This window comes from Microcebus murinus, chromosome 3 (genome assembly GCF_040939455.1).
Source record: "Microcebus murinus isolate Inina chromosome 3, M.murinus_Inina_mat1.0, whole genome shotgun sequence".
Taxonomy (NCBI): Eukaryota; Metazoa; Chordata; class Mammalia; order Primates; family Cheirogaleidae; genus Microcebus; species Microcebus murinus.
The window spans coordinates 38,392,765-38,679,059 of NC_134106.1; the positions used below are offsets into that span (position 1 = coordinate 38,392,765).

General features: G+C 47.7%; 4 protein-coding genes and 1 long non-coding RNA gene across 10 annotated transcripts; 1 reads left to right on the forward strand and 4 right to left on the reverse strand.

The window, feature by feature from the left end:
* Positions 1–17,279: 17,279 nt before the first annotated feature.
* Positions 17,280–28,261, reverse strand: MCFD2 (multiple coagulation factor deficiency 2, ER cargo receptor complex subunit). The gene is made up of 4 exons (XM_012755732.2): positions 28,136–28,261; positions 21,771–21,931; positions 20,516–20,675; positions 17,280–18,784 (listed from the first exon to the last, which is right to left on the reverse strand). The coding sequence occupies exons 2-4, from the start codon at positions 21,917–21,919 to the stop codon at positions 18,653–18,655; spliced, it is 441 nt and encodes a 146-aa protein (XP_012611186.1). The 5' UTR covers positions 21,920–21,931; positions 28,136–28,261; the 3' UTR covers positions 17,280–18,652.
* Positions 28,262–54,849: 26,588 nt separating this feature from the next.
* TTC7A (tetratricopeptide repeat domain 7A) lies at positions 54,850–182,539 on the forward strand. Of its 4 annotated transcripts, none has more exons than XM_076000720.1 (20): positions 54,850–55,033; positions 63,031–63,194; positions 68,879–69,047; positions 83,145–83,275; positions 86,366–86,481; positions 100,141–100,219; positions 101,122–101,279; positions 101,875–101,938; positions 110,358–110,495; positions 111,103–111,186; positions 115,255–115,359; positions 124,477–124,594; positions 126,017–126,074; positions 127,149–127,221; positions 131,283–131,443; positions 146,682–146,798; positions 149,412–149,509; positions 151,181–151,315; positions 158,538–158,740; positions 182,143–182,539. In XM_076000720.1, exons 1-20 carry the CDS (start codon positions 54,850–54,852, stop codon positions 182,179–182,181), a joined length of 2,394 nt encoding a protein of 797 aa, XP_075856835.1. In that variant the 3' UTR covers positions 182,182–182,539. The 4 variants fall into 4 exon arrangements, with proteins under 4 accessions (XP_075856835.1, XP_012611210.1, XP_075856836.1 ...); XM_012755756.2 differs by lacking the exon at positions 182,143–182,539 and adding an exon at positions 170,451–172,342; XM_076000721.1 differs by lacking the exons at positions 158,538–158,740; positions 182,143–182,539 and adding an exon at positions 152,770–153,699.
* Positions 143,295–146,006, reverse strand: LOC142870034 (uncharacterized). The gene is made up of 2 exons (XR_012918552.1): positions 145,915–146,006; positions 143,295–143,669 (listed from the first exon to the last, which is right to left on the reverse strand). It is a non-coding gene; the product is annotated as an uncharacterized LOC142870034 (long non-coding RNA).
* Positions 182,540–183,812: 1,273 nt separating the features above from the next.
* On the reverse strand, positions 183,813–235,891 carry STPG4 (sperm-tail PG-rich repeat containing 4). Of its 2 annotated transcripts, none has more exons than XM_076000722.1 (7): positions 233,490–235,891; positions 231,468–231,527; positions 230,106–230,363; positions 209,090–209,154; positions 208,807–208,861; positions 186,739–186,843; positions 183,813–183,949 (listed from the first exon to the last, which is right to left on the reverse strand). In XM_076000722.1, exons 1-7 carry the CDS (start codon positions 233,568–233,570, stop codon positions 183,833–183,835), a joined length of 741 nt encoding a protein of 246 aa, XP_075856837.1. In that variant the 5' UTR covers positions 233,571–235,891; the 3' UTR covers positions 183,813–183,832. The 2 variants fall into 2 exon arrangements, 1 of the variants encoding a protein (XP_075856837.1); XR_012918553.1 differs by lacking the exon at positions 183,813–183,949 and adding an exon at positions 198,256–198,364 and having other exon boundaries at positions 186,756–186,843.
* A 2,521-nt stretch (positions 235,892–238,412) lies between these two features.
* Positions 238,413–253,969, reverse strand: CALM2 (calmodulin 2). 2 transcript variants are annotated; one of them, XM_076000723.1, is made up of 6 exons: positions 253,866–253,969; positions 248,139–248,169; positions 240,266–240,409; positions 240,086–240,192; positions 239,535–239,670; positions 238,413–238,646 (listed from the first exon to the last, which is right to left on the reverse strand). In XM_076000723.1, the coding sequence occupies exons 3-6, from the start codon at positions 240,333–240,335 to the stop codon at positions 238,618–238,620; spliced, it is 342 nt and encodes a 113-aa protein (XP_075856838.1). In that variant the 5' UTR covers positions 240,336–240,409; positions 248,139–248,169; positions 253,866–253,969; the 3' UTR covers positions 238,413–238,617. The 2 variants fall into 2 exon arrangements, with proteins under 2 accessions (XP_075856838.1, XP_020143606.2); XM_020288017.2 differs by lacking the exon at positions 253,866–253,969 and adding an exon at positions 253,457–253,580.
* Between the last annotated feature and the right edge of the window lie 32,326 nt (positions 253,970–286,295).

The window sequence follows — 286,295 nt, forward strand, 5'->3', positions numbered from 1 at the left end:
TGGACCAGACAGCTGGCGGGGGTCACCCAGCTCTCACCAGGAAGCCCCAGGAGGGTGTGGGGAGGGAGTCTTCAGGAGCCAGTGGAGGGGGATTAGGCCAGGGCAGGTGGTATGGGTGCAGAGTTCAGGTAGGTCCCTGTTTCTCCTCTGGGCTGCTCACTGGTAGCAGCTCTGGGGTGGAAGGGTGGCAGAGGGGCTTTAAAGAATCTTGTTGCCCGGGTCCCACCCCCAGAGATTCTGATATAGTTGGTCTGGGATAGAGCCTGAGCCCTGGAGCTTTAAAAGCTGCCCTGGTGATTCTAATGTACAGCCAAGGTTGACCGCTACATAGATCTTACCCTGCCTGGCCAATCAAACAGCAGGCTCTTAGCAAGTGCGAGCTGGTGAGGGGACCAGAAATAGTGCCAGCTTCTGCCCAGGAGAAGCTGACCCCCAGTCCCCATGGGCAGCAGAGGCCCTGGGAGGAGGCCAGGTGCAGGCTGTGGCACCTCAGGGAGCAGCAGCTGACCTGATCCAAGCCCAGAGACCTGGGGGACACTCAGAAGCCACCGTGGGATCTCACTTGTTTTCGGCTCCCAGCCTTCAGCTTTGGAAGTTGAGGCAAACCTGCAGGCCCAGCAAGCCAGCCTCTGATCTTGCCCCTTTCACGTGTGTCCGTTCCTCATTCACTTGTTCCCTTGCCCTGCCCCGTTTGCTAGTTCTATTTTTCTTTATGGAAGCTGGGTCTGCCTGGGCGCTCCCACCATTGCCTACAGCCATTGTCCCACACTGGTGTCTTCACGGGGCACACAGCTACTTGGTCCTGCTGTCTTGCTCCTCTGCTGTCCACCAAACATCCCGAGTGTCCCCATTCATTCCATTTACAAACATGTGCAGACCACCCCGGGCATGTGACGAGCGCCAGGACAGTGCTGGGCACACAGGTGCTGGTCAGCTGCTGCACGTGTGAACTAGTGACACGGGAGTAAAGGCTCATCTTGAGGCTCATCCCGTGTCCTCAAGAACACAGCTCTGATCACGTAACAAGGCACACCCGTTCACGGGGTGCGCTCACCCAGGAGGGTGCAGGCAGAGGCTTGCAAGAGGCTCCCGCAACTCGTACTGCCCAGGGAGTCCCAGGTAGGCCCCACAGCTTTCCAGTTGCTCTTGGGTATTAACAAATAATCCTGTTTTCTATAATAAAAAGTCTAGTTCAGTTGCGAATCAAAGCCCCAAACTCTCGCCCAACTTAAATGTCTCCCCTGCCCCTTTCAGCCATATCAGGACTGAGTTGACTCACAGACTTGTGTCCTCTGGTCCTCAGGTGGGCCTGGTGTCCGGCACTGACTCTCTGGGAAGGTTCTGCTTGTTCTTTAGAGAACGCCCCCAGCTGGAGATGCTGGCCCACAGCTCCTGGACTTGACGGCTCCTCCCGGAAACTGACACAACAGGGTAAGCCCTGGTCAACATTTGGTTACTTACACAATATTCAAACTTCTGTGGGTTTCTATTTCTGATGTTGTTTGTTTTTTAATAAAAGCATTTAAGGATATAAATTTTCATCGGAGTACATCTTATTTTTTTGATTAGCATTTACATTCATTACTCTCTTCACCCTTCAACAGAAATGTATGCTAGTTGTGCGGTGATTTATAAAACCCAGGACAGCTTTCATTCAGTTGTTCCACAAATATTTATGGGGTGCCTTCTGTGTACCTAAATGGTTCTTGGCAGTATGGATGCAACAAGAAATGCATTAGACAGAGAGTCCCCCTGAGTGTCCAAGAGAAACTAATAATCATGAGGATTAGGTAACACAGAAAAATAAAAACACAAGTCACCACTAATCTCTAAGCCCAGATGACCATGGTTCACATTTGAGTACATGACTTCCCAGTAGCAGCACTATATGTAGCATTAGATTGTGAACATTTTCCCACATCGACAAATATTTTTGAACAAAATGATTTTAGCATTTCAAAGTGTAGATGAATCATAAATCTCTTAATCACGGACTCTGTAAGGCTGAAAGCATCCTTACCAGGCTCCTATTCTACGAATGGCTATAAAAATTGGGAAATGGTGGGAGTGAAAAACTATAGCAGCATATCCCTTTTGGGGAAGGAGACAGAATAGCTGCTTCTGCATTTCAGCAAAGACCCAGGTTGAAAGAATCAACTTTGGAAGCTAACTTTTGCTCTTCTTAAGGGAAGACATTGTATTCCTTGGAGCTGCAGGGCTGGGCCCTTTAACACCTTCTTAATGTGAAGACTGGATTGGCTCAAATCCCCTTATCTCAGCTGCAGCCAAACTGCTGCTGAATTTCAACTTTCTTTAAACTTTGGAAAAGTCTGGTGTGTGTTTTTAGTTGGGAAAGGTTTTTTTTTTCCATCCTTTTAATCAGCTCATAAGTCAATAAGCAGCTTGGGCAATGAAGTTCAGACTTTGAAAAGCCAAAGACTAAATCACCATCTGCATTCACACCCAGGGTGGACAGACTCAGCTCTTAAGAATTTAGTGTTTGTCTTGGAGAAAACTGAGACCCCAAGTGCAGCCCAAGGAATGAGAAAGAAATGCTGCTTCAGCCTGGTGCTGCATCTCCCTGCAAACAAGGGAGGATGATAGCACGGCCACACGGCAGGCAGGGAGTACAGTCAGGGAAACCGTGCAGTTTGGTCAGTGTGGAGGATTTCAGACCCTTGCCGTGCCCTCAGTGGATTTGTATAAGTGGATTCACTAACCCGCCTGCTGATGGCAACCTCCGAGACTGCCTGAGTGATTCCCTTGTGGGCATTTAAGTTTTCCAACTAAACTTGAAGCTTTGGTTAGGAACTTTATCAGATTTGGGGATTTGGTTTTAACACCACCCCTGGCCCTCAGTATCTGTGGGTTCCACATCCATGGATTCTACCAACTGCTATCAAAAATATATTCAGGGGAAAAAATGGATCATGTGTCTGTACGAAACATGTATAGACTTTTTTCTTGTCATTATTCTCTAAACAATACAGTATCGTAACTATTTACATAGGGTTTACATCGTGTTAGGTATTATAAGTAATCCAGAGATGATTTAAGCTGTATAGGAGGATACATGTAGGCTACGCCGTGTTATATAAGGGACTTGAACATCTATGGACTTTGGTATCCTGATATCCTCAGGGCGCCCTGGGACAAATCCCCCGTGGACACCAAGGGAGGACAGTGCATCAAAAGCTTTTGATCCTGCCTCACTTAAAGCCACATGACTCTGAGCAAGTCTCTTCTGTGAGTCTTGGTTTTGTGCTCTGAAAAATAGGGATGGCAGTGTCTGCAACGGAAGGTTATGCAACATGGAACACAGCTCGTTACACTGTAAAGTTTACAGTAAACTGTAACTTGTAAACTCTTTACAAGTTAACAGTTGGGAAGGGTTTTTTTCCCTTAAACTGTATCTGTTTACAAGTCACTACTGTCTTTGCTGGTAAATGCTAATCATCCATGTTGAGATTTGAATTGCATCATGAAGCATGTTCGTTTCATTTCATTCTCTCCCTGGAGAGTTCCCAAGGAGACAACATTATAGGAAACTTCTGGAGCAAAAGAATAAACTGCAAGCTGATAGAGCCTAGCACCAGGCTAGAGCTTTCTCATACTCGAAGACTCATTTATTCCCCAACCCTATGAGGTGAAAAACATAATTATCCCCTTTCAGATGGAAAGACAGAGGCTCAGAGTGAGTTGCAGTGCTATCCTCAAGGTCACCCAACTAAGGAGAAGTCACAGGTCTGTGCTGGTAAACTGACTCTGAAGAAAGAAAGACTAGTGGGGGGAAGGCCTTGACTTGTAGGGTCTGCCAGTTGCTGTGGTGTAAGTTCTCCCCTCCCCACTCCCCCATCTTGGCTGATTTCATGCTAGCCAGTATAAGCCCACATCAGCACACTACAGGAGCGGGAACATCTGGATACAAATTCCGGTTTCCTGATTTCAGGTAAAGATCATTTCCTGAGCCCAAGACTGTGGCTCCTCCCCAACCCAAGAATCCCCCCAGGCCAGGAAGGAACCAAAGCTGGTTGGGCCACCCAGGGCTCCACCCTCAGACCTGCCTAACCAGATTCTCTGGGGCAGGGGCTGGGGAGCTGCAGCCCAGACAAGGACCTGTACGTGCCCTGGAATTTGGGCACCACCCAGCCCTCAGCCACCAAGAAGAGGATCAGTACAATCAAAGTCCTTTCCCACACCCGTCTCCCAAACGCACTGGAGGGGCAGACACATCCCAGGAGAGAGAAGACAGTCCTGTGCTGGTCGCCTGCATTGGAATTCCAGTTCTGGGTATCTACGCGTGGGGTAGGTCACGGTGGTAAGGTGATGACACTGTCTTTGTGCTTGTAGTCCTTCTGCTTACTCTGTTTTTCACCAAATCCAAGATTCTACTGATTGTAAGCCATAACATTATTTTATTTACCACTGAGAAATAAAAAGTGTTGTCAAATTCAAAGATGTTAAATATGAAAAAGTGCATTTCAGAATTAATGAAATATGGTATGGACAGGTGTGTATATTATACATTTGTATATTTCCCAGTTTCACAATAACACAATAAAGATTCTATTCTTTGAGGCCTGAGGTTGGGTCTCACTCAGAGATTCAGCAGATGTGGTTGAATGAACACATGCCTAGAAGCATATCGAGATATACAATTTATTATTTAGTCATCCATAAATACCTCAGGCTCTGCACCAAGCACTTTACATTTAATCTCCACAACAATCCTTGAAGTAGGTGCCAGATTCCCCCCTCTTTACTGAGGAGGTGACTGACACTCCCAAGTCCAAGGCTCCTGACTCTTTCTTGTCTCCTCAGAGATGTTAAAAAACGTTCACCAGATAGAATTGTACAGTGTCACCACCTCAGCTGTTCCTCAGGGCTTGGCAATAAATAAACCTGTTTGATTTCTCTTTGGTGTTTGTGTTGCAAAAAGATGGGTAACATTTTAAAAAGCAAAGTTACCTTATTTTCTCATCTCTGTTGGGGATTCAGCTTTCTCAGACTTCTTGAAGAGGAATGGGAGCAGAAGGGTTTTCTGGGCTTTGGTAACTTTGGGAGGGCTTGCTGAAACTCAGCCTTTGGAACGAATGTTCCCGTGGAAGCCCCACGTTGAAAAGCAGTCAGCGCCCTCCCCATTTCTCCCTCTGGGTTTGGCTCTACTGGCTGTCCCATTCCAGGGTGTGTCCCACTAAGTCCTGTGCCTCTCCTCTGCCCATCCCACGCTCACTGCCACCCCTGGGTGGCCTTACTCCCCTGGGAAGCCCTCCTAACACAAGTGTGGCGAGACTCCCCTTCCCCTCTGCTCAGCAACAACCAGGGAGGAATTTTGCAGGAGGCATTTGCATTGGTGAAAGCAAGTCCAGCTGCACAGAAGTTGACAAAGCACAGATTCCTCCTCCACGTGGCCAACCACAGACTGCTTTGGGCAGCTCAGAGTTTGCTGGCTCCATGGAACCCCTGTCACCTCTGTCACCTCTCCCCTTTCTGGCCATCACTTCCATTGTGTGGGGAAAGGTTAATCATTTCTGTCCCCAGAGCAGTTTAGTTTGAGCATTTTTATTCAAGTTTTCACTCCTATTTGTGTTTTGTCATTGTTTTTAGTGTGTGTATGCGTGTTCGTGTGGGTTTTCTTCTGGTGGTTATTTCATACAGGGAGACGTGAAGAGGAGTCACTCCTGGATTTTCCAGGAGTGAAACAGAAGTGACACTTTTTAAAAATAACCCCTGGATGGGATGCTAAGGAGCTGGAAAAGGCCATTCTGTGGGACACTGCTGCCATCTAGTGGTTATTATGCAAATGAAAAATATTGTATTGACAGATCTAAGGTGTTCGGTAGTCATCAGGATCTATAATAAAAATCTCAGAATCTTATTTAATAAAATACTGGCATTCAAAGAGTCATCACAGGCAGATTGTCAACAAATTCCAAATGAGTACTCCGCCTGGGGACAGCCCCTGCCAGGCACCGGAATTGGGGGGGGGGGGTCAGGAAACAAGAGAAAGCAGATTGTTTGTTCCACAGGGCACAAAAACTGACCAACTGGTAGGAGAGGCGAGTGGATGGAAGAAGCGATGGAGACTGGAATCTGAATTTAGTGCACTAGAATCTGACTTTAGTCACACCTGCTTGGCCTGCATTTTTATAAACACTTATTCTTTCGGTAGTTATGATGAATGTATTGTGTTATGACTATGTGTCTTGCTAGGGCTGAAGTTCTTAACCCTGGGTCCACTAACCCTTTCAAGATACTGTTCAGCAACCCATAAATTTGAGTGGGGAAAAAAATTACATCTTTATTTTCATGAACTTCAAACTGAAAGTTAGCATTTTCTTCAGTTTTGAATTAGGCAAAAGGCTTCTATAAAACCTGCAACTTCATCACTGGCAGAAATTATAAATATTTTCATATCACATTACAGTTGTTACAGATATCTTAAATCATTTAGTCATTGCTACTTTGAAATTACAGTTATTGCTAAACCTACTGGTAGATCTCACCGTGCTAATTAAGAAGCACATATACTACTAAATCACTCACTTTTTAAAATATGCCTGTATTTTAATACAATTGATTTCTTTGAAATTCTTTTTTTATTTTATGCATGTCAAACATTATTCTGTAGAGGGGTTCATGGCTCACAGAAGTTCAAGGACCACTGCTCTGGAGCCTCAGAGAAGGGATGAGTGACCGTGGACTAGGCTCCTCAGAGAGGGCCTCCCCAGGAGAAGGGACAGAGGTCTTCTTCACGCTTCATTAAAGGGACCCCTGACAGAAATCTCAGGACAGGCCTTGTCTAGGAAAGTAGGGCCAGGTCTTTACCTCAGTGTAAAAATGGAAAGGTTTTTATGATTTCTCCTATGTCCAACCCAGCAAGTAGTCCATTTGGAAAGAATCTGAGAAGATATTTCACATTAAAAGATAAATGACTGGAAACATGTCATTCCAGGAGGATTTTCATTCAACAAGACTCCATGCCCACATGCATTGGTAAGGTTCCCGTGGTTAAACAATATGGAAATCAAGTCTGCCAGAGTTAGATAAAGGTGAGCTGTGTCGCGCCCGCCTCGCAAGGAAAACGCGGCAACCGGAGTTCTTCTGACAGCGCTTTAATGGGGATTGCTTAACTGGTTACATGCGGAAGACGCCGAGGCCTTCTCGGCGGCTGCTTATAAAGGCACTAAGTTCATTAGGCAGAATCTGATTGGCTCACGCAAGAGCCCTCATTAGCATACTTGATGAGAGACAGGAAAAGCCCCTACACCTGCGTGGTTCACCCTGTTTATCAGTCTTGTAGTATGGGTGTGACCAGGAAGCCGGCGCCATCTTGCAATGGCGTTAACACTGCGCCCCACAGAGCTGGGTGGGCCTGATGCTCGGTTCATACCTGCCCCACCCTGCTGCTGCTGGTCTGAGGCCCCCACATTGAGTAGCAAGGGCACAGAGCTCTGCCACCCTCCTGCCTCCCCCAGGGCCTCTTCTCCCACTGCCTGCTGCTCTGTCCTCAGTCCCAAATACCAAATCCTTGGGAAGAGCACGTGCTGGCCTTGCTCCCAGGCTGTGGGCAGTAAGGCGGGTCTTCTAGCATGGGCACGTCCAGTTTCTTGGAGGGGACAAACCATGAGAAGAGCCGAGAGAGGCACACATGTGCCCAAGCTATAGCCCAGAGGCCCCCCTGAGGCGGGGGGGGGGGTGGGGTGGTCGTTGACAGTGGCCCTAGACTCCCCCTCTAGCTTCCGTGTGGTCACATGCGGTCAGCCTTGCTCCCTGCTCTGCTCCATCTGCACCGTCTTCCTCCCACCCAGTCACCTGCCCCAGCAAGCCAAGGCCTATCATTCATGAGGCCGTTATTGATGGGTTCCTGGGCTCCTATTGACCCACAGGCTATAAGAATGGGCACTTTTAAAATCCTTCAAGAAAAGCCCAGGGACACCTGGCTTAGCACCCACCACACCCTAGTCCCTTCAGATATGGTCACCCTGTTCCCATCTCACACCCACGGAGCCCATAGAATTTAGCTGTGGACACCAGAGACTGCGTCACGGATAAACCTTCACTATTTCCTGCATGCTGGCTCCCTGGCGTCCAGGAAGCTCGGGATCTCTCCTGAAGATCTCCTTGATTTGAATGCATGCTGTTGGATCTCTGCTTTCAAGTTCACCAACTATGGCCACACCACCCTCCTCCTCTTGGGCTGTACCCACAGCTGGGGTGAGGGCCACTCCGCCTGCTTCAGCCCTGAAGCACTCCAGCCACTTGGGACGGCCCCACACCACCCTCCACCAGGGTGCAAGGACCTCCTCAAACTCCCCCCGTCTTCCTGGGCAGCAGGGCTCTTCACTCTTTGGGGGGTGTGACTTGCATGTCCTTCCCCAGCTACCCAGTGGGAATTTGGAAATTCACGGGCAGAAAATGTCCAGTGACAATGTTTCCTTTCATTTCCGGCAGAGCAAGACACATTCTCTGGAAGCTTCTGAAACAGGCTGTAACTGTGAACGCTACCAGGACAGTCCCCAGGGCTCTGACACCAGCAATAGGCCTCGTCTCACACTGTCCCAGAGATCCTAAATTTCAAATTGCCATTGTGGTGTTGAAAAGACTATGTTACTTTCAACACTTCTTAAAAATTTAAACTTCTTATTTTACGATAATCGTAGATTGACAAGCAGTTGTAAAAAGTAACAAAGATCTGTGCACCTTCGCCCCAGCTTCCTCCAAGGGTGACATCTTCCAGAGCTGTAATACAATATCCCAACCAGGATATTGACACGGACACAGCGAAGATACGGAACATTCCCAGCGGCACAAGCGTCCCTCGTGTTGCCCTTTTAAAGCCACACTCACCTCTCTCCCGTTCCCGCCCTCCCTAATTCTCGGCAACCACAGTCTGTTCTCCATTTCTATAATTTTGTCATTTGGGGAACGCTATGTAAATGGCACCATACGGTATATAACCTTTGGGACTGGCTTTTTTCACACAGCATAATACTCTGAAGATTCATCGAGGCTGTTGCCTGTATCACTAGTTTGTTCCATGTCATTGCTGAGCAGTGTTCCATGGTATAGACTACCACAGTTCGTTTAAACATTCACCTATCAAAGGATATATGGGTTGTTTTCAGTTTTGGGGTATTACAAATAAAACTGCTATGAACATTCATGTGCAGGTTTTTGTGTGAACATAAATGCCCCCAAAATGCAATTGTTGAGTCATATGGTAGTTACATGTTTAGTTTTTTTAAAAAAAACTGCCAATTTTTTTCCAAGGTAGAGCAACCATTTTACATTCATCATTTTACCACTTCACATGAAAGTATAGAAAACTTACTTTTCTTTATGTTCTTTATACCCGCTTCTGTTTACAATATAATTGTCTTAAATATCCTCTACCTACATTTCGAAGGAACTACAGCAGACCATGTTACAATTTTTGCTTCAATCGTTAGAAGCATATTCAAACATAATTTAGAAAATTCAAGAGAAGGAAAGTCTATTGTTTTCATCTATATTTTTGCTTACCATGTTCTTTCTTCCTTTTATTTCCTTTCTGTTTAAAGGGCTTCCTCCAGCCATTCTTTTAGTGTGGGTCTGCTGGGAACAAATTCTCTTGGTTTTCCTTTGGTTGAGAATATCATGATTTCCCCTTCCTTCCTGGAGAATATTGTCACTGGACATAGGATTCTGGATGGACAGTTCTTTACTTTCAGTACTTGAAAAATGTTGTGCCACTTCCTACTGGCCTCTGTAGATTCTGATGAGAAATATGCTGTCATTCAAATTGTTTTTCCCTTATAGGTAAAGTGTTGTTTCTCTCTTATTGCTTTTCATATTTTTTCCTTTGTCTTGGTTCTCAGAAGTTTGACTATGATGTGTCTCAGAGTAGATTACTCTCTTTGAGGTTTTCTCCCTTTTTTTTTTTCGAGACAGGGTCTCACTCTGTTGTCCAGGACACAGTACAGTGGTGTGATCATAGCTCACTGCAACCTCAACCTCCTGGGCTCATACGATTATCCTGCCTCAGCCTTCCAAGTAACTGGGACTACGTGTACATACCACCATGTTCAGCTAGTTTTCCTATTTTTTGTAGAGATGGGGTCTCACTCTTGCTCAGGCTGGTCTTGAACAACTGACCTCAAGCGATCCTCCTACCTCGGCCTCCCAGAGTGCTAGGATTATAGGCGTGAGCCACCATGTCCAGCTTCTCCACTTCTTTTTTTTTTTTTTTTTTTTTTTTTTGAGACAGAGTCTTGCTTTGTTGCACAGGCTAGAGTGAGTGCCCTAGCATCAGCCTAGCTCACAGCAACCTCAATCTCCTGGGCTCAAGCAATCCTCCTGCCTCAGCCTCCCGAGTAGCTGGGACTACAGGCATGCGCCACCATGCCCAGCTAATTTTTTTCTATATATATTAGTTGGCCAATTAATTTCTTTCTATTTATAGTAGAGACGGGGGTCTCACTCTTGCTCAGGCTGGTTTCGAACTCCTGACCTCGAGCAATCCGCCCGCCTCGGCCTCCCAGAGTGCTAGGATTACAGGCGTGAGCCACCGCGCCCGGCCTCCACTTCTTAAATGTATAGCTTCATGTCTTTTGCCAAATCTATATTTTCAGCCTTTCTTTCTTCAGGTACTTTTCCAGTCCCATCCTCTTTTTCCTCTTCTGGAATTCTGATGACAGGCATGTTAGATCTTTTGCTATGGGCCCACAGGTCCCTGAGGCTCTGTGCATGTTTCTTTCAGTTTATTTCCTTTCTGTTGGTCAGACTGGGAAGCAACTATTGTTCTACCATCCAGTTCACTGATTCCTTCCTCTGTCCCTTTCATTCTGCCATGGAGCTTATCCACTGAGTTTTTCCTTTTAGTTATTATAGTTTTCATTTCTAAAATTTTCATTTGGTTTTTCTTTATATCTTCTTTATATTTTATATTGCTTTGCTGGGACTTAGTTTTTTCATTTATTGTATGTATGTTTGTAATTGTTCATTAGAGTACTTTTTAATCACAGCTGAGCTGCTTTAAAATCGTCTTCATATCATTCTGACATCTGTTGTCTCAATGTCTACATCTTTTTTCCTTCCTTCAGTTTGTGATCTTCCTGCCTCTTGGTATGATGAGTGATTTTTGACTGAAACGCGGACGTTTTTGTATTGTAAGACTGGATCCTATTTAAACCTCCTGCTTTAACTGGCATTCTAGCACACCCCTCTGGCAGGGGCAGGCGGTGCACTCCCCCACTGCTCACAGGTGGAGGGAGAAGTCCAGGCTCCCCACCTGGCCTCCAGTGATAGTCAAGGTGGGGACTCCTCAATACTGCTGAACAGGAATGAGAGTTGTGGTTCCCCATGTGGTCTCTGCCAACACTGGGTGGGGGGTTGTTGTCACTGGGCAGTGGTAGGAGTCTTGACTCTCCACTAAGTCTCCTCTGATACCATCCAGCAAGAAGCAGAGGGGAGCCTGGTTACTGCCAGTTAGGGGGACAAGTCCAGGTCCAGGCTTGCTGTGTGCTCTCTGCTGACCCTGTGGGCAGGAGGGGAGCTTGTTACCACCAGAGGGTAACCCAGCTCCCTACCTGGCCTCCTCTGCCACTACCCCAGCAGGAAGGAGGAGGGGAGCCTCACTGCAGCCTGGCAGGTGTGGAACTCTAGGCTCCCCACCAGGCTGGCATGGGTGCAGGTGGGGCTTTTGTAGCTCCATGGCTAGATACATGAGGAAAAAGAAAACCCAGACAACTCACCACCATGTCATTGCTTAGGCCTCAAGGTCCTTAGCCAGTCTGACTTCTTTTCTCTACTTTTCAGAATCTTTTTACATTTGTTTTATGTATAATGCCCAGGGGTTTTGCTGCACTTGTTGAGAGAAATAGGGAGACATGCATCTACTTCATCTTCCCAGAAGCAGAAGCCCTGTTTGTTTTGAACATCAAAAAAGTTTAAATGTAATGTTCACAGTTTCTACTATTAATTCCCTGGTTGAAATGTTAGCTATTTGGTTGAGTTATTAACATAATGCTTTCCCTCTTGAGGTATAAATGTGACTTAGCTCTTGTTTTTATTGAAGATGCTGTGCAAAAACATGTCTGTGTCCTCTGATGATTGTATTCTTAGGGGAACCCTGGCATAATCATAAAAGCCTTCTTTTTCTCTTCTTCAGAAGGTATTTAAATTCAGAAGCTAGACCAAAGAAGTTACATGATACACAATAAATATCCAATTAATGAATCAGCAAATGGACAAACACACAACTGAATAAAATGGTAGATATGTATAGTGCTAGTGTATACAGTAGTATTTTGACCAAACATTTATGAGTACTAATGTCTGGGTGCTCTATGTTTAGGGAAATCTGTTAGGATATGCTATAGGTGTAGCTAAAGGAAATATGTTCTTTATATACACTGTGAATGAAGTATTAATTAGCATAACTCTTTAGGACAGCAATTTAACAATATTTACCAAGGCTTAAAGTTGCTCAAACCTCAGTAATTAAATTTGCTCAAAAATAATAGTAAAAATAGAAAAGGCTGAATGCATGAGCATGTCTTTGATTTAAAAAAAACCATAGGGCCAGGCATGGTGGCTCACGCCTGTAATCCTAGTACTCTGGAAGGCCGAGGCTGGCGGATCGCTCAAGGTCAGGAGTTTGAAACCAGCCTGAGCAAGAGTGAGACCCCGTCTCTACTATAAATAGAAATAAATTAATTGGCCAACTAATATATATAGAAAAAATTAGCCGGGCATGGTGCCGCATGCTTGTAGTCCCAGCTACTTGGGAGGCTGAGGCAAGAGGATCGCTTGAGCCCAGGAGATTGAGGTTGCTGTGAGCTAGGCTGATGCCATGGCACTCACTCTAGCCTGGGCAACAAAGCAAGACTCTGTCTCAAAAAAAAAAAAAAACCATAAAATTGGCCGGGCGCGGTGGCTCATGCCTGTAATCCTAGCACTCTGGGAGGCTGAGGTGGGCGGATTGCTCAAGGTCGGGAGTTCGAAACCAGCCTGAGCAAGAGCGAGACCCCATCTCTACTATAAATAGAAAGAAATTAATTGGCCAACTAATATATGTAGAAAAAATTAGCCAGGCATGCCTGTAGTCCCAACTATTTGGGAGACTGAGGCAGGAGGACTGCTTGAGCCCAGGAGTTTGAGGTTGCTGTGAGCTAGGCTGATGCCACGGCACTCACTCTAGCCTGTGCAACAAAGCGAGACTCTGTCTCAAAAAAAAAAAAAGAAAAAAACCCCATAAAATTGTATAAATATCATGATTACAGCTATGTAAAAAGCAAAAAAGAAAAAAAAAAGATCAAAAGGAGGTGCAACACAATTGAGGGGCTACATTGAACAATGAGACCATTATCTATTCTGTATTTTCAAATTACCTTTAATGAAAATGTATTATTTTCATAATAAAATACCAGCATTTTATTCCTATAGCACCAGAAGCGAGAGAGTGAATTACAGTTGTATAGTCGAGCACAGAGTGGGAAAGTGAAGATGTCACAGTTATATGATATCAAGAGCATTATTGTAAAACTCAGTTACATTTGACATCCAGACTCTCCTCCTTTGACTTCTGCCTGCTAAAGGTTTATCCTCACACAACACCCTGTGGACCTTCCCTGGCCGCAATTCAGTGCCCTGGTGACCCTCTGGGTCCCGGCCACAGACCAAGGCATGGCCGACCTTCCCGTTTGCCCGCCCTCTCGATTCTCCAGTCTCTCTTGTGTGTCCTTGGCATAGCTCCATTCTCTCCTCCTGGCTGTGGGACTTGGGTGGGTGACAGCTTTTGTAGGCAGATCTTCCCTATTGCTAGGAAGCAGCCCCATAAGGAGCTCTGTCAGTATCTGGGGCAATTCAGAGTTCCTAGGGAATGCCTGGACTGGGCAGAAGCAACCCCAGTGTAGACGCTTTGAGTTGAGATGTTGAGAGGTATAGGTTGGTTCAAATGGCCCTGGCATAGCCTTGCATAGCTGAACAATTTTTTTTCCTAAAATGGTGTTAGTTTGGACTGTGTCTGAAAAGGATTGTTTGGTCTTGGGAGGTAAGTGAGTGATTCCAGGCAGTCAGGGGCCAAAATGAGATGATGACATGCTGACAGAGTAAAGAACACAGCTCCGTCTCGTGCTGGCAGTGGGGGCACAGGCGGGAACAGGCGGGGCGCCCACAGCCCCCCGGACTGCTCTGCTGGAGGCCTGTGCCTTCAAATACACTGCAGTAATGGTCTCAGCAGAGCCACGGGGCCGGACCACTGCACAGCAAGGAGACTTCTCTGGAGGAAGTGACTAGTCCGTTGCCGATCACCCTGTGACAGGCTACACAGCAGCTCCCACGCTCCCCTTCTGGAAATGGTACTGATGTCCCTCCCTGATATGCTTCCTCCCACTGTCAGTCAGTTCATTACTGGTGGGGCTCCGGCCGCTCACTGGGGATGCAGCATTGAACCAAGGCCCGAGCCAGCGGGCCCATGTGGCATGGTTCTGGTCTTGGTAATCGGTTCAGGATGGACTCCGAATAGTAATTCTGAATGCGTCTGATAAAGTGCTCCTCTGTCCAGGCTCTGTTGTGAGGGTTTCATATATGTTAATTCAATTAATACAGCGGCCAGATAAGGTGATTCCATCATAATTATCCCTATTGTCAGAGGAGGAAACTGAGGCACGGCGGCATCAAGTAACATAACATGCCAAAATGACACAGCTACTAAGTGGCAAAACCAGGATTCACTTTAAGCAGTCTGACGCCAGAGTTCACTCTCTTAGCACTAGGCCATACAGCCACCTAGGACAGAGGGCCCAGAGGCGGGCTTTCTTCTCTGATGGACTAGAAGCTGAGACCCATGCTCTGAGCTGCTGCCGCCCTGCCCCTGTGTGGAACCCGAGAACAGAGCTAAGGCAGCAGCCGCAGACCTGGAGGTAGAGGACAGATGAGGAGGGCAGATCCTGGCGGCAGGTCAGCTCCAGAATTGGGTCAGGTCTGAAGCAAGCTCAGTAGCGTGGCCAACAAATTCTCACCTTCCCTCACCACAATCAAGGCAATAGGAAAAAAAAAAATTCTTACCTTCCCATCTCCCCTACCCATTCACTTGTTTCTAACTCTAGTTTGAGTTGGTTTGGGTTACTTCCCCCAGTCACATTTTCTGTTTTTGCGTCCTAATAACTTCTTATTCATTGGATATTGAATATCCTTAATAGAGCCTCTTTTCTTATCCTTTCTCTGCTATTGCTCAGCTAGTTGTCTTTTTGTTCTATTTCCTAGGAGATTTCTCTGACCTGTTGTTAACCCTTTTAATAAAAAACATGGGAGGGATGAGTATGACATTTTTTATTTCTAGATTCTCTTTTCCAATTGTTCCTTTTTTTATTGGCATCTTAATTTTGTTTCATGGATGTCATCCATTCTCACTTCTCTGAGAGCACTGATGATAATTTTTTAAAGGTATCTGCTATTCCCTGCATTATCTCAGTTTCTTCAATGCTCCTTTTCTCAGTTTGTTTTGGTTTCTGTCTCTTTCACCTTAAAAGGTTCCTCCAACTGTCTTATGATCCTAAGGAATCCATTCATATTTAAGTGTAGACATGAACATGCTGATTAGACACTATCAGGGTGTGGATGGGCTCAGTTTGGTGGCTTCTCTACTGGGGGAGCAGGTGGTCAGCCAGATTTTTCATAGGAATCCCTAAATATCAGGGCTTGGAAGTCCTCTCCTTGGGGCCAGTTCAGTTTCTCCAGAAAAATAACTTTTTAACCTCATTCCCAGGGCACACGAGCCTGTCTGCTGGCCGTCTGCTGCTCGTGATCACATATGGGTCACGACAGGTCTGTTTTCAGCACAGCCCCTCATCCCTACTCTTCCTGCTTGGCATTCCCAAGCTGAGAGCTCCTCCGCCTTGATATCTTCAGGCAACGTCTGGATTCCGTCAAGGTGGAGGAGGGCCCACCGAAGTCACCTGTCAGGAGACCAGGAGCCCACCGAAGTCGCCTGTCAGGAGACGCAAGCTCCTTTGGTCTGGCTCCTACTTCATTGCTTTTGTTGTTTTCACTATGGCACTTCTTCACGAGACCCTTAGTTTCTCCCTTGAGAGAGAATTCATTCATTCATCCATGCATTCACTCAGCATTCATATGGAGGAATATAAGCAGCAGAGAAGACCTTTGTCCCCTGCCCCTGATGAGTCATGGGTTCCATTACAGACCCCCAGTCCCCACTCTTCACTGAGGAGAAGGCCTGGGCTCTTCAGGCAGGCTGGGGAACAGAAGGCTGTTCATCTGGCACCTGCCAGGCACTATATCAAGTGCTTTATCTACTTTCTCTCATTTTGTTAATCTCTTAATCACTCTGTAGGTAACTTTTATTATAGTTAGTTTTTAGACAAGAACCTAAAGTCTAAAAGCTTCATAGCTAAGGAGTAGCAGGCCTAGGATTTCAACTCAGGTCTGCCTGAGCTCAAAGCTTGTGCTCTTTCTTCATGTAAGGCCGCCTTTCCTGAAGGAATTTATCCCTATTTTAGAGATAAAGAAACTGAAGTGCAGGGATGTTCCTTAGCCATTCTGGAAAATTCTTGAGGCAGGCTATGAGAGAAGGCCAAGGCCTCACATAGGGGAGACAAAGGGTGTGTGCAGGGAACTGCAAACCATGCTGTCTTCCTAATGTCCCAGGCCACTCTACAGGGAGATTTTCTAGAAGGAAAGGCAGATAAGCAGGACCACAAAGGCCAGCATGGGATAATTACAAAGAGCAGCCAGCCATAGAGGAGGAGGTGTTCCAGGCTTATTTAAAGGGTTGGTTCTATCTTCTCAACATCTACTTCTCTTCCTCCCTGTTCACTAGACCCATCCAGAGGGGAAGCTCTGGAAGAAGAGCCAGAGTACGGTCCAAGGGTCTTGGGGTGAAAGAAAAGGCAATGGTAACTTCCTTATCAACTAAGTGTGTCATTCCCAAATGTCAGGCAAGACTGTGTATTTTGCTTGGGCCTAGGATGTTTTCAATAATGCTATCAATTAAATGTTCTGGGGAAGAACAAATAGTCACTAGACTCAAGAAGAAAACACTATGTATTCTCCTAAACTAGAGAATGTTGTCATAATCAGAATTTGGCTGGAGAATAAAGATCCAAAAGTGATTTCATTCAGAAGAAAAATGTCTAATTTACCTCTGCAAAAGGAGCAGGGTACAGCTGAGCACAGTCACAGGACCTGAACAGTAGACACATACAAACACATGTGTTAAACAATCAAATCCTTTATGTAGCAGAAGCAGCCTATGTGGACAGAACCAACTACTCTAGTTTGTTTCAGCAGTTTTATTGGTCACATATCCAGAATTCATCATATAAATCTTTCAAAATAATGAAATATTACAAGAATAGTTTACAAGTCAGCTCTGATTGCACAAATACTTGACACAGGAAACCATTTTTACAAATACATATGTTTTCTTATAAGAATACTTTTAATAAAGAAAATAAGTCTCTATACATCTTACAGCAAATTTTATGAAGTTTCTTTTTCCCATTCAACCACCATTTTGGGTTTTCTGTTACAGCACATCCATCAGAGCCAATAAACCAAATTACACTCTGCACTGCTTCTCACGTTCAAATCTTATTGAGATTCATACTGTTAAAGAGTTTTGAGGCTTCCTTTTCTAAAAATCTTTCCTGATTTGAAAAGAATCCATGTATTCAAGCAAGAAGTGATAATTTAAACAACATTCCTTCTAAATAGAACTTGTATCAGGTTAATCACTGTATTCAGTGAATGATCTTGTCACTTCCCACTTAGGCTAGAGCAGCTAGTAGCTTTGTCCCTGCTGTTTCAAGTCCTCACATTCCTAACACTTCCTGAACTGCAAAACAAAACCCTGCAAACAACAGTGAAATACAAATATTAAGAAAGCTAAAACATTACTACTGATTAGAGAACATGATTAAATTCAAGGTCTCTCCCAGATAGAAGACAAAAAAGAAAGTAGAAGGATGTGGCAGTAGTTGTATAAAACACTGAAAAGTCTGAAAAAAAGTTAATCACTTCGGCCAGTGGTATATCATTTCCAAAATGCCAGAGGACACAGAATCTTAGACTCTGTGGCCAACTGAACTGAACATTTGACATTCTTCTTATACTGTGGCTTTGAAATAGCCTAATAAATATCCACTTACCCAGAGCAAGTAATCATTTAGACCAGGGGAAATTTACAGAATACTGACCATCTTCACCTGAAGAGACAGGACCTGGCCAAGGGAAACATTTGGCATTTACTCCATTCCTTCACTGTTACTGAAAAGTGCTGAAAAGTGTGTCAACTTGGCAAAGCTTGTTTTCTTACTTCTCAGGTAGCATGATTTAAAATTAAGAAACTAGCAGTATTTTACTACAATCAAGTTCCTGAGTACTCAGCTCCAATTATCCAATATTCTTAAAAAGATGCTTTAAGCAAGCCCTGTCCAATAAGAGATTTAACAGTACTTGGGAGTACAAGATGTCCCATTTCTCTTCTATTTCTTTTGACTTCTTTCTCACCCCACTGTAACAAATTGCTACAGGTTTTTACCAAATGCTGCAGCAGTAGTTGAAAATGAGTTATTTTGCATTACCAAAGTGTTCAATCACATTGTCACAGGTCACATTTGCATATAACTAGGAGATGGCCAAATAATGTTTACAGCAATGATTTTGCAAATTCAGCATAGTCAATGTATCCATCATTGTTCTTGTCATCATCTCTCAAAACACCATCTATTATGTTAATCAGTTCATCTTCACTCATTAGTGGTGCCTGTTCACTCCCCTCCTACAAAATATAAAGTAGATAATGATGAGTTGCACATTTTACTGGAAGAAGTGCTTAGCTAATGTCCAAAATGTCCATGCTTATGCATGTCCAAAAACTCTTTCAATGTAGTACATGGCTAGAAATAGGCATTCATAAATCTATGTATCAGATATAGAGTAAATTTATAATAATCCAATTTAGAAATTACATTTGCCAGTTAAAAGAAGGCCCTTCAAATTAGGCTCTTGCTTATTTGTTTTAAAAATTCCTCTTCATCCTTTTCTAATTACAGAAGCAACACATGTTCATTGTACAAAGCTGGGTCTGGCATACAGATAATTATGAGTTTCACAGATTCCATGACACACAAACCCATCCTAGAGAAAAGTCCAAGCCCTCCCAAGGGTCAGCTCTGTGCACAATTTGCTTGATAAAGTGAAAACAATGACAATTGGACATCTTGGCATCAAAACAAGAGCAAGAAGGCACTGCCAACCAGTAGAACCTGCTGTATGATCTTTGAGGAGAAAGTATTTCCCTTGCTCCAGAAGCAGGTGCAGCAGGGCTCACCATGCCAGAGGCTAAGCTAAGGCCATTCACATCTGTGGCTGGCTCTTACTCTGCCATATTTCCCATATCCACCAGCCTCGTCTGCCAGGACCGTTGAATCTTAATTCCTCTCCTTAATGCTATTCCCATCCATCCTCACATCCATCAGTTTGCCTCCCACAGCAAAGAATCTTCCCAAAACAATGCCATTTGCCTGTGCAAAACAGCACTCCCTGCTGCCTTCAAGCCAACCCCAACCTACACTTCTGGCGGCCAGTGTGATCACACCCACCTCACCAACTTTGCCTCCCCTCCTCTTAACAAAGGGCAGTATGGCAGAGAGGGGTCACATGAAATCTGGAGGCAAATGATTTTTTTTCTTTTTAGACAGAATCTCACTCTGTTGAGTGCCGTGGCATCAGCCTAGCTCACAGCAACCTCAAACTCCTGGGCTCAAGCAATCCTTCTGCCTCAGCCTCCCGAGTAGCTGGGACTACAGGTACGTGCCACCATGCCTGGCTAATTTTTTCTATTTTTATTGTTTGGCTAATTTCTTTCTATTTTTAGTAGAGACGAGGTCTCATTCTTGCTCAGGCTGGTCTCAAACTCCTGAGCTCAAGCAATTCTCCCACCTCAACTCCTGGAATGCTAGGATTACAGGTGTGAGCTACCTCGCCCCGCCTCAAGGAACAAGATCTTGATTTCATTCTATTCCCTAGAAAATGGGAGTAATAACAATGCCTATCCCTGCCTACTTGGGCTGTTGCAAAGATCAAACGAGATCTCTAACCTACCTGAAAGTGCTGTGGAAACTATGGAGCACTGTACAGTATCACACAAACCCTCAACAACTGCCACGTCCCTCGGTCCTAGATTCACCATTCTCCGTAAATGAAGTAACCCCTCCCCTGCTCTGCAGTTTGACTGTGGTCTGTCTTTTTAGGCCCTGATTCTCAAACCCTGGTGTGTAGCAGAAATACCTGCAGCATTTGTAAAGATACGAATGCCCAGCCCTGAGGCTTCTGCCTCAACAGGTCACCCACCCTTTGCGGGAAGGACCGTTGATTAGGAAGATGCATAACAGGGCAGAGAAAGGAGAAGCAGCACTCTTGATGCCCAAGGACAGCACAGGTCATCAAGATCAAGAACCAAAGGGAGCCATTCCAAGATACGGCCCCCCCAAGCCACTGCCGCACCTACCTCCTTATGGACATGAGTTATGGCTGTGGAGAGTTCTAAGCCGTCAAGCAAATTGTTGCCATCATAATCATGCATTTTGAAATAGTGGAGCTGCAGTTCTTGTGGGGACATCTCTGCTTCTGGTTTGTTGATGACACCTTCTAGATGCTCCATGATATGCCTAAAAATGAATAGTCAGACTCAGACCACTTGGCAGAGATCATGCTGAAACCTTAAGGACTCTGAGAAGTTCAAGATCTTAAACTTCACCCAGCTTAGCAAAACAAACAGCAACAGTAGCAGACCACACTCAAGGATGACATATATAGACAGGGCCATGAAAGGAATAGGGAAAAAGTCAACCAGTTCATCTGTTATGCTGGCAAGGTTAGGGTGTTTTTTCCTCTTTATTATTTGGGGCCATCAATTAAAAAAATATATTTTTAAAAACAATTCAAGAGGCCGGGCGCTGTGGCTCACGCCTGTAATCCTAGCTCTTGGGAGGCCGAGGCGGGCGGATTGCTCAAGGTCAGGAGTTCAAAACCAGCCTGAGCAAGAGCGAGACCCCGTCTCTACTATAAATAGAAAGAAATTAATTGGCCAACTGATATATATATAAAAAATTAGCTGGGCATGGTGGCGCATGCCTGTAGTCCCAGCTACTCGGGAGGCTGAGGCAGAAGGATCACTCAAGCCCAGGAGTTTGAGGTTGCTGTGAGCTAGGCTGATGCCACGGCACTCACTCTAGCCTGGACAACAAAGTGAGACTCTGTCTCAAAAAAAAAAAAAAAAAAAAAAAAAAAAAACAATTCAAGGATAACAAAGTAAAACAATATGAGGCTAACTGGCCCAGGACAAAAGCTGCAACAAATAATTCAATCTTTGAATGTGTCAATTTAAAGAAAGGTCTTGTTAGAATCAAGAAACCTTAGTAATTTTCTGGATTCTGCCATTACTATTAAGACTGTGTGTCTGTGCATCTATCTGTGTGTGTGTGTGTGTGTGTGTGTGTGTGTGTGTGTCCGTCTGTGCTGAAAAAGAGAAAGACTAGATTCTGACAAGTAATTTGTCCCATTTGGGCTTCAAGATCCTCCATCTGTGACAGGTTGATGAAAAAAGAACACCTGGCTTATAGGTGGCTATAAGGAATAAATATCACCCTTGAACAATGTCTAGGAGCCATATAAATAGGGGGAAGGAAAGGAGGAGTGAGTGTGCCCTCGCAGCTGCAGGTGGTGGAGAGGCCCCGAGACCACAGCCCCAGCTGAATACGTACTCTTGGTCGTGTACCGCATTCTTATCCAGGCCCACATTGCTGGGGTGGGAGGAGCCGGCCCCAGGCCCCTCAGCCCTGGCACCTGGGGTGCAGAAGGCCCAGAGCAGGCTGCACAGGAAGGGGGTTCTCAGCAGCCACAGGGATCTCATGGTCACCGATATCTGTAAGATAGGAATCACAGAAGATGAACACAGAGCAACAGAGTGAAAGTTTCTTTCAAGATTTGTCACAGGCTGGGCGCAGTGGCTCACGCCTGTAATCCTAGCACTCTGGGAGGCTGAGGAGGGCAGATTACTCAAGGTCAGGAGTTTGAAATCAGCCTGAGCAAGAGTGAGACCTGTCTCTACTATAAATAGAAAGAAATTAATTTGCCAACTAAAAACATATAGAAAAAAATTAGCTGGGCATGGTGGTGCATGCCTGTAGTCCCAGCTACTCGGGAGGCTGAGGCAGAAGGATCACTTGATCTCAGGACTTTGAGGTTGCTGTGAGCTAAGCCGATGCCATGGCACTCTAGCCAGGGCAACAGAGCCAGACTCTGTCTCAAAAAAAAGAAAAAGACTTGTCACAGTATGCTCCTGGGAAACCTGAGGGAGCAGCGAGGTTAGGGAAGAGAACGCGCTGAACTAGCCCACGGCCAGCTCTGCTACTAGACTGTGGGATGACCCTGGGCACTCCAGGTCCCCATCACCAAATGACATTCCCTGAAGCACCTTCAGAGTGCCAAGCAACTCTGTGAGAGCTTAAAGGGATTCAAAGATTATTCTTGCCTAACAGAAACTTACAGTCCACTGAGAGCAATGCTTTCTGCCAAGAGCTCAAAGAAAGGCAGAAAGTGAGGTGTACTAGAGAAAGAAAAAACCCTCTGGGAATTGGAGGGAAGAAGTTTCCTCTGGGTGAAGGAAAATCAGAGAAGGCAACAGACCTGGTGGGACACTTCAGCTGGCCTGGACACATGTGCAGGGACATCGGGAATGTGGGAATAGAGTGGCAGGTGCCCTCAAGTGGGAAAGGATCTACCCATAGTTTAGTAGGGCTGGAGCCTAGAGGATATGAAGTAGACAGAAGGGGAGTGGGCTGCAAAGGTTGAACAGGCCGCAGTGGACATGGCTTTGCACACTAGGCCCGGGGTTTGACATTCCTGAGGATAAATGGGGAGTCACTAACAAGTTGTGAACGAGAGATGGGATCAGAGCTTGGCTTCAGAATGACTCATCTGGCCACACAGTGGGGAAGGTATGAAGTGGTGAAGACAGGACCAGAGGCAGGAACATGGTAGCAGTAAGAGAGTCAGATCAAGGCCTGCAGCAGTGGACACATTAACTCCTCCTCTTCCACCTCCCAGGGCTGTGATAGTGCAAGTAACCACGTGAGAAAGCACTAGAAAGTTACAGAGAAATTAGAAGTCCAGCAAGTACTCCCAGGATTTGGCTACCCTTGGAATTGTGGTCAGCAAGGCAATATAGTCAGCTACAGAGCAAGCTCCCTGAGGGCAGGGAGTACTTTGTCTCCATCAGTATTCCCCACCCAGGGTCAGGCAGGCCTTCAGTAACTGTTGGTTCAACTGAAAGTTCTGGTCCTCCCTAGGGCTTATAGACTGACCTCAAAAAAGATAGTGAAAGATAGCCAGGAGACCTACATATTAATACTCTGACATTTACTTCCCCAAAATAAGAACAGATTCTGCCTGATAACAAGGGTCATTGTTAGCGGTGATTTCTAATGGGCCAATTGTAGCGCACAGCCCCAAACTTATAGCAGTAAAGATATAGCACAAGGTACCAGTCATAGCTCACACACAGCACACAGAGCTCAGCTCAGAAACTGCTGCTATCTCTACTCTCTGTGCCTGGGGCCAGGGGCTGGGGCTAGGCTGGGGCTGGGAAGGAGAGGTGTTAGAGCCCTCCTCACCCATCCTAAAAGGCTCTCAGGTAGGTAGGACCTTGAGAGTACACCACACTACAATGTTTAGAAAAATTTCCCAAACCCATTTTGCCCATCAGTAGTGTTACCTCCTATGGCCCCTCCTTAAAGGGGACACTAGTCCCTCAGAGTGTAATGTAACTTTCAGGTTGCTAAACAGCAGCATCTAGTCTTACCACTGAACAATAACATCAAAATGAAATCAGTCATACTTAACGATAGGAAAAGATGTTCAATATGAACAGGCTGCAAAAGTCTATAAAGAATAATTTGCAGGCCAGGCGCGGTGGCTCACGCCTGTAATCCTAGCACTCTGGGAGGCCAAGGTGGGCAGATTGCTCGAGGTCAGGAGTTCGAAACCAGCCTGAGCAAGAGCGAGACCCCGTCTCTACTATAAATAGAAAGAAATTAATTGGCCAACTAATATATATAGAAAAAATTAGCCGGGCATGGTGGCACATGCCTGTAGTCCCAGCTACTCGGGAGGCTGAGGCAGTCGGATTGCTTGAGCCCAGGAGTTTGAGGTTGCTGTGAGCTAGGCTGACGCCACAGCACGCACTCTAGCCTGGGCAACAAAGTGAGACTCTGTCTCAAAAATAAATAAATAAATAGATTTTTAAAAAGAATAATTTGCTTTTGTAAAAAAAAAAAAGTATGCATATTTCACATACAAAACAATGACTAAAAACTGTTAACAAAGATTATCTTCAGTCATGAGATTAGGATTGTGACTTTCTTTCTTTTCAATTGCTTTTAAAATTTCTACAATAAACATATTTTTCTTCACAAATATGTACTTAATGTAATCTATCCTATAATTCTGTTCCAATACTATATAGATGGGATTTTTAAAAAGGTATTTCTAATTAGTTCTTATCTCCAGAAAATAATTCAGGAACAGCTAGAAACTACACTTCCAATTTTACTAAATGAAAGCGTTAGACCCTGACAAGGCCACTGCCCCTGTACCTTGTACTAGCAAACAAGGTCTCAAGTTACTCCTAGCGGTGACTGCCTAGGCCAGAAGAGAACTTGTTCTGACCACATATCTTAGAGTTCTGGGACAGAAGAGACCAGAGAAGGGAATCCAGTTCCTCCCAAGCTTTTCAGACTCATTCACATGAAATGTCTCTTTCTCTAGCAAGACTCCTTCAATTCCAAGTCTGGCTTAGGTATTCTTCCCATAAGCTACCATTGCTGCCCTTCAGAAGGCTCCTGTGCATCACTGATGACAGCTGTGAACGAATTCTTGAAAACTGCCTGATTATTTGTTACTGCTCCTTGCTGGACTAGGGCATGAGAGGGCAGGGACTGAATCCACATTCCCAGCATTGGGCACAATGCCTGGCACAGAGGTTGCCATGGTCCTTGGAGAGCTGGGGGGATTAGGACCTTTTCAGATAGGCTGCCAAGTTTTAATGTTGACATAACTGAGAATAAAACTTTTCTTTTGGAGATGTCTATTAGAGAGACAGATAGTTGAACTGAGTGATCACTGAACTCATGGCAGCATTTCCTCTAACTATGTGGTCAGATACTTAGTACACCAATTTGGTGTGTGTGTGTGTGTGTGTGTGTGTGTGTGTGTGTGTGTGTGTGTGTGTGTGTGAAGGTGGGGATGGTAGGTTCTATTCGGATAACACCAAAAAGCAACCAAGTCACTAATCATATAGTAACTCTGGGTCCCAATTATCCCTTCTTCAAAGGAGGCAGGATAAAGGAACCATTCATTTTGAACTTGTTCCACTTTGGTTTGCTGTTAACAGGTTTCTAGCCATTGGAACACAACAAAATGAAACCTATAACACGAAGAAAAAAGTCCCTTCAAGCCGCTGCATTGAAAACAGGGAATCTGACTGCCACCTAACAAACTAAACTGCTCACAGTCAAAAGGAAACATAAGCAACTCCCTCCTGCCCAAAGAACAAGTTGCATCATCCACACTCCAACTACTTAGCTCAAGGCCATGGGCAAAGAGCCTGAAGATAAAATCCTGGGAGTTCCAGAGCTCAATGGCCTTGTTCAGGAAATTATAAAGGCCAGGCTGGAGAAAAATCCAAGGGAGGAGAGATTTCTGCAAAGGGATTTCAGAACACCACCCATGCCTAGAGACACCCCTCACAAGAAACAGCGACAGTCCTGGGAGGGAAGTATCGGACCTCCAATAGTGCCCTGGCTCCAAAAGGGTTCCTCTCCTGCTCGGCAGCCTTTTCCTGTCCCACAGGCTTTGCTCCATTTGTCTGTCCTCTCCCTTCCTTCCAGATCAGATTCAAATGTCACCTGAGGATTCTTCCAGCCAACACCAATTGCTCCCTTCTCTGACCTCAGTCTGTAACCTCTCATACTTATTTGACCTCGATATACAGTCACATATTGTTCTTCTCTTCCATTTTCCTCTTTTCTTCCCTGGCAGGGCCAGGGCCCTGCCTTCTCTCTCAAGTACCCTACTGAGCCCTGGCTCATGTCTGAATCAGTGCAGTGGGTCCTGGCACCTAGGAGTATTATTCTCTATCACAATGGAGGTAGCCTAAACTGGAACTTCCCTCCCTCCAGTGGTTTGGCCCACCCTTTCCTCTCAGTGTGTAATTAGCCCTATCAGCACATAAGAGTTTAGAGCCAGGCTTCCTGCCAGCAGCTGGTAGCAGCTTTTCTCCCAGGCCCGGGATCCTTGGCTAAGAATTCAAATTCAGCCAGGTGTGGTCCTATAATTCTAGCACTTTGGGAGGCTGAGGCAGAAGGACTGCTTGAAGCCTGGAGTTTGAAACCAGCCCGAGCAACATAGTGAGATTCCGTCTCTACCAAAAGTAAGAAAATTACCCGGGCATGGTGGCATGCAGCTGTAGTCCCAGCTACTCAGGAGGCTGAGGCAGGAGGATTGCTTGAGCCCAGGAGTTTGAGGTTGCAGTGGGCTATGATGACACCACTGTACTCTAGCCTAGGCAACAGAGCAAAACCCTGTCTCTAAATAAATAAATAAATAAATAAATAAATAAATAAAAGAATTCAAATTCCAAACAGCCAAACTCACCAGCATCCAGACTTCCTGTACCCAGAGTCAATGCCAGAGAAAAACTCTGGTACTTTCCCATTTAACCCTGCCATGGTCCTGGACTGAAGGCAAGAAAATAAGCAAGTTTCTAGGCTAAAGAAACCTCTTCATGGGCTAAGAGTTGAGAATTGTTCTGAATAAGCAGGAATTTAATAACTTGATCTATTTGTTTATAGGAGCAGCTATGATTCATTTATACATTTAACTGACATACTAAGATCCAGGTAACATGCTAACAGCTCAACGTACTGAGGTTAGTACTGTGATCCAGGCAGATTTCTCTCATACAGAATACAGCCTGGTGGAAAAGAGAGACCAGTAAATAGATACCCATAATATACTGCAGAAGCCCCAACTCATACCTGAAGTGATATTTGAAGGATAAGGATTATTTCAACCAAAGGATAGTGCCTCAAGCTGAAGGAACATATTGTAAAGAACAGGTAAGCCCAGAGGGAACTTGTTCCAATCTAGGAACTAAAAAAGATTCCATATGGTTCAAGACACTGTCCATTGCAGTCACATGAGTCTATAAATTAAAGGAGGTCAGGTCATGAAGGGATTTAACAGCCCTGTTCAAGAATTAGGAAAAGCAATGGGAATCCACTGAAGGCCAGAAAGGGGATGAGGAGAGGGTTCTGATCGGACTTCTGTTTTAAGACCATGGGTCTAGCTTCCCTGTACAAAACAGACTACAGAGGATCAAGAAGGGATGCAAGAGATCAGTAAGGAAGCAAGTGGGGTAGCCCAGAAGAGAGAGAAATAGTGGCCTGAAGTAGGCAAGGCAGAGGGATGGGAGTGGGGAAGTGAACATATCCAAGACAGCTTTGCGATGGATTCAATATGAGAGGGAGAAGGTGAGAATGATGCCCAGGTTTCTGGCTTGGGCACCTGGGTGGATGGCGGTGTCAATGCCCGGTGAGGGAATACAAGAGGAAATCAGCTTCCCCCCCGCCTTCCCACTCCTCTGCCCCATCACAGCCCAGCCAACTTCTCCCGGGACGGACAGGACCCGTGGTCTACCCCCCAGGAAGATGGGGCAACCAGCGGCAGAGGGAGAGTAATGCCGACTCTAGCCCAAGGCTTTTGGACCCGCCCAGAGGCAGTATCCGCCCGGCTCAGCTGGTCCCACAGGCAGGTCCTGGGAGCCCCAGGGGCCAGCGAAGAGGGAGAAGATGGGCCGGCCGGACCTGTCTGGCTCCAAAGCGCGCGGCGGGGACACGGGATTCCGCCCCAGAAGACAGGCCGTGCTCCTAGCCGGCTAAGCGTCCTGAGCCGGCCGGGGGGCCGATCCCCCCACCCAGACCACTCCTGCCTCCCATCCTGAGCCCGAGTATCCAAAAGGGACACCGAGATTCCTTCCCGCTGCGACAACTCAGTGCCACTCACGGACCTCCACAGCCAGGGTCGGGCTCCGCGGCTAGCCGGTCCACTCTCTCTCACGGTCCCCGCAGCAGATGCGAAGCCCTCCGGCATGAGCCTCGTCAGCCCCCGTCCCCAGAACGCTCTTCCTCGGCCCCGCCCACCCCTTCAGCCAGCCCTGCGCACGCGCACTCCCTGCAGCCCGCCCATTGGCGCCGAGGGGCTCCGCCCCTGTCCCGCGGCGAGAGGAGGGAACGGCTCTCGAGAGTCCACGTGTAGCGGGCAGGCGCCCAGCACCGCTCGGGCAGACTCAGTTCTCTACCTGCCTTCCCGAGGGCGACACTTGGCTCCAGCCCCGGCTGGTGGGCCCCTGGAACCCTTAGGGGCCCGGCGCGTTGCCAGGCAACTCCGGAAGCCTTCTGGAACCTAGTTCGACATAGGATGGCGGATCCGGATGGGGCGGACTCCAGAACTGGCTTCCAGCTCCGCCTGCCGCTCACCTACACCGGGTCTTTCGTTCAGGTCCTGCGGTTCTTCCAACTGCGGGTTGGGAAGAAAGATAACAGGAATCCTAATTTCTCTCTAATGAAAGCCTAGAAGATGCTGGAGCCGGCCGTGGATCCTGCGTTTTTAAGATTGTCTACTTCCAGTTTCTTGCTCCGTTCCACAAGCTGTGTCAGCTCAATCCCATTCACTTCCACGTACGAGTGCCACCAAGACTTTAAGGGCGACCCACTTCAAATACTACCTTACCTGTACAGTTCGTGAAATCAGCTGCTTTTATCATTCAAGAGAAGATAAAGCACTTAAAAGCAGGCCCATGAACAAATAAAGGAAACGAATAGATAATCCCTATATAATCCCGCCCTTACACCTTTGCTGCTATACAAGATTGTCATTCAGTAAGTATCTATTGACTAGATGGATAAATGCATGTAGGACTGTCATTTTTCAAATCCCTTTTCCCATTTGTGTCAATAAAATACATAATCGTTTTTCATGAGTCTGGATCCAGAAAAGAAGAGACAGAAAGAAAATGATTAAGTAGGTAGATGATCAGAGAACCCTTCTTGCAGTTTGTTGTAATAGACCAGTGCCTTGGTCTGTTGGCCAACACCACTACCATTAACTGCCTCATCTATTCTCCCACCTTCATCTGAGATTAAAATCTGTCAACTCTATCCCAGAGAAAAGTCTCAGAATCCGTAAATTCTTCTGGGAGGCCGAGGTGGGTGGATCACTCAAGGTCAGGAGTTCGAAACCAGCCTGAGCAAGTGCAAGACCCTATCGCTAGTAAACAATAGAAAGAAATCAATTGGCCAACTAAAAATATATAGAAAAAATTAGCCAGGCATGGTGGCACATGCCTGTAGTACCAGCTACTCAGGAGGCTGAGGCAGAAGGATTGCGTGAGCCCAGGAGTTTGAGGTTGCTGTGAGCTAGGCTGACGCTAAGGCACTCAATCTAGCCTGGGCAACAAAGTGAGACTCTGTCTCAAAAAAAATAAAATAAATAAAAAATAAAAAAAAAAAAAGAATCCGAGCCGGGCGCGGTGGCTCACGCCTGTAATCCTAGCTCTTGGGAGGCTGAGGCGGGCGGATTGCTCAAGGTCAGGAGTTCAAAACCAGCCTGAGCAAGAGCGAGACCCCGTCTCTACTATAAATACAAAGAAATTAATTGGCCAACTGATATATATATATATAAATTAGCCGGGCATGGTGGCACATGCCTGTAGTCCCAGCTACCCGGGAGGCTGAGGCAGAAGGATCACTCGAGCCCAGGAGTTTGAGGTTGCTGTGAGCTAGGCTGACGCCACGGCACTCACTCTAGCCTGGGCGACAAAGCGAGACTCTGTCTCAAAAAAAAAAAAAAAAAAAAAAAAAAAAGAATCCGTAAATTCTGAGGAGACCCTATGAATTCAAGACCCCTTCTTTCCTTACTGCGAAGTTTGGGTTAGTTTGATTAGTTCGTTCACCCGCTCTGCACCTGCCATTCATCCATCTGTCCATCCATTTATCCATCCCTTCCTGTGTTCATTTATTCATTAATTCAGTGATATTTCTTGAGTAACTTCTATGTACTAGCAACTATTTTAGGAGCTACTAGAGATACAGGGAACATATGATTGCTTCAAGAAGCTCAGTGCCTGGTAGATGGATAAAGTGTCCTCATTCTATTTAATCAATGCATATACTTTTTATATGGATATTATCCTCCGTCATCTCTGTCTTGAGTAACCAACTGCTTCCTCTCTACCAGGTCATACAAGATTGCTTTCTGGTTTCTTCCCCTCTATGCTACTGAAACTGCAATCTCCATGCAAATCCAGTGGTCTCTTGGTTCAGTGTTTTAATTTTACCTGCCCTCTCAACACTGTTTTGTCACAGTCAACCACTTTCACTTGGAAACATTCTCTTCCCTTGTTTTCTGACAGCACACACTCTTGGTCCTCCTACTTCACTGATTATTCTTTCTTGGCCTGTTTAACTGGCTTCTCATCCTCTGCTCAACATATAACTATCAAGGTGCCCAGGGATCTGTCCTGAGTCACCTTCTCTGCCCACTCTCCCTATGTGACTTCATCTAGTCCTGTGCTTTAGATATCATTTAGACGCAATTTAAATTGGCCAAGAGTCCCATAACTTGGAGCCTCGCTGGGTTGAAATACCCCATTTATTTTTTGTATCTAAGCTGAAACAGCATGAGTGGAGACAGAGAAGAGGCAGTTTTATTAGGAGGTAAGATGGAAGCCTCAGGTAGCCAGATGGCTTTTAGGTGGCATCTCTTTTTTCAGCTGTTGTTTTGAATTGTCTCAAAACAATGTTTTGCCTGTGCATTGGATTCCAGGGTGGATGAGAACAGGAGTGAGAATTGGACTTCAATTTACACCTTTTAGTATTACTTTGATTTTGTAAATTGTGTGTTACTTATTTGGAAAACATAAATTGAAAAAATATTTAATAAAAACAATTTGACGACCGTTTAGATAAGTTATTTGATTGTGATTACTATACATGGAATTTACCAGAAGTCTAACAAATGATTGAGGGAAGCCTCTGTCCCTAAAATCTCAAGCCTGGTCAACAACAGTCTGTTGCTGTTCAACTTTATCGTAATCCCTGAACCCCAGAGTTCCCTCCAACAGGGAGTGGGATGCAAAAGGTATGGATTCTGTACAACCAAAGGAAAGAACAAGAGCAGGGCTTCCAGATTCTCCAACCCAGAACTTAATACACTGCCATGGAAGAAACTGCTATTTCTGTCCAGCAGGGTTGGATGTGGTTTTTTGGCCAGGATATACTATGTTTTCCATTCTCTTTTTCTCTGAATGGAAGCTTCTGTTGTTTCTTCACGCACATTAAATATGCTTTTTTATTTTACATTTTATTGTGATATAGTATACGCAGAAAAGTGCACGTATAGAAAAGTGTACAGCTCAGTAAATTTTCAGAAATTGAATACTTCCATATGACTAGCACCCAGATCAAGAAACAGAACAACACCCACACCCTAGGAGTCTCTGTTGTGCTGTCTTACAAAGAACCACCCTCTCCCCTAAAGGGACCTGCTATCCTGACTTTTAACACCACAGGGCAATTTTAACTGTTTTTGTATTTTATATAAATAGAATCACGGTATACATACTCTTGTCTATGGCTTCTTTTGCTCAACATTATTTTGAGATTCATCCATGTTGGGCATAATTTTAGATGATTTATTTTCATTTTGGTGGGCTATTCCATTGTTTTGATATATAATATATTCATATTATTCATTCTACCATTAATGGACACCTAAGTGATTTCCAGTTTTAGGCTATGCTATGATTTGAATATTTGTCCCCTCCAAAACTCATGTTGAAATTTAATTTCCAATGTATCAGTATTGAGAGGTGTGGCCTTTGAGAGGTAATTGGATCATGAAGGCTCTGCCCTCATGAGTGGACTCATCCATTCATGGATTAACAGGTTAATGGATTAATGGGTTATCACAGGAATGGGACTAGTGGCTTTATAAGAAGAGGAAGAGAGACCCGAACTAATGTTCTCAGCCCCCTCAACATGTGATGCCCTGCACTGCCTCAGGACTCTGCGGAGAGTTCCCATCAGCAATAAGGCCTCACCAGATGTGGCCCCTCAACCTTGGACTTGTCAGCCTCCATAACTGTAAGAAATAAACTCCTTTTCTTTATAAATTATCCAGTTTCATGTATTCTGTTGTAAACCACAGAAAATGGACTATTACAGGCTATTACAAATAATGCTACTTTGAACATTGTAGAACGTGTCTTCTGTTGACAGCTGTTGACACTGCTGTTAGGTGCAACAGAAGACATGTTCTACAATGCAGATGTTCAGCTTTATCAGATGCTGTCAAAAGTTTTCCCAAGTGATTGTGTCAATATAAACTCCAGCAGGAGCATAGGATAGTTCTATTGTTTCACACCCTCCCCACTACTTGGTACTTTTCATCTTTTACATTTTAGAAAAAAACTTGTTTTTTAGCTTAAATTACCAGACCATGAGAAGCCACGTCTGGACCTGAAAGAGGGGCCTGCACACTACACAGAGTACCTGGACTCTAAGCTATGTGTAGGAGCTGGTGAGAATTCAGTGTTATCTCCTCTGTGGAAGAGTGAGTGCATTCCATGTAAAATGTGTGTATGTGAAAGAGAGGTGTACATAAATTTCATGTAACTAGAGGACTGCACCCCGTGATTACACTGGGTAACAACCCAGTTTACAATTTTCGACCCCTTCACTCCACAGTAGAGGCTAAAAAACATTAAGCACCAACTTTTCCATCTTTTTTTGGAGCTACATGACCATGTGACAGAGTTCTAGGTGTAACACATACAGGGAACTTGGGGAATCTTTTGCTTTTCTGATAAAAGCAGACCTTTTTTTTTCTGAATGGGGATGCAATGCCTCAACAGGCATCCTCCAACCATGAAGGGAAGTTGTGGAGAACTTCAGAAAGACTGCCCCAATGCCATGGAGTGGCCAAACCAGCACCAGCAGCTGCCTGCCTCCAGGTAGCTTGTTATGTGGGGAGAGCTCCTGTTTGTTTAAGCCACACTAAGACAGTTACTTGCAGTCCAAAGCATTCCTAAGTGATATAGAGATCAAGCAAGATGTGGACTCAAATGTGAACTGAGTTTATCAATCTGAGGTCACTGAGGGCTTGAGATGGTTTCTACAGAGTGCTGGGCAGCCGCCAGATGGACAATAGCTAGAGGGGACACAGGATCCAAGAAGGGTTGACTTCAACCTGGAAGGCTTCATGTATGTTTCAGTTCTTTTGGGAAGAAGCTAGTAAAGAAGGTGAGATTGAAAAGACAGCAGAATGGACAAAATTGAAAGAACAAGGTTACCGAGGAGGCAGGAGAGAATGGATCCAAAGCCCAGATGGGGGTTAGCCTGAAAAAAACCAAGTTCCTCTTTCTGGATCACCAACTCTCCCCCTTCTTGCTAGCTTCTGTGTATGACCACACCAGGGTTGAGTGGGAAGATGGATTGGGGAGTGGTGAGGGGAAGAAGGAAGTTCTTTGATACAACCGGAAGTTGGCTCCCTGCTCCCATTTGCCTCATGTTTAATGCTGACTCACCCGTGGGTGCTGTTGTGGTGTTCCCCTGTTTGGGCCTCACTGCAGTACCTTGACATATAGGCAGCTCCTCTCTTGCAGTGAGTTCCTGGTCCCCTCTCAGTATCTATTTTCCCCTGGGCCTCCAGCAGACACCCTTTGAGGCAGGATCCCTTTAAAGTGTTCCCAAGCTGCTGGCTCAAGGGCTTGTGACTCGGGCTGGGTTTGAAAGGAGTCCAGGACAAGACTCAGGCAAGGCCTGTGGGTCCCAACGTGAGACCCAAGCAAGGGAGAAGCAGTTCTGAGGGAGATGTCTGGGAAGGTGGCCCTAAGAAAGCATCCTCAAGGAGTGTCTTGGTCCTAGAGTGGGTCAGGGAAAGGAGGTAAGAATTCCCAAGGCCTCTGAGAGGGTGAGGTGTGAGAATGAAGCAAACACATGAGACCTGGTGATTGGGATGAGGAGAAGACAAAGTACATCAACCTGACAATGAGAGGGCACAGCAGGATTTCTGACAACAGTAGCACATGCAGAAGGCACAGGGGCTGTGTTGTCCTGGGCTTTTTGCCTTCAGGCTTTTTGCCCATGTCACTTTTCCCCTGTTGTGTTTTGCATCATAAGGGGATGATCCTAGTGGGCTGCATTTCCTAGCCTGCCCCAGCTGGAGCAGGGCTTCGTTGTTTTTTTTTTTTTGTTTGTTTGTTTGTTTGTTTTTCTCCCTCTCTTATTCACATTTCTGTTAAGGGTGAACCCTGATGCTGAAAGCTTGGAATTTGGGCTTGTGTTGGGATATTCTGAATTCAGATGTATTGTAAACTGGAGTGGTAGAAATGATGGCCACCTGCAGTTACTGACCTTGCTTCTTCCATCCCTGACTTTTTCAAAGAACACATCACTCCTGATGAAAAGTCCAGCTGGTGATTGTGTAAGTGTATATACTTTCACCTAACAAGTCACATATATCAGCATTCCTTAATATCCCTTTTGTCTCCCTGTCTTCTCCCATCACCTTTTTTTTTTCGAGACAGAGTCTCGCTTTGTTACCCAGGCTAGAGTGAGTGCCATGGCATCAGCCTAGCTTACAGCAACCTCAAACTCCTGGGCTCAAGGGATCCTCCTGCCTCAGCCCCCCGAGTAGCTGGGACTACAGGCATGCGCCACCATGCCCGGCTAATTTTTTCTATATGTATTAGTTGACCAATTAATTTCTTTCTATTTATAGTAGAGACAGGGTCTCGCTCTTGCTCAGGTTGGTTTCGAACTCCTGAGCTCAAACTATGCTCCCACCTCGGCCTCCGAGAGAGCTAGGATTACAGGCGTGAGCCACCGTGCCCGGCCCCCATCACCTTTTTTTGTTCTGTTTTTGTTTTGAGACTGGTTCTCACTCTGTCACCCAGGCTAGAGTGCAGTGGTGTCATCATCGCTCATTGTAACCTCAAACTCCTGGGCTGAAGCAATTTTTGTACCTCAGCCTCCCAAGTAGCTGGGACTATAGGCACATGCCACCACACCTGGCTATTTTTTCTATTTTTGCTAGAGATGGGGTCTCACTCTTGCTCAGGCTGGTCTCAAACTCCTGGCCTCAAGTGATCCTCCCACCTAGGCCTCTCAAAGTGCTACAATTACAGGCAAGAGCTACTATGCTCAGCCATAATGTTGTTCTTGTTTAGAATTTTTGACATTACTTATTCTGGATAAACATTCTTTTTTTTCTTTTCTTCAGCCTTAGCCTTTTTTTTTTTAACAGTGATAAATTTATAAAAATGTTTGAACACCTGACTTCCCATATCTCTTGAAGGTACTCCAATTTGCTTATCTTACTTAAACACTTCCTTCAAAGGAATTTTCATTGTGGATTTTGTGTGGCAAATTTCTGAGGCTTCAGATACCTAAGAATATTTTTATTACTCACTCACACTGAAATGAAAATGTGGGTGTATATATGGGTGTATAGCAAAATTCAGGTTCAGAGTTCTTTTCCTTCAGTACTTAAAGAAATAAATATATGATCATAAGAAAAACTGTGTGATAATCTAAGAAGATGGGGAAAGGCAACAAAATTCAATGCCTATTCCTGATTTAAAAAAAAACTTTCAGCAAACTAGGAATAGAAGCATATTCTGTCGACCTGATAAAAGGATTTATTAAAAACCCACAGGTAATATTCCTTTTTTTTTTGAGACAGAAGAGTCTCTTCTCTTGCCTGGACTAGAGTGCTATTGTGTCAGCCTAGCTCACACGAACCTCAAACTCCTGGGCTCAAGTGATCCTCCTGCCTCAGCCTTCCAAGATAGCTGGGACTACAGGCATGTGCCACCATGCCTGGCTAATTTTTTCTATTTTTAGTTGTTTGGGTAATTTCTTTCTATTTTTAGTAGAGATGGGGTCTCGCTCTTGCTCAAGCTGGTTTTGAACTCCTGACCTTGAGCGATCCACCTGCCTTGGCCTCCCAGAATGCTAGAATTACAGGCGTGAGCCACCACGCCCGGCCAGGTAATATTTTTATAGTGAAAGACTGAATACTTTTCCCCTAACATCAGGAACAAAGCAAGAACATCCACCTTCTTACCTCTATTGAAAGTGTTGTACTATATTAATTATACTAGAGCTTCAAGCCATTGCAGAAAATGGATATAAGAGGCATACAGATTAGGAAGAAAAAGTAAAACTGTCTTTATTTACCAATAATATGATCATGTATATAGAAAATCCTATGGAATCAGCAAAAAGTTACCAGAAATATTCATTTAGCAAGGTTGCAGGATATAATATGTGATAATTAATGGTGTTTATATAGATGAACAATGAGCAAGTAGAAAATGAAAATTTTAAAATACCATTTTAATAGCATCTCCAAACAGGAAGTACTTAGGGGCAAATCTTTTTTGTAAGTAAACCTTTTTTATAGTCTGGTAACTCTGTGAACTGAAGTTCTTGTAATCTAGTCCTGTTCTTATGTCTAACTCTTGACTCTGTCAAAGCATAATTCAGAGATGTTATTTGCATTAGTAATTCAAATGATATACTCACTTATTTTAAAGTCATTAGACCGTTGTCAACAAAAAGGATTTATAAGAGAAAAGAGAGAGGGAAGACATTCTGGAAACAGTTTTTAGATTATTTGGTTTTATATTGGGTCAGGGGAAGGCTAACTTATTAGCGAGCATCTAGCAAAGGGTCTAGTCTGTGAAGTGTGCCTTTGAACAGGCTGGCTAGGGTAATAAGAAAAGAGTTTAGTTACAGATTTTTCTGATGACTTAGAGCAGCGGTCTCCAGCATTTTTGACAGCCGGGACTGGTTTTGTGGAAGACAGTTTTTCCACAGAGCGCGTGGGGCATCAGCACCTTGGCTCCGCCTTAGATGGTCAGGCGTTGGGTTCTCATGGGGAGCGCGCAGCCTGGATCCCTCGCAGGTGCAGTTTGCAGAGGGTTCACGCTCCTATGAGTGACTGACGCCACCACTGATCTGACAGGGGCGGGGCTCGGCAGTGCTGCGAATGCTGGGGGGTGGCTGTGGGTGCAGGTGGGGCTTTGCTGGCTCACCTGCTCTCGCCTCCTGCTGTGCGGCCCAGTTCCTGGCTGGCTGCAGACTGCAGACTTAGAGATTTTAACCATGGAATATTTGTGCCAGATTGATACTATAACATTGGATCAGGTCTGTACCACCTCCCTCCTCAGGATTTCTCAGCTGTCACTCCTGGTGGACTATTTCCTAATGCATTTTTATAATTTTAGATGATGCATCCATCTTTAGTGGGGATTTGTCTATGGGAGTCATTTGTGGCCTGGGTTGAGGGTATGTTCCTTCAGAGAGATTTTATGTTTGCCTCTATTTGATTGGTAACACATTTATAAGTTGTTTTTTCAAATTATGGGTCCCTGGTTTCTATAGGTAATGTAAAGCTAAACTTCACACATGAATGAGGGCAGACTGTACTTATAAATTCTCAGTCAAGAGGCTAGGCCAAGAAATACACAGCTTCACTGTGTTTCCCAGTGCCTCTCTGCTAATTTTATATCTGGTTCTTATGTACACCAGTCACTGAAGATGTAGCCCTGCGAGGGTCCTAGCTTTATGTGAAAGTATCAGAACTATCTCTTCACTCTTCTTAACCCAAGATCTCTTCTCCTGTTGCTGTGTCCATTAAAACTCAAAGTCCTTGTAAAGCAGTAAACCCTGTAAACACCCCCAGGGAAGCCTTGCTCATCCAACACTCCCTTTTCCCTTCCCTCCACTAAATTTAGAGCTCCCTCTAGTGTTTGGTAAATCATACATTTGGCAAAGTGGTAGCTGGAATATTGACAAACTAATTCTTCAGTGAATTGGCCTTTGGGGATATGGGCTGCTTCCATTCAGCCTTCAGTAGCTTTTTAAAGTATGGATCTGTTCATTGCATTGCACTTGTTTTTTTTAATAAAATTTTGATACAGGCCTGCTAAGAATAAATTAACCTGACTATATCAACTGACTCATTTGGTGCTAAAAGGCAATTCACAAACCAGTGTCTAAGTTAACTACTCCCTTTACCTCCCCCCCCCAAAAAACCCTATTTTTCTGTTGTTCTCTAAGCAACAATAAAATTGTTTTTCTTTACATATCGAACATCTAACATAGTTTTAATAACAATAAATGAAGCGATAAATGGGTGAATGATTGAATTGATTTTAAAAGAATAGTAAGCTTTTTAAGTTTTATTTTTCACAGTGAATCTGTTGAGATATACCTGGAATTCTGATTACTATAAATATACTCAAGATGGCAATGATATAAATATAGAAAAGAAGGGAGGAGGCAAGAGAAGCACTTAAAAATGTATTAAATTGAATGTTGCCCCTCATTAAAAAAAAGAAGAAGAAGAAGAAGAAGAAGAAGAAGCATTGAAGGAACAGAATATGGAAAGTGAAAAGAGCTAGCCTGTAGGACATAGACAGGGTTAAAATGGGAGTTCAGAGAGGAACGAAAGTGAGCTCATGCCTGGGTGCTGGAGGGTGGCTTCACCAAGAAGCAAGGAGGGGAGCTGGGGCATCTGACTGTTGGGTCACACAAGTGGGATCCATCCAGGCCATTAGCTAAACAAACACGACAAACTAGAGCTTACAGTCTGACTGGTCACATTGTAAAAGTCTCTTCATATAAAGGACACTTTCTGTGGGGATCATTTCTGCCTTTCTAAAAAGATTTAATTTGCAAAACCAGTTGACATGTGACTTTTCAATGTCACAGCCACTGCATACACAGAAGTAGTCTCCCTGTCTGGAGTTCTTAGAGCCAATGCTGTATACTCCAAAAATTAGTTCAGATTCTGCTTAGTCATTAATTGTTGAAAGGATTTTGTGGAGAGAATTTCTTTGGAAAAATCTGAGAGATCATCTCTACCTCTCCTCATGCCCAGTGAGAAAGGCTTCAAGGGTTTGACACATGGCCCCTGCCACTGGGTGTACATGTACTGGCCTGGTGCTGGCTAGCTCTGAGAAAGCTGAGTAGCCTTGGCAAAGAGAAGACAGCCTGGGCAAGAACTGCTGTACACTCTGAGTACAGGTCAAATGGGACAGGTATCCTGGGGACCAGATGAGGAGGTGGCAGAGAGGCACCATGTAGATTCAATTCAATAATTAAAAGAGTCCACCTGGGGTGAAGCCTGGCCAAGAGGGTGGCCTGTGAAGACAAGAGGATCCCAGAGGTTGGAGGCTGGGAGGTGAGCATCATGAGAGGGTGGGGGGAGCAGGAGCCCCTGGAGGAGAGGGAGTTGAGCCAGAAGAGTCCAACAGAGTCTCCCAGGACTCCACAAATGCCCTATAAGTCAGCTTTAAACAGCTGCCAGGGGACCTGTGGGTCCCCAGGTGTAGGACTCAGAAAGCCATTGTACCAGGAACTTTTCTGTCCCCCTTCCCTGTCCTCCTTGCCCCATTTTAACACTGCAGGTCAGAAACAGCAGTAAAATGAGAAAGTGAATAGGAAAGAGAAGAAGGTGAACACAGCCCCCTCCCAGGCTGCAGACAGCTCCTCTGTCATGGGTCCTAGCTTTGGGAAACTGGGAGAGAAACCCTATCTTTGAATGAAGATTTAAATATTAATCAATATATTGGACTGGACCTTTTAATTATTGAAGTGAATCTGCATTTGTAACTTAAAGGGACTCCTACACTTTTACCTATGGGTGCCCAGGAAAGTGTATATACTTGAAAGAATTTTTACCCGTGGCCAGGGAAAGGACCATTCTAACCCCCATTGGAAGAGGTTAAATGTCAATGGAAGACAAAAATAAAGTGGCTTTTGTGAATACAACCCACAAGTCCTGTGTGTTCAGCATACCAGTTATGCAAGATTCCTTTCTTAAAAACTGTTCTGCCTTGGCTTCCTAGATACACTACAACAGCACCAGCCCTATCTATGTCAGCTAGGATCTCCTCTTTCCTTGGAGGTCTGGGTGTAATGGGTTCAGACCTAGTCAATTCCACAGCCTGGAAAAGTCTGGGCTTGCCCTGTCATATCTGCTCATTCCCAGAGACTTACTCACTTGAAATGCCCTTAGCCTCTTATTTCTGTGTCTGTTTTGCTTTGCATTCTTTTCCCCCATCAGCGTAGATGCAGAAATAAGCATCTCTCAGCATTCCTATGACAGGAGACTCATCACACACGGGACAGTTGTGAGTAGTGGACGCTTTACTGAAAACTTATTGTCTTCTCAGAGTGGGGCAGTGCTAGATGGTCAAGGAGATTTCTTTAGTTAAAATTTGGTTTACTTCGACAACACATACTGAGTACATGCTATTGCCCAGGTACTGTGCAAAATGCTGAACATACAGAGTAAATGATAGCCATTATCCTCAAGTTACTTATAGTCTAGCTGGGGAGAGATTGTGAGATACTGTAAATGCTTGTTAGAGCCCAGGTTGCCATGGAGCACACAGGTGGGGCACGTAAGCCTGTGGCAGGATTGGGGGAAGTCAAGGAAGACATCCCTCTGTAACATAGTAGAAGAGTGAAGCCTTCTTATAGACTACAGCACAATTTCAATTTGTCTGAGTTGGACAGAAAATCTCAAGCCCTGATTTTTATAATAAGGTGATTTCAGATTGGTAGAGTCCCCAAACACCTGGAAAAAGCAACTGAAATTCCTTTCAGAAGAAGATAAAATCATCCTAAACCTCAAAGGATCTCTACAGTAATTTTTCAAATGCAATGTCCTACACAATCAAAGACAACTAGACACGAGGAAACAAGAGCATTATGAACAAGAGATAGAAGGAAGAACAATCAACAGACCTACACAGCTCAAGAAATTGGAATTATCAGACAGAGATTATTAAACAAACAAACAAACAAACTCTGTTTACTATCCTGACAGAAATAAAAGCCAAGTTTGAATATTCTGGCAGGGAGCTAAAAACTATAAAAAGTAACATAGCAGATTAGAAAAAAGAATCGAGTACAAATTTGTGAACATAAAAATTTAATAAGAGATGTTTAAAACTCAAGGGATGGGTTTAACTACAGTTTAGACATGTAAGAAGAGAGAACCAGTGAATTAGAAAATATGGCAGAGGAAACTGGAATGAAGTAAAGAGAGACAGACAAAAAGGTGGAAAATACAAAAGCAAGGGTATGAGTAACAGAGAATAGAGTCAGAAGGTCTTATTTATATCTAGTTGGAGTCCCAAGAGGAGAGGAGAGAATGTGCACAGACAGTATTCGAAGCTAAGATTTAGCTAAGAATTTTCCAGAACTGCTGAAAGATTTCAAGCTTCAAGAATCAAGAAGAGGCTGGGCGCGGTGGCTCACACCTGTAGTGCTAGCACTCTGGGAGCCTGAGGCGGGTGGATCGCTCAAGGTCAGGAGTTCAAAACCAGCCTGAGCAAGAGTGAGACCCTATCTCTACTAAAAATAGAAAGAAATTAATTTGCCAACTAAAAATACATAGAAAAAATTAGCCAGGCATGGTGACACATGCCTGTAGTCCCAGCTACTTCAGAGGCTGAGGCAGAATTGCTTGAGCCCAGGAGTTTGAGGTTGCTGTGAGCTAGGCTGATGCCATGGCACTCACTCTAGCCTGGGCAACAGAGTGAGACTCTGTCTCAAAAAAAAAAAAAAAAAGGCAGAGGGGAAGAAAAGACTATTTTCAAAGGAACAACTGTTAGACAGATAGCTGACTTCTCAACAGCAACAGTGGAAGCCCAAAAGCAGTGTAATATCTTCAGTGTAAAAGAAAACTGTTTGCCTACAATACTATGTTCGGCTAAAATATCCTTCAAGAGTAAACATGAAAATACATTTTTAGATAAACAAAAACTGAGTGCTTTACTCACTAGTGGAAACCCTGTATTAATTTTCTATTTCTGCATAACAAATTACTGCCATCTTAGTGGCTTAAAACAACATACATTTATTATCTCCCAGTTCTATCAATCAGAAGTCCAGACAGGGATCAACTAGGTTCTCTGCTCAGAGTACCACAAGGCTGAAATCAAGGTGTTAACTGGGGCGAGGGTCTCATCTTATGCTCAAGGTCCACTATCAAGATTGGGTAGTGAAAAATGGGGTCTCAAAAAAGTCTAAGGTTTGCAATCATATAAAGTATATTCTCTGGTACAATGCAATTACACTAGAAAAGAAACTTTTAAAACTCCACATTTATTTTGAAAGTAAGAAACACTTCTAAATAACATATAGGTCAGATAAGATATCACAAAGGGGCCGGGCGTGGTGGCTCACGCCTGTAATCCTAACACTCTGGGAGGCCGAGGCGGGCGGATTGCTCGAGGTCAGGAGTTCAAAACCAGCCTGAGCAAGACCCTGTCTCTACTAAAAATAGAAAGAAATTAATTGACCAACTAAAAATATATATACAAAAAATTAGCCTGGCATGGTGGCGCATGCCTGTAGTCCCAGCTACTTGGGAGGCTGAGGCAGGAGGATCGCTTGAGCCCAGGAGTTTGAGGTTGCTGTGAGCTAGGTTGACACCATGGCACTCACTCTAGCCTGGGCAACAAAGTGAGACTCTGTCTAAAAAAAAAAAAAAAAAAAGATAAAAAGATATCACAAAGGAAATTAAAAAAATTTTTGAACTAAATGTTAACAAAGTCAATATTTGATACAGCTAACATACAGAAATTTATAGCTTTGAATATGTATATTAAAAAATCTTTAAGGTTAAAAGTTAACGAGCTAAAATTTTATCACAGAAAGTTAGAAAAGTAAGATATAAGATACTATATTATTATTAACACAGATTCACTGCCCATCTCTGGGCATTGGCATTAGGCAATTCTTGCTTTGGTCGAAGAATGTATACAGAAGTGTTATATGTCACATCTTGGCAAAAGTTTCAAGTCCACATCTGGTTTATCATAATGTCTCCTTTCCCTCTGCCATAATGATTGTCAGTGTTTTCAACAGTGGCTGCTTTATTAGCCTGAGCTTCAGAGTGAAGACAATATTGAGAAGAACCCAGCCAACCTGGATGAAACAAGTAGCAGGAGTGAGAAATAACCTATGTTGTTGAAAGCCCTAAGTTTTTTAGGGATTTTGTTATTACAGTATAACCTAGCCTTTCCTGACTGTTATAGAAGTACAAAAGAAATAGGAAGGAAGGAAGGAAGGAAGGAAGGAAGGAAGGAAGGAAGGAAGGAAGGAAGGAAGGAAGGAAGGAAGGAAGGAAGGAAGGAGAGAAAGATTAATGAAATGGAAAATAACATGTAATAGAATCAACAAAAACAAAAGTTGGTTCTTTGGAAAAAACAAATAAAATTAATAAGTCCATGGCAAAATCAAGAAAAATTTAAGAGGAGATAGATGTACAGATCACTAATACCAGTAACAAATTTCAGATATCACTATGCATTCTACAAACATTAGAAAGATGAGATTTTATGATTAACTTCATGCCTAAAATTTGTAAAGCTAGAAATGGATATATTTCTAGAAAAATGCAATTTACCAAAAATTGACCAAAGAAAAAATAGATATTTGAAGTCCTATAATTTTTAAAGAAATTGAATTAGTATTTTTAAACCTTCCCATAAATAGATAAAAGAAAAATAATGCTTATCTTATACAAACTCTTTGGAGGATAAAAAAAAGATATATATACCCTATAATTCATTTATAAAGCTAACATAACTTTGATACCAAAAGTCAATGAAGACAGGTTTAGATGAGAAGATTGAGCCATATCTCACTCATGGATATAGATACAAAAATTATAAACAAAACATTGTATTGCCAGATCAGATTGTTGACTGAAAATAAGGCTGTTGAGGCAGAAATAATTTGATAAATGTTTCCTAGAAATCAAATATGAGGATCAACCCAGGAAGACACACCAACAAAATTGGGTGTGTTCCAAGTCTGTTACAAGTTGGAACATTTTTATAAGAAAGTTTAGGAGAAGGGAAAATTTATATAAAATATAAATTTTTATTTTAACCTCGTATTAAAAATGTATCTCTAAATCTATAACTTTTTATATATCTCTTTTATTTACTATTTTAATCTTTTTTGTAAATAACTTCTGAATCAGACAAATTTTTTTAATAAAGAACATATTTTTATGTCTTTTTATACTTTTTTATGAAAAATACATCTTATTTTTTGGCACATTTTATACATAGAATTATATATACTAATTATAATTTTTTTTTTTTGAGACACAGTCTCACTTTGTTGCCCAGGCTAGAGTGAGTGCCATGGAGTCAGTCTAGCTCACAGCAACCTCAAACTCCTGGGTTCCAGCAATTCTTCTGCCTCAGCCTCCCAAGTAGCTGAGACTACAGGCATGTGCCACTATGCCCGGGTAATTTTTTCTATATATTTTTTTAGTTGGCCAATTATTTTCTTTCAATTTTTAATAGAGACGGAGTCCCATTCTTGCTCAGGCTGGTTTTGAACTCCTGACCTTGAGCGATCCACCTGCCTCAGCCTCCCACAGTGCTAGGATTACAGGTGTGAGCCACCGCGCCCAGCTCTAATTGTAATTTTTAACTTTAAGTAAACTTAAATTTCACTGAAAACCTAGGAAATAAGAAATCTTGGGCCGGGCGCTGTGGCTCACGCCTGTAATCCTAGCTCTTGGGAGGCTGAGGCGGGCGGATTGCTCAAGGTCAGGAGTTCAAAACCAGCCTGAGCAAGAGCGAGACCCCGTCTCTACTATAAACAGAAAGAAATTAATTGGCCAACTGATATATATATATATAAAAAATTAGCCGGGCATAGTGGCACATGCCTGTAGTCCCAGCTACTCGGGAGGCTGAGGCAGAAGGATCACTCGAGCCCAGGAGTTTGAGGTTGCTGTGAGCTAGGCTGACGCCACGGCACTCACTCTAGCCTGGACAACAAAGTGAGACTCTGTCTCAAAAAAAAAAAAAAAAAAAAAAGAAATCTTGAATCATTTGTCACATATCAGTATTTTCTAAAATTGAGAATCATTTTATTATTTTTAGAAATATTTTTGTAGCATAATTTTTAAATTAGAAATGACCCAATCATTTAATGAATATCCATTAATTAATTTAACATAACTTTAAGATTTAAAATTATATGAAAAGTTTATTTATAAACATTTATCTGGGCCAGGTGAGGTGGCTCATGCTTGTAATCTCAGCACTTTGTGAAGCCAAGTTGGGAAGATCACTTGAGGCCAGGAGTTCAAGACCAGCCTGGGCAACATAGTGAGAATCTGTCTCTACAAAGACATAAAACAAATTATCCAAGTATGGAGGCACATGCCTATAGTCACAATTACTCAGGAGGCTGAGATAGGAGGATCACTTGAGCCCAGGAGCTGAGGTTGCAATGAACTATGGTGATGCCACTGTACTCTAGCCTGGGCAACAGAGTGAAACCCAGTCTCAAAAAAGAATCTCATTTATATTTACCTATTTTATTTATTTATTTATTTATTTATTTAGACAGAGTCTCCCTGTGTTGCCCAGGCTAGAGTGCCGTGGTGTCAGCCTAGCTCACAGCAACCTCAAACTCCTGGGCTCAAGAGATCCTTCTGCCTCAGTGTTCCAAGTAGCTGGGACTACAGGCATGTGCCACCATACCTGGCTAATTTTTTCTATATACTTTTAGTTGGCCAAGTAATTTCTCTCTATTTTTAGTAGAGACAGGGTCTTGCTCTTGCTCATGCTGGTCTCGAACTCTTGACCTCGAGCGATCCGCCCGCCTCAGCCTCCCAGAGTGCTAGGATTACAGGCGTGAGCCACCGTGCCCAGCCTACCTAGTTTATATTTTAATAGTTTGCTCACATTATTTATGAGAACTGAAGTATTAGACAAAACTAATCATCATTTTAAGTGTTTCTGTTAAATATTTTCATATTTAACTCAGAAGATATAGCTGCTTTTATTAAACCAGCAATATTAAATTAGTTGTATTTATCAAAAATTATATAAACAAAGATCATTTTGGTTTTGGCTGGGTTTCTAGTTTTATAACCTGTATGTCAAGCCCTGACACCTTAAAATACGTAGCAGGGATAAATACAAAACTGTCTGACCAGCAAACCCAGACAAAAATGTATGTTGACAGTTTTTCTTAATTTTTTAAAAATTATTGTCCAATAATTTTAAAATCACTTTAGTAAAGATTTATTTAAATCATGTGAATTTGGAAAACATATGGGCTTACTAATTTATGAGTGTATATTTGTTTATGCCATTTTGGTACCATGTAGACATAATATATATGTATATATACATAAATACATCTACACAAATATATACACACATAGATTTTATAGTTTTCATTTTAGAATTTCTAGTCAAGGAATAGTAATATAAACTATTGGTTTATAAAAGATGATTGGATTTAACTTATTTATGACAAAATTGCGACCTGTTCAAATGGCTAAACTTTACTGGACCTGATAGGTAATATAATGACAGCTATGAAACAAAATTTTGGGTAAAGTAGTTCCCATAGCAGTTTGATTTTAAAAACATTTTTATCCCTTTTTTTTAAGTTTTAAATGAATTTAGGGTTAAATTTTTAATGTTTATATTTTAGCTAGAGTTGGCTGAATTGTATAAAGAAAACAAAAATCTCTAAGTAGTTTTGAATTAGTGATACCATAAACAGTGAGTTTTATCTCAATACCAGCAGAAAAGCTAACAGATTTAAAGTAGGCAAAAAGAGAGAGAACTTAGAAGCCTCTACATTTTAACTCTATAGTTGTAGGTTGACCATTTGAGTTTTGAAAATTTTTAATATAATTTGTCTATCAGTTTAAATTGTGTACAAGAAGGGGCTATAATATGTAGCCAGCTGGAGTCTTAGAAAACATAGTATGCTTTAATGTTTAAGAATCACATTTTGTTTTTTATTAATCTCTTAGTTTAGAAAAAAATTGCTGGATCTGTAGTTTTATAATTTCGGTAGTTTTGTTTTCATTCCGTATGTTTTAAATTTAAATATATTTCCCTCTTTTGAGAGAAGAAAATTTGTGCCCCAAATCTCTGCCTAAGAGCTGTGTGAGAGCAGAAGATGAATTCAGATCGTAATGGGAGAAGGAGGGGAGCAGTTGGATGTTTAGAAGCTTTTAGGTGTTATTGGAAGTAAGTTTCTCATTTAATTTGTCTGGTTTTAAGACCAGCTTTTTGAAATTGTGTGCACAAGGAAATTATTTTAGGCATTTTTAAAAGATATCTGGTTTTGGCCGTTGTTTATGACAATTCTGGGTTAGGTGGATCTACTTATCTAAATACTTGTAAGTAGATGGACCACAGATATTATATATAAAACCCAGCTGGTGTATCCTCAGTCTTAAGGACACATTTTGTGTCTGGGTTGTTTTGCGTGAGACAAGTTACATCGTGGAGCAAAAGTGCCCTCTGTCTTAAAAAAACAAAAGAATTATAAGGTAATAAGTGTGTGTTGTTTTAAACCAAGTGTGTGCTAATTTGTTGTGGTAGCAATAGGAAATTAATACAAGTAAATTTGTCTTATTCCAGAAATGTGAACATGGTTGGAATTTAAAAATTAAATGATTCCATTGTATTAATAGGTTTAAAGGAGAAAAAGTATATGACCATCTCAATAAATGCGAAAAAGTATTTGTAAAGTTCAACTTCAATCGTAATTTTAACAAAAAACTTCAATAAACTAAGAATAGAAAGAACTTTCTAAATCTGATAAGGGACATCAGAAAGCAATGTATTAATGACTATACAAGCCTGCAGTTACCTTTAAGAGGGACAGGGTTTGTTTGGGAAGCAGTGTACTGGGGTTGTCTAGGATGTTTGTGCAAAACCTTATTTCTTTTTTTTTTTTTTTTTTTTTTTTTTTTTTTTTTTTTTTTTTTTTTAAGACTAGTCAAGTGCAGTAGTGAGGAGGGGGGAAAGTAGTAGAACAAGGAGTTCAATCAAAACCTTATTTCTTGACCCTAGTTGGTAGTTAACAAGAGTTTGCTGTATAATAACTATGTTTTATGCACTTTCCTTTGTGTTATTTTTCACAACAAAAATATTTTTTAAAAGACAAGAAAGAAAGAAAAGAAGAATTGAAAAGCAAATAGAGCAAACCTATGCTTTAAGGCCTAAAACTGCTATAATCTCTGAGAGGCCAGACACTCGAGGCTGGCCATAGGAATGGTGGGGCTTAAAATCAGACGAACTAAGGTGAGCTGAAAAGGCTCTGATCACTTGTGGGGTGTGGGGACTTCTCTCCCTCAGGATGGCAGTAGCTGAGCAAAGAACAAGCCCTGGCCAAGACGGGGGGAAATCATGGGCTCCAGCTCTGGGGAGGGCAGCATTGCAGCAGTCTTGCAAGAGGACACAGAAGCCACCAAGGAAAATCAGGAGTCACCTGGGACCCCAAGGAGCAGAAGGGACTGGGATGGTGGAAGGGAGGGTGGTACACAATCATGAAGTGGGTGGGTAGGGATCAAAGACACCCCAGAGCTCTCATCTCCCAGGCCTGGGAAAACTGAGACATTCTGAGATTTTAAAATTAATGTAACAAATCATTACTGAGTGCTTACTGTGCACAAGCACAAGAATTCGTGATTTTGAGGCTTACCTTCCCAGGGTTTTCTCCCTTACCCTAATGATTACATGCAGTTTTTCTTGCAACTGTCAATGGGGAAAAGTGTACAGCCAGCTCCTGGCAGAGTTTTAATATCAACATTCTAGGAGGGCTTATTTGATGCTAATAATTTAGTAAGACGTGAGATACCATAGGCAAGAAATGCTATGAGCCAATCATCCTGGTAATAAGTACAAGTTTATTTCCCAGTGTAAGAATCATGGGCCATACACATGACTACTTAAGATTGGGAAGGCAGTTTGTCATTGCTCTACGTCACATGGACAGATGATCTGAGTGGATGAAATGACTGTTAGCCTTGAAGCAAAGTTTTAATTCATATTCAAATTTAAGATTTTCAGGGTGACAGCAAGGTAAGGCATCATAAAAGCAGAGCACTGGTTAGAAATCAAGGATGTGCTGGAACACAGGGTTTAGCAGACCCCACGGGGCAAGTATGAGAGAAGAGGCCAGAGCAAAAGGTGGGGAAAACATCTCATGAGGCTTGGTGCCCCACTTCTGGATGGCTGGGAGCACTTGGCAACCTCCAGCCTAACCACTCACAGCCACTGTGGCAACTGGTATAAGAATGTTGATAGCACAGCAAAGTGACTATAGTCAAAAATAAGGTATGGTATACTTTAAAATCACTAAAAGAATGGAATTGGACTGTTCCTAATACAAAGAAATGATAAATGCTTGAGATGACAATATCCCAATTACCCTGATTTGATTATTACACATTGTATCCTGTATCAAAACATCACATGTACCTCATAAATATATATAACTATTATGTGCCCATAATAATTTAAATTTAAAAAATTTTAAAAAAGAATGATTTGATGGAGACGAAGGGGATGTCATAATACTCACACATAATGAATTTTGAGTGAGTACACAGGAAGAGCAGAAACCATCTACACCCAACCAGCTCACTGCTGACATCGACATGGCTTCACTATTGCAGGAAACTCTTGCCCAGGGTGATAAAAATTGTAAGTAACTTTACTGTTTTTTGCAGAAGTTTTAAAAAGAAGCCATTTCAATGAACTCTGCAACTTTTCAATAGATAGCTTCAAACCACTGTTTACTCTCTGAGACACTTTGAAACTCTCGCCTCAAAAGCCTCACCTTACCCTGTCCAACAATCCCAAGCTATTGTATCATGATTCTTGCCCAGGCCTCAGCAAGCCCCCTCACTGGAAGAGCTGCCTTAAAATAGACCCCAACACTTCATAAATATTCCAACTTTGCCCTCCCCATTCTAGATGCTATGACTCTCTCTCTCCCTGCAATGAGAACAAACTCAGCTTTGCCGTAGCACAGAGTTGTCTTGGTGGGATTTTCAGGGAGCCAGCATTCAATTATTGAGGCCCACCAAGATCCAGCTGAGATCTTGCCACTGCAGTCCAAGACCCCTGACTCAGGAGTGGTGTGATCCTCAGAGCCCTCCCTGCTTGGGGGTATTTCAGACTGAAAACATAGATATGTAAGTCTTGTATTGGGCCCAAACTCCAATTTCTTTTTTTAATTCTTCTTTTTATTTAGCTCCCCAAATACTGAGTCTATTTTGTCTCCTAACAATAAGGTAATCCCTTTTAGGAATCCTTGACCATATTTAAAAACTTTTCTCCTTAGCATCTATCTATCTTATTATTAATGACACTACTGCTACATCCATCTTTGTCATTTTTTGTTGTGCATCTGGTGAAGAGGACAGGTGTGGGTCTCAGTAAGTCTGTCCATAAACCGGCCCAGGGACAGAGTTTTGTCTCTGGTCAAAATTTTATGAGAATTTTTCTCAGACCTGTCTTATTTTAGCTGGAGAGATCTCTCCAAACCCTCCGTGTGCTGGGAACTATAAATTCACTGGGCTCTAGTTGGAGAAGGTCTAGCGTGAGGTTGGGGGGCCTGAGCCACAAGATGCACAGGCAACTCCTGAAGCACAATTTGCAGACTCTGATGTGCTTATCTTAGTGTGAACCTCGGTTATGGCCTCCTTGCACTAGACTTCTGCTTCCTACATGTATTTAGGCTATAACCCAAATGTATGTGCTTATCTTTCTTAAGAGCATCATTTCGCCAAGGGTAGTTTAGAATTACAGTGGCCACTATGAGGAACTTCTGATAGGAACAAAATTATTCACTTGAGAAGTGCTTTAGAATGAAAAGGGAACACAATTCCAAACATCTAATGGCCTTCATTTTCTTATTAGCATGAGAAAGTATCTAAAAGAAAGCAGATTCCAAAATTAATTGTCTAGCAGATTCCTTGGCCAAAACGAAATAAAAAGGTGAACAACTTAAAGCTACCTTTTAGCTAACCCTCTACAGCCCCCAACATCGCAGCTCAAACCTACTATTCTTCTTCCCCCATCCTATGCTCCTCCATCTCCCTCTGCCTTTCTCTCTCCTTCTGGCCCACTCCCCTTTCTTCCTGGCTGGCCAGGTGCCCCAGAGCTCACCTAACTCTAAGGTAAACCTCTTTCCGAATAAAAAAATCTCTGGTGGATTTTAAGCCCTGGTTTCATTTACAGCTAAAAGCCATTGTCAAAGACTCTTCAAAGCCTAGACAAGATAGAATATTGCAGAGGAGTTTAGAATTGTTTTAGAGACATATAATCTGGAGTAATGAGATATATAATGATTAGTTTATGTGCTAGTTGGAACTTCAGATATAAAACATTCAGTGAAAAAGATGGAATGGTAAGATCCCCCAAACGGTGACTTAAAAGACCATGGATTGCATAGGAAACCGAAGGGGTTCCAGAAAGCTGTTGATGTAGGTCAGGGTCTTTTGGAGACAATCCTAGTCTTCCCTGTGAAAGCAAAATGTTCTCTGATTTAGTTCTTCATCAAGAGAGAAGCAGTCTGATGGAGACTTCAGGGTTAGGCCCGTTAGTACCTAGCGAAGGCATTCAGAAGTAGATCCTGAAGCACATGTGACCTGGCTCTTTTCTATTCTTTCAAATTGCCTTAAACCAGAAATAGGGAATTTAATATGCAAGCAAAACTAGAATGGGAAATAGCTCCACGGCCAGATCTCCTAAACCTCGATGAACATTTTAAAAGAGCCCTAGAACTAAGAAACTTTGGATATTGATTTGTCAGTAGTTTTGTGTATAAGGCAAGCATTAGGTTGAAGCCCTCATGTGGTCAAAAAATTATACCAACACTCTACTGGAGCTAAAACCTATTAAGGTTCACCCACCTAAACCTCTACCCAAACTTGCACAATAGCCTCTAAAACAAGGTGCTAACCAAGGAGTAAAACTAATAATCAAATGCCTTAAAGAGAAGTAGTCTTCATATCCTATCTCAGTCCTTGTAACGCTCTTATCCTCCCAGTCACAAATTCCAGTGGGCAGGTGTATGGATTTGTTTTGGACCCCAGGGCCATAAATAAGTCCGACTTCTGATTGCTCTGGGTCCAATAATATCATCATCATCAACAACAACAATAATGTCAGTAAAATAATCATTCTCAGCCTCTCGAGGGTACAAAATGGAAATACTATCTTTGAGAGCCCAGGAGATTATGTGTTTTACAATTATAGATCTGTGCTGTGCTTTCTTCGGTGCCGCTTTAGATAAAAAAAAATAGCCAGTACTCTATTGTGCAGCACCTGGACTGCTGTGCCACAGAGTTTGCTGAGTCCCTTCTACTTTTCACAGGTGCACAACCAGGACCCCACAGGCCTTAAATTGTCCTATGAGTCTATTCCTATCCAATATGTGGACAATCTTTTCTGCATTCTACAGATGAGGTGAGCTCTAAGACTGATTCCTCTGCTTCCTCTTTTAGCACATGAGTTCCATGGAGAACTTAATTTGTCAAAGGAAAGTGCATTACCTAAGACAAGATGTATCCCGTGGAGGTAAATCCCTCACTCCAGACAACGCTCTGCAAAATGTTCCTGCTCAATAATTAAGAGATAATTATGAGCATTCCTAGATCTTTCTGGACACTGCAGGCAGGCATATTTCGCAGTGTTAAGGAACAGCTTGTTATAAATGTGACCCAAGAAGACCATGTTCCTCCCTACACCCCCTCATGCCCACACATATATTGGTGACCCTGTCAAAGCAGCAAGCAGTGATTCCCTCTTTATATAGTTCCCCAGTGTTCTGCATCCTGGGGGTGGAGTTGGCAAAGGACTGGGGAGAAAAGAGGGAGGAGGGAAGGTCTCCCTATTTTTCTCAAGGTTGCCTCCCTCATCAACCCGGCCTTTCACTTCTTGGCCCAGGGCTGGCTCCCAGGAATGCCAGGCCTGGGGCAAATCACAGTGTGTTCTCTGGCTACCCTAATCCAACCTCTGTTTCCAAGTGAAATCCGGTTCTGATGACCACCAAGGGCAGCCAAAGATTAACACAAAGCCAGTTTGAGGAGCTGACAGGAGTAGGCCAGGAGTTTATAGGCTGCTTGGGTAAGTTGTCTGTAAATTCCAATATCCAGAGCTGTTCTGATTTTCCTTCATCTACCTCCCGGCCTCTGGGGGTTTAGAACAGCCCCCAGGTGCCCAGAGCAGCACCCATGGTCAGGAAATCCTGCCCCCCAAGCAAGTAATGGAGCTGCATTTGGAACCTGGAAAGGAGGGTGTCTGGGGGGAGCTGGGGGTGTGACAACCAACCTGTGGCTCCAGAAGTAAAGGGCCCCCGGTGGGACTAACAGAAGCCTGGGCTCTGCTTGACACAGAAACCTTCCCACAGTTACAGTAGTCCAGAACGGCGGAGCAAAGTCTCCTGATGCTGCAAATGTCCAGACTCATTCCCAAGGCCTCGGGTCAGGCAGTGGTGAAGACCTCCGCGTTGGGGAAGAAGCGGACACCTTCTAACACTTAGGAGTTTGTGCTTAAAAGCTTCCCCTGACCCCACTGTCTTTTGGAGCTTTCAGGCCATACTACATGCCATTTAAATACAGGTGCTTTTCTGTTTTTGGTCTTGCTGTCGTTTCTTGAGTGATGTCCTCAATCTCTCATACTGGACTGTAAACCTTGGTGGCAGTGGAGGCAGGGCCTCTGGAATGGGCCTCCCTCTGGGCCCAACATCCCCCCCTAATCCTTTGAACTTCCCGGCACCTCACAGCGCTGGGCTAAGCCCTGCTGGGCACTACATAACAGCTCTCATCAGTCTTTGGGCATCAGACTGAAGAAATAAATAAATATCAAGTTGGAGAAACAGCTTAAAGCCTTTAAGAAATCTAGGGCAACAGAGATTCCGCAGAGGACGGGCCAGCCGGTTAGTGTAGGTAGTCAGGTTGGAAAGAGGAACTCCGCTGTTAAAAAAGAAAATCGGAACACTATCAAAGTTGGGGCATCCAGAGGCTCAAGGGGCTCCGAACAGGCCTGTTTCCACCCAAGCACCCGGGGGGTGGCACGCCAGGGTCGCGGGTCCCAGCAGGGCCTGGCAGGCGCCCCGGCAGGCAGGCCAGCTCCGGGAGAGGCTCGCTCCGGGAGTTGGGGTCAGACTGGCCGGCCTCTCCCCGGATTTGTGACGTGCGGGGGACAGCAGCGGTGACGGGGCCACCACACAAAGCCGGGTCGTCGGGCGGGGATGCCCCAGGTCAACAGCCCCGATGGGATGGGGAGGGGGCGGGGAGCGAGGCGCCCCCGGGCGCTGGGGCTCCGCGCAGCATTAAGGTGAGCTCGGATTCGGTGTCGGCGGCGGGGAGCGGGCGCCGGGCAGGCCGCGAGCGCCCGTCGCGCGCCTGGCTGCTGTGGCCGCGCTGGCCGTCCGCGCGCCCGGCTCGCCGGGGCCGCGCCACGCCCCCGCGGAGGTGGAGCAGCGGCCAGGGGCGGGTCCGCAGCTGGCGGCGCCTGGGCCCGGGGCGGGGGCTGTGGCAGCAGCTGCAGCAGCGGCGGCGGCAGCAGCGCCAGGAGCTGCTGCAGCAAAGGCGGAGGCTGCTCCTGGAGGCGTCCCGGCCGCGCAGCCGGAGCCGCAGCCCGGAGGCCCCGGGCGGTGTGCTGGGTGCTGCTTCTGCCCGCCCGCCGCCGCCCGGGCCGCCGCTGCCACCCGGGCCCCAGCTGCCATCCGCGCCCCCGTCGACCCCGCCCGCGTGTGCGCCCCAGCCGGGACGCCGTCCCCGGCCGGGTCTCCACTTCTCGGCCGCACCTTCCATGACGGCGCCCGCGCGAAGATGGCTGCGAAGGGCGCGCACGGCTCCCACCTGAAGGTGGAGAGCGAGCTGGAGCGCTGCCGCGCCGAGGGCCACTGGGACCGCATGCCAGAGCTGGTCCGGCAGCTGCAGACGCTGAGCATGCCCGGCGGCGGGAGCGGCCGGCGATCCAGCCCGAACCCCGCGTTCACCTCTCTGGACACCGGTGAGTGAGGGAAGGGGTTGGATCACCCGCGGCGAGCGCGCGAAACGCACCGCCTCCTCCAGGAAGCGCGCCCCGACAGTCCTCCGCCGGCGACTGCCGCCTACGCTCTCGCTGTGCTGATCGCAGGAGCAGCCAGGGTACTTAGGAAGGTCCTTCTGCGCTTAGAGAAAAATCACATGCAGGTTGGGTGCTTGGGGGAAAGAGAGATAAACGACTTTTGCCCTATGCCCTTTAGGATCTTGTGGGTAACTCTGTCTACTGTGAAATGGTGGTATCTGCACAGATCAGATCAGAGCGTGGGCAGGATCTTGCCCCCCACCCCAACCCTACCCTGGTCGGGGGTAGGTCCCTAAACTCCTTCAGGTGAAGGCCGTGTCTGTCTCTCCCCCAACCCTTTTCTCCCAAGTAAAGTTGAAAATGGAGCTCCGTCCGCAGCAGGCAGGGGTGGGGGTTTGCCGTGTGCCAGGGTGGAGTGGTGGAGAAATGGGGAAGAGGCCGGGCAAGCCTCAGTTTCCTCATCTGTGGCGGACTCGGGACCCATCCAACCCTGGCACTCGGTGGCGTTAGCAGCAGGGCTGGTTTGGCTGGGCTGGGCGCTTGTGCTGGGGCGGGAAAGCACCCTGATTTGGCAGCAGGAACACCCCGCCCCCGTCGCTAACCTCAGATCCTGTTCCTAGAGCCTTGAGCTCAGCCTGGAGAGCCCTCTCTGACCCCCTCTGTGTGCACCGCCACATGGGAGCTTTGGTGGAAGGAGGCAAGGAGTGAATAAACACAGATATAAAGAGTTTTTAAAGACTGCCCAGCCTGTGGAAGGCTCTGTAGGGGACACGGAATGATGATAATAATAGTAATCAACCCCATGAATCAGGGACTTTTGTTTACCCCACTTCATAGATAGGGAAACTGAGGCACAGAGACGTGAAGTAACTTGGTCATCTAGCCAGTTAGTTGTGGAATGGGGATTTGAATCCAGGTTTCTAAGTACATCCTTGTAATCATTTGCACTATTACCTCTCAAAGATGTATATCAGAAAATCCCAGCCCTTGAAGAGCTACCAAAATGAATGGGAGGCGGAGAAGTGATCAGAGGGCAATTGTGTGTTGGATTGGTGTTCAGAGGAAGGGGGGAAGGCTTCCGGGAAGCAGCAGAACTTGTCCTAGCCCCTGGCTGGTGTGTTTGCCCAAGGAGAAGGAAGGACAAGACACTAAGGGGGTACTGGTTCGAGGCCTTGAGGTAGGTCTGAGCATGGCAGTGAGGGCAGTGGGCAGGGCATGTTCCAGAGAGGCTGGTGAGCCGCCTGTTCCAGGGCAGAGTAGATAAGTTGCAGGTTCCCGACATTGCTGTGTGGTGGGGATGGGAATGAGAACTGACCTAGGCAGGAGGCATCGGTTCCAGGGTGAGGTGTGGGACTCCCAACGAGTGGCACCACAGAGAACCATGCCAGCACCAGGGCAGGAACTGGGTCTCCTTGTATCCTGACAGGGCTGTATTTCCTAAGCTGTTCTGTAGAGGTCTCAGGGAGCGTGAGCAGTTAGTGAATTGGTATCCCAGGAACAAAGGGTTTAGGGCAGGGGTCCTCAAACTTTTTAAACAGGGGGCCAGTTCACTGTCACTCAGACCGCTGGAGGGCTGGACTATAGTTTAAAAAAAACTATGAACAAATTCCTATGCACACTGCACATATCTTATTTTGAAGTAAAAACACAAATGGACAAAAACACCCACATGTGGCCCGAGGGCCATAGTTTGAGGACACCTGGTTTAGGGAGTTAAGAAATTGGTAATAATGGAGTCAATGATGTTAAACAGACTCTTTTTTTTTTCTTTTTTTATAAAAAAGCAGAACATCCTAGAACCTTTATGTGCTTACCTGTGTGCGATGTACAAGGGAAGATTAGAGTATAAATGCCGTGTTTTTCAACCTTCCCGGACCATATTCTATGGAACATCAGTGAGAAACACTGGTACGGCATAGGTGATAAATGGCATTGTATAGCTATAAAGTGCTCTCTCTATTTTTTAAATTTTTATAAACTCCATGAAAAGGGCAAGAGTTATTGTCCTCATTTAGACATAGGGACACCAAAGAGAGGTCACATAATATGTGTGTGGTAAAGCCTGTACTCAAGCCTGAGTCCCTGCTACCAAGTCTCCTAGTGTCAGAGTTGGGGTCTGGAGCCTGAGCTGGCATCACTGTGGGATCTGACCAGTATAAGGAAGGAGACTGAGAGGCAGTGGAGTCTCTCTTGCCAGTTTTGGGGTTTGGTTGTTTGAATGGTTTTTTTCCCATTGTTAAATCTTGAGGCACTACCCCAGAGCACAGGCTCACACATGGACACATGCACACACAGAAACATGAAGAAGGGAAACAATTGACTCCCGAAGCCTATACATGGAACATTACTTGGATTGGCTGCTATTTTGATCCTCTCTCTGCAGGGTTCCTTAATCACTCAAGGGATGGAGAGCTTGTTCTTTTTGGGGATGTTGGCCCTGACCCCCCTACGGCCCAGAAGGGAGATTCTTAAAGTCCCACCTGGCCTGTTAGACTCTAACGAGTATAATTTGGGTGAGGAGAGGAAGTGACTTAGGGAGTTGAACCCCACTCTACTGAGCCCTTGAGGCCCAGCTGTGTCTCAGATTTTCTGGGGAAACTAAAAGTAGCTCCCAGAAGGTAGATTCCACTCCAGGGGGTGCTGGGGGATGAGCTGTGGGGGCCACTTTCTGGTCTGGTAGGAGGAAGGATCAGGAGATGCCTCAGCAGAAGGGCCCCTGTACCCTCTTCCTGTCTGGGGAGGTTGCTCACCACCCCACCAGGGGCAAGGCAGCTGCTACTGTTTGTACATTTTCTTCAGACTCACATCCGGTTTAGATCTAGTCAGGATGAAGCAGGGGAACCCCAGAGTATTGCTGGCTGTGCTGGGATTTGTTCATGTAAAAACAAAGAGCCCATCCAAGTGGTTAAAAAACAAGAAAAGAAAACTTTATTCAGAGAAATTTCCAAACCATAAAAAAACAATAGAGGAATGAGTCCCACGTACCCCATCAACCAGCTTCAGTGATCATGAACTCAGGAAGTCTCATTTGAGCTCTACCCAACTTTTCTCCTTCATTCTTCAATTTTTCAGTACTTATTGATAAAATAAGAACTCAAAAAATTTAGCCACCAAACCATTATACCTTGAAAATCTAACAATTACATTTTGTGTTTAGATTATTAAAATCTGGATCCAGATAAGGCCACACATTGCATTTGGTTGTTACCTGAGGTCTCCCCTGCTCTTCACACCCAACATTTTATTATGAAAATTTCAAACATACACCAAAGATAAAAAAGAATTTGCAGTGAACCTCTGTATACCCACCACCTGGATTCTACCATTAACCATTTTTTTTTTTTTTGAGACAGAGTCTCGCTTTGTTGCCCAGGCTAGAGTGAGTGCCGTGGCGTCAGCCTAGCTCACAGCAACCTCAAACTCCTGGGCTCAAGCAATCCTCCTGCCTCAGGCTCCCGAGTAGCTGGGACTACAGGCATGCGCCACCATGTCTGGCTAATTTTTTCTATATATATTAGTTGGCCAATTGATTTCTTTCTATTTATATAGTAGAGACGGGGTCTCGCTCTTGCTCAGGCTGGTTTCGAACTCCTGACCTCGAGCAATCTGCCCGCCTCGGCCTCCCAGAGAGCTAGGATTACAGGCGTGAGCCACCGCGCCTGGCCTACCATTAATTAACCTTTTACTATACTTGCTTTATCACATCTGTCCCTCCATCTTGTGTCCTTAATTTGTCACCCCCATTTGTTTTTTAACTAAATGATTTTTTTTTTTTAACTGGAGATTGTTTTGGATGTTTCATCAGTTTAAGTTAGAAGGGGTGTATTTCAGGCAGATGGCCTCTTGCTAGTTTCAGCTTTTTCCTCCTCTCCTGTGGTTGGCAGGCCGCAGTCCTCTGCACATCTGGGCGATGAGCAGCTGCAGGAACCACTGGGCCCCTGTTTGTCCCAGTGGAGAAGGGCCTGGTCTGAGTCCCACTCGGCTGGCTCGGCCCACATTTCCTGATTGCAAATGGGCAAGTTATAGAGAGAGGAGCACTGTCCTTAAATGTGGGGTCTGGGCAAGAGGCAGGTGTCCTGAAGTAGGTCTTATGACCTGGCACTATGGCCTACAGGGGGCAGGAGCTGAGAGGGCTGTAAGGACAGTCATTGCCGAGGCCTTCCAAACACGGTGGAGGGGGAGACTGGGTGGCCACCAAGTGGAGGCTTCCTTTCGGGATCTGCTGAGGGCAGGGGGCTGGGCTGGGCTGGGTTGCAGAATCAGCACCTAGGCTCCCAGAGTCAGGAAGGTCTTCCTGATGCCTCAGGGAAAGGAAATCTGTAGCATTTTACTCTAACTGGGATAGGGAGTAGGTTTCCAACAATAGGATGATAAAAAGCAACTTGTTTTGCTTTGGGAAGGACAGGGTAGCTTTTATCCACCTGAATTCTCAACTGAAAAATTGAGAGCTTTTAATTCCAAAATATCCTTCAGTTCCATAGACTGATGGTTAGTTGAGAAATAGTGGAATGGAAAGAAGAGGGGAAAATAGGGAGAGGTGGGGCAGGGAGAAGGGGAGTTGAGCAAAAGAGGAAAAGAAAGTGATACTGAGTGTCTGCTAAACAAACAGCAAGTAGACTGAGTGGGGAGTGAACCCATAGTGCAAAAAGCCTCCTGAGAAGGACCCGAATTGTTAATAAATGAAACAGTCTGAAACTCACAGGTATGTGAAAGTTGGGACAGTTCTTATTCCTGCCCTTGCATTTACTGTTAGCTTTTAACCTACTCTTCACAGCTCTTAGACTGATATTTATTTTTAAATTATCAGCTCTGCATGGGATGCAGGAGAGACAGATTCGTTTTGGGCTGTGCCTGTACGTACCAATATTGCACATCTTTATTATCATCTATAATTGGGGGTAATATATACCTTTTAGGGCTGTGCAGATTAAATGATACTATATATTAAAGTGCCTGGCACTTAGTAAGCCCTCAACAAATATTAATGCCCCTTTTGCAGTCAAAGTCACTCATATTGGTTTAGAGATATGTGAAGGATCGGTTTTGTTTTGTTTTGTTTAAATTCCCAATCTATTGTGCTCTGATACTTTCATAAAATACAGTAAAAATGAATTACTAAAAACATGAAAGAAAAATATACAGAATACTACCACCCAATTTTTTTACTCTTAGAGTCAACAGATTCAAAATTACTCTGTCAAGTTTCCAAATGTGTACTCTAAGTTTTCTGCAGTCATCTCCTCGAGCTTGGATCGCAGCATTCAGAGACCCCCGGGGGGGGGGGCACACTTTGGGCGGCACGGGTTCAGAGCACACCCCCACTGATTAGAGGAAAGGAGCGCGCTCTAGGGAAGAAGCTGGTTTCTCTTGGCGTGAAAAGCACTGAGCCAAGGCGCTGCGGGGAGCCCTGGGCGGGGCAGGTGCTTGGCGGGGACGGGCAGGATGGCCCGATGGCGCGGTGGCCCAATGGCGCGCTGCGGCTCCGCTGCGGACCCACCCCGCGCGGTGCAGAGGCTCCGGGGCAAAGGGGCGGGGACCAGCCCGGGGGGCGGAGGCTGGGGAGGGACTGATTCCCTGGAGGGGCTCGTTTCCCTCCCACGGAGCAGGCTTGAGAGCCTACCCCTGGCAGGTTGGGGGAAGGGGCACCCAGACTGCTAGGGAGTCCACTCCGTCTCCTAGCTGAGATTTGGAAATGAAGAAGATTGCATTTCATCCCTGGGTTGACTTAAATTTTATTTTTTGACTAGGTAATCTATTGATATGTTTCAACCTTCCAAAGGTACCAAAAAAGTAGAGAGTGAAAAGCCTTGCTCCAGTTCCACCCTGCTCCCCATCAGCCAGTGAGTTTATCAGCCATGTGCCTATCCTGTCACATATTCGTGTGCCTAAATAAATACACAGCCACATATTACATGCACTGCTGTGCACTCCTGCGCTATTATCAAATTATCTTGGAGTTCATTCCATAAAAGCACGTACAGGGTGCCCTCATTCCCTTTTATAGCTGCATGGTGTCCCTTTTTATGGCTGTACCATGCTTTATTTAATCAGCCTCCTGCTGACAGACATGAAGGCTGTCTCCACTTTTTTGCTGGTGTAAATAATGCTGCAGGAATTATCTTGTACGTAGGTCATTTTACACATGTGCAAGGACATCTGTAGGAGTGGAATTGCTGGGTTAATGGGGAGGTACAAAAATAATTTTGCTATCTATTGCCAAATTGCCCTAGAGATTTTACCAAGTTATATTCTGCCAGCAATGGATGATAGTTCAAACCAGGTACTTTTTGGCTATTTCCTCAAAATGTTCCTTTTAAAAATCATGAGGTAGGTAGCAAAGGATCCGGGAATGCATGTCCTCAGAGTGCAAACTCCTGCAGCTATGTTCCCAGGATTCTCGGCTGTAGGGCTGCTTTCTGTAGGGAATCTTCTTTACGGAGAGAGGTTCTTCTTCAGAGGCATGCAATTTTGGACCAATGGCTTTGAGATGTGAGCAAATCGCTGTGATCCTGAGAGGGAGGAGGAGTGGCAACCCTGGGTGGGTCTGAGAACGCTGTCCTGGCAGCAGAAAGAGCACTGAAAAGATGGCTTCTAGGCCGGGCGCTGTGGCTCACGCCTGTAATCCTAGCTCTTGGGAGGCCGAGGCGGGCGGATTGCTCAAGGTCAGGAGTTCAAAACCAGCCTGAGCAAGAGCGAGACCCCGTCTCTACTATAAATAGAAAGAAATTAATTGGCCAACTGATATATATATATATAAATTAGCCGGGCATGGTGGCGCATGCCTGTAGTCCCAGCTACTCGGGAGGCTGAGGCAGAAGGATTGCTTGAGCCCAGGAGTTTGAGGTTGCTGTGAGCTAGGCTGACGCCACGGCACTCACTCTAGCCTGGACAACAAAGTGAGACTCTGTCTCAAAAAAAAAAAAAAAAAAAAAAAAAAAGATGGCTTCTAGTAGATATTCCTAGAGACATTTTCGGATTGGTACTTAACTCCCTGAGTCTCATGGCTTCTTCATAGGATAGTTGAGAGGATCTGATTCACTTAACAGGTATTTATTGGGCGCCTGCAGTACATGGTGGGCCTGCTCCTCAGTGTGGTTGCTGGCAGGGTCAATGAGCACAGCCACTGGAGGCCCATGGCGAAACCACACTTGCTTGACCTCAAACCCTGCACATCCAACACCTGGTTCCCATGTTCAAGTCGTCTTTGCTATAGGTAGCAGGAATATGATGGTCACAAGTCACACAAGACTGGAGTTTCCATGTGGTCGGAGGAGGCAGAAAATTCAACCAAGCAGTATAAATCACCTGCCAGGTGGCAAGGTATGCAAATGAGCTACCATATCTAAGAGAACTCCAGAAACTACAAGTACTAAACATGTTCAAGGGCATGTCTTGGTATACAAGTAGATCTGCTTCCCACTTTAACTCTTTACCCTGGCTGCTAGGTTATCCTTGGGTCATGTTAAAATACCTTAAAAATGGAGAAAACAAATTATGGTTACACAGAAATTAGGAGCATGTGAAAATGCATTATTAAACCACCTCACTGTTTTTTTTTTTTTTTCCTCTTCAGTTGTTTGGGAAGAATTACTTCTTGGTTTTAGAACTTATTACCCACAGCAGGGCATACGTATAACTTTGCCCCTCATTTGAAATTCTGAAATTCTGGGAATTTGTCCCCATGTCTTGGGAACTCTGCCTTCCCAACCATTAAACTACAGCAGAAAGTGAACCCAAAGGGACAGTTGATACCGTGACCATGGTAGAATGCCTCTGTGTTTTTCTCCTTGAAGGCTGTTTAAATTTATGGAAACTGTGCCATTCCTGTGCTGAGTAGGGGTGGTTGGGTGGGTCCAGGGCTGTGTCCCACTTTCCATATCCACCTTGTTGAGGGCATCACTGCCCCTCCTGCCCACTCTGATCTCTGCCTTGTCTTTCAGATGACTTTGGGAAATTGCTGCTGGCTGAGGCGCTCCTGGAGCAGTGTTTGAAGGAGAACCATGCCAAAATAAAAGACTCCATCCCTTTACTGGAGAAGAATGAGCCCAAGATGAATGAAGCCAAAAATTATCTCAGCAGTGTCCTTAACCATGGAAAACTGTTGGTAAGTTGTCAGCCCCTGAACCTGGGACCTCCTCTTGACTCTTCTCTCTTGCCTCCCTTCTGAGCAACAAGTCTCTCTTACACGTTGCCCTTGCACATATAGTAGCCACTAGCTACATGTGGCAGTTGAAATGTGGCTAGTCTAAATTGAAATGTGCTGTAAGAATAAAGCATATCTGGACTTTTGAAGACTTAGTACAAACAAAAAGTGTAAAAGAGCATTCACTTTTTATATTGATTACATGTTCAAATGATAATATTTGGGATATGTTGGGTTAAAGAAAACATGTTATTAAAACTAATTTCACCTGTTTTTACCTTTTTTAATGTGACTAACAAATCTTACTAGCTATTTAGTTACACATGTGGCTCACATTTGTGGCTTAAGTTACATTTCTATTGGATAGCACTTGGTTGACCTACTATATGCATGACCCTTTGGGCTCCTTGGGAGAGGGAGTCAGTGAGCCTGTGACCTAGTTAGAAGCAGACAAACATGCAAGGTTGGCAAGGGACAGAAGAGCTCCGTAATAGGGCAAGCCAGTTGAAGTCCCGGTGCATCCATTGAGCACCTACTATGTGGAAGGCACAGAGGGGAGGTAGAGACGGGAGTATAGTCACAACTTTCTCTAGGCCTTTGCTGCTCAAAGTGTGGTCCACTCTCCAGCAGTATGGGCATCGCTGGGGAGCTGGTTAGAAATGTGAAATAAGAATTAGAATCTGATTTTATCAAGATCTCCCAGTGATTCATATGTATGCTAACGTCTGAGGCTGTTCTAGATTACAGTGAAGCCTGAGCTATAATAGGGACATGGGTATGTCACTAGAGAGTCAAAGAGGAAGTGACTTTTCATGAGATATTCCAAAGTAATATATTCACTTCCTTAAATGTTTTATTTTGGTGTCCTGTGTGCAAGGCGTTGTGTTATGCACCCTGAGGGCAGTCGAGGTGAATCTGGCATGGACCTTGCCCTCCAGGAGGCTGCAGGTCTCCTGGGAAAAGTCCTGTCATCAAGAAAATAGCCTTGGCCGGGCGCGGTGGCTCACGCCTGTAATCCTGGCACTTTGGGAGGCCGAGGTGGGCAGATCGCTCAAGGTCAGGAGTTCGAAACCAGCCTGAGCAAGGGTGAGACCCCTGTCTCTACTATAAATAGAAAGAAATTAATTGGCCAACTAATATATATAGAAAAAATTAGCCGGACATGGTGACACATGCCTGTAGTCCCAGCTACTTGGGAGGCTGAGGCAGGAGGATTGCTTGAGCTCAGGAGTTTGAGGTTGCTGTGAGCTAGGCTGATGCCACAGCACTCTAGCCTGGGTAACAAAGTGAGACTCTGTCTCAGAAAAAAAAAAAAAAAAGAAAATAGCCTTTGTCTAGGAGTGGTGTACAGGAGGAGGCAAGTCCGGATCACTCCTTGGCATGAAGTAGGAAGCAGACTCTGGCTGATGGCAGTACTAGAATCGGACCCTGCTAGGGACTGAATCTGAAAGGGGAGGACAGAGATAGGGATGGGTGTTTCAAGCTGGGGAAGCAGCATGTAATCTAAGGGTTCCTCTTATAAAGAATGTCATTAAAGTCAGTCAGTTTAGCAGGAGCAAAAGGGAATGGCGGGCAGTTAGGCTGTGAAGGTGCTTTGGGGCCAGGAAGTGGGGCCTGGAACACCTGGCCAGGAGGTGTAAGGCTTATTCTGCAAGCCGTCGGAGACAGGGGAGCGTGTACTAGAAGTCTAAGGTTACTGCTTTGAGGCTCTGTGACAGGCATGTCTGTAGTACTAAGAGGTTTGTGTCGAGTTAAAAAATAGCTGCTTGACCCTGAGCGTGTCCCTTGACCTCATGGGCCCTCTGTTCCCCATCTACTGGTGGAAGGAGTTGGATCCGATTGGTGGGCTCCAAGCTTTTCCCACCAAGACCTCTTTTCATTTTTAAATTAATAATTTAAATATTAAATATTTAAAAGTGTATTTGAAATAAATGTGATTCTGGCTTGTTGCAAAAAATTCAATCAAACCAGGAATTTGAATGATAAATTCATTTGTCACCCTCAGCTCCACGCCTACTTCCATCCTCAGATTTGAGCACTGGTCACAATATGATGTGCGTCCCATACACCTTTCTTTGTACATTACAAACATACATCCACAGGTACAGTGCCCTGTTCACGTAGTCATAGTGTATAAGTTTGGCAAGTTGCTCTTTTTCACTGAGCACATGGAGCTTTCTCCATGCCAGTATTTCATTCTTTATATGGACCGTATTGATTTGTTATGACCACCACATCACATTGATGAAATACAAAATTTACAATGCTTTATTTTTTATTTTTTTATTTTTTTTGAGATAGAGTCTCACTTTGTTGCCCAGGCTAGAGTGAGTGAGTGCCATGGCATCAGCCTAGCTCACAGCAACCTCAAACTCCTGGGCTTAAGCAATCCTGCTGCCTCAGCCTCCCGAGTAACTGGGACTACAGGCATGCGCCACCATGCCCGGCTAATTTTTGTATATATATATTTTTTTTTAGTTGGTCAATTAATTTTTTTCTATTTTTAGTAGAGACAAGGTCTTGCTCAAGCTGGTTTTGAACTCCTGACCTCGAACAATCTGCCCGCCTCGGCCTCCCAGAGTGCTAGGATTATAGGCGTGAGCCACCACGCCCGGCCTACAATGCTGTATTAAACAAAGGCACACATTGGTGCCAATAACATGGAGAAAATCAGTGTTAGCCAGGCCAAAGCCAAAACCTTGATGTTAATCAGACAAAATAAAATATTAAAAGTCATTTTTGGGATTCTCTGTCTTATCCCCAAAGGTTGGGGAGTAGCCGGGGTGATCTCCCTTGGCAGCAGGTGCACCCACAGGTGGCTCCCGCACGTCCTGTGCAGCTCTGGTGGATGAAGAGAGCTGGGGGGGGGCGTCCTGAGGCCCCTTCAGTGGCAACTTGAAACCCTGTACTCTCTGGGATCTCTAAGATCCTGTCCAGCTCGGTTCCGTGGAAGGTGGTGAAAACAAGCCACTTGTCGTGACCTCTCTTATCCACTGAGCTCCAGGCATTGCACCATCCCACGGAGGCCTCACAGTAACCTTCTGCAAGGGTATTCCAGAGACCTGGGAGAGGTGATCACTTAGCCAAGGACCACGCTAGCAGGTGCAGGACTTGAACCCAGGCCTTTTGTTTCCATATCCCAAGCTCTAATGCTCTCTGTCACTTGTTGGTGCTGCTTCCCAAAGTACTGGAGTGGAAATAAAATAATAACCAAGAAACTTGGATTAATGTCAAGGAAGATGACGGCACTCCTGCCTTTATAGTTCCCCTTTTACACCTGTGAAGTGTTTCCTCATCTCTTCTTTCCTCATACCTGGGTATCTCCACGAAGTCATTCTTCCCTTTGTACTGACAGGGACAGTGAGGGAGAAAGAATAGGTGACACCTGATCCACACAGCAGAGGGCCTGTCCCCCTGACTGAGCCACTTTCTGCACAGTATCCTCTCTCTGGGTCAGGGGTTCGATTCCCTGACCCTTGGATTGACAAGACCATTTCAAATTCAAATGCACGGGTCCCACAGAGGGTAACCGACTTTTAATGCTGCCAAATAAGGACATTAAAAAAGCAAAAAACAACACGGAAACTGTACCATCTTCTACTGTCATTGCTCCATAAAAGAAAAAACATCTCAACACCAAAAGATAAGATGGATGTGCTTTCAGGACGGAGAGCAGCTTTTGAAATAGTATAAATTCAGCTGTGTGCAACATTCACTGCACTGTCTTTAATTTTCCCCCCCGGCCTGGTGGAAGCTCTGTTGCAAACTGTCATTGGTCTGCCAGGAACCGCCGCTGGCCACACCCATCAGCTTGCTGGAAACGTGTCCCGAGCCCCGCTGCCCTCCTCCCCGTGTACAGTAGGCGAGGATAATAATAATAATTACTCATACCCCGTGTTTATCTGGCTCCTTTCTCAAGAAAAGTTCAAAGCTCTCTTCTGAACTTTGCCCTATTAATGCTGTCAGCTTCGCTGTGACAGGAGGCGAGGACCAGGCTTTATTATCTGTCCCTCGCCCATGAGGAAATCGCGCCCAGAGCAGGGAGGAAGTGAGCCCGTGGCTTGAGACCAGGGCAGGGAATGGCAGAGTCATTCGCTGCCCCGCTTGGAGGGATTGTGGGTTGCATACTCTGGGGATGTGTAATCTGTGGCCCTGGTCCAGGGAGTGGGTGGCCTATCGGGGGAGACTAGCAAGTGCCCTTAAAAAATCCAGCTTTTCAGAGCTTATCAGTCACCAGAGAGAGCAGGTCAGGTATGCAGGGGCTGAACGGGCCCACTTGGTAGAGGCGGTGTAGGAGTTCAGCAGGAGGGAGCTCCCTGGTAGTCAGGGAGGCTTCCTGTAGGAAGTGGGCCTGAGCAAGGACCCAAAGCATGGACAAGATCTGGATAGGACAAAGGGAAGGGGACCTGAGTATGCAAAGGAGGAATGTGTATTTACAAAAACCAAAAAAGACCAGTGGGAAAGGGAAATTTGGCTTCCCTGGAGCCTGGCTTTACCCTATTCCATTTCTCTTAGTTGGGGTCACAGGTACCCCAGACTCTGGCTGCCCTGCAGGGAGACAGGGGCAGCACCTTCCTGCCAGAGACAGAGGCCAGGGGTGGGGGCCAGGGCTACGTCTCCAGGGCGCTTTGTGGACAGACGGGTGCCTGTGTGGCAAGGGCAGTGCCCAGGGCCTGGCCCAAAGGGGCTGTGGGCCAGCCGAGCACAGGAACACAGGCAGGGGGCTAGAGCAAATGGCCTCAGGAGGTGGGAGATCTCAAATGGGACTGGGCCTATGTCCAAGGCTGGTGTGGCCCAGCCCAGGGCCGGCTCAGCCTCGCTCAGGCAGCAGCACCGGGCGCCCAGGCTGGGAACAGAGCCCAAGCTAGGGCGGGGTGGCCAGGGCAGCCCGGACCTCCTCAGGCCCTGACGGAGGCCCCGAGAGTCTCTCTCTGGGTAGAGGTTGGGCTGTAAGCAGCACTTGAGAAAGGAGAAGAAAGAAAACAGGTTTGAATTCAGGCACTTTTGGCCTCCTTGATTCTGCACTTTGACCTGCTTCTGGTAGGCAGAGGAGGGTGACCCCGCAGGCCTTTCTGCCCCTCTTCCGTCCCGCGCAGCCAGTGTGGCTGTTACTCCCCACACAGGTCCTGCTGTGGGGGGTGGAGGCGTAAGCTTCAGGGCCCTCACAGGCTCTCCTACGGCCTCTACTTAATTATGTATTTGCATAAATATGCATAGAAGAGGCCCTCCAAAATTATAAGTTTCAGGCTCTACAAAACTTGGCTCAGTCCCTGACTCCCCACTTGTGTCAGAACGAGTGCCCAGCCTGGGCCACAGCCTTTGGGGCTTCAGGAGAGAGAGGACAGGTTGCCCAGTCTGCAAGCTCTCTAGGATCTAGGTGAGGGCACAAAACACTCACCCATGAAACAATAAGGGGCTCATTTAAGAATTTCACTGAGAGCCACGAGGTAGCCTACAGACTGTGGGCGTGGGGAGATGGGAGCCGTCAGCATGTGCTTGAGCAACAAGGAAGCCTTCCTGGAGGAGGAGGGGAGTTCTGAGCAGGGTTTAGGCAACTCGTGGCTCACGGTTCAGCAGGTACCTGGTAGGGGACAGGCCAGAAGCTTTGGGGCAGGAGCCTGCTAATGTGGTCCTTGTGCTTTCAGCCGCAGTACATGTGCGAGGCCATGCTGATCCTGGGCAAGCTGCATTACGTGGAGGGCTCGTACCGAGACGCCATCAGCATGTACGCGAGGGCCAGGATTGATGACATATCCTTGGAGAACAAGCCCCTGTATCAGATGCGGCTGCTTTCGGAGGCTCTTGTCATCAAAGGTAGCTGTGGGCGCCAGCCTGGGCTCCCACCACCACACACAGCTCGTTACCTTCGGGCCCCCAGGTGCCTGGAATAGGCAGTGGCTATTGGCCAGTGGAGGCTGTGCTGGGGGTGGGCCAGTGTCCAGATACTTCACCCCTGCTAGCGCCCAGGCACTGGTGTCCAGGGTGGGTGCTGGTGGCAACCAGCCAGGCTGACAGCAGCCTGGTGCCCAGGCAGGGATGTCAGAAGACTCAGGTTCTTGCCCTGGCTCTGTCAACAACTGGCTACCCAACATGTGCCCTTAAGCAAGTCACCTCTTCACCTCTCTTGGCCTCAGTTTTCTTGTCTGTAAGACAGGGTTGTCATACCTGCCCTTGTCACGACCAAGAGGAATCAGCCGAGTTGTGTGACCAGGTTGAGAAAGGCTGAAAAAAGTGTGCTGTTCCACTATCAGGCTGGCTCTGGTGACAGTGGCCACAGACCGGGTGCTTGATGCTGTAGAGGGTCTGTCACTTCTCAGGTCTTTGTTGGGCACCTGCTGTGAGCAGCTCAGGGAGCGGGTGCCGAGATCCAGGATGGATGGTTCAGAGCCAGTTCCCGCCCTGGTGGAGCTCCCAGCCTTCCCAGGCAAGGGGCACTCTGGGGCAACTCGGGCGTGGGGCCAGTGACACAGGAATTTCCTCACGGGGACTGTGGACAGCCCAGCTGGAGAAATCATGCTGTTTAAGTGACCCAGAATGTGTTAGATATGAGTAAAAGTCCTACCCCAAACTTTGTGCTTCAGGCTCCTCCTTCCCTGGATCCATAAGCTCTGGGATCACAGAGCGTGAGGGGTGGCTCTTGGTGGCACTGAGGTCTTGGGAGCCCCTCTGCCCAGCCTATTCCAACACAAACCGACCCCCAGAGAAAAGTCTAGAAAAGCCGCATGTGGCCCTGTGCGGATTTCGTGCCTGGCATTAGTACAGTATGTGTCACCCTCTTTTCTATTATAGATAGACACAGTCTCTCCATGTTATATATGAGGAAACTGAGGCTCAGAGGGGATACATCCTTTGCCCAAAGTTACCCAGATTCATGATAGAGCCAGGACTAGAACCTCCATTCTCTGACACTGGCCCCAAATAAGACCCCCCTGCCCACACTCACACATACATTCCTCTGTCTCCTCTGGGTCCCCGTAGGAGTGACTGTGACATCTGTGGAGGGCATGCCCTCCTTGCTCTGGCTGGTGGGGCTTCCTGAGGGTGTGTGTCCACCCCTGAATCCTTGGGGCCCTTTCCCCTTGAGTGCACGCCATCCCAGGAAACCTGGCAAGATTGTCACTCTGGGCAGCCCCAGCGCCAGCCTGCGGGAGGGTAGGTGCCCATCTGGGATGGCCCGGTCTGTGGGGGTCTTCTCCCTTTGCTCTCTCATCCCCCTCTCTGCACCTCTGGCACAGGCCAGTCATGGGGGCGACCTTCATGTGGCGTTTGGGTCTTTGGGGTCTCTTGGAAGCCACTTCTGCCACGGACGCCCTGAACCGAACACCCTTCCTTGGGTTTCCTTTTCAGTACTTTCTCCTGTAAACCTGGCTCAGTGTATATTGCTCCCTGTCTCCTGCTCTCTACTCTTTCCAGCATGCCTCCAGCTTTGGGGGAACACAGTCCTGGTGGTCAGAGGTCCTGCAGGGGAGGTAAGGAGCCCGGCGCCACTGGCATGGGCTGCTCGGTCGCGGGCTGTGCTAGCTGCCTGTCCCCCAGTGACCGCACATGGCCTCCCCTTGCCTGCCTCCTCTCTGCTGTCCTCCCTGTTCTGTTGCCGTGACTACACCTGCTGCTTAGCATGCTGAGGTTCGCCTGACCCTGCGCGTGCTTGAGACTATGCACGAGGCCGTCAGTGTGTGCATGATGTTGATTTTCCTGGGTTTGGCGGGATCTGGTGGGTCTTTCCATGCAGAGTCGAGGCCACACTCAAAAGGGGATGAGGACACTGGCCATTGGTCCTGACTCCATCTGCAAGCATGAGTGTGGTGGCCGCAGGGCCTGCAGAGTTCACTGGATGTTGATGTTTATGGAGCCCTCTTTGCTGAGCGTGCCCTCACTGAATCCCCACAGTTAGCTCCGTGGCAGTGTTCTCTCCCCTCCATCCCACAGGTCAGGAATGAAGGCTGGAAGAGGTGAGGTGACTCGTGCCAGTCTCACAGGAAGTGGCAGAGCAGGCTTTGAACCCAGGCAGCCAGAGTGTGTACATGCCCTGTGATGCTGCTCAGAGTCTTAGGCTGAAAGGAGTCAGAAGCGATCTAGGCCAAACCCTCATGTTACAGATCAGGAAACGGACAAAAGGGAAGCAACTTATCCAGGACACCAGTCAGCTTGTGTGTGAACGCGGGCCCTCTGCCCGCAGGCAGCCTCTGGCCTTGGGCTGTATTCCACCTGCAGGGGCCTGACTGACCCACTCCCAGCGCTCCTGGCCGGGCTGTTGTGCCATGGCTTCATTTACCATGTTGCATTGGATTCTGCTCTGTGGCTCCATTCGGTACCATCTGGTGGGGCAGGGAGTGTGTCAGGCGCACTGGCTGGAGGGAGGAGGACAGGGCCCGTGTGTTGCAGGGGAGCCTGAGCTCGCCAGGCCGGGGGTCTCAGTGGGGCCCGAGTGTGGGCATCCCACATGGAGGGAGGTCAGGGCCGGGCTCTGCGTCCTGCACCCCCACCCTCCCAAGACATGAAACACACTCCGCTCACCCTCCTTCCCCTTCAGAGCAGAAGGGCTTGGCAGTGGTCCCTCTGAGACTTCGCTCACAAGGACTTGGCCTTCCGCTCAAGTGGAAAGTGACGTGCATCTGTGTGTTAGACCCAAAGGTGCTGTGTGACTCTCAAGGAGGCTTTGGACACCAACCGGGAGCTTGAGGGAAAGGGGCAGGCACGGCTTGCCCAGAGAGCAGAGACGTTATGGGTATGTGTATGTAGGGTAGGGGTACGTGACCCTCCACCTATTCCAAGGCGAAGAGTTATTGTCCATGTCCAGTTTGTTCAGAACTAATAGAAAACCACATTTTCTCATCTAAGTTAGAAAAATAAATCACCTTTTTGAGATGACTGTCATTTCCACATCTGGGTGGTCTGTGTGCAGCCACCAGCATTCTTTGTCCCCCAGCATTTTAGTCACGCCTGTGCTCAGATGGACCAGGTCCTGCCGGGAGTAGAAGACTGGGTTTTAGAGCCTCTCAGTGGCACCTGGGAGGTGGGCTGGGCCCTGCCGGAGGCTCTGGCTTTGGGGGAAGAACATCTTCCTGCGTCCTGCCTCTAGCTCCTCGTGGCTGCAGAGAAGCAGTCATGTTGACTTGTCTGTCAGTAACGCCTTGTCCTATGGCCATCTGCTCCCAGGTCACCTGTGGGCCCTGAGCAGAGCTGAGAGCTCCTTCCCTGCCTATCAGAATCCCCCATTCAGTCCTTCATTTCCCAAGTACCAATTCCTCGAGGCTCTCTGGTGCACCTGACGTTTGGTGGCATTCCCAGAAACGTGAGGTGCAGACCCTTTTCTCTGGAAGCTGAGCATCCGATGTGTGTGCAGGTGAGGGTGAGGGTGAGGGGGCAGGGTTATCGCGTGTGCACTGCCCAGGAGCTTCTTAGGAATGCAGATCTCAGGCCCTTCCCCAAACCTACTAAATCAGAATCTGTACCTTAGCAGCGTTCCCGGCATGCACACTGCAACGGGAGAAACTCTGCCCTGGAACACCTGTTTAATAAATGTGTGTTGACTGATGGGCTAACCTTCATCTCTACTCTGATAAGTGGTTGTTATGCCCATTTTATGGTTGAGAAACTAAAGCTTGCCCAAGGTCATATAGCGTGTAAGTAGTGGCCCTGAAGCTTGCATCAGACATATGGATGTCTCTGAAGCTTGCATCCTGCCCACCACAGAGGAGCCCACCAAAGGGTGATGGGAAACAGATTATAGTTACCTCCGAGACAGGTTCACATAGATAAGGACTTTCTCCTCTCCGAGCCTTCTTAGCCCTGCATTGAGTAGCCCCAGTGAAGTTCTGCACCACTTTACCCGGGCGTCTGCTTTCCTAGGGCTGTGGTTTGTGGGTGAGCAGAAAATTTGCTTTTGTAGTTCAACCTAGCATCAGTCATCTTGGTCCAGAGTAGAAGCCTGCTCCTCTCCTACCCCATTCCCCAGGCCCTGCCATGGCCCCTTTGTGACTCTCCTCTGACCAAGCTTGTCAGACCAGGGGAAGGCCCTGGGAAAGGAAATGTTCCTGGCCTATTCCAGGCACAGGTGACAGATATATATTTTGGATGGGGAAGTCCCACTGCCATCTAGTTTGTTTGAGGGAGGAACATCTTCCATTTACTCTGTATTAAAAGCACTCTAGAATCCTCTGGTTTTGAGGCCCTCCTGGGAAGGCCCGTCTGCAGGGCTGCTCACTCTCGTGAAGCCCTTGGCACTTGGGTCTGTGCTGGTGGCTGTGAGCCCTGTCTTCCACCAAACTCCAGGTCCCTGGACGGTGGTCATTTCTTTTGCGCCCTGAACCAATCTTCTCTTCCTCTTCTCTCTTCGCAGAACACCACGTATCAGCCACATGAGTTCTGCTCCTGGTCCCTGGCATAATCCATGAAGTTCTTCCCTTTTTCTTGGGCCATCGTCCTTGCCTGTCACACCATTTTTCTTGACTCTGCCATGTAGATGAGTTCTCACATTCCCTTGGGACACAGTTCAGGTGCCAGGAGCTCCCTTGGCTGTTCAGCCTGCAGCATTCTCCCTCCCCCCAATGCACTCGGACCTCGGCCTCACTCGCGCACACCACCCTCCCCAGTTGGGGGTCAGTATGTCCCTCCCGCCAGCAGTCTGGCCCCTGTGGTGTATCTCCCATGGTTCCTGGCCCACCTGCTACAGGGGAAAGTAAAATTTGCCAGCAATTGACTCAGCTGAGGGTGCCAAGATGAACAGTTAGGGTCCCTTGAGGGATGGCAGGCAGGTGAGCAAAGCCGGCCCCTAGTGTGCTGTGGCTCTGGGAGAAGCAGCTGTTCGGGAGGAAGACCCCAGAGGGCGCGGGTCTGCAGCTTATTACCCCGGCCTGCTGGGGCAAGCTAGCGGGCTTCCTCCTGGCCATGGTGTCTTGGCCGTGTGGTTGCCCCTAGTTCTGTCCCATGGGAAGTTCTGCTTTGACTCAGCCTTTTGGCCACCTGAGAGGGGCATTTGTAAAGAGTCCCCTCTGGACTGCTGCCCCTGGGCAACCCAGCCTGGATGGGAGTACAGCACTCGATTACCTTATGGGTGCAGTAGTCCCAGGCCTTGTCTGCCAGGTTCGGGGTCTGTCTGGCTCTACAGCTCCCTGAAACTCCACAGTAATAAGCCTGTGGGCAGTTGGCATTGGATCATCTTCATGGATGAGAACCCAGAGCCAGAGATTATGTTGACTCAGAGTCCTTGGATCTGGATCCAGGCCTCGAGTGTTTTCTGTCGCTAGGCAGCCGGCCTCAGGGCTCCTCTCAGCCCGGCCCTCAGTGAACTGGGCTAGGGGGGCATGTCCTTGAGCCCTAGTGGCACGGTGGGAGCGCAGCACAGGGCCCTGTGAGTCTTGGCGGGGGCAGGCCTTTCCCAGGCTCCAGCCTTATCTGCTAATCGAGTCCTGTCTCCCTGCCTCCTCTGGCACTGCCTTCAGCTGGGGCAGAGAATTTCCAACTCCAGTTATCTGACTTGACTCGTGGCTGTCTTGGATTGTTGTACACAGGCCAAAAGGGTCCCTTAGCAAAGCTTTGTCATTCGTAGAGGCTGCCAGGAGTGAAACTTGTAAGGTTTACTTTTTGTGGGTCTTACCCTGGGCCCCAAGAAGTATCCAGTGTAGGCTAATATCCTGAAATGTCCTGTCTACGTGCCCTAAAGCTCCAGCCTCCATGGCCCGGGGTCTCACTTCAGGACAGAACAGGCTGTGCTGCTGCTGTGTATCTGGAATTATAATTCCTTAGCTGGGAGGTGGCAAAATCCTTACTGCCCCTCCCTGACCACAGCCCAGCCAATCCTGTATTTCAAGAATTGTCCCTCTGATACCTGCTTCTGGGATCAGTTTTTATATAATCAAGAGTTATAGTCGCAATGAGAAAATGCAACTCCAACTAACTGGAAAAGTAACAAAAAAGGAGAGGGAGGGACTCAATATTTAGGGGCCCATGGAACTAGAAAGTTGTTTGGGTAGACTGCATCAGGCATAGCTGGATCCAGGGGCTCAAAGAGTGTATTGGGGTCTTTCTCAGCAGCCCCACGGGTTACGTGTTCCTTGCAGCACAGCACTCACAGCCTCAGAAGGAGAGGCTGGGGGAAGGTCCTCGTGGACCTGGCTTGTTCTCATGCCAGTGTGGTGACCAGTATGTAGGGTACTGGGTTGGTTCCAGGAGTGGGATATCCTCCACCTGAATCTTGTGAACTGAGTTAGAGAACTGGTTTCTCAAAGGAAAATCAGGGTGCTCTTACCCAAGGGGGCGAAAGGGATGGAGGCAGAGCCTCAGAGCACAGGCAGAAATAAGTGATTCACCTCGGGTTACGCCCATGGTGGCAGGGTTGGGATTTGGACTCGCCTCTGACTCCAGCTTTCGGGCTTCCCCGATGCCCAAGGTGTACTTGTTTGGTTGAGCCATTCTGTTCCAGAGGGGGAGGTGAGTGACATCCAGCTAGCTGTGGAGGCTTCCTGGGTGAGCTGGGCGGCGATCCTGGCCCTGAGGATTGAATGATCCCCAGCGGAGTGGACGAGGTGCCTTCCGGGTGAGGGAGGCCGCAGGGCAGTGGAGGTGGCTTGTTTGCAGATGGGGTGAAATCGCACCCCCGTGGAGCTGGGGGGGGCGAGCGTGGGAGGGATTGGGGAATGAGCACAAGGGCCAGGTGGACCCCATGAGAGGGCACTGAGAGTAGAGAGCCTGGCAGGAAGGTTCAGCATGTCCCTTTTGGCTGGTGTTCTAGAACTTTAGCCACTGGTTGCCACACCATGAGGTGCGGCACAGCCCCTTCCTGCTCAAATCGGGCTCACCTATTGGTCAGCGCAGCGCCTGGGTCAATCTATTTATTGTAGAGTCCAGAGCTGAGCAGTCTGGGCTCTAGCCCTAGAATGAAGGTTGTGTGGATTCAGGGTAACACGTTATCCTCTTGTTGCTTTAAGCCCTGGCTTTGGTCGGCATCCAGGGTGCTCCAGGACCTGCTCTTTCAACATCTCAAGCCTTAGCTGGTTCAGCCCCAGCGAGCCCTGGTGCCACTGCCCACGGCGGAGGGCCGTCCACGGCAAGTGGTGTCCTCCTGCTGTCCTCAGGCCTGTGTTCTTCCGTCTCTCCGGCACTAGCTCGGTGTGCTAATGACGTGGAGCGTGATCCCACTTCTCCAGCCTGAAGCCCTGCAGACCTGAGTCACTGGCACCTAATTTGGGGCTCGTTGTGGCTCCACAGATGGGCTCTGGCCCCTGGAGAACCAGCTCTGCCCCGTGTTTCAGCCTACCTGGCCACTTTCTCGTCCTACTTGCGCCCAGCACCAAGGAGGGCCTGGTGCGCTGCCCCAGTCCACGTACAGTCCTGCAGGGAGACGCTAGGCTGTGATGCTGCTCTGCAAGGTCAGGAAAATACAGAAGCAGCTGTGAGGACGATCCGCAGATTCTCATCTCAACCCTCGAGGTTGTTTTTTGTTTGCTTTTTTCTGTTCTCTTTTGGTCAGTGCAACCCCAAGCTACTCTGCTGTCACCAGGCTGCTCCCAGGACACGATGTGGTGGCATAGTCGGCTTTTGTGTTTCGTTCCTGGTATGGCAGGAATTTGCTGTGGATTTTGGCCTCCTCTACAGAGGGGCATAGGCTGTGTGCCTTGTGGGGAAAGGGGCCTTGCTCTTGTGGAACTCTGCCCTGGTACCCAGGTGAGAGCCCAGGTGAGAGCCTGGCTTCCAGGTGGAGAGGGAGGAGCAAGCTGCTGCAGGGGCTGGGGCTGGGGCTGGGAAAGAGGCCAGCTGTGCTGGTGTGATCGCCTGGCCTTCCTTGAGTGCCCTCCTGGGCTGAGAGATACGAAGCAGGACAGGATGCATCTTCTATGGGCTGGGGTGGTGGGGACGAGATGGTGAAGAGAATCACAGGAGGGGGTGTGGCGTGGCACAGGCAGAAGCCAGGGTTTCCCTGTAGCTCCTCCCGGCAGCCCTTGCCTCTGGTGGGGCTGGGGAGTGTGGACAGGCTGTGGGGGTGCGATTGAGGAGCCTGTCCCCTGCCAGGGTGGATGGCTATAGCTCAGTCATCAGGTACACATGTGAAAGGTGAGTGAAGAGCCACCAGGGGCTGCCAGAGCCTGAGGTTTGGGTCACCAAGGGGAAGAGAAGGCACTGGGAGTCTGGGCCAAGAGAACAGAGGGTGTCAAAGCCAGAGACCTGGGACTGATCTGTTTTCCCTGAATTAGATTTCTCATTTGTAACCCTGGAGAAGGGTTAAACCCCTGCCTAGGAGGTCACTGTGAACATCACTTGGAAATGATTTCTAAGAGCATATATTCTACTCTCTCTAATATTTCATCTAATTTAATGTCATGACCACATTACGATCTAGGCATTGTTAGTAATTCCATTTTTTGTTTGGGGAAACTGAAACCTAGAACTCCGTAAACATTTTGAGCTATATCCTTTAAGTCTTTTTTTCTATAGGTTTTACGTGCTTTTTAAAATAAAAATAAATTCATATAGTCATGCTTTATAATCTGCTTTTTTAAAAAAGTTAATATTTAAGAGTCATTTTCCAATGCATGTCTATAACACTGTAAGTAGCTTCGTAGCATTTCACTATAAGGATCTATCATATCATAATTTTGTGAACTTGTCTCCTGTCATTGTTCCTGTATGCTAAATCCCTCTTTTTTTTTTTTTTTTTTTTGCCATTATGAATAATGCTGCAGTGGATAGTGGATATCCTTGAAGCTAAATTTTTAAAAAATCAATTTTTTTTAAAGATAAATTCTTAGAAAGTAGAATTGCTGGATCAAATATGCATTTTTTTGGACACTTGATCTAAGGAGCCAAATTGTCTGCCTTTTTTTTTATTAAAAAAATTGTGTTAAAATATACATACAAACCATAAAATTTACCATCTTAACAATTTTGAAGTGTACATTTTAGTACTCTTAGAACATTATTGTGCAACCAATTCCAGAACTCTTTAACATTCACATAATTGTGCAACCAATTTCCAGAACTGTCCTTATCTTGCAAAACTGAAACTCTATACCCATTAAACAGCAACACCTCTTTCTATATTCTGTTTCTGTAAATTTGACTACTTAAGTACTTCTTATAAGTAGAATCATACAGTATTTGCTTATTTGTGTCTGGCTTATTTCACTTAGTGTAATGTCCATAAGGTTTATCCATGCTGTAATATGTTTCAGAATTCCCTTCCTTTTTAATGCTGAATAATATTGTATTATACATATGTATATATATGTATACACACGCACCACATTTTGTTTATCTGTTCATCTGTGGATGGACAATTGGGTTGTTTCCACCTTTTGGCTATCGTGAATAACGCTGCTATGAACAGGGTTATACCGGTATCTCTCTGAGACCCTGCTTTCATTTCTTTTGGATATATACCCAGCAGCGGAGTTGCTGGGTCATATGGTAATTCTATTTTTCAAGTTTTTGAGGAGATGCCGTATTGCTTCCCACCGAGGCTGCACCATTATACACTCATGCAGTCGCCTACTCCAAGTGATCTGTGAGGGTACTCCCTTCCTGGCCTTGAAGCTCGCTCCCTGAGATACAAGTGAATTGCATTTTTCCCTTCTTCCCCCCCCCCCCAGAGTACCCAGCTCTGGGCTTAGCCCTCCCTGAGCACTGCGGGTGCCCTGTGCCCTTTGCTGGTTGGGCAGGCGGCAGCAGGGGGTCCACCCATCTGGAAAGAGCCATTCTGTTGCAGAGGAAGCTTTCTGCTCTCCACCTCTGCATCCAGTCTGCAAGGCTCCAGGCTCCTAGGGTGGGGCTTCTTGGAAGGGCGGCTACCTGGGATGTGATGAGTCATCTCAGACTGAAGGCACTGGGACCAGCCTGGTGTCAGGATCAGTTTGGCTTCAAACCCAAAGTTCAGAGTTTATGAAAAAACAAGCCCTCTTCTTGAAAAGGGCCTTTCCTAGAGCAGGGTGTTGGCACAGAAGGGTCCCTCTGCGGGTGGGAACCGTGAGGCAGTGCCCCGCACTTCCTGGCAGGCCTGGCTTCCTGCCCACCCCACAGGGCTGCATTACAGTCCCTGGAGCCCTTGAGGCTGGACTTGGGAGCAGCCTATCTCCACCCTGGATCTGGTGTTGTGGTTTGGCTACTGGTGCAGAAAAGCGCTCACAGGGCACAGGGTGAAGAACCCAAGGGTTGGAGTCCCTGGGTAGGTTTCCAATCAGATGTTTATAGACAGGAAAATGGACCTTCATATTATGCAGAGAACAAATGTAAGGTAAATATGCCCCTGTAATGGGCAGAACTGGGTGACTGGACTGTGATTTTGCTTAGGAAAAGCCATTGCTAGCTCCAGGAACCTTTTTGGTTTTATGTAGATTAGAAATGATTTTATAGAGGACCACCTCTACTCTGACCTTTCATTTCTCTGAATCATAACCGCTTCCTTCAAAAAGGAATTATCTCCATCATTTTTAGATAAACCTTTAAACAGTGAGATGCACAAATCTTAACTGTATAACATGATGAGTTGGATTAGGGTAAACACCCATGTAACCAGCACCCTGATAAAGGTGTGGAAGATGTCTGTCACACAGAGTTCCCGTGGGTCCTTTTCCAACCGATCACCAAGTCAGCCCAGGCAACCACTAGTTGTTTCCTGTTAATATAGATGCATTTGCTTTTTTTTTTTTTGAATGTCATATAAATGAAACCATACAGCATGTACTTTTTGATGTCTGGCTGCTTTTACACAATATAATTTCTGAGAAATTCATCCATGTTATTGTATATTTAAGAGTTCTCTTTTTAAAAAAATTTTCTGAGTAGTATTCCATCGCATAAAAATACTACAATTTGTTTATGAATTCTCCACAAACTATTCTTTAAATGGAGAAGGAGAAACCCCTCCGGCTCTACACCTAGCTTGTGTGCATATGCTGTTCACCTGTGAGTGCTCCGCTCACGGCCTACACACTAGGCCCGGGCTCCCCCTGGGGTGCAGAGATCAACCCAAAAGGGGCAGGGAGGATGTTGACAGTGCAGGAAAAGGCACACACGTGGGAGAGACAGCCAAAATGTTCTGATGGTTCAGAGGTAAGCAGGCTTAGCTGCCCCTGGGAGGGCTGCAGAGGGAGGTGGCTTTGCTTTGGGCTTTCAGGGAGGAAGAGATTTGGAGTTCTCAGGGAAGCATGGTAGGGAGGCCCCTGCTGCAAGAACAAACAACTGAAGCGCAGGGAAGGCGGAGGCCCCACAGACCCTCGTTCCTGGATTCACTACTTTGCAGTGGCCAGCCCAGCAGAGGCTTGGGGTTGCCAGCTTGAACCTCCCAGCAGCTGGCATCGCCCCTCCTGGTGCTGGACCCAGAGGTGGGGCAGGAGGGAACCAGCCACAGCGCATGTCTCTGGGGACCACAGGGCAGCCGTGTTAAAACAGACCCGCTCTGTGCTTTCCGGAGTTGGTGGTATTCTGCCATCTGCAGCTGGTCTCCTGGGCCAGCCCCCGAGCAGTTGTATGTTTGTCCACCTTCCTGCACGTCTAGGGAGGCGGGGTGGCCCAGCTCAGCGTGAGCGCTGCGGCCTGCCTCCTGATCCTTGCTCTGCTCCTCCTCCCCTGCAGTCCTCCACAGTGAGGGCTTTCCTCCTGGTCGTCAGGCATTTGGCACGGTGACGCCAGGTGACCCGGGTAACGTGAATCTTTGTGTTGAGCAAAGGCCTTCACGTTCTGTGCCTGCCTGTCCCCAGGCTGAGACACCTGACCTTTAGTCACTCCCCAGGACTTAGTCACACTCCAGCCTGGCAGAGGGCAAGGTCACTGAATCTGTTTGCGTTGGACTCTAGCTAAGAAAAACAATCATAATTCCTTACTTTGTATTTGCAGAGCACTTTGTACTTTGTCAGGCATGATCAGGCTTGTGGTTCCTGCCAGCCAGTGCTTGTGCGGTACCTACTGTGTGCCAGGTGTGAAAGGTGAACACGGTCAGGTTGATGCCTGGAAGGAGACTGCAGTCTGTGGGGGAAATGTGTGAAGAAATGAGGACACAGGACTGTGTGTAGACTGGAGCTCAAAGGAGCGAGTGGTTGGTCATACCAGGAATATCAGGAAGGGTGTCCCAGAGGAGTGGGTCAGAGGGTGAGTGGTGATTTTGGGGAGGACTTGGTGGGGAGGGTACACTCCAGGGGGGAGGAGCAACTTGAGCAAGTCAGGAAGGCAGCCCCCAACCCAGCAGAGGGGAGCTGGAGGTTGGGGTGGATGTGGTGGGTGGGGTGGGAGTTGAGGCTGGGGGTGACAGGGTGGGCCTAGAGACCCTGGTACGGACCCCCTGGGGACTGGAGTGGAGTGAGATTGGAGGCAGGGAGGCCAGCTGGGAGGCTGCCGTGATCATCCACTCAAGAGGTGAGCGGTAAGGCAGTAGGAGGAGGAGGAGGGGAGGTGGTGAATGTCAAGGACTTGGGTGTCAGGTGGGTGTCGGGGCACGTAGAGTAGGACATAATGAGGGTTATACCATTATACATTGCCTCAGTCAGCCCGTCTTGAGCGCTTACTGCATGTAAAGTGCCACACGGGCACAAAGACAAGATGGACACGGTTTCTGCCCATTGGGACCGACAGTCCAGAAGGACAGCACACTCTAGTCAGGTCCGTGTTAGCTGCAAGTGACAGAAACACAAATCAAACTCACTTTGACCAAAAAGGAAGGAAGGGAGGAAGGAAGGAAAAGAAAAGAGAAAAGAAAGAAGGTGTGCCTGGGGGTGTTTATTGGCTCATACACTGGGAAGTTTCAGGGGGTAGGGCTTCAGGCAAGGCTGAATCTAGGTGCTCAGACAATGTCTTTAGGAATCTTTTCCGTCATGTCTCATCTTTAGTCTGTGTGTGCACTTCATTTTTTTCCATGAGTAAGGGTTATTCAGTGTTTTTTCTGTCCTTAAAAAAAAAAAAAACCTGCCACAAATATAGTTATTCTTGACAGCATTCATTTCTAGTGAGTCTAACAATGCTTTCCCTTGTTTCTTACAGAATTTTTTTTTTTTTGGTCTTGGAACTATGCTCTTATTTTATTAATATTTTAGAAATTTTTGACTGTTTTAAAAAACCACATAACAAAATTTTTACCATCTTAACCATTTTTAAGTGTGCAGTTCCGCAGTGTTATCTGCAGTCACACTGTGTAGACGTCATGTGAAGGCAGGCTTTCCCTAACACTCCCAGGCAGACCTGGGGGCCAGCTCGCCAACCCGGCGGAAAGAGTAGCAGTTCCGAGACTGGTCTTGTTGCCGAGATGGGGCTGTGTGCTCACTCTTGGCCAGTCAGTGTGGCCTTTGTGATCGGCTGTGATGCAGGAGGGTTGGTCAGAGGGAAAGTGAGGTGCCAATGCTGAAAGATGGCGAGTGGGTGTCCGGGAGGCGAAACCTGCAGGTGTCTGCTGCAGGCAGGTGAGACCCGACCGCAGGTGACTCAGGCGAGGTAGAAACGGTTTGGCTCCACGGGAAGGGCTCCTATAAAATGCTGTGTGACTCGAGCACCTGCTGTGTGGGGTGCTGTGCTGGGGACTGTGGCCACCCAAAAAGGCTCACCTTTGCCCGCCTAGAGCTTTCACTAGTGGGGGAGAGAAGGGCTGCCAGACCGCAGTGCAGCATGGAAAGTGGTCAGCACCTGGAGCGTGGATGTTTCTTCTCTAACACCTGGAAGGAGGTTCAGGAATGGCTTTCCCAGGGAGTTGGACTGGGGGTGGCGTGGTGTGGTTCCCCGCGTGGGGCCGGGGTGCCTTCCGTTGGCCACTGCTTGCTCTCAGCCACCGCTAATACCACCGTTGCTTCAGCTTCCTCCCTCCCCTCCGCAGACCTCACCTCCCACTGGCTGCTCCGGAGCGTGTGTCCCCTCAGAGGAGCCCACCCGGCCCGTGGGAAGGGCCTGGCGCTGGGGCCTGAGCAGGGCAGGTGTGAGCCGCTCTTCCTCCCGCAGGCCTCTCCCTGGAGCGCCTGCCCAGCTCCATCGCCTCGCGCTGCCGCCTGACCGAGAGGGAGGAGGAAGTGATCGCCTGTTTCGAGAGGGCCTCCTGGATCGCTCAGGTGTTCCTGCAGGAGTTGGAGAAGGTGAGCTGGGAGTCACAAGGCCATGGCAGCTGCTGCCGTCTGTCCAGCACCTGCTGCCGTCTGTCCAGCACCTGCATCTACAGGCCCCCACCGAGCCCTGGGTCACCCTTGTGCAAACTAGGAAAAGGCGTCCCCCGCCTCCCGCCCCCTGAAAACCCTCTACTTCATCGGTTGGAAAACCCATTATGGTATACTGATTCTGTTGGAATAAGACTGTTTAGTGCCAGAAAGTAGTTGTGTTTTTTTTTTAATTTTATTTTCTTATTTCTTTTTCTAAATTTTATTTATAAAAAATATATTTCTTTTTCTTTCTTTTTTTTTTTTTACCTACCAACAGCAAGTTCATTACACAGAAAATAGTTTTGATAAACAAATGATTCCGTGCCATCTGTGGGGCATGAGGAAGTCCTTGGTGAACTCACCTTATACAACCAAACCCTGTTTGTATTTGTTAACGTGCTTGCTCCTCTCAACAGCCCTCTGAAGTGGGCATGTGTCTCTCCCTGTTTGAGAGACGAGGTTTAGGGAGAGTAAATCATTTGCTCCCCACTCTACCCTTGGAAGACGCAGAGTCGGGCTGGTTCCTGCAGTTAGACGTCCTTCCCTGCTCTTGATGTTCCAGAAGCTCCTTGCTGGGTCCCCTAGGGAGGTCTCGGGGCCCATTCCCCAAGCCTTTGGGAGGCCAGCAACAAGCTGGCCAGCAGGGCTGTGGCAGGTCTCAGTCCCTCGTCTCTGCGCTCCCCATGGTGGCCTGCGTGTTAGTAGTGTTCCGGGTGAGCCTCCCAGTCCTCTCCCTTCCAAGGGGCTGTTTGTTGGTTTACTGCGAGGGGGACAGGCACCTACATTCGGTGGAGATGCTGCTAGCATTTGCTGACTGCCTGTTTGGGTGTCGGGCACTACTCTGAGTGCTTTACACTCGTTCTGTAATTTACAGACACGGACAGGGTGAAATAGGTACTGTCGTTATTCCCATTTACAAATAAGAAGACTCAGGTTTGGAGAGGAGTTAAGTAGCTTACTGGAGTTCATACAGGTAATGAGTGACATTGGCAGGACTGAACCCAGGGAGTGCGGCTCTGAGTACTCGTGGGGGACACCCCGGGGGTGGTGCTGAGGCATTCTGTTTAGTAGATGTTTCAGGGTGTTAGACTCGGTCCCATAGCAGAGCAGACGGGCTTGGTACCCTGAAGGCGGAAGTGATCATGAGCTGGGAGAATTAGAGCCCAGGAGACACTTGCTCCTCACCTACTTTGGCACATGACAGAGTGTCAGCCCAGCACCCGTGGTTGTGACGGGCCCTTGTTGGAGGCGTCCACCTCAGGCCAGGCCACGTCCCCAGAGCAGGGATCCTCAACCGCAGCACCGCTGACGTTTGGGGCAGAGGATTCTTTATTGTGGCTGCTGCCTTGTGTGGTGTGGGCTGTTTAGCATCCCTGGCCTCCAACTGCTAGCTGCCACCAGCGCCCCCGCACCCAATTTGTGACAACGATAAATATCTCCAGATACTGCCAAATGTCCCCTGAGGGCAAAATCACCCCCCAGTAGGAGCCACTGCCCCAGGGTCCCTCTGCTTGATTGGACTCCGCGAGGAAAGGTGAAGGGGTTGAGGGGCTCGAGTGCCCGTTCCCTGGCCGAGGCCACTGGGAGACATGGCATGCTTGAGTTGACCTCCACCAAGGTCAGCTGGTCATTGCCAGACAGCAGCGTTTTAGGAGCTCCTCTCCTCTGCGTTGCGTGTGCTTCGGGGGAAACTTTCATGAAGAAGATAAAGTCTGCTTCTCAGCTGGAAGCTGAGGCTTTGGTCTTTTCAGAGGAGATGAAGGTGTTGAGCTATAAGAGTGTCCAGGCCGGAATCAGTGCCTGGTGGCCATGGGCAGACACGTGGGCCCAATGCCCGGCTATCCCTAGTGGAGGGAGGGCAGGCCATTGAACCCTGTGCATTCTCTGAAATGCTGTGCATCCCTCCTGAGACCCAGCCCCGGCCTCTGAGATTCTAAGAACCTCTCTTAAATCTACTTCGATTTCTGAAAGATAAGGTGGATGGATGGCTCACTGATTTTTTTTTTCTCTCAATCAGACAAGGGAGGTAGCATACCGAAGGCAGGCCTGTCTGAATGGGGCTGGGCGACCCTGTTAGCACTGAGGCTTAAGAGACAGCTCAGTGCAAAATGTAATTGTTCCTCAGCTTTTCCTGGAACCAAGAGTCTCAGCCCTTGGGGAGTTCTGACATTCCATGCTTGCATGACAGGGATAGTGCAGTGCCTGGCATATAGTAGGCACTCAAATGTTTGTGGAATGAATGGACCAGTAAGTAAGTAGTAGCAATAGCCTGGAATCTGTAGCTGTCTAGACTTTGTGACCTTAGGCACTTTCTGAGCCTCGGTTTTTTTCTTCTATAAAATGCAGACAAAACCAGCCTTCTAGGGCCGTTGTGAGGTTTAAAGATGTTGGCTTTCTGTGGCTATTTCATAAGCTTTCTCGTCCCTCTCTTTCCTTACCTGGGGTGGAAATGGGGGTGTGGACAGCAGTGGGATCAGGAGACAGAGCCCCTGCCCTGTGGGAGTAAAGTCTGGGGGGAGATGAGGTTTGCACGCATGCAGGAGAGCAGGAAAGTGGTGCTATGGGAGGTGGTTTCCTACCGCATGCTCAGGCAGCCAGCACTGTCCGGTTGAAGAACGAGTGCTCGGCACGGAGGGTAAGAGTATAGATTCGAGCCTGACCACCTGGCTCCACCACCCACAACCTGAGTGACCTCAGGGCAGGAAGAGAGCCTCTCTGCACCTCAGTGTTCTCATCTGTGAAATGGGCATGATGACCGTTCCTACCTGATATAGTTGCTATAAGGACTAAATGAGTTAATGAATATAAAGCTCTGGGATTATTGAATAAATAATTTTAGACATGGGGCTTGTAGGCATCCAGCGTTTGAATGGGGAGTGCCTCAGACATATTATAAAGAATTGCACCACGTACCCCAGGCTGGGACTGGGATGGTGACAGGCCACGTCCTCCAGCTGGAGTGATCCTTGCTCCCGGCCCCTCTGCCTCAGACCTTTGAGACAGTGGCTCTCTCTCTGTTCCCCTTCCCAGACCACAAATAGCATCACATCGAGGCATCTGAAAGGCTCTCCCCCGGTTGACTACGAGCTCACCTACTTCCTGGAAGCCGCCCTGCAGAGCGCCTACGTGAAAAACCTGAAGAAGGGGTAGGTTGCTGGCAGTCGAGCGGGACCTGGACGTTTCTCTCTGGTCCACGGCTTCTGACATGGCCTTAAGGATGGTGTTCGGCTCCTCTGGCGTGTGTGCCTGCACGCGTGCTCTCGGGCGGGAGAGGATCGAGTGGGGCTGGCTCATGTCACGTCTTGCCAGACGGAGGTGTGCGGAGGCGCGCTGGCTTGGAAGCGCCAAGCTTCAGGAAGCTGCTGAAGCCATAAAGCCTGCGCCTGCTTGGGGAAAGTGCTGAGAAGAGAAACGGGCGCGGTTTCTTGAGAGAGGGGGGAGTGCCGGGAGCCTGGGTGCTTGGGAGGTGATGTCGGAAGAGCAGAGGACAGTGAGCAGGCAGTGGGGTGCTAGTCTGGCTGTGTTCGCTGTCATCTGCAGTGTGGGTAAAGTCATTTCGTTTCTCTGAGCTTCAGGTTCCCCAGAAATCAAATGCAAAGGCTGATTCCCGCTCATTCCAGCTTTCAAGGGATGGTGGCGTGAAGGGAAGTGTAGTGAAAATAAAGGCCTGGCACCATTGGGGGCTGCGACTGTCCATGCTGATGAGGTGGCGTAAAAGCTTGTCTTCCTGTTCGTTGTCTCAAGGGCCCCTGGGAAAACTCACCTGCCTGTGGTGCCTGGAATGCCTCCGTTAGGCGTTTGCTCCTGGGGGAAGCAGGGCCCCTCTCTGAGAATAGCGCAGGGGCGGCCGGCGGTGGCTGCCAGGCCAGGAGTGGTTGCTTCACGGTGTGTTGGGTGGCGGTGGTGAGGGAGAGAGAAGCTGCGAGATCAGGAATGCGCGCTGCAGGTGAGAGTGGCTCCAAGGCGGCTCTGTGGGTGCTCAGCCCTGTCTGCGGGAGATGCCTCTGCCAGTCCGGAGACCCCCGGCAGGGGCTGGGGTTCCCTGCCTGTCTCTGCAGCAGAGACTTTGGGCCCCTCAGCTCCCTCCTCTGCATCAGCACAGTCCTGTGCAGACACCACGGGCCGGGCTGCAGGATGTCACTGGCGAGAGGGGGGCTCGAGTGCCACGTGTAGCCAGTGCCCGAGGGTGGCTGTCACACCTCACCTCGGCCACGCGGCTGCTACCTCCTCCTCCCTGGCAAGGAGACCCGGGGCCGGGAGCACATGGCTTTCCTTTCACTGACTGCCTGGAATCCTCTGGAGCCCGTGTGTCGTTTTTGGTATGATTTATTTTGTTAAATTTCACTTTATTCATTCCTTTCCTTTAACCTGTTTTTGGGTAGATGATTCTTGCACATGGTACCTGTTTAGTAGGAAAAACAAACTTACTGTTTTTGCCTCCTCTATACTTTCAACACAACACGGGCCACTTCTGTGACCAAATGTGTGGGTTTCCCCCACTCACAACCAATTCTCCAACACAGCTGGGTGTCCTACAGTTCAGCTCACTTCCGACGCTGGGGGAGTTAGCACAGACCCCACAGGCTCAGTCCCACTAGACTCCCTCCCCCACCTCAGACACTCATCGCAAGCAGTAGGTCCTCAGGTCATCACAGCTTCCGTCCAGCTTGGGCACAAATCAGAGGTTCCCATGACCCCTTCTCAGGTTCAGTAGTTTGCCAGAGCAGCTCATGGAACCCAGGAAAGCAGTTTGATTACAGTTTAATAGATCACTAGTGCATTATAAAAGGGTACAACGCAGGAACAGCCAGGTGGAAGAGATGCGTGGAACAAGGTGTGTGGGGGAGTGCAGAGGGGTCCTGCCCCCTCCGGGTGTGCACCTTCCGTGTGTTCAGCAGCCCAGAAGCTCTTCAAACGCTGTGGTTTTCTGGATACTTCGTTATGTAGGCATGATTAAGTCATTGGCCATTGGTGAGTGATGCAACCTTCAGCCACTCTCTGGCCCTTTGCAGAAAACATTTGCTGACTACCTGCTTCAGATAATCACTACTAACATTTTGAGGTATGTCTTTCATGTTTTTCTATGTGTAGATTTGCAGATATATTGTTTTCTTTTTTAAAACAACATGTTACCCCATAGTAGATGCTGCTTGTATCTTGCTTGCTTTTTCCGAAAGGACTGGGCTGTGAGGCTCTTTCATCTTCCTGCTCGGTCTCTCCTCCTCACCAAGTTGCTAGCCATGGGGGTTGAGGGCAAGGTGGCTGCGCTCACGCCTACAGGTGGGCTCAGGGTGTGGTGGACACGGGCACGCTTTGACTGTGGCAGGTCAGGCTGGAGCTGGGCCCCAAGGCGGCAGGGGAGAAGCACAGAGAGGGAGGAGTCAGGATGGGCTGCAGAGGTGCGTGAGGCCGAATCTGGGATGTGGGGATCTGTAGAGGAGGAGCCGTGGCCAAATAAATTTGTGAAACAGTGGGTTAAAGACTCCTCAGTCCCTTTAGAACAGGAAGCTGAGTGAGCATGAAGGAAGGTAGTGAGTCTCCGGGGCACATGAAGTTTTACAGAGTCGGCTTGACATGGGGTGATGTGGGCTCCGGGTGCTCTGGGCCCGAGAGGGAGCAGTGTGACTGCAGCACAGGGTGTCTGGCCTAGGCAGCTTTTCCATCCAGTGGGCATCCCTGTCCAACCCAGCAGCACTGAGCTTAAGTCCTTAACTGCCTAGAAGAGAAGGAAGTGCAGTCGCTTGCCCAGAATACGGAGTATGCAAAGGTGAGGCCACTCCTGGGCACAGAGGTGGCTGTGATGACGTAGCAGGCAGGTGGGCTTGGGCCTAGGGAAGGCCTGTGCCCTCTTCTGACTCCCTCCACTCTGCCCTTCCTGTTGGCTGGGGCGAGGGGTGGGGGCCACTGCACGAATCCGTGTCTTCAAATGGCAGGAATAGGGTGGAAGGGTCTCAACCAGGAGACAGGCTGCCTCCCTGCTCTCTCGTGCCTGACAGCGCAGGAGAGTGGAGCCAGGTCACCTCGGAGTGACCCCGGCCCTGCTGCGGGAAGCCTGTGTGTCCGTGGGCAAGTCCCTTGAGCACTCTGAAGCCCTGCTTCCCTTCCCTGTACAGTGCAGGTGAGGACCATGCCCCCTCACGGCATCACTGTGGGCATCAGATCATACGTGGACACCTACCAGGACACTTGACTCATCACAGCTGCTTAGAAAATCAAAGCCAGCATTATCATTTATTTTTATTATTTTTTGTGCAGGCCACAGCTGGGCAGGCTCTGGTCCAAACGTGAACTTTACACCTTTTGGGTTTTTAAAAAATTTCTTGAGTGCTAGGCCAGGGAGGCGGCAGTGTCCTTGCTTGGGACATGTGGATGTGGAGGCTGGGAGAGCCGAGGCAGCTGACCCCCAAAGGCCAAGGGTGGGGCTGGCTCTGGAGCCCGGCTCCTCAGAGCACCTGTGGCCGTGGAGGTGGGGCCTAGCGGTTGGCCACTGTGCTGAGGAGCATGGCCACCTTGCTCCACCTCTGCCACCTGCGTTTTGGTCGTTTTTCAGTTGCTGAACTCTGGTTTCAGAGAGATAGTGGCCCAGAGGGCTGGTTCCTGTTTTTATTGCCCAGGCAGCTGTAGCTGGAGACCACTGTCACCCTTGTGCCCAGAGTGCAAACTGTGTCCAGGGCTGCTGGCGGGAGCCCCCTCCCCTGGGAAAACCCCTCCTTCTGCCAGTCGTGAGCTCCCGGGGGCAGATCTGGGCTACGGGAAAAATGCTGCCCTCAGCTACCTGCCTGCAAAGATCTGGAAGGAGGGCAGGGGTCATTAGTCTAAGGCTGATCATACCTTATGAAGCTCAGTGTGAACCTGAGGAAGCTGACCCTGTGTATCTAGGTGGGCTGCAGCCTGATTTTGCAAATAAACTTTTATTAGAACATGGCCACACCCATTCATTGTCCCAGCACAGAGCTGAGTGGTTGTGCTTGAGACCTTCTAGCAAACTATGATATTTGCTGTTTTTATTTGCCCTTTACAAAAAACAGCTTGCTGACTCCTGCCCTACAGAGTTTAGAGAGTCTCTCCCAAGGACCCTCGTAGGTACAAAGGGCAGAGGTGCAGCTTTTTATATTGGAGCCCCATGGGGTAGATTTTGTGGGGAAGGGAGAGTTCTAATTTCATTATTCTGTCTTGTTCATTCATTCATTTAACAATATTCATTCTAATAATGCATGTACTTATGAAGTGCTAGGTTCGCACCAGGCACTTGTTGAGTGCTCTGCTTGCCTGTGTGTGCTAGTCCTCACAACAGCCCTCTGAGGTGGGGACCACAGTCAGCATCCCTGCTTCACAGATAGGAAATGAAGGCACAGAGGACAAAGGTGACCTGTCCTGGGCGGAGCCAGGATCATGTGTGGAGGGCCCGGCTGACTTTTGGAGCTGGTGCTCATAACTACTAGGCTACACTGCCCACGGCGGAAATCCTGTTGCTGAGACCCTGCTGCCACCCTCGAGGTGTTCCCTGCCTAGTGTCAGTTCCCCTGAGGATGGTTGCGCTCAGCTGGCGCCGTGTCTCAACTTCCGGTGTGCACATTGGTGGGTGCCCTTGCCATGTGGAGTAAGTCAGGGTGGGGCCTGGGGCTTAGAGGCCACTCTGCGGCCCTGAGCAAGGCCCTCCTCCACCCCGATAGCTGGGCTTCCTCCCCTCTAAGATGGGGCTTCTGTTGGCCCTGCGTCCTGGGGTGTGAGGGTTGGGTGCGAGAGGAGGGGTGCAAAACACCTGGAGGAAGGACAGACCTCCGCTGTTAGCTCCCTCCTCTCCGCAGAGGGCCCCCCACCGCCTCTTCTGGGGGCGCCTGCTCCCTCTCCCACAGCTGCATTTTCTGCAGGTGTAATGAGGTCAAGGTGGACATCAGGGACAGCCAGGAGGGAGGGAGAGCAGTGTGGTCACACGCTGGTGGCCTGCCGGGCCAGGCCGTGTGCCACCATACAGTGCTCTGGCAAGAAGGCCAGTGAGCCACTTCCCTAGTGAGGAGATGGAGGCTTGAGGAGACTGAGTCGCTTGGCCAGGCTTACCCACTGGGTTCTGGCTCCAGGTCAGAGTGGCCTAGATACCCGTGGCATTTCCAACGTTTTGGGTGTGGAAGGGCAAGTGGGGGGGGAAAGGCAGGGCCCCGAGATGGCTGGGAGCACTGACTCAGGGCTCGTTTTGCCCTTCCAGGACCCTGAATCACTGTTCTCAAAGGTTGGCTCCTCTTCCTGCAGGTGGTCCCCCCTCAGGGCCTGGTTCCTCCCATCTGCATTCTGCACACCTGGCTGTGCGTGTACCTGTGGGGCTGTGTGTGTGGGGGGCTGTGTGTGTGTGTGTAGGTCTGTGTGTGTATATGTGTAGATCTGTGTGTGTGTGTGTAGGTCTGTGTGTGTGTGTTGGGGGTGTGTGTGTGCACGTCTGTGTGTGTGTTGGGTGTGTGTGTAGGTCTGTGTGTGTGTGCGTAGGTCTGTGTGTGTGTGTAGGTCTGTGTGCGTGTGTTGGGTGTGTCTGTGTGTGTAGGTCTGTGTGTGTAGGTCCTTGTGTGTGTGTAGGTCTGTGTGTGAGTGTTGGGTGTGTATGTGTAGGTCTGTGTGTGTTGGGGGTGTGTGTGTAGGTCTATGTGTGTTGGTGTGTGTGTGTGTAGGCCTGTGTGTGTTGGGTGTGTGTGTAGGTCTGTGTGTCTTTGTGTGTGTGTGTGTGTGTGTGTGTGTGTGTGTGTGTGTGTGTGTGTGGCTGTCCCAGCAGCGGCAGAGGCGTTCACCAGCCCTCTAGGGAAGCCCAAGCTGTTCCGTCACCTTTCTGTCCCTGCCTCTCTGGCCCCTCCCTCCGCCCCTGACGCACACGTTGCAGTCCCCACAGCCAGGGTGCGGCCCCGCCCTGGCCCGGCCTCACCAGGCGAAGAGGAATGGAAATTGAATCATCATGTCTTTCCAAGTAAACAGCCCAAGCAGTCTAAAGTCTGCGTGTGAGTAGCAGTCCCCAGGACACGTGGCAGTTACTCAGTTCCTCTGTCTGTTTGCTGGGGCCACGTCCAGCCCAGAGGTGGCCCTGGGGTGTGACAGAGGTACTTCAAGCAGGGCTGCAGGGCTGCGTGCCTGGCTGGACTGTAAATCGTTTCTGTGCCCCTTCCTCATGGTAGCAGCTCATGTTTGTTGAGTGCTTTCTGAACACCAGGCAGAATGCTAATGCCTCTGTGTGTCCCGTGAGACAGAAACCAGTGCCATCCCCATGCCACCCCCATTTTACTGAGAAAGGCAGAGGTTATAACTGCCCAAAGTCTCAGGGCTAAGAGGTGGTAGAGCGCGTGCGTCTGGGCTGAGCCCGGGTCTGCGTGATGGCCCACGGCCTTGCTCAGCGCGTGGCCCCAGCCCCAGCAGGCCGCCTGCCGCCACAGCGCCATACCAGTGAGCGTTTGTAGTTGTATTATTGTCCTTTGGTCAAAGTTTTATCCTCTTAGACGAATCACCAGTTCCAATATTTTTCTTATACATTTGTTGTTATTGTTAGGAAGTTAAATATAGTATAAAGTCAACTTAGCCCAGGGTTTCTCAGCCTCAGCGCTGTTGATATTTTGAGCCCGACAGCTCTTCATTTTGGGGGGCTGTCCTATACATTGTGGGTTTTAGCAACATCTCAGGCTTCTACCCACTGGATGCCAGTAGCATCCCTCCCCCCAGGTGTGACAACCAAAAACGGCTCCAGATGTTGACAAACGTCCTTGGTGGCAGGAGGTTTGAGGGTGAAATAGTCCCCCGTTGAGAACCACTGTCTCAGCTCAAGGTGCTAGGAGCAGAAGTTCAGGGGTGGATTGAGACCCAGATACCTGATTGGGTCGTCTTCTCCAGGGCAGCTGGGAAAACTCTTAGAAAGGGCTGCAGAGCTGCTTCCTCCCTGTAAAGTTCAACTCCTGCCCTACTGGGCTCTTGGGGTGTTTAGGAAGGAGGGAGAAACCTGTCCCAGTGCTCTGTGAGCTCTTCGTGCATCAGGGGACCAGGGCTGAGGTGAGAAAGCCAGAGAAGAGCCGCCCACAGTTCGTTTCCCATTGGCCTCTGGGTGCCCAGTGGGTGCCAGGCACACCACTCCCCCCCACCCCCGCACTCTGGGGTTAGAGCTCAGAACAGGGTGGGGTCCCCCTCTTGCATCCCACGTGGGGCCAGCAGTGAAGTTCAGGCTCTGTGCCAGGGAGGGAAAGAGGGCAGGGAGGTGGGGTGCTGCCTGGGAGGGGTGGCCCCCAGGCACCTGAGCAGCAGTGCACCATGGGGCCAGGTGAGTGGGGCCAGTGCAGAGTGCCGCTCAGGGGAGGCCAGTGCGGCGCCTGCTTCCGGGCAGAACTTGAGAGCCTGAGCTCATTTGCAGCCCCGAGAGTGCTGGAATGGGGGGGCCTAAGGGCCATAGCAGTGCCTGCTCCCCGGGGTCCCACCTTGTCCCTCTGATCCAGCACTGACATAACTCACAGTGGGGTGGGTCACTCTGCTAAGTGGGTGGCGCTTGCGAGAGCCCAGAGGCTTCCCTCTTACTCTGAACCTCAGGAAGCCTGGGTCTGAGGCTGCTGCCCACTCACTCAAGCAGTGTGTGAGGGACATTAATTTTTTCCAGGGGCCTTGCCCTATTGATCCGGCAGTTAATCCCCCCCCATGACTCCTGCCCCTTGCTCTGTGGCTGATGCCAGCGTTCCTAATTAAGCTAGAACAGAAAGCACTGGCCTGGAAGGACCGGCAGGAATTGGGAGGCCCCATGCACAGGGCGGGGAGGGGAAGGGGGGCTCCACTTTCCTATGCGGCCACCAGAGGGCAGCCGTGGACTCTGGTTGGAGCCTCGGCCCAGGCAGCTCTGCAGCCCCGGCTGCCAGGAGGGGGCACCTTTCCGGCATATTCTGGGGAGGAGCAGTGGCAGCTGGGCCTGGGGTCCTGGCTGTAGGGGAGGCTCAAAAAAGGAGCTTCGTTCTCCTTTGCATGAGGCAGCAACTGGGGTGAGGCAGAGACGGGCCTGGGGAGGGGAGAAGGTGATACAATGCCAGGGAAGCTGCTTGTCCCTGTCACTGGCTCTGACCTCACGAGGACGAGTACCTGGGCATCTCCCAAGAATAAGAACGTGAGCTGACTCTGCCCTTCACCAGAGTGGGCAAGGAGCCATTTCTCTTTGGGTTGATTTTTTTTCCCTCCTTCCTTCTGCCTAGACCCGGGAGAACCCATTCTCTGCCCGGGGCTGGGAGTGAGCCTGGGCCACGTGTGTTGAGCCAGGTGGACTATGTTTTGTGTTTGTCCTTTAAAAAAAAAAAATTTTTTTTTTTAATTACTAGAGCAACATGTGCTCACCGTACCAAAACTAAACAATAGAGAAGGGAGCGTGTGTGTTTTCTAAGGGAGTTCCCCGGGGCTTGGCAGGATGTCCAAGCCTGTGAAAACACTGTCCCTTTCTGTGATATGTGTACTATGGTGTGTGTGTGTACGTGCACGCGCGCGTGTGGGGTGTGTGTGTGTGTGTGTGTGGTGGTGGTGCACATGCTCCGCCTTGCTAGCTAGGTGCTGAGTCAGAGAGGGAGTGGAGGCACCTTAGAAAGCCCAGCCTGCTGGGTATGACCCGTGAGTGGCGTGTTCGGCCACAGTAATTCTGTCTTCTCGCAGGGCTGGGGGAGGGCAGCAGTTCTCGGGGGTTCAGGGGCCAGAGTCACCCAGCAGTGAAGCCCGTCCTGACAGCCTTGTGGTAGTCCATGTCATGCTTTGGGGTACAGGGTGACCTGTGAGGCCCATCCCAGCCTTTCTTAATGCCCAGTCTTTATATATTTTTAGCACGCACCTCCTGATTTTCCCAGTCCCAGCTCCCACCTCACTAAAGAGGAAAGAGCCCTGGACGTGCTCAGTGCTGTGCGAGGGGAGTGTCACAGGGGCTTATTCTGGGGCTGGGGTGAACAGGAGCGTTTTAGCTTTTGAAACAGGATGCGGGTCTGGCCGGAGTGAACAGCTTGGTAACCATGTGAACTTCACCTAACCTTGTCCTCTGCTCCAACCCTCCAGCTGTTGGGATCTGCCAACTGTCTGTGTTCTTCTGGATCTCTGACCGGAAACCTCTCGTGCACAATTAGCGGTGCCAGCCCTGAAATGGGGACTTCTAGTCAGGGTCATATGTGTCTGTGTCTGTTCAGCAGTCAAGTCCACGCACTCTGATTCAGACATCAACTCCATGCAGTTTCTCATTCTCCATTTCAAATCAAACCAATTCCCCCTCCTTAATATTTGTTGAGCACCTACTATGTGCAAAACCCTTTGCTAAGCTCTGAGTAAGTGAGGAGCGTAGCTCATGGGCCAGCCTGTGAACGAGATATCCACTCACTCGTTCAGGCTCTTGATTCATTTCCCCCGATATTTGTGGAGTGCCTGTTATGAACGGGGCTGAAGACCAGTACTTGGTACGCAGTAGGCACTTTGTGAAGACTAAGTCAGTTGGGTCCTAGGAGCTCTGGAGTCCAGATGTCCAGGAGAGGGAAGCGTAACTGTGCTAGGTCTTCTCAGGGTTAAAAGGGAACGAAGTCTGAGCCCGTTCGTGCCTGACATAAGCCCATTCTGCCGTTAGGTAGGTGGTGGCCTGGAAGGACAGGCTTCTCCCAGGCTTTAGTTTTCCCATTGGCACTTGGGGATTGATTTATTCAGCAATGATTTTTCTAGTGCCTTCTACCTGCCACACCCATTGCTGGTGCGGGGTGACAGAGCCTGCCTGCCTCACTGACCTCATCAAAAGCTGCGAGGACTGAACGGGGTGAAGGGCTTTGCAAAGCGTGCACCGCTGCCTGCTGCTGCCAAGGGGCCTGGAGGAGCTCGCCAGCCCCTAGCACGTCCCACCTGGGCCGCCCCAAGACAAGCTGTGTCCTTGATCCATCCCCACACCCACACCTCTTTCTGTTCCTGCCCAGTCAGGCCTTACTTGAGTTGGAATAAACGACTTCCTGGCGTCTCCCCACGCAGCCTATTTCTGGGCCAGAGTTTGTTTGAGGCCCTGTTTGGATATTGTTAAAAGTGAGCAGCTTTGCTCAGAAAGGTCAGCGTGAGAGACGAGAACAAAGAGATCTTTCAAGCTGGCCTCTCCCGGGGCAGTCCCAAACAGCTCGGAAAAGCCCCGGCTCCACCTGGCACCAGCAGCCTCAGGCCTGGGATGGGGTTGCTCAGGCTTGGGGCCATCTGGGGAGCCTTCGAGAAGCCCTGTCTGGTCTCTCATTGCTCAGAGGGGCAATTCCCAACATGACAGAACAGGCCAGCGTTGCTGGGACCCAGATCTCTCCTTGTGCAGCCCTGGCCCAGGAACCTCTGTGTTGATTTTTCTCTTTAAGGACATTCAATAAATACTGGGATTTACCCCAAACATGCCTGAGGGTGATTATTTGCTTTGCTAAAGAATTCCAGGGAGCTTCTTTATATGCCACAATCCCTTATAGAATTGAAATAGTGAAAGGACACAACTTTTGGACCCGGGATCTGGTTAAAATGCAGTGCTGATCCCTCTGTTGTGTGTGTGCTGGGGGTGGCGAGGTCCCTGAGAGCCTCCACTTTGCCCAGCCCCCAGGCGCTGCCCGTCTGCCGGCCCAGGAGTGCCGATGTGAAGTCTAAAGGCTGAGTTCGCCTGTCAGTGGCAGAGAGCCCAGTCCTTGCAGTAGACTGGGAAGAAGGGGCCACAGTCACTCTTGGCTTTGGCCTCCTGGTAGCAGCCAGGCCCAGGCTGCCAGGAAGGAGGCTGGCAGGTAGCCTGCAGAGTGGAAAATCACCCACAGGTCCCGAGAGCTGCCAGCCTCCTCTGGGCCGTGGGGCCTTGGGGCAGCTCCAGGGTCCAGCCTGCCTCAGTCTGTGGCTGTGTGGCCCGACTGCCAGGGCAGGTCCCTTGTGCAGAATGAGGTCCTAGAGTCAGCCATTTTCTCTCTCTGCTGGGAGCTCGTGAAGTCTGTGTCTTCCTTCTCTCTGCTGGTGGTGGCTGGTGCAGGGCTGTCCCCGCAGCTGGCCTGGCCTCACCTGTGGCCTCTGTCTAGCCAGTGTTGGGTTCTTTTCTGAAGTAGAGGCTTCAGTGGGACTGAAGATGCTTCTCATGGGGGGTCCCAATTCTGTCCCTGGGCTTGGTTTATCTACCAGGGACTCCTGTTCTTATGTCCCCTGTGGGTTGGGGCTGGTAGAAGAACGGTGGACACAAACCTGGAGGGTCCCCCAGGCACATCTGTGCCCTCCCCCTACTCATTAGCTCCTGGATTTCCATGCAAAATCATGTCAGTTAAAACATGAGTAATAAGATCTTTAAGACTCAAATTAGTTCTGATGCAATTGTAGGGCCAAAAAAAATTTTTTTTTAAAAAAGACTCAAATTAGAAGGAGAAAGGAAAATAGTATTTAGTGAGCCTCTGCCACAGGCCTGGGTGTGCTTGGGGCTTCATGTATGTTGTTTGCCTGATGGCACTATGAGGAAATGAGGAGAGACTGGGACTTAGAGAGGCTGCCTCACTGTCCCAAGATTGCAGACTTAGGATCTGGCTGTATGGCTGGGGTCTTCGTGTGAGAACGTCCCTTCTGAACCCTGGTGTCTTAGACTAGGAGAACGAGAAGGCACTGGGGCATCATCCAAACCAGTGGTTCTCAACCTTGAGTGTCCATCAGAGCTCCGCAGAGATTTGATCAAACCCAGATTGCCCCCCCCCCCGCCCCCGGTTTCCAATTCCGCAGGTCTGGGGCGGGGTCTTGAGAATATGCATTTCTAGCAAGTTCCTGGGCTGCCGATGCTGCTAGTCCAGGGACCACACTTTGAGACCCTCTGGTCTAAACCATCATTTCTCAGAGTGTGGGACAAGAAACTCTAGTAATATACAGGTGGTTTTAAGTGACACACACTAACTTTTAAAAAATACTCCTATATGTAATATTTATTGGCAAAAAAAGAAATCAGCACACCGAACCCATGATGTCAGGCATTTTTTTATTAAGGTGAGCTATCTACTGAAGTAAAAAGAAGATGTAAATAAAAGTATTACATAAGTAACAGCACTGGTGATGTGCAGCTAGAATTAACAAGGTAAATGTTGTAAGCAGGCAACAGAAGCCTGGGGACACTGAGCTATAGCCAGAAGTCTTCATTTCACAGACAAGTAGACTGCGGCCCACAGAGGGGAGCCGCTTCCCTGGGCCACATGGATTTGAAACGTCTCTGGGGGGGGGTGAGGTTTCCATCCTTCTCACCAGTCCCAGTTCTTCAGAGCACTGGGCCAGCCAGGGTAGGTCACTGTGACTCCAGTTCTAGCCCAGAGTAGAATTTGTCTCCATCCTCAGCCGTAAAATCAGGGATCCATGTTCATAGTGTCAGTAGTTTGCACCTTTTGGGCTAGCTTTTCTGCAGCTGAGCTTCCCAGAAGGCAAGAGGGCTTGATCTGCAAACTTGTTCTTTCAGGACTCCCAGGCCCCAAAGCCCCCAGGAGACCGTCCTGTGCATGAAAGTTGAAGGAGGGGCTCGTGTGACTTCCCTGGCTGCCAGCTTTGGCTCTTCACCTTCTGTGATCGATCTTTCCTTTGCTAAATTTGCTGGCCGGCAGCCTCTACTGTCCCTTGTGTGGTGTGACCCCGGGAATCCTAAGCAAATGAGCAGGGCCCTCCTTGGGCATTGCCAGAGCGCACGCCGCGTAGCAGGGGCTGCTGGGGCTGAGCCTCGGAACAGGTGACATGAGCCCTGCCCTCAGGAGGCCACAGTGTGCGGGGCCAGCAGGTGGCAACTGATCTCGAGGGACCACACTTGCCTCAGAAGAGGAATTAATGGGGTGTAAGACACAGGCAGGCAGGGCAGTATGGGGAGGGACCTGGGAAGACTTCCTGGAGGAAGTGACATTGGCACTGGTTTCTGAAGGATGAACGGGGATGACTGCTTAGGGCAGTGGGGGACGCCCATGCAAGACGTGACACAGGGAGCTGCGGCCAGCCAGAAAGGACTTGCTTGAGTGCTGGGGCTGAGCTGAGAGGGGTGAGGGGCAGGCCACGCAGCACCAGGAAGCTGCTCTGGGGGCCTGGCCTGGATTCTATAAGCCCTGGGGACCACCACGGGGGCTCACGTCGGGGGCATCCAGCTGACTTTCGCCTGTCAGCTGGACCCCTCGGGGTGGTGGCAGAAGTTCTTCACAGCCTGTTAGCGGGTTGCAATATCTATTCAGTGGGCTGCAGCCATCATGTCACAACAGGTGGGTCGGGGAAATAGAAAATAGCAATAGTAAAATAGAAAATAGCAGTGTTGATTGTGCGTAGTAGAGACAGGTAGCATGTCGAGAAAATTCAGTTCTACGTGAGGCAAGTGTGTGCATGTACTGGGTTGCGGTGTGAGATGTGTTTCTCACTGTGGGTCACACTTTGACAAGCTTGGAAATTATTTCCAGACACAGAGTGCTGACCAGAGGGGGCGAAACTGGCTAGTCCGGGCTGGGGTAGCTGGGACTGCGGGGTGAGGACGGACTCCAGTGTTGACCAGATGTAGCAGGTGAAGGTGGAGAAGTTGAGGCTGACTCAGGTCAGAAAGTCTGATGCCAGCCCAGGGCTCTTGGGCCAAGATGACACCTTGTTTGAAACACTCGAATACCAGCCCACATTGCTGAGGGCTGTGCCCTCCTCGTTAGGGGTGTTCTGAGCCTCGAGGGTCCTGGTGTTACATCTGCGACTTTTCACTCCACTTTTTGGATGTGTTCAGATAAAACGCCAGCAGGCAGCTCCTCCTGGGCGTGCAGGTGGCTGAGGATGTCTCTGTGGGAGCTTGGCTGGTGACGACTCTACTTCTGCTGTCCTCCCTCCAGGAATGTCGTGAAGGGCATGAGAGAGCTCCGGGAGATTCTGCGGACTGTGGAGACCAAAGCAACTCAGAACTTCAAAGTGGTAACCTGGGGTGCTGGCTGTGGCTGGCTTATTTGGGGGACAGGTTCCATGGGAAGCAGCAGAAATCTTTGCAGGTGGCCCCTGACCAGGGACGGCAGCAGGTCACATGCCTGCTCCCACTCTCCCCTGCTCGTGGCAGATGTCAGTGTCCAGCCTCAGCGTTCCTTCCACTAAGCCCGAAGGCACCTCAGCATCCTCATCACAGCCCTGCACGTAGGCCCTGGCCTGGCCCTCTGCATCCTTCTCATCACAGCCCTGCACGTAGGCCCTGGCCTGGCCCTCAGCATCCTTCTCATCACAGTCCTGCAGTAGGCCCTGGCCTGGCTCAGAGTTCAGATCTGCTGCCGGCCCTTCCCTAGCAAGCCGGTATGGTGATTCTTAGGGATTTGTTTATGATCCTAATAAATGACAATGACCCTGCTTGCCTGCCCCTTCACAGGCCTGCTCTCCTAGGCCTTTGTTCATCCAAAGTCAGAGCCACAGCTGCTTCTCACACTAGAATTCTCAGCCAAGTATCCGAAAGGCATCAGTAGAGAGAGCTGCCTGTGCCCAGGCTTTATGCTCTTTTCCAACGCTGCAAGGGCCTGTGAACACTCCGAGCTGGGCTGGGCTGCAAGGGGTCAGGAGAGGGAGGAAAAACACCTCTTGTGTAGGAGAGAAGAGAAGAAAAAAAATAAAGTAGGAGCCAGCCACTGCCAATGAGAGGGGCAGGAGCCTCAGTGCTGGGAGGACGGAGAGAAGTGAGAGAGGACTCCTTGGGAGTCGGGGAGACGGGGGCTCCAGAGGGGCAGCACATTGCAAGGCGGCCAGATTTGGCTGGGTAGCGCATGGAGGGCTTTCTAGACCATTCCAGGGGAGAGCCAAACACAGTGCCTGGGTCTGAGTGCCTCTCTCTCTACCAGATAGCAGCCAAGCACCTGGCGGGGGTCCTGCTGCACTCCCTGAGTGAGGAGTGCTACTGGAGTCCCCTGTCCCACCCTCTGCCCGAGTTCATGGGCAAGGAGGAGAGTTCCTTCGTCATGCAGGCCCTGCGGAAACCTCACCTCTACGAAGGAGACAAGTAAGTTCTAGCTGCCCACTGGGCCATGCCAGTTCTTGCACCTTGCGCAGGGTTTAGTCCCTGCCGGTGGCTCCCTCTGCCCTGAGTTCTCCTCTGGTCTCCACCCACTGACCACCAGGCAAGCTCTTTGGTCTCAGCTGGAGCCACATAGATTGGATAAGGCAGGTCTTGGGGTATAAGTTAGGGGGAGAATCCTAGAAGGCACCCAGAAGTCAAATTGTTTGGAGGTTACCTATCTTCCTAATAGTCTTGTCTGACACACCTCCCTCTCATTTGTGCCAGCAATCGAAGGCAGGGTCTGTGACCACTGGTGGCACTTCATTCCTGCTCTTCCGCGCTCCTCGCCCCAGCCGCCTCCTGCGGTACTGGTGCTGGAAGGGGCGTATCTTCCCCAGCAGCACCTGCAGGACTCCGGCCCAGCAGATTCCTAACTCTGGGGCCTGTTAGCTGCAGGTGGTATCTGGTGCCCATGCATTATGCAGAGAGGGTCACCTTACAGGGCAGAGCTGACTCCGGGACAGAAGGGCTGGCTTGGTGGACCGGAGGTGGTGCCTGGGGAGGGGTGTGCTCGAGCTGGGCCGTTTGTGTCTTTCAGCCTCTACTGCCCCAAAGACAACATCGAGGAAGCCCTCCTGCTCCTCCTCATCAGCGAGTCCATGGTAAGCTCTAGGGCATTTCTCGGGTTCCTCTGGCCCTCTGCCCCTGTGGGTAGGGATGTGGAGCTCAGGGACAGCCACCCATGGCCTGGCCAAGCTCCGTCTCCCAGAGATGTCCCCTAAAGCAGGTGCTTCTTGGGCCTGTTCCCCCATAGTGGGGGTGAGTATAGCTCGTTAGGTTTGGGTTTTGCTGCACAAGGCTGTCTTTGGAGGCCCAAACACAATGTTTATTCTACCCCAAATGAGTAGTAGGGACTGAATGCACGAGTTCCCACCTGTGTCTTTGGAGATTAAAAAGATGATTATCAACAAGTCAGCAGTGTGTGTTGAGCAGCTCTGTGCTGGGTTCTGTGACAGACACGAGAGTAGGGGTAGGGAGTGGAAGGAGGGTGTACTTTGGAGGCAGAAGGCCTGGATTCAGGTCCCAGCTCTGCTGCTCGTTAGCAGAGGGCCAGGGCCCAATCCCTGCAGATGGCAGTAACTCACAGAGGTAGGTGTGCCTGTAGAAGAAATGCATTCGGTCATGCAACAACTATTTCTTGAGCATCTAGTTTGTGCCAGACCCTGTTCAGGACACCAGAGATACTGCAACAAACAAAACAGAGGAAAGTCCCTGTCCTCATGGAACTTACATTTTAGGGAGGGAAGTGGGCAATAAATGAATTAACAAGTACAGTATCCATGGCATCCGTGTGTGAAGGGGAAGAGAGCAGAGAAGGGGACAAGGTGCACTGGACACAGCACATGTGAAGGACCATTTAGACAAGGCAAACACACACATGCGCGCATATACACACACGCACATGCACGTGCATGGTGGCCACGCTGCCAGGCAATGTTTTCCCAGTGCCAAGGTACTTTGGAGGCTCAGCACAGGACTGGTGAGCTGGGAACCACAGATCGATAAATAGGTTTTTTTTAAGGCAATGCCTCTGAGAGCAGCGTGTGGATGTAGAGGTTAAGAAAACAAGACCCAGACTAGGTATGGTGGCTAACACCTGTGATCCCAGCAATTTGGAAGGCCAAGGTGGGAGGATCACTTAAGGCCAGGAGTTGGGGAAGAATAGCCTGGGCAACAGAGCGAGACCCCAGTTCTACAAAAGAAAAAAGAAAAATTATCCAGACATGGTAAGATGGACCTGTAATCCCAGCTACTTGGGAGGCTGAGGCAGAAGGGTCACTTGAGCCCAGGAGCTTGAGGTTGCAGTGAGCTATGATGATGCCACTGCACTCTAGCCTGGGTGATGGAGCAAGACTCTGTCTCTAAAACAAAAAACAAAAAAAGAAAAAAAACAAACAAAAAACAAGAGCTCATGAGCTGGATCCCTGAGCACTCAGAAACGAATGTTCCTTTGGACGTGTGGGACCATGTGATGCCAAGGCTTGTTCAGAGAGCTTTGGTTGTTGGGTCACCTCTGGCTCCACAGGGCTCTGGGCAGGGAGACAGGAGCAGGCAGCCGGACCGTCGGGCGGCCACCCTGCCTGGGAGACCAGGGTCCAGGTCAGCTGGCGGTGTCCTGGGAAATTCCCTGTGGCATATAAAGCACAGGAAGGGGCAGAGGAACTGCTCAGACACAGTTTGCCCTGAGGCCAGGAGGAGGCACCACTTACGGGGTTGGCTGGTTTGTCCCCCCTTGGCTCACACACAGCCCATCAGACATTTAGAAACTTGAGGAATTTGGGGGAGAGTGTCAGTGATGGACTTAGCTTTAGTGTCTCATCTGCAGAGGCCTTTCTACCCGCATTCTAGATCTGGACTCTGGCTTGGAACAGTTTCTCAGAGTGACCAGACCTGCCTTTGTGTTGCATCCTCCATCCCACCAGTCACATTCTTGGTCAGCAAGAGAACTGGGGGGTGGGCTCCACTATGCCAGCCTCCCATGTACCCTCTGCCTGGCCTCCATGTACCTGCAGGGCTTTTCTCATCTCCCTTGGATGGTGGCTGGGTTTGGCTGCAGATCATGGGTTTGGGGAGAAGCCTCTAGCACAGTAGGTGGTGGTCTTGGCTGCTACCTGGGTTCTTCTAATACTTGCAGAACTCGTTATGCTGCAGAGCCAAGCCAGGATGCATAATCTCCATTGCTTCCCACCTCCAGGATGTCCAAGGCAGGTGCTCCAGGAAGCGGTGTTTGTAGGCTTCCTGAGCATGGCAGCCCCTGTATTCTGGGTTGGAACTCAGAGGAGTAGCTTCATGGTGTGGGGGTGGTGCCTTGGATATGGTTTGTGTTATAGCTGACTGTGTGATCAGAATGGATGAAGGAGCCCTTGTCTTTCAAGAGGTAGCTAGAAAACTTACTAATGCTTTCACAGGAATGCAAGGGATATGAAATATAACTAGTTGAAGAATTTTTGTGTTTTGGACCCAGTTTTGAGTCTTTGGAGCCAAAAGGACATTTGAAAATCTAATCCACCATCCATTCATCCACCAATCTAACTACCCATTCATCCATCCACCCTCCCATTCATCCATCCATCCATTCACCCACCACCTATCCATCTACATCTACTCACTCATTTATCCATCTATCCGTCCATCTACCCATTCAACTACCCGTGATCCACTCACGTTCATTCATTCATCCATCCGTCCACCCATTCATCCATCCATCAGTGCATTCATTCATCCACCCACCAACCATCCATTCATGTCATCGTGTTTGAGCAGCTGGACCATGATCAGCACTGTAGACACAATGATGAACAGTTTAATCTCTGTCCCTGACCCAAATGTACTCCCACCTAGTATACTGTGTGTCCAGGGATGTGGAGGGAATCCTGGTCCCCAAACCAGAACAAATTATCCCAATCCGCTAAACCCCTAAGGTAAATTCTTATTTTTGAAGGGAACCATATATCAAACCAGCTTGTTTTCTCAAATAGTTGGGGATCTAGAAGGTACAGGAATCTTTGTCATTTCGAAAATACTGGTCCAGGGCCAAAAATATGTGCTAAAGCAAACTGAACCTTTGGATCCCTGTTTCGTTTAGAGGAGGAAGAAGTTGCTGCCTATGTAGCCTCTTGGAAATGGAAAGGAAACAGAGACCTGGTGTTGAGTGAGGGTGGGCAGATGGGGGTCTCTGGGGACTGGGACCCCGCAGGTTATCAAACTAACTTTGTGCTATGCCCAGTGCTGGGCATCTGGTAATTTTAATCTTGAATTTGCCATTTACAACCTGTGTGACCTGGGCAAATTTCTTACCCACCAAGCCTCAGTTTTCTTATCTGTAAAATGGAGTTAATAAGACCTCTTTTGCAGGAGTTTGTATTAAGTAGAAAATAAACACAGAGGTGGCTGATACATTTTGGTTATTCAATACGTGTTCATTTTGTCCTGATAAATACTTGGCTCTAATCTAGTTATTTTTTAAGACATTTAGGGTCAGATCTGGTCAGAAGAAGATAAATGAATTGATACCATTCGGTTAAAAAAAAAAAAAAAGGCGTTTCCTGGGCTTGATTCCATTAGGAACTCAGCAGATGAGCACAGATTGTTCCAGTGTTTGGCACGTGGTTTGCTCCAACACAAGGCCTTGCTCTGCTGAAGGCTGCAAGGGTAAAGGGTCTAGTGACACTGCCAGCCCAGAGCCCTTGGTTCAGTAGAGGTGGGAGAGCCTCTCTCCCTCGCTGGCAGGAAGAGCTGTGATTTCTGCTGCAGGAGCCTGATGCGGCAGAAGCTTGGGCCTAGCGTGGCCCCCGCCGGGGTGGCTGGGTGGATGAGACACGTCGCAGAGCATGCTGTTTCTCACCTCTGTGAACTGGCAGCTCTAGAGCTGGTGGTAATTACAGCTGCCAGTGAGGGGGCGACGGCGCTAGCACAACATCACAGCATCCTCCAGGGAGGGGCAGCCGTTGGGCACGTGTTGCCATGAGACTTCTTCTCAGGGTGATTTTGGGGAGCATCAGCAACAGGCCCCCTGAGGCTCATTCCTTGGCCAGTGGAGAGGCTGCCTCTTAGAATGGGGCTGAGCAGGGCTGTGGACACATTGCCCAGGGAGCGTGTTCTTTGCAGAGAAGCAGCACCCAAGGCCCATAGGGGTCCAGTCCTACTTTGGGTCCCAGCCCCCATCTGTATGTGTTGAGCAGCTTACCTGGCCTCCCTGGGCCTCACTCAGTCCTCAGCTATACAATAGGGCGATAGTACATGAGAAGGTCATTGTGAGAGTTATGAGATGCTATCTAGAAAGTGTGCCACAAGCGAGTTCCCTTTCCTTCCCTTACACTGTGTCCAGGTTTAGAGAGGAGAAACAGGGCTGGGCAGAAGGGAAGGTCAGGGCCATCTGAGGCCCTGCAGCCAGCAGGGGGTCAGAACTGGGCTTGCATCCTGCTAGGTCGGGAAGAGCTGGCAGAGGATCCGGCAAGCGGCAGCAGTCCTGGCCTGGCCTCGAGCTTCAGCCTCAACTCCCTGGGATCTTGTGCAAAGCAGTTCACCTTTGGGGGTTCAGTGTCCTCATCTGCAATGGGGATCAGTGGTTTTATTCCTGCCCCCTCTGTGGAGTTACCCTGGGGGCAGAGGAGATAGTGGATGTGAAAATTCAGCTACTAAGAGGTTAGCCCTGGTGCGCACATAGAGCTGGCTGTTTGATTAGGAGTAGCCCCTGCCTTAGGTTCCACGTGGGCCAGCCTTCCCTGGGGAAATGGAGATCCCCTCGTGGGCTTTTTATGAGGCCCCATACTTGCTTCATGGACACTTGTCCAAAGACCAGAAGTGGGTCATGCTGGCAATGCGGAGCTTTGGATGGCAGGGATATGGGAGGAGCATTGTTTCTTTGGCTTCCTCTCTTCTGACCTGCCAGAAGCCTTGCTGGGAATGTTCTTTAGTCTAGGAGAGGCTGCCTTGGGAGAGCAGCCAGAGGGACAGAGGCTAGGAGCAGGACAACTGCGTGAGCCCTGCCTGGGGTTTAATGCACTGTTAGGAGAGCAGTGCATCCCCAGACCTGGGGGCCTGGGGGTGGGCATGCGGGTTATGGCAGTAAGCGCTAGGCAGGGAGAAACCAGGGGAGAATATTCTGCCATTGTTCTGAGAACAGCAAGGAGGAGGAGGAAGAGGAGGACCAGAAGGTTTAGCCTTTGTGTATTACATTAAGGGTCATAATCATGTTCACATCTGCAACTGCATTTGATTTGAAAGGTTTTCTGGTGAAAGCAGGATTCTGAGATCATTTAAATTGATAGAAGGGAAAGAATGTGGCTGGGAGTAGTTGGGGCCCTGCTGGAGCTTGGGGGGCACCGTGTGGCCTGAGGGCAGCAAGCCCAGGGAGGAGTGAGCAGGAGGCTGGGGGTGCTGGGGAGGTGTGAAGCCCTGGTCTCCAGGCTGCTATGGCCCCTGAGCTGCTCCTCTGCTGTGGTTTGCCTGCCAGCCCCTGCCAGCCCCTCACCTACCTTCTTTCTGTCCCATCCACCACAGCACTGCACAGGGGCCATCATAGCTGCTGGGCTGACTTTTGCTTCCAGCTCTTCTCTGGGGAACCACGCTTCAGTCTTGGCACAGGCACTAGTTCATATATCCCTAGGACCCTGCTGTTTGCCTGTTGGGGGCTGTCACCAGCCTGAGGATTTGTGCTTCTGCGCCCCTCTCTTCCGGTCCTGTTCTTCTGACCTAGTTCATGCCCAGTTCTGGAAATCCACCCCTTTCCCACCAGGCACACATCCGTACACTGTTCTCTTAAAGGTCAAAGTCCAGGGTGGACGGGCCAGGCCCACAGTTTTTCTCTCTCAAGGGTCACTTGCTCTGCAGAGGTGGACTGAGTCCAGCTGTGTGTGCGAGGCTGTGCTAGGGGCCAGGTGTCTGGAGGGGGGCGAGACGCGGCCCTGCCGCAAGCTCCAGTGGGGGGTGCGGGGCCAGGGCTTGGGGCAGCGCACAGGCCAGCGTTGGGAGATGCGGGAGGGGAGTTGGGTGCTGTTGCAGGAAGGGGCCCCCGAGCTGGGTTGTGAGAAACCAGGAGGTGCCCAGGTTGACAGAGGGAGCCACAGCAGTACCAGAGAGAGGCCATGGTGACAGTAGGAAGCAGCAGGGAGTTCCCTGTGGCTGGAGTGCCAGCCAGGCGGGTAGCTACAGAAAGGAGCTTAGACTCGATCCTCAGGGCCATGGTCACGCTGGCTGCTCACCACCCCTAAAGGCCACTGGTCTGCACGGGTGAGCTGGTCCCCAGACCCTGGACATGCCCAGCCAGGCTTCCTCCCACCTCTGCAGGCAGGCCACCCCATAGATGGCCGGGCCCCATCCCCTGCTGTCAAGACCTGTCTCTCTCACCAGACTCCCAGGCCGGGTTCCACTCGGGTGTGTGCGTCCCGCACTGCTGCTGCTTCCTGGTCCCCCTGAGGCCAGGCTCTGTCTCCTCATCGGGCATGGCCCTGCCTCTGTGGGCCCCGCCCTGGGTGGGCAGAGCTGCGGAGTTGCTGGGGCTGGAGGAGTGGGGAGGTACGTCCCCTGGGGGGGCAGAGCGAGGGTTGTGTCCCTGGTTGGCTCCGTGAGGTAGCTCTTGCCAAGACTCTGCCTGGGTTTCTTCTCTTCCTGTTGGTGGCTGTGTGGGTGGATCGCATGGGAAGGAGGGGATTTCTTGGCACTTTCCCTCCCCACTCCTTTCCCTCAACCCTCTGGAGCTCCTGGCCAGCTCCCATTCCCCAGGCTGGCACCGTGCTCAGCCTGTCTGGGATTTCCGGGCATCCCGGCATCCTCTTCTGGGCCCGTCCATGTCCTTGGGGGAGTGGGTAGCATTCATCGATTGTGGCTGGAGGGGCAGCCGCTGGCACCCCAGCCTTAAGTCTGCCTTGTTGACTAAGGTGTCCCCAGGGCGAGTCACCTCCTTGGGTCTTGGATGCGTTTGGCTCCCAGAGGCCACTAGGAGAATGCACTTCACCCCTGCACTGTGGGACACACCCAGAATCTGCAGTCCTACGGCTGGGCTTCTGCCTCGCCAGCCCCCACCTGCAGGAGGGGAGGGTCGTCCTGCCTGGAGGGAGGCCCTGAGGCCCAGCTGAGGACAGGAGGGATCGTAGGGATGTGATGAGGGAGACCCGGATTTCTAGGGCCAGCAGCTCCTTTTTCTTCTGTCAGGAGGGCCATGTCCTTGGCCCTGAGGTCCAGTGTGGAGAGGCAGAGGAGGGCGAGTCCCGTTGCAGGGAAGGAGGTTTAGACAAGGGAGAATGGGCAGGAAGGAGCCCCCTTGGACGGAGGGGGGTGGCCAGGAGGAGGGAGGATGTTCAGAGCAGCCGGCAGGAGCATCTGGCCAGAGCCCAGCTCTGCTCCAGTTCAGGCACAGCCCTTGGGGTGTGGGGGTGCGGGGTGGGGCAGTGACTGTCATTTCAGGCCCTAGAGCGTCTCCCGCCTGCTCAGAGCCCCCCACAACTCCCTCAGCTAGTCAGCTTCTCCCTCTCTGCCCTGTTCTTCTGCCCCCACCTAAATGCTGCCCCCAGGGTGTGGAGGTGGGCAGGGGGTGGGCCACCTGCCACAGAGCACAGGACAAACAAAGGGTCCCCCATCCTTGATGGGGGGCTCAGACTTGGTGATGAAGAGCTCCCCTCTTCAAATGATACAGAATCTCCTACTCAGAAAGCCCATTTCCCTCTCCTCCCCCACCCCCAGCAGCCATCTGGCAACTCTGTGAGCTACTGAAATCCCCAGTGCTGGGCGCCAAGAATGAGTCCTTGGGGGTGGGGGAGCTTTCCCTGGGGAGGGGCAGAGAGGAGCGTTCTGTGATTGGCAGGAGCCGAGGATACAGTCTGGGGTGATGGGCAGGAGTCCTGGAGGGTCCTTGGGGGATTTGGGGGGAAGAGGACACTGAGGGGCCAGCCACAGCCCACTCCCTCCTGGGGGTTCAGCAGAATCACCTGACCTGGTCCTGGCGGTTTCAGGTCACATCTGCGGCTCTTGCTGTAGTTGTGGAGTGTTGCAAACACACCAGGGACCGTTCCACAAAGCAGCTGGCCTGCACGCCTCAAAAACTCCAGTGTCGTGGAAGGGAAAGGCCGAGAGCCTCTTCCAGGTGAAAGGAGACTGAGGAGACAGCACCTGAGTACAGGGCAGGGTCCTGGAGTGAGAACGACAATAATAATTACGAATGGAGAGGAAGGAAGCAACTGTGGTGCACGTTAACAATTGATGATGGGCTTATGGTTATGGTCCTGTTCTTGCAACTTTTCTGTAGGTTTGAGATATTCCAGAATAACAAATTGAGTACCTGGAACTTGGCCCTCAGAGCTGCTCCCTCACCCCAGCCTGGGCTAAGGGTGAGGGTTTTCTCCCTATGGAGAGGGCCTTCGTGGGGATGGGAAAAGGCTGTTTCCAGGAGTGTGGCCACCTGCCTAGCCTGGGCCAGTGACGAAAAGGTGGTAGTGACTGGGCCAGCAAGGTGGGAGCTGTGTGGGGACAGATACATGCCTACCTCTGTCCTCACTTTTTCCTAAACTATGTCCCCCACCACAGGCAACTCGGGACGTGGTGCTGAGCCGGGTGCCAGAGCAGGAGGAGGACCGGACAGTGAGCCTGCAGAATGCTGTGGCCATCTATGACCTCCTGAGCATCACGCTGGGCAGGAGGGGGCAGTACGTCATGCTCTCAGAGGTATGGCGGCTGTGCAGCCCATGTTGCTCCCCGGGAGTCGGGCAGTGGGTAAAGGAACCCCAATGGAGCCACCATTTCCCCCTTCTCCACTTGTCACTTCCATGCCAGGCTGCTCTGCCACTCTCTGGGCCTGTGACCTTGGCAAGTTGGACAAGTCTCAGTTCCCTCATCAGTGAAAGGGGGGTAATTAGAGAACCCCCCTCACCAGGTCGTTAGGAGGAGTACATGCAAAAAGCTGAGAACGGGGCCATGCACGATAATAATAACTGTTAGCTGTTATTTTTGTTGGATATCTACATTTCAAAGGCCATTTCACAAATCTTCTTTCATTTACTTTTTGCCATTCTCCTGTAAGATCATTCACATGTTATGGAGGTGGGAACTAAGGGTCAGAGAGGGTGAGAGACTTGTGTGGGGTCACACAGCATGATGGTGACAGGGATTGGGTTACCCCTGGGTCTCCAACAGGAGCCAAGTGTGGACCTCGTGCAGCCTCCCGAGGGCAGTGGCTTGGGCAGTCACTACTCTGGAAGAGTGTGGGATGGCTCGAGGGGTCAGGAGGACCCCGAGGGGGAGGTCTGACTGTCTCCCCCTCTGCCCTCTGCAGTGCCTGGAGCGAGCCATGAAGTTTGCATTTGGAGAATTTCACCTTTGGTACCAGGTGGCCCTCTCCATGGTGGCTTGTGGGAAGGTAAGGCACAGGGGTGTCAGGGGTTACACACCCACCCTCAGGGGGCTCTGCTCTCTGTGGGTCCCTTCCGGAGGTAGACAAGGGCTGTTCTGGACTAGGTGCTGGGGAGACGACAGGGGTGGTTGGTTATCCAGCAGCTGGTTCGAATCTCCAGGAGAGGGCGGGGCGTGGGGAGGGCCACGCAGACGCCGTGTGTGAATCCCAGTCCGTGTGCAAGCCATGAGTGCGCCGCGTGCGGGTGTTGAGTCTGTGCATGCTTTTCTGTGGGTATATGTGCACAAACGGGCACCAAGCACCTCTGCTGGTGAATTGACAGATTCCACTGCCTGAGACGGGCACGGGGTGTGGGTCCAGGTGAGGGGAACATTGTTGCATTTGGACTGTGGCTCTCTTCCTGCCCACTGAGTGTCAGGAACGGGTTTGCCTGTGGACTGGGCCCCTGCCTAGAGAGAGGGGTTGAAAGGTGGAGTGCTGCAGCAGCACCCACAAGTGAGTATTGGGAGAACACTGCTTGGTGGATGAGGCCGGGGGTCCTGGGTAGGGACAGGGCCTGGGGGCATGGGCCAGAGCAAGGGGCACTGGGGTATGCCACTGCTCTCCGTCCACCTGCCCCTGTGGCAGCACCCCTCATTTTTCCTCAGCTCAGAATTGCACTTACATAAGCCTCTATTTTAAGCAGTGCCATGAAAGGAAAACCTTTCCGGAGCTGGGTGCTGAGGGTGTCGGGGCTGAGGATGCTGCGAATGCAGGAACTAAGGTGGCATGAGCTTGCAAATTGTTCCAAGAGCTGTAAATACCCAGAGCCCTTTCGTGGGGCTGAGGGAATTCCTCGCCCCCCGGCCCATCTGTGCCACTTTCCATTTCTGGTCCCACAGCCGTCTCTGAGGAGGGCCCTGGGCTTGCCAGTTTCTCCTCCACTCACGGAGGGTGTGCCAGCTAGCTCGGGCCGCGGCAGCGAGGCGGGCCAGGTCCTGGCGGGGACGGGGGGGAGCGGGTGCAGAAGCCTGACAGATGGGAGAGGCTGGGAAGTCCAGCCGAGGGTCCCCCTGCTAGGCATTTGTCTTCCCAAACCTCCCCTTTCCCCATCACTTCGGCCACCTCCCGGAGCATCTTGAAGTCACAGCATGATCTACTTGGCTCTGTGCTGGGCAGGGTCTTGTCAAGGCTCAGGGAGAATTCAGAACACAGACAGGGGGAGGCCCCAGCCCTCCAGGGGCCAGGAAATGAGAGGAAGCCTCCTAAGGAACTGGAGACAGAGGCGACCACACAAGCAAAGGTGGAGAGGCGGGGAGGATGCGCCGTGCTGGGGGCAGGGACAGGGACAGGAAGGTCTTGAAGGCACCAGCCAGCTGGGGGTAGTGGGGATGGAACTTGACAGAAGCCAGGCAGACAGCTCACAGTGGCATGGGCAGCGTCTTCCTGCCTCCAGCAAACAGGAAGCCCCTCTAGTCCTGTGATAGTGCTCATTTGCCAGGAGCGGCCAGGGCCAGGGCAGTGGTTTGCACCCCTTTGAGGAGTCCTGAACCCCTTTGAGGAGCTGAGGAAAGCTGAGGACCCCTCCTCAGAAAAATGCACTGCACAAGTAAGTCGGCTTTAATTCCTTCTCTCCAGGCCCAGGAGAAGGTGTCATGGTAGCCTGGGAGTAAGGGTGTTCCACCTCCGAGCAGCTGGGCCCAGAGAGGTGCAGACACAGCCTGGCACCAGCCCAGCATCCAGGGAGCTGCTTTCCCAGCCTGGCTCTTCCACGGACCAGCAAGGTGCGCCCAGGCGTGGGCTTACAGGCAGGGAGAGTTCCTCATGCAGGAGGCTCCATGGGCTGGAGACCCTGAGTTACACCCACCATGTGCTTGGTGCAGCAGGAGACTGTTCTGGAAGGCACTCCACCTCCCTTGGGAGCCCTGCACACCTAAGCGTCTGCCTGTTGTTCCAGGCGGCCCCCAGGAGTGGCCAGACTTGCCTTTGCCAAAAGCCTGAGGAGGAAATCAGGGTTCTGTCCCTGTGATTGTGCCCAAAAGGCCTTCCAGAAGGTGAAGCTGGGCCGTATAAATATATCTAGTGCTTCAACCTGCAGGAATAACGGATGCGTTCTGCGGCGTGATTTAGGTCGTTCCTTCTCTCGGTCTCCATGCGGCAATTGCATTGGCTGCGTTGCTAGGTAACCAGCATGACAAAAAATAAAAGAGCCAGCTCCTCTGACTGCTGAGTCCTCAGATGGCTCCTTAAATAGCAGCGTTTTTTTGGTCTGCGTGGGGGTGGGGTGGAAAGGGAGGAGGGGGACGTGCAGGGTCGGAGTTAGAGAATCTTGCATGGCGAAGGGGAAGTAGGATCCAGAGGTCAGCTGTTCCGGGAAGGAGGCCGAGGAGAAGCCTGCGGCTTGCTGGGTGTGGTTGGAGGGGCTTGGAGGAGGTGGATGGCCTGACAGTGCCTTTGAGCACCTCACGCAGCCTCCCTGGCTCCAGCCCACACCCCGTGCAGTCTCCTGTCCTTGGCCTCCTGCCCTCTAGTTTCCTGAGAGAGCCATGGGGGACGGTGGCCTTGGTCTTCTCTCCCAACCTTTGTGTGGGCCCTTTGAGGCAAAGGCCATGGCCTCCTGCCCCTTCCTCCGGTGACTGCACAACCCCTAGCCCAGGACTGGGCCCAGAGCAGACCCTTGGCAAGGGCACCTGCAGTTGGCCTGGTGAGTCTGAGCCGGAGCCCAGGGAAATCTATCACGTCTGGGTTGAGAAAACTCTTCCTTAGATGGCAGGGAAAGGAGGGGGCCGGGTGGAGAGAGGCAGGGGGGCCGGGGTGGACACAGGCCAGTGGATCCTAGTGTGCCTCTGCCTGTCACTCACCCCCCCAGACAGGCGAGCCTCTGGATCCTCCGTTTCCTCAGTGGTACCTCCAAGTTGCTGGGAGGGTGACAGCTAAGTAATGGTGGGGAGGTTGCGCCATGGTAAGGCCCAGTGCGTGGGAATTGTCAGTTACACACACATGCAGCTGCCTACCTGAGGTCACATGGGTACAAGGGTGCCCACACTGGGAGGGTTATGCCGGGTTTGAAGGACTCAGAAGGTTCCAGCCCTGTGTGTGTGTGTGTGTGTGTGTGTGTGTGTGTGTGTGTAGCAGGGAAACAGGCCTCCTCTGGCCAACGCAGTCACCGTAGAGGCAGTATAGAGTAGTGATTAGAGCTATCGTGTGTGTTCAAACCCCAGCGCAGCCACTTACTGGGCTATGTGACACCTTGTCCATAAAGTAGGGTCCTAGCACCTACCTCATGGGAGTGTTGTAGAAGAAAATTAGATGACAATATTTACAAAGCACTTAGAACAGGAGTCAGACCCTTTTTCTGTAAAGGATCAGATAGTAGACGTTTTTGACTTTGCAGGCCAAACAGTCTAACGCAACTATCCCACTGGCATTGTATCGTGAAAACAGCCGTAGACAACATGGACGAATGAGCACGGCTGTGTTCCAGTAACATGTTACTTATAAGAACAGGCAGCAGGTCATATCTGGCCTGTGGGCCATTTTGCTGACCCCTGGCTTATGCCTGGCCCTGGGTGCTCCTCTCCTGCCCCCACCCCACACTTGGCCGTCCTCAGCAGGTCCAGTCTGAGCCCCTGGAGCCTTGAGGACCCCCTGATTCCTGTCTCCAGGTTCTGTCCAGCTCCACCAGCTGGGACATCTCCGCTCCCCCTGCCAGCCTTCATACGTCCCTTCAACCCCTGCCGTGGCCCTGCCTCCGAGTCCCCATTAGAGAGCCCCTTTCTGCCTCCAAGATTTCTGTGGTTCTTTAAAACCCTTTTGGAAAGCTTCCATCTTTTGTCATGTCAGCTGTTGTCACGTCACCTAAGGGCAAGGGGTCACAGCCTCTGTTCTCCAGATGGGGAAACTGAGGCCCTGGGAGGGACTTGCCTGCCAGCTCGGCCTGGGCTCCTCCCACTGGGCCTCTGCCTGACTCGGGGGAAGAGGAGCCCAGAGCAGGGCCTGGGTGTCTGGGGGATCCCCACGCTGTAGGCAGGAGGCCCGTAGTCTGCAGAGGCCCAGGGCTGTGAGAGACGCTGTATCCTGCTTTATCTTCTGCAGTCGGCCTACGCCGTGTCGCTGCTGCGGGAGTGTGCGAAGCTGCGGCCCTCGGACCCCACCGTGCCCCTGATGGCCGCCAAGGTCTGCATCGGGTCCCTGCACTGGGTGAGTGCGCTGCGGGGCCTCCTGTGGGAGGGTGGCGGCAGGTGGGGTGAGCTGGGCCGTGCCCGTCTTGGCGTCTGTGAGTGGGGGGTGGAGGAGCTTCGAGCCAGAGGGGCCTGGGGCAGGGAGCAAGGCTCTGAGACACTGCCGGCCTCGGACTCCTGTGGCAGGCCCCTGACTCGGGATGGTGTCTGGTTTGCAGTTCAGCCTAGAAGTGTGGTCTCTGGAGAGTCAGGTGTAGGGGAAGTGAGGGGCCCTGCAGCAGGGTAGTGGGCTAGACCGTGGAGTCATTTCAGGGACTTCAGGTGTCCTGACATCCAGTCTGCAGGGGGCATGATTTTGAGTGCACAGAGCCCGGGGCATGATTTTGAGTGCACAGAGCCCGCTATGGGCAGAATGAGAAGGCGGCTCTTCTGTCTTCTCTCCTTTCTCTTGGCTGCAGCCCCCTGGCACTGCCCTGTGTCCCACTGCCGGCCTACTGCTCCCTGCTGGGGCAGCTGGCTGTTAGGAGGCTGCAGCTCAAGGGGTGCCTCTCTGCCACTGCAGCCGTGACTGCGGGCTCCCCAAGACCCCCAGGAGATCAGCAGCTTGGAGCAGTGGCGGAGCACAGGGCCAGGAGCCCCGGGCCCAAGGCCTCGCCTCAATCCTCCCTCAGGTCTGTTCGGCAGCTGCTCCAGGACCGTGGGGGCCCTTGGGCCTACGGCACTAGGCCCCAGGGGTGTGCCTCTGCCCCGGTATCTCCTCTAACCGGGGGCTCACTTCTAGACAGTCTTGGCTTTCCTAAGTCCTAGTCAGCCTCCTGATGTCAAGGTGTTCCTGTTTGTACCCTTTCAAGTAGCACGGAACACACGCATCATCCCTCCCACATGTGGGCCATCAGTCCCTACTCCACACCCATCGGTTCCCTCATCCACCCTCTGGGCCCAGGGTCTCCCAAAGTGGGCGTTGCACCTGGAGACGGCCCGTTCTGTCTTCCTGTTGACCTGACAACCCCAGCTCACCCCTCATCATTGTGCCAGGCTCTGGGTGCATACAGCAGGTGCTTCATAATTAGCAGCCTTTGTAACTTCCTGCCACTCTCCTCTCCTTGGGCATGCAACAGATAAATCACACACCCTAGGAGGGCATCATTTCCATGTTCTAACCCTTCTTCCTGAGGACTGCAGACTGGCCCCATCCATCTCCTGGCTCCCCTCCTGGCCGACCTAGCAGGCCTTGCCTTCTCTCTGCTGCAGGGACTGACTCCCTAGCACAAGTAGGGTGAGTGAAACAGCACCTTTCCCTTTGTCTAGCTGGTACTCAGACCTCCTCCCCACTGTGGATGGTCGGGAGGAGGAGAAAGCATGGTTTCTGGTCCCAGGGCAGAGGAGTTTTGGTATTCTCCAGGTTGGGGAGAATTTCAGCAGACCAATCTTGTAATGGGCTCTAGGCTTTTGGACAGGGCAGCGGGCAGTGTGATGGGTGATTAAGAGCTTCACTGCCACTCCCCAGTGGTCTTGAACCTCACCGTGCCTCAGTTTCCTCATCTGTAAAATGGAAACAATAAGTCCCTTCCTCTGGCGTGGAATAAATGACAAAGTATAGAGAAGGCTGGAGGGTCAGGGAGGCTTCATGGAGAAGGAGAAGGCCTTGGACTGGGCTCAAAGGGCAGGGGAAGGCCAGGCGAGGTGGCTCACGCCTGTAATCCTAGCACTCTGGGAGGCCGAGGTAGACGGATCATTTGAGCTCAGAATTCAAGACCAGCCTGAGCGAGAGTGAGACCCCATCTCTGCCAAAAAAATAGAAAGAAATTAGCTGGACAACTAAAAAACAAATATATATATATATATAAATAAAATAAGCCGGGCATGGTGGCGCATGCCTATAGTCCCAGCTACTGGGGAGGCTGAGGCAGGAGAATCACTTGAGCCCAGGAGTTTGAGGTTGCTGTGAGCTAGGCTGATGCCACAGCACTCTAACCCGGGCAACAGAGTGAGACTCTGTCTCAAAAAAAGGGGGAGGGGGGCAGGGGAGCACGTCGCATGCTGGCAGCAGGCCCTTCCATCACAGCTTGCATTCCTCAGCCCTGTACCGGGGAACCCTCTTGCTCCCCAAGTGGGCTTCTTGCTCCCTAGAGATAGGGTGCCCTCGGGAGCAAGCGCTCGGGTGTGAGTGGCATGTGGCTGCTGAGTGCACGCAGCAGGGTGGTGGTAGGAGCTGGGGCCTGCAGAGGGGTGGGCTCCCCAATCCCAGCTCAGACCCCTGCTTGCTTCTGGGGCTTTGGAGGAGGCCCTCAAGCTCATCACTGGGATGAAGCCCAAAATACCCATCTCTTTGGGGGTGGACGGGGGAGGGCATCTGTGCGCCTGGAGGCTGCCAGCTCTGAGGTAGCTATGGGTCCACCCAGCCAACGGCCGTCTTTGCCAGGAAGCCCTAAATTTAGGTCTTCCCACTATGGAGGAGCTGTTTCCCTCAGCAGCATAATTACAGTAATTATGTGCATTCAGATTACATGGTAATAAAATTAGGATCAAATCAGTCCAAATTGAAATCAGATGAGTTAGGAGCAAAGTAATCAATGACAACATAAATAGAAAAGCCCAAAAGGAAACTTAAGCATGCAGACTTGTCATCAGAATCTGGGAGAAGGGTGAGCTGTTTAACTTCAGCTGAGCAGCATATTTGGGTTTCGGGGCCGGTTTGAGCCAGAGTTTAAGTCAGGCACAGGTTAGGGCGAGATCCTGCTGCCAGGCCGGGGTGGGCTTCTGGCAGCCTTCCCTGATCTGGAAGCCTCACCCTTGTGCCTCCTAAAGCCCCATTTATACCTGCTTGGACATGGATTGTGGCACATTGTGACCATCTGTGTTTCTCAAGGGCAGGAATGGTCTCTGTCTCTTCCTTGAAACCCCAGCTGGGAGTTCAGCACCGGGTGCTTATTGGATGGAGCCTACTGGCTGATGGGCATATGCATCTGGCAGTGGGCTCTGCCTCATGTGGTACACGCCTTCCCTGCTAGCTGGGGAGCTCCTTCACTTACCTTGTTGTGCGCTCTGATCCCCCACCCCCACAAGAAGCCTGCACGTTGTGGGCATTATTAGCAACTGAGAAAGTGGCGCATGCCCCAGCCAGCCAGGAAGAGACAGGGTGGGAGATCTGCTTTCGTTCCGGGGTTCTCCCTGTGCTCTGCAGCTACTTCTCGCTCCCTGGGTTGGCACCGGGCAGAGAGCAGGCTGTGGGGTAGCCAAGGGCAGCCTGTTCTCCAGGGAGGCCAGGAGAGGGACAGCCCAGTACTCTCTGTCCCCGAGGCCCATAGCAGAAAGAATGGGTCTGACTAGTGGGCCGGGGGTGTTAGTGCATGAGACAGGGCACAGATCCTGAAAGGCGTCTGACACCTCCTCCATCTCCTGCCTTTGCAACTACTCTAGCTCAGGTCAGCCCCTAGCAGGCCCAGCCATCGCCCAGCTAAGCCCCATGAGCAGGGGACAGAAATCTGGAGGTGGACAAATTGGCCTGGGTTGCAGGAAGGGAGGCTGAAACTGGGACATTTGAAAAACGAGTTGTGCTGGGTGAAACCAGACTGGGTGGCCACATGCCCAGAGGCAGAGCACCTGCTGTCCCTGCATCCTGTCCTCATGCCCAAAGCCACTATGTGACACCTCAGGCTGGGTCTGGGCCTGAGAGCAAGGTTGCCCCTGGGTGGAGGCCTGGCAGAGGGACTTGCATGGTCACGTGCTGGCTGACTCCTGGGGGTTTGGGGCAGGGTGCGAGTAGCTGAGCAGGGTTGGCTTTGGGGTAGAGGGCCCTGGTCCCGGGGCTTAGCCTGAGGCTCTCTTGGGTGGGGGAGGGTTTCCCAGGCTCTGACCCAGTGACGTCAGTGCCGAAACCAGAGAGGCCTGCATGGCAGCCTCTTGCCTTGGCATGGCCAGCTCCTGCCAGGGCCCCCATTTTTGCAGCAGGAGGAAAGGGAGATGTAAATATTTTTTAGTGTCCCTCCAAACACAATTGTTTAAGGTTCATTGTATTTAAAAAGTTGAAACCTTTATAGGAGGCAAGGAGGATAGAGTGTACATGGGTCATGTGTCACACAGAGGCATGTGACATGGAAAAGTGGGGTATGCTCATCTTTGGAAAGGTCTGTGATGCTGTCTCTCACCTCATTCTGTGCTGGGAGTTGGGGTCAGCAGGAGGTAGTGGGAAGAGCACAGGCTTTGTAGACAGATCACTGCCCACCGACTTACTAGCTGTGTGACTTTGCAGGAGTAACTTACCCTCTCTGTGCCTGAGTTTCCTCATCTGTAAAATAGAAACAATCACATCCACCATTGCATGGTGCCTGTGAACATCAGAGGAGTGCCCCCGCTTAGCATGTTGTAGGCACCGGGTAAATGGTAGCTGTCACTGTTATTGCCCTTTCAAAATAGCAGGCACTCAGAAAGGACATGCTTTTATGTTTTTGCCTTCATTTTTCAAATTCAGGGATGGGCAGAGCCAGAAAGATGGACTAAGTGAGGTAGGGGAGAAAGAACGCCAGCCCTCATGCCACCAGCTTGTAGAAATTAGAAAGAATGCCTCCTCCTCCCAGGAAGAAACAAGTGGATTTTCAGTTGAGCAGCTAACAATAGGTGCTGGGCTCCATGGGAAGGGACTAAGGAGAAATTGGAGGTGCTCTTTAAACCAAACTCTGCAGGCTCAGAAATGAACTTTCTCCAGTTCCCAGGAAGAGAGGAAGAGGGTGGCAATTCCGAGGGTAAGACCTTTGGCTCATGCAGGGCGAGCGCTGCAGCCTTTGAGATGGCAGCAGCCCCGGGCGCCCGCAGTGTGCGAGCGAGGAGCCAGCCTGCGTGGGGACTGAATTAGGGAAACTGGAGAGAGATACGAGCTTGTGAAGCCACGGGAAATTTTTCCTTATGTAACGCAAAAACAAAGGATCAAAGCATTACACCCTTCAATGCATCCTTTTTTCCAAAAGGTCAGAGAGAAGAAAAATGAAAAACTATAGAGGGTAGCTGTGGATCAGGCAGATTTAGAGTCAGGAGACCTGGGTTGGAAGCACAGTTCTCAGGTGGGTGACCTTGGGTAGGTCACTTCAGCTCCCTATGCCTCGGAATCTTTGGCTGTGAAACACCTGTGCTGTCAGGTAGCTGTGGCACCGTGAAAATGCCAGGGGAGCTCTCGATCACTCTAGATTTGCAGAGGAGCATCTTCACCTGGGATTTTGTGGCACAGTTACAAGGCTGCCCTCGGTAAAGAGGGTATTAAAGAGCATCATCGGGGAGGAGGAAGGTTGGAAAGAACTCTGAAACACCCCCACCCTCCAAGGATGTTGAGCAAAGAGGGCCCAGTGCTGTAACCTGAGCTTGCTGCAGAGGCAGCAGCCCAGACTACAGAGCCGACAGCTGTTAACTTGGAAGCCGCACGGAGGAAGCGTCTGGATCCTGGAGAGGACACGCGAGGTGCTAGGCGGGAGGAAGGTGGCTAGGGCGGTTGCAGAAGGGCAGGCGCTGGGTTTCTCAGCAGCCGTCTGATTAGTGCAGTGTTTCCACATCGCAGGTGGGGGCCCATCAGTGGGTTGTGAAATAGAATCTTTTTTAAAAATTGAAATAGGCTATCAGAGAATAGGATAGAAAATATCCAGTGGTAGGAGTGAGTCTCGTGACAGTGGGTAGGTGCAGTGGTTATGTGTATGTGTGTCCTGGACCCTGGATAGGGGCTGGAAGCTTGAACAATCTGGCACAGCGGAGACACCAGCTTGTCCTTGTACACAGTTGCTCCTTCTGAGAGACAGAAGGCAGGCAGTAAGTGTCCCCTCTCAGGATTCCAGAGGGTCTTTGGTGCCACCTCCTAATTTGTCAGTGAAATCATATAGCTACAGGGGACAGGGGCTCTACTCAGATGACACTTGTCACATTAGGCTGAGACTTTAAAAAAACCCTGGAAGATTAAACTAATTACACATACACACACACACACACACACACATACTCTGTGTATATGAGTTATAATTTATATATAAGAGTATATATATATATACATATATATATAATAGTTTCCATTTTTTTTCAAGCTGTGGGCATTCACCATGTCTCACCTCTCTCAGTCCTCCCAGCAACCTCATAAGGGAGACACTGAAGTTATCCCCATTTTACACAAGAGGAGAAGCAGGCACAGCAAACGAAATGACTTGCCCAAGCTTAGTGAGTGACCAGACCAGGTTTGGGGCCCAGGCAGTCTCACCCCAGAGCTGTGTTCTTAGCTGCCCGGCTGCCTGGCCTCTCTGCATGAAGAGCTTGTTGGTGGGTGTGGGGCTGATTCTGGAGTTGGGTGGCATTATAATACTTTGGAACAGAGGTAGCAAAGTGAAATTCTCAAGGGCTTTAGGATTTCCACTCTTGTCTTAGATAAAGAGGAATGGTGCATTACAAAGTTATTTATTTGTTTGTTTTTGCTGTGATAGCATCCTTCTTTTTTGCTCGCTACTTAGGACACCCATTTTATTAATACCATATGTTCTTGTGTTGTCTGTTGTTACTTAATAGAATTGATAATGCTTTTTTTTTTCCTTCATGATCACTGTAATGACTCCACATGCAAAAAGCCTGCTTTGTGGTATGGTAATAGGAATCAAAATGGTGTTAGCTATATAGGGAAATTGACCCTTGTGATTTTGATTTGAGGCAAATACTGACACCATGCTTAGAGACCATTTTAAACTATGCGAATACTGCTATCAAACACTGGCCACAGAAGGCTATTGATCTGGAGGTCAAAGTGGATCACAAGTCTGACAAACTAAGGATGTATGTTTTCACTTTTTAAAGCTAAAGGATGACGAACTCTGTTAATCCAAAAGATGATGTATATGAACTGGAGGGTAACTTTTTCCTCTTGCTATATTTGCTGAGCCTTGTTCCTGTCACCCTCTCTGCATAGGTTGCAGGAGGTAGCTGGCATCTGCTGAGTAGAAGGACATGGTCATGGGAAAAGTATATATACATGGAGTGCAGTGGGGGCTGGATTCTTTTTTTAAACTTGTGCTTGGTGATTTATAAGAAAGCTCGCTCCTGTTTGAATGGAGCATAATGCCTGAGACAGTGTGTGAGATGAGCCAGACCAGCAACGGCATATTAGGAAGGAAAGAAGGTGCTTTTCGCTTACTTTGGCCTCCCTCCTTGCCTCCTGTCCCAACTCTGCCCTGAGGCTTCCTTGGATAGCCCCAGTCCTGTAACTGCCTCTCTTGGAGCGCAGTGGCCGTGCCTTAATTAAGAGCCTTAATTAAGAGCCTGTATGGTTTGTGCCTCCAGCACAGAGCCTGGAGAGGGAGGAGTGAGGGTGGAGAGGGTCCAACCCCCCAGTTTGCAGATGAAGACCCTCCGGACACAGAAACTGAGTGACTTGCTCCCATGGCTGTCGGGTGCTAAGCCAGGATTGGAGCCTGTGTCTGGGGCTTGTCTTCCAGTGCTGTCCTCTAACATGGCTCTGACTGCAGGCCCTGACAGCCCCTTGAGTCCTGCTGGGCCAGGTGGTCCAGGAGACAGGTCTTAGCATCTATGGCCAGCTGAGGCTGAGCAGCAGGCAGCTGCGAGGTTTCCCCGGCCGCAGCCTTCCCAAGTCCCGGGTCCTTGGGCCTGATGGTGCCAAAGGCAGAACCCAGCTCCCTGACTCCTCCTCCTTCCAGTGACAGTGACTCCCCCCCACCCACCCACCCACAGCTGGAGTCAGGGAGGGTGGGCGGGCAGCCCCTCCCGCCATCTCTCTCTGGCCATCACGTAGTCCACTAGGCTCCTCTGGGTATATTATCCCCTCTCTGCACCATGGGTTCTCTGCTCCCTCAATCCCTTTGTTTGCACATAGCTCACCCTGGCTGCACCCAAACGGTGGACTCAGCCCAGCTCGCCTCCCCACGGCTCCGGGCCTCTGTCTCAGGATCTCAGTTCCTGACGCCAGGGAGACTCCTGCTCCCTCCACCCCTACAGCTGCGGTCAGGCCCCAAGATGCCGAGAGCTGTGTCTCTCCTGCCTGGGGTGGGCCGGGGGGTTTGGCGCCAGAAGCCAACTTGAATTTCATTCCCCAGTTGACTGACTGTGTGAGCCTCTGATGGGGGAGACGTCCGTGGTTAGGGGCTTTGATGTCAGGGTGGCACTGGAGGGTTTGGGGGGGATGCATTCAGATCCTTGCTGCGGGCTGGAGTTGATCTTTGTGATGGAGGAAGCATCCCTGCCCTTGCTGGAAACTGGAGTTCTCAGTGACATGAACTTGGCATGCTGCCATGCCAGGCACATGGGCAGATGACATTTCCAGGGTCGGGTGGAAGGGAGAGGGCTTTTCTTAAAGACACTTGTGCTGCGAATGGGCACAGCTGAGGCCCCCGCCTGTCCTCTGCACCCAGAGCCGGAAATGTCACCTGCTGTGGGTGCCCCATAGTGTTCATGAGATCTGCCTCGTGTGTGCCCCTCTCTCCATGTCCCGTGTTATGTGTGATGATGTGTGCACACATGACCCGCACCAGTTGGTCCTTTTCCAACTGGAACAATCTCTCCTCCTGCTCTGGGACAAAAACAGCCCAGGGCCTTTTTCCCTTGAAGTTTGAGCTCCTTGTCTCAGGGAGGGAGCGAGCTTTCAGACAGAGCAAGAGTGGCAGCCTGCCCGCTCACGGGGCTGGCGATGTCCTGCAAGGTACGTGTTCCCGAGACCCAGCCCCAGAGCCCTGCCCACCCCCAGGCCTGGCTCCCCTCCTTGCTAAGCAGGGCAGGCACAGACACAGACACGGGCCCCTAGAGATGCAGTGAGAGGGACGAGCTGGCACACACAGGCCTGGTCTTGAGTTTGTGTTCTGAGCAGAACAAGCTTTGGGAAGCTGGGCTCTCTGGGGCAAAGGAAGCTTCTCCCTGTGCCCTTGAGCACAAGGCCCCTCAGTGTGTGAATACGTCTAGGGAGTCACTCACTGGTCGAGGAGACACTCTGATCCTTTTGCTCAGTGGTTGTGTGGTCTTGGGCAAGCCACCTGGCCTCTCTGGTCATGCCGTCCACATGCAAGCAATCGCAGTTCTTGTCTGCACTGCCCAGCAGTGATCGCGAGCTGCCTGCCATGCTGAGGACAGCAGAGCCTCCCCGCCCCGTGACCTCTGCCTCTCCTCTTTGCAGCTGGAGGAGGCGGAGCGCTTTGCCATGATGGTGATCGGCCTCGGGGAGGAAGCTGGGGAGTTCCTCCCCAAGGGCTACCTGGCGCTGGGTCTCACCTACAGCCTGCAGGCCACCGACGGTGAGTGCCATGGGAGGCCCCTGCATGGGGGGGTGGCCTGGGCTTCCTAACTCCCCCCACCAATGCCCCCCCCACCAGGCCCCAGTAGCACCATGCACTCCTCTGGGATAGACAGCCACGCGTGTGTGCACATACACACACATGCATACACTCCCTCACTCATTTCCACTTTCAGACATTCCCTTCTCTCTCCTCTTCATGGACCCAGTTCTTCCCACCCCTCCAGACCAGCCTCTGCTCCAGCAAAGCTCGGCTGACCTCCTCTTTGGAACTCTGGCGCTTTCTGTCTATAATGCACCATCAGCCCTCAACCCCACGGTGTCTTCATTCTGGTTCTCATAGTCCTGCCTTTGTCCTCAGCACTGCCGTGATCTTCTAGAGTCTTTTAAATTCTCCTTGACACATGGCATGGGGCTGGGAAAACAGCAGGTGCTTAATAACTGCTTGTGCTTGGCTGATGGATTCTACTCCTTCCTGCCCCAAGCCTGACTTTCTTTCCCCAGCCCTGTTCCCCCACCACCCATGAGGCAGCCCCCCTACTTTTGTATCCTTACAGCTTGAGGGATGGAGAGCAGTGAGCCCCCCACCTGGACCAGACCTGGAATAGTAATCAGCCCGTGCCCATGTCCCCCAAATGCCAGCCCCTGGGAGTGGGGCTGTGTGCAGGGAGTTTGCTTTGCCTCAGGCCTCAGGGCCCTGCACAGCGTGACCTGTGCAAAGGCGGGAGGAAGCCATATGAGAGCACCTGGTGTAGTGCCAGCTCTTCGTCACTGGGCCTTCAGTGAGGCCTACCTGGGGAACACCTGGGTCTCTACACACCACTCGAGTGCCTTGGTCAAAGTCTCCTGTGAATAAAACACCTTCCTTGTGCCTTTAACCGTCTGCAAACAGCAGTTACTTTCTAAGCTGGAAGCTCTGACAACCGTCAATGCCTGGTCCTCACTGCAGATTCTGATCTGGTCTGGGGTTGGGTTCTGGACACAATCACGTTGAAGCTTCCCAGGAAGTTCAGTGGCAGCCAAAGCTAAGAACGCCGCACTGCTGTGTTTAAAGTAGGATGCAACTTACCAGAAAGGTGCCTGGTTTGGGTTAAAGCAACTAGCCTTGGCCCAGGAAGGCACATGGCTAGACAGAGGTGGTGGCCTTTCTCTCGAGGCTTCAGCCTCCTGAGTGGGACACCTATGTTGTGGAATGCTTGTAGGCTTGGGCCTTTGGAAGGGTCGGCTTGGCCCAGGTGGCGGGGGAGGCAACGGGGTGGAAGCAACCTGCAGGCCAGGGACTGTGCAGGGAGGCCCAGGCTGCTGGAGCTGAGGCTTGCCAGATGGGGCCCTGGAGGGGCCTCTCCCCGCAGAGTTTGTGCGTCCGGGAATGGGGCACCTTCAGCCACCGCTTAAGGCTTGGCCTCTGTCCTGTCTCCTGCAGCCACCCTAAAGTCCAAGCAAGATGAACTGCACCGGAAGGCACTGGAGACGCTGGAGAGGTACGAATCCCGTTCTCGGCAGAGGTTCCTCCTGCCTGTGGTGGCATGAGGTGGCATATTCACATGCTTTATCTCACCAGACCCTGTGATGTGGAAGAGCAGAGGTTTCTATCTCTGTTTTATGGATCTGGAAACTGCACACAGCAAGCAGGGCAGGATTTTGGGGTTGGGCTGGCAGATGAGCCCTGCGCTCAGCTCTGGGCCTCTGGCCTTCCACACTGGTGGAGCCCCCTGTCGGCAAGGAGCTGGGGCCTCTGCAGCCACCCAGCTCAGCCCTTACCCTCCTGGGCTCAGGACCTTAAGATGGGCACAGTAATCCTTTGCTATTGTGACAATTACACAAGATACAGCAGGAACAGCACCTGGCACAGTGTTCATGTAGCAGAGTCTCAGGAATGGTGTTTGATTCCCCTCCCCAGCCACCCCCAGCCCTTACAGAGGTTTCCTGGCAGCTGGGGTCAGGGAGGGAGGGAGAGGCAGGGAAGTCCTCCCCAAACGGGCTGCCCACTCCCCAGGCCCATCCCAGGCTTCTCCCTCTGAGCCCCGATGTGGTCGTGCTGCGGGTTGGGCCTGGTCCTGACTCCTTGTGCCAGCCTCGTTGGAGCGTGTGTCACTCTAGCCCATCTGGGGTGGGTTGTCTCCAGCCCAGGGTGGGGAGATTCCAGTCCTGGCGGCCCCTGGGCACCAGGGTGTGGAGGCCTTCCCTCCCACCAGCCCTGGCGCCTCATTCCCAGCCTCCACCCTCAGGGAGGTGTTAGCCTCTGTCCTACATCGTCCTCCTCCCCCCTCCCCTACTCCTACCCTCCTTCGGGGTCTGCCACCTCCAGGCTGCCCTCCCAGATTGCCTCCAGCTCAGCTAGTGCCAGCCCTCCAAGGGCCACTGTCCTTGCCTCGGGCTGCCCATGGGCCTCCCTGAGCCTTCCTCTTCCAGCCGGGCGCCCCTCCAAGGCAGGGCCTGGCAGAATCCCGCAGAGCACTGCCCCAGAGCGCCCAGGCGGGGCTGGCGTGCTTGAGGGTCACACACTGGTTGCTCAGCCCTCGGTGACTGACGTCTCACTTCCTCTTCCCACACAGAGCCCAGCAGCTGGCGCCCGGTGACCCCCAGGTCATCCTCTATGTCTCCTTGCAGCTGGCCCTCGTGCGACAGGTGGGTTGTCACCGTTCCTAACCCCCAGGTCCCTGGGACTGTGGAGCTCCTCCTGCCAACTCTGCTTTCCAACTGTGTGACCCTTTGCAAGTGACTTAACTGCTCTGAGTGTGTTTCCTTGTCTGTCACATGAGGAGCCCAGTGAGGAGAAGTCGGTGACGTGGGCAAAGCCCCTGGCAGGCGCACCGGAAGGGACTGCTCTCTGCCCTCACTCCCCCAGAGCATGTCAGTCTCCTGAGAAGTTGACAAGTGACCAAAGCAAGCGTTTGTCTGTGTCCCACCTCCCCAGGGTCTTGGGGAGCAGAGTGATTGGCACATGGAGCTGTTGCTGGGTGGGCTTCCTGTGTGACCCCAAAACTTTTCTCTGACCCTGTGGACACCACCACCAGGCTCAGCCTCCAGGCCTCCCATCCACTGACCACCTTCGCCCACTAGGACCACCACTCCCCGACGGGGGCAGCAGAGCCACCTTATTCCCAAGTGGTGCAGCCGAGAGGAGGCAGGTGTTTCCAGTCCCCTCAGAGCCCCCACCCCAGTCCCCTCAGAGTCTCCTCTGCTTTCACATGGCGCCTCGGCCTGCAGGTGGGTGCTCTGGGCACCTGCGCAGCCTCTGGAGGAGGACCTCTCAGGTGGCCTTGACCCGGTGGCACTGATGCCAGCGACCCCACTGACCATTCACCCGGGGCCTGCAGACCAGCCTTTGGCCCTGCGGCATGGCTCTCCTCACCTGCACCATGCAGGGGGCCGAGCTCCGGGCTGGTGGAGGGAAGCCCACGTGCTCATAGTCGGTGCAGCGCAGCCCTGTCTACCAGGGGTGCTGTTGTGCCCCCTGCTAGCCAGGGGAAGCCCCCCCCCTTCTGAGGAGGGGGCCACAGTGCTCTCATTTTATACCTGAGGAAACCCAGGCTTCTGATCCGCAGCCCACCCAGCCCAGGAAGGAAAACGCTCACCTGACCCTTCTGACCATGGGCCCTTGCGCCCTGCTCACCTGCCAGGAGGCCGGTGTCTCTGGTCAGGGTCGGCGCTCGGCCTCGCATTCCTCCTCCCCTTAACTCAGTGAGCTGCCCCCTCCTGCCTCCAGGGCTCCTGGCTTCTCCCTCTGCTGCCTGGCTCACCTTCCCCTCTCGCCCCGCGCCGGCCTGGCTCTGCTTCCCACCACAGGTCACACTCAGAGGACCTCGCCCTCTCGCCCTGTTCCTAGACCTTGTTCTGTCCCCACCTGACCTGTCACTTTGCGTCTGAGTCATTCTGTCTCCCTCTCTAGGTCCTCTGTCTCAGCCGTTTTCTCCCCAGCATTCCAGCTGTCGTTCCCGCTGTCGCTGGCTGCTTCTCCCCTTCCCCCACCACCCCTCCTGCACCTCCAGGCTGCACACCACCCACCCACCCCACTATGCCGCAGCCTGACCCCTTGGTCCCTCTGTGTCCAGGAGCACCACTGCTCCCAGGAGCACCAACCGAAAGATACCTGAGACCGCTTTATTTTTAGCCCTCTGTGAAAGAACCGGTGCCTTTCTTGCCAATCAAGTTAATGATATACCTTTGGTGATGCATTTTTTAACCTGTTTAATTATTCACCCATCCCTGATGAATAGTGTCCATCCTCCCAGAGAGATGGCTGGGCCGGCCAGTGGAGCCTGGTGCCTGGTTTCCTTAGAGATTCAGATCCTGGTGGCCTCCAAGGACTGAGGATCCCCTGAATGGACTCTAAGCTAGAGTCCTCACCTGCTAGGTCTCTGAGGTCCCCCCAGCCCACCGATCCTGCCCAGAGCACGTCTGGCTGCCCCGTGCGTGACAGCTGTGGGTTTGGAAACCTAGCCCGGGTGGCAATGGGGCAGAATCACCAGGCGGAATCACCAGGGCAGGGGCAGTGTATGGATCAGTCACACGTCAGGCGGTGTTTCCCATCACTGCGTGGACAGGTTCTGAAAAGAGGGCCTGGTCAGCTCTAGGTCTGCAAGGAGCAGATTGTCTCCTAGAAGGCCAGGCCTCCCCGCCCTCCTCCCTCCAGCCTGCTTCAGGGTCCTCTCTCAGCCCCTCCCTGTCCACACCCGGTCACAGCCTCCACACCTGTCAGGGGCCAGGTGATTGAGGGGAGGCGCGGAGGAGACTGGCCTTTCTGCAGGGCGCAGAGCCTCAAGCCAAGGCTGCCCTATGATGAAGCAGCATGTGGGTGGGGGAGACAGCCATCCTGGGGAATGTGTGTGGGGAATGGGCCAGGCTGGAGGTGCCAGGAGTCACTGAACCCACAGCACAGGCAGAGGCTGGCCTTGACTGGGGCTTTGAGGCCTGTGGTTGCTCACAGAAGAGCACTGGCTGGGAACACCTGCTCCCTGCTAACTCCTAACTGGCTCTGCAGTGCGGGACCTCGTAGGGTGAGGACGTTTGAAAAGACAGAAGGGGTAGAAGATACACAAGCATTGTCATCTGCACCTAGATGAGTTTTTGTAACCCCCAGGAGGTGAAGCATGCACTTAATTTGCAGATAAGGGAGCTGAATTCAGAAAGGCAGGAGCGCTGGGGACAAAGACTGGGGAGCAGCAGAGCCGACTAGAACCCAGCTCTGTGAATTCACAAACACAGAGCCCTGCCTGGCCACGACTGGCAGCATTAGTCAGTTCAGACGGCAGCCAGCGGGAAAGCGCTGCCCAGGCATGGATGGCTCAGGGGTGCCTACCAGGGCGCAGGGGCCGGGGCTCTGGTGTGTTTGGTGGAGAAGAGATTACTGAATCAGGGCAGAGGGCTGCCTTGCAGGCCCCATGGGACTGCAGGACTCTGTCAGGAGGTATTGCAGTAGCCAGGACCCACCAGCCTCTTTTGAAGAAGAGTGTTTACACTGGTGACTGCCAAAATTCTCTCTCCTCCTTAATGCTTGTGCAAACTTTTCTCCAACCCTGGCAGGGCTATGCAGGTTTGGGCACAGGGGGTGAGGAGCTTTGCTCTCTGAGAGTAGTGACCTCCCTACTGAGCAGTAGGCGGGTGGAGATGCTAAGAGATGGAATTGGAGGCAAGGAGAGAGGCATCAAGTGCCTCTCACATCTAGGGGAATCTCGGGACCCTTCCTGGGGGGTGTGCTAAGAATGGTCTCTTCAGGGAAAGGGAGCTCCTTGAACCATCCACATCCCCCCGAGTCCAGCTCTGGCAGAGGCCCACCCTGCCGGGTGACGGGCAGCTGGGCAGGCCTGGAGCAGTCTCCCTGCAGTATGTGCTGGGGAGTCGAGTGACCCTGTAACTACTTACAGATGGGCTTCAGCCACAGCTGCAAGTCACCAGTGCCCTCAGCATCGAGACCAGTTGGGTGTTGGGAGTCCCACCTGGTGGTTTTGGTGAGCTCTGTAGAAGGAGCCCTTCCCTGCTCTACCTGCTTCTCCTGGACTCACCTGCTGGGCTGGTGGAGCAGTTGGGGCCTGCCCTCTTTCACACAGGGCTCTGAGAAGGAAGGCAGCAAACCCAAGCCCGTGAAAGTTGGGGCCCATGGTGGCCCCTGGTCTCCCCCCTGCTGTGAACTCTGCCCACCGGGAAGGAAAGCTTTCCTCTGGCCTCATCCTACCTGTACAGAACCAGGCTTAATTTGTTGAATTGAAAACAAAACACAGGACTAGAATCTGGACAGGCCCCCACTGTGCCCACATTAGTGGCCAGTCTCCTCCTTTTCGGGGCACTTGGCCTCTGCATGCCTCCCTGCCTATGGTCAAGTTGCACCCCCTGCTCAGAGCACCCCATTTTCGTCTTTCCCTTCCCTCCAGGCCCATCAACAGAACTCCAGGAAAGTGTTTCCACCTCTCCCAGTGGTTCCCACTCCTTGAGTTTAGGAAGTGCTTCCTGATATCCGCCCCAGTACTTCGTGATGCTCTGTGGACCTGTTCCTCTCTTTTTGAGCGGGATAGTAGACCCCTCTTTGCCAGGCTGTCTGGGGATGTGCTTTGGTGCAGCAGCAACCCTGCCCCAGTGCCCAGGGCAGGGCAAGTTGAGCCTTGGCACCCTCATCGGCCGGCACCTGGCTTCTGGGTCCCAGGGCAGCGTGTGCCTGAGGAGGGCGCTGAGCTGGCGTGTTCCTTTGGCAGATCTCCAGCGCCATGGAGCAGCTGCAGGAGGCCCTGAAGGTGTGCAGGGATGATGCCCACGCCCTCCACCTGCTGGCACTGCTCTTCTCTGCCCAGAAGCACTACCAGCATGCCCTGGACATCATCGACATGGCCATCAATGAGCACCCCGAGAACTTCAAGTGAGTGCCATGGGGACACTCGGGCTGGGGAGAGGGGCTGGCCACCACTGCAGGCACACTCCCTGGGTGGAGAGACAAGGGGTGAGGACCTGTAGGGTTGGCAGACAGCTGTGATGTTCTGCACCAGGAGGTGCTGGGTGGGGAGTGAGGAGCCTGGCCTGCAGGGGGTGGTGGACTGCAGGAGGGGCTGACCTGAGTGCACATGTGCTGGCTGCTTCCACCGCCCTGGGCTCTGCATGAGCCCTAGGAGGACACCAACTTGTGTAACTTAGTCATAGCTCTGACACAGGCAGCCAAAGGTGAGGCGCTAACATGGGCTGAGCTGGCCGAGGCCAAGGGACCATCCCCTGCATCCAGACTGGTAACTGCCTCCTCTTTGCTGGCAATTGAGGGTTGGGGGTTATTTCCCTCCAGGGTGGTCCTGCTCCTCACAGCCCGACATGCCCTGTTTACTGCGTCAGCCAGATGCCCCTCTTCTCAGAGCAGGATTCAAGTTGTGCTTGGCCCAGGTGTCAGTGGGTGGGGCAGGACCTGTACACAGAGGACCTGCTGCCACCGTTCCAGCACACTAAGTACAAGGCCACGCTGGGCCAGCCCAGGCAGGAGGGTGCATTGCTCAGTGGGAGGGAACTAGTGGGCGGTCGCCTTTTGATTTCTGTCCTCCTCCCCTCCGGGGCAGGTGACACTGGATGTAGCAGGTTTTGTGTCTCAAAATCCTGCAATCCCAAGTGAAGGGCCCTTAGGCACCCCACACCCGTCATTCTACCTTGGGGTCTGAAGGAAAACCCCATTTAGAACCAGCCCAAGGCTGTCCCACTGAAGACAGCAAGAAAGAAGCTGGGGTCCTGGTTACCCGGAGAGGTGACTCATGCTGGCAGTGTAAACAGGCTCACAAAGAATTAGGGAAAATTGGTGGGTGCCCTGGTGGCAATGGATGACAGAGGGGAGCTGCAGTTGTCCCTGGCCAGGGAGGTTCCCTTCACCGAGGGAACCTGGGCTTGGGAACCACGTCCGTCCCTAGCCCATCAGAGACAGGGCTGACCACAGGGGCCTGGCTCGTGTCTACCTGTGCCCTTGGCCTTTTTCAGAGGATCTGTAGGCGATTTAGCTTGTGGCCTTTGCCAGGGTGCTAAGGACTGCTGTGGATGGTGGCTTCCTCCTCGCCAAGGCTAAAGAAAGGTGCTTTAGGAGTGGCAGAGTTTGCTAAATGTAAACTCCATGACTCGCCTCTCTGAAGAAGGGAGCCCCTGGGACTCGTGCTGAGGGCGGGCGTTCGTCCTGCCGGGCAGCCTGGTCCTCAGCCCAGGGCCCTGGGCCCCCCTGCTTACCCTAGCCCAGGCTGACCCTCCCACCTCCCTGGCCCAGGTGGGTCCCCACCGCTCACAGCCAGGTGTAAGCAGAGTGCACAGGCAACTGGACATAGCCCATCCTCTGGATCTTCCAGAGACTTCCCTGATCCTGACCTTAGACCCAGCATTTAAGAGGCTGTTAAAACGGGAATAATTTTACTTAGAAAGGCAGGTAGCTTACGAAATCCTAAAACACAGAGAAAACTGTGTGTGTGGATAAGGGGTTACATACCTTGTCTCATCCATCCCATGTGCAGTACAGCAGTAAGGGTGGTAACATTTTATCTTACTTTAATTGCTGATGAAAATGCACAAAAGACGAAGGTTCTCCACCCTGGTGCCAGGACCTCGCTTCCCCACTCCACCTTCGAGCCTGCCTGGAGGGTGTGGCCGCCTGCTGCTGGCGTGCGTGCCTGTGCGTGTGCGTGTGTGCGCGCACATGCTCTTGTCAGTTACACTTCCGTGGAAGCAAACCGTCCATCAGAGACGCAGTGGTCCGACGGAAAGGCTCAGAATCCGAGGGTGGGGAGCGGGGAGCTCGTCGGCCACCCTGGGTCTCCGTGCGTGTCACAGAAGGTGCAAGAGGCTCAGCTCGGCACCAGACGTGGTTTCATCAGCAAGTTCTTTTCCACTGAAATCTCACGTGGGAACTGAGAACGTGAAGCAGGTGGGAGCAGAGCTGTTCTGATGGGCAAAGGAAGGACGTTCCCACCTGGCCCCTTGGCCCGTCCTCGGACCCGCGTCCAGTTGAGGGGGCCTTTCCCTTCTAGCACGTGGCATCGTACTGATCAGTGTCCCTTCCTCACTTCTTCACGTTCTCAGTCTCCACGTGAGATTTCAGGAAAAGGACTTGCTGATGAAACCACGTCTGGTGCCGAGCTGAGCCTCTTGTGCCTTCTGTGACACGCACAGAGACCCAGGGTGGCCGAGGAGCTCCCCGCTCCCCACCCTCGGATTCTGAGCCTTTCTGTCGGACCACTGCGTCTCCAATGGACGGTTTGCTTTCTACCAGCTGACGCGCTGCCCGGGCCAGGTGTGGGGAGAAAGGCTGGTTCCCTCCCAGGGATCTGCAGCCCAAGCTGTGTGAGGCGTGGTGGGGAGTGTGGTCTGTCCAGTGCATGGGGCCAGCCTCGGGCTCCCCGTCAGCTTCCCTGACTCACCCCAGGAGTGCCCCCATCTTCCCAGGCTCTCCGGCAACTAGGAAGCCGTCCCTGTCCACGTGGACCGTGTGTGTCCCAGCTGCCACCCCGCTCCCATGGGCACACCACACCCTCCCCGCCTCCCACCCTCATTCTGGTGCTGACTGCTTCACCAGGAAATGCTCCGCTCACTGACAGTGTTTTGGGGCGGGCGGGGGTCCTCACCTTGAAGTTGGTGACTTCCCCAGAGGCACGTGGGTGGACATCTGGGCCTCCAAGGCCCCTGGACCTGAAATGTGACATTCTGTGTGTGCGTGCACATATCCACGGAGAAAGCTTTCAGCACGTTCTCAGAGAGGCCTGATCCCCACAAAGGTTGAGGAGCCCTGGTGCAGATTGTGCTGTTTGTCAATGTGCAGGGTAAAGTGTCCCTGTCTCGGGTGCCTCCCCGAGGCTAGCAAGGAGCTGCCTGGAAAACAGTGTCCCCACTTCTGCAGTCAGGAGCCTTAAAGGGGCAGCCTCTGCCGTGGGAACGCCTCCCCGTGCAGACAGGGCAGAGCAGCTGCAGGGGCTTCCGGAGCCCTGGAGGACGTGGGGCCGGCAGCACAGCGTCCGCTCCGAGGTCAGAAGGAAAGCATTCGAGTCCCATCCCCTGAGGGATTCTGAGGGATTGTTTCCTGTCACTGTAGAGTGCTGTGCTGCAGAGCATCTGGGGACCCGAGCACCCCATCCCCAGTAGTGCTTCACTCCTCCCAGTCTGCTTGTCCAGGGGGCAGGGGGCGGGAAGCGGATGGGGACCATGAGGAGCTCTGTTTCGATCTGAGCTGTCGCTAGAAGGCTACAAAACTACCCAGAAAAAACACAAGGGCCTCTGGCCTCCGGATTTATAAATCTCTGTTGTTTAAAGCAAAAAATATATCTGCATATTGCTTGAGTGGGGGCTGGGGAATCCATCCTCCACTCAGCTCTGGTGAGTGGCCGTAGGGTATGACCATGTCTCTTTGCAAATAAGTCAGTTCTGTTCTCCGCAGATAAAACTCTGGAGTACAGAAACCCAGGGATTAGCAGGAAATGTCATTGAGTGCATACGGGTCAGGGATCACTGAAAAATGTCATTGCTCTTCGATTGACACTGTGTCCTCCTTCCCCAGCTGCTCCCTGCACTGGTGACAAGCCGTGTGTGGCTCCAGCTGTTGCCAAGGCAGTTAATTAAACAACCGGTCCAGTAAATATCACTGCAGCGAAACCACAAAAACCAAACCCCCTTTGCCTTGACCTCATTGACCCAGCGAGGTCCGTATGTAAAGGACACTTAAAGGCCCCTCGCCAAGGGCCATGCAACTGAGGCCTGACAGAGGCCTTTCCTTCTGCAGACGCCACCAGTGCCTGGGATCCCAGAGCCTGCCTCAGTGAAAGAAGCCGCAGGCCAGTGTCGGGGGGTGGCTTTGCCCGTGTCACCGCTTTGGGAGGCCTGCCACAGGGGAGGAAGATGGTGGGTGGAGGGAGCCCTGTCCACATAGCTGGCTCCTGCCCTCGAGTTATGTCTGTCACTGACCCATGCCGCCCGCACAGCGTGCCCCTCCTCTCCTTGCCTCTGCGTCCTCGTCTGCCCCGTGCCCACCTGCTTTCGAGGTCTGTTGTGAGACTCGGACGAGAGAAGGTCACACAGCCGATGGAAGGCAGTGTGCAAGGTGGCAGTGTGGCAGGGCAGGCTGTAACCTGGGCCTGAGGGCGGCAGTGTGTGGAGTAGGTGGCCAGATGGGGCCCTGAGCAGAGGCGGGGAGGAAGCTCTGGGAAGAGGTTTTTACGCTCTTTAACTGCACAAGAGGTCACAGTTCCCATACAGGAGCCTCTAGCCTCCCGGAGAAAAACCCATCTTCGTGGAGTCAAACTTGTGAAAAGCATTCTGAATTCAGGGATGAGAAAGCAAAGCAAAGAGGATCTTGACGTCTGTGCAGAGGGATGACCTTTAGTTCATGGAGCTCAGGTTTAAAAAGGCAAAAACGTGATGAGGCAGAGAGGTGACGGCCCCGCAGGGACAGTGTGAACCTCGCACAGTGGGAACCAGACACCCCGAGCAGCTTCCTGAAATCTTGTGGGCTTCTGACTAAGCCCTGGACACATGTGCTGGCCGAGCTGTCCCTGGCCAGCCGGCCAGGAGGGCCTGCAGGGGCTTCAGCGGGTGGCAAGCTCCCTGTTCCGGCCTGGGTTCTGGGCCAAGCCGCGGAATGTGAGATGTCCCGTGCAAGCTTGGAGACGCCTTTGCTGTCCTTTCTTCTCGTTTGGGGTATGGGAGGCAGCTGGGAGGCCCAACCAGGGAGAGGGAGGGGCAGGGGACTGGGTCGAGGGGAACAGGCCACTTTGATAAGTGTCCTTCCTGGAGCCAGGGCTCCGTGGGGCGATGGTTTTAGGTAACAGATTCCTTGGGCCTTAGTCAGGCCTGGTGTAGTGAAGGTCACCATGGTAACCAAACAAAGTTCCTGGCTAATAATGGGAGCTTTCCAATAACCAGCCTGTCACTCGGTGTTCCCGCCCAGGCCTGGCGGCCGGCCAGGCTGGTTTTGAAAGCCCAGGCCATACATAGGTCGGTGGAGGAGCAAATGGTTTCCCCTTCCTGTCTCCACTGTGGGCAAGGTCGCTGCCTCCCACCCCTGGAACCCCCGTTGGTCAGGATGGCCCCCAGGAGTTTCTGCTGGCCCAGCACTGGCCCTAGAGCACTTGGGAAGTCCTGGGGGAAGGCTCGTGGGGGCCTGGAGGCACCCAGCAGCACAGGAACAATATGGCCCTCTCTGCAAGCCAGAGCTTGCATGAGTAAACAAATGGGACGGCCACAGCCATCTGCCCCAGAAGACCTAGACTGTTTTGGAAAATGTTTGAGCTGATAACTAGGCGTTAGCTCGGGCCAGACCTTGACTGAATCCAGTGGAGGCTAAAGTTGGACCTTAAGGGCACCTCTGCGATCTACCTTCTTTCCAGGTGGCATGTGATACATTTCTAGGGGTGCATTCCCCTGAGCAGAAGAGGTCTGTTAACATTTCTAACTTAAACCCAGTGTGTTTATTTGATTTTTCTTATTAGGGACTTGCAGCACATCAAAGGATGCCTAGAATACCAACACTCCAGGGAGGGGGTTGGAATCAAAGGTATTAACACAAACATAGTTTATCACTTTGCTGGGTTCGTTCAACATGCTTGGCTACCACAGTCCCCTAGGAGGACACCAGATCGGGTAAACTCTCAGGCCATGTGGCTGGGGGAGGTGTTAAGCCAGTTGTAATCACTGGCAGCATCAGCTCCTTCCCCAAAGGTCAGTTCCTCATCAGCTAAGCTGGGTTGACATTCAGCATTTCCCTTCTTTGGTCGTCCCATGAGACGCTCTGTGATCTCACTCTGTGTGACATGTACCGGTTGTTAAGATGTGGTCCTCAGGCTCTGCTTACCTTCAAACCTAGGGGGTCGATGTTGTCTCTCTGGGGAAGAGAGGAAGGAGGAAGGGAGCACAGATATTTGCAGGTTTTTCCAAAAGGAGTTCCTCATTTGTCTTCAAAGGTGGTTCTAGCCCTTTGCTTCCTTGTTGATGTCCCTGCTTACAGCATGGGCTGGGGACAGGCACTGTGGCCCAGCACCTGATCTCTGAGGCAGGGGTGGCCCAGCCCCAGAGGAGGCTGCCCCGGGGAGATGGCCCATGCCAAGAGGCAGGGCTGACCTCCCCTCTGCAGGGGCAGTCCTCAGGTCCCTGGGGGTCTGCGCACCGGGTAGAGAGACCAATACGTTCACTCCTTTGTGTCTCACACCAGGCCAGAAACCTACCTTTGTTCCACCTACAGGCTTTCTTTGGGAAGTTTTTCCACCCCAAAATGGTTATGAAAAAGGCTCGGTGTGGTTTATATTTAAGTCTTTGAAGATCATGAATTTGCGTTTGGAGAGTCGTGTTGAGGTAACTGGGGGTGGCTGCAGTGACAGAAGCCAAGGCCTAGAGTCCCGTAGGGTTAGCACAGGACAGATAAGAACGCCAGTCACAGGCTGGGCCCGTGGCTGTCACCAGGTGGGGCGGGGCCTTTCAGGGAAGGAGGAGCTAACTTCAGGAAGCAGAAGCATTAGGGCTGTTGATTTTGTCAAAGCTTCAAAGTCAGATACATTAAATGAATTCATTAAGAGGCATAAGGTCATTGTGAGCCTTCAAAGATGAGGTGATATGGTCAGTGTAATCCTCCAAACCCAAGGAAAAGTAACTGGGCTCAGGGTTAAGAAGAACTGCTAGAAAGGGTCCCCTCCGTGTTGGGGGTTAGTCTCTGGCAAGGCAGTAAAGCTGGCAGTGACGACGGCCCTCCCCCTTTCAGGGAGGTCACTCCTGTTACAGTCCCTTTAAAAATGTGTGTGAATTTAAACATTTAGTTGCTCTGATGGCAACTTTCCCAGAGTCTGGAGACCTGTGTTGCCCTGCGTGGCCCTGATATCCTGACCAGCATCTGGGTGACAACACCTGAGTGGGGGGCAGGGGTGTAATAATAACGGCAGCAGTGCACCCCGGGCCCACTCTGTGCCTGGCACTGCTATGAGCACTTCCCTGCATTAACTCTGCAGTCCTGTCCGCAACCCTGGGAGGGATAGGAACTGTCAGTGTTCCCATTTTACAGATGAGGAAGCAGAGGCACAGAAGGGCCAAGGGATGGGGGGACAGGCTGGCTCCTGCTGGGAGGGGCTGTTCCTTCCACTCTGCCTGCCCTGTGGGTGGGGTCTCCTTCCCACTCCAGGCCTAGGGGGTGCCCTCCTCTCCTCTTTGGTATCCAAATCCTACCTGTCCTCGGTCTACTTTGTCCTGGAAGCCCCTGCACTTTCAAGCTGAACCACTGAACTGAGTGCCTGGTTTTGTTCTGTTGTTTCCTAATTGCCTCTGCATTGTTTGAATTTGGAAGCCCCTTTGGGGCAGAGACTGTGGCCTCTCCGCTACCATCGTCCCCCCACTGGTCACCTGGCACACCCCGGGAGACCCTCAGACTGGTAGAGCTGTTCTGTTTTTTGGAAGGCATGAGGATTTGGCATCTCACAGCCGCAGGGTGATCTCACACCCCTCACCCTGCTTTTTGTTGTTTGGTTTGATTTGTTTTTTGGTCTTTACAACACTCCTGTTTTCAAAGTGAAGAAACTAATGGGAAAGTTATATGATGTCACATGATTAAGTAGCTGATGAGTGGCAAGCAGGGGTAGGACCCACGCTGGCTGATTGGCAAGAAGACCCTGGGATACTGGAACCCCAAGAGCATCAGTAATAATGGCAACAGTGCACCCCCGGCTCACTCTGTGCCTGGCACTGCTGTGCGCACTTCCCTGCATTAACTCTGCAGTTCTGTCCGCAACCCTGGGAGGGATAGGAACTGTCAGTGTTCCCATTTTACAGATGAGGAAGCGGAGGCACAGAGGGGCCAAGTAGGCAACTGCACGCGATAGGGGCTAGGTAAGTAAGAAGGAGCGTGAGGGCAGACATGGATTGAATCTTGTGTGCGCTATTCTAACATGACACTCCTCAGGGCCAATAGATACTGTCATTCCCATTTTAGAGATGAGAAACTGAGGCTCTGTCACATGGCCAGAAGAAGGGACACCTGGGTCACCAGACTGGGACCCTGCTTTTCTGCACCGAGTCTGACTTGGTGCAGCCAGGATTGGCCACGTCCTATGGACCCTGTGCTGTGCGCAGGCTCTGGCCGCCTGGCCGAGGAGTTAGACTTTCCAGAGGTGTGGCTGCCTGACTCAGAGAATAGCCTGCTTTTTCACTCAGTTATGTGTTTTCTGTAAAAATAGAACTCTTCATTAAAACAGCAGGGCTCAGCCATCAGCTGGAATTAGTGATTACTGTCCTTTAAAGAGATAATGCCCCCTCTCGTGCATTCGCCACACCTGCCGCCACCCTTGCACCCCTCCATGGCGGGCCCCCGGTAGCCAGGAGGAGCTGCCTGGCCCAGGCACACTCAGTGGGACCAGCAGGACCGGGAGGATGGAAAGAGGGTTCCACAGGGCACTGCAGCTTCACTTCCGTGGAGTTGCTCTGATCCCGAGCACATCCGCAGTTCTAGGCTTCAGCGAGTCCTTGTGACTCAACTTTCTGCTTCTGTTCTTCAGCAAAGATTGTCGAGCAATACGAGGGCAAGCACTGGGGTACAAAGATAAGAAACACCTGGTCCCTGCCTAATCGAGGGCAGGATCTCGTAGGGAAGACGGGTCAGACGACAAAGCTGGCTGAGAATGCCAGCTCCGTTTTCCTGAGGGGTTACTGTATACCAGGCACAGCTCTACTTCTCTTTGTGCTCCTGGGCAGTACCGTGACTGTCCCTGCTTTGCAGACAAATTGGCACTGTCAGAGAGGTTAAGGCACTTCCAGTGAGCAGCGCAGCCTGAGCACGCCCGCATCATTTGATGCACAAGGCTGTGTTCAGCGTGCATCCTCCCATTTGACAGGGACTGAGTGCGGACAGAGGTGACTTCCCCAGGCACATGACGTTTACCGTGTTCAGGTGTCTGTTGTGGGTGCTAAGGAACCACAGGGAGCTGCTGTCAGGACCGTGTGGACCCACCGTGCTCACTGCACACACAGCCTGTGCCTTTCCCTGCTGCCAGCTCTCTGCTGACGTCCCCACCACATGAGTGGGGCTCTGGAGTGCACAGCCAGGAAGGGGACACTTTGGTGGGGGGATTGAAGCCCCCAGGTAAGGGGATGGACAAGATGACCTCTGACCCCAGGACAGTGCTTGCTTAGCCAGAGACATCACAAAAATATCCCCTATTTACAAAATAATTCTTTTTAAAAAAATGTTTTGCAAAGATCATGGATCAGATCTGAGGAGACTCACCCTCAGCTCTTTCCTCATTATAGCAGTGGGAAGAAATTGTTTGTCTCTGCCCCATATGGGAACAGCTCCAAGTCTTAATCCTTTTGACAAATAATTAGCAGTCTGATCCTGCCCCAGGAGTGCAGAAAGGGAAGAAGAGGAGGCAGATGCCAGCATTCTCTGGGAACGTCCATCATTAGCCCCCAGCTGGAACGGCTGGGGAGTCTGGCAAAGCGGGTGGCCTGTGGCACAGCCATTTATGACAGGGAGCAAAGACTTCAACCCCGCCGGTCTCCGTCTTCCTCCACAGTAGCAGGGCTGCCCGGACAGACTGGCAGCCTCCGTGGGGCTGAGATGGCTCGTGGCTCAGCAGGGCCAGCTGAGTGCTTGCCTGTGCCCCTAGGTTCTGGGTCATGCATGCCGGTGTGGGGAGGGAGGGGGGCAGTCTCGGGTCCCACTTTTGACCAGAGCAAGGTAGATGAGGTGGGTGGTTAGTATGGTGGCAGAGGAGGCACCAAGCCTGGCATGGGGGTGGCCAGCATGGACTGCCGAAGGCTCTGGCGGCACTCTCAGGAGGCCTTCTGTCTGGGCCGGGACTCCCTGCTGGGACCAGGGCAGCGTGCCGCATGGTTTGGATGAGGCTGCAGAGAGTGCCAGGAACAAGGCGGCTCAGGACCCAGACTCTGAGCGACAGCCCCAGCCCCAGCAGTGGGACAGAGCACATGGCGTGTTTACATGACCCTTGCTCCTCCCCTCCCCAGAGGGACACTGACTTTCACATCTTTCTTCAGATCCTGATGGTGTGACAGGGGCGTCCGGCCCCAAAAGACCTGTGTTTATTTCACATGGGCTTCCACAGCTCAAGACAGGAAAATGCTTGTAAGAGGGCGTCACAGCCAGCGATGCTTTGCCTACGACCCTGTCGCGTTGCACCCCCTCCCATCCCCCCATTCTCTCCCTGTCACAAGCCCGTCTTAGGTCCTAGAGGCAACGGGCCTAACTGAACAGGCCGGGAAGCTCCAGGGCTTCTGGGAGTCTTCAGAGTGCTCTGCCTGGAAGCTTCTTCTCGGCGTCTGGTAGGCCTGCGGCTTCGGAGCAGAGGCCTCTCCCGAGCACCGGGCAGCCGCGTGCTGGACGGCCGCGCGCAGCTGCGGCGTTTCTCAGCTGCCCTTGCAGGTCATCACAGTTCAGCCTGGTGAGAGTCGCGTGGGGCAGTTGACTTCACTCTGTTTACAGGTGTGGAACCTGTGACAACTGAGCTGGCACTTTGGCTTGGGTTTCTGACTCCTGGGCCAGTGTCTGCTCACTCTGAGTGACGTCGCAGTACAGGGTTTGAGGACAGTAATGTGGCCATTTCCCTCGTGGACTCTACTCCTCATCAGAGTGTGAGAATATCGAAGGGCCTCTAGATTCCGGTATTCAGCCATTCCCATCTCAGACACTCCTCAGTTATATTATACCATTGGCCTTGCCCATTGACTGTCCTCTGGGATGAAGACCTCCAGTCAGGGGGAGCCAGATACCTCCATGTCGTGCCCGGCCACTGTTCCTCCCCAGGCCCTGCTCTCGTGTGGGGCAAAACTTTGCTTCTGGCAGTTTCAAACAGAACTGGCTAGTCAGCGCTCTGCTTGTTGCTGAGTGAGGAATTAGGTGAACAGACATTGTGTGCTCAGCGCCATGCCAGGCCCCGGGGAAGGGAGGTGGGCCCTGTTCTGCAGGTGCTTGCTGCCCAGGTGGGACACAGGTGGTCTTAAGCTCTGTGCACAGGACTGGCCGTGACTGTTTCTAGAGTGTCTGACTTTAACGATGCTTGATATGAGTTTATCTTTATTATTACACTCTTAAGCCTAAGTAGGAAAAAAATATATATATATAGCAAGAGGGGGGGGAAATGGCTTCCCTCCACCCTTCCAGGTCCTTTGGATGGGCTATGAATTAAAGTGACATAAGACAGGTTAACAGGAGAAAAACCATGCTTAATTATATGCGTATATGCTGCAGTCCTACGAAATATGAGACTCAAAGAAGCACCAGACGATTGAAGCTTAGGTAGCATCCTGAGCTACAGAAAGGAACAGAGGCTTGGGGCTTCTTGAGCTGACAGTGGCGACTTAAGTTACGGGAGGATGAGGGGAGGATGTGTGTGGTGAATAAAGGTTGTCTTGTTATACAGGTAAAGTGTCTTAGGTAATAAAAGTTGTCTGGGGCAGCTCTCTTCCTAAGACAGATACTTTTACTAATATAGATTTCCTTTATAGATGTCAATTTCTTTTACAAAAGGACTGCTTTTCAGATCTACTCCTGTATCTGCAGTTTCTCAGAATAACCAGCCCAAAATATGCCAAAGCGTATTTTGGGGTGGCATATTCTAGTCTCCGACAGTCATATTTTGGGGTGGTGTGTCCTGAGCCCCAACAATATGTATATCAGATATAATCAGGTGCTAGCTGGACACAGTCCCAGACATTCAGAGGACAGGATGGTCACACAGGGACTTCTTGGAGGAGGACTAGAACCATGGGATTGAAATAGTGGGGTTTTTTTAAGCCTCAGAATCCTTTATTGTAGTGACATTTTAGGCTCATTTGATATATGAGACAGGTGAGCAAGGGGTTGGGCTGCTTGATGGGGCCTCGGGGCCCAGGCAGGCCCACTGTGACTCCAGCCTCCACTGCAGGCAGCCTCCCTACAGCCCACCCGGGAAGCACAGTTTGCTGTGGGGCTGTTGCCACAGCCCTGACTCCCCTGTGGGGAGGAGGCATCGCTCAGCCATGAGGGCACACCGGGCTCTGTCAGGCTTTCTGAAAGCGGGGCCAAGAGTGTGTGGGCGGCAGGCTGGAGAGGGGCCCTGTGCTGCTTAGCCGAACGGCTGAGTTGCTCCCTCCCAGGGAGTGGAGTTGCTTGCAGATCCCTGCTGGAGCGGGGAGAGAGTTCAGCAGTGAACTAGAGGCAAGCCGGCAGGGCCACATACAACCACATCCTGACTTAGTGCAGACTGTCCTGGAGGGGCGTGCACAGCCCCTATGGGGACACACAGAGAAAGAGGGTGGCATCTGGTTAGGAAGGGTGAGTGTCAGCAGAGAGCATGACGCAGAACAAAGCACAGGTGAGTCCAGGAGTCTGTCCTGAGGTTCAGAGAGCTGCTAATACCCATGTGATCCGTGCACAGGTGCCCAAGGTCATGGGGAGAGTGCAGGAATACGAGGTGGAGCCAGAAGGGGAGGGTTGTGAAGGCCACGCAGAAGCGCTTGGATGGCAGGCGTGGACATCCGGGGCAGGGCTCTTGGTGGAGGAAGATCCCTCTGGTGGTGCTCAGCTGCCAGACCAGGAGTTCCTGGAGCTAATCTGGAGCCTCCCAGCATCTGGGAGTGAAGGATCAGACCAAGGGTGACTGTTGGAGCACTTGCCCCAGCCCAGAAAGGATGTGGTTGGATTGAGAAATTCCGCTCTGGGCCACTCATGCTAATGGAATGTCAGTGGCTGCAAAGCTACCGCCGGCATTGGTAGAAGTTACTGTGATGCCAGCTCAGCTTTTGGCCACTTCTGCTCCAAGCACATGGTGTGGTCGGGTCTCCCATGGACCCAGCTGGCCCTCAGGGATGCAGGGAGCAGACTGGGAAGTGGGCTCTGGCAGGGAGAAGCTTGCTGCAGAGGAGGAGTGTGAGGAGAGCCGGGGAATGCTGCAGAGCTGGCCTGCCTGGGATCTATCCCTGGGAACCTGCCCGGCCCAGGGCCCTCTGCTGCTCTGGCTGCTCAGGGGAGGGGCTTTCCTGCCTCGCCAAACACCTACTGCTCCAACCTGCTGCTCCCTCCACGCCCCCTGTGGCTCCTTCCACCCTGCTTCCCACCAGCTCTAGCAAGACCCCTTCTCTGTTCTCTCTTTGCACTGAGTCTGATCCAAAAATACAGCCCTTGATTCTCTGGGCAATGTGTCATTCATAGCACTCTAATTGTTGCCTTGAGGACAGACACTGTGTGCTCTCCTTCATATTCCCAAAGCACAGGCTCCTAATCCTTGTGGAGTGTTGGACCCTCTGCACCTTTGGGAAAGGAGGGTGCAGGTGGGAGGCCGGTCCCCCCAGCGGCTGCCCCACCCTGGGCCAGCCCTGCTCAGGGGTGTGGCCTGTGTGGCCGTGTGCCAGGCCCATGCAGTCCACACCAGAGGACCTCGGCCTCTGCCCTTGGGACCTTATGGGCCATCTAGGTGGTCGTTAGTTGGTGTTCCAAGAGGGTGCAGGCCGACCCGAGAGGTGAGATTTGCAGTCAGGCTTGGCAGGGAGTGAGGTGAGAGGAGGGGCCACGTCGAGGGGGCAACCTGTGTGCGGGGGCAGGAAGGCATTTGTGAGAATAGTAAGGAAGAAGAAGAATACTTGTCCAGAAACTCCCTCTTCTGACAAGAGGACTGAGGCAAATGCCACCCTCTTCATTCCTTACCAATAAGTCACAACCTAAGAGAAATAAGGTGTGAAAAGAAAGGAGGAGAGTAGGGACATCACAGTCCTTATGAGGCTGGAGGCCCAGGTCTCAGGGCAGAGGAGAGGGGGGCCAGGCCCCCAGTGGAGGGGACAGGTCAGAGGGGCAGCCCCAGGTGCAAGCCTGCCCCCTCCTGCCTCCTGAGAGGTCAGGGTGGGGCCCCGGAGGGGAAGGCCTGTGTGCCACCGCCAGGTGGGCCAGCAGAACCTCCAGGCAGCGATCAGATTCGGGGCCTGCCAGCCCCGTGGTTTGCGTAGCAGCCATGCTGTGGATCAAGGGATCTCACTCCTGAGAACTGGGAGCTGCAGCCCCACCAGACCTTGGTGGCTCAGCCACCCTCTGTAGGCAGCATAGGTGGCCAGTGTGCTGGCAGTACCGGGGAGGAAATAGCGCCCTCCTTCCACCCCGGGTGCTAAATAGCTGCTGCCTGGACCCCTCCTCCAGGACCCCAGACCTCCCAGCGGCTGAAGGGCCAACACCTGGCACAGCAGGGCCTCCAGGGCTGCACCCCAGTCCTTGGTGAGCAAGTGTTCTCACTGGTCTGTGTGAAATCCTTTGGCTGTCCCTGCTGTGTCCAGGGCAGAGAGAGGGAGCCACACACCCCTCCTGGGGTCCTGCCAGTGGGTGGGACCAGCCCCTCCTTCCCAGCCATCATGAGGGCCACATCCCCACACTGGTCTTACCTCAGAGGACTTCAGCTTTTCAGGTTGAAAGAAATTCCGAAGTTGCTCGCTCTCATTGCACAGTAGCGATTTGAATAGGATTTCGTGTTGCTTTAATCCTATGGATTATGTAAGGGGAGCTGGCTATTTTGGGAAATTCAAGGAAGAATCCTTTGATAAAGTATGACACCATCTTCCTCATGTATCCGGGGGCAGGAAACAGGGTTTGCAGTTCCACTTAGGGGTAGTTAACAGGGCCCCTACTGTGTGCTGCCAAGGTAGAAAGCAGGACCCTGGCCCAGGTGACCTCCTCACCAATCCCTGGCTTCACCTCATCTCTGACTCAGAGTGGCTTTCTGGGCGGGTCTCCTATCCGAGGCCCGTCCTGGGCCCTGTGGGGCAGCTAAGGATAAAGCCTGGCCACACGTTCGAGGACATAGGATGATGCTTGGCTGAGGATGTGGGGAGGAAGAGCAAACCAGGAAAGACCAGTAATTGCCCCTGACCTTGCTTCAGAGGTGGGCAAGGTAGCGTTTGGTCAGCGGACACGTGGAGTGAGCACTGATGACTACTGGAGAGTGTCGTGTGTTTTGGCAGCCAAGATGGGAAGAAACTGAGGCACAGAGAGAAAGCAAGTGGTCCTGGGGTTGGCAGAGGCTGCCACACTCAGGGCACTCTGCCTCCCGTGTGCTGGGGAGGGGACCGGTGGGGGTGCAGGGCTGGGGCAGAGTCCCCAGGTGAGAGGGCGCCCTCACCAGGACATGCTGACGGCCACTTCCTCCCCGCAGCCTGATGTTCACCAAGGTGAAGCTGGAGCAGGTACTGAAAGGCCCGGAGGAAGCCCTGGTGACCTGCAGACAGATGCTGCAGCTGTGGCAGACCCTGTACAGCTTCTCCCAGCTGGGGTGAGTGGCTGTCATTGTCCCTTGGGTTGCCAGTGGGTGGTTGTCAAGGCAACAGACCACAGCGGAGTGGCCACCATGCCTGGCAAGATGGTGATGGTGAGAGTGTGGAACTTAATGCTCACGGGGCTTTTCACATCCATGGGCCAATTGTGACCTCTTGACAATCTTCTATGAAGTACATAAGACCCTATTTAGGAAACTGAAGTTCAGGGTGAGAGGAGGAAAGAGAAATCATTGTTGAGCACCTGTGCCAGGTGCTGGGCTTATTGCTTTATTGTATACATGACCAGATTTTATTCCCAGCCCAGTGAGGAAACTGAGACTCAGAGAACTTATGGAATTTTCCGGAGTCACTTGCCTGGTGAACGCTAGTGCTGGACTCAGACCCGGGTCTCCTGAGTCCCAGCCCATGGAGGCTGTCACTTCTTTCCCGATTCCATATGGAGGCTAGAAGAGGAGGAAGTGGAGATGGTGGGGTTCTGAAGGGCCACCACCCTTCTCCCCAGTCACCACAATCTCCATGCATCCCCTCTCCTGCTGTAGTCCCTGGCCTGGCATCTAGGTTTTTCCTGGGCCAGAGCAGGGCCCTCTTGTCTGGGCTGAATCTGCAGAAAGTCTTTGCTGAAACCCAGTGAGACGCCCGCACTCAGCCTGTGCAGCCCAAAGGGAAGGGGACCTCATGCAGAATGGGCGCCCTGCCTCTTTCTGGTCCTCTGGTCCCCAAACCCTCTCCTTCTCTAGGATTCCTAGCTGTGTCATCTCCCCAAGACCTCAGGGGACCCTACTCTGATGGGTATTTGCATTTTCACAGGGACTTTGGGAGCCCAGAAAGTTTTCAAATTTCCAGAATTTCAAAACTCCTGGGCTCCCCATGTGGGGTAGGGCAGTACTACCTGGATCAGACGCCTGAACTCAGAACCTCCTGACATTCCCAGGAGATAAAGAGGATTCTTTCCTGAACCTGGAGTCACAGATCAGAAACTAGGGCTTGTAAAATCTAGTTCACGGCAGCCAAGGATCAAGACTGAATCCACAGCCTGAAGGTCTGCCTACCCTACCCCTCCCCCCCAGTGGCCCTACCTCCTGCTGAACTCCCTGGCACACCCCCTTCCTCCACTCTGCCTGGCCAGTCCCACGCTGCTGGTCTAAAGTTGTAATCACCCCTGAGGCCTGTCCAGATGCCCCTCCTTCATGGAGCCACCAGGCTCTAAACTGCTTCAGCTCGGCACTGTCCTTGTGGGTCTCTGCTAATTGCTCAACTTGGGCTGTCTCTTCCCCATCTGGCTGTGAGGTTCTGCAAGGTAGGGACCATGCCTGGCGTTGGCCTAGAGCCAGGCGGCAAGTAGTCCCCCAGGTGGGCTGTTTTGGGGCCCTAGGAGAAGTCCCTTCACAGATGGGAGAGAAAGTAGGATGGGAGGCGGGATCTGTGGGTCTGGCGTGGGCCAGCGCCTGCCCGTGCGCCTCATTTGTTCCTCACGGCAACCTGTGAGATGGACGTTATCACACCCATTTTCAGGATGAGAAAACTAAGACTTAGAAAGGTCAAGTAGCTGTGCTGAGGGTCACGAAGCTGAGAAAGGTGGCCTGTGAGTTTAGTCAGGTGTCTCTGGCTCTTTTGCACCAGGCTCAGGAGCCACCCGGGGAGGGGAGGAAGGCAGCAGAGGAAGGGAACCAGTTCGAGCTCCTGGATGGCTTCCTCTAACGCCCACTGAGATGGCTGTGCAGCCTCAGCCCCAACCTGGGGCCAGTGTGAGCCTGAGTCAGGCTGGCAAGGACACCCCAGACCCTGGCACTCATTGCAGGACCATTGTCTTGGTGCTCCTCTGAAGGGAAGAAGCTGGAAAGAAGCCTCTGGCCCAGGCTGGACCTGCCTTTTCCTCTCCTGCATCTACTGCCTTCATCCTCCTCTAAGTTTCCCCAACCAGCAGGGTCAAGGGTCAGGGGCTTCGTCAGCAGTGAAAGGAGCTGGCTGGGGGCTGCATGTGCCCCAGGATGGCCACAGTGGGCTGTGCTGCCTTTCTCAGCTGGTGGCTCCTTCCTGGGTCCCCACTACCTCCCACTCTGAGAAAAGAGAGCCGCTCCCACTGCCACCGATGCCAACAGTATGGGAGCTGGGGAATTGGGGGCAGCGGTTGTTTAATCTGCCACCCCTGGCTCCTCTGGGGCTACCCTAGCTGCCTAAGGAAGGGGGCCTGAGACAGGGAGTGGCATCTGGGCCCTCCTCCCATGGGTGGTGGTCTGGGGCTCTTCTGGTGCCCTGGGAAGACCAGGCTTTCCTTGAAGGCCAGTCCCTGGGTCCCCCTCTCTGCCTGGCACTCTGCTAGATGTTGTGAGGGCAACAAAAGGTAGAAAAGACCTTGCCCTGGCCTGGAGAGCTCTGGCCTCACCCATGTCAGAGAAGAGCATAGACAGCATGGGAGGGTTCCCAGTCCTCAGCCTGTGTGGCCCGGACCCGTGCTGACCTGTCCTGCCTCTCTAGTGGTCTTCGTGCTTCCCAGTGACTTGGGCTCTGTTCTTGGGCCTGAACTCTCAACACCCCAAAGCCGCCTTCTAGAGAGGCCACCTGGTCCTCCCTGCCAGCCCTCTGCCTCACCTGCCTTCCCTGCCTTCCAGAGGCCTGGAAAAGGACGGCAGCCTCGCCGAGGGCCTCACGATGAAGAAGCAGAGCGGCATGCACCTGACCTTGCCCGACGCCCACGACGCAGACTCTGGTAAGAGCATGCCCGGGGACAGCTGTGTGGGCCTAGGGCGCGCTTGCTCTCCCAGCACAAAAACACTAGCAGGGAGTGGTGTCTGCCCGCCTGGCCAAACCCACCACCGCTCCTTGCTGGCTGCTGCTCAGGGGCCCTGGTGCTGAGGAGCTGCCCTCAGGCGTGTTTCAGGGCTGACCTTGGCTCTGAGTAGGGCTGCCCGCTGGCCCTGGGCGGGCGATGGCAGCGCTGAGTGGGCAGGGGATGAAGAGGAGGGCGAGGTCGGGAAGATGCTGCGGAGCACAGAAACTCTTTCCCCTTTGGCTAAAGCCAGAGGCCACAGTCCACCCAATGTCCTCAGCCAATAAGTCAAATAGAAAGGAATAGGCTGAGCTGTTTATAATGCTAAGGTCAAAGCTAACTCTTTCCTGGAAAAACTCATCCTGAAACCCAGGACTTGTGAAATTCAAATGAGTTCAGGAGCTGCAGACCGAGGCATTTTTTGACTGAGGACCTGATTAAAGCAGAACACCTTCCTCAAACACACGAGAAGATTTAGTCATGAGAGTGAAAGTGAGTTGTCGTTAGTGGAACTGCTCTTTTTTTCCCACTCCTGAGGATGTGAGCCAAGTTGCACCTTCGTTGTCAAGGGATGGAGTTGGTTCCGGAAGGCGAGCCTGGCACCTGACTTTCGAGGCGCGTCTCCGTGCTTGGCGCGGGGAGAGCTGCTGTCTCCAAGGAGGGAACGGTTAAGGGCCGGGAGCTCCCTTGCAATTAGGGAAGAATTATGAACACAGTTATTAGGACTCTGTGTTCACTTGTCTCATAAACCGAAATCATCTGTGGTTTGCCCCGAGGTCTCCTGAGTTTATTGGAGCCTTTATTGCCTCTGTGCGCGAGAGAGAAAGTGCTCACATTTCACCTGCATGGGAATTATAAATGTCAACAGCTTACATATCCTGAACAGGGGCCCATGTCACCAAGAATTGCCATAGGGAGAGGTTTTCCAGAGGGCACAGGTCTGACTTGAAATGCTACCCAAGGCTCCTTCCCAGCACAGCCCAAACAGGACCTTTATATGTAGGCTACAATAATACACACTTGTAAAAAGAGAAAGTAAAAATAGCAGAAGAAAAGAAAACCCTTCTATAATTTCACCACCCAGGCCTTAATAAATGGCCTTTCAGACTTTTTTCCATGCCCATATTTCTTTTTTATGAAAACGTGAATCTATTCTTTAGTAACTTGCTTTTTTAAATCAAACTATGTGAGAGATGTTTCGACATCTGTATTTAGACATCGTTGTTATATTTTAATGACTGCAGAGTCATAGATGACTGTACCTTTACTTATTTCTAATCAGTCCCTAATTGTTGGACGCTCGGGTAACTCCTGTTGTTTTCGGTGTTATGAGCAGTAGCAGGACAGGCATCTCTGCTGACATTTGTGATTGTCTTCCTAGGGATAGATTCCTAGTAGGGTCTCTGCCTGGTTGCCCCCAGAGAGCCCCTGTCCCTGTCTGAGGGTGAGAGTATGCAGTGGGCCCTCCCTGGTGGGTTGCTGAGCTGCTTTGTGGCCGCCAGGCCATTCCCCCTGCCTGCTTCGGGTGCCCTGTCCTTCCCCGGGGAACTGGGCAGTCACTGCTCCTGGGGCACTCTGGCTACTGCTCAGCCGCCCCCTCTTGCTCCGCAGGCTCCCGGCGAGCATCGTCCATTGCAGCCTCCCGGCTGGAGGAGGCCATGTCGGAGCTGACCATGCCCTGCTCGGTCCTGAAGCACGGCCCCATGCAGCTGTGGACCACGCTGGAACAGATCTGGCTCCAGGCTGGTGAGTGCCCTGGCCCCAGCTGGGGAACCTGGTCCCGTGACACCCACCTGCCTGCCTGCAGCCTGCCCCAGCTCTCAGAGCCCTGTCCTGGAGCAGGGAGTGCACGGAGGCGAGGACTCCTGGCAGGGCTCATGTGGGTTACAGAGCGCTTGTGGACAGGGCTGGGGATGGGGACCTGGCACTCTAGTCCCAGCTGCTTCTTCCTTGCCTTGGGCAAGTCACTTGATCCATCTGACTGCGGGTTTCCTTCTCTGCCCAGTGGGGATAGTGTCTGCCTCCCACCTGGGAGAACGTCTCTCAAAGCAGATACAAATGTGAGGGAATTTGAGGTCATGAGAGGCCGCACAGATGGTCTTCTTAGTCTCACAAACAGGCTTCAAATCCTGGAGAACTTAAACCTCATGGAGAGAGAACTTGCGGAGTAGCTAAAGAAGAGGTGAGGTCTTGAGGCCCCAAGACAGAGAGGTCTGGGGGTAGAATGCATTAAAGGCAGAGGGAAGGCGGGTAATGTTGAGGTTGCCATTCAGGCGACAGTCCCTCTTCACAGTGATTGGCACCATTGCCACTGTGGAGCTGGAAGGTTAGCGTCTGGGAGGTAGGCTGCAGACAGCCGGCTTCGGAGTCACACAGAGCTGGGTTCTGATGCCAGCTCACAAGTGGCAGGTCCTGATCCACACCGAGCTAACTTGTGAGGTAGTGAGGGTGGCGCATAGTAGGTGCTCAGCAAATGGTGCTTGGCTTCTGTCTCGTTCATCAGGGTTGAGGTGGGCGTGGAGGTGTTCTGGGACTGCAGACGGCGAGTGTCCTAATGCTCAGCTTAGGAAGGCCAAGGAGTGACTTGCTGGAAAGGGTGTCTGAAAACTTAACCTGAGGGTGGTGTGAGAGGTGGATTGGAGCAGATGAGAGAGCACCAAGGCCAAAGATGACAAGTGAGTGCCTGGAAGAAATAAAATGGCGGCAGCAGCAGAACAGAGAGGAGGAGGATAGACTGAGCAGATCCCTGTGGCCTGAGCCACCCCGGGGGGCTGTGGGCCCAGGAGTGCCTCTGCGCCTGTTTTCTGGTTACCCTCCCGTCTGCTCTCCTGCCATGGGGGTGGCGCTGCAGCCCCCCAGGAGGACTTGGCAAGTTGGAGTTAGAACGTGCTTCTTAGCTGAGAACCCGGTGCACCCACCGCATGTTTCTCACACATGGACACACACGCTAGTATGCAGTATGCCCCCACCCGCCCCGCCTTAGCTTCTGAGTCTGGAAAAAAAAAGGTCAGGAGTCACAGAGAAGCTACACATGGGAGCATTTTAATAACACAGATACTGCCCCAGTTGGTGTCTCAGGGAGCTGAGGGTGCTAGGGCTGCGTGGGGGCTGCGCTTGCTCCAGAGTCAGCTTGTTGGGTCTTAAGTGGGGAGAGGAATGATGAAAAATCCAAAAGGATAATAAACAAGGTCTCCCCTTAGGCAAAGATTCCCCGTCTTCTTCTAAGTCATGGAGCCACATCGACTCTGAGGGGCAGAATGGAGCCCTCGTCCCCGCAGGTGCCGGAGTAGAAAGCTGTACCCACGCTGAGGGCTTCACCAACGCCAAGGGATGTGTCAGTAATGGGGGGATCAAAGTCCAGAGCTGTGGGTACCTGAGCTGGGGCTCCCAAGGCCTTTTGTTCTAATCATTTGCTTTGTTTATTACCATCAGCAAATGAAAATGGTTTTGCACTTCACAAGCCTGCTTGCATTTCTCAGATAATATATTGCTTCATGCTAAGGAGGCTAGCATGTTCTGGTAACTCCAAGCAAGGCTGACGGCCTTCCTAAAGCCTGTCATTAGACATGGGAAGGTGACTATAAACACACCCTTCAATAATTTGTACATTAGCCCTTCTCTGGACATTATCCTAGATATTCTCCCTACAGAGGAAAACTCTGAGAATAACATCTGAATGCTTTTCACATGGCACCAGGTAAGGGTTGGGCAGTGTAGTATCAGGAACTAGGTTTGAGTGCAGGTAGCAGATCCAAAACAGCAGTGGCTTACACAAGGTAGATGCTTATTTCTTTCCCATGTAACAATTCAGAGATCACAGTCTTGAATGGGATATCTACTCTTCTATCCCTAGGGTGTCATTCTCATCCATGTGGTCCAAGATGACTTTCTGCCACTTTCACATTCTAAGGCCTAAGATAAAGGAGGAAGAGAGGAAGAAAGGCACCCCCTCCCCCTATGAGGACATATCCTGGAATTTGCACACTTCACTTCCCTTTCATGATCCTTTGGCCAGAACTTAGTTATTTGACTGCCCCTAAGTGCAAAGGACTCTGACAAATGTCAATTCTGGGTATTCATTCATTCCCATTAAAAATCAGGGGATCTGTCATGATAGAAGAGAGTGAACCGGTGCATAGCCACCGAGGCCAGGAAGGAAATCTGAGAAGGTGTCCTAGCTCTTTCACTCTGAGCATGAGAGAATTCCGGGGCAGTTTGCACCCGTGAGCTCTCTCCTTCCCCTGGCTGCCACCATGGCCAGCAAGTATCTACTGAGCACCTGTCGAATGAGGGCTGCCAGGACCAGATCACAGGGCAGTGACTTCTCCCTACCCACCCCCACCCGACCCAGGCTGAGAATATTGTCATCAGCGTCCCCACCCCACTCACCCCTGCCTAATGACTCTACCAGCTGCAGCAAATTTACAGGGAAGGAAGAAGATGCCTTTATCATTTTGGAATGAACTAATCCCTCTGGTTTGGTTCAAGATAACTTGTATACCAATCTCTTTGGCAGATTCATGTTTCTATCATGAACCTACTCTTTGGTTGGGAAATGTCGTATCCTTCCTCTCCCAGCTCTTGCCCTCCTCTCCTCCCCTCTCCAAGCCTCCTTCCCATTCTAGTCTGACATGAGAAGCTCACAGGCTTGAGCGAGAGTTGCAGGGTCCCTCATGGGCAGCGGGTCTGTGTGAGAGTGGGAGAGCACCGAGCTTCATGAATGCTTCAGGACCAGAGTGTCAAGAGGTGCTTTCCAGAAAAGCAAGAACCCCCACTACAGCCCTGGGAGCTGTTGGTGTGCCAGAGACGGGAGATGGACATAGGAGAGAGTTCCCCTGCCCTGGAGGGGACATGAGTGGCTCTGGGCTTTGGGTTCGCGGGATGCTGGCCTGAGTCTCAGCTCCCAAATGCCAGAGTCCCAAGTTCAGGGCACAGGTGCCCTGGCCTGCAGGTGGACGCCGCCCCAGCTGTCAGCTGGGCACATGAGGAAGCTGGGGTGGGGCGGCCAGAACTGTGGCCAGAGCGCATGTTTATGACAAAATCATGGGTGAGGGAAGCCACCACTACCCCTGGTCCTGCATACTCCTCTGCTCTTTGGTATCCCTCTTTCCTCTCTGCCCTTTGCCCTGTCTTCCTTTGCTCTCCCCCCTTTCCCCAGGTCCCCACCCCGCTCACTCCCTCCTGCCTTCATTCAGTGCCTTGTTCCCACGTCTCCTCTCCCCTGGCTCTGGCTCTTTCTTCCCTCCTCCCAGCTTCCTGGGCCAGCAAGGAGGCCACTCCCAGGACAGGCCCACGCAGCCCCGAAGCCCTGTGCACTCTGGGCCCAGGCTGGAGGGTCTCAGACTTTTGGGTTTCCCTTGTTGGTCTCCTGGTCTTTCTCCATTCCAGCCCCTTGGTCTTCACTGTCCTCCCTCATCCTCTCCCCACCTGCCTTTTTTGTTCTGGGTGTCACGCGTGCTGAGGGTCTGCTGCGTAGGGAGGCATGCTGACTTCCTTATTTCCTTTCGGTCACCAGAACTGCCCACCACGGTGGATTCCTTTTGGGGGCCTAACCTCTTTCTCCCCCGCCCCAGGGCTCTGAGTCCCAATGGCTCCCTCCCCTTTCTGAGGTCCGGGTAGGGTCCCTCTAGGACACACACCTCATCTGGGGAGGCCCTGCAAGGGGCCACTGCTCCCCAGCACAGGGCAGCCTGGGACAAGGCCCTCCCTGCAAAGGGCTGTGGAAATAGCCCTGGAGAGTGCGCCCATCCCCCAGCGCTGGGGATGGGGGGTTGGGGAGCCTCGGCTTTGGCAGGAATGGCAGGAAGACTAGAACCAGCTCTGGGTGCGGGGTTAGACCAGGATGTCTCAGAAAAAAATAATAAAAGGGCCTCTTGCAAAGCTCCAGGGAACAGATGTTTTCCATTTGTAGCCTGCCGAGAGAAAGCAGAAAGCACAGAGGGGAGAGGGGTGGAGAGAGAGGGAGGGAAGAGGAAGAAAACCGGAGGCAGGCAGGCAAGAGAAGGGGTCAGGAGGTAGGCAGGGAGGAAGAGAGAATAAGGAACTGAGGGGGCAGAGGGGAGCCCTCTGACACGGGGGTGCAGCAAGGCCATTTGCTGGGTTGGCGACCTCGATATGAAAATTCAAGGAAAATCTGGTAACAGTGAGCGTCACCCAGCCCTGGCCAGGGGAGGCCGAGATGGGTGTGGGCACCGCCGGGTCCTGGCAGCCAGGGCCAGGCCGCAGAGGATCGGGGCGCGGTGCCATGGGTGCCTGCTGCACCCGCGCCGACTGCCCGGTGAGCACCATGTTTGGTAAAGCAGTGAGCAGGAGCCCAGGGCACCTGCCCAGGCACACTGAGCCTAGGAAGAGGGGGTGCTCTGTAGCCCCCAGACCTGTGGCCCTGTCTGCAGATCAGAGACCCCACCCTGGGGACTGGACCTGCCAGGGGCTGTCTGCAAGGCAGCCAGGAGGCCTCGGTCCTCTGGCTCTCTTCTGTGTCATCTGGCTTCCTGCCTAACTGGTATGAAGCCCATCAGAGCAGAGCAGCCCTACCTATTTTTCAGGGCCAGCCCAGCAAGGCCTGGGCTCTCTGGAAGCCCCAGGGTCTGAGGCTGGAGGGATTGGGAGCAGGCAGGGTCCCTTCTAATTGAAATCTGTTGATGTGAATGCATGATGTGGAGTCCCCAAGGGAGGGGACCAGGGACAGCCTCTGGAGACAGGCCGCAAGTTGTAAACAGCATAATGAGCCATACCGGGGCCAAGTGGGCCAGGCTGGGGATGGGACTGCTGGGACAAGGTCTAGGGGAGTGGAGAGGCTGACCCCGCCCCGGGCCCTTAGCTGAGCCAAGCTTGCCGATGGAGGAAGCAGCCACCCCCAGCACCCACACCCTTCCTTCTGCCTCTCCCGCTCTCTCGTGCCCCTGGGGGATTCTGTTGCAATAGAGCTGGGCCCTCCAGGTCAGCACAGTGTCCCTCATCCTCACTGCCAGTCCAAATGCCTCTGCAGCCTTCAGGCCCCAGCACTAATGCTGCCCCACCCCCACTCCCAGGAAGACTTCCCTGACCAAACCAGCAGCACTGGCCTGACCCCTCCTGAGTGCCCACGTAACACCCAGGATTCCCATTTGTCACTCCTCTTCCCTGGGTCTGAAGTGGGTTAGTGGCTCAGCTGTCCCCACACTACCCCTGCTCTTTCTCCTTCTCATGGGAGGACCAGGCACACAGTCAGTACTCAGTAGTTGCACACTGGACACTCAGTTATGAAGGCAGCCTGGCAGCAGAGCAGGGAAAGAGAGCTGAGGCTGACATGACCAATTCTCTGATCACTGGGCCACCCCCCTTCAAGGCCCTGGTTCAAAGCCTCCATTTCCTGGCTTCACCTTTCTGTGCTGTCTGCCTTGGGAATCTCCGTTTCAGCCTGTCCCCAGGGACAAGAGCCTGCATTTCTCTCCCTCGCCATATTCTGGGAGCCTGGCTTCTCTTTGTTTATTTAATTCCCTGATTCTCCCAAGTTCTCATTTCCAGTAGAGAAAAAGAGCACCCTGCTTAAAAGGCTCTCTGCAGCGTTTCAGGATGTGGCAAGCTCCTCGCATTGCACAATGAGCCTCAGGCAGTGTTGCTGTGGAGTATCATGTGTGCTGCATTACAGTCAAGGCTTCAGTGAGGCCTCCTTCCTGCTGCTCATCGGGAAAGAAAGACAGGGTGCCTGGGCCTGGCTTTTCCACCTCTCTCTGGGAGTTTCCCTTGGAGATATCTGTTATCTACCCCACCCTGGACATAATCTGAACTGGGGTAACCTCAGCTCTCAGCCTTTACTAAAAAAGTTCTTGGTAAAACCACAAGTCAGACTCTGCTGGCCTGTCTGTGCTTCCCATCTGTGTCTCGGTCCTTCTGTGACTTCAGCATGGGCACCGGCCCCGGGACGGGGCAGCCAAGCCCAGAGGCTGCTTTGGAAGGAAGGCTGAGTGCCCCATGAGGCCAACCAGCAGCGTCTCCAAAAGTGCCTGTCGAGGGGGTGTGCCACGTGGGGCTGGCCTGGGCTGGAGGAACTGCGCTCTTTTCCCCTGCTCTGGCCCTGGGGCAGATCCAAGCTCGTGTGTGTGTGTGTGTGTGTGTGTGTGTGTGTGTGTGTGCGCGCGCGCGCACAGCCCTGGCTCTGCCCTTTCCCTCCAAGGGAAGGGAGCAAGGTCCTCACCTCCTTCGCCTGGATTTTTAAAATGGGGATTGTGATAGTATGTGCCTCCCTCCAAGACTCGAGGGGTTTGGCGCGGCTGCACTCCATCGGTGCAGGTGGTGGATTTTCGTCGCTGTTGTGAACACTGCCTGTCTGCACCCTGCCCTGCCCAGGGCAGGCGCTCCCTGAGTTTCCTCCCTCATCCTCCCACCTCGTGCTGGGAGGGATCACTTGCCTCTCCCCTGCTCTGAGCACACTCCACCTTGTATCTCCCTCCTGGGAGACCACCTCAACTGCTTCTGTCCCCTTAACCCTGGACACAAGGGAACGAATGAAGTGAAGGGACATTGAAAAAGAGATCAGAGTCACTTGAGCAAGCTCCTAGCTCGAGGAGACACCATGTCCCCACTGCCAGGCTCTGAAGTCAGACAGCCTGGATTGAAACCCTGGGTATCACACTTCCTCACAGGCAACTCCTATGGCCTTAGGCAACTGCCTTAACCCCTCAGTGCCCAGTCTTCTGCTCTCTAAAGTGGTGTCACAACCGTCCTTGTTCTGCAGGGTTTCTGTGAGCACCCACTGGGCCTCCGCTTGGTGTGGTGCACTTATTTAGCAGGTGCCTGCCAGAGTAAGCACTCACACACCATCACCTGGTGTCCCCCTGCCTCCCACAGCAGTTTGTCCAATGCTGCGATTTGGTGGAATAGTGTCAGTCACCTAATACTGGTTCCCCGGCTCCAAGGATGCGGGCAGGGGGCCGCTGCCTCTGACTCCCCACCACTCATACCTCCCACCGCCCTTTTGGTTTTGCAGCCGAGCTGTTCATGGAGCAGCAACACCTCAAGGAAGCAGGTTTCTGCATCCAGGAGGCGGCAGGCCTCTTCCCCACCTCTCACTCGGTGCTCTACATGCGGGGCCGGCTGGCCGAGCTGAAGGGCAGCTTGGAGGAGGCCGAGCAGCTGTACAAGGAGGCGCTGACGGTGAACCCGGACGGTGCGCGCATCATGCACAGCCTGGTGAGTCAGACCCCTCCCACCTCTCCCAAGGCCTCAGGGCCCTGGGCCCCCCGTCACTCCTGGTCCCCCAGCTCACTGCCTGCCACTGCCCTGTGCCTGCTGTGCCCTGGTGTCTGGGGGCAGGGGGCTTCCTCCCGGCTCTGCTGGGAGAGACAGCCTTCTCTTTCTCATAGACACAGGCCATTCCCTTTCAAGCAGGGCCGTGTTGATGAAAAAATCTAGGATGGTGGGTTGATACTCTTTGTGACTTCCTTTTTGCTGTAGGTTTCGATAATGTGATCTAGCCCTAAAGGGCTTTTGTTGTCACTCATCGGATCCTTGCCCTGGAGGCTGATCTAGACTCTAGGCAGCCACCAAATGCTCTTCTTTCTGGGGGTTTCCAGACCCTCCCTGGTCACTGGCCTGACTCCTCCCTTTCAGAGGAGCTCCATGCCTCCTTGGTGGGGTCCAGGGGGTGCTCTGGGTGGGCTGGCATGTCAGGCCTAACTCAAGCTCACACTGAGAATGGTCCCTGGGGTAGTAAGAGGGTCCAGCAGCCTCTGGTCCTAGGACATGGGCTCAGGACTTGGGTGCCCAGGTGCAGTGCCCTCCTTGGGGCAGGGTGGGAGGCTGGGAAGCAGGAGGCCAGTGCTCTTGTCCAGGCCTTGCCTCTCTCTACCTGGGTGACCTTGGGCAAGTTGGGCACCTTCTCTGAACCTTGGTTTTATTTATTTGTCCAGTGAGGATTCTCTGGTCCAAGAAGTGGTTTTTGAGTGCCCGCTGTGACAGGTGGTATGGGAGACCCTATAGATTACTGTTTTTTTCCTGCCTTCCTTTGCTGCTTCCACAAAACAGGTATCAGGGTATATGTCATGATCTGAACGTGTGCAAGCTGCATATGCACAAGTGGTTTTTGAAGGATAATCCAGGAGCCCACAGTTAGCAACCGTCCTCCCCTGTCAGGCTCTGGGTTCCACCTCGATGTGCCCTTGTGAAAGTGCTTTGGGAGAATGGCCGTTATGGTGTCGCTGACGGCTGCCACATGGTGAACACAGAAGGATCAGGAAAACGACTGCCAAGAGGAGTCTGAGTTCCCCTGAGTAGAAGCCACAGGGAGTTAGGCTTCAGTGCAGTGTCACGGGGATGTTCTAGCTCTGAGAGTCGTCCAGGCACATTCTCGGTAACCACCTGGCAAAGATGTTGCCAAGAGAATGGAAACATCTCGTGGGAAGGGGCCAGGCCAGGTCGTCTTTGTAAGGTTCTTTCTTTCTAACCCAGGAGTCCTTGAAAATGGAATAGAACAGAAACCCCCAGCTCAGCTCTTATTCCCGCTGCCTGATTTCTATAGATTTCTAACAGGCTGCACGCACGTTCAGCCTCGGCTGCAGAAAGCCTGTGCAGTGACCACACACCCTGGCCAACGTCCCCGCCCAAATGGCTCCGTGTTGCTTTCCAGTCTGCTCGGCAAATGTTTGCTTTGCGCTGGGCGCATCGTCCTTCCTCCTGCAATTTAGACATTAGCTTCTCTGATAAATGCCTCGCCGGAGGTCACATCCAGAAACTTGATTAGAGCGGTGGGAGGGAGGATGTGGGCTCCATCATTAGGCCTGCAGCCAGGCGGAGATGTCTGCCTTCCCTGGCATTCACGGATATGAGCCTGTAGTCTAAGCCCCTAAAACCCGACAAAATCCAATAACGAGTACAATTTTGAGGTAACAGCGTACCATTTTTCATTTATGCTTATTATTGTTTGTAGCTATTTTCCTGAAATTGAAGCGGTTTCCAAGGGTGGGTTTCCATGGTAACTGAATAGCTGTCCAGAGTGGCTCCCTGCAGATGTTTCTGAAATGGTCCCTTTCCTCTTCCTGGGGTGCCTTGCTGCTGTGATGAAACTGGAGCAACCCAGTGCCAGGCCTGCCCTCTTTTACAGTTACGAGCAACCGAGGGGCAGTTGGCTCCTGCGTGGGCAACGCAGCCCCTTGCCACACTCTCTGTTCCTGTTCCTGCCAGCATCCCACACATATGCATAAAGAATAGCAGATTTGAAGCCCGGGGAAGATTTACTAAGCACTCTTTTTCTGAAGAAAAGAGTGAACGCTTTGGCATGTTGATTCAAGTGTTCCCAAATCTAAGTGTCTTCCCTGTACTGGCCTGGGACTCAGCACGGCTGGGATCTCATCCTGGCCCTGGCCCTGGCCCTGATTCACGGGGGATTAGGAAAAGACACTTAATTTCCACATTCCCCATGCCCCTTTGTAAACGGATAATGAACAGCGCTTCTTCCCACCAAGCACAGATGCGACCCTGGGATCTTTTTCAATGATCTTTTTCATGATACATGATGGTGTCCCAGGTCAGTCCAAGACAGTGGTCAGTGTGACATCTGTGTCAGTGTGACATCGTGTAAGGGAGTGAGAGAGACACATCAAGTGTCTGAGCCTTTGTGAGCTCTGGAGGTTGGTACTCTTGGAGAATTATCCAGAGAAAGGAACGCCGGGGCGGGGACTGGTATCCCGCTGTGGAGTCATGGCCAAGGCAGGCTCCCAGGGAGGACACCCTGGCCGTCCAGGTCATTGCAGCTTTATGAGGACACTGGCCTCTGGTAGAGATATGAGGGGAAGGAGAGCTGCCCCTCCCCGGGGAGCACAGCTGCCCACCACCCAGGGTGGGGAGAGCTCTGGTTGCCCAGGGAGCCCTGTGAGGTCGTGGGTGAGTCCTGCTCCCTGGGGTCTAGAAAGAGGAGAGTGGAGATATTCTTAGTGTGCTGTGTGGATGCTGGGTTCGGCCCTACAGTCCTTAAAGAGGACTTGGCCTGTCTCTGCTGTGCCGCCTCCCAGAGGCTGAAGAAAGCCCACTATGAGTTGTGAGCTTTGCTTTTGAGAGCCAAAGGTCTGGTGTTTCTAAGAACATAAGCTCTGGCCCAGGAGCAGTTCTTCACTCTCCCTGTCCTGTGCTCCCTGCCCCGGGTGTCATGGGAGATGTGTCTGTGCTTCTAGCTCCACCCTGGGCTCAGCTTAGGCTTTTCCATCCAGCCTAGGCAGGAAGGGGGTGCCACTTCGGCAGTTCTCTGCCAGGGAAGAGCAGCCACTGTGCACATAGCAGTGTCCACAGGACTTTGTCCATGGAGCACTGCCCTGCAGGCTGCCGCCTACACTGAGTTCAAGGACAGCCAGGGACCAATCAGGAGATTGGCAAGTGTGGAAAGGAAAAGGTGTGCTCTCTGCAGATGGAAATCAAATCCCGGGAGCAGGCCTGACAGTGTGCAATGCCCTCTGCAATGCCTTACCCCTCCCTCCAGGAAGCTGGATGCCCTACTAGGCTGGGGTATTCAGAACCTCATTTACTGCTAGAAGAATCTAGTCAAGAAGAGGAAGCCTGAACTTTATCTGCCTGCCCCTGAGGAAATGAGAGAAGGCCAGTGGGGTCCCGCCCAGGCTTAGCAGGGGTGGGCTGGTTGACCCTGCTTTTCAGAGAGCTCGAGGGGCTTGGCCAGGAAGGGACTGGGCAGTCTGCACTCATCCCTTGGAGCCGGCCTCTTCCCCACCTCATCCCAGCATCCCCTCTGCACTGGGCACCCCCAAGCCCAAGAGCCCATACAGTGACTGACAGTTGGTCAGACCACCAAGAGCCTTCCCAGTTGGCTCTTCCTTTGGGGTCACCTAAGCTTCATGATGGGATGGTCACTGCTTGTTCACGAGGCTGGGATTAGAGCGCCCCATGGAATGGTTGGCTTGACTTGATTTCCCAGTGTAGGGGAGAAACAATAATTTTTCCTCTACCCTTCTGAGTTTTTTAGCTGGGACCCCTATAACAAAAGACAGATTAACAAGGGAAAAACAAACAGAAATTTGTTAATGTGTATACCTTAAGTATACAGGTGAGATACTCAGGGAAAATGAGAAAATCTTAAAGAGGTGGCTTAGAACTCTGGTTTATACAGCATCTTCGACAAAAAGCAATATAATTTTAGAGAAGCAAGGGGACAAAGGAAAAGGACCTAGCGTCTCTGGGGGTGGCAAAGTGTGGGAAGACAAATAAATGGGAACTAACAATAGACAGAGGTTAGTTAGTAAAGCTTGTTCTGTGGCTTCTCCTGGTGCAGGCTACGGGCTGATAAGCCTCTAAAGTTGTCTTCTGTGATCAACCTTTGTCCTTCCTGGTAGAGAGGGAGGAGGGACACCCTTGTAAATGTATGTCCTGCTTTTAGGCAAATAGGGGGAGGCGGGACAGCTTTTCTTGTTTCTGCTTCTTTTCAGTTGCTTTCAGCTCAAAATAATCCTTATGCCAAAGTGGCATATTTTTGGCTGGCATATTGTGCTACCCTTTGGCGGCCACTGAAGAAGGTTCTAGCCCTGTCATAGACCCACCCACTCTCTCTGCCCTCAGCTTGGCTAAGGCAAGAGTAGATGCTTTGGCGCAGCCTGTCTACATGTAGGAGACAACTTGAAACCCTCAGGCAGGAGTGGGCAGGTGAGGCATTTGTGGGTGGCATTCTGCCCTCCTCTCCCAGGGACACTCAGTGAAGCAGTTTCCCAGCCCCCCCCCCACCCCCCGTCTTCTCAGGCTTTCTTCTCTCCAGAGCCTCTGCTCCTCAACACCCGCAGCAGGGGGACACTGCTTCACATGAGCTTCGGCTCTGACATAATTCCCAGTGCACAATTTTTGAAGCAGTCCTGACGCGTGACCCGGGATGTTCTCTCTCCAGACACCCCTGGGAAGACGGGAAGACCACGCTGCTGCTATCAGCAGCCCCTTGCTGAGCACGTGCCAGGAATTGCCCCCATCATCGTTCCTTGCTGCTCCCAGGGTGGGGCAGGCTGCTTGGTTCTGGGAGTGGGTTGGCTGTGGCCCCAGAGCCCCTCACCCCAGCCATCCACGACACATATTAAGTCCTCTGAAAGTCCCAACCACCACCCCTGCCACCTCCCTGAGGAGGGCCCTGGGTCATCAGGGCTCTACCCCTTCCATCCTGAGGTTCTGGGTTTTCAGGTGCTCCAGGAATCTAAAGAGAAGGCTCTGGTCTCTCAAGGCAAAGAGGTGACTCTGGCTACATAGAGCTTCATCCATGGCCACCCCCAGCCCCCACATGGCCTCCTCCCCAGTCCTGGAGAACAGGACCAGACAAAAGGGGTGACAAACCTGGGACAACCAGCACTCAAGTTATGGGGGTCACTTGGGGATTCTTCCCTCACTGAGCATCTTAGTCCACTGCATTGCTATGGCAGAATACCCAAGACTGCATAATTTATAATGAACAGAGGTTTATTTGGCTCTTGCTTCTGGAGGCTGGGAAGTCCAATATTAATGGGCCACATCTGACAAGGACCTTCTTGCCACGTCATCTATGGTGGAAGGTGGAAGGGCAAGAAATCACATGACAGAGAAGGAAGAAGGGGTTCCTTTTACCGGGAGCCCAGTCCTGAGATAACAGCATTAACCCATTCATGAGGGCTCTGCCTTCTTAAGGGCCCTCTTAAAGGTCCCACATCTCAACTCTCTTGATTGGGGACTACGTTTCTATCACATAAATTTTAGAGGACACATTCAAACCATAGTCAGATTTTTCTTCTTATCCAACTGGGATAATAATTTAGGCCCTTGTGACTCAAGGGGTAGTTTTAGGACTCAGATGAGCTGAGAGCTTTGAAAAGTCAACATTGGGCATTTTTGTCACTATTCGCTTAGGAGACTTGGTGGCCTTTGGCCAGGCTGATTTCTGTTGGATCACATCTACTGTGGGATGAGGACCCAAATGTCTTGTGCTGCCAGGGTGGCCTGTGATGCAACAAGGTGCTGAGAAGGCAAGGAGGAGGTGCTGGGCAGGGACAGGGACCCCAGAGCTGCCTTTGGGTTTGCCTATAGTGTTGGTTGGCTGGGATGGTTTGTAAGACTACAGTATCCCAGCTGGCTCTGGAGGAGGTGCCTGCAGGTTGGAGCATGGCCTTCAAGTCCACTTGACCTGGACTTGAGTCCCATTTTGCCTTTACTTGCTGTTCAACCTCAGCCCAGTTCCCTAACTTCTCAGGACCTTGATGTTCTCATCTGTAAAATGGGGATTTCTGTGCCAAGCACCTAGACAATTGTTAGAATTAGGTTGAATAATTCTGTACATTAATGTACTAGTAGTTGGGGTTATCTTTACCTTTTTCACTCTGAAGTGTAGCTGCGAGGCCATTTTCAAGTAATATCGGTTTGCAGAGGGAAATGGAAGCCAAGCCCCAGAGACATAGTGCAGCAAAGCCACTTGGGCCTCACTGCATTCTCCAGGGGAATCCAGCCAAGGCCCAGAAGTGAAGCACATGGCCCCCAACTGCCTGTGGATGGGACGAGAATATACACAGTGCAAGGCCCTGCCTGGCCTTACCTAAAGGGGAGGGCAGCCTGCTTCCTGGTGGGGACTCTGAATGAGGGACAAAGGAGCTACATTGGCGAAGCCAAGGCGGCTGGTGTAGAGGCGCTGTGGGGGCGGGCTCTGTATAGGGAGGCCCCGAGCAGGCCATGCTCTGACCTGTAGTCACGCCGGGCTGGCTCAGCATCTGTTTTCTGGTGTTAAGGAGGAAAGGCATCCTGAGCAGCTGAGGAGTGAAACTCAGTGCCCAGCCTTCTGGAGGTTTCCTGATGCTAAACGGGGCCATAGTGCACAGAACAGCGGGGCCTCTGGTTTCTGGGTCCCAGAGGCCTCTGCTTCTCCTGCCCCACATCCCAGGGCCCAGGATGCTCCACCTGCTCTAGGCTTCCCCTTCCTTGTTCATTTCCTGAGCTGTAGCAGGTGGCTTAGAGGGGTCCCGGCTGCCTGAGGGAACAAAAGGGCCCAGAAGTCTTGCCCTGGTCCCCCGGCTCCCGTAGACATGGAACCCTGCCTCTGTGTGACAGGAAAGGTCAATGGGAATGTCTTGGCCATTTGACTTCCTAGTGAGTTCTCTCTTCTTCACCCCTTGCCAGGCCTGCCTGAGGTCATGCTCCCTGATGGGAATGTGGGGGAGAAGGGAGGGGGGAGTTCTGTAGGACCCCCCCACCCCACACCTGCTCGCTGGTGTCCAGAGGCCCCTCCCACCCTGCCATACGCCAGAGCTGTAACCAGCACGCACCCTGAGCCCCGCCCAGCCCAGGACGTTTGGAAAACCTCAGGCTGGTGTGGGCCCCTGAAGTCCATCCCCAGCTCCAATGAGGAAGCCTAGAGGACGCTTTTTGGAAGCCTCTCATAGATTCAGTTCAGAATGACAGCTGAGCACTGTTGGCTTAATGTAGCTCCAGAATCAACTTTTGTCAAGAAAGCAATCAGAAAGACTCACCATATCTGGAAGGTGTGACATGGTGCAGCCCCGCCCCTTGTCCAGAGCCCCTACCCCAAAAAGGCCATCACCCCCTTTTAGGCTGTACCTCCTGCCCAGAGAGGGGAGATTCTGCGACTGGGGCCCCCTTTTCTCTCCTCAACACGGGGCTCACTTCTAGAACCCAGAATCCAGAGGCTTACCCACAGCCTCCTGACCTAGCCCAGGGGCCAGGCCAGGCCAGGCCAGGCAGTGCTCCAGGGTGGGCAAAGCCCCTGCCAACCCAGAACCTGATGCCAGCTCCGAAAGGGGGAGAAAAGGCCCAGCCTCCTGCCCAGAGGAGGGGGCTGATCCACTTCCTGTTATATCCTTAGGCTCTGGAGTCCCCCAGGATGTGACCCACCCTCTGGTCAAGCCAGTCCTTGAGCCTCTCAGCTTGGCCCCTGGCCCCTGCCCCTCTGAAGACAGACAAAAGAGGTCCAGCCAAAGAGGTCCCCATCTCACTTCTAGAGGACCCAGGAAGAGGAAGGAATAGTCATAGGTTTGGCAACACGAGCACAGCCACCCACTACCCTAGACGCTCCTCTGAGGCTGGGCTCAGAGTTTGGGTCTGGGCCTTTCTCAGCAGTGGCCTCTTCCTTTGAGACCCAGGGGGACTCTGGGAGGGTGTGTCAGCCAGGCACTGGGTTACCATGCCTTTCCCCAGCAGGGAAATGGGACCTGGCTGTGGCCTTGGAGCTGCCCCAGCTGCAGGAGGGACGTGGTGCTGTGAGGGTCAGCTCTCGGCCTGGAGAGCTGCCTCAGCACCGTCCTGGTCCGCTTAAACGGGTTGAGGCTGACACACCTGAGAGAATAGGGAATGCCGAGCGCCTGGGGCTGGGCTGGGCTGTGGGCTCCCTGGAAGCCCACAGGCTGTGTCCCTGCTCCAGGGTGGCTGGAGCAAGTCCTCCCTTAGAGCAGGCTCCTCTGTGCAGCCCCGTGTCCCCAGCCGGGGGCTCCAGGGACCAGAAGGCTCTAGCAGCCTCCAGCTGATTCCCGGCTTCCCAGCTGGAAAGGCTGTTACAGAATCCCAGGAATGTGCCTTGAGCTCAGAAAGAAAATTCCCAAAATAACTTCTATAAATACTTGAGGGCAGGGGTGGGGAGGTAGCGCTCGGCCTGGCCCGCAGCTGGTCCAGCACTGGGGCCACTTCCCAGTGCAGGCCTCCCTCAGAAGAAAAGAAATGGCCTACGCACCCCAGGCCTGCCTGCTGCCCCACCCCTCTGGGTGGCAGGAGAATTAACGGGGTGTGACAATGTGCGGTGGAGGTTCTGAAAGGGATAGTGAGACCCTCTTTCCCCCACCCCCATCCCAGGCTGTCGCCCTGGCCCCACGCTGCACCTCTGCAGAGAACCTGACTCCTAATGGGGCAGTCCCCCCACAGAGTCTCCACGCCCCAGCAGGCTTCCTGGGAGAGCAGGGTCCCGGGAAGATGAGATCTGGCCAGACACCCCGACCCTTAGATCCAGGAAAGGAGGGAAGGAGAACTGATTGGACGTGGGAATTTCTGGGGACTTTCCCTTTAGCACTGCCCCTCCCTGAAACCGTGCTGGTGGCTGTGACCAGCCCAGAACCCACTTGTAGGTGCAGTGCCCGACAGCTGTGAACAACTCGCACATCACGTTTTCATCCCTGTGGGTGGGCGGCACAGCTGTGGCATCCCCAGGGGAAGGTCAGGCACTGAGAGCCTCTCAGCGGGTCTGTTCTCCTCTCCCCCAAGGTGATGGGGAGATTCACCTGGGACCTGTGGATGGAAGTGAGACGCCGGCTCTGTTTCCACATCTCCGCGGACAGACACTGTTCTCTGGGGGAGGGGGTGTGCCAGGATCGTGTTGGCAGACCCTTGGTAGGGTGTGGGCTGGGGGCAGGGTGGGTGAGACCTTGGTCTTCCCAGGGCCAGGCCCCGCCCAGTTGTCAGGCAGCAAACAGCGCTGAGTTGCTACCAAACATGAACTCGCTGGTGTCAGGGGCAGGTGGCAGCAGATCCTGTTACAAGCCCTGGGCCTCCAGGCCCCAGCCTGACCCAAGCCCTGGGTCTCCTTTCAGGCTCTAAGGTCAGCACCCCAGGGTCGGGGAATGTGAGCCAACCCCAGCCTACCGTCTTCCCCCACAGAGAGCCGTGCCCTTTCCCAGATGCCAAGAAATGAGTGGTGCCACCCCGTCCCCACCCCGCAGGGCCCTGCCCATCTTGGTGACGCTGCCGTTGGCTGGCTGCCCACCACGTGCCCCCGCTACGCCTTTTCAAATTCATCATTGCCAAATCCTCACAATAACCAGGTTTACCGATGAGGAAACCACAGCTCAGGAAAGTTGGCCACTTGTCCATTGTCACAGCACTAGAAAGTGACAGAGCTGGGATTCCACCCTGCCAGGGCTTGTGGCCACCGGGCCCTGGGCTTTGTCCTCTACACAGACCCACAGAGGAACCTGCTGCAAACCTTCCGAACTGAGAATAAACCTCCGCCCGCCCCCCGAGCACACGCAGCTCAGCCTGCAGACACGCCTGGCCCCTTCCCAGACACCCACACGCTTCTTGAGATCAGGGGTTTGCAAACTCGTTTTTAGCAGTGGAGCCCTTTTTTCCAAAAAATCTCCTGTGGAAGCTCAATATAGAAAACTTAGTGTACTTGGTGTCACAGCGACTCCAGCCCTGCCCCTCTCCGGCCTTTCCCATCTGTCCTCTGTTGCTCCCTCGTGGGCAGCACTCACAGGGCTCAAACCTTCCATTTTTGGTGCTTAATTTTGGTGTCTGGCGGCCCGTCGGCTGGCCTGCCTTCCCTCCTCCCCGCGGGCCCTGTTCCATCGTGAGCGGCTCAGGGTCCAGCCCTCGGCTGTGTGGGCAGAACAGCTTGGCCTGGGGCCCTCCTGGCCAGCCGGACGCTGCCTTTGGTCCTGGGCAGCCCTGAGTCAGCACCGCTCCGATCTGGCCAGAGTGGGCCCTGCCTGGAGCCGCACCCCGCCCACGGCCCCCCTGGCCCCCCTGTCCTCCCCGTCCTCTGCAGCCTCATCCGTGAGGGGCACGGCTTTGCCCAGGGCTGACAGAGGTGCTGTGAGGACAGTCCCTTCTCGCTCCCCCGGCCCCTGGCCACAGGATCTCCAGCCAGCGCCTCTGGAGAGGGCTTCTCCTGAGCACCTTCCTTCACTCTCGCCTAATTGGTTGTGTTCCAAGCTCTCGGAGGACTTTATGAAATCAGGCATGTGCATCTTCCCCAGTGCGTCTCCATAGCAACCGAGGGCCTAACTCCGGGGAGCTCGGTGAGGAAAAAAATGTTCCAGCTAAAAATGTACATGGCCGTCAGTGGGCGGGCACCGGAGAGGGGGCTTCAGGCACATAGCAGGCAGCTCCCCACCCCCTCCGCGGCCCCCGCCTGTCCAGGAAGTCAGTGGCGGGGCTCTACCTCCTACCTCCTATCTTTGAACAAGAGAAGGAGGGCACCCCCCACACACACACCCCGGGCTGCCATCCTGTGCTGCTTTCAGGGGCTGGAACACAGATCAGTGGGACAGTGCAAAGCAGCCCTTCTGGGACATGAGGCTGAAGAGGGCCACAGTCCCTGTCCTCCCTGCCCCATCCTAGTGTGGGTGGAAGAGGATATAGAGGAGACAGGGGGACAGTTTCACTTCCCAGACCCTTTTTGGTGACAATTCCTGTCACTTCCTCTATCTCTCTGGCAACAGAGTTGTTTGAGTGAAACAGCAGGGCCAGGCTTCCTGGCCCACTCCTGACCGGACCCCAGAGCCTTTCATCTCTGAGTCGATCCAGCCCATTCACCCAGCACTGCCCCCCAACCCCCATCCCCAGCCATCTGATGCTCCCCTGTGACCCTCACCTGCCAGGCTGGGCTGGGTGCTCAGGTTCCAGGACCCAAATGTCCCCAGGACTTGATCAAGGCTGCTTAATCAGGAGAAGAAGCCGCCCCTTCCACCCACAAGCTTGAGCTGCTCCCCCTTGGTGGCAGGGAGGAAGCCCTGGGCCGCGCACTGCTCAGTGCCCTGGGTGGGGGGCAGCTCCGCCAGGCCACTGCCAGGACTGAGAATAGTCCCATTTGTGGAGAGCTCACTCGTGCCAGGCATTGTTCTCTGCTTTTCATGTCCTGACTCCTTTCAACTTCACAATGGCCCTCAAGGTGGATACTGCAATGTCACCACTTACAGATGTGGAAACTGAGGGCCAGAGAGTTTCAACCTGCCCAGGATCCCTGCTGGGAGACTCAGAGCCAGGTCTGGGGGCTTGCAAGTCCATCCCTTGGGGTCAGCAGGAATAGGGCTCCTGTGGCGGGTGGCCCGGGCAGCTGGGCTGAGGTAGGGACAGGTAGGATGTGCCCAAGACAGACACAGCAACCTCTGGCTGGTGTCTCGATTGCCAGGATGCCCGTGCCCCGGGACACCCTCAGTAACCCTGCCCTGTGCTTGGTCTGCAGGGTCTGATGCTGAGTCGCCAGGGCCACAAGAGCCTGGCCCAGAAGGTGCTTCGGGATGCCGTGGAGAGGCAGAGCACCTGCCATGAGGCGTGGCAGGGCCTGGGAGAGGTGCTGCAGGCCCAGGGCCAGAACGAGGCTGCCGTCGACTGCTTCCTCACGGCGCTGGAGCTGGAGGCCAGCAGCCCCGTGCTGCCCTTCTCCATCATCCCCAGAGAGCTCTGACAGCGCCACGGCAGCCCAGTGGGGGCTGCCCAGTGCGGGCTGGCGGGAGCAGGCAGGCAGCTGGGAACCAGGGGCACAGTGGCATGCAGGTGGGGCCTCAGGGAAATACATCTCTAGTGAACACTTCTGCAGGCTGCAGCCCTAGTTCTCCCCCTGGCTGGGCCAAGAGAGCCTTCCCAGATTGCTTCCTGGGTGCCTTGGGAGACAGTCTGGCTTGAAACCTAAGTGACGGCAGAGTTGTGGCAACCAGACTTGCTCCCCGAGAGCTCGGGCAGGGGGAGCCTCGCAACTGTGCTTCACCCTCACCCACACCTCTGTCTGGGGGTCTGGGAGCCCCATGCTCTGGGCCTCACTCCCCAGTCCCTGGACAGCGCAGGCTTCTGGGTCTCTCTCAGGTCTTACCCAGGGCAGTCACAGCTTAAAGAAACTGGGCAAGTGGGAAGAAGATGGGATCTCTGGGCCAGTCTCCCAGACTTTGAGTCAGTGGATGATGCCAGCATTGCCCCTCTTTGCCCGCTGGGCCACCTGGGCCCTACCATTCTCTTCCCCTCTGCTCCCAAGTGCCTTCGGGGCCTCTGGTGTCTGGCCGGGGTCACTGAGCACTGGCCCTAACCCACTCTTCCATTTCCACCACCCCCGTCTCCCTGGAAACGTGCCCCAGCCCAAGTAGCCTTCTCGGCCCCTGGCCAGGGCCCCCTTGGACGGGCCTCACGATACAAAACATGGTTCCTGGACCAGCCCTTTGTAATGGCCTGAGTCGACACAGGGTTTCTTCAAGCCTTACCCCACAGTGCAGGTCCCTCTAGGGCCAGCAGCATGAAGGTGGGCAGTTTCTAGAAAGACCCCCAATACATCTCATCACCCACAGCTCATTTTTCACCTTGGGCTTTCTTGGGTGACCCAATCTCCACCCTGGCCATTTGGGTCCCCCTGCCTGGGTCCACATGGGGGCTGTGGTTGGAGACTTGAGGGGGAGAGGAAATCCAGCCTTCCTGTCTGTGACTGAGCCTCTGTGTCCCTGACAGGCTATGTCTGCAGGAGTCGGGGACCAGTGGGCAAATGTCCTCTCTGCCGGCTCCCCCAGCCCTGCCGTGTGATGCTCTTAGAACTCTTCCCCGGGAGTCGGTCCCCCAGAGGCCTGCCGGGGAAATCCTTTTGTATCCGCACTTTGGGTGTTAGCTCTAACGCTCCGTCAGGTACATGTGTACAGGTTGGGTGAGGGCTGCCCTGGTTGGTCGCAGCCTCACCCCTGGAGGGAGCAGCTGTTGGGTGTCCCCCCTCCACGCCACGCTGCTCCGCACTGCGCATCCTGAGAACCAGTGCCTTCTGCCTCCCTGCGCCACGCCAGGGGCACCTCGGGGGCGCTGGATCCTCTGCCTCTTCTTGGTTGAAGGATCTCTCTATACATGTATGTGTGTATATAAATATATATATTATATATAATAGAGATCTATTTTTTTCTGGAATTCTGTTAGAAAAAAGTAAAGAAAAAGCAAATGCTATTGATTTATCTTGGGGTACCCAAAGATGCTGGAAGTCAATTCTTGGTAACAGGAAACGCACCAAATGTATTTTGACTTTTAAGTATTCCCTCACTGGAAGCCACAGAGGGCCTGGCCAGGTTGCTGGCGGTGACTGTGCAGATTGAATAAAGAGACCCTTGAAGGGAAGCAGGTTTGTCTGAAGCAGCACGTTCATTTGTTGGGCATGCAGCCGCGAGACAGGCCTTCAGCCGCCTTGGAGAGGAGGGGCTGCTGCAGGAGAGAGGCCAGAGAAGTCTCTGGGGCCAAGGCCTGGGATTGGAAGGGAGTGTGGAGGAGGAAGGAAGGGAGGGAGGGTCCTCTGGGAAGGTTTGGATTTGAGCTGGTGAGAGTGTCACCCGGTGAGGTTGGGGCTGAAGCCGGGAGGGGAGCAGGAGGAGGCACGGAGCCAGGCGGGGTTGATTCTGGCCTCCACCCTGTCCTTCAGGTGGACCTGAGGCCCCCTGCTGCCTCTGGGGCACAGCCAGGAAAGGCCAGGGCTGACTCGCTATCTGAGCAGGAGAGACTGACCCTCAGGCCTTGCACCAGAAGCACCAGGAGCGGGGTGGGGGGAGGATCCAGGCCACCCAGGTCACCGCCTTTTCTAAGTCCATGCCAGTACACTCTTAATAGATCCGTTATACCACGTGCCAATACACTGGATATCATTATTATAACATGCGTCAAACCAATTTTAAAGAATGATGCAAATTCATATAGCTCTTTTCTTCGTGTACCCCAGGGATCACTGCTGTAGGCTGCAGCCACCCCACTTTAAAGACAGCTGCCCTGAGGCTTCCCCCCAAACTCAGGGCTGGTCTAGATCTGTCCAGACCCACCTCCTACTCTGAGCCTCCTGGCGGCCTGGCTACCTCCATGCTTCCCTCCACCCTGCTCTGGGACTGGGCATTGCTGTCCCCGTGAGGAAGGGCTTTGCTTAGCGCCTTTGGGTGCCCAGCTTCTCTTTTGCTGTCACCTTTTTTTAAGGTAACCCATAAAGGAACTTTAGTGATTCAGTGAACACTTGGTATCAAATGGCTTGTCACACACAAACCCTCAATGGAGAGCAGGGAAGCCAACTCCCTCATCGGAACTGTTGTGCGGGCATGAGGGCTAGTTTGGGGACAGACTTGGGGCTGCTGGTGCCCCCATAGACCTCCAACCCCCACCACCACCACTTCGCAGGACACGGCTCCCACTTGTGCACTTCAGTATTAATAGAGTTTATCTGCAGGCACAGATATGAATGGAATTTCAGCCCCCACCACCCAGACTCCCTTCTGGTACCAAAGTGCTCATTGTTGCATTTGCAACCCCACCCGCCACTCAGATGTCCTCACTGTGCAAATATTTCTTGGCCTTGGGAAGCCTCCAGCTAAACAAACCTGCCCGTGTGCCCAGCCCTTGCCACCAGCTCTTGATGACAACCCCACACAACTAAGTCACCTGTGGCACTAACCCATGTGGTACTGATCCAAAGGATCCTGGGAGGCTGGGGGGGGCCTGACTGGGAAGTACCCTGCTGTCCCCTGCCAGAAACTTCTTAGAATTTTCACCAGGCTCTTTCCATTGCAAAGAACAGAGACCCACTGAAGATAAGAGACAAGAGGGAGCTCTCTGAACTGCAGTGCACAGGCCCGGCAGGGGCGGGGCCAAAGCAGCTGCACAACCGTGATGGAGGCAGCATGGTGACACTGCAGTCACCAGCCCAAGCCTGAAGGTGCAGCTCTACCACTGATTGGCTGTGTGGCCTTGAGCAAGTTGCTTAACCTCTGCATGCCTGTTTCCTCATCTGTAAAATAAGGATAATAGTGGAATAGTTGTTTTGTTGATCATGTTGATGATGTGAGAAAAAAACATCAGGAGTTTTTTTCTCACCTGGCCCATGGGACATGCTCAGTACATGTGAGCAGCTGTCTTCTATGTTTCTGTCCACTCCCCGCTCCTGTCCCTGCTTACTGGCTTTGCTCACTGGAGGTGTTGCTCCCCCAGCCCATGTTCAGCACTACCCCAGCCCTCCTGCTGACCTGCCTCCTACAGCACTGTGGTCACTCCTCCCTGAGCAGCTGAGTCTTAAATGAGAGGATCCGACTGGTCCCGCTCATTTGGGGGTTACTCAGCAGCCGGTAGACTGACTTCCCTTGGGGAGGTGCCTTCTCCTGACCCAGTCGGCTGTGACCAGAAGGCATGGGCCACAGGACACAATGCATGGCTGCTCAGGCAGCTGGAGTCCTCAGGGGACAGTGCCCTGGCCCCTTCCAGCACCCACACCAGCCTGTCACTCCTCCACGCCTTGCTCTTCTGGGCCCTCTGCAGGGGCAGACAACAGAACACACCCCCTGGACGTCCCTCCTTTCTCCTTCACCATCATCATCCCCTTATGGTGCATCCCAGGGTCTCCTGTCCTCACTCTCCTCTTGGAATGGAGAGACAGTGACAATACTAACATAGCTCCACACTGTGCTGCTTATAAGGTGTTTCACTTGTCTGTGAACTCTTCCTCCTAATCACTCCTTTCGTAGTCAACAAGCTTGGGAGGTAGGTTTTGTTCCCAAGAAAAGTGAAGCGATCACAGTGCGGCCACTCACAGTCACCTGGTATGGGGCGGGCCTGAGGACGCAGGGCCGGCGCTCTGTGTGCTGTGCCGTGGGCAGACACTGCGCAGCGCTGGTTCCCATCATCCCCGCAGCAGAAGGACCCTGCTGGGATCCAAGGAGACTGGCATCGCCAGGGGTCCTGTATGGGAGCACCCCAGGGGAGGACATAGGGGTCCGGGGGCCCCTTGAGTGCCCAGAAGCCACCCCCTGCCCCAGTTTCACCCCGCTGGCTGGAGTGGAGAGTAACGGACGCACTCAGTGCTGCCCGCCACCCCAGGCCCCGTTCAGCCGGCGAAGATTCTTAAACAGAGGTCACACAGGCTGGCCATCCCCCAGACAGGAAGGGTGTTCAGAATGCCTGGAAGCATGGACAGCTGCCCTGCAGGGGGTGTGTGTTGGGCCATGGGCCTCCGCTGTCCCGACCACCAGCTGACAGGACTGTGGCTGAGTTCCAGAACCAAAGTGCGTCTTCCCTGGGCCCACAGGCTCGGAGCAATCCTGACACCCCCAGGCAGGGGCAGCCTACAGGGTTGCCAGGATTGTCATTGTTCTCTTATTCTCGCTCACTCTCTCGGTCTCTCACTTTCTTAACTGTCAGGAATTTGGCAAGAGGTTAAGTCATTGTGGACTTCTTTAAAAACACATTTTTTTTTTAGCCATTTGAGAATAGGTTGCATAAATCATGCCCCTTTATCCCTTAGTACCTCTGTGTTTTTACCAAGAACAAAGGTCATCCCCTTCCCTAACCACAGGCAGGTGACAATTGAGGAAATGTGACATTGCTCCCACCCAGTTCCGGTTGGGCACTGCTGTTCCCTAGAGCATCGTCCTCCTCCAGCCCAGGACCACACGCGCCACTCCACTGCCCCTCTCCTCAGTGTCGTTTGCCTGGAGCAGCCGTCCCTCTCCACTGCCAGGCCTGGCCTCTGGGACGCCAGCGTGAGAGGGGACCATCAGCGCTGGGAGCAGAGGCTGAAAAGCGGCAGGAGTCTCGAGCAGAGGAGAACAGACCAGAGCGGGTTGGTAGGAGCTGGAAGGTAAAAGCAAAATGCAGAGCTGGTGAATCTCTGTGAGGATAGAGCTCTGGAGTCAAAAGACAGGCTGCCCACCTTCCAGGCACAGAAAGATGATGGGACCCTGGGGCTCCACTCTGTCCTGAATGACCCTCCAACCCCTGCAGCCTGGCTTCGAGGTCAGGATTCCCATCTGCGGTTTTCCCGTATCCTTACAGTGACCCCCATGAAGATGTGGTGGCCCCTGGGTGTGTGTTTCCGACAGCCCTGGCCACCCCAGAGAGAGGCTCAGTCCGAATCCCTGCACCATCCTCTTGTGCATTGTGCACCTGGAGACCTGCCCGGGGGATTCTAGAGTCTCACTCGTTGCTTTCATCCTCGCACGTGTGCTGAGATGGAATCGGAGCAGGCGCGGGAGGCTCTTGCTGAAGAAGAGCAGCTCTGGCCCGGCCCCACATGGAGGTTGGGAGCACAAATGGCCTCCATACCTGGGTAGTCTCCTGTCACTCTGACTGTGACCTCTTGACTTGCCTCAGCTTGGCCCCAGCAGGCAGAGGCCATTACCAACTCCCTTGCTCCTGTCTGTGCCAGGCTTGGAGCCATCGCAGGAGCCAGAACTCAGTCGTCTACCCCGAGCAAGGCCCAGGACTCAATGGCTTGGGTGGTGGCATCCTGCCTGACATACACACTCCACCCCTGACAGCCCCCACCAAGGTTGCAGGGGCTTTGCACAGCCCGGCCCTGCACACGCTGGGCTGAGCTCACAGAGGCCCCCATGGGCTGTGCTAGGCTGGGGCGGGCACTCTCCTCCATGCAGAGAGTTGCTCTCTGATCTGGGAGCTACACCTCCCTAGGTCCTTGTTTGCTTTCCTTCCTCTTCTCCTTCTTCCTGCAAGTCTATCAGGTCTCCCAGGGCTTCAAAGAACCATGCCCTCCTATACCCTCTCACACCCAGCAAGACCTCTTCCCAGAATTCCTACTGGGGCTCACTCCTTGCCCTTCATCCTTCAAGACCCTGCAAGTCCTTCCCATGCTTTCTATTATAGAAGCCCTCCCCAACCTGCCTTCCACCGCCCACCTTACACTTTGCCAGAGCTGCCCGCAGTTCTCAGGAACTGAGCATGCTCCCACCCAAAGCAGCCTTGGCAGCCCCTCCCTGCCATGCCGGTCAGGCCCCGCTGAACCCCACCACTCTTCAAAAGGATGGTGCCTTTCTCTGGACTTGAATATGGGCAAAGGTGTTCTTAACAAGGTGATGAAGAACATCTGCTGGGAGGCCCTGCTCCAGTGTCCACCCCACGAGCCCCTTCTATCGCTGTTCTGCACCCCCCCATCTCCCATCTCCCTCCCTGTCCTCTCTTACACCCCACCCCACCTCCTGGCCTCCCACAGCTCCAGCCTGGGCTCCTTCTGCCATCCAGAGTCGCTTTTTCTCTGGGGAGGCTGCAGATAAGCCCAGCTGGGATCTGGGTCTCAGGCAGTAGCCCCCAAAGCCCACCAGCCCTGCTAAGGAGAGGGCGGATGGACAGGCCTGGCAGGATGGACAGCCCTGCAGCCCCGAGGCCAATCCAGAGCCCAAACCCATCCCTTTGGGCCTGGCAGGCTCTGCCTGTCTATAGCCCTGACTTTAGCCAAAACCAAAGGGTCTGTGGGGACCCCTGCCAAGAGTCAGGCTGGCAAGAAATGCCCTGCTTTTTCCTTCTCCCCAGAACAACCACCACTTGGGAATTCTCCAGGCACTAGCTTCCCCCAGAAAATTCCCACCCCTCTTTAGCCAGATGCTTAAATGGATCAGGATCATCTTCATACCTGGAGAATAACTTCCTAGGGCAGGGACCTTTTAGTGTTGGGGGAACCACCTGTGTTCCAGCCCAGAGTTATTGGTTACTGGTGCCTTCACACCATCTCAGTGCTGGTTCTCAACTGTGCCCACTCATTGGAATCACTGGGGTGTGGACTGGCGAGGTGGGAAGTCCGTGTGGGAGATGCCAGGCACCAAGATTTTAAATGCTCCCTGGAAAATTCTAACATGCGACTTAGGTTAAGAACCACCGAGTCAAGCCAAAACAATCTTGAGAAAGAACAAAGCTGGAAGACTCACATTTCCTGATTTCAAAACTTACTACAAAGCTACAGTAATCAAAACAGTATAGTATCAGGCCGGGCGTGGTGGCTCACGCCTGTAATCCTAGCACTCTGGGAGGCCAAGGCGCAAGGATTGCTCAAGGTCAGGAGTTCAAAACCAGCCTGAGCAAGAGTGAGACCCCATCTCTACTAAAAATAGAAAGAAATTAATTGGCCAACTAAAAATATATAGAAAAAATAGCTGGGCATGGTGGCGCATGCCTGTAGTCCCAGCTACTCGGGAGGCTGAGGCAGAAGGATTGCTTGACCCCAGGAGTCTGAGGTTGCTGTGAGCTAGGCTGATGCCATGGCATTCTACCCCATGCAACAGAGTGATACCCTGTCTCAAAAAACAAAGACAAAAAAACAGTATAGTACAGACATACTGACAGGCCAATGGAATAAAGTAGATGGCACAGAAATAAATCCTCACATACATGGTCAAATGATTTTTTTTAACTTTTAAATTTTTATTATGGGTACATAATAGCTGTCTATCTTCATAGAGTACATGTGAAGTTTTGATATAGGCACACAATGTGAATTAATCAAATCAGGGTAATTGGGATATCCATCACCTCAGGGGATATTTACATGCAGATGAATGAAGTTGGACCTTTACCTAACACTATATACCAAAACTAACACCAAAAAGATGAAAGATCTAAATGTAAAGCCTAAAACAATAAAACTTTAGAAGAAAACATAGGGCAAAGGCTCATGACATTGGATTTGGTGATGATTTCATGGGTATAACAACAAAGGCACAGGCAATAAAAGAAAAGCTAGACAAATCGGACTTCATGAAAATTTTAAAAATTTGCGCAGTAAAAGATACTATTAATAGAGGAATAAAAGGCAACCCACAGAGTGGAAGAAAATACTGGCAAACCATTCATCTGATAAGGGCTGTATCAAGGTGAGTATCAAGAGGGATATATAAGGGATGTAGCAAGAGTGAGATGTATCAAGGAAGTATCAAGCATATATATAAATAACTCCTAAAACTCAACAACAACAAAAAATTTGATTCAAAAATTGGCAAAAAGGCCGGGCGCGGTGGCTCACGCTTGTAATCCTAGCACTCTGGGAGGCCGAGGCAGGCGGATTGCTCGAGGTCAGGAGTTCGAAACCAGCCTGAGCAAGAGTGAGACCCCGTCTCTACTATAAATAGAAAGAAATTAATTGACCAACTAATACATATATAGAAAAAATTAGCCGGGCATGGTGGTGCATGCCTGTAGTCCCAGCTACTTGGGAGGCTGAGGCAGGAGGATTGCTTGAGCCCAAGAGTTTGAGGTTGCTGTGAGCTAGGCTGATGCCATGGCACTCACTCTAGCCTGGGCAACAAAGTGAGACTCTGTCTCAAAAAAAAAAAAAAATTTGGCAAAAAAAAAAAAAAAAATGGGCAAAGAACTTGAGGAAACATTTCTCCAAAGATATACAAATGGCCAATTAGCACATGAAAGGATCCTCAATGTCACTAATTATTAGGGAAGTGAAAACCAAAACTACAAGATACCATTTCACACCCATTTAGAGTGGTTACTATCAAAAAACCAACAATTAGGCCAGGCATGGGTGGCTCACACCTATAATGCTAGCTCTCTGGGAGGCCCAGTCAGTAGGATTGCTTGAAGCCAGAAGTTGGAGACCAGTCTGAGCAAGAGCGAGACTCCATCTCTACAAAAAATAGAAAAAATTTGCCAGGCATGGTAGTGCATGCTTTAGTCACTGCTACTCAGGAGGCTGAGGCAGAAGGATCTCTTGAGGCCAACAGTTTGAGGTTGCATGAGCTATGATGATGCCACTGTACTCTAGCCAGGGTGACAGAGTGAGACCTTGTTTTAAAAAAAAAAAAAGTAGCAAATAACAAGTGTTGGCTAGGATGTGGAGAAATTAGAACCCTGTGCACTGTAGCTGGGAATATAAAATGATACAGCTACTGTACAAAACAATATGGTGGTTCTTCTAAAAATTAAAAATTGTCATATGATCCAACAATTTCACTTCTGGGCATATAACCAAAAGTACTGAAAGCAAGGTCTTGAAGAGATACCCATGTTCATGGCAGCATTACTTACAATGGCTGAAACACAGAAGCAACCAAACTATCTATAGACAAGACGACTAGACAAGCAAAATGGGGTGTATACATGTAATGAAATATTATTCAGCCTTAAAAAGAAATGAAATTCTAACATGAGCTACGACATGGATGAACCTTGAGGACATTATTCTAAGTGAAACAAGTCAGTCGCCAAAAGACAAATTCTGTATGATTCTACTTCCATGAGGTACCTAGAAGTAGTGAAGATTGTGGAGACAGAAGTAGAATGGTGGCTGCCAAGAGCTGGGAGGAGGGAGTTTGGGGAGTTAATGTTTAATAGGTCCAGAGCTTCACTTTTACAAGATGAAAAGAGTTTTGGAGATGGACATTGATGATTGCACAACATTAAGAATGTATTTAATACCACTCAACTACAGTACATTTAAAAATGGTTAAGATGGTAAATTTAATGTTGTGTGTTTTACTGTAATAAAGAGAAAGCACAAAGAACCTCTGATTCCAAACTTGTAGATTTTGAAGTGTAGTTTTAAGACACTAGAGCTTCAAAGTAATCCTAGGCCTGAGGGCCCGAGACCGGACGGCTCCCTGCCATAGATGGGTGGCATCGGGCACTTCAGAGATGATGCTGGACAGGACCATCACCTGAGCCACCTGTGGCCCTTGGCTTCAAAGCCTGTGCCTGCCACTCAGCCTCCCGTCTGGAAGGTGTCGCCTATAGGCCCAGAGAGCGTGAGAGGGTGGAGTGGGGAAGGAGGGAAAAAGGAGAAAGGGGGAGGGAGGACAAGCTGTCCCCTCAGTCCTGTGACTTTTGACATGCTCGGACAGGGAAGTGCACAAGGAAACAGCACAAGATATTTGCAGCCAAGAAGAGACAGCCCCTTACGTTGCAGATAAATTGAGAGGACAGTTGATGGTGGGTGGGGGTGTGTGGGGGAGGAACAGAGGGATGCCCGGGGGAACCAGGGCAGGGACCGAGAGAAGCCAGCATCCCAGCGGTCAGCGTGGAGGGGAGGCGGGGCGGGCTGTTTGAGACCCTGCGGTAAGTGCCTCCCAAGCCCAGTTAACACCACCGTTCCTCATGTCTGCAGCGCCCTTTGGCCCTTCTAAGCCCTCCTGGATTTGATGCGCACCTCAGCCCTGGTGGCTGGGTGCTCAGGGTCAACGTCTGCCCAGGTCTGCCCCACCTCTCCTCTTCTTCCATCTTGGAAATATTGTCCCAGGGTTAGGCTCATGGCAGGAAAGAGCCATTCAGAGCCCCTCTGGTCTTTCTGGGAAAGTCTCCCGCAATCGATATGAACTACTATTAATATAAAAACACTGGGATACAGCAAGGAGGACAAGTAAGATCACTCTTACCCTGTTCCTGCAGCCTCTGCTACACCTGGGGCAGTGCTTCTGTCACACCACCCAAAATGACACAGGAGGATAAGGGTGTCCTGGTAAGAAAGCCAGGTCAGAGGTGCAGGCACCCCCAACTCCAGAAAGGAGGCCCAGCCCTTGGTCAAGGAGCCAAAAGCAAAGCTCAGTGAACGCCCCTATGGACACAGGACAAAGGCAGTCCAGGTGGCCCTGCGGAATGTTCTCCAGTGGTTCCACCTCCAGGCATAAACCTCTGCAGGCCCCACACACGCCCCCTGCCCCAGGCTGGTCAGGACACCCTCCCTTTCTTATTCTGAAAGGGTTCTCATTCTCTCCCAGCACACGGGGAGCTGCCCCCACCCCAGCTACGCACACCCCACACAGTGGGGGCCTGGCACGGAGTCTGCATCGAGGCCCAGGCCCTCCTGGCCACAGCTGATGGCCGAGGGGTGGACCCCTGACTGAAGCTGGCCGACTGGATTCTCTCTCCTGGGAATCTGAGACTTGAACCAAGGAGATGCTGGTTACATTCTTTTAGGGTATTGCTCGGCAAATGATGTGAGGAGAGGCTGAGGTCGCCGCGTTTGATCCTACACACACAAAGAGGCAGTGAAAGTCAGCTCCAGGGGGAGGAAAGCAGGCCCGAGAGAGAAGCAGAGGGACTCTGAGTCCTGAGAGACCCAGAGAGTGAGAGATAGAGATGGCTCCTGCCAGCCCCTGGTGCACCCTCTTGTCGTATGGTACCTCTAAATCCTTCTGACACAATGCCCCTCTTCCTCTTGCTAGCTCGAGGGGTTCCCCTACCATCCCATCAGCAAGCCTTGACAGAGACACACGCTGTGACCTCCCGCCTCACTCTCCTGCAGCCGCTTCCCTGACTACCAGCCGCGCCTGAGACTCGGCTCCCTTGCAGACTGCGGAGGGAACTTCAACCCACTTGGAGAATAAGATTTGAAACCGTCTGCCCTGCAGCCACATTCTGATCAAAGTGGGACAAGAGACACTACCCTGAGACATCCATCAGATCTGCCAGGTGGCTGTTTTCTGCTCCAAAGGAATGCCGTGCAGAGAGTTCCTCCCACAAATGTGAACAGATTCCGGGAGAGGAGAGCTGTCCCTTCCTTGCCCCGACACACATTTTATAAGGCCTGTAAGTCTAGAGAAGGGAGGTGTTTTTTTCTTCTTTTAAAAAATAACAAAATATAAGCATTTTGATTAGTCTTTTGTTAGTTTTTTATTTGTTGTTGTTGTTAAAAAAAAGATTCCTTCTAATTATTTATTAACAACTCTAGAATCTCTCCAGCCTTTGCAGAGACACTGGCCGTGGTGCACAGGCTCTGCCTCCCTGGGCAGAGGCATGTGGTCCCAGGCTTCTGAGGACCCTCACCCCACTCCCATGCCCTCCCTCACTCGTGCCCTCCACTCTCCTTGGTCCAGGCTTCCTCTGCTCCCCCCAGCAAATGTTTACTCCTGCCTTGGGCCTCTGCCCAGATAGGGCTGCTTGTCCCAAACCCTCTTCCCTCTCCTCTGCCAATCTCCACCTCCTGGTCCCTTGGGTGCCGGCCAAGCTGCCCTCCTGCACGTGGCCATCCTCTACTACCCAGGCCCGGGCTGCGCTGCCTTCTCCCTCCTCTGAACGCCTGCAGCCTTCGTTGTCACAATCGCTCCTCTGTGCACCTGGTGCAATGATTTGGCAGCTTCCTGAGATTACGGCCAGCTTCCTGTTGGAAGTCCATCAGTGAGCGGGCTGCCGCTGGGCTGCAGACGCGGAGCGAGGGGGCAGGAGTGTCTTGGCGTGGCTCGCTGAGCCTTCCCTGAGCCGGGACTACCCTCGCCTTTCTAGTCCTGTCTCCCCCAACAACCCTCCCCAAACTCAGTCACATGCCTCATTCACCTTTGTCTCAAGCCTCCACTCCTCAGCCCCAGCACAGCACCTCGCTGTGCGGCAGCAGATATTCAAAACACTGTCATTGACGTGAAACCACACATACTCCCCAGGTTGAATCAATATTGTTATTTTCAAGGGTTGAAAGAGAGAACAAACCAGCTTTGGGGATCCTGTCATGGCTCAGCTTGACCTCGGTTTAACGTCGACCACCCAAGGAAGTCTTTAAGAGGGCAGTGAGATCTCACAACCCCGATGAGGCTGAGACCAAGGCCACACAGAGCACGCCCCAGGCACATCCAGGCCTGCCCCAGCCGCTGCGAGAGCAGCCCAGGGCCACAGGCTCTCGCAAGACGCTCTTTGGTATTTAATAAGCAGAGTGCGCGTATAATTTACTGCTCAAACCAGGTTGCTTCAAGAGTACATTGGTAATTACGCTGGGACTATTCCAGATAAGCAAGCAGAATGGTCACCCCAGGCACTGATCACGTTCTGTCGGCAACCCCCCGCTAAGGAGTAGACAAAATACAGTTTTCTAAACACAAGATGTTGCTAAAACTCAAAGTGGCTTGGTTCCAAGATTGCTTTATTTTAATAATCAATCGTATTGTTGAAGAAAAGGGTATGTTCTCGGCCCATTCTGGCTACGGTCGGAGACTGCTTGGGGAATTGACTTGAAGCCGTATATGCTCCAGGACCTGGGGTTTTCTGAAAACAGAGCAGAAAACAGACTGGTGAGACAGTGACACCGACACCCTGTCCCTGGCTGCTGGCTGCTGGCTGGATGTGGCGGACGAATCTCCCACGGAGGCAGGAAAGGGCCACAGCAGCCTGGGCTGAGGCCTGGCAGCCCTTGAATTGCGGCGTGTCCTCCCAGCCGAGGCTGCTCCTGCTGGGCTCGCCGTGAGGCTGGAGGGGCCAGGCCAAGCCAGGGGCCACCTAGAGCCTGCTGGGGGAGGTGGGGTCATATTCCACCTGCACCCCAGGGTACACTTTCTCCTACAGGGCGCCCCGCCTAGGCAGCTCCCGTCCCAGGGAATGCCATCGTCCTCCCTCCAAGTGACCTCATCCTAGCGGTGAGTGAGTGAAGAGAACAGATTCTCAGCCTGGATGGTCTAAGGCAAAAGCCCAAAGTGCCTCTCAAACTTGTGTTGTGTCCAGGCACCGACCCAGAGTGACAAAGCACACTACAGAACAGAGATCAACCGGGGACCATGGACCCCGGGGTCAGAAGTATTCTCGAAGGATCCACGAGTTCTTATTTTTAAAAGTCATATTTTCATTTTGATGAAATTCTTGAAAAAACTATTCTGCCGATTATTTGAACAACGCGCTTTTTTTTTTTTTTATTATTTCTGTAGTGATAAAATACAAATAGGAGTCCACCTGCTCAAGGCTTCTTGAGCATGGCTCCAGGTAAAAATTAAAACAGTTAAAAAAAATTTAAAACAAAACAACAACAACAAAATACAAATAAATGCCATTTTCATGGACTAAGGCTTCAACTTCTTAGATCAGCATTGCCCATGCTGAGGGTGCATGCACATCTTCTTGAAACCCAAAGGAATTTTATTTTGGGTCGTTGGAGAACACCAGGGTAGTGGCTAAGGACAAGGGTTTCAGAGTCCAACAGGCCTGGGTTCTGGTCCCACAACCAATGGCTTGGTGTGACCCTGAGCCATGGGCTTCCTCCCCCGCTGCCAATCCAGTGGGGCGGGGCACCCGCCGGTGGGGGCTATGAGGCTCACTGGCAGGTCTCCAGGACACGGGCACCTGCCAGGCCGGCAGCAAGCACCCACACGCTGGCCACCACCACCGCTCTTATTTATTGTTATCACCTCCTTGCAGTTTGTTATCTCTTCAGGAGCCAGTGAGAGTGGAAATAGGCCTACCCTGGAGTGGAACAGAGCGGCCAGCCCAGAGCAGATGACATCAGCTGCCTGCAGAAGCCGCTTTAAATGACAGGATGTTTCCTTTGCCAAAAGCAGAGCAGCGGCCTGGAAATCTAATCAAGTCCTGGCCAGACGTCAAAGGAAGCTGAAGCCCTTATTAGTGCTATTAAGGAGGACGCGGCGTGCATGTGGCGTGCTGGAAGGCCGGACCACAGACAGAAGGTTCAGGGGTGCCTATGCCCCACTAGGCCACCCCTCAGGAGGCTGCCGGTTATGGTTCAGCCACCTTGAGACCATCCAGCTTGGTGTCCCAGCCCTGATATCACTGTCACAAAGTAACCTTCTGGTTGTCCTCGGCTTCCATGAAAATTTCCTATAAGAGAGAGACTCCACAGAGTGGCAGCCCCTGTCACCAGGCCCCCATGGCGGATGCCTCTAAGTTAACACTACCCCTTCTGGCTTCATGCTGAGTTTCCTGGGAGTTGGGTTAGCACGACTCAGTCTTCCTGAGAATGCTCAGCCCTTGGGCTCTGACAGACATCTGTTTCTGGATCATGGTGCTGCCACTAAGGTATGAGGATCCCTCAGGCTCCTGCTGTCTGTCTGTCTGCAATCTTACTGGCACAGCCTTCCCAGTATTTGTCCAGGTAAAGGCTGCACTACCCCAGCACCATAGCCCGGCAGCTCTGCAGCAGAGACTCTGAGGGCCTTGGCCTGGGGCTCGGGCCAGGTGGGGCTCAGGGGAGGTGATTTGCCACCCAGACGGTGGCAGTACTGGCCCTCCCCTACCCACTGTCCTAACTTCTCCCCTCAGCCCCTTAACTCCCCTGGTCCCACAGGCAGTATTTGTATTTCTGTCTCCCTAGCTATCTGAAATGGGTCTACACACCCATGGGAACTTTCAGGCTAAGGTGCAGACTGGAAGCAACAAGGCCACGGGAATTAAACTGTCTTTTGGCATTAAAAAAATGAAGGCCACAGTTGGTAAGCTCCATGTGATGCTTCTGTAATCTTTCTTGGTCTTCTCTAGGCTTTTGTGGAGCTCTGCTCGCTCCTGAATCCACTTTCTTTGTATCTCTCCACGGACTTGAACCCCTTCCCTTTCTGTCCTGAGTCCTTGGAGGCAGGGGGACTGGTTATGCTTTAATGATCCCATTTGGCTCAATAAAAGTGTTTCTGCTTCTACTTTTCGCTTCCTTCGGCTCCCAAAACCCACGCACATAGAAAACAGCAGTTCTCGCTGGCTGGAAGCAGCCACTGGACACCGTTTGCTTCGATGCAGTACAGGTGTCCCCCGTAAGGCCTCCAGGTGGTGACATTGACGGCTGATTACTGACCTCGCTGGCTGTTTTTGGCTGGACCCACAATTCAGCCATGGTCTTCGGGTCTGGAGTGGCTCTGAGCCTGAGGCTGGCCGAGAGCTTCCAGATGTTTGAGCTCTTCACCCCTCACTGCCTCTACAGGCAGCTGTATATACTAGAACTGTATATGACAATCCTTCTCCCATCCCACCCGCGACTGCCCCAACACACACGGAGCTAGAAAATCTACCACTGTAACCACACCTCTGGGGCAAGGGGAAGGTCTGTCTTTTGGAATACTTACTGAATGGCTGGACAACAATCGAGGCACTTTGGATTGAAAACAAGAAGTAATAGAATTTGTTGGAGGTATTTTCAAGTCATAATGACCTGGTCCTGGGCCTTCACGCTATGGAACATTAAAAAAAAAGTGTTTCATTATTACTAATATTTGATATATTTTACTCATTTGTCTTCCACAAATAAACATATGAATCAATGTGATATGGTAGAAAAATCCCCGAATTTGGGCTTGAGAGATCGAATTAAGGTATGAACTGGGAGAAGTCATCCTGAAATAGGAATAATACCTGCCTCACCTGCCTTGTATGGGACTGTGATGAGTGAAGATCAGGTGACCTGTGCAAGTCCCCCCTGTCCCTGCCAGGGTCACCAACGCTGACCCACACTCAGACCCCGTCCCCTCACATCAACATGCCTCATGCCACACTTGTTCCTCTGTTAACAGGGAGTTGCTGCTCTGAGCTGTTAGCTTTATAAAACACACTTCCTCTTCCATATAAGTGTAATATATGTTATCTTAGTCCAAAAACGGATTCACAGCTATTCACTGATATAAGCACAACGCTATGAGATTACTATAAATGAGTGGACACAACTTAAAAAGAACAAACACCCCAATAAGAAAAATAGCAAAAGGCCAGTCACAAGGGGGAAATATAAATGTTCAATGCACAAATAAGTTCTCATTAAAACAAGATTTTTTTTTTTTTTTTTTTTTTTTTGCAGAGGGAGAGGTTCTAGAAAATTAAAAAAGATTAAGAAAGAAAGAAAGAAAACAGACTGAAAAGGAGGGAGGGATGGAAGGGAGGAAGGGAAGGAAGAGAGGGAGGGAAGGAAGCCAACGTTTTCACAGGCAGCACGAGTGCTCCTATATGATGCAGACAGGAGTATAAATTTGATTAACCTTTCTGGGAAGACATGAAACACCCTAAAAACGTGTATGCCTATCAAAAGGGAGCGAGAGCAGAAAGGAGACTGGTTATTGGCTGTTGCAGGAATCCCGGAGACAAAGAATGAGTCCTGAGCCTAGATGCGACAGGGAAAATGGAAACAGCCCAAACACCAAGCTGGATCCTGCTGAAATGATGCTAACCTTTTTTGTTTTTGCTAGGAATTTACTTTTTTCCCTCCCCCATTTTCAATTAGCTGGTGCTCATTGCCTCCGGGGTGAAACAGGGCAAAAACCAGAAATCAGTCTTTTCCTAACATGATGTCCTGGATCTGTTTCTAAATAATGCAGGAACTAGAGGAAGTGGGTGGGAGTGTAGACCAAAAATATTGGCCTGGAGTTGAACATTGTTGAATAGGTACGTGAGGGCTGGATCTAGTATTCTAAGTAGTATGTGTTTTTAAAGTTTTCCCAATAACAAATTCAAAACAATGTATATTTATTATTTTTACCCAGCCATTCCACTTTCAGGCATTCACCCTAAGAAACCAATTAGGCATGTGTGCAAATATTTAGCCACAAAGATAGTCACTGTAGCATTGTTCCCAAAAGAGGGGAATGGAAAATAAACAAAAAGACCGATGATGTGTGCCTAGTTAAATAAATTGTGATTCTTCCATCCAGTTTTCTAGTGTTGATGAATTTTTATAGACATAAAAGCTATTTCCAAATATCAAGTAAAAAATGCAAGCTTGAAAAATGTGCATAAAAATACTTGGAATGGACCAGGCGCAATTGCTCACGCCTGTAATCCTAGCACTCCCGGAGACTGAGGTGGGAGGATCTCTTGAGCTTAGGAGTTCCAGACTAGCTTGAGCAAGAGTGAGACCCCGTCTCTACTAAAAATAGAAAAATTAGCCAAGTACAGTGGTGCACACCTGTAGTCCCAGCTACTCAGAAGGCTAAGGCAGGAGGATCGCGTAAGCCTAGGAGTTGGAGGTTGTGGTGAGCTATGATGATGTCACTGCACTCTACAGAGAGCGACAATGTGAGACTTTGTCTCAAAAAAAAAAAAAAAAATTTGGAATGAAATAATCCCAAGCTGTTCACTAATAGTAGTTTTTTTCCAGGTAGTGGCATGTTAAATAAAAAGGAAAAAGAACATTTTTTTGCATATCTATTTTTTCTACAATGAACATGAATGCTCTTAAAGTATGAAAAAAAGATATTCAATATACAGATAAATGAATATGGAAACTGGGTAAGGGAAAAAAGAAAGTAGAAAAAAAATGATAAAGCCAGCAGTTAGGTTATAATAGAGACATGTATCCTTTAAGATCCTTATAACAGCAAGGCTGGCCACAAATTACCCCAATGGATTTGATAACACGAGCACCCAGACTGCAGACCCTTTATGGGATTTAAGAGCAAGGCTTTCCCTGTTCGCTCTGGCCGGTGACTCAGCAATGTAATTAGGCCACCATTCTCCATTACTCCGCCATGAACAGAGTCTGTTATTAACAGCCAAGCACACGTCTGATAATCAAAGGATGGTTGCAGCATTTGACAGCTCATGGCAGAGGGATGGAAACAGTAATGTTTTCAAACTGATGCGTACATGTGACAGGATCTGCTATCAGGGTGAGGTTCTCTGTTTGGTGTGAACTCTGCATTCACATTAGAGAAATCTGAGCCACGATGAACACAAAGGAATAAAAAGGCAACAGAATCTGGACTGGAAAAGTTTGTGCAGCCTCCTCTCGGTTTGGCCATAATAATGCAGAACTCGCAAGCCAGGTGAGTAGCTGGGGCAAAAGATGCGGCTGAGTGTGCCGCCACTGACTCCACACCTATGACAGCCATCTGCAGAATGGCTAAGAAACACTGTACCCTGCATCCTTTCCCCCAAGCCTAATGCGGCTTCCCTTCTAAGCCTACAGGTCTTGAGCTCCTTAGGAGTCCAGGTGTGCAGCCTGATGAGGCACTGATGTGTTCCTGTGCCACCTAAGCAGCTTCCTTGCACGGGCTGGGTCACCTGAATCAAAAGTACTAGGGCACGTGCAGGAAGAAATCACTGAATGCTATTCCACATGTGGCAGATGGGATCTTTAAGGGGGAACACTAGGGAAGTGGATACAGGCTCAAGTTAATTTCCCAAAAGCCACAGGAATGCTGTGGCAAAGCCATCCGTGACTGTTCTGAGAGGGATCACAGGAGGGTCCTGCCACGGCCGGGAAACAGCTCCAGAGAGTCCGACTGCAGCCCCATCTGAGGACGGCTTGGTGGACAGAGAGCTAGGAGTGTGCCATTGCTGGACCCAGCTCAAGGGGAAGGTGTTTAAAACAAGGACACAATTTGAACTGTGTCCTACTCTTCCTTGAGGTTGAGCACTCTGCTCCCTTGTTTACTGGGGCTCCTCAGGTGTGACCCAGAGCTTTGGTCCCACATTGTGTGCGACACATGCACAGAGGAAGGCACCCAGGCCGCCAAGCAGCACTAAGCATCTCTTACACAAGTCAAATGGGCCGTTTCCTAAACCTTGCTTTTGTCGTGGCCATGCTTTGGCAACCCTGGGTTTCCCAAAGCTAAATCTGTCAAAGACCACTGACATCCAGCCCTAGGGAGAACAGGACAGTCACCTTCTTTAGAGTCCCAGAATTCGATGCCAAAAGAAACTACAGGAAATTCTTTTAGTACCCATTCCTCAGCTGTGGGGCATGATTATATCTTAACCCTCCTGATGAGATGATAATATTCTCTTCCCTCTGAGAAGTCCTATTTAATTGCATTTCTATTTGAGGGCAACTTTAACCAACAGGAGCTGCAGAAATTACTACACAGATGACTAAAATGCTATCTTTGACCTCCGAGGAGTTTATAGTCCAGGGAGGGAGAGAGCCAGAACCAAACAAAACCATCACACAAGAATAAATGAAGGCGTGAGGGGCTGGGGTGGAGCTGGGCAAGGGCTGAGCTGGATGTCCAACTTCAAGATCCCACACCAGGCGCTGGTGTAACTGGGCTGTCAAGTATGGTCTTAGCGGGCTGCAGGACGTCACCTAGGGCAAGAGCTTTCTCATCTTACTGCAAAAGACTCAGGCTTTCCTGCAGAGCTCCTATCTCTGTCATGCCATGAAGCAGCTTGACTTATTTGGTTCCAACTTCTAAAGGGTAATAACACACTATAACATTACAGGCCTTCTGTGAGCCCGACAGCCCTCACGGCGCACCGCCCTCCTGCAGGGCTGAGAGAATGGGATGGGTTAATCTACAGGACACTGCTCCGAAGATGTGTGTCACTCTGGGGCAGCCCAGAGCAGCAAAATGCCAGGTGCCTCTGAAAGACCATGCGAGAGGAGATGAAGCTGCCCAAGTTGTTAGGTATTGAATTGCGTCAGCCCAAATTCATAAATCCTATGAATTTTTATTGTGGCGAACTGGGGTGAATGCTGAATGCCATCCTCTTGCAAGTTTTTAAGTCCTGTGAATTTTGAATTCCCGGTACCTCAGAATGTGACCGTATTTGGAAATAGGGGCCTTGCCGATGTAATTAGTTAAGATGCAGTCATTAGGGCGGGCCAGAATCCAATATGGCTGATGTTTTCTATTAAAATGGGGAAATTCGGACACAGAGACAAGCACACAGGGAAAGCTCCATGTGAAAATGAAGGCACGGAACTGTAAACCAAAGAATGCCAAAGAGTGCGAGCAAGCCACCACAAGCTGGGAGAGAGGCATGGAACAGATTTCCCTCACAGCACTCGGAAGGAACCAACAATGCCGGCACCCTGATCTAGGACTTCTATTCTCTACAACTGTGAGACAACAAATTTTTGTTGTATTGGCACAACAAAACCCAGTTTGTGGTACTTTCTTACAACAATCCTAGCAAACAAATACCCACATGTTCAGCTCATTTCAGCAGACATACAATTTTCAGCCAATATACCACGTTCCAAGTAATGGGCTGGAAGCTATCACACCATGATTTGTGATTGGCTTCCAATGTCCATCCTCCCTTTTATTAGTATTAGAACAATTTTTAACTGGACACATGTTTACCCAAAATAAAGATTCAATTTCCCAGCCTCCCTGGCAGCTAGGTGTGGCCACGGGACTGATTTGGGGCCATCCGGATGGAGACAAATGAGGTGTGTGCAAATTCCAAGGGGCATCCTTAAGGAGAGGACAAACTGTGCCTTCCCTGCCCTCCTTTCTGCCAGCTGCCCCATGGTCCCTGCTCTCCAGGACCGTGGGAATGAAGCCACGCTCAGCCTATAGAGGAGTCTGATGCTGTGGAATTGCCACACTAGCCCTAAACTGCCTACGGCATGGACTTTATACGAGAGAAGCAGATTCTATCTTATTTATAACATTGTTTTTTGTATTTTTTTTTTTGTTTTTCTGGGTTTTTTTGAGACAGAGTCTCTCTCTGTTGCCCAGGCTAAAGTGCCGTGGTGTCAGCCTAGCTCACAGCAACCTCAAACTCCTGGGCTCAGGCCATCCTCCTGCCTCAGCCTCCCAAGTAGCTAGGACTATAGGCATGCATCATGACACCTGGCTAATTTTTATATTTTTAGTAGAGATGGGAACTCACTCTTGCTCAGGGTGCTTTCTAACTCCTGAGCCCAAATGATCCTCCCACCTCAGCCTCCCATAGTGCTAGGATTACAGGCATGAGCCACTGTGCCCGGCCTATAATATTGTTGTTTAGGGTCTCTGTTACTGGCAGCAGAACTGAGTCCTCATTGACAAGATAGGCATGCATTTAACACTCTCATGGGGCCTACCTTCTAGCATAGAATGTATACTTTACTAAAAAAAAAAAAAAACACATAAATGTGGGAACTATCATGTCAGAGGCAAGGACCCTCAAAGACCCTCAACTCCCCTATGACTCGTCCTACACGCGGACTTCGCCCTGGAAAATTCCAGCTATAGCTCCGAGAAGAATGCAGTCCATGACGTGCTGACCACGGGATGCTCCAGGGTATGCTGACTGCAATTGTTCCCGACCACCTGCCAGGTTGGAGATGAGTAACCAGTCAAAAACAGGATACTGATAAGACGCTGATTGGGGCTAATTAACCCAGACCCAAGCCTCATCGTCAACACTCTATTTTTTTGCTTCTACTTCCTTGTTTTTGTATGCTTATAAAACCTACTAAGAATCTAAGTAAAGCAGACCTTGACAATCATTCGCTTGGTCTCGTTTCTTTCTCTCGCTCATCTCTTTCAGGCACGGTCCCCCTCGCCCCCGCGAGTAACAGAAGGTCCCGAGGGTCGGGACACTATCACACAAAGGGTGTGTAGGAAGCTATGGAGAGCATGTAAAAGAGTAAACTGATGTGGTCTGAGGGGCCTGAGTAGCCCCTTAAGGAAGTACATTTGGGGCTGGAGGTAGGGTTTGTGTAAGAAGCTATCATGGGAAAACGTTAAGGCAGGCCATAGTGGGCAGGCCCTTCAGGACAAGCCGAGAGAGAGAGATGCTATTCATTTTAACCCTGTTGGGACAAATTCACTACACTGCAAAAATAAAATAAAAAGTGCTAACTGGCCTATGCTGATTTAATTAGTATAAAAGACTAAAAAATACCAGATGATTACTGGTTGCTGGGATAGCTTAATTTGTATGCAAGTTAACAGTAGGAATTCTTTTCCATTCAACTTTCTGCACCATGAATGTCCCAGGGAGTTAGGGACTGCTGCTAGGCTGAATGTCAAACCTCATTAAAACAAATCTTAAAACGTCAAATCCAGAAACTTTCACTGCAACCTGCTGTGTGCAAGGTGTGCAGGCCAGGGTTTCAGGCAGGTGCTAAAAACATTTAGTACAGGAGCAGAGACGTCAGGGTAACTGCAATCTAGTCATGAAGACAAGGACAAAAATCTAGTAAAAGTAATAATTTAAGAATTAATATATAATGATTATGTACCCATAATAATTAAAAATAAAAATTTCTTTAAAAATAAAAATAAGAATTAAAGAACAACACCAAAACAAAGCACACTGTCACAGACTAGAATTCAATGTGAAATGAGTGAGTGGTGCCAACCAGGAGGGCATATGGTGAGTTCTCAGTGAGCAGAGGCCATGGGCGGGGGGCACCTGGTGTGAGTGAGGAATCCTGATGGAAGAGGGGTCTCGAGCAAGACCTTGAATCCACTTGTAGGACACAGGTGGACAGGGAGGGAAGACTGTGACAACAAAGCCACAGGTGCATCGGGCAGAGATCTGTGCTACAGTCTGTGGTGGAGTGTATGTGCCCACATTAAAGTTCAAGAAGGGATTTTTAAAATCATTATTGTATTGTAAAATTTGATCTTTTCCTTAAGTTATTAAGTGAGATCATATAAACTCATGAGGAAAATAAACTACAGAGTAAATCTTTTAATATGAGATACATGACTAAATCCTATTCCATAACAGCCAACTTGAATTTGCGAAACCCACCATGATAAAAATCATCTTTCTCCAGAAAGTACACACATTCCCTTTCTCAAGTGCAGGATCTCTGTGCACTGCTGAGGTATGAGTGTTGGCGTTCTCCCAAAATTCATACATTGGAACCTAATGTACAATGTGATAGTGTTAAGAGGTGAGACCTTTGGGAGGTGATTGGGTCACAAGGGCTCTGCCCTCATGAATGGGATAGGTGGCCTTATAAATGACAGCCTGAGGGAAAATGTTTGCCCTCTTCTACCCTTCTGTCATCTGAGGACATAGCTAGAAGAAGGTGGCCTGTGAGGATTGTCCCTGACCAGACATTGAATCTACCTTGATCTTGGACTTCTCAGCCTCCAGAACTGCAAACAATATATTTCCATTGTTTATAAATTGTCAAGTCTAAGGGATGTTGTTATAGCAGCAGGAATAGACTAAGACAGTACACCAAGACCATGAGGTATATATTAATAGATGCTTGCACAGGCTCCTATCAAAAAATGCAGTGAGGGACCTGAAATTCAATTTTCTCAATAGTTACCACTTTGTTGCTTTTTACTTGTTTATGAAAATTGAGTGGGTTTTACAATTTGATTGCAGATGTAAATGCTTAAATATCATCACGTATTTCCAGCGCCTGCAAGCCTTTGTTCTGAAGCCTTCTCATGTGCAGGCAGGTTACAGCCCATCAGGGGCTAATCTTCCAAGGCTCTTCTCCAGCCTGGTCCAAAACAGGTCTGGCACACAGGTTCCACTGCTGCCCACCGAGAGCTCCCCACGGACCCTGCGGCCACGTCTAGAGCTCACAGCATTGGTTCACGTACCTGCTCTCATTCGAGCCTCACCAGCCTGGTGTGAGAGGCACTGTTTCCATTTAACAGATGAGAAAGCAAGGCTCAACAAAGTTAAAAATCAGTGATTTAGCGTCTCAGCTGTGGGAGCCAGACCCAGTTACTGACCTTGCTTCTTGGTGCTGGAGGGTATTATACTTAGTTCTAAGCTATTTTTCTTTAAAATAATAAAGCTAAAGGGAACGTAGAAAGAGCACACAGTCTACCCCCATATATCCTAGGCACAAACAACTTTTCAGTTGGTCATATTGAAAAGACAAAGGATCAGAATAAATGTATGGCCCCAATGTCTACTATATACACACATAAAACACAAGTCATAAGCAGTGTAAGCTGAAATTACCATATGGTGGTAAAAATGATCTCCCCAAAATTTGGCATGTATGATAGTTAGAATACACTGTCCAAAAAAGAAAAGAAATGCCCCAGTAAGGAGGACAGGAGCCTGGTAGAGGCACAGGGAAAGCTAGAGCTGCCTCTCTGGGACTTCAGGAGGAGGAGTGTGACAGGGCCTATCCAACTTAGGAAGTTCTAGAATCTTATAAACTCTGGTCTACAAGTTCAGAAGAAAAGGGAGACATGCATCCTGGTTGATAGAGTAGAAGCAAACCCTTCAGGGGCCAAAAGTTATTCACATTTGCAAAAATAAGAATTGAGCATACCTCTGAAGTCTACCTCAGGGTCAGTACTGTTTATTTCTGCAAAGAGAAAATGTGACAGTCTGGGCTTCTGGTTAGGCTGGAGCGAGGGGTGGTGCTAAGTGATCACAAACCCACCTACCCTAAAAGTGCAGCTTTCAGAGGCACATCCATCCAGCGACCCCCAGGAATTCAGAAGTACTGTAGGTATTCGCTGCCCCATCCTCCGTTTTCTAGGAGACCCCAGGAGCAGAAGGTACCCTGTAACTGTTAGAAATCTGAGGTGGTTCTGGTCACAAATGTGATGCCAGGTTGGCAACTGTCCTGAACCATCTCTCTTGCTTGTCCTGGCTGTAGCCCCAGGTGTGAGAGCTGCTGTGACAACCCAGATGTCACTCTAATGCTTCAGCGCCCACAGGGGTAGGACTGGGAGGCTCTTCTCTTGCATCTTCCTGAGGCTTTGCTAAGAGTAGGAGAAGCAACTTCCAACAACTGAAGGGCTAAAGAAATGAAGGGCACTGAGAAGGCTGGAGGTCTGTAAGGCCATCTTTCCATTTTCATGCCTCTGGCGCTTAGAGATCCTCTTTTTGCAAGAACACCCTCTTTTCACAGTTGGGTAGTAGGCTTGTGTTCTTTTGCCTCCCGGCATCCCCTCCCTAGTCTTCTGCTAACTGGGCTCATTCCCAGCTTGGGTAGGGTGGAGCCCTCCCCCCAACCCCCACCTATAGCTGGGCAAGAGACCCAGCCCGACACAGTGGATTGGCCCAGGGGCACGCCAATCAGGAGAGCCTGCCTTTCACATTTGGGCTAAGCAGGCAGGGAGTAGGTCAGGGGCTGCCACTGCCCATCCTGCCCAGCTCCTGTACAGAGCATGCCCAAACGTCAGAGAGAAACAAAACAGCACCCAACGTGCCAGAGGTTATGCGCACCCATAAGTTACACCCTACCTTTATGTTTTATTTTTTGCTCAAGCTAATTTGGAACGAGTTTCTGTCGCTTGCAACTGAAAAAATTCTAATACATTCTGTTTTCCCTGTTCCCAGTCAAGATATTATTATAAGAGTGCCGGAAATCCTTCACACTCACAGGGGGACAGCGATACATGACTCTGCTGATATTAATACCACTGGAAAAGTTGCACAGATTTTTTTTTAAGAAGAAAAATTGCCAGGATAATTATCATTTTCTTAAAAACCCTAGCATATCTGGAGCTATATTTGAAATGTTATATTTTTCTAAAAATGTTACCTCATCTTTGAGGAGATTAAGACTGAGACCTGCTTTAATCATCTTAACTTCCAGATTCCATTCAAGCAGAAATCAATTTTCTGCTTTATTCAATCTGGGTTTATTAATTATTTTTTCTGTCCCCCATGGAATTTCAAACTATCAGCTTAGATTTTAATTGAACTAATTCCTTAAATGCAAAAACAACTGGAATGGTGCAGCATGCTTTCCAATTGCTAGTTTTAAGGCATAGCATATACTGCAGGTCTCATACTCGCTTTTCAAATTCGCACTATTAAACGTGATGAAAACAGACAAATCATGTAACCACCATTTGTATCAGTACAGACTCCTTCCTGTTTGTTTAATCCTTTCCTTGTTCTTTATAGGCCTGTCAGGTTTTAAGAAATACAGAAACACCTTGAAATATTTCCGACCCCAAATAAAAGAAGCCCATGTTCGTTTAACATTGTAAGATTTTGTTCCCACTATCAGGAAAGATGTGTATGTCTCATTTTGTCTTTATTACAACTATGAGAAACAAAAACTGTAAAGAATCTGCCTAGCAAGTCACTGGAGACCCCAAACATCGCATGAATGAGTACCAATTAAGTATAGTAAGTGGGACTATTTTTATTTAAGTAACAAATGTTTTCACCTTAATCATTCTGATAGTTCTCAACCATTCCGATAGCTCAAACACTATCTGCTTTTAAAGATTATATTTTGAGAAATTATAAAAGCAATGGAAGAGAAGGAAATTAACAACCATCCTTAGTCACAGTGCCTCAGCCTAGCTACTAAAAGCATTTGTATATATTTCCTATTTTTTTATACTCATGATTTTCTTACTACTTTATTTTATTTTATTTTTATGTTTTTGAGATACCCTGTCACCCTGGGTAGAGTGCAGTGGCATCAGAATAGCTCACTGCTCAAGCAATCCTCCTGCCTCAGCCTCCTGAGTAGCTGGGATTACAGGAGAGAGACATGGACATCTAGCTAACTTTTCTATTTTTAGTAGAGATGGGTTCCCTGTCTTGCTTACACTGGTCTCGAATTCCTGACCTCAAGCAATCTTCCCACTTCAGCCTCTCGGAGTGCTAGGATTATAGGAGTGAGCCAGCGCACCCAGCCTCTTACATTCTTTTAATAACATACACATCAATTTATACCCTGCATTTTTCACTACACATTAGATCATAAACATTTTTCATGCTATTTTATAATTTTCACAATAATTGTTTAAATGGCTGCAAAATATTCCTTTGAGTGGATAGATGATGTTCTTTTAAAATGATTTCCCTTCTGTTGATATTAAATTGTTTCTGCTGTTATTTTGCTATTATAAATAATCCTTTGATAATATCTTTGTATATATGAATATTTCTGTATTTAGGATGATCATTTTAGGAGGGTTTTTCCAAAGTGGAATTAGTGGGTGAAAAGATATAAACAGTTTTTATACCTCAATACATACTGCCAAACTGCTTTCAGGGGGGTATATTAATGTATACTCCCACCAGCAATAGACAAAAAAAGCACTGAATCTCTGTAGTCCACACGCCAAGTAGTTACTGGGGGAAAAAAAGACATAGAAAAATAAAATCTTCCTCACTCTTCTTTAGCTTAATGGTAGTAAGATATAGTCATTAATAACCCCTATATGTTCGAAGTTGTTGTACAGAATATCTGATATCTTTAATGCCCACATTTTGAAACACAGTCAGAAGGAAATAGAATTATACAGCTTTCTGTGGATCAAAAGACATATTTGGGTCATTCATAAAAGCAATTAAATCAATTAAAGGGGCAGGATGAGGGGAGGAGGAACTGCAAATGACAGATTTTCCTTTGTTCAGTTATCTTGGGTGAAAATGACTAGGATTTGTTGCAGTTTGTTTTTTCCTTCTTAAAAACCTGCCAGTATGAGTGAACTGTACATTTTACTTTTTTTTTTTTTTAATTTTTATAGAAATGGGGTCTGGCTCTTGCTCAGGCTGGTCTTGAACTCCTGACCTCAAGCGATCCTCCCACCTCAGCTTCCCAGAGTGCTAGGATTACAAGCATAAGTCATCATGCCCGGCCAGAACTGCACATTTTAGTCTCGGAATTTGTGGGGCTTGGTCTTCATCAAGGAGCTAAAAGCAAATGGTGGCTGGTAGAAGTTTTCAACCCAATTTTTTCTGTGGAGGAAAAAAAGCCCCTTTTTACTTATGGCAGAACATGTCCTCTGGCATCCACCTCAAAAGGCACTTATAAATACTCTCCTCACAGTCTTCCCTGCGGACAAAAATTTTGTCCATAATCAAATTACTATTTCATAATTTTGTCCATAATCAATTACTATTTCAACAATAACTGAAATAGCCATACAGCCTTACATTGGTAATGGGAAGATTAAAAACCATTTTTCAACCAAATTCCTTACCAACTGTTTCTCCTGAGAGCCACCTATAGTTGGGGACAAAATGTCATTCAACTGAATCCCTGACACGAGCAAGGCTGCCAGTTTTGTTTATTTAACAAGTGAGGCCAGGCTCGGTGGCTCATGCCTGTAATCCTAGCACTCTGGGAGGCCAAGGTGGGCAGATTGCTCAAGGTCAGGAGATCGAGACCAGCCTGAGCAAGAGCAAGACTCCATCTCTACTATAAATAGAAAAAAATTAATTGGCCAACTAATATATATAGAAAAACTTAGCCGGGCATGGTGGTACATGCCTGTAGTCCCAGCTACTCGGGAGGCTGAGGCAGAAGGATTGCTTGAGCCCAGGAGTTTGAGGTTGCTATGAGCTAGGCTGATGCCATGGCACTCACTCTAGCCTGGGCAACAAAGTCACACTCTGTCTCAAAAAAACAAAAAAAAAAGTGAGAAAGGCTGTTATATACTAAGAGGCCTTTGGGCACCTAAGATGCTAGAGGATTTTCAAATTCAAAGTTAATGTGCTTTTTACAACTAAAACACCATGTAGTAATCTGCTATGCCTTCACGTGGTCATTACTCATTTTTTAATCGGCTGCCCTTTGAGACTATATATGTAACTGATTAACAAATTTCAATAAGCTCATTTTCACAGATCATAGAAAGAAAGGAGGAGAGATGGGGGTCTGTATATATCTTTTATAACTAGCCTTGTTTTCCAAGGGGTTTAAAGGGACTGGGTGAATGTCTATAGGTCTGCACTATATTGCTTCAGATGTACAGGTCTGAGTTTTGGTGATTGTAGGTTTTAGTATATCAAAGACGAGGTCACCTATCCTAAGTCAACAGGGCTCGAATGACGCCATGACCTTACCATGCAATGATACACAAAACACATGTTAGAAGAATTAGAGAGTTAAAACTTTTTTAAAAATCAAAAGGAAAATTAAAGTGATCATGTCTCTAGAGGAAATTTTTTTAAGTGGTCAAAGAAATAAACAAGGGAAAGATACATAGATTCCATTCATTCATTTGACACATTTTTTGAGCACCATCTGAGATGCTGGGCATTAACGATTAAGAAAGATCTAGGCCCTTCTTTCATGGGACTTACATTTCAGAAGCTGATGACAAACTACCTAATTTGATGAGACAAACATTTTACATTTTAACCTTCTGTATAAATAAATAAAACACAAAAGTAAATGACAAAAAAAGCCCTGAAAAACTTTAACAAATATGTGTTAATATTTCTTCACTATATAGAGTTTACCCAAAACAACAAGAAAGAATACAAAAGGCCGGGCGCTGTGGCTCACACCTGTAATCCTAGCTCTTGGGAGGCCGAGGCGGGCGGATTGCTCAAGGTCAGGAGTTCAAAACCAGCCTGAGCAAGAGCGAGACCCCGTCTCTACTATAAATAGAAAGAAATTAATTGGCCAACTGATATATATATAGAAAAAATTAGCCGGGCATGGTGGCGCATGCCTGTAGTCCCAGCTACTTGGGAGGCTGAGGCAGGAGGATTGCTTGAGCCCAGGAGTTTGAGGTTGCTGTGAGCTATGCTGACGCCACGGCACTCACTATAGCCTGGACAACAAAGTGAGACTCTGTCTCAAAAAAAAAAAAAATAAAAAAAAAAAAAAGAATACAAAAACTTCACCCAATAGATAACTGCGCAAAGACTGTGACCAAAAACTATACAGGAAGGACCACAATTAACTGGTTAAAAATATTAATTAGAATGAATAGCCTTGAATCAATCAAACATACTAAATTAAAATAAATAGGCAGGATGGTGGCCATAGAAGTCAAAATTCATTATAGAGTGTGTAACAAATCCCCTGCTAAAAAAAGAAAAAGAAAAAATAATAAAATAACTAGATATCATTTTTTTACTATCAAATTATCAAATGTTTTTAAAAATAACAATAGACAAGATTTATATAGATTTGGTAAAATGTACACACTTAAGATTGCTGGTGGAGGTGTAAATTAGTCCAATACTTTTTTAAAAGGTTTGGCAAGATGTTTCAAGATCATGTGTTTAAAAGGATTTCTAACAGCATGGAAGTGAAAGATATACTAAGTAAACAAGGATATGAAATGATAGTGCACCATGATCGCAACTATGTTCTTAAAACTGTAGAGGAAAAAAGGGGAAAAAATTAACACTATTGTTTGCATATGAGTAGTGAGAAATTTTTAGAATATAATTTTCTATATTTTTCAAATTTTCTATAATTTATTCATTTATTTTTACTCTAACATTTTTAATATGTCTTAAAATATATTTTAACTTCAGTTTTAAGACATCTTATTAAATTGATAGAGAAATAGTGTTTAAAAACAACTGGTAGCAAAAGCCTTATAACGAAACATAGAAGTCACTGGTATTTGTTTTGTTTTTGAGAGTATATAACATGCAGCACAGAATGGAGGGCATAATGTTCTGTTAAGATAACACTGCAGTATACTGATTCATTCACACAACTAGCACTCTTAGAAACATCTTTTACTCATGTCTTTTTAGAGAATCTAAAACAACTATTTTTAACTCTTAGCTGTTCTCTGGCAGTTAGTTCATTAATAAATAGTATGTTTCTATTTATTTCTTAATTTATATTTTAGAAATTATCTATTGACTATTTCCTGAAATAAATGAAAATATGGCTCTCTTGCTCTACCCGCCACTCCTCTCTCCTCATCCAAAGTAATATTTTAATCTCAAATCAGTTTTGCTAAATAAATATTGTTCCTCACAGAGACAAGTTATATGATAGCATTTCTCTTCTCAAACAGCCTTTTGTTTTACCTGGAGTTAAAAGTGCTTTGTTTTTTTCACTTACACATTTTTGCTATATATTTTTTCTTCATTTTTCCCCCATCATATCAGCTGTTCTTGAGTCCCTTTTTCTTTAGAGACATTCCTTCTAGAGTTCTCTATTTTCTTTCTCAATACGGATTGCTTTCTCTCTCAGCCTGATGCACAGTGGTCAACCTGGGCCACCTCTTCACTATTACTCTCCCAAATTTCTCCCACTATCTCCTGGATCCCACGCCTTCCTCTATCTGAATTTACCCCTTTGTATTTCATCACCAGCAGCATCTTTAAAAAGAATATTTTAGAGGTAATTTTTATGAGTTTTTACATGTGTGGAAATCTTTGTCTTCAGAATTGATTTTTAGTTTGGCTGAATATAGAATCCTAAGTTGAAAATAATTTTCCCTTTCTTGTCTCTCTGTAGATACTAATTGTACATATTTTTAAATCTTCCCCCTCTAGTTCCTGAGTTCTATTTTTCACCAGGCTTCCATCCTTCTGTCTGTTCATCTCCATCTCTTGTTCAAGTTAGAGGCTTTTCTCACTTGCCTGGTAGGAATTCTGGGTATGTGGCTGGGATATGTTGATATCAGACAACTGAATTGTAATCCAATCTTTTTCTGGGGTTCCCTAAGTATTGAGATGTGATTCTCTTTCCTCTAGGTCCACTGAATTTTTTCGAGGATAAACTCCACCAATCTTTTGCCCATGGGGCAGATATCCAATGGCAGGCCCACGCTGTGGTTTGAATGTGTCCCCTCCAAAATCCAGGTGTTGTCAATGTGAGGAACTGCAGGCAGCCCTCATGGCCTAATCACCTGTTAAAGGCCTCACCTCTTAATAGTAAGTGACAGAAGAATATTCAAATTGCACAAAAATATCAGTTTATCCCACATACACAGGAACTCCATTTCTTTAACATTCATCATTGTAGAGTTTCTCTGAAACTATGCTATTTCACATTTATGTCAAAATTGATCCTCTCCTAGGAATCAACAGACTTATCTATTTTACAAGTTAAACTTCCATGAAAATCCCCAACATAGCAACTGTTTGTAAATTTTATTTTCCCTTATTTTATATGGAACTATTTTAAGAATAATGCCTAAAAGCATAGCACATTTCATGCACTGAAAGAATAGTTAATAATGACATAAATGTCTAATGACTGGGACACATTCTCACATTTCTCCCTCCTTTCAGTTCCTTTCCTTTATTTCGGGTGCCCTAATTCTTGTCTCATTTGTATTAACGGCAGCATGATGGAGAATGGGAGAGAATTTGATAGATCATTAAGGCCTTAGTATGAATTTGACCAATACAGTCCTCCTTTCGGGAACATTTGATTTAAAAGAGGACACCCTAAAAGGGGAAATCCATCACAAAAAATTTTTTTCAACAGTTAAATCAAGAGTGACACACGTCTCAGCTCTTGGGCTCTCGTATCAAAATCCCTACCTGAGCAGTTCCAGGTATTGCTGCAGTGAGTGGGAAAGATATATTAATAAATGCAAATTTCCATTCCTGGGCCCCTCAAATAATGAATGCCTTGTGGAAAGGCTCTTGGAGCCAACAGCTGACAGGACAACTAGCACTTCAGTTTCTTTGACTTTTGCTTAGGAAATGGGCTCTGAGGAATGGGTGTGGGTATCTCTCTCCTCATTTACGCTTTCTCTTGACCCTTGCCCTTTTCTCCTTCCTTTACCTATAGTCTGGTACTTGCTGGGCAGCTTATCAAATGAATGTAAAATGTACAGGAATGTGTTGGAGGTGGCTGTTGGAAATGTAAAAAAGAAAATTGAAGTCTCAGGGCCACCCCTTCACCTCCTTACACAAAAGTGAAGGTAAAAGCCTCAGGAACCTGTGAAGAACAAGTCCCACAGATCATTCATTAAGGAAATTTCTTGTTAATCCCCCATAAGCAAGGACATGCAACTTACACCTATATCTAGCACCCAAAACTAAACCCTGTGCAATTCCACACTAATAATGAACTGCAAGTTTATCTTACAGGTAACAGAACTAGAGACAAGACAGAATTAGACACTCTTCTACCTAACCAGGGCCATCTACATAACTGATTCCTCCTTCACTCCCTTATTTTATGTAAAATGTAGATTTCTTGGGCCTCACAATAATGTAACCACTACCTCATCAGGTCCCTCCATCCTACCCTTTAAAATGCTATAGTTCCAAACTCCAACTTCAGAAAAACAGCCCCAGTTTGGAGTTTGTGTTTTTCCCAGGCACATCCTCAAAATCTTGGCTTACTAAACTTCCATTAATTGAGATTTTTCCCTCAGTCATTTATTTGGATTGACAGAAGGAAGAAGATACATATGCTTCTATTAACAGATAATATTAAACTTGGGTGATCAGTATCTAATTTGGGCACCATATTTCAAGTTGTGCATGCTGAACCATTTGTTCCCACATTTGTCAGACACATGCCTTGTGAATCACAGACTCTCACTTAATATGTATAAGTTTTCATATGTATATACACTGGTTGGGTGATTGACTTTAGAGTGCCCCTGCCCTCTTGAAGACTGATAAAATGTCTTGCTTGCCTTTATCTCCTCAACAACGCCTACCTGGTGTAGGATCTCACACACATAAGCATCCAAAATGATTTGTAGAATTGATGAAAAAACTTCTGTAAAAGTCAGTTAGACTCAGTGAGGTCTAACTTTTTACAAAGAAGCTTTGTGGAGAAAAAAACTGGAAATTCTAACATCCTAAAGGTGTCCCAGGGAAAAACAAGGCCAATTAGGAAAAGCCAGTGTAGCCAGCCTCCCAGACTGGGTGTAAACTGCGCCATCCATCATAAGGCTCTCAGACCATCAGGACCTAATCAGCACGCTGACAAGTGGGCCTCCCAGGAGACAGAAGCTCCTACTGCATAAGAGGTCAGCAGGCAAACTTGGCTCCATGAACAAGCCTCAGTCATGGGGGGATTGTGACTCCAAAGACAGCACAATTCTGACCACTTAGCTTTGGCCCCAGGACAGCTCCCTACTGCCTAAAGCCCTTAACCTTCAGCAAGTTACTTGATCATCTCACTCACTAGGCAGGACAACCTAGAGCCTAGGTTTTGAGGTCACTACAGACTAAGTCCCAGCTCTATCTCTTAATAACTATGTGATCTTAGGCAGTTAACTGCCATTTCTTGACCTATCAAATAGAGATGATAATTAATACTACCTCACCAAGTTGTGAAGATTAACTGAGCACTGTGCCTGGTATCCAAACATACCCAATGAATGGTAGTCACATTATCATAGCTGACCCTAATAGAGTAATTGATTTACAAGGTTTCTTCCAGTTCTAAGAAACTTAACAATTAAACTAAGTAATAAAATCAGCCACATGAGGTTTCAGATAAAAGCTGAATGGCACGTTATGATGACCTGAGGATGAAAGGACTTATCAAAAGAAAGTTTGAGATGGTGTTCTAGCAAACACTGTTTCTTCACCATACTCACACTGCATTTCACCTTATCCCACTGCTGGGATCAAAAGAGTTTCCTCTGCAGATTACATGTTTATGGATCTAAACCAAACCCCTAAGTCTGCTCTGGGAATGCTTGTTTAGGACAGACATGAATCACAGCCCTGGGCTATTTCTTAGCCTTGGAACATTTTCTATAAAAGCATTCTTTTCACTTTTTTGCAGGACAGGCTGTTCCAAATCAGTGAATCACTTTTATCTATAAGATGGAACAAATGTGGCGCTATCAGTGAAAGTGGCATAGAAAGGATCTCCAAAACTCTTCTCCACAAAAGCAATGAGAACACTGGCAAAAATGATTAGAATCAACTACCTTGTGCTATCTCATACACCAGGCAGCTTGTCCTGAGCCTACAGGAACTAAAAGAAAATTATTTGTAATTGAGTCGTTGTTTACTAATATCAAACAAATTGTTATTAACCCACAGCATTCATCGAAAACATATATTTCACAGGAAATATGGTATCACCCAGTGGGGAAGGCACCTGGTGTCATGGCTGCCGAAGCCCACTGAACTTATCTCCATTCCTCTCCCATCCGATAACAAAGGCTTAACTCTCCCCTCCCGCACACACACCTATACACACACATTCACAAAGAGCCAAGAGGAGAGACAACAGCCGACGACAGATGATGACAGACTTTTGGAAAAGGTGGAGCAGTTAGGAGGAGTGGGGGCTGACTTAGCAAGGCGTAGAAAGCAGACACTTAAGTGCGTGGAGAGGGCGTGCCAATGAGAAGGGGCTGATCTGCCCCACAGAACCCAAGAAAAGCTCTGGAATTTGAGGCATCAGGCACTGTGAGGTGGGGGTGGGATAGGGATCTGAAAGCACAAGGTCTGGTTGAACGTTTACACGCATGTCCCTGCCGCCCCTGGCCCCCAGCTGGCAGACAACTGCCCTCCCCATAGCCCCATACAAGACAGGGGGTTTAGTTTCCGGGGAGGCTGCACCAGAGATCTGGACTCATGAGCCCCACAACTGTGAGGACAAGGGCCTTTACTGAAAACTGGAATTAAGTGAACCTCTAAATGCTGAATAGTAAGACCCTTGAGCGCCACACAGCTCCCAGAACACTGGCAACTGGCTTATACCCCAGGCAGGAGGCTGACAAGTCATTCTGAAGCAGTTAACGTGTCCCAGAGAAAAGACCTACAGATACAGGTATTTATGGGCCACCAAAGGAAAAGCCAGGCCCTCGTCCCTTCCATCCCACTGTGAAACCCACCTGGAGATAATCTCCACCAATATTCGTTTCCTATGGCTGCTGTAACAAATTACCATAAACTCAGTGGCTTAAAATAACAGAAATTTATTCTCTCATGGTTCTGGAGGCTGAAGTCAGAAATCAGTTTCACTAGACTGAAATCAAGGCATCAGCAGGGCCATGCTCACTCGGGAGGCTCTAGGGGAGAATCTGTTTCGTGCCCTTTCAGCTTTGGGTGGCCGCCAGCATTTCTTGGCTTGTGGCTGCAGCACTGCCATCTTCCACTGCGTGTCTGAATTGCCTTCTCTTCCTCTCTCTCTGTGTGTGTGTGTGTGTGTGTGTGTGTGTGTGTGTGTGTGTGAAATCTCCCTCTGCCTCCCTCGTGTAAGGACATTTGGGATTGCATTTAGAGCCTCCCCTGGTTGTCCAGCATACTCTTCCCATCTCAAGATCCTTCATTTAATCATGTCTGCAAAGTCCTTGCCATATACGGTAACATTCACAGGTTCCGGGCATTAGGACATGGGCATATCTTTGGGGGCTATCACTAGCTGTCTACCCCACTCACATACAGAGAGCTTTCCATCAGCCTTCCGGTCTCTCACACTTAAATGTGAGTGAGAGCCAAAGATTTTTCACCTTTCTTAAATTTCTAGTTTTATGAATTGTCCATTTATGGCCTTTATCTGTTTTACTTTTCTACTGATATTTTCCTTATAGATTGTTATGAGGATTTTACATATAAGGCTATTAACTCTTTATCTGCCGTGTATGTCGAAAATACTTTTCCTAATCTGCATTTGCCTGTTAACTTGGTTTATAGTTTTTCTGATATACAAAAAATTTTAAATGTTATATAATCAAATCTAATACTTTTTAATGTTGAAATTTCTTTCATTAATATCATTTCAGAAAGTCTATTTTATCCTAAGATTATATATATACTCACATACTTTCTCTGGTTTTAGAGTTTCAAAAGTATCTAATTCTTTAGTCAATATGGAATTTATTTTAATGTATGGTATGAAGTGAGACTCTAAATTTTTCCAAGTTATTTAATCAATTGTCCAACACAATATATCCTTTCCCTATTGACTTGTCATGTCATCTTATCAAACATAAAAATCCTGTATATTGTAGAGTCTGTTTCTGAGCCCTGTTTGGTTACCTCAATTCCTCTTTCAGATGCTTGCTATTTGGTGATTTTTGATCCTGAGTTTGTAATTACAAATAAATAACTATTGTCCATCAAATTAACACAAAACAATTTTATATTTTCTCATTCTTTCAGATTATTTATATCTTTTTTTTTTGAGATAGGTTCTCACTTTGTCACCCAGGCTAGAGTACAGTGGCACAAAATCATAGCTCACTACAGCCTCAAACTCCAGGGTTCAAGCAATCCTCCTAACCTCAGCCTCCCAAGTAGCTAGGACTATAAGCATGCACCACCATGCCTGGCTAAGTTTTTAATTTTTTGTGGGGGCTCTGGCTATGTTGCCTAGGCTGGTCTCAAATTCCTGGCCTCAAGAGATGCTCCCGCCTCAGCTTCCCACAGGTGTGAGCTACCGCTCCCGGACTATCTCTGATGATTTAATTAATTAATACAACAAATACTATGTGCCATGCACTTTTCTAGATGTTATACAGGACAAAAATCCCTGCCTTCATGAAGCTTACCTTCTAGTGGGGGAGACAGATAAAAACAGGATAGGTAAATTTTAAAGTTTAGTGTATTGGACAGTGATGCATGCTATGGAGAAAAATAAACCAAGGAAGGGAACTGGAAATTTTGAATAGGTAACTAGGGAATACCTTACTGAGAAAGTGGCATTTGAGTCAAGACCTAAAGAAAGTAAACATTTTCCTCTAATTCACCACAAATGGATTCCTTACATTGAAATCCCTAGTATCTTCAGACATACTTTAAATCAATTACATTAATTATTCATAGTTTTTCTACTACAATGGGCAAAATCTTAATATGTCAAAAGGATTCACTGTGTATTTTAAATATCAAATTCACCATGAATTAACTGTCCACATTATACTTACAGGAATGAAGTAGCTTGAGGGGAATCTTTGAACTGTAGAACGAAATACAAAGCTCCTATATTTAAAAAAGAAAAGAAAAACATGATTTTCTAAATCTATTTTTTTAAAGTGAAGATCTTTGTTACCTTATTCCCCATCTTTCATTAAATATTTAGAAATGCTAATCTGTATGTGAGGTGCATAAATGAGGTTTAAAAGCCATGAATATTGGTATATGAGTATGTAAATAGAAAGGCATGCGTGCAATGATTAAAAATAGCTTAATTAATAAGTATATAATTACCTGGAAGCGTACTTGGGAACTGGTGCAGGAAGCACATCGTATTGCCCCGGGGAAAGCTGAAGTGACTACACAGAATGGATAAGGACACCGATAAAAGATTAATGCAGGTCATAAACTTCCTTTATTATCTGTCATTCATAATCCCTTATTTTATGACCATACAACATTGTATAATTGTTACAATTGTATACAATTATATAATTGTAGAATATATTCATTTTCTAACAGTGGAAAAGGTACCTTTTAAAGGGTGGTGCTTCAAAACATTCAACGGATATTCACTTTTCATGGTGAATTTTATAGACGATATGCCTGAGATTGTACATAGGAAAATGCTGTCCAGTTGGTTACATTTTAAATGTACTAGATTCAAGAAATCAATTCAACCATTTAGTGGGATATAGGAGAGATTAAATCCAACTGAGTGGCCAGGTGCGGTGGCTCACACCTGTAATCCTAGCACTCTGGGAGGCCAAGGCGGGAGGATCGCTCAAGGTCAGGAGTTTGAAACCAGCCTGAGCAAGAGCGAGACCCCATCTCTACTAAAAATAGAAAGAAATTAATTGGCCAACTAAAAATATATAGAAAAAATTAGCCGGGCATGGTGGTGCATGCCTGTAGTCTCAGCTACTTGGGAGGCTGAGGCAGAAGGATTGCTTGAGCCCAGGAGTTTGAGGTTGCTGTGAGCTAGGCTGACGCCACGGCACTCTAGCCCAGACAACACAGTGAGACTCTGTCTAAACAAAAAAAAAAATCCAACAGAGTGATCTCAGGAAGATAAAGACAATGAGATTTGAAGGAGGCTTTTAAGCAAAGCAGGACTTCCTTGAGGAGAACTAGGGAGGGTATTCCAAGAAAGAGAAGACTCACATACAAGACTCCTGTGGAACTTGTTGCAAACTCTCTGGGTGGCTCCATTGTCCCTGGGTCTATGAATATTAGCCCAGAGGTATGAGATGACAGTGTTAGGAACCGGAAAGGGTCTAGAGTAGGATATGTGAAGGAAGGGAGGGACAGAAGGAAGGAGAATGAGCAGCCAGGAGGAGGAAATCGGCCTGTGTTGCAGGCGCTGGCAGTCTATATTATATACTCCTAGGAAGAACACTGCTCAAAGTGAATAATCTCCCTCCACCTCCTATTATTTTTACATCAGAGTTTAAGAAACAATATTGTCTTTGTTGCAAATGAGGCGTCCACATCCTGGCACTACCTGCCACATAGGAGTTCACTACTATATTTCAGCCTGCAGCTGTCTTTCCCATATTAGTACAAAATTTTGATTGCAGATGCAGCTTTTTTGTGGACATAATAATGATAGCAATAAATACAAATTTTATGATAAAATATATACATTCTTCTGATGCACCTGTGCCTCGCTAATTGCTCACTTGACATAATAAAAACTAAGAGAACAAGGGTGTTCTTATGTCATTCCACAGAAGAACAGAAATGTATTTTAAATAGGGGGCATTCTTGGGAGCCAGCAATGTCCTACCTCTTTTTTTTTTTTTTTCTTTTTGAGATAGGATCTTGCTCTATCTCCCAGGTTAGGGTGCAGTGGCATCATTATAGCTCACTGCAGCCTAAAACTCCTGGGGCTCCAGTGATCCTCCTGCCTCAGCCTCCCAAGCAGCTGGGACTACAGGCATGTGCCACCACACCTGGCTAATTTTTCAATTTTTTTGTAGAGATGGGGTTTCACTCATGCTCACGCTGATCTAGAACTCCTGGCCTCAAGTGATCCTCCTGCCTTGGCTTCCCAAGGTGCTAGGATTATAGGTGTGAGCCACTACACCCAGCCTACTTCTTGATTTTGATGATGATTACATGGATGTTTGCTTTCTATTATCAAACTATGCATATATGCTTTATGCTTCTCTCTCTCTCGTGCACATATACACACATAAACAGGAGGAACCATTTACTATACTCAGTATTCCACATAAGATTCCGGTAACAAAGCGCTCATGGAAAAACTCTTAGACAGCATTAGTCTGGAAAGGAATATTGGTTACCTGTAGCATCTATATTTGTCCTACTATATTTAGCATTGTCCATTCCTTGCTATTTAACATAGTTGAGAGAGGGCTGACTTTTTTCCATAAGGTCTTTTTTAAATAGTCAGCTGTCTTATGTAAGAGACTGCCTCTCTGTGCATTGCTAAACTTACTGCAAACTTATCAGGGTAGTTCCATTGTCCGTGGGTCTAATGAAATATACATATACATATATTTTTTTCCTAATTCTCACATTGTTTCTCACTTCTTCATTTGTAATATATAAAGCCCAGAGAATCTAGAAAATACACCCATAAAAATACCTGATTCTAGTTAATTAATGTTTCAATTCATGCTGATTAGGCACATAGAAATCTTATAATAGCTTGTAGTCATAACTTATGGCAGGATGATATTAGTGTGGATATAGTAATATAATTCAGTTATGTTTCAGCAATACCATCAATGTCAGAAAATTGAAATAATGTGAAGAAAGCCAACCCTACTTACCAGACTTTTAGTGTGATACACACACACACACACACAATTTTTCAGAGCAGTTTTAGGTTCATCGCAAAATTCAGAGAAAGGTAGAGATTTCCCATGTAACCCTTGCTGACACACAGGCATAGCCAACCCCATTATCAACATCCCACACCAGAGAGGTACAGTTGTTACAGCTGATGAACCTACATTGACCCATCATTATCACTCAAAGTCCATATATTACATTAGGGCTCACTCTTGGTATTGTATACTCTGGGTTTAGACAAATGTACAATGACTTACATTCACCATTATAGTATACAGAGTGGCTTCGCTGCCTTAAAAATCCTCTGTGTTCTGCCTATTCATCCCGCCTTCCAGCAGGATGAATAGGCAGCCCCTGAAAACCACTGTTCTTTTTATTATCTCCATGCTTGGACTTTTCCAGAATGTCATGTAGTTGGAATCATACAGTGTGTAGCCCTTTCAGATTGGCTTCTTTCATTTAGTAATATGTATTTAAGTTTCTTCCATGTCTTTTTAATAGCTCATTTCTTTTTAATGCTGAGTAATACTCCGCTGTCTCTATGTACCAAGTTTATCCATTCATCTACTGAACAACAACTTGGTTGCGTTCAAATTTTGGCAATAATGAATGAAGCTGCTGTAAACATCCCTGTGCAGGTTTTTGTGTGGACATAAGCTTTCAATTCCTTTGGGTAAATACTAAGGAGCATAATTGCTAGATCTTATAGTAAGAGTACATTTAGTTTTGTAAAATAAAACTGCCAGACTATCCCACCAGAAATGAATGAAAGTTCCTATTGTCCCATACCCTCGCCAGCCTTGATGGTCTGGATTTTGACCATTCTAATAGGTGTGTAGTGGTATATCATTGTTTTAATTTGCATTTCCCTGAGGACATATGATGTGGAACATTTTTTTCATATGCTCGTTTGCCATCTGCATACCTTCTTTGGTGAGGTGTTTTTAAGGCTACAGTCCCCAACCCCTGGGCCATGAACCTGTTAGGGACTGGACCACAGAGCTCCACCTCCCCCAGTCCATGGAAAAATTGTCTTCCATGAAGCTTAGGAACCAGGCCACACAACAGGAGGTGAGCAGCAGGTGAGTGAGCAAAGTTTCGTCTGTATTTAAAGCCACTCCCCATGCTGGCATCACTGCCTCTCCCCAGCCCCTCCCCCACCCCCGACCCTCTGTCCAAGGAAAAATTATCTTCCTTGAAACTGGTCCCTGGTGCCAAAAATGTTGGGGACTACTGTATTAAGGTGTACGGCTCATTTTTTAATTACGTTGTTTGTTCTCTTGTTGAATTTTAAGAGTTCTTTGTATTTTAGGTAACAGTCCTTTAATAGATATATCTTTTGCAAATATTTTCTCCCAATTGATGGCTTATCTCTTCATTCTCTTCACAGTGTCTTTTGCAGAGCAGAAAATTTTAACTCCAAAGAAGTCCAGTTTATCAGTTCTTTCTTTCATGAATTCTTTCTTTGGTGATGCACCTAAAAAGTCATTGCCAAACCCAAGGTCATCTAAATTTTCTCCTGTTCTCTTCCAGAGTTTTATAGTTTCAGTTTTTATGTTTAGGTCTGCAATCATTTTGAGTTAATTTTTATGAAGAGTTTAAGGACTGTGTTGAGATTCATTTTTTATTTTTTTATTTTTTTGAGGTTTGTTTTTTTAAAATGTGGATATCATTCCAGTACCATTTTTGAAAAGACTATTTTTTCTCCACTGTATTGCCTTTGCTCCTTTTTCAAAGATCAGTTCACTGTATTTGTTGAGGTCTATTCCTGGACTCTCTATTCTGTTCCATTGATCTGTCTGCCTATTCTTTGTCAATACCACATTCTTTTGATTACTGTGGCTTTATGGTAAGGGTTGAAGTCAGGCAGTGTCAGTCTCCAACTTTGTTATTCTCCTCCAACATTGTGTTAGCTATTCTGGGTCTTTTGCCTCTCCATATAAACTTTAGAATGAGTTTGTCGACATCCACAAAAGAATGTGCTGGGCATTTATTGGGAGTGCATTGAATCTAAAGATCAAGTTGGGGAGAACTGATGTCTTGACAATATTGCTCTTCCTACCCAAAACACAGAAAATCTCTCCATTTGCTTAGTTCTTCATTGATTTCCTTCATCAGAGTTTTGTAGTTTTCCTCAAGTTTTATTATATTTACACCTAAGTATTTGGTTTGGAGGAATACTAATGTAAGTGGTATTGTATATGTGTGTGTGTGTTTAACTCCAAAAGTAATATTTTATTTCCTGATGCAAATAATCCTATCATTATGAATTTTGACATAGTGTAATAGTTTGAGAGGGGAGAGAAGTAGATTCATTTAATCTAATCTCACAATTTCTAGCCAGATGTTTGATCAATGGAAGAAAGAAAAAATCATTCCTTTTCTAATGGTTTTTAATTTCAAATTCCACTTGTTCATTGCTGGTATATAGAAAAGCAATTGACTTTTTGTATATGAACTTTTATCCTACAACATTGTTATAATTGCTATTAATTCCAGGAGTGTTTTTGGATTTTCCACATACATAATCATGTCATTTATAAACAAGGACAGTTTTACTTCTTCTTTCCAAATCAGTATACCTTTTATTTCCTTTTCTTATGGCATTAGCTAGAACTTCCACTACAATGTTGGAAAGGAGTGGTTAGAGGGGACCACTATGGTGGTTAGAGGGGACAATGCCAAAGCTTCTAACCATTAAGTATGACGCTAGCTGTAGGGTTTTTGTTGTTGTTATTGTTACATAGTGTCTTTAATTAGTTTTTTTAAATTTCAAAGTATTATGGGGTACAAATAATTTTGGTTACATGAATTGCTTTTATAATGCTTGATTATAAGAGTGCCTGTCACCCAGATATTGTTCATTGTACCCATTAGGTAGGTTTTTGCCCATCCTTTCCTCCTGCCTCCCCTGTAGTTGATTTCCATTGAGTTATATTTCTCTCTATGCACATGTGTGCTCATTGGTTAGTTCCAGTTCACTAGTGAGTAAATGTGGTGTTTGTTTTCTCATTCTTTAGATACTTCACTTAGGATAATGGTCTCCAGTTCCATCCAAATTGCTGCAAAAGTCCTTAATTCATCCTTTTTATGGCTGAGTTGTACTCCATGATATACATATACCACATTTTGTTAATACCACTCATGAACTGATGGACATTTGGGTTGATTCCACATCTTTGTGATTGTGAATTGTGCTGCAATAAACATTCGGGTACAGGTGTCTTTTTGATAAAATAACTTCTTTCCCTTTGGATAAATACCCAGTAGTGGTACTGCCGGATCATATGGTAGGTTGACTTTTAGTTCTTTGAGGAATCTCCACAAAACATATCATGCTCATGGATCAGTAGAATCAAACTTGTTAAAATTTCCATACTACCCAAAGGGATTTATAGATTTAATGCAATTCCCATCAAAATACCTACATCATATTTCACAGATCTAGAAAAAATAATTCTACATTTTCTGTGGAACCAGAAAAGAGGCCAAATAGCTAAAGCAATCTTAAGCAAAAGAAACAAATCAAGAGGCATCATGTTACCAGACTTCAAACTATAATACAAAGGTATAGTAACTAAATCAGCATGGTATTGGCATAAAAATAGAGACATAGACCAATGGAACAGAAAACCCAGATATAAAACCATTCACATACAGCCAACTGATCTTTGACAAAGCAGACAAAAGCATACACTGGGGAAAAGAATCCCTATTCAATAAATGGTGCTGGGAAAATTGGATAGCCACATGCAGAAGAATGAAACAGGATCCATATCTCTCACCACTTACAAATTAATTCAAGATGAATAAAGGACTTAAATGTAAGGCATGAAACCATAAGAATTCTAGAAGAAAATGTGGGAAAAACCCTTCTAGATATCAGCATAGGCAAAGAATTTTTGAAGAAGACCCTGAAGGTAATCACAGCAACAGCAAAAATAAATAGCTTAGGTTTTTTGTAGATATTCTATATCAATCTGAGGAAGTTTCCCTCTATTCCTAGTTTACTGAGAATTTTTTTTTCTTTCTTCTTTTTATTTTGAGACAGAGTCTCCTCCGCCTCCCAAGTAGCTGGGATTATAGGCATGTGCCACCATGTCCGGCTAATTTTTTACATATATATTTTTAGTTATCCAGCTAATTTCTGTTTTGTTTTTTTTTAGTAGAGATGGTGTCTCACTCTTGCTCAGGCTGGTCTTGAACTCCTGAGCTCAAATGATCCACCCGCCTTAGCCTCCCAGAGTGCTAGGATTACAGGTGTGAGCCACCACGCCCAGCCTAGATTGATTTTCAAATGTTCAATCAACCTTGCATATTTGGGATTAATCCCACTTGGTCATGATGTATAATTCTTTTTATACATGGTTGGACTTGATTTACTAATATTTGGTTGAGGATTTTCACATCTATTTTCATGAGAGATATTAGTCTACAGTTTTCTTTTTTTGTAATGTCTTTGCCTGGTTTTTGTATTAGGGTGATGCTGGCCTCATTAAATGAGTTAAGACATATGTCCTCTGTTTCTAAATTCTGAGGGGATTTTAAAGAATTGCCATAATCTTTTCCTTGGATGTTTGGTAGAATTCACCTGTGAATCCAACTGGACCCAGCATTTTTTTGTTTTGAAAGGTTATTAGTTATTGATGCAATTTCTTTAATTGATATAGGCCTATTCAGAGTGTCTACTTCTTGTGCAAGTTTTGGAAGATTGTGTCTTTAAAGGAGTTGATCCATTTCATCTAGGTTATCAGATTTGTGGGAATGGAGGCATGCATAATATTCCTTTACTATTCTTTTAATGTACATGGGATCTATAGTGATGTTCCCTCTTTCATATCTAATGTTAGTCATTTGTGTTTTCTCTCTTTTTTTCTTAGCTTGGATAGAAGTTTATCAATTTTACTGATCTTTTCAAAGAACCAGTTTTTGGTTTCATGGATTTCCTGTTTTCAATTTCATTGACTTCTGCTCTAATTTTTATTTCTTTTCTTCTGCTTACTTTGGATATAATTCACTTTTTCTAGTTTCCTAAGGTGGTAATTTAGATGATTGCTTCTTGGTCTTTCTTCTTTTCTAATGTATGCATTCAATGCTATAAATTTCCCTCTAAACACTGCTTTTTGCTACATCCCACAAATTTTGTTAAATTGTGTTTTCATTTTCATTTAGTTCAAAATATTCTTAAATTTCTCTTGTAATTTCTTCTTTGATCTATGTGTTACTTAGAAGTACATTGTTTAATCTCCACATATTTGGGAGTTTTCCAGTTATCTCCTGTTATTCATGTGTAGTTTAATTCCATTATAGTCTGGGATCAGACATTGTATGATTTCTATTCTTTTAAATTTATTAAAGTATGTTTTATGGCCCAGAATGTGGTCTTGCTTAGTGAATGTTCCAAGTAAGTTTGAGAAGAATGTGTATTCTGCTATCACTGGATGAAGTAGTCTATAGACATCAATTATGTCCAGTTGATTGATGATGTTGAGTTCAACTATGTCCTTACTGATTTTCTGCCTGCTAGATCTGTCCATTTATGATAAAGGAGTGCTTAAATCTTCAATTATAATAGTGGATTTATCTATTTCTCCTTGCAGTTCTATCAATTCTTGCCTCATATATTTTGATGCTCTGTTGTTAGGCACATACATATTGCCAGATTATTATGTCTTCTTGGAATATTCACCCCTTTATCATCATGTAATGCTCCCTTTTATCCCTGATAACTTTCTTTGCTTTGATGTCTGCTCTGTTTGAAATTAATATAGCCACTCCTTCTCTCTCTTTTTTCTTTTTTTATTGATACAAGATATTTTACATATTTATGGGGCATATGTGATATTTTGTTAGATGAATAGAATGTGTAATCATCAAGTCAGAGTATTTGAAGTGTCCATCATCTTGAGTATTTATCATTTCTATGTGTTGGGAACAATTCAAGTTCTCTCTTCTAGCCACTCTGACATATACAATACATTGTTGTTAACTATGCTCATTCCACTCTGTTGTCAAATGATAGAACTTATACCTTTTATCTAACTGCATGTTTGTGCCTGTTAACCTACGTCTCTTCATCCCCCCTCCCATCCTCTAGTATCTATCATTCTACTCTCCACCTTTATGAGATCGACATTTTAAGCTCCACATGAGTGAGAACATGCAATATTCTTTCTGCACCTGGGTTATTTCATTTAACATAATAACTTCTAGTTCTATCTATGTTGCTGCAAATGACATGATTTCATTCTTCTTTATGGCCAAATAGTATCCCATTGTGTATATATACCACATTTTCTTTGTCCATTCATTCATCCAGAGACACTTAGGTTGATGCCACGTCTTTGCTATTGTGCATAGTGCCAAAATAAACATGCAAGTGTAGGTATCCCTTTGATAACTGATTTCTTTTCCTTTGGATAAATACCCAGTAGAGGGATTTATGGTATTTCTATTTTCAGTTTTTTGAAAAATCTCCATACTCTTTTTCTTAGTGATTGTACTGATTTATACTCCCCTACAGTGTATAATAGTTCCCTTTTCTCCACATCCTCGGCAGCATCTGTTATTTTTGTCTTTTAATAATAGCCATTCTAATTGGGGTAAAATGATATTTCATTGTGGTTTTGACTTACATTTCCCTGATGACTGGTGATATTATGCATTTTTTCAAATACCTGTTGGCCATTTGTATGACTTCTTTTAAGAAATGTCTATTCATGTCCTTTGCCCACTTTTTTTTTGAGTCAGAGTCTCACTTTGTTGCCCGAGCTAGAATGTTGTAGCAACAACCTAGCTCACAGCAACCTCAAACTCCTGGGCTCAAGCAATCCTTCTGCCTCAGCCTCCCAAATATCTGGGATTATAGGCATGCGCCACCATGCCCAGCTAATTTTTTATATATATATATATATATATATATATATATATATATTTTTTTTTTTTTTTTTTTTTTTTTTTTTTTTGAGACAGAGTCTCACTTTGTTGCCCAGGCTAGAGTGAGTGCCGTGGCGTCAGCCTAGCTCACAGCAACCTCAAACTCCTGGGCTCAAGTGATCCTTCTGCCTCAGCCTCCCAGGTAGCTGGGACTACAGGCATGCGCCACCATGCCCGGCTAATTTTTTTATATATATATCAGTTGGCCAATTAATTTCTTTCTATTTATAGTAGAGACGGGGTCTCGCTCTTGCTCAGGCTGGTTTTGAACTCCTGACCTTGAGCAATCCGCCCGCCTCGGCCTCCCAAGAGCTAGGATTACAGGCGTGAGCCACAGCGCCTGGCCTTTTTCTATATATTTTTAGTTGGCCAATTAACTTCTTTCTATTTTTAGTAGAGACAGGGTCTCGCTCTTGCTCAGACTGGTTTCGAACTCCTGACCTTGAGAGATCCACCCGCCTCGGCCTCCCAGAGTGCTAGGATTACAGGCAAGAGCCACTGAGACCTGGCCCTTTGCCCACTTTTCAATGGGATTATTTATTTTTTTATGGTTGCATTGTCCTGCTCTCTTTTGATTAGTGTTAGCAGAGTATATCTTTCTCCATCCATGTCTTGTAGTGTTGTTAGTAGAGATGGGGTCTCACTCAATTAGGCTGGTCTCTAATCCCTGGGCTCATGTAACCTTCCTGCCTCAGCCTCCCAAGCAGCTGGGACTACAGGTATACTCCATCCATTTATTTGTAATTTATATGTGTCTTTACATTTAAAGTGGACTTTTTGTAGACAACATATAGTTGGGTCTTGTATTTTTGATCTACACTGACAATCTCTGTGAATATAGACCACTGAGGTTCAAAGTGTTAACAGTTAAATTAATATCTACTGTATTTGTTACTGTTTTCTATTTCTTGCCCTTGCTCTTTGTTCTTATTTTTGTCTTCCACTCTTTTTCTGCCTTTTCTGGTTTTAACTGAGCATTTTGTATGATTCCATTTTCTCTACTTTCTTAGTATATTAGTTTTTTTTTTACTTTTATTAGTGGTTGCCTTAGAGTTTGCAATATACATTTACAACTAATCCAAGTCCACTTTCAAATAATACTAAACCACTTTACAGGTAGTGTGAATACCTTATAATAACAAAATAATCTTAATTCCTCCCTCCTGTCCCTTGTATCATTGCTATCATTCATTGTACTCATATAAAAGCATATATACACATAAAGATATAAGCATATGCATACATAATCAAATATATCATTATTATTTTAGACAAACTGTTAAATGTTAGATCAATTAAGAATTAATAAAAGTTTTTATTTTACCTTCACTATTCCTCTACCAATGTTCTTCATTTCTTTATGTAGATCTGAGTTGCTGATGTATATTATTTTCTCTTTAAAGCACGTCTTTTATCATTTCTTGCAAAGCAGATCTACTGGAAACAAATTTCCTCAATTTTGTTTGTCTAAGAAAGTTTTTCTCATTCACTTTCAAAAGATAATTTCACAGAGTACAGAATTCTAAGTTGATGAGTTTTTTCCTCTCAACACTTAAAATACTTCATTCCACTCTCTTCCTGTTTGCATGGTTTCTAAGAAGATGTCAAATATAATGCTTATCTTGATTCCTTTATAGGTAAGGTGTTTTTTTCCTCTGACTTCTTTCAGGGTGTTTTCTTTATCTTTGATTTTCTGTAGTTTGAATATGCCTAGTTGTGCTTTTTGGTATTTTATCCTGCTCAGCGTTCTCTGAGCTTCCTGGATCTGTGATTTTGTCTTTGACATTAATTGGGGAAAATTCTCAGTCACTGTTATTTGAAATATTTCTTCTATTCATTTTTTTCCTTCTTATATTCCTATTTTGCATATATTACAGGTTTTGTAGTTGTCTCACAGTTCTTGGTTATTCCAGGGTTTTTTCAGTCCTTGTTATCTTTATTTTTCAGTTTGGGGGGTTTCTATTGAGATATCCTAAAGCTCAGAGATTCCTTCCTCTGCTGTGTCCAGTGTACCAATGCATCAAAGGCATTCTTCATTTCAGTTACAGTGTTTTTGATCTCTAGCACTTCTTTTTCATTCTTTCTTAGAGTTTCTATCTCTCTGCTTACAGTGCCCATCTGTTCTTGCATGTTGTCTACTTTATCCACTAGAGCCCTTACCATATTAACCATATTAATCATAGTTATTTTAAATTACTACTCTGGGTCAGGTGTGGTGGCTCACGCCTGTAATCCTAGCACTTTGGGAAGCCAAGGAGGGCGGACTGCTTAAGGTCAGGAGTTCGAAACCAGCCTGAGAAAGAGTGAGACCCTGTCTTTACTAAAAATAGAAAGAAATTAATTGGCCAACTAAAAATACATAGAAAAAATTAGCCGGGCATGGTGATGCATGCCTGTAGTCCCAGCTACTCAGGAGGCTGAGGCAGTAAGATTGCTTGAGCCCAGGAGTTTGAGGTTGCTGTGAGCTAGGCTGACACCACGGCACTCTAGCCCAGGCAACAGAGTGAGACTCTGTCTCAAAAAAAAAAAAAAAAAAAAATTACTGCTCTGAAAATTCCAACATCCTTGCCATGACTGATTGTGATGCCTGCTCTGTCTCTACAACCTGTGTCTTTTATCTTTTTCTAACTGTAATTTTTTTTTTTTTGATAGCCAGGCATGATGTACTGGGTGAAAGGAACTGCTGTAAATAGACCTTCAGTAATGTGGCAATGAGGTGTCGGGGGAGGGGAAGCGTTCTAGAGTCCTATAATTAGGTCTCAGCCTTTTAGTGAGCCTGCACCTCTGGTCTGTGAATTGCACATGCTTTTCTCAGCTCCCCCTTCACCCTTAGGTGGCACAGGCTACAGAGCTGGTTAGAGTTGGTGTTTCCCCTCCTCAGGTCAGGCAGGCTCCAGTTATACTTTCTCCTGAGGACAGGTCTTGTTAAGAAGGGAGTGTTCTGATGCGTTTCCAAATGGTGCCTTTTCCTCTCAAAGCCAGAAGCACCAGGGGGGTCTTTCTCTGATGTGTACTCTGAGGACTCGGGAGAGCTCCTGCTTCAGCACCCTCGGAAAGTGTGAGGGTGCCCAGTGACTAGGTCCCTGGAGCATTTAGCCATCGGACTGGCCCACATTGAGCCTCCAGCAATCCAGCTGCAGCTCAGGTTTCCCCACCCCAGCCATGGTCCCAGGGGACATTGCTACTCACGGGTCTCTGCTCTGCTAAGTTGTGATTCTCTGTATCCTCCTGCCTGTCTCTCCAATTTTAGGGGCAGTAGTTTGCCCTGTGACCTCACTTCTCTTACAGATCTAAGAAGAGTGTTGATTTTTCAGTTTATTTAGCTTTCAACTTGTTGTTAGGATAGAATTGCAATTTCCAAGCAACTTATGTGCAGAACTAGAAACTGGAAGTTGGTATGACACTATTTTGAGAATCTGTACTCTTAAATAGGTGGGACAGAAGGGAACAGATTTTCTACTCCTTTAGAAGCCCTATAAGAATAATCAGAAGGTGAATGCAGCCAAAGGGCTGGCAGGGGCAACATTTTCCAGTACCTGTTGGCAGACAGTACATCAAGTGTTTCTTCTCTCTGAGAAGCCTCTTGTGTCATATAGAAACATTACTGACTCACTGCTCAGACTTCTTAAAATCTGAGAAATAGACAACACAGGGATTTCTCAAAAAATAGAAACATGCCTAATGATACCAATGATTTTCACTACAAACACAAGTGAGTCCAAGTCCACAAGAGAAATGTATAACAGCTTTCAAATTTCACTTCAATTTGCCATACTCTTGACGTATTTGTAAATGGCAGTTACCGCTTTACCTTGCAATGGCTCTTTGAGAAGTTGCACCTCAAAAACTATCTGCTGCCGGGTGCGGTGGCTCACGCCTGTAATCCTAGCACTTTGGGAGGCCGAGGCGGGTGGATTGCTCAAGGTCAGGAGTTTGAAACCAGCCTGAGCGAGACCCCGTCTCTACCAAAAAATAGAAATAAATTAATTGACCAACTAAAAATATATATACAAAAAATTAGCCGGGGATGGTGGCGCATGCCTGTAGTCCTAGCTACTCGGGAGGCTGAGGCAGGAGGATCGCTGAGCCCCGGAGATTGAGGTTGCTGTGAGCTAGGCTGACGCCACGGCACTCACTCTAGCCTGGGCAACAAAGTGAGACTCTGTCTCAAAAAAAAAACAAAAACAAACAAACAAAAAAACCAAAAAAACAACTATCTGCTAAATAAGCCAACTCTGAGGACCACTTTTATTACAATTCATTGTAAATGAACAATGAATTGTTTCATCTTATCTACATTTTGCTCTTTGTTACTGTAACATTTAAGTGGTAGGTTTTTAGAGTGACTTGCATCCTCCTTAACCAACAAGTTTCTATCTACATAGTAGAGCAGGTGTTCAAAATCACCATACACTTTGAATCTAAACCCAGTATTTAGGTCACTGTTGTTTTCTAAGTAAAAGTTACCATTTTCCCACTCTCCTGCACCCACTGCCCACTTGAGGCAGGGTCCTTGAGGGATGTGTGATGGCTACAGAAGGACCCAGGAAGTCCCACCGTGACATCTGCCATCACCGTGGCAGCGTTACTAGTCAGCCCCTCCTCTGGCACAAATTTTGGTTGCTACCTTGCTCAATGAAAAACCATCCTGTTGCAAATTCCTTCAGCAGTTATTTTACCATGCTGCACCTTGCAAATTAGCATGCCATCATCACAGCTATAAATACAGCTAACAAAGACCAATGAATCCAAGGTTTTCTCAACCTCAGTCTCTCAACCAGTTGTTTAAGGATGCCTTTTGAATACCTTAAAACAGATCCTCTGATTCAGTCTCTATGGAGCTCCTTCCCAGCCTGGCTACCTCCTTTTGACCTTTTGGGGCAGGAAGGGGACAGAATCACCAAATTTGTTTCCTTTTACATGAACTTTATCTTCTAAGGCAAAGCTAAAGCTAAAGCTAACCTAGACAGACACATTAGACAATTTCAAATTTCACTTATTTAATTGTGATTATCATTGAAATGTTCCCAACCAAGAAAGTAAATAAGAGAATTTTTAAAAATGGAACATATAAAGAAAGAAAACACTTAAGAGAAAAAATGTTAGTTGGGAAAAAATTTGAGCTCTTTACAAATGAGTATAAATGAAAAAAAGTGTTACTTATGCACTGAAAACAATTCAAGAGGTACAGAAAAACAATTAATAGTCTCCCTGCCCGCTGTCTAATCTCTACTTTCCAAATGGAACCACTGTTAATGATTATGTAAGTATCTCTCAAAAAAGTATGCATTTAACATCACATATATGTATATTTGTTTTCATTTATACAAATAGTATTATACTATAAATATTCATCTGCACCTTGATTTTTTCATTTAATAATAATAACTTGGAGATACTTCCACATGAACACATATAGATTTACCTCATTATTTTTAATGGTTACACAGTATGCCCTTGTATGGATGTAACATTATTTAAGTAGTCCTCTAGTTAAATAAAATTATAAATAAGACTGTGGTATTATATAAATAACACACTACACTTTGATAAGACCATCCTTAAGGTAAATTCCTGACAGTGGCGTTGGTGAATGTAAGGCTATGAGTGCATTTAAAATACTGCTAGGTTACCAAATTACCCTCCAAAATATTTACACCAATTGTATTCATATAAATATATAAGAATATCTGTTTCTTATCCCCTTTGTCAATATTGGGTATCAACATATAATACTTATATTGTTGATCATCTCATAGGTGAAAATTGTGTCTCACTGTTATTTGTTTGTAATTATTAGTTGAAGCCAAGCATCAATTTATGATTTTTAGCAATTGGCATAGCTCTTTGTGAATTGCCAGTTCATGTCCTTTGCTTATTTTTAAACCAGAATATCTATTTTAATTGGATTATAAGAGAGCATGACTCATTTTCACCATTTGATGCAAGCAATGAAGCCACAGTTAGTAATCAGCATTTTCTGGAAACTCCCTTGCATCTTCACAGTGGTAGCACTCTACCTCTTTTTGGATTGACTGACCTTGTTCAGTACTGACTCACTGGCTACAGACTGAGGCAGTATCACCACCTTCTCCCTGTTCCATCCAGTGTAGGGAGATTCTGGAACCATGCTGGGACTGGCACAGACCGAGCTGACTTCAGGTTGATCTGAAGTTCCCCTAGCATGTTGATTGCAAGCTCATACTTTAACTCCTCCATTTAAGTCACTTGATCCATGTTTCTAGTTGAAAATATAAATGATGCATTTAAAATGGTTATGGACTTATACTCTGCAAGGTGGAGTTGAGGAATAACACAACCTTTTTGTAGGACATTTGGGCAATGCATCTCAAAAGACTTAGACTTCAATTGTTTGCTCTGAACAATTTCCACTCTATGACTAACAGCAGGGAATGGCCAACTACATTAGGATACGCCCATACAGGAAAATACTATGCAGCTATGAAAAATGATGTGTAGAGAATACATGATGGTGTGGAAAAGATTCACAATATATTTCTAAAAAGAAAAAGTTCTGGTTTCTGCTAATGACAGGTTAAGGATATTTGGATGATGACCTTCCCACTACAGACAACTAGAAATGAAGGATAAATTTTAAACAAACAAAAGGATAAATTAAAAACAAACAAAAAAAGTGTTTTTTAAAAAGATATAAAATTGTTGACAAGATCATAGGAAATAGCAAGAAGCCAGGAAGGTAAATGGCTCAGTTTTGACCCAAAGGATGTTTGTTGGTCCAGACTCAACTCAGCAGAAGAACAGAACTGGGTTTAAAGGAACTTCAGAGCTCTCAAATCAAGAAGTCAGAGTTTGGTCTGGAGGTGGAAGGAGAAGGGAGTCTAATGCCCACAGGAATTTGAGACCCTAAAAGGGTCCATCCTGAAAGTAAACTCTCCCACCTCATTCTATTGCCAAGGGGACTGCAGGAGAGATGTCTTGGCACTGAATTGGGAGGGAGAAGACATCCATCACTGACAGATTATAACCGTGGGCTAATCTCTTTCATGAATTCCAGTCTAAATTAACATCATTGCAGTGATTCAAGAAGACATAAGCAATGCATTTTAAGTGGTACCAGACTGGTAGTTCCCTTAAATATTAACAGAAGCTAAAGCAAACCTTAGAACTTGGGGAATTCACAGAAATAAATTTTCAAAAACAATGAAGGACACACAAAGATAATCACACTCACACACGGAAACAAATAAGGCCCAATCAGATTTCAGATATCTGAGTAATCGATTCATTCACAGACTCAACAAATATTAATCGTTAGACACTGTTCTAGAGGCAGAGATATACTAGTGAGTGAAACAGATATTAATATTCATATCCTCATTAAGCTTCACTTTCATAGGATAAGACAGGCAACAAATAATAAATGTTAAGTGTAAGTAAATTATATAGTATACTTGATGGCTACAGGTGCCCAGGGGAAAAAAAAATAAGAGCAGGTTAGGGAAGATCTGGAGTGTTGAGTGGAGAATTTAAATGGGGCTCACTGAGGTGACACGTGAACAAAGACTTGACGAAGGAGAGGGAGCGAGCCATGAAGATACTTGGGATAACAGCATTCCAGAAAAAGGAATATCAGTGCAAAGACCCCAAAGTGAGAGTATGATTGTTGAGTTCAAGGCATAGACAGGATGAAGTTAAGATGAAGTTAAGAATGAAGCCAGGGCCAGACCTGGTAGTAGTTCACACTTGTAATCCTAGCACTCTGGGAGGCCAAGGCTAGAGGATTGCTTGAGATTAGGAGTTCTAGACCAGCCTGAATAAGAGGGAGACCCCGTCTCTACTAAAAATAGAAAAAATTAGCCAGGTGTGGTAGTGCAAGCCTGTAGTCCCAGCTACTTGGGAGGCTGTAGCAGGAGGATCCCTTGAGACCAGGAGTTTGAGGTTGCTGTGAGCTAGGCTGACACCACTACACTAGGGTGATAGAGTGGGGGGAAAAAAAGAATGAAGCCAGTTTACAATAGGTCTGTTGACACTGAGAAAAACCACTCAGAGATCACACCCACTACCACAATGCTTTAACCCAGTGGTTCTCAGCCAGGAACATTTTTGCTCCCCAGGGGATATTTGGCAATGTCTGGAGACATTTTTGGTTGTTACAGGCGAGAGGGGAGATGGCTTATGGCATCCAATGAGTAGAGGCCAGGAATGCCACTAACCATGCTACAATGCACAGAATAGCCGCCCACAACAAAGATTCATCCAGCCCAAAATGTCAATAGTGCTGAGGTTGAGAAACCCTGGATTAGATATACAAGTGGGGAAGTTGAAAAGGCAACTGGATATACAAGTTTGAATTTCAAGAGAGAAGTATAGGCAAGAGATATAAATTTGGTAATCACCAACAAATAGATGGTGTTTACAGCCTTGATATTGGACGCGATCACCCTCCAGAGAGTGAGGATAGAGAAGAGGTCTGAGTGTCTAGGACACTTCAAGATGAAGAGATCAAGGGAGGAGCAGAGATGGCATGAAAGGCTGAGAAGCAAGAATGAGGATTGGGGAGAAGGTGCTAGAGGCTTGAGAAGAGGGAAGATATGAGATAAGCCACCCAGGAGAATGGAAAAGCAAACGAACTAGGGAAGTCCCTTCAGTGCCCACAGGTAAGGAATTTAAAATGAGGCCAGTCATTCAGCTACATGGATCAGGTACAAAGCACAGAGAGTTAGACATAGCCAGGGTTGTGGCTTTGCCAAACAAGTAAGAGATGAGCAGTTAGGGGTGAGGGAACTGACAGTACATGTAGGGAGTAACTATACTGATTAACTATGGAATTTAAGCTTTGCAAGGAAGAGATGGGTTGACAGTAAAGGTGGGAGACGCAAAGGATTGTAAGCTGAGGGGAATGGAAAATTGTTAGGGTTAGGACTAGAGTATAGTCAGAGAGGAGGATCAGATAGAGATTCTGGAGAGTTGAAATTATTGGTCTTGAAAAAAAATCTAAGGAGTGAGTAACCGTAGTAGATGACTGAGAAGCCAGTTTGTTGGAATATCATTTACATGTGCACTGAAATTATGACAGTAGTAGTGGAAAGAGTGACAGTGAGGGAAGTGAGCTAATTTCATCAAGAAATAAGAGGAGTAACCCAGCAGTCAGTGGAGGATTGCAATACTAGGGGGAAATCATATATATGAGGAGGGATGGTCCCACTTTGTACATATGTTCCACAATGACAATTTATTATTTCTCTGATAAGAAAAAGGTTATTGTAAAAATTGTGGGGCCACCTCAAGCCCTTTTTGGAAAGGGCTAGATATAGATGAGTCTATGCATGCATACACACATACACACAAATACATATATATAATAATAAGACTTATTTTTTTTAATTTATTAATTTTCTTTTTTTTCTCAACATCAGCCTTGAAACATAATAAGACTTTTATATAGATCCTCCAGTTGCATTACATGCTACAGAATAAAGGTATTAAAAGTATTAAACATTCTTATGGATAAAAAACAGCAGTGATAAGATGTAAAGTGAATAGTGAATATTCTAGTAAAATTATGAAGCTTGAGAATACTGTTCTATCTCAAATAATAATAATGTACACTATATATACAAATTCAAATTATTCCACTGAGTTTTGCTCTTAAAACACCAGAGTTGAGTTTTATTGGTGATTAAACAATATTACTTTGGAATATCTCTCCTCTTGTGAACACACTATCATATACATTTGGAATAGAAAATGAGGTAAACATTGAATTCTTCCAGTTTCTGCAGCTTAATTCTTTGTAGGAAGTGGGGAAGAAAGGAGAAAAGAAAAGAAACAGGGAAAGTGTGTTTTCAGAAGGTTTTTATCCATCCTTCTGGGTAAGCCAAACTTTTTTAGTCTTTTAAAACTTTTAGTTTTGCATAATACCAACCTTGTATGGTTTCTCTTTTCAACAGTGGGCCATTGGCCAACTTTCAGAGACCCGTAAAAGCAAGAAGAGAGGAAGCAGAAAGGAAGTAAATGGCAGCAGAGAATAAGAGAGAATGACTGCATTAAGCTGGCCAGAACAATTTCACATGTAGCTTGGTTACCTGATACCAAGCTATAAAGGTCCTAGTATAATTTAGAGTTTACATTCAGCCATTTAAGCAACCAGGATAAGATTTACTCAATGGATACTTACCATTCTATTCTGTTTTAAAGCTATAATTTGCAAAGTAGTAGAAAGGGTCTATACATTGGATATGACATACACTCATCCTGCTGAAAATTTCTTATCTAACTTAGCAATTACAAGCCCTTGTACTCAATTCAATCTCAAGTTGCAATATATTTCTTCTCAGGTTATCACAATAATATTCTGATGAAGTTGTGAAGATTGATACTACTATTGGCTTCTTTATAAATGGGAGACATTAAGGCACAGAGAACTCAGACAAGTGCCCAAAGTCCCAAGTAACAAAGTCCAAGTCACAACTCTATCCCTTGAACAGGCCACGTTCCTGCCATTTCCAAGCCTTCGACAATGCTATGCTCCTCCCTTGAAGTGCCTCCTTCGGATTCCAGCTATCCAAATGCTACCCCTCATTCAAAGTGGGGGCACATGGTAGACTGGAAAGAGGATCAAATTTGGGCTCAGAAGTCTTCAGTTAAAATTTCTGCCTTACCTTCTTATTTATTAGCAATGTGCCTTTTAATAAGTCAGTCTCTATTCACTTATCTTGCATTTCAAATGGAGATAACATCTGTTCTACCTATTTCAGAATGCTTAAGGAAGAAGGAACCAAGAGCATATGTTTGGAAGCCCATAGTAAATCATTAAGAGCCACATAAAAGACATGTATTAGTCAAGGTCCAGTTAAGTCCTACTTAATCCATGGAGCTTTCCAGCCTTTTAATTCAGCCTACATTGAACTCTCCCTTGGCATTTCCTGCTACACTATTTATCTCAACACTTAATATATTTTGTCTTGTACTGCTACTTAAGTATTTCTGAGTCAGGCACATCTTCCTTCCACAGAGCCTCATGCAGGGCTGTGAGCATAGTAGTGTTCTGTATTATCAATGCTATGAATGAACTGGTGGAGATGAGAGTACATGCTGACCCTCCTGGGAACATGTGTTCATTTCTACAAGAAAAAAATTTTTTAAAAGCTTCCCTGTGGTATATAGTTATATTTATGCTCTAATAAGGATACTCACCAAGAGGCAGCATTTTCTCTTTAAAAGAAGAGGGTTCACTGCATAAACTGCTTGAAGAGACTACAGCAAGGCCCAATCACAGATAAGATCCCAGAGGCTCCCCAGGCTGGGGGAATACTGCCAAGAGTTGCCCAGGAGGGAAAATTTCTCCCCATGTATTTATTCTCCTTAGGTTAAGAAGACCTCACAGGGAAAAATCTCATTGGACGTATTTGCACATCAGGCAGTCTTTGTTTGATTTCTATAGGAAATATGACATCCTAAAGGTTTTCCATTTTTTCCTGGGAAAAGATATACTCTATGTATAAAGAATATTTTCTCACGGGCTTTTAGTAGCTTTCCCACAAAAACTAATCTGCTAGTAGTGCTTTACCTCATCTTTATAAACTAGTGTGCTGGGGCTTGGCCGTGGTTTGTCTTTGAATGAATAAGTAGCAACTTGCTTCTTTAACAGGTCCAGGAAGTCAGGAGGCATGTACTGTGGAAGATCATTTAGGACTGGATTGTTTCTGTTCACAAGAGGTGGCTTTTTCCTTCCTTCATTTTTAAAATTGTAGGTTGCTGGCACTGGATTTAATAGGGATTCTTCAATAAAACTTTTCAAGTGGTAAGTGCCAGGTATTGGAGTATTCTGTGGAAAATTGACATCAGTTTTAAGATCATTGTGTAAACCTGCAACTTCTCCTAAAGCAGGAATGATCCCCTTGGAAAGATCATTCCTAAGTAGCATTTTTCTTTGTTTTCAAGTTTAATGAAATTATATCAAATATAATAAACACTTTTGACCCAACGATATTTCAAAATAATCATGATTATTTCCTTTCTAAAACAACTGCTGAATTCTAGCAAATGGGTTGGAGTTGAAGTTTAACTCTTTAAAAGGTAACTTCAGGAATATACTCAAACTTGCATTCAACTCTGACTATACATTTCAGGCCTCTAGTAAGACCACTTAGGATAGTTTCTTGACTAATTAAAAGCTATCCTACTTCCACTTAGTAGGTTCTACATTTCTCTCTAGCCCTCAAGTGGGAAGCTAAAAGATGGCAACCTGAGACTGAGGATGAACTGGCAGAGCATGTAGTCTTTTAAGTCCAATAAGGGGTTTCAGATCACAACCATGGTATGGATGAATGGACAGAACTGAAGATTTAGTCGCTGCTGCTTTTGTGGCCATCTTGCCAACAAGCATTAGCTCAGTTCTGCTATTAAAATTAATTCAATTCCAAGACGGCTTTGACCCATGAAGTCCCTCTGTTGTTGAAGAGTGTTAACAGAAAATACGTCTGCAATATAAAAACTGTCTCTTTGGAGGGGGACCTTCTGGTCATTCTTCTTCCAGATATTACCATCCTGCTTTCATAGATTGACATATTAACAACCATTATCATAGGGTCTATAGCATTTAAGTAAAGTAAAAACTGAAACCAAACACCTTTCCAGAATGTATGCTTTTTCTTTCTTGTGCAATCTCACCAAGATCTAAAGTCATAGGTTAACCTTACCTAGATATTTTGTAAAGCCACCTGGATTCCTAGAGTGTTTTACTTTCAATTCAAAGCTTGTTTCTCATATGTTGATACTAACATTATAAATTATAAGTATGAAATGAGGCCCATGCAGATCTGAACAACCACCGTTTTTTTACAATTGTTATTGACTTAAAAGGTAAGCTGATTAAAATATTAATGGAAATAGGGATAATTTGAATAGGAAAGACTAAAAATATACATACTGTTAATGCTGTTCTCCACCATCCTTCTCTTTCAAAAGCTGAAGTCTTTCGGACTATTTTCTATCAAACACAAAATATGCTTATTCATTTGAGAAGTGACCCCTTGAAAGTAAATATAATTTATAAAACATTTACAAGAAACTAATACCTGCACCAAACTGATAAGCCTTAATTAAAATAAGGGCTACATAATGATAATTTTGCCTATAATATTTCCTTAAATTGCTATTTTATGATTTTAAGTGCTTTTAAATAACTAAATTCCCTTTGGTAAAATTAGAGTAATAAACATCCCCATCTCATAGAGATGTTTTAAGGATATTAGATGTGACAAAATTCAATGTTCTTAGGAAGAAAAGACTCGAGCTTGAAGCCAGACAGACTTGTGTTTGAACCACAGTTCTGCCACTTACCATCTAGGTGGCTGGATGAGTTACTCAACCCTCACACTTCCTCATAGTGGGATAAAAATAAGACCCTACCAGGGGTGGTATGAGAATAAGGTGCTATACAGATAAAGACTTGCACCCACAACCAGTGCTCAATAAATAGTGGCTTTAATTTTTAACACTTTGTCTGCCACATTAAGAAGCAGACTATTGGCCGGGCACAGTGGTTCACACCTGTAATCCTAGCATTCTGGGAGGCTGAGGCGGGCAGATTGCTCAAGATCAGGAGTTTGAAACCAGCTGGGCAAGAGCGAGACCCCGTCTCCACTAAAAATAAAAAGAAATTAATTGGCCAACTAATATATATAGAAAAAATTAGCTGGGTATGGTGGCGCATGCCTGTAGTCCCAGCTACTTGAGAGGCTGAAGCAGTAGATTGCTTGAGCCCAGGAGTTTGAGGTTGCTGTGAGCTAGGCTAACACCACAGCACTCACTCTAGCCTGGGCAACAAAGTGAGATCCTGTCTCAAAAAAAAAAAAAAAGAAGCAGACTATTTTGGTATTCCTCAGTTTCTTGTCTTCCATAGTAAGTACTCTATATCCATTTATTATTTCACATTTGTTTCAGCCCCACTGTCCACAAAACATAACTGTTTAGCTTTTTCCTTTGGCACTATTTCTCCTAGGTAAAATCATTAAAATATTGAATTTTACCTTCACTGATAATGCTTTTGTTGTTACTATGAAATATGGGTAATTGCAAGCAAGAGTGCATTAAAAAATAAGGAATAATCTAATCAGTAAAATTGATATAATTCATTTTTCCTGTCTAGTAACTTAAATCTGTTCTACTTATGAGTACCACTAGGCTTTAGTTTTATTATGAAATATGTGCATTTCTCTAAAAAATCATTGTTTCATGCACATTGCTAAGTCTGAGTTTCTTCCCGAGATTTATCCTGAATCTTCTGTCTCACATGCATAGTCACAGAAATAAAACTTTCTCAAGCAGGTCAAGACAGGTCTCCCCCCTCTACCCAGAACCAGGGAAATAAGATGGGGAGAGGGAAGAAGTAAGTAACCAATCACATGATCACGCTAAAGGAAGATAATTGGCAGCCGTTGTTTTGTTTTGCCAAGGCAGGTGAACTCAACTCCCCCCATCTACCATTTTAAATACTCTTTAAGGGGAAAGATAAATGATAGGTTAAATATTCCTCCATCAAATTTATTTAAAAACAAGATGCAGTTTCAAATCTTTTTGTAAATACTAAAGTAGGTGGTGGAACAAAACGTGTCTGATAGACTACAAAAAAACCAGTTTTCCCGCCAGAGGGGAAAGGGAAAGAAATCTAGTCACCCTACGAAAGCAGTTCTCCAACGCAACTAGTGGGAAGAAGGAAAAAATACAGAAAACAAAGGGCAAGGGTAAGGATGAGGGAGGCAGCTAGGAAAAAGGAATTAAAACAAAGGAAAGATCCAATAACGACCAGGGAAAAAAGGGCCCGCGGGTGTAGACAGGAAGGCGGGAGAGAAAGGCCGGAAGAGAACAGCCCCGGATGAGAGAGGTGGGAAAAAGGCAGGGAAGGCTGGTGAAGGGAACGGTGGCGGGGGCGGCAACAGTACGACCTTACCAAGGCCGGGACCACCGACTCCACACACTCCGGGTCTTCCCTTTCTGTGGTGGATGCGATGGTGCCGACTGCCTGGTCCATGGCTGCCTCCTCTCTGCCTAGGCCAAGGAAGGCGTCCGGTTGCTAGGAGGCGCCTCTGGCCCGCGGGCTCCCGAGCGTGCGCAGGGGACCCGCCAGGTCTGTCTTCTGGTGGGGGAAGGGAAGCGGGCATACACTTTGAGGGCCAGCCCTAAGCCCGGCACAGAGGAAGTGTCTCGAAAAGGGCCTGGCACGCACACGTGAGACAAGAAAATCTAGAGGGCTGTGGAGTTGCTGTAGAGCCCTTGAGTATCTGCGTCAAAGAGGCTTGTTAAGGGCTTAAGTGTACCCACAATCTCTATCAGCTTCATCCCAACTCACCCCCAAACCCACACCCTAGACAGGGAGACAGAATGCTTGATAGGCATACTATGCCTTAAGGCAAAAAGCTCCCCCAAATAGAAATTCTGGGAGCTATGACTTCTCTTGCCTCTCACTTGAGAAGCTGAGTGAAAACTAGACACAGGTTTCACTAGCTGTGAAACCACGGACCACCCCATAGACCCTTGGCTAAAGTTTCTTCTCAACCTAGAAAACATTCTCATCTTGAAAATCAAACCCTCCCTCAACCTTCATTTCATTTAACCTATTGTGTTCCAGGGACTTCACATACCTATTAATTTTATTTAATCCTCACAACCACCCTGCAAAATTTTTTGGATGAGGAAACATCCAAAAGGCTTCCTTGGACGGCGTAGCAAAAATGATTCAGCATCACTCAGAAGTCACAGAGCCAGAATTCAAACCCAGATCTGACTCAAGCCCCACTGCCTGCTACACCATTAAGTTTCTGCTTTCCTTCACAAACTGTGAAGAGTAATGTAGACTCAATTCTTTTCTCACTTCCCATATTTTCCTAAAACCATCTTAATCTGATATCTCAATTAAAATTGCACTTCCCCCATAATATGCTGAAAAGAGAAAAAAATGAAGACAATAAAAAAAAAATTACACTTCCTAAATTCAAAAGTGATCCAATTGCCAAATCCAACAGGGATTTTCAGCTCTTATCAAATGTGGCCTTCAATTTTCATTGCTGCATTGATTACTCCCTCATTTTTTAATTCCTCCCCCCCACCCTGACTACCAGGATTTGAATGCTGGCTCCATTTGCTATGATTTTATTGTTTATTTTCCTGTCTAAAAGGCATAATAAATCAGTACCTACCCGAATAGGGTTATTATTGAAAATTAACGAGTTAAATGTTTGTAATGCAGTTCATTCAGTGTGAGCTGTAGTTCATTACCCTTAAGACAAAAGCAACGTTTACAATACAATCTTTCACCTCTTCTCTCCCTCATTAGGATTTCATGTTCTGCTGTATACTTGCAAACCCCAAATATGGCATCTTCACACTTCTATAATCTCAACATTTGTTAGTCCTTCTGCATGAAATGCTATTTTTCTTTGATCACCTGGAAAATCTCAGGGGTCAACTCCTCTGAGTAGTCCTCCTAGGCCTAACCCATCATATCTCAAAAGATCCTGTGCCTATTTTTGTTGGACTCAAAACATGGGTTTTTAATTCTGAATCCTTTGAACATGAAACTTTAAAACATTTGAGTAAATGACTAGTTTTCTCTTAAGTAAACCACAGAATTGGATTACAGCAGTCCTTTTCAAAAATGGACATGCATACAAAACATCTGGTGATCTTATTAAAATGCAGACTGATTCCAATTCTGGGACAGGGCCTAAGATTCTGCATTTCTAGCAAGATCTCAGGTGATTCTGCAGGTGACTTTTTGAGTAGCAAGAGAATAGAGAACTCCAAAGTTAATTACTCTTAAAATACTGGAATTCTAAATTCATTTAGAAGGACCAGGCGCTAGGTTTAAAATGAAGAATTGAAATTAGAAGACTAAGAGGCAAGTTTAACACCAGAGTTCTCACAAATATAAGATTAATCAAGTCCATTACCCTGTCTCATTTCATTTTCTTATTTTGGCTGAGCCTATAAAACTAGCTCAGCAGACTAGGGACTGGTACTCTAGAGACTAAAAGAATATGAAAGGTACAAAGAAGTCCAGAAACCCACACAAGGTACAAAATTGAAGAGACAGGAACATCTAGATGAGAAAATAGTTTTAAGTATCTCAAAAATAGAAACAGCATGGGTCAGAGATTTCAAGGACTCTACCCATAAAACAGATTAAACACCTAGGATAAACAAAGAAAATGTCCTCTTAAGTCTTTAACAGTATCACTAAGACTTATTTTCAGGTTAACATAACAGTTTTATAAGGGGGGAGAGGCATTTCTCTTTGAGAATACAAGAATAAAGTTCGACAATGAAGCTATGTGTCAAATCTTTAAAATTTTTATACTTTCAGTTCTGTGATGTTCCAAAAAAAAAAAAATAAAATTTTTATACTTCTAAAAATTTGGGGAAAATACATTATACTGAGGATATTTAACTGGAATAGTGATTGGTTTATCACTGGTTTATTGGTAGAATTGCCTGAGAGCAAACACAACAGATACATTAAGAATGATCAATTACCACAACCCTAATATTAAAAAAAGTAATAATATGGTTAAGACTTGAAGGTGGTATTTTAAAATCAGTCCTGGGTTCAAACGTGATTATATTGTAGAACACACTGCCACTGAGATTTGAACCCAGCTTAGTATGACCAGTTAAATTATCTACCTGTTCTGTATTTCAACTTCCTGTAAAAATAAAGATAATGCCTACACTGTGACTTTTATAAAGGTTTCATGAATATAAAATCACCAGGAGTCCAAAAATGTTTCCCCTTCACCTTGTTATCTGTTATCCATAACTGGACATAAACTTCAAACTGTTAAAATTTGAAAAACACCAAAACTAACTGCCCAACTCCCTCTTTCACAGGGTCATAACCAGTTTAACAGCATGATAACGTTGACTAAGCACTTAACACAAAATGCCAAGGACTATGTTAAGTGCTTTACTTTCATTATTTCACTGAACTTTTAAAAAGCCCTCCAAATTTATACCCATTTTACAGTTAACATAATTGGGGTTTGGATAATGGAGCTCTTCAAGGCCACACACAACAGTGAACTTAAAACACTGCTACAATAAAACTACAAAGTCCATGCTTACTTTATCAACCTGGAGAAAATACTTCAATGGCCAGAAACATGACTTATCCCACCCAAATACCTTGTTTAGATTTCTTTGATTAAACTCTTTATTTTTTTGAGACAGTCTCACTTTATTGCCCAGGCTACAGTGAGTGCCCTGGCATCAGCCTAGCTCACAGCAACCTCAAACTCTCGGGCTCAAGTGATCCTACTGCCTCAGCCTCCCAAGTAGCTGGGACTACAGGCACGTGCCACCATGCCTGGCTAATTTTTTATATATATATTAATTGGCCAATTAATTTCTTCCTATTTATAGTAGAGACAGGGTCTCACTCTTGTTCAGGCTGGTTTCGAACTCCTGACCTCAAGCAATCCACCCGCCTCGGCCTCCCAGAGTGCTAGGATTACAGGCATGAGCCATCTTAATACATCTAACAAAGGGGCCCCTGAGTAGAATACACATCTACAACCTTCCTACTTAATTGATCACCTAATGTGATATTGTAACACCTTCATTAGGACTATCAATGCCTGTAACTTCCCTTGAGCTATGTAAAACATACTCATCACTTTCCTTCACTAACTATCATTTTTCATTTTCTAGTAGAACTAATAAAGTAGTATTGAAATAATCAAAGATGGGGCAGTAAACTGCCAAAGAATGAATTGCCCCTTGGGAAAATAAAAATCTTGTGGCTATAATAACCAGGTAACAAACTCAATGTTTTAATCTTGGCTCTGGTTTGCTATGGAATCTTTCATTAAGTATTTCATTGGTAGTTAAACAAAAGCCCTAATAACCACCTTTGGAATAGCTTAAATTATAGAGAAATCAATGGTATAAGCAAGCAAAAACTAAAACAAGGTATAGTTACTGCCAATATACTCCTAAGGACATCTTTTTGTAAAATCACATTGCAAATAGGCAAGAGCAACTAAAAATTCTCCTTCAGAATCTTAATGGTAGAATTAAAAAGTACAATGAACAAAAAGATTAGGAAACAGAGGTAAAATAACCCTCCCCCAACAAGATTTGGATTGTTGTATTTTAACACTCAAACGTTAAAATCACTGCATGGCTGAAGTCAACATGGACAAAGTTGAATAGTATAATGAAAAGGTAGGAAACACTAAACACCCATCTTACTCCAATTCCCATGGTAAGGTACACTTACAAAAGGTTTTTTTTAGTATTTTAAACCTTTTGAAAGACGTAGCATCCACATTTAAAACCTAAATACAATCCTGAATAGTCAAAAGAAAAGTTTATCTAGAGTATACCAAGTCGAAACCAGCTTCTCATTTTATTCTCAAAATTATTAGACTTTAACAGTTAATTAAATGACTCAGATTCAGAGCAACCGTTGGGTAAATTGTAATTTTTTTATTGGAAAACAAATATACAACTTGGAATGGATTTGAGGCAAATTGTGCCATAAGCAGATTTTCTTTAAGTGGCTAAAACAAAGTTTAAAAAGCAAGTAACAATAAAATGTTTCTGGTACAGGACCAGCAGTACAAAAAAATAGTGTACGAGTACCTGGATAAAATACACCCGTTTTGCAATAGTGCAACTTTTAAGAACATATTGTTGACTGTCCATAGTCCACGCAGAGTTACAACTCCACACTTCAACAACAACATGCTGACAGTTCCTAAAGAAAACTACTTTTAAAAAGGCATAACCCAGATGTTCCCTCATTTGACCAACTCCATCTAAGTTTAGATGTGCAGAAGGGCTTAGATATATCCAGAGTAAGCCACATGCAACATGTTACTTGATCAATTTTCTAAAATAAGGTTTCAGGACAATGACAGTAAGATAAGGGAAGAAAACATGGAGGAATGAAGTCCTAATTACTATACATGCATATTTTTTTGACAGTAGGGAGAAACCTTTTACAGATAAGTTACAAACAAAGAAAAGGCAAATAAACAATTTTGTACAAGAAATTTAACACATTCTGTACAACGTCTTCACTTTGCTGTCATCATTTGTACAAACTCTGAAAAAGAAAAAGTACATAAAAGTTGAGTCAATGGCCAAAAACTGACAAAACCAATCACATTTACTGAGCCACTGAGCAGCCTCCATTCCCCTTTCTCTTTCCTCAGAATTATCATGAAGTACAGAGGCTGGAATTTCATAAACCACAATTATTCACTGTTAGTAATAAATAAGCCAAATTAATGCTTTAGATAAGCTATTATAAAAAGAAACATTCTTAGCTCTATTTTAGTGTAGACTTGAATTTTAAGTTACTGGATTACAGGTCAATATGGTAACTGCAGTGCTATAACCTAGGTTCAACTTTCGGAATGTTAAATTTTCTAAGTTATGTTGTGAAAAAATATAAGGCAAAGGTTTTACTGGAAATCTTTTAATTTCCACATCTTGCTTCCTGCTATGGCCATCCCAAAGCTTACAGTCAGGTGATACTTCAGAATTGAAGTGTACAGGAAACAGTTTCAGGCTCAAGCCGATTTGAGGAAAAAAGAGAATCCAGTGGATTCAGAGGAAATAAGTCATCTTAATTTCATTTTAGGAAATTCAGGAAAAGTTTGATGCTTTCCAAACTATTCCAAAAATTGTACAGTGCTTCCCAAACTTTAATGTTAATATGAATCACCCAGGAATCTTATTAAAATGCAGATTCTAGATGTAGGAGTGGAACCTGAAAATAGTGAATATTTCTAAAAAGTTCTCAGGTGAGACAGTGATATTGCCTAGTCTGCAGACAACACTCTGAATAGCAAAAGGTTAATAAAAATACAAGGAACTGTTTTAGCATCCCTATTTTTTTTTGGAGGTGGGGGGAGTCATTAATTGAGCTATTAGAAGCACCTTTAACTTAAAAATTAAAGCACAGAATGAGGCAGTGAGAGTGACTTACCTTCATAGTTTACTTGACCATCACCATCAATATCTGCTTCCCTGATCATTTCATCAACCTCTTCATCTGTTAACTTCTCTCCAAGGTTTGTCATCACATGGCGAAGCTCTGCTGCACTAATATAGCCATTGCCATCCTAGAAAAAAATTTATAGTTTCTGAGTAAATTTATAGCCTTGAGTTGAAATAGAAATTTAATAAGTTTACTAAATTTCACATTAGGGTGAAATATACTTTAGAAAGCCATACAAACTATATCTACAAATGGCTGACCTTCAAATTAGATGTCAACTAAGAACAAAGCAGGATGTCCTCTATTGAAATCACTATTTCCTACTTCCAAAGTCAAGTAATGCCTCTTTTGCCACAAGATAGATTAACACAATACCTATGTTATTAGAAAATCTAAGTTTATACTGAATTCCTAAAAACTTCTGCTTGGTATCGGAAGTATATTGGTAAATCATTAAAAAAAAGTCTTGATAAGGGGTCCTAACATCTTCATTTCATTCTCAAATTAAAATCTAACATATCCAGTCCTTGAATACCTACCTTGTCAAACACACGGAATGCTTCTCTAATTTCTTCTTCACTGTCTGTGTCTTTCATTTTTCTTGCCATCATGGTCAGAAATTCAGGGAAGTCAATCGTTCCATTACCTGAAATGGTTTTAGTTGAAACATAAAATGCCACTTCAACCCTCTCCCATCCCCCCAAATTAAGAAGACTTACCATCAGCATCTACTTCATTGATCATGTCCTGTAACTCTGCTTCTGTGGGATTCTGCCCAAGAGACCTCATCACAGTTCCCAATTCCTTTGTTGTTATAGTTCCATCACCATCCTTGTCAAATAGTGAAAAAGCTTCTTTGAATTCTGTTAGAAAGACCACAATCCAAATCTACATGTTAGCAATCAAAAGTAACCTCCTAAACGGAATATATTAACTCTTAAAACTAAGATATATAGAGATAACACTTGAAATGGAATTTTGATTCCAAAAAAGTGGGAAAAATTTGTGAAAATTATTTTAAACATCTTCGGCCAATCATACCAGTACATTCTTCTATCAATCTATTAGGAAGTTTTTTATTTAAAATTTCACAGAAAACTCTAATATCTAAACCAGATAAAAGTAAAATTATTCTAGGTTGAAAGAGGAAAAGAACTAAATCTCCAAATGACTGGCTTCTCTACTGGTCACTGAAGGTGCTCTGCGGAACATAATTCAAAACCATGGATCTAACCCACACTCACAGTATAAGACTTATCAGTACCAAATACATATCTGTAGGAGTAATTATACTGTTTATATGCACAGTACATTTAGAGTTACCCTCAAAAGTTAAAATTATGTCTAAATCAATCATCTGCTAAATTAAAAACAAAAAAACTTTAAAATTCAGAACAATATGCAATAGGTCAGTTTCCTTTCCCAGAAGGCAGAATCACTAAATAATCTATAATGATGTGTTACCAATGGGCCAATCAAGACACTAATGTCCAGGTTAGCTAAATACTCTATCATTGAGAACAAAATAATAATTTACATTTTTCTTTAGAATATAAAACTCCAACCATGTAGAGTGAAATATATTATTCCTTAAGATCTTCTTATAAAATTATGTTGCTTCTAATCAATTTACCACTGGATTACATGGAAAGCTGCTGGAGCGACACCTCCAGACTACCCGGCTTCACCATTTATTTTACAAATAGAGAAACTAAAAGACAAAATTTGGTACTGCAAAGTCATACCAATGACTTAATAACAAAGCTAGTACTTTCTGAGTAAGACATTTTCTAAAACAGCAGTTCCCAACCTTTTTGGCATTAAGGACCACTTTCCTGAAGACAATTTTTCCACAGGTGGGGAGGCAAAGCTCAAGTAGTGATGTGAGCCATAGTAAGCGGCTGTAAATACAGCTGAAGCTTCCCTCAACGCAGCTCACCTCCTGCTGTGCAGCCTTGTTCCTAAGTTTCACAGTTTCATAGAAGACAATTTCTCTATGAACAGGTGTGGGGGTGGGGAGGTAGAGATCAAGTGGTGATGTGTGGCCTGGTTCCTAACAGGCCACAGACAGGTATTGGGCCATGGCCCGGGGCTAAAAGATATTTAGACCCTATCAGCAAGCAAATACAAAAGCAGTTTCAAAGTTCATCAGGCCATTAAGCATCCTCAAAATATATCTATACATTTGAAAATGTATATGTGATACATGTTTAAGAAATAGTGTACTTTCTCTTACAGTCCAAGGCCATTTATTTTCTGCCTGTCTATCCCTGCTCCAATGCTTATACCTTCTAGTTTAACTCCATCATACTACCTCTTCTCTGGACTCAACTAGTCATCCGCAGATTTTGCCATTAACATATAAATATCTTTACATCTCTTAGCCTAAAACTAACTTCAAACCTTAGTTATATTTTAAGTGCTTGTCCTTATTCCTCCCGAAATTTTGAAAGGCATCTTACATCAATTTCCTCTCTCTTATCAATCTATACTAAACTTACAGCTCCAACTCAACAGCTGAAAATGCCAAGTCCAACAAAGACCTAAATCCATCAAGTAACCATACGTTACTAGCAATGTAATCTGGGCAAGTTACAAAACCTTTTCTGCCTCAACTTCCTCATTTTTGTTAAGTGGGTATAACCATTTAGGAATTAATATGTGGGGTAACAGTCTAACATGCCTACCTGGTCACCCCATCAAAAAAAAAAAAAATTCATGTGTAAAGCACTTAGAAAACTATGTCTAGCAAATACTTATTAATGTCAGGAAAAAGGTGATCTCATTTTCCTGCAGCATCCAAAGCTGCACAAAGAACTTTGAAACCTCAGTTGGCTTTTGTAACAGTACTTTTGATTTTCTTCCTACTGTATGCTGCCAAAGGCTCCTAACCATCTCTTACATGTAGATGTGACCCATTTTATCCCTGCCTCCCACCTTTTTTTTGCTTCTGGGCCATTTCATCTATGCCCACTTACAATGAAGACTTCTTATTCTTTAATCCACTCATCTCTCTCATAACTTAATACCTTTATTTCTGTCTATAGGCTATCTCCCCTAGCTAACCTCAAGATGTACAAATTCTATACTTCCCCAGCAACCCTACAGATACAAGCAAAAAGGAGCCACTCTAAGTTTTTTCCCTATGGTATCTGTCAACAAATCTTGTTGAATTCTACCATCTAAATACTGCTTGATTATTTTTCCATTTTTCTAGAACCAGTATTTTGGTTCAAGGTCCTATTATCATCTTTTGCCTGGACTATTACAACTACCTCCTAACTGCATGTTCTTTCTTTAAAGTTACCCACATAACTGTGTGGGTCCTATTATCTTTTGAGACTACTATGTTTACTTTCTTCTACTTAAAATCTTTTAATTGCTTAGCTTTATTTAGATCAGGTATCATTAACTAATTATAGTAATTTGCTACATTCAATATTAATAACATAGTTCCATTCCATATCAGAATTCCATATGGAATACAATATTCCATATAAATAGTTTCCAGAGTAACTCAGTATCAATCAGAAGAGCTTAGTATCACACTTATGATTGATTTTTATAAAAACAGTATAAAGTGCTAACCTAGACCAACCTAATGACAAAAATAGATCAGGGAGTTCCCACCTATAAATAGCAGGATTTGATAAAGACATTTCCATTTTCCAAGTTTTTTTTTTTTTAAGAGGCAAAAAAAATATTATCTAGAAATGAATAAACTATTAGGGTTTGAACACACAGTATCACCCAATGACATAGGTTACAAGAAAAATTTAAAAATTAGAGATGAATCTGTTTACATTACATTCTCTGCTATACTACTTAACTATGGGCATTTTTTATCACCACCATTAACTGCACAAATTCCCAACATTTAACTAGCAATAATCACCTATTATATGATTTAAATAAAAGTTAAAGTCTGGATACTACATGGCAAGAGGTTATCTGTATATGTTCTAAATTTCAGTAAATTTTAAAATCTAATAATGCTTAAAATGTTTGCTAGAATAAGTAAAAGCAGAAAAAAAATATCTATGCTATATCTATCATTTATGCATGCAAGAAAGGAATAAATGGTATTTTTAAAGTTTGAGCTTTATTCCAAATTTCTATTTGTATTTTTATACTAAGGAGTCAGAAATAGATATAAAAACTTCTTAAAATAATAAACCACAGGCCGGGGGCAGTGGCTCACGCCTGTAATCCTAGCTCTCTGGGAGGCCAAGGCAGGTGGATTGATTGCTCAAGGTCAGGAGTTCGAAACCAGCCTGAGCAAGAGCGAGACCCTGTCTCTACTATAAATAGAAAGAAATTAATTGGCCAACTAATATATAGAGAAAAAATTAGCCGGGCATGGTGGCGCATGCCTGTAGTCCCAGCTACTCGGGAGGCTGAGGCAGAAGGATTGCTTGAGCCCAGGAGTTTGAGGTTGCTGTGAGCTAGGCTGACGCCACGGCACTCACTCTAGCCTGGACAACAAAGCAAGACTTTGTCTCAAAAAAAAAAAAATAAACCACAAAGTAAAATTTAAATTCACCTGCCTTTACAATTCACCTGTACTTCAGAACCAGCATAATCATTATGCATAGAAACATAATTCTAAACAGTAACCCTCAGGAATAACTTGATATATAATAAACCCTAGAGTCAAAACCTAAATACACAATAAAGAGAATAGGTCCTGGCAGGGCTCGGGGGCTCATGCCTGTAATCCCCAACACTCTGGGAGGCTGAGGCAGGAGGATTGCTTGAGCTCAGGAGTTCGAGACCAGCCTGAGCAAGACAGAGACCCCGTCTCTGCTTAAAAAAAAAAAAAAAAAAAAAAAAAAAATAGAAAGAAATCAGCTGGACAACTAAAAATATATAGAGAAAAAAATCAGCTGGGCACAGTGGCACATGCCTGTAGTCCCAGATATTCGGGAGGCTGAGGTAGGCGGATCACTTGAGCCTAGGAATTTGAGGTTGCAGTGAGCTAGCCTGAGGCCACGGCACTTTAGCCAAGGGCAAGAGTGAGACTCTGTCTCAGGAAAAAAAAAAAAAAAAAAAAGAACAGGTCCTGAACATCACAGAATAGCTACCTTCTACATAATTGATAGGTATAAGGGACCTCCCAAAATCCATCTAGCTATGCCAAAATTTAAACTTTCAGGGAAGTCTCCCTATCATTCAAGTTAGGAACCCAGGACCCTTTCCTAGTTTATTACATCAATTTATAATTTTTTTTTTCTTTTTTAGGAGACCGTGTGTCCTGGTATCAATTTATAATTTTATTAAAAAAGGTTATTATGACACAGTTACAATGAAAGAAAAATCAAATGACTGTTTACTAACTTCTACTTATTTAGAAAATTCTGAAAGTAATAATCCCTTAAAAGTCAAACATGCATCAAGACCTTGTTGGCACTTTATGTTAACTACTGCTATAAAACTGAGTAAGGTTAAGACTTTATCAAACAAATTTGGACCCTCAAAGTTTAATAAAGGTTTAGGTACACAGTTCTTTTAAAAAAGAAAAATTCTTGTACATTTTTCCTATCAGTCTTCCAAATATCAAACAAACACCAACAGCTAATGACATCATGGCAAAGTCATCAGCAAAATTAACTTGTTAGTGATGTCACACTAGACTGGAGTACTCTTTAGGACCAGTAGCACAAATAATTTTACTAACTTCACTAAACAAGTATGTTTTGTTCCTAGAACAAGTTATTTGTTGTTAGAATTCCTAAACAAATCTGTAGTATAGATTATCAAATGATGATAAAAAATACCTTAATATATTCAATGTTGCATTGCATGTGTGAAGCCAAACCTTTTTTTTTTTTTTTTGAAAGAACAAATGTATATCTTAGACTTCAAGATGTTACTGGTCACCAGCAATAACAATTTACCAGAAAGAGAAAAACACTGGCCTTCACCTCAAAGGTAGACATTGAAATATACCAAAATTGGGAGGAAGGGACTTGGGGAGAAGGCAGAAGAGTTCTTAGAATAGGGTAGCAGTGTTCTAGAACATTTGTGTCACTTATGTATGAAATTACCTATTCAAGAAATATTTATTCAATGCTTACTATGTGGCAGGCACTGGGGCTATATAATATCAAACAAAAAGGTCCCTGATCTCAGGTGACTTTTAGTTAACAAAAATTTTGGTTCCTCCACCCTAGTTGTTAACTAAAGCCTGGACTCCGAGGAATGGCTCTTTAAAGAAATCTGTGATCTAGGAAAAGGAGGGGTAAGGAGAGAACATAAGAACAGATTTTTTTTTCCCCACGCCCATTAAAAACCTAATTTTACGATGGGAGCCAATGAAAAGACAATTTACCTTAAAGACATTGTTCTGATGAACTACAAGTATTCTTCATAGAAATATTATCAGTCGTTGAAGACTGATCCTCGTAAAAAGTGTTGTGTGTTTAGGAAGGCATTAAATGACTATTAACTATGAAAGAGGCACCTTGATTAAACACATGTGCTACCCTAAAGTGAACGTGCTGTGCTGTGTACAGTAGGTGTAACTAACTACCTGATTGAGAATACTTAGAAATGAAAAGTGTATCAGAGAAGGTCAGAGTTTAAGACTGAGGTCAGGGCATGGTGGCTCATGCCTGTAATCCTAGCACTCTGGGAGGCCGAGGAGGGCAGATTGCTCGAGGTCAGGAGTTCGAAACCAGCCTGAGAGAGACCCTTTCTCTACTAAAAATACAACGAAATTAATTGGCCAACTAAAAATATATATACAAAAAAATTAGCTGGGCATGGTGGCGCATGCCTGCCAGCTACTCAGGAGGCTGAGGCAGTAAGATCGCCTGAGCCCAGGAGTTTGAGGTTGCTGTGAGCTAGGCTGATGCCACAGCACTCACTCTAGCCTGGGCAACAAAGTGAGACTCTGTCTCCAAAAAAAAAAAAAAAAAGGTGGGCGTGGTGGCTCACACCTGTAATCCTAGCACTCTGGGAGGTCAAGGCGGGAGGATTGTTCCAGGTTAGGAGTTTGAAACCAGCCTGAGCAAGAGCCCGTCTCTACTTTAAACAAAGAAATTAATTGGCCAACTAATATATATAGAAAAAATTAGCCAGTCATGATGGCACATGCCTGTAATCCCAGCTACTTGGGAGGCTGAGGCAGGATTGCTAGAGCCCAGGAGTTTGAGGTTGCTGTAAGATAGGCTGACACCATGGCACTCACTCTAGCCTGGGCAACAAAGTGAGACTCTGTCTCAAAAAAAAAAAAAGACTGAAACTATTAGACAGCCTGAGCTCATTTGTGAAAGAGACACTACATAAAAAACTATTTCCAAAAAATTCACATTTCATTGATACATTTAAAAGTGGTATAACAACAAAAAAAAATATTTCTGAAGCTCTGATTGCTTCAACACTCAATACATCTAATTACCAATCCCAGAAGGTAAATCGCAGGTTTAAGCCAAATTACCCAATAAGAAAAATAAAACCCCCTTAAATTTGGTCCTTAATATCAATAGCTTTCTACTTTATACAGTTGTATCAAACATTTGTGATGAATATTTGAAAAGACGTCATTTCTGGTATCTTCCAAATTTTTATATTTATGGGGGCAGGGAGCATGCTTTCAATAGGCTGTATAATTGACTTCCAACAGGGTTTCTCAGTTTTCTACAGCATTTTTTTAAAAATGCTCAAGCTTTTGCGCTCTTATCAAACTCCTTGCTTACTGGGAAAACTATGGCAGTTAAACTGCTTGGTGCTCATGCTAGTAAGTCTCTAATGAAAGGAAAAGAATAGTTTGAGAAGTATGTCAACAGTGCAATTAATTCAAAAAAGAAAAATGTAATGTTTCCCCAACATTTTGACATTAACCAGCCATCTCAAAGTATTAGAATAAAATCAAAAGTACTAATGTTCACATGGCACGGCATGAAGACAACCTGACGTGGGATTTTATGCAATAATTTCACATTATTTCCATAGCAAACTAAAGGAGACAAAATTTAAGAAGCTTCATTTCAATAGCTGTTACTACTTTTTAAGACCAAATTCAAATTAGTACAGCAACATCTATAAAAGAGAATGCTAACTTTTGAATCTAAGTTTTTCATTAAAACAATGTTTTTTTCCCTAATTATATAAGCAATTCTAAGGTTAAAATATTAGCCAATTTAAACTAGGGTAAATTGAATGTTCATTTTCTCTCTATGTTTCAAGTTACCTTAGTTACTTCCTGCCCCTCCTTTTCATGTGGGGACTGATGTGGAGTTGCAGTGTTAACTACCCCAGAATCCCTGTTTTATATAGTATGGTATTCTTCTCTCACACACACACTCACACAGAGGGAAAAAAAAAAAAAGACTACCACTACACCACCAGGCTCCAAAAAGTATCCACATAGACTAAAATATTAACACATGTCTTTAATTGCAGTTAGCCCCACACATCTTGTTGACATTATCACCTGGCCAAAGCAGGTTGAATTACTGTATTACATTACACCCATTTGTCAGTACCTACCACATACATTCATCAAGTGAATTCTTTCATACACCTTATTCTGAGGTTATTCAATTTATATTAAATCCAACTGGTACAATCTAACAAAGTATTTCTCACCTGCAATCTGCTCTTCAGTCAGTTGGTCAGCCTACAAAGAGATCAAAGAGATATGTAAATAATTTGGGAATATCTAGATTAGCAGTTACAGAAACAAGTTTAAAAACTTTCAAGGTTCAGCATGTACAACTTTCAGTAAGTTCAACATTGCTTAGTATAAAGCAACAAACACAGGTGAGTAAAAATATGTCAAGCTGAGCTGTCCTGACTCCAAGTTTAAGATACACAAATTGTTTCACAATACTTTTGAAGCATAAAAAGAGTGGCTAGCTTTTACTACTTCTTACGTGACAGGCAAATGCAAAGAATCCAGGGTTCCAAATATCTGAACTTCAATATTTACCAAATATTAAGTTCGGTGATCCATTTTCTCTTTATTTTTGAAATCCCAAAGTAAATCTAAGGTTTGTCATGTTTTTATAGCACAAGGAGAGCACTTGACTTTGCTTTAAAAAATATTTTTAGTCTTATGCTAAAACCCATTATAAATGTTATCTTTATTCAACCTTCACACTAACCCTATAATGGTATTATCAGCCCCTATTTTACAGATGGGAAGAGAGGCTTGGGTTAAATGGGGGAGGCGGAGGGCATAAAATTAGCAATTAACAGAACCAGGATTAAGCATTAAAGTGTCAGACATACCCAGTAACTTTACGCTTTTAATTTTGAGCACCAAAATATCTCTGGGCTCCTTGTTCTGGTGGCCTTCATCTTTTAATGTTTCACTGCTTATTAGTACATACATCCATAAAGCAACTGCTTATGTCGTACCCAAGGACACTGCCAAGAAACAGACTATCTGAAATCCCTACCAACATAGAGTCAAGTGCACTATACTTAATCCTTTCATTTTTTCATAGGGGAAAGAAAAATAGATATTGCCTAGTTTCACTCTTTTTAAATGAACACACCCCTGGGGAAAGTTCACACTTGAAAGTGAAATGGCCTCACATTTTCTCTAGGGTACAACATGAGAAAACTTGAGAAGGAACCCAGAAACAAGTTTCTCTTCCATGTTCAACAATTTTGATTTGACCACAGTTATCAACTGAATTCACTTTTACTTTTTTAATAAGCCAAAAAGCTGGAAAGTTAAAATTGAAAAGCCAATGATTAAGTTCAAATGCAGAAGTTTATAAGATTAAAATATATCTACTGCTCAAGGTCAGGAGTTCGAAACTAGCCTGAGCAAGAGCAAGACCCCGTCTCTACTATAAATAGAAAGAAATTAATTGGCCAACTAATATATATATATAAAATTAGCCGGGCATGGTGGCGCATGCCTGTAGTCCCAGCTACTCAGGAGGCTGAGGCAGGAGGATTGCTTGAACCCAGGAGTTTGAGGTTGCTGTGAGCTAGGCTGACGCCACAGCACTCTAGCCTGGGCAACAAGCGAGACTCTGTCTCAAAAAAAAAAAAAAAAATATATATATATATATCTACTTTTACCCTTACAAATCCCAACCCTCCACCAACAGATTTTTGGTGTAAAGTCAGTTATAGATTGTTTTCCCTATGAATAGATTTAAAATCCAGCAAATTCACTGAGTCAAATGTTTACTTTCTTATAACAGAAGCTACAGAGGATTTACTTCTAGTCTGATTGCATTTTGCAGGACTCCCATCACATTTCTGAAGGAATGGCATGGTGAGGAAAAAGCACAAAGTTCTGAGTCACAGTTAGGCTGGTATCCCAGCTCTGTCTCTTAAATAGCTGTGTGACCTTACACATGTTACTCAACCTTTCATAGTCAACTTTATCTATAACACAAGAATACAATACCTACCTTTGCAGGGCTATTGTGCAAAGTGAAATGCTATGTAAAAAGCTAACAGAAAGAGTTAAATGGCAACTATTATTTTATATAAATTAACTAAAGAACTTGCACTATTAAATATCAACCTGACTAGCACAATTTCCACACAGAAGGTAGGCATGTATGGCATTATCAAGCCCTTTACACCAAACCTATCCTGTTCAATGTTAACTTTGTTTACTTTAATAAAGCTGAGAAAATTTGTGCAAACTGAAACCAGGGACAGATGTGGCATGTGAAGGATGCAGCAGGTAAAATCAGTTTAAGACAAAAATTTTGAGCTCTGCAGCACCTGTGGAAGTTAAAGGAATGATTGCTATGTACAGGAATGGAGTCAGGATTGTTCTCTCAACATTGTGGGGGGAAGATTTTTGGGAAGCCTCATATACACGAAAGATGAAAAGGCCTTAGGAAAAAACAGGTATGTTAGCAATAAAAGAAACTTTAAAATTGTCCAATTTCACTTGCAAAGTCAAAATTTAAGGATCTCATCTTGTCTGGCTCCAAGCAAATGCAATCTCAGAACATATTATAAAAATGAACTAAACACATAAAAGACTAAGTTACTCACATAACCTGAAGCTCTCAATTTTGCTTGGAAGGCTGAGAAGTTTTTGTATTTACTACTTATCCCGACTTCAAGTTTCAAAATAAACTTTACCAGCAACATTCAGATTAAAGTCTGCTAAAAGTAACAACTTCCTAACTTTAACTTTTCCAACTACTGTACAAATAAATTTGGCTCTTCCTTCTGTCTATGGAGAGTGCCATTTTCATAATCAGAAGAATTATACTTTTGGGAAAACTCAAGCTCATTAATATGTTTATCTCAGTAAAGTGGAGATTAATTCACTAGAGAGATACTAGTTCTCACTTCCTTATTTCTGCAGCTGATACAATCCTTCCTACTGCTTTTGTCACTCCAAAGAAGGCTTCTAGGCATTAGCATACTTTCTAGGTTCCACCAGACCTAGTGAACTAGAATCTGCATTTTGGAGAGACACAGGTGATCCATAACACTGAGAAGTACTAATCTGTATTACATAAGTGACCCGAAGTGAATACATTATGTACCTATCAAACATTTCCTAATAGCATTGTATTCAAAAGTAGGTATAAATACTTTATCTAATGAAAGGCGGTAAAAAAAAAAATAACTTAAGTTCTTAACTGACACAATGTATGAGTCCATAGGCTTGCAATGAAACACAAACTGCTATCCTTCATCTGTTCCTGACTGATCATTCCCCACTAGTGCTTCTTAGATACAACAAAGGCTTCATATGTGAAGTTTTTCCTACACGTCAGGGTATTTGTTCTGTCTATATCAAAAGCATTAGGGTGAAAAGATAGCCTTAATTCTGACAGACCAGCACTTACTACATAGCATCTTGGACCAAATTTTTAGAAAACACTAAAATAAAATGGCTTCATAAAAATTAAGGCCTTTACTAAAGGCCTAAATTCTAGCTGAAGCTAGAACTTTCTATATTTTAATAGAACCATAGCTAATTCTTTGATTTTCTGAGACTAATAGGAGACCTTGCAGCTTAATAAAATTTAGACTCAAGTGACAAAATCTTCTACCTCTTCACAATCTTTTACTAATCTTCCTTAATTCAGTGAGCACTGACTACATTTAAGACCAAGAACTACATGAGCCATCTTATTCTACTTCTATATCAAATAAATTTTTATTATTTAACCTGATGTAGTCCTAGTTCAAAATCTCTAATTATGAAGTTACCTCAGGACCATTTTCAAATTATTAATGATGACTGTCAATTTAACCAAAAACCCCCAAAGCAACAATAATGCTATAAAAGCATTTAGATACAAACTATACATTACCCAGAATATCTACTGGAGTTCTTGATTCAATTATCAGAAATGATGAAAAGGCCTTACGCTTCATATAAATTTTCTTAAAGGCTTTCTCCATAAATTGGACTGTTGATTACCTATAAAGTACATCTTAAAGATTGAGCAAATTCCACCAGCATATGCAAAATTCAGAGTAACATGATTTAAAATATAAAGATGGAGTGAATCCATCAAACTTAAATGAACGCCAGTTTTGTCCAAGGTGAACTCCTCTCCCCACACCCATACAGGCTGGAGGTTTCAGTTGGCAAGAATCCCCAACTCCTGTTTAAGATGTCACCTTGCCTCACGGACACACCCATCGTTGTAACCACTTGGCAGAAAGAAGCACAAAGTATCGCAAATTATCGCCCTCATTAGTTTTTTTTTTTTAAACGGAAAGAACATGATTTCCAGTCTTTAGGGGATAAGCAAATGCTTCTCAAAATTCCCAGCTCCCCCCATACACTCTTCTACCTCTACAGTATTTGACAGTCACTACTGTACAAATAAATTCAACTGTGTTTTGAGATCTGTCAATTTCTATATTGAAATCTGAGTCATTTTCAAAAGGGCGAGATGCTGTACGTGGTAGTGGTTTTAAGTTGTCGAGAAGAGGATATAGACAATGGTTCTTTACAAAGGGATCCATCCAATAGTGGTAGTCACCCCAGAGCTTGCTTTCGCTCCGTGGTTAACAGAAGGCGCCTTTCGAACCCTAGCTAGAGCCCAATACTTTCCCTAAAGATATGTGAACTGCGAGGAAGCGCCCGACTTCAGACATAAAACTCATTTCCTTCAACAACAAAGCCAATTTAAATAAAAAAAAAAATGTTTTAAACATGCAGCCAGGGTGGTGGAAGAGGGCCCCAGATGGAGTAGAAAGATCTGGGTTGCCAGAGGGGCACAGGAAACTGTCCGGGACCCTCCCCCACCCACGCCCAAGACCCGCCCCGCAGCGCCCCGGAGACCTCCGCAGTCCTGCAGGTGCCAGCGCAGCAGCTGGGGCGCGAGCGGAGCCGAGCGGGGCGGCGGCTCCCGGCCCCGCGCGGCGCTCGCCTGCCCCGCCCCCACCGGCCGCTCCCTGCGCCGCGCGGGCTCGGCCCACACAGCGCGCCGCCCGCGCGCCCCCCAGACCCCGGCACGCGGGCTAACGGCGGCGCCGGCGCTCGCTCCGGGGCCCCGCGCGCTCCTCCCGCCCCCTCGGCGCATGGCGGGCGCAAGCGGACAAAGGCGCTTCCTGGCGCCCGCACTAACCGTCCGTTGGGTGTTTGAATCCGGCCTCCGGCTTGACCTTTCGCGACAGCCGACCAGAGGCTCTCCGCGCTCCCTCTCCCCTCCCTACCTCCCCATGTGCGGGGCTGCACCCTCTCCCTCACCCACGCTCCGGCCGAGCCCCGAAGGGACCTGTGCGTCCGGCCCTCAGTTCACCAGAGGAAGCCCCCCTGAGGAGAATGGGGGTGGGGAGCACCTGCGACACAACCGTCACAGGCGCCCCCGGCCTCTTTCGCGCCATGCCTTTGGCGAAAACCACTCCCTAAAGGTGTGAAGGAGGCGAATTCCCTTTCTCTAGTCAATTCGCTTCGGCCTCTTTCCCCCACAGGCCAAGCGCCGGCAGCTTAGCGACGCACTCACCATGCTGCAAGCGCTACTGGTTTCCGAGACGCGACCACACAACCACTCGGCTCGCTAGCTCCACTCGGACTAATTCTCCTCCTCCGCCCCCAGCGCTTCATAAACACCTCCCTCCGTCAGATCCCTCCGCCGCACCCCAGATAACGGAACGTCGCAAACGAGTCCCGGCCAACCTCCTCCCCTCAAACTCTTCTGGGGACCCTGTTATTCACAGCTATTTGGTCGACGAGGCATGAGATAAAGGAAAGTGGGCAAACGGATGACGTAAGAGGGTTTCATTCCCCAGAGAGCCGTTAAAAGGTCGGTAAAGTCGCGCCTGAGGGGCGCTACTTTGCGGCGCGGAGGAGCATCGCGGTGAGGACGCGTCACCGATGGTCGTTGAGCCGGGCTCTGATTGGCTGGTTCGTACCTGCAATGCGTCACTCGGGCTCGCAGCCGCCGCCGCCGCCGCCGCCGCCAGGACTCGGTGCGGCTTCTGCCGTTGCTGCTCCGGCAGCGCTGTCCTGGCAACTGCGCCAGGCGGCAGAGTCGCCTACTTTGCGCTTGGCTGGAGGACCTTTCTCTTCCACAAATCTTTCCCTGGCACACTCACAGAGATTCTTTCCCGCCCCTTATTGAAGACTAGACGAAAACACCTTGAGCTGATAAAGAATGAAGCTGAGAGACTCCCAATAAACGCGTATCTCGCGTTCAGCTTCTCAAACGTAGTGTTTGGGCCTCCTGGGAGCCACACATTTTCCATTTCGCTTCCTCACAGAACCCATGGAGATCTGGGCAAGGGCGACTGCAGCTGCTCAGCTGACTAATCTAAAAGGGTCTTCCGTTTATACTTCCCCTTCGCCTTCCTTGGCAGGAGTAACTTACCAGAAAAGTCACTCAAAAACACAGTCTCCAAGATTTTGTGGGATAGGACTCTCCAAACAGTCCCTTGATTATTGTGGAATGATAGGGTTCTAGCTTGAAGTCAGACCTGGGTATGAGTCTTGGTGGGTCTCTGTCTTAGATGTATGACCTTGGAAGAATCACTGGATCTTTGGCCTCACTTGTAAAATGGAAGCAAAAAGACTTACCTGGAGAGACTATTATAAGAATTAGAATTATGTGAAGATTGGAGTTAATATAAAATATTAAGGTACCTGACACAGGGTAGGCCCCCAACACTTGCCTTCCCCTTCGTAGTGAATTTACCCTTTTTGGGTCTCTAACCAGATTTAAATGGATATTTTTAAAACCACATAAAAATTAGTTCCTTGGTCCCACCAAAAATAAGCAAGGATATGCATAACCTGGAATATTTAACAAGCACATCATGAACAGCTACTATGTGAACTCAATTTAAATATAGTGTAATTGTTACTATAGAGGGGGCTTACAAGGTACAGAGGTGAGGACTTTGGCTCAGAATAGAGATGCCAGAAAGGGTTCCTAGAGAAGATGACTCCTAAATTAAGTCATGATAAATAGGCTAAGAAAAGGCAGGGAAGAAAGAAGGAAGCAAGTTCTAGGTGAAGGAAATAATAGTAAAGGCCCAGAGGTGTGCAGCTGTATGGCATGATGGAGGTTAGGCATAACTAGAGCCCAAAGTAGATGGCCAGCTGCCTTAGGGAGAGAGGACACTGGGGAGTTAGAGAGAAATAAGATTTAATGCCCAAAATGCAGTTCCTCAAGAATGCAGAATCTCAAGAAGGTTTACATGTTGGTACAATCACAGCACAGAAAGAATCATCTTAGGCCATGTCAAGGCTTTAACATTTCACAGTAAAAAGCACAGGTGTGTGGACCCTTGAAACCTAGTGAACATTTTTTAGCAAGCCAAGGTAAAATCTTGCCTACTGAGAAGAAGTCTCTCTTCAGAATATTTTTCCGCCCAGCAAGACTATTTCTGATGCTCTCTAACAGCTGTCTGAAGGTTTCAGTGGAATTTAACCTTCTTTAGCCAAGTTAGACATTTTCTCACACCATCAAAAGTTTTGTTTTGTTTTTTTCTAGGCCAGAGATGGGCCCTCTTTCTTTCAGTCATGCAAACCAGACATTAAATGCTTTTCCAATTAGCATTGGCAACCCTGTGACCTTCCTTTTGGATGAATGACCATTCAACAAAAACTCAGGACCCTGTGCTTCTATTGTTCTTGCTAATGTGGTGATGTAATGATGGTGGGGAAAAGGAGATTTAATTACCTTTATCCTACAAATGAAATACCACTGAGATATAATGTTACTTAAAAGTGGGCACCTCTGCTTCAGAATCTGAGCTGAAAATGGAGCCCTAAGGCTACCATTCCATTACTCCGCATTCCTCAGAAATTTGTCTCTGATTCCTCCTGACATCCTCAGATGGAAGAGCCATCGATGATCTTTACTTTCAGCTTAGTCACTAAAAATATTCTCTCTTTACACAGTATCCCATTAGTATGCAGTGATTTTACTGCATGAAATTTTTAATGATGGGAAATTGAATGGCAAAATGAATAATCACCTCCTCTAGAAAATGAATTTTTAAAAAGAATGATGAATCACGTGTAACAAGTACGTCCTTATGTCTAATATACAGGTGCATGTTCAGAGATTTATGTGTTGAATGTAGGAGCTTTTTAACAAATATCTGAAAATGAAATATATTTGCTACAGAAGTACGTAAAAGTTCTTCCAGGTTTCCTAGGTTGAATTTCAGTAAGACTTCTCTTGCAGAAACTTCCTTGCTGACCTCTCCAAGAAGAGAAAGAAAATGAGAAAAAATTCAAGAGTTACATTTGAAGCCATTGTGGTTTATGCATATTTGAGACTGTTCCAAGCCAACTTATTTATAGAGCATTTGTCTTCCACAAGATGACATACAGTGCTGCCTGACTTTGGCAGTTGCCAGCTGAGAAGCAAAGTTGGTGACAACCACCACGTCAAGGCCTAGAAGGTGGTTGTCTTTCTCTGTTCCCCTCCCAACTGGTAAGATCTTACAGCTCTTTACCTTTGCTCATCTTGGGAAAATGAGACTGCACTTCCTGTCCAGACCTCTTCCTCAATTTGCAGATCAGAGAGCCCTATCCTTTGATGCTTCCTTCCCATAGCTTCCCCCTCCAGCCAGTTGTACTAATGAACAAGAGTAGAGGGACTCACAGTAGCATTCTTGAACATAGGGCCTGTGAGTTTCTTAACAGGTGAAAGAGATAAGCCCTAAATGTCCTAAGGTATCGAATTATGTAATGAATCAACTTCTCTCTTATGCTTCTGAATGGTACTAGTTATATATATACCAACCTTGAGAGAATTGAGAAAATAGTACTGAAATCATTTTCTTGTTCTATGGTTCAAATAAGGAACCCTGGTTGAGAAAGTTAAGCTATTCTTCTTCCAGGATTATGAGATAAAACAGAACTGGGACAGGAATCCAGCCTGGTCATGTTTTGCTGTGACAAGAGTTGAAGAGTATAGGGAAAGAGCTGACTCCTCCAGACACCTTGAATGGGCTTATGCTCACATACACACAGGAAAAGTTGGGGGCCTTACGTTTTGATATTGACATACTGCCTTTCATTTATTTGCTCATTCAGAAAAATGGAAATGTCAATTTAGGGTGACCAACCTCCTGGGTTTGTCTAGGACTGAAGAGTTTCCAGGGATGCTAGACTTTCAGTGCCAAAACCAAGCAGTTCCAGGCAAACCAGGGTGATTAGTCACTTGAGAAACCATTACCACTTATTCAATAACTAACAGTAGCGTATTTTGTGCTATAAATGTGCTGAGATAAAGATGAGCATAGTAGAGCATGGAAGCATATCAGGACAACCTGATAGGCAAGGGGGGGGGACTTCCTATAGAATGTGATCCCCAGGAATTTGAATAGAGGTGAAGAAAGAGGAAAAGGGTATTTGAGGCAGAGAAAAGAAACCCAGAGGAACAGAGACATCATCATTACCACCCCCATCATCATCATCATCCTCAGGTCCACTCTCCAGAGCAGACTGCCCCTCTGGGGTACACATTCCTAGGAGAGTGGACCCGAGTAGGAAGCCTACACAGGTGCTGGAAGCAGGCTCTGGGCTGTCTGAGCAAGGAATTCTGTGATCCTGGGGAGCTGGAGTCATCTAGAAGGGGTGGTGGAGTGTGGCCCTGGGTGAGGAAGTCCCCTTGGCCTGCATGGCGGGGTGTATTTGGAGGAAGGCCAGAGCAGGGCCCTCAGGGAAGCTAAGGCAGCCCCTCCTTTACTCAGGTCTACAGGCAGTCCTGAAAATGCCTGCTGGGGACCTCTTCCTAGAGGCCCTCAGGCCCTAAAATATCACATCCAAAACCAAATCCATCATCTTTTCACCAAAATGGAGACCACCTCTCCTCTATTCTGGTCTCATTGAAAAGCAACTCACACCTGTGAGGTGGCTCACGCCTGTAATCCTAGCACTCTGGGAGGCCGAGGCGGGCAGATTGCTCGAGGTCAGGAGTTCGAAACCAGCCTGAGCAAGAGCGAGACCCTGTCTCTACTATAAATAGAAAGAAATTAATTGGCCAACTAATATATATAGAAAAAATCAGCCGAGCATGGTGGCACATGCCTGTAGTCCCAGCTACTCAGGAGGCTGAGGCAGGAGGATCGCTTGAGTCCAGGAGTTTGAGGTTGCTGTGAGCTAGGCTGACGACACGGCACTCACTCTAGCCTGGGCAACAAAGCGAGATTCTGTCTCAAACAAAAAAAGAAAAGCAATTACCTGACCCTATCACCAAAGCCATGCTGAACTACTCCCAGGTATCTGGATGTGCTGTGCTCTTTCCCAGTGTCTTTGCTGTGCTGCTCTTTCTGCCTGGACAGTCTTTTCCCCTTTCCCACTCCCTGCTGAACAAATATCTGCTCATCCTTGACCCAAGCATCACACCCCTATGAGGTCTCCCTAACTCCACCAGCCCCTGTCCTTTTGGCTGAGAAATAATTACTATCTTTCAAAATATCCTTAAGACACTCTGTGGTATTGTTTCCTTATGGGTTGGTTGCCCCAACCAGACTGAGTTTCTTGAGGGACCATAATTATGTTTGTACCCTTACCACCTTGCAAAGTGCTGGGATATAGTTGATGCTCAATAAATTTTGTTGAATGAATAGATGAATGAAGGAACAAAGATATATCATCATTTTTACATGCCTTTTCCATATGGCTTTTAATAAATTCTCAGAAGATTTTTACAAATTATGAGTTTCCTTATAAGTAATAAGAATCTTTTTTATCAGAGAAAGTATCCAACAGGACCATACTAATCTTTTTATTTAAGTTATTATTTAAATTAGTTTGAAAATGCTAAATATGTACTTATTCAAATACAGTTTTCATCTTCCTTGGGGTTTTTTTTTTTTTTTCTGTATATTTTTAGTTGTCCAGCTAACTTCTTTCTATTCTTAGCAGAGACGGGGTCTTGCTCTTGCTCAGGCTGGGCTTGAACTCCTGAGCTCAAATGATCTGCCTGCCTCAGCCTCCCAGAGTGCTATGATTACAGGCGCGAGCCACCGCACCCAGCCTTCCTTGGGTTTTTTAATGTCATTGTACAACAATTGTTTATACACTGTTTAAATTGTATTTTTTTCTCATTTAGAAGACTTGCAGTTCAGACTGTATTAGCTGCATGAAATTAAGAATTAAAGCAATTAGCTGGCCACAGTGGTATACACGTGTAGTCTCAACTACTTGGGAAGCTGAGGTGGGAGAACTGCTTGAAGCCAGGTGTTAGAGACTAGCTTGGACAACATAGTGAGACCCTGTCTCTAAAAAAACAATTAACTATCAGATAATTAAGCTGAAAAAAAATGTGTGCTTTCACTCTCTGAATGGTGAGATTGATGTTTTTGGTATATTGTTGGTAGTTACGTGGAGGTGGGAATTTTCGCAAATTTTAACTTTATTTTTTTCATATTGGCATGATTTTTGAGTATCTTTTGGCTGTATTGATAGGTAAAAATTGGGATGTCCGTTTTCAAGGCTGGGAAGTTGGCATTGTTGAGGACTTCTCTTTCTTCTCATTGTTTTCCATTTCCATCTGACTAACTGATGTTTCTAGGCTCTGCTTATAGAACTTGGAGTAAATCATTGTTTGCTTTGAAAGATTTTTAAATGTTCTAATTGAACTACCTACCCAACTTCCTTCAAACCTTTTTTCCTGTGTCAATACTGTTTATGCCATGTTCAGTATCACATTGTGTACTATATCTTCCATGGAACTGTTGGTACAATATCGGTTTGGAAGCTCATCTGCCATTTTGCTCTCTATTTGAGATGCACTTACCTCTCCTCCGAAGGGAGACCAGGAACCAGGGGCAGACAGTCTGAGAAGGTGGCTGTAAGCCCAGTGAGGCCATGGGACCAAATGTGTACCTTTTAAGGCTTGATTGAAAGGGTATACATTAATTTCTGGACTTGCTGAATCCCTCATATTCGTTTTTATTTTTGATGCTCTAAAATCACGTCAGTATAAGAAAGTATATTTGCTGGGAAATTGTCACCTCTTATGGTTTCAGAAAACCTGTAGAGGGCTTTCCTGGAAAGGAAGAGCTTGGTTTCCCCTCTGTATGAGAAAATGGGAATCACTTAAGAAAGACATCTTCCTTCTTTACAGCATAGATGTGCCCCTATTCCAATAACAGGATTGATTAAGAATGAAAGAGCTTCTGTTTTTCCAGGTGTAAGCTTTTTAACTGCCAAATAATTCCTCAGCAATTTGGTTTTCAATTTAATTTGAAAAATTTCAAATGTACGGAAAAGTTGAAAGGATAGTATTAATGTAATAAAGCACTCATATACTATATTAATATAGATTCGGCAATGGCTAACATTTGCCACATTTGCTTTTCTTTTTCTATTTCTGTCTGTCTCTTTCTTTCTCTCTTCACACACACATACATACACACACATACTTCACATACAGATGTGCAGATTTTTTGGCTGAACCATTTGAAAGTAAGTTGCACCGTCATACTTTACCTCCATATTTCAGCATATTTCTCCTAAGAATAAGGACATTTTCCTACAAAGCCACAACACTGTTATCACATTTTTTAAAAAATTCCACATCAGCCAGTGGTGGGGAGCGGGGGTACGCATGTCTGTAGTCCCAGCTATGAGGGAGGAGAATCACTTGAGTCCAGGAGTTCGAGGCTAGCCTGGGCAGCATAGTGAGACCCTATCTCTAAAAAAATTTTTTCATGTCCTCTTAGGTTCAATCTGTATTTAAATTTCCCCAGTTGTTCCCAAAAAATGTTATTATATTATATAATATTAATAATATTATTATATTATAGCTGTTTTATTTTTCTAACTCTCAACAAGGGTCATACTTTACAAGGTGGGTGATGTCTCTTTAGACTCTTAATTCTTTCTTTCTTTCTTTTTTTTTTTTTTTTTTTTTTTTTTTTTGAGACAGAGTCTCACTCTATTGCCCTGGCTAGAGTGCCATGGCATCAGCCTAGCTCACAGCAACCTCAAACTCCTGGGCTCAAGCGATCCTTCTGCCTCAGCCTCCCAATTAGCTGGGACTACAGGCATGCACCACCATGCCCAGCTAATTTTTTCTATATATTTTAGTTATCCAGCTAATTTCTTTCTATTTTTAGTAGAGACGGGGTCTTGCTCTTTCTCAGGCTGGTCTCAAACTCCTGAGCTCAAACGATCCTCCCGCCTCAGCTCCCAGAGTGCTAGGATTATAGGCATGAGCCACTGTGCCTGGCCTAGACTCTTAATTCTTTTAATCTAGATCAGTTTTCCCACCTTTGTTTGTCTGTTTCCTTATTCATGACATTGATGTTTTTGAAAAATCCAAGGCAACTTTTTAAACATCCACTTTTTAGATTTGTCTATTTCTTCATAGTGTCATTTAACTTGTATCTCTATTCCCTGTATTTCCTATAAGCTATTAGGTTAAAAGCTTGACAAGATTCAGGTTGAAGACTTTTGGCAAAAATACTTCACCGGTAATATCTGTGTATTTCACACTCCATAATCTCTAGAGCATGTAATAGCAATTATTCTACTATTTGTGATGATAAATTTGATCATTTAGTTAAAGTAGCATCTACCAGACCTCACTGTTGTAAATGTACATTTTCTACTTTTAATTAATATGTGATCTGTGGGGCAATACACTGTCACCAGGTAACTATCCTGTTTTCCAACAACTCTTCAATCTAATGATTTTATCATCCATTGATGACCCTTGTCTAAATCAGTAATTACATTGTAAGTTACAAAATCATGGTTTTTCTATTCTATTAATATAATTATATATGTATATGTATATAAGCGTTTTTTTAAATAAATATTTTCCTTTCCCTTTCTCTCTTTTTGTGAGCCTTATTGTTGACTGGTGGATTTTTTTTTCAATTCAGCATATTATAATTAGTTACATTCATTTTAATTTTTCATATTTAAGTTGTCCCACATTTATTCAGTATGAGCTGTTTAGGCCACCTCCTGTATCCTTTTGACATATCTCCTTAGTGTTGGGGTATTTTCTTCCTTTCTGACCCAAAATGTTCCAGATTCACCTTGTACTTTCTCTGCCCAGACTTAGGATCAGACATTTTATTCAAGGATCCTCAGAGACTTTAATTGAATCCTTTTTTTAATTCCAAACTTTTAAAAAGTCATCATTCTGTATTTGTTGTACTCATCCTGTCCATAAACACTTCAATGGTTTTCCCTAGGTCTTCAGAAATTTTTCTTCTCAATATGACCTTTGTCCTAGACTCTGGTTCTTAGTGTTCAATTCTTTGTGCTATCTCTGTGTAGCTCTTAGCATCTCTTTCAGTTCTTCCCCAAGGTGTCATATTTTGGGGTATAGAAAGTGAGCACTGGATGGATCAAACTAGAATATGGATAATATCACAAAACCCATTAGTAAGCTGCAGGTGAAAGGCCAGGTAGTCAGGGCCTGGACAAGAGAAAAGCACAGAACCTCAACAGGCAGGATACAATCATACTGCCCTTGGCAGAGGCCACTTCTTCCTGTAGCCCCTATTCTTATCCTCATGCTGCTGTTGCTTTATGCTGCCTTCCTGGAAGACAGGGAGGACTAGAGAAGAACAGGAGTTTCCGTTATTCCCAGAGTTCAGTGCTGAGGCCAAGGAAGAAAAGGAGTGAGAGCTACTCCCCCCAGGTCCCCAAAGACTGTTCCAGTATTCATATGAACCCATAATACTATTATTTTGACTGTATAGGAAATGCCTGTGTTAATTTTTCTCTTATGTTCCTGTTTAAGTTTCTATATTTGAATATATTTTGTCTGGACTTACTGTATCTTTTAGTAATAAATAAAACTTGAATAATTTTACTTACCAGTGATTCCTAATTCTTCTTATCATATTAAAACTCTTAACTGGGAACTAAAGGTCTCCTTCAGCTGTATCCTTCTGTATCTAGTGGTGTGACCTCCCAGCAAGTGCTGCATTATATCTCCCCCTCCCCAGCAAGTACCTCATGGGCTATGTCCTCATCTGTCTCTTTGAGTCATTTGACATTTTACAGAGAACCCATCACTGCACAGGGACTCAGGAAGTAGGGATTTGCCTCCGTATCACCAACTAGCTGTGTCATCTGGGCTAAGTCTCATAGCCTCTCTTGGCCTCAGATTGCAAGCATGTCGCATGATCTCTTGACTTTAAGGTCCCTTTTAGTGAGTGAGAGAGAAAGAGAGAGACAGAGAGAATATCTCCTAGGAATCGTTTTCCTCAAATTATGGATTGAGTAGGAACAGATGTCAGAGGTCATTTAATGCAACTCTGTAATGAGGAAATTAAGACTCTGAAGTTGAGGTGATTTGCCCAAGATCTCGCATATAGTTGGAGGAAGAGTCAGGTCTAGAACCCATTTCTCTGTCTCCAATCTAGTCCCTTGTATACTATGCCAGGCTGACTCCCATCGCCAGCCTGTTTAAAATTCTGGTATATCTCTAAGCCGGCCAGAGCAACTCCAGTAATCCCCATCTCCCACCCTTCTCAACTTTGTGTGTGTTTTTATTACTTCTCATTATATTAACAGTAACTAACATTTTCAAACACTATACCTATGTTCTAGGTACTGTGCTTTTACATTTGGTATCACATTTATTTCTTATGTGACTTTTAGGGTCAGTTCTACAGCTACTCAAGTTTATAGATGGAGTAGCTAAGTCTTAAAGGATTTACATAATTTGCCCAAAGTCACACAGCTAGTAGGTCTCAGACTTCTAACTCATTTCTGTTTGACTTCCAGACTTAACAACTGTACTTTTCCACCTGTGAGGACTTGTTTCCATTCACTCATCCATTCATTGTACAGTTTCTTATTAAGTACCTCCTGGTGCCCAACACTGCACTAGGCAAGAATCTATAAGCATGCAACAACTAGAATACAATTTAAGGCAGTATGTTTGACATAGGAATTCCAAGTAGTTCTTTTTTATGTCAAAAACTTTTATGACTAAAAACTTTCTGCAGGCAAGATTTAAATCCATGATTTCCAGATAGATAATGACCAGAAATAATCTCTTGTCAGACAAAAAAATAGAGGGTGGAGTTGAGAAAACAGGTGTACTGCCGAGAGTCAAACTAAAGTCATTAAGTTCGTACAGAATTTGCAGATCCCACTAAAATTGTGTTGACAAACTATCAGCAATAAGAAAAGTATCTACTACATGCTAGGTACAACGATGGGCACCTGCAAGATAAAAAAATAAGGAAGACAACCAGAACATTCAGCCCTGTCATCCAGGCTGGGTGCATACAATACCTTATTGTGGATGTGATCACAAGTGGCTGAGCTTTAGGATATTCTGGGAGTTTAAGAAGAGGAGAGCAAGTCTGGGGTCTGAAGCGAGGATGTAAAAGTAGGCCAGACAGTCCTCCCGTCTTTTCATCCCCTCTACATCAAGGGGCAGACTCCTTTAAGATTGGAGATTGACTTGCTTTCATCGTGCTGGTCTACACTGACTCATTCCTGGGGTTGCTACACACTTATGCGTGAATAGTTTAACGATTTGTATTCCATTGCTATTAATACATTGGAATTACTGAGTCAACATCAAATCTTAATGACAATAAATTTAAAACCACTTTGGTTTTTGGCCCAGTTTAGTTTGATCTGAGATACCCAAGTCCCTTCACTGGAGACTGTTTTAAAGTTGTTGAATTATGGAGTGAACATACTACTGTCATTAACAATATGGAATCATTTCTTCCAAAACTGATGCTGTGTAATAACTTCCTCTCCACTAGAGCTTTGCATCCTTCATTCTGGAGTTTTATGGTGCAGTAAAATAACAACAGTAGCAACAACAAATGGGGGTTCCTGGGGAGAGGTAGAATCTTATCTCTTCAGACAATTAGCTCTTCTAGGTCTTTAGGCAATAGTTTTAATATATTAAATATGCTGACAGGCCTTGAGGGAATTAAAATAAATGGCCTCCCAAGGTTCTTCCCAGCCCCAGCATTCTGAGATAATTTACCTACATACTAATTCCCTTTTCAGTGTTTTCATTTGTGCAGTGCATTATTCCAGTATGAACGGGGCTGTGAAAGATACAATCCTTTTACTAAAGGATTAAAGTCGAACAGGGTTTTACAATATGGCAGCTTCTGGAGGGCTATCTTCTCATAGGCTCTGGCTCTACCGACAGGCTGCCTCTCTACAAGGATCTGCTCTATGTAGTGTTATAAAATGAAAACGCAAAACTCCTCCCTCCCTGACTTTGAGGGCAGTCTACTGGTAGTTCTGTGGTGTATGATGATCTAATACCCTGAACGTCTGTTACCATGCGACGAAAGCTGAGGTCAGTTATGATTCCCCATCAATGACCCACAGCATCTCGACTTTCACAGCAGTCTATTTTGAAGAGCAGACTCTTTAACATTTTAAAAGGGAACCAGAATTATCATTCCAGTGATATACTGCCACACAGACAGACATTCTTTTATGATTCATTGAAGTACAGGTCTTAAGAGGTTATACATTCTGTCTCAGTGTTTATTAAAGAGAGTGAAGACGAATAGATCAGAGAACAAATCAAATGTTGCACATCATAGATGCCAAGCACAGCTGAATCATCTTCCAGTATTAATATGTGGGCTACATAACCCCACTGGGCAAAAACATGTTTTATTCAGAAAAACAACATATCAAGTAATTTCTCTGTAGAAAGCCATTTACAACTCATTTGGAAATTGAACTCATAATCTTTAATAAAGCCTGTTTATACCAATGGTGGAGTTTCAACTAAATAAAACTGAAAGCAATGATAAATTAGCTTCCTAGCCTTTATGTGTTTATTACATTGTAATCATTCAAACCTACAGAAGTCAAATTTGTTTTACCAGTTTCCTAAATTCAATCCAATGAGCTCCTGGTTCTTACACAAAACCAATTCATATTGTTAAGTGACAGCAAGAAAAATTAATATTATGTTGGTTCTTACTATCCAAAGGGACTTTACTAAATGTAAATAATAGGCTTTTACCATCCAGAAATCTATTATTTAGATGTGAATTCTAGACACACACTCTAGTACCCTTAAAATGGCAATGAAATAAAAAGCTGACCCTGGGGAACATGTCATACTCAACATGTTAATAGGATGCCTAGGGCCTTGGTTAGAATATAAAGAGCTGTGCTACAATTTTATTGAAAAATCATGATGACAAAGCCCTTTCCATTTAAAAATCACAGTCCATCAACATCATAGAATCAATGGCTGGAAATGAATGGAGAGGTGGTCTTGTTCTGCTCTCTGCTTGGCACCCAGCTTTGGATAATGCATTCACATCACCAGCTACAAATCATGCCAAGAGACTCTGCTCAGCAAATTCCCTGGGACAACAGGGTTCCCCTCTGCAGAGGCCCAAGCTGGGTGGAAGAGGGGGCCTCTTCCCTGCCGCCGCCTGCTACAGACCTTGTCTTGCTGATCTGCAGGCAGCCTCTGGGATGCCAGCTTTCCTCGGAAAATCCAAAATGCCTTCCTGCAGAGGAGCTCCTACACATGCAGTCTTTCTCAACACTGGGGCTGCAAAGGCCTCAAAACATTCACTCCACCCAAGTGTGCCTTATGAAATGATGTGAGGTATTTTTCTTTACTGGGGTTCTCTGACAGAGATTGCTATTTGAAAGGGGACCTGAGGCCACACAGGGCAGGTCTGAGACAGGCTCTGTGTCAGCCAGGCACTTCACTTCATTCCTTTGTGCCTTGTTTGTGGTTGAGGGAAGAGAGGGATGATGATTCCTCACGGGGGAATGTGGGAGGAAAGGTAAACAGTGCACATGAGCTCCCAAGAGCTGCCCAGAACCAAGAAAGGAGCATTCTCTCATTCCCATTCACGGGGCAAATATTTACCAAGCCAGGGCCCTGCGTGGAGTTGTGTGCAGCTGGGTGATGACGTCACAGGCCCCAGAGGGCGGGGGGGGGGGGGTTCCCATTTCTACCTCACTCACTTGTAAGGGGAATGGAGAAAAAAGGACTGCAGAAGCAGGCAGACTTGGTCTGGATCCTGTGGCACCACTTATTAGCTGTTGCCTTCCCATGAGACACTCAGCCTCTCTGAGCTTCTGGTCCCCCCTCTGTGCAGTGCAGGGTAATAGCGTCTGTTGGAGTGTTACTATGAGGATGAGGGTTAGTGGGTGTCAAGTGTCTGGCCCAGGGCCTGGCACAGACTCAACACTTTTCCCACTATCCTGCCCTCATTGCCCGCCCCCCACCCCCACCCCAGACCCCATATTGGAGGGGACTGCACTCACTGAGCAGTGCAGCTCTTAGTGTCTCCTTTCTCAGGCAAGCTGTGCATCCGTGTCAAAGTTGTCAGGTCTCTGAGAACAGGAGCCGTATTGCCCAGCTCAGCATTGCCCCCAGGACCAGCCTCAGCCCCCACAGAGGGCTCCTTGGCGACACTGGCACACTGCTTGCTGAGGAAATGGAGGAGAAGCCCAGCTCTCACTCTTTCTCCTTCTCTCTTTCCCTCTCTGTTTCCTTCTCTGCTGCAGTCAGGCCTGCAGCCAGGAAAAGCCCCAGAATTTCCTGCCATTGTTTCCTGCAGCCTCCACACTTGGGAGCAGCAATGGAGGGGAGAAGACGGAGGCCGTTGCAGGGGGTCCTCCAAGCCAGCCAGCCCAGCCTCATTCCCTTTAGGGAGGCGTGTGGGGGTGAGGGAGGGGGAGAGGCTACATATCCAGGAGTTCAGAGAGAGTTCCCAGCCACTCCTCTGTCTGTTTCCTCCCCCAGCATGAGATCAACACACCCCAATTCACAGCATCCCTCCTTCTGGGTGAGATTAAGGGAATTAACTACCTTTACTGAGCACTACTGTGGCCTTGGCACTATGCATGATGATTTACAGAGTTTGACTCACTCTGTCCTCAGAACATGGGGATATAGAGTACATCTTATTCGCCCTAATTTACAAATGAGGAAACCGAGGCTAAGTGAGGTTAAATCGCTCTCCCGAGTCACAGCCAGAAAGTTCCTAGGCTGGAATTTGAGGGATCCAGGCTGTCTAACTCCAGAGCCCACCCCCTCCACTTCAGCAGGCTGCCTCCCTAGCAGGTGGCATGGAGGGAGCTGACTCACGGCTTTTTATTCATTCAGTTCTCTTTCCTGCATTAACATTGCTTCAGCCTAATGAACAAATATTGCATTATGCATTTTTCTCTTTGCAAACGTCTACATGAGGCTGCCTGCCTGCAAGCTCAAAGACTCACAGAATTTGCAGGTGACATGTTGACAGAATGGCTTGTGAGTACATTAAAAAAAGAATCATACAATGTTAGACCCCTTAGAGATCATCATATATCAGAGATTCTTAATCTAGGGTTCAAGGGCAAACCCCAGGGGAGCCTGTAAAGCCTTGAATTTGTACATACATACATTTTCTTAGGGCAAGAGTCCAGAATTTTCATCAGATCCTCAAAGAGGTTTTAAGCCCCAAGGGTTAAATAATGGACACAGTCTGGCCAAGCAAGGACCTCACGTTCCCGGGCTTGCTCCTGCCACTGTTCCATGAGGCAGCACAATTTGTGACAGAGAAAACCCAAAGCTAAACACTAGCAGCAGAATCTGAGCTCTGAATCTTCTGGCAAACATTTTAAAGGCTCATGAATTATTAAAATGGCTAATTAAGTCAACCTTCACCAGAGAATATTTGCTTTTTCCCCTGGTCATTGAGCTTACTGTGAAACCTGACTTCACTCCATTGTTTGCTTAAGCACAAGGTCAGTTCCTTTGGTCCCTTCTTTGCAGGTCTAGGAAGAGCTGTGAGTGGCCTGCTGCGTTGTATACCAGCAGCCTGCTGTGCCTCAGTGTACACAGCTGGGAGGCCCTGAGCCCATTTTCTCTTTCTCTGCCCTTGGTAATTCAACTTCACGCAGCCTATCGACCCCATAAGCCCACACTCTTCATCCTACCAGGCCACTCTCCTTGGTGGTTCATGTCACCTGTGCCTGTTCCCGCATATTCCCCTCTCAGGACCGCCCTCCCTTCTGGAATGCTGTGATTGGCCTTGAACCAAAAAAACACCTTGATCATCAAATCAGCATGCATTGTGGGGTTGCACTGGCCTCTGCGCAATTCTGGGATGAGGCCACCTTCACACCTAGCTCTACATTTTGGAGCACATCTACCAGGTATCATTGTTCCCCTCCCCTCCATACCTAAATTCTGCTTTCAGGACTCCTCTTCAATTCTACTTCTTTGTGAGTCCTCTCATAATTTGTCTATTTCAGCTTCATTTATTTCCATCTAGATTATAAGCTCCTTGTGGGCAAGAACTTGTTTTTCCTTCTTCCAATGTATTTACCAACAGGTTTCATACCAAGGTAGATGTCATATAAAAACTGTATTAATTAAGAGGTAGGCTTTTCCTCATCCTACCCCATCCCCAGTCTTTGGAGTTGACAACTGGCCATGAGGGTCCATTGCAAAATGAAAACGTAGGGCCCTCGCTGGGGCCAAGGAGCTCATTCCCATGGGCCCACTGCCCCAACCCAGGGTCAATAGGCGAATCCCCCAGAGAATATAACCTCTATGCCAGGATACACCAGTCACTTGAATAGGGGATAGACAAGAGGCTGCCACCAATTCACCAGCCAAATATGCTGTGGCACTGCCAGCCTGGGGCAGAGATTGCTGCCAACTTGCTCTACCCCGGCATGCCAGGGGATGCATACCCAACACTGATCCTTCCTACGTCTATGCCCAGGCCCCTGCCAGGAACAGAGGGCAACAGTGGAACACAGCCTTCTCCCCACCAACACAGCCAGGTGGAGGGTGACAGCAATCACAGGGTGTGGGTAGGGAAGGCAAGGCTGGGTGAGGCCCAGGATGACAGTGGACAGGGGCAGACAATTAGGAACCCATCCTAGGGAAGTGAGAAGGCCAGGAAGTCCAGGATGGCAAGAGAGTCAAGCTTCCAAGCCCCCAGGCACTTGCTTCGTTGTTCCATTAGACTTTACTTATGGAACACGAATTTGAAGATAAAATGACTGAGCATTCCAAGATGGCCACTGCAGAGCACTAAGCCCCGAGTATTGCACCAGTGGGGCAGGACTTTGTTCCGCTGTTGCCTTCTGTAGGGCCCTTCTGTGTGTGGAGCCCTGAGTGCCTGCCCTGGTCACAGGCCCATGAAGCCGGCCTGCTTCCCAACCTGTGTCCTGAAATCTTTGGCACAACTCTACCTGCAAAATACAGAAGGACAATGAAGAATTCATGTAGGGAATCACAGTTACTCTAATGACTCTAGATATCACTACTTGGTTCATCTACTCTTTTGTATATGAATACAAGGACTCATGACTTGGAAATGCATCTGTAAGGGGATGAGTAAAATTGGCCAGTAATATTAACATTGGCAGTAGTAATGGTACTTAGTATTTAGCAATCAGATACACATCTTTGGTAGAAAATACTGGAAGATGATTTAGCCATGACTTGCCTCACCTATGCCTACTAAAGTCAGTCCCCTTATCTTCCACAAAACTCAAGAATCTTCAATGTTTGGCAGAACAGAAACAGTTAAAACAAATTTTACTCAGTTCCTATTAGGCCTCAGCGAGAAGATTAATGCAGCATCACACTTTGGTTTTAAACCCAGTGTTAACCACTGTAAGCTGTGGACTATTTTTCTCTCCCTCACATTTTTAATTCATGACCGTAGCTGTATATTTACCCTAAAAAGATTTTTAAAAGGTTGATTGATCCAACTGGCACTGGCCTGGATCAGATCCCATTGTGGATAATGTTATTTGGTTTTTATTTTTTTAACACAAGCAAGCAGTCCCTTTCCACAGTAAATGAAGTCTTGATAGAGTGAAACACCCTTATAGAGCTGAATTTCTGAGCTTGGCTGGGGCAGAACCTGCTGCCTATTAGCACAGATGACATCTGGAGAAGAGAACTGGATGCTTCAGTTGACTCTGGATTTATCTTATTTTTCTTTTGAACAGCCTCAGACTTTGGCTGGATATGTGTGCCTGGTATAGCACCCAGCTGCTAGGTTAACATCTGTGAGCTGCTAATTAGTTAGGGAGTTTTGTAGACCACAGGAGTGAGCTGGACTGCCCAATAAACATAACAGAACAAGAGTCTAAGAATGAAAATGAGCCACTGGGGATGCTGGATGGCTTTAAATACTGGTGTCTGAATCCTAGGAACAACTTCCTACATATCTGCAAGCCTTTCCAGGGACAGAGATGCCTTTATTTATTTCTTGGTGTCTACTACATAGTTTGTACTCAATAAATGTTTATTGAATTGATGCAACTTCACCTTCCTTCTTCATTTCACCTCCAAATTCCTCCCCTAGAACTGATACGAACCACTGGCCACATCTATGCTAGGGATTTACTCTTCAAGTTTAGTTACCAGGTCTGGTGAAGCAACAGCATTTTTCCCATCCAAGTACTAACCAGGCCTGACTCTGCTTAGCTTCCAAGATCAGACGGGTTCAGGGTGGTATGGCCGTAGACAGCAACAGCATTTTTATTTGGATGCACTTTCCAGAGCAATGAGGTTCCAATGGATTGATTCCTTTTAAGACTTCCATACCAGAGCCAACTTTGAATCCTAAGGGTCCCTGGAGAAGTGGTAGGTGACTCCTTTCCTTACCAACTCAAGAGATCACCAACAGGAGTCCTTGACCTTTTGTCTTTGGGTTGTTTCTCTAAACTGAGATGAAGAATTAAATTATAGACTCAAATCCCCATTGAGCCAGTATTTCTTTTCCTCTTTCTTCATGGAAAGCAGTAATAAATCTTGCTTTGTAGGGCCTTTGCCTCCTTATTCAGTTCCTCAGCTAATAAAATCAAGGCTATTCCTGAAATTAGATTAAAAATTTTGAATTTTATTTCTAGAAGTTTTGGAGCTCTCACTGACCTTTCTTGAAGAAGCAAAAATTATTAATATCTTGTTTTTTCTCTGAGTGGCCTGTGAATACTCTGTCAGTCAAAAAGCAAAAGAAAGAAAAAAGGGTAAGAGAAAAAAAGGTGAGAAAACTTGGAGTCTACTTCCACTAAACAGTGGTGTGGTCCTATACTCTTTGGGCCTCAGTTTCCTTTCTGTGACATTCAAGACTTAGATGAAAAAGTGATCTTTAAATGTCCCTTTTTGGCTCTAAAAGTCTAGGTATCTCAGGAGGTTGCAGGCTCCATAGATAGACAGTAATTCACCAGGCCTAAAGAAATTGTTTTCTTTGTGACAAGAACAATTTTTTCCCTTTCTTCCTTTCTTTCTTTTTCTTTTTTAATAGAACAGAACAAAATGAGCTCAGATCATACGTTCAGCTGATTTCTTTCTAAACCACAGGATTCATTTTCTGAAATTGCTGTCTTTTCCTTCAAAAGCCTCAGCAGTCCCTAGCCTTGTCAGCCAGCTCCATCGCTTTTATTTTAGGTCTCTGTGAAATAAGGAAGCCTTGTAGAGTAGGCTTGGTATGAGCAACAACAGGGCACAGGCATTGCTGAAGAGGGCATCTGTACGAACCCCTCCAGGAAGCCAAGTTGGCTTCCCTTCCATCACCTCCTAAAATCCAGAACCCTATCGAGAATAACTAAACAAAATGCTGTCAATCAACCCATTGATAATTATTTTTCAAGTGATTATTAAGTACACAAAACTATTGATACCTCATATTTATAATCCCAATAGTTATAAGGCATTATGTTATTGCGTTACTGAGATTTAAAGACAACAATTTTTTGCATCATTTACTTTTATTCTTATTTTTTTATTTCTGCATATTATGGGGGTACAAACGTTTAGGTTACTTATGTTGCCCCTACCCTTCCCCACCCAGTTAGACCGTCAATCGTGTCCATCCTCCAGATGATGTGCGTTGCACTCATTATATATGTCTATACCCATCCCCTCCTGCCCCCTCCCATCTGCCCAACGCCAGATAAATGTTATTCCTATATGTGCACTTAGGTGTTGATCAGTGAAACCAATTTGCTGGTGAGTACATGTGGTGCTTATTTTTAAAGACAACATTTTAATAAATGGAGATCATCTCAGAAAGCCATAAAGATATAGAGATTAAGTCATTGCAGTAGTCAGAACAGGCTTGAGTTCCAGCACTTCCATTTCCTGGCTGTGTAAGCTTTCAGTTTGCTAAGCTTCAGTGTCCTCACATGTAAAATGGGGATACTAAGTAATATCTACCTAAGAGGGTAGGGCAAGAAGTAACTGAAATAAATTAGGGACAGGGCTTAGCATCATGTCTGGCATATAGTAAATGCTCAATAATTTCAATTATTATTAATAGTGAGATGGCATTAATAATACATAAGAGAAGTGACCTGTGTGTGCCCTAATCTGTGGCCTCAGGCATCACATGCCCTTCAGGATTTCTCTTGGGTCCCTGCAGCAAAGCTAAAGTGGGAAAATGCTATTATGCATCAGTCATTGGAAGCAGGGGTAAATTTCTTCCAAATATCTCAAATTACATTTCAATGTAAAAATTGCTTTCTTCAGAGAGAGTGAGAAAAAGAATTTAAACAGCTAAAAGAATGTAGAAGGTCTTAAACTTTAAAAAGAGAGCGATGGAACGACTTTTGGCCCTTTGTTGATGACATGGCCAGTCTGAACTCTCACCCTTGGTTAGCGTTGCTGCTCTGGCTCCAGCTAATGAGAGAGGGAGTGAATGACTGGAATAGGGAGGGAATGAGGACTGTCATGGGCTGTGGCGCCATATGGCCCGAAACAGCCCAGGACTCGGTAATGCTTGTTGAACTGAAAGCATCTATTCTTCTGTCATCCCCACCTCCTCTCCAATCCCTGGAAATCAGATGGTGTTATAAGCCCAGAGGGCCAAGGCAGATGACAGACAGTGACTCATCGGTGAGTGGGGATGATGGCCCGGGTGAAACAGCAGTTGTTTTTACTTTTAGGTGTTCAGATCCATGTTGAGGTGAAGCTCACTCACTCCCTTAGGGCAGGAGGTGGCCCAAAAGCCAAAAGGAATGTGTGTTCAGGTTTGAGTCTGCCCTGTCTCCTGCCTAAAGCCAAGGTGGCGTCCACCATAGCCACCATAGAGGATCCCTAAGAGGGTTTGCTTACATGAAATCAACAGCAGATTCAGTCTGGCCCTAGTCATGAAGAAATGGATAAACACACAAATGCAGAATTGCTTTAGCAAATCTGGCTCCAAATTTTGAGATGTCTCAATCTGAGGTGTAGCCCAAGCAACCTGGGAACAAGCTTGCCGAACTGGCTGGCTAGACCCTGAAGATGGAGATGACCCAAGTGGACAGAAGGAAATTTTGCTCAAACTGACATGAAGATAGCAGGTAGACAGACCTGCCAGCCACTCAGGTATAGCCAGAGGCCATTTGAATTTGAAAAAAACCAAACAAACAAAAAAAGAGGTATGCAAATCATAGCTAAATTGTTGGAGGGAAGATACAGCAGAACAGGAAATGTGCATGCAGATTAGTGAAGCTTTCATTAACGGCTTAGCTGCCTTTATTAGAAGGGATTTCAATTAACCTGGTGAAGACCAAGGCAATCACAGTGGGAAGAAGAGATGAATTTCGGATTAATCTCCTGTTGTTTCCTACAGCAATTTATAAGGGAAATGCTTTAGATGAGAGCCTAGTTGGAAATTAACCCAAAGATAATTAGAATCAGATTAAAAAACAAAAAACCCTTTAAAGCAGCAGCCCCAAAACTTTCTGGCACCAGGGACCAGTTTCATGGAAGATAATTTTTCCACAGATGGACCGGGGGCGGGGTTGAGAAGGGGCTGAAGGGGTGAGGGGAGAGGTGGTTTCAGGATGATTCAAGTGCATTACATTTATTGTGCATTCAAACCTCTCTGCTAATGATAATCTGTATTTATAGCCACTCCTCAGTGCTAGCATCCCCATCTCAGCTCCACCTCAGATCATCAGGCATTAGATTCTCATAAGGAATGCACAACCTAGGTGTCTTGCATTTGAAGTTTACAGTAGGATTCATGCCCCTATGAGAATCTAATGCTGCCGCTGATCTGGCAGGAGGCAGAGCTTATGAGGTGATGCCAGCGATGGGGAGTGGGTGTACATACAGATGAAGCTTCCCTTGCCGGCCGCTCACCTCCTGCTGTGCAGCCCAGTTCCTAACAGGCCACTGGCCAGTCTTCATCCGTGGCCCAGGAGTTGGGGACCCCAGTTCTAAAGACAGTGATTCCCAAAGTTGGCTAGACATTTGAATCATCTGGGGAGCTTTTAAAATACCAAGTCCAGCCACAGCCCAGATCAATTGCATCACAATCTCTAGGGGTGGGACACAGGCATCAGAATCTTTTGAAGCTCTCCATTGACAGAAGAGCTTGGGAACCACTGTCAATGGGCAATGTACATGAAGGAGACATGTTAGGAAATGGCACATGGGGTTAAAAGAAAATAAATGCAGTCATTAAGAAATGGCAAGAAATTAGCCTGCCTTAAAACAGAATAGGATCCATGTCTCTTGTTTTCCATATTTGTAACTTTAAAAAATGTTTATCAGGCCGGGCGCGGTGGCTCACGCCTGTAATCCTAGCACTCTGGGAGGCCGAGGCGGGCGGATTGCTCGAGGTCAGGAGTTCAAAACCAGCCTGAGCGAGACCCCGTCTCTACCATAAAAATAGAAAGAAATTAATTGGCCAACTAATATATATATATATAAAAAATCAGCCGGGCATGGTGGCTTGTGCCTGTAGTCCCAGCTACTCGGGAGGCTAAGGCAGGAGGATCGCTTGAGCCCAGGAGTTTGAGGTTGCTGTGAGCTAGGCTGATGCCACGGCACTCACTGTAGCCTAGGCAAGAAAGCGAGACTCTGTCTCAAAAAAAAAAAAAAATGTTTATCAGTCTGTGCGTGGTGGGTCACACCTGTAATCCTGGCACTCTGGGAGGCTGAGGTGGGAGGATCCCTCAAGGTCAGGAGTTTGAAACCAGCCTGAGCAAGAGTGAGACTCTGTCTCTACTAAAAATAGAAATAAATTAATTGGCCAACTAAAAATACATAGAGAAAATTAGCCAGGCATGGTGGCGTATGCCTGTAGTCCCAGCTACTTGGGAGGCTGAGGCAGGAGGATCGCTTGAGCCCAGGAGTTTGAGGTTGCTGTGAGCTAGGCTGATGCCACGGCACTCTAGCCCAGGCAACAAAGTAAGACTCTGACTCAAAAAAAAAAAAAAAAAAGTGTTTATCAGTGTTTAATAAATGGATAAAGAGATAGGGCCATAATTTTTAGGGGGAAAAAAGCAACTAGAGTTAAATAAATTCAAGTAATTATTGAGTGAGGACCTTGAACTTGGTGTCTCAGGGTGGGATAGAAAACAAGGGAGTGCATTGCCATTGTGGATACAGCAATTTATAAAGTTTTGCTTCATAGAATGTTCATATCCATGACCTAATTTTAACTTACATCTCTGTGAAGTGGGCAGAGAAAGTATTATTTTTCTCTCCCACTTCCACAGATGGAAAAAGAGTCTCATGATTTACTCAGCATTACAGAGCAAAGCTAGAGGCAGGAAGAGGGGCAGAATTTGGTTCTTCGGAAATCCTGGTTGAATGTCCTTCCTCCACTCCCTGTTGCTTTGCTGCCCTTGAGGAGCTCTGCAAGAGTAAGAAAAGTTACACTGATAACTAAAGCAAGAAAACATGACACTAGGTGAGCTGAGCAAAAGAGTTCTGCTATTAGGGGAAAAAAATCTAGAACAAATGCCAAGAGACACATCAAGGTTGTGGCAAAGTGCTGGACACCTGTCCTTGAGGATGATGCATCGTGAATATCAGAGGATGTTAACACGCTGAATTTGCCTCCAAATTACAGTGGGGTAGTGGGCAGAGGCAAGGTCAGTGAGGTCACAAGAAATGATTTTTAGGACAAAGAAAGGAAGTAGGCTTGCAGGTCTTGTGCTTTGACCTACAGTTTGAGGGCCCTCTTAAGATTAGGTTGTGAGTGTGGCAATGAGTTGTCGTTGCCCTGCATCCTACTGTTTTCAAGGAACAGACATTCATTGGAGTCGGCTTAACCACAATAGGGTAAAAGGGCAAGTTATAGGCCCTAAGACGAGAATGCAGTCAGGCTCAAGGAAGTACTAGACCTGGAAACTGGGACTGTCAGAACTCAGGATCTGTGCTATCTCCATCTCTCACTCCCATTTCTCTCTGAGTATTTGTGTTCATCTTTTTTTCTGAGAAGTTCCCTGTGCTGCTCTGTCCACGTGAAGGGACCAAGATAGTTACCCACAGCTCCCAAGTTCACATTTCAGCCGTAAGCCCCAGGTCTTCCCCTGCCCCTTCTCAAATAAAACTCCCATGGAAAGAACTCTTTGGGTCCAAATTGCCTCAGGAATCCATCCCTGACCCAATCAACTGTGACCAGGGAACAGCATCACATTAGGTGTGAGTAACTGCTAGGAACCGCCTCTCCAGAATGCAGTAAGGCGCTCATGGACAAGAATCATCTAAGCTGAGTGTGTGCCTCAAGTTATATCTGCCATTCACGCCCACTAGGATGATTATGCTTAAAACAAAGAAACAAACAAAAAACAGGCCCGGTGCAATGGCTCATGCCTATAATCCTAGCACTCTGGCAGGCCGTAGCAGGAGGATCACTTGAGCTCAGGAGTTTGAGACAAGCCTGAGCAAGAGCAAGACCCTGGCTCTACTAAAAACAGAAAAGATTAGCTGAGTGTGGTGGTGCACATGTGTAATCCCAGCTCCCCAGGAGGCTGAGGAAGGAGGATCACTTGAGCCTAGAAGTTTGAGGTTGCAGTGAGCTCTGATGACACTGTACTCTGGCTGGGGTGAAAGAGCAAGACTGATTGTGTCTCAAAACAAAAACACAACAAAACAAAAAATGAAAAATTCTGGCAAGGATGTGGAGAAATTGGAACCCTCACGTAATGTAAATGGTAATATAAATATAAATGTAAAATGATGCAGCCACTGTGGCAAACAGTTTGGTGGTTCCTCAAAAAACTAATCATAGTAAACTAATTACCATATTACCCAACAATTCTACTCCTGGGTATATACCCAAAAGAATTAAAACTAAGTGTTTAAACAAAAACTTGTACACAAGTGTTGATACTATTTAATGGCCAAAAGATGGAAACAACCCAAATGTCTGTCAGTTGAGGAATGGGTAAATAAAATGTGCTATAGCCATCCAGTGAAATATTATTTAGTCATAAAAAGGAATGAGAACTCAGAAATGCTGAAACACGGATAAACCCTGAAAACACGCTGAGTGGAAGAATCCAACACAAAAGGCCACATATTGTGTTTCTTCTTTTATGTGAAATATCCAGAATAGGCAAATCCACAGAGACAGAAAGCAAATTAGTAATTGCCAGGGGGTGGGGGGATGGAAGAATGGAGAATGACTACTGGGTGTCTTTTTGGAGTGATAAAAAATGTGCTGGATTATATGCTTTAAAGTGGTTAAAATGGTAAATTTTACATTATATGCGTTTTACCACCACAACAAAAATATATCTACCACACAAAAATGCTCTGAGAAGATGAACCGCATTCACTACCTTGGAGTAGCCTGGTTGGGAATAATAATTAATACAGTGGGCCCTCCATATCCCTGGGTTCCACATGCGCAAATCCAACTAACTATGGATAGAAACATACTCGGAAAAAAAGGATGTTTGCATCTGTACTAAACACGTACAGACTGTTGTTGTCGTTCTTCCCTAACAATATAGCATGACAACTGTTTACAAAGCGTTTACACTGTATTAGGCATTGTAAGCAACCTAGAGATGATGTAAAGCATACTGGAGAATGTGCGCAGGTTATATGCAAATACTAGGGACTTTTATCTCAAGGACTTGAGCATCTGGTATCTGCAGGGGTGGAGGTGGGGGTCCTGGAACCAATCACCCATGGATACTGAGGGACAACTGTACCTTGACTCCCTCACCCATTTCAGCAGACATGAACTGAGCATCCATTCTACACCAAGCTGTGCCAGGCATCAAGCATATGGAGGCAAGAGGCCCAGTCCCCAGCCTCAAGGGGCTGGCAGATTAGTGGAGCAGACACAGATGAATAGGTAATTTCAATGTAATGTGCTAAATGCTAAGGCTAAGACAACTGGGCGTGTTTTGGAAATTCAGATGAGGTATGATTACAGAAGACTGACTTAGAAGATGAGGCCACGCCTGAGCTGATCCCTAAAAATGAGTAGGAGTTCTCCGAGAGAGGAGGCAGAGAGGGAGGAAGGGCACTCCAGACAGAGTAAAGAAATGCACAAAGGCACCAAGAGGAGAGAGGATGCAGCCAGCAGAGGAGGGGGTAAATTGGGCGAAGAAGCCTAATGGCAGCAGGTCCCTGTCTGCTGTCCAGAGGAACCTGGATTGCGTCCCAGAGCCCATGTCCAGGGCCTGCAGGAGCCTGAGCGGGAGCATGCCAAGGAGGAGAGGCAGAGGCTGAGATGGGACCACAGAAGGGGAGCAGGAAAACAATGTCGTCACAGGAGTCAAGAGAGGACAAGGAATCCAGAAGAGTGTCAGTGTCTTATCTTCAGCAAGGTCAAGTAGGACAGGGGCTGAAGGTGGCCACCGACGGGACAGTGAGAGGGTTGCACCTGTCCGTGGCTCATTTCACAGTCACGGCGGGCTGTGGCCGCAGCAAGCATGCTTTGCCATGAAGTTTGGCTGGGAGGAAGAGGCACAGCTTGGTACAGAGGGAACGTTTATGTGCTCAGGAGAAAGCGCAGATGCCATAGAGAGAGAAGGGAGGTAGAGGAGAGAGAGGGGAGAACTGGCAAAGCCACAGTGCCAAGAATGCAGGGCTTTCGGGTGGGGTCACCTTTGGACAGGCAAGGGATAGCACAGCCTCTCAGACTGGGGGCGGGCAGGAATGCCAAAGGAAGGGAAGATACTCTGTGGGGCAGAGGAGCAGGTACATTAAAACAAGGGAATTCCTATTTGATGGCTTCTATTTTCTCAGCAAAGCTCAAGGAGTGGGCAATGCTTATAAGAGCCACTGTGGGGAAGAGGGAAGTTTGCTGACAGGGACGCTAAGGAGGGTTTCAGGCTGCTCAGCTGCCCACTGAGGCGGCAGAGGATGCCTTTGTAGTAGCGCCAATCTGCGTGGGCTGTGCGTTTCTCCAGCACTGCTCCAGAGCCCAGATGTCAGAGTGGGGGAAGGGCCGCCTGCTAAGGAAGGCTGGGGTGCAGCCAGACAGCAGCCGCAGGGCAAGGGCAGAGGGGAGGGAGGGTTTAGGCAAAGGAGGGTGAGGAGCTGGCTTGTGAAGCTCAGACAAGTAGGGAAGGAAATGAAGAAGGGGGGTGGGGTTCCGATGCAGTGACAGAAATGGCAGGGGAAAGCGACTGCAGGTTTTGAGGAGGTTGAAAATCTAGCACACTGGGAGTTAGGAGTGGGCGGGCTGGAAGGTGGGAGGCTCTCATCCAAGTGGGCTGGGGAACAATTCAAGGCAGTATGTAATCAAGTGCTAAATAGGATGGTATGAAATGTCAGTGGGCCTGAGTGCCGGGGAGGGGGCGCTCGGGAGGGAGTGCTCAGCCAGAATTGGGGAGCAGTTGGTGCAATTTGCTGTGTTAACATTTACAGCCTACTTGAATGGGGGGGGGGCGGGATTCAAGGTGATAATGTAATGAATGGTATCTTGTTATCTTGAAGCCTAGAAAACCCTGGGTGGATCAAACCTTTTGGAGGACACAGTTTCTTTGGTCTCAAGAAAGGTGGAAAGCAAGGCTGGCACAGTGGCTCACGCCTGTAATCCTAGCACTCTGGGAGGCTGAGGAAGGCGGATTGCTTGAGGTCAGCAGTTCGAAACCAGCCTGAGCAAGAGTGAGACCCTGTCTCTACTATAAATACAAAGAAATTAATTGGCCAACTAATATATATAGAAAAAATTAGCCGGGCATGGTGGCACATGCCTGTAATCCCAGCTACTCAGGAGCCTGAGGCAGAAGGATCGCTTGAGCTCAGGAGTTTGAGGTTGCTGTGAGCTAGGCTGACGCCACGGCACTCACTCTAGCCTGGGCAACAAAGTGAGACTCTGTCTCAAAAAAAAAAAAAGAAAGGTGGAAAGCAAACAGTAGGAGAGAAGTCTCTGGATCCTGCCTGTGGAATAGCACACACCCGCGATTTATGCTCTTCCTGTGGCTTGCTCACCTTGCTCACATCCTGCCTCAAGACCCCCTGCAACTAATCTGAAAATGTCAAAGAGCCTAATACAATACCCATTGTGAATTCCCACAGGATAAGGCCAGGAATTAATGTGGGCTTTGAGGTAGGGGAGAAATCATCAAGGTGGTCCTTGGTGAAGACATAGTTGAAGACATTAGTTGGCAGCATTTGCTCTGGTCCTCATGGGCCCAAGGCCAGAGAGGTTAAGCCACTGGCCTGAAGTAACACAGCTAATGAGCAGCACAGCCCAGACCGGATGCACTCTCCCCTACCCCACCCCCCAGCACTCTTCCCTCAGCACAGCTCAGAGGAAGCCGGCTGATTCCTTTCCTTCTTCCTCCCAGTCAGTCAAGTGCCTGAGCTTCTGTTGCTTTCACCTCATAAGCTCTAAGCTGGAATGGGATTTAGCATCTGTGGGTTTTGCCTTCCCAACATACATGGGTCCTCTTTCCTTTGATCCCAATTTATTAATAGCTCTGGCCAAGTGCTGCCCACCTGGTGGCTCTATCCAGCAACAACCACAGAGGCGGCCCCAGGTAGGCTGCTCATGGCTCTCTCGCTGGAATCGGACTCCTGAGTTGGGACTGCTGGAGCTGTGTGTCCCGGAGTGAGCCCCCACCTGAAGGATAGCGCCTGGTGCTAATCGCAGTCCCAGCCTTTCAGAGCCAGTCTTAAAGCTTTTCCTTCTTGTCTGTGAGATATTGCCTATCCTTCCAGAAAAATCTCCCTTTGTAACTTTGTGTGAGTGGAGTCTGATACCTGATGCCCAAAAACCCTGGTGGTCCCATATTTGCCATAAAATGAAAATATAGTTCACACCAAGTCAGGATCTGGAAGCACCGCACATTCCCTCTATAGCAAATCTTACCAGCACCACTTCCGAAACACGTCCAGAATTCAAACAACACTTCTCATCACCCACTGCCACTGCTCTGGTCCAGTCACCATTGTATTTGGTGCAGATGAGTGCAGCAGCTTCCTCACTGGAAGTCCTGCTTCCTCTTGTGCTCCTGAAGTCTATTGTCCACAACAGCAACCAGGGGTTCTACCGTGATGCAGGTGGGAACGGGCCAGTCGCCTGTTCACATCCTCCCAGTGGCTCCGCTACCTCACTCAGAGTAAAGCCAAAGCCCTGACTGTGAAATTTGCAGCCTGCATGGCCTGGCCCATTGCTCTCTGACCTCCTCTCCTGCCTTTCTTCCTGTGTGACCCTCTCCCCCAGCCACACAGACAGACTTGCTGCTCCTCCAGCACCCCAGGCACGCTCACACTTCTGGGCCTCTGCTCACACTGCTCCCCACTAGAGAGCAAGCTCCATGAGGGCAGGGATTTTTGCCTGTTTTGCTCATTGCTGTATCCCCAGCACCCAGCAGAGTGCATGGCACAAACTAGGTGCTCAATTGGGATTTGATGAATGAATGAATGAGCAAACAAATATGAACTAGGCCGCCTGGTGCTTAATCCCCTTTCTCATCTCTGCTATCCCCAACAATGCAGATCATCTGACAACCTCTGGAACGTTGGGCAGATGATTTTAACACTTGAGGGGTCTGCCCTTATTGTTCTTTATTATTGCAGCCTTGAGAAACAGAATTACTTTTTAAAATATTTATTTTTGCAAGTAAAACTTGAAGGCTATTGAGATTATACAAAAAATAGTAATAATTTTAAAAATCAGAGAGAAGTAAACAAACCTAAACAAAAATGCATGAACATAAATATGTCTTCCCAAAGTGATAAAACCCCAAAGGTTCTTTGTGGGCCTATGTTCTTGGGGGCAGGGCTGGTATGAAGAGTTGGTGTTGTTGTTTTATTCTTTTTATTTATTTTGTTTATTTATTTTTAGGAGACAGAGAAGTTTATTACTTTGCCAGCAAAGGAGGAGGATGGAGACTCTTGTCTGAAATGCTACTGTCCTAATAATAAGCAGAAATACAGAGCATCTAAAGGGTAGGTTCTCAGCTTCAGGCAATTGCTGTTTAACTACAGTTGATGATCCTAATTGTCCCTTCTCCATCCCATCTCCCTGTAGACAATCCTGTGACCTCCACCCAGAACCTCCCTCCAGGTCTGGGCTGAGCCATCTCCCCGTCTCCTGTAGCACAAAGAACAAAGATATTACCATGCCTCTCCCAACCACCTGCCTGAAACAAGGGTACAGGCCACAGTTCCCCAAAAAAGTGGTGGAAATGTTAATGTCATTGTTGTTTTAAATAAGATCTTTGGAGATGCATTCTATAAATGCAGAACCCTTTCTCGGAAGTGTTTCACTTTGCTATAATACGGCCTTGCTTTGGAGGATTCCACAAGCTTTCTATTAATTGCCCTTGAAGGTGTTTGCTTCCTGGAAGAAGCACATTTGTAAGTTATGAAAACAGAAAACCAGGATATTTTTATAAGAAGCTTGGCCACAGTTTGGGGCCTGTGGCAAGCCTCCCAAGGACAGCCTGCACCAGCCACAAACCCATTTGAAAGTCTTAGGGTCCCTACCACTGGCTAATACTGTCCCTCAAGGTGAGAGGATGTGAACTGAAATGTCCAGACACCTCTCTGAGATAGGTTTTGCTCATTTCCCCAGCACTCTCTACAGACGTGCTCTTGGGCTCGGGGACGTCCGTCTCCTAGTCTCAGATATTCCCCCAAATTCAACGATGCAGAAACAGAATTTCCCTGGGCTTTCTACGACCTCTCTTTTTATCACCTACTAGATCAGACCTAAAAAACAAATGTATAGTAAGTCTTCCACTTTGCAATTCCCTGACTCTACTGCAGGGAGTGATTTAAGCAGGGTGAGCAAAGTTTATCTTCATTGTTTATCTTATTTTCCCACCTCACCTCTTCACCTTTCCTCACCTCCTTCCACCAAAACCCACTCTCCGGACAGATTATGTTATCAGTTATTTATACTTTAGGATTAATTTCAATGCCAGTGTTTCCTCTTTTCCAGAGCTGATTATGTTTTCAGCCACATTTCTCAGTTTAGGCAACTGTCTGGGGAGGAAGGGAGCAAGAGGCCCCTCCTTATATCGCCAAAGCAATAGCACCAACTACCATTTACTGAGTACCTACTGTGAACCTTACTCTGTCCAAGGCACTTTGCAAATATTATACCATTTAAACAATGAATTGAGATTAAATGATTTAATACATGTAAAGTGTTTAGCATAGTGTGTGCCACATGGTAATATTCGATTCAAAGCCACAATTATATTTTTTAAAATATTATAATAATCTTGGCCAGGCACAGTGGCACATGCCTGTAATTCTAGCACTTTGGAAGGCTGAGGCAGGAAGATTGCTTGAGGCCAGGAGTTCAAGACCAGCTTGGGCAACAAAGAGAGACCCCCATCTCTACAAAAAATTTTTTAAATTATCCCAGCATGGGCCGGGAGCGGTGGCTCACGCCTGTAATCCTAGCTCTCTGGGAGGCCGAGGCGGGCAGATTGCTCAAGGTCAGGAGTTCGAAACCAGCCTGAGCAAGAGCGAGACCCCGTCTCTACTATAAATAGAAAGAAATTAATTGGCCAACTAATATATACAAAAAATTAGCCGGGCATGGTGGCGAATGCCTGTAGTCCCAGCTACTTGGGAGGCTGAGGCAGGAGGATGGCTTGAGCCCAGGAGTTTGAGGTTGCTGTGAGCTAGGCTGACGCCACGGCACTCACTCTAGCCTGGGCAACAAAGCGAGACTCTGTCTCAAAAAAAAAAAAAAAAAAAATTATCCCAGCATGGTAGCATGCACCTGTAGTCCCAGCTGCTTTGGAGGCTGAGGTAGGAAGATCACTTGAGTCCAGGAGTTGGAGCTTGCAGTGAGCTATGATCATGCCACCACACTCAGCCTGGGCAAAACAGCAAGTCTCTGTCTTTAAAACACAAACCAAAAAAAAAAAAAATAATAATAATCTTCATAACAACTCTATGAGACAGGTATTACCTCATTTTATAGACAAAGAAACAAAGTTAAGTGACTTCCGAAACTCACTCAGATGATAGGTGCAGGGTTAGGATTTAAATCCAGATATATCTGACTCCACAGATATGCTTTTCTCATAACACCATTTGGATTTCAAACCACAAAAGCCTCTGCATAATCTGCCTACCAGTGAGTCTAGCCTAAAACTTGGGCACATGGGGAACTGTGTCCTAAAAATGCTTCACTTTTAAGAAGTATTTACCATGAACATCCTAAGAAGAGATAAAAGTCCCTAAAGTCTTGAAATGTCAGAGTCAAGCTCCAGCATAAGCCTCTTTGGTTTACTTCTGTTCTAAGAGCAGGCCCGGGAAAGAGACCATCCTTGGTCTACTTTCTTCTAGGATAAGACTCATAGACAGTGGCTAATTAGCATATGATAGCACTAATCCACACCCCACTCTTTCCTTATATTTCCCCGACCATCACATCCAGGAACTCTGTCCACTAGACACAGCCTACAAGAGAAGTAGGCTGCATGCATTTCCAGAAAGTGGGAGTACGGCTTCCTGCCAGGGGTGGTGGTGACTTTGGTGTTAGAACCTGGTGTTAGTGGGATCATCCTGAATGAACCAGGTAGAACAACACCAAAATAAAACCCCCTGACCCCATGTCTGACCATCTCCCAAACTGGAGACAAAGGCAAGAGCCTAAGTATGGCTAGTAGCTAGAAAAACAACTCAAACCCAGTGCTCAGGCAGGACAACCCGTTCATTCATGGCATCTGTCCTACCAGCTTCTTGAGTATGGAGTAATATTTGTGTTAGGATACACCCTCTCTCTAATGCTCTCCTGAACATGTGCTGACTGCAGGGATTCTTTATTTCTTGTGGAAAATGTGATGTAGTCTCATCTTTGGTGTGGATGTTCTATCCAATACCCTCTTTCAGCTGAATTCAAAATAGAATCCTTCCAGAAGATACTCCTATCCTGCAGGCTTCCTTGAGGCTTTAACATGAACCAGAGGGCAAGATGCACAGTCCTTATTGAGCTCAACTTCCCTGGGTCTACCCTGATGAATACAGAGTGATGTCCCCCGACACCGCTTGAGCAAAATTTGGGGGACTACTTTCCCCTTTCCAGACTGAGAGAGAAGTCTAAATGATGTAAGGAAGTCATGCCAAGGCTTCTCCCAGGAGAAGTATGTTCATCAGACATGATGGCTGATTAGACAGAGATCAACTTTTGTGATCATTTTGCCTCTAAATCATATAGGGATATGGGAACTTTGTAGTGCTGTCCATGAATAGGTATCCT

Coding starts and splice junctions, on each gene's coding strand:
- MCFD2 (XM_012755732.2), bottom strand. CDS start 21,919: ATGAGATCCCTGTGGCTGCTGAGAACCCCCTTCCTGTGCAGCCTGCTC. Junction 20,676..21,770: donor AATGCGGTACACGACCAAGA/GTACGTATTCAG, acceptor ATTCATTTTTAG/GCATATCATGGAGCATCTAG. Junction 18,785..20,515: donor TAACTCATGTCCATAAGGAG/GTAGGTGCGGCA, acceptor TATATTTTGTAG/GAGGGGAGTGAACAGGCACC.
- TTC7A (XM_012755756.2), top strand. CDS start 54,850: ATGGCTGCGAAGGGCGCGCACGGCTCCCACCTGAAGGTGGAGAGCGAG. Junction 63,195..68,878: donor TTAACCATGGAAAACTGTTG/GTAAGTTGTCAG, acceptor TTGTGCTTTCAG/CCGCAGTACATGTGCGAGGC. Junction 151,316..158,537: donor ACAGATCTGGCTCCAGGCTG/GTGAGTGCCCTG, acceptor TTGGTTTTGCAG/CCGAGCTGTTCATGGAGCAG.
- STPG4 (XM_076000722.1), bottom strand. CDS start 233,570: ATGGACCAGGCAGTCGGCACCATCGCATCCACCACAGAAAGGGAAGAC. Junction 209,155..230,105: donor CACTAGTTTATAAAGATGAG/GTAAAGCACTAC, acceptor CATTCTGTGTAG/TCACTTCAGCTTTCCCCGGG. Junction 183,950..186,738: donor GATTGTTGTCCAGCCATTCA/GTAAGTATTCCA, acceptor CTCTGTTTTCAG/AAAACCCCAGGTCCTGGAGC.
- CALM2 (XM_020288017.2), bottom strand. Junction 240,410..248,138: donor GACTGAAGAGCAGATTGCAG/GTGAGAAATACT, acceptor TCTTTCTAACAG/AATTCAAAGAAGCTTTTTCA. Junction 239,671..240,085: donor CATTCCGTGTGTTTGACAAG/GTAGGTATTCAA, acceptor ATTTTTTTCTAG/GATGGCAATGGCTATATTAG.